At 41.4% G+C, this 218,563-nt stretch overlaps 4 protein-coding genes and 1 long non-coding RNA gene across 18 annotated transcripts; 3 read left to right on the top strand and 2 right to left on the bottom strand.

Annotated features, from left to right (window-relative positions):
- Positions 1 to 15,132: 15,132 nt before the first annotated feature.
- LOC116356630 (uncharacterized) lies at positions 15,133 to 17,322 on the bottom strand. Its single transcript, XR_004205049.1, has 3 exons — positions 16,898 to 17,322; positions 16,426 to 16,452; positions 15,133 to 15,873 (listed from the first exon to the last, which is right to left on the bottom strand). It is a non-coding gene; the product is annotated as an uncharacterized LOC116356630 (long non-coding RNA).
- A 6,541-nt stretch (positions 17,323 to 23,863) lies between these two features.
- On the bottom strand, positions 23,864 to 75,334 carry LOC109866299 (sodium channel protein type 2 subunit alpha). The gene is made up of 27 exons (XM_020454893.2): positions 75,092 to 75,334; positions 63,569 to 63,882; positions 62,856 to 62,974; positions 61,336 to 61,425; positions 61,115 to 61,243; positions 59,773 to 59,864; positions 56,525 to 56,773; positions 55,958 to 56,021; positions 55,602 to 55,743; positions 53,717 to 53,911; positions 52,571 to 52,849; positions 51,635 to 52,006; positions 51,000 to 51,132; positions 50,644 to 50,882; positions 50,359 to 50,532; positions 49,868 to 50,224; positions 48,210 to 48,707; positions 44,118 to 44,250; positions 43,764 to 43,918; positions 43,292 to 43,465; positions 40,119 to 40,241; positions 28,548 to 28,817; positions 28,331 to 28,384; positions 28,055 to 28,192; positions 27,814 to 27,918; positions 27,432 to 27,702; positions 23,864 to 27,337 (listed from the first exon to the last, which is right to left on the bottom strand). The coding sequence occupies exons 2-27, from the start codon at positions 63,830 to 63,832 to the stop codon at positions 26,136 to 26,138; spliced, it is 6,021 nt and encodes a 2,006-aa protein (XP_020310482.1). The 5' UTR covers positions 63,833 to 63,882; positions 75,092 to 75,334; the 3' UTR covers positions 23,864 to 26,135.
- A 4,103-nt stretch (positions 75,335 to 79,437) lies between these two features.
- LOC109904199 (putative sodium-coupled neutral amino acid transporter 11) lies at positions 79,438 to 82,365 on the top strand. Its single transcript, XM_031803149.1, has 10 exons — positions 79,438 to 79,508; positions 79,612 to 79,746; positions 79,898 to 79,963; positions 80,106 to 80,212; positions 80,307 to 80,386; positions 80,580 to 80,650; positions 80,860 to 81,021; positions 81,135 to 81,247; positions 81,377 to 81,508; positions 81,605 to 82,365. Exons 3-10 carry the CDS (start codon positions 79,900 to 79,902, stop codon positions 81,881 to 81,883), a joined length of 1,008 nt encoding a protein of 335 aa, XP_031659009.1. The 5' UTR covers positions 79,438 to 79,508; positions 79,612 to 79,746; positions 79,898 to 79,899; the 3' UTR covers positions 81,884 to 82,365.
- An 89-nt stretch (positions 82,366 to 82,454) lies between these two features.
- Positions 82,455 to 130,595, top strand: LOC109866291 (cordon-bleu protein-like 1). Of its 4 annotated transcripts, XM_031794704.1 has the most exons (15): positions 82,857 to 82,875; positions 83,106 to 83,192; positions 87,085 to 87,193; positions 114,933 to 115,130; positions 117,607 to 117,814; positions 120,947 to 121,172; positions 121,404 to 121,460; positions 121,611 to 121,705; positions 121,920 to 122,162; positions 122,313 to 122,427; positions 126,057 to 126,330; positions 126,726 to 126,808; positions 127,437 to 128,890; positions 129,728 to 129,912; positions 130,045 to 130,595. In XM_031794704.1, exons 4-14 carry the CDS (start codon positions 115,033 to 115,035, stop codon positions 129,881 to 129,883), a joined length of 3,009 nt encoding a protein of 1,002 aa, XP_031650564.1. In that variant the 5' UTR covers positions 82,857 to 82,875; positions 83,106 to 83,192; positions 87,085 to 87,193; positions 114,933 to 115,032; the 3' UTR covers positions 129,884 to 129,912; positions 130,045 to 130,595. The 4 variants fall into 4 exon arrangements, with proteins under 4 accessions (XP_031650556.1, XP_031650564.1, XP_031650575.1 ...); XM_031794696.1 differs by lacking the exon at positions 87,085 to 87,193 and having other exon boundaries at positions 82,455 to 82,875; XM_031794715.1 differs by lacking the exons at positions 82,857 to 82,875; positions 83,106 to 83,192 and adding an exon at positions 86,456 to 86,833.
- A 362-nt stretch (positions 130,596 to 130,957) lies between these two features.
- LOC109866259 (growth factor receptor-bound protein 14) lies at positions 130,958 to 176,907 on the top strand. Of its 11 annotated transcripts, XM_020454838.2 has the most exons (17): positions 130,995 to 131,087; positions 131,258 to 131,311; positions 133,246 to 133,290; positions 136,941 to 137,155; positions 138,527 to 138,659; positions 155,615 to 155,771; positions 164,715 to 164,836; positions 164,997 to 165,071; positions 165,187 to 165,324; positions 166,813 to 166,923; positions 167,093 to 167,188; positions 167,467 to 167,529; positions 171,626 to 171,742; positions 171,974 to 172,043; positions 173,267 to 173,354; positions 174,624 to 174,717; positions 174,795 to 176,907. In XM_020454838.2, exons 4-17 carry the CDS (start codon positions 136,968 to 136,970, stop codon positions 174,939 to 174,941), a joined length of 1,599 nt encoding a protein of 532 aa, XP_020310427.1. In that variant the 5' UTR covers positions 130,995 to 131,087; positions 131,258 to 131,311; positions 133,246 to 133,290; positions 136,941 to 136,967; the 3' UTR covers positions 174,942 to 176,907. The 11 variants fall into 11 exon arrangements, with proteins under 11 accessions (XP_031650524.1, XP_020310418.1, XP_020310427.1 ...); XM_020454829.2 differs by lacking the exon at positions 133,246 to 133,290 and having other exon boundaries at positions 130,994 to 131,087; XM_031794680.1 differs by lacking the exon at positions 133,246 to 133,290 and having other exon boundaries at positions 138,531 to 138,659.
- Positions 176,908 to 218,563: the final 41,656 nt, after the last annotated feature.

Here is a 218,563-nt window from a genome sequence, read left to right as displayed (position 1 = left end):
CTGATGTACTCCAGGTTGCGGTGGTCCGTCCACACCAGGAAAGGGTGTTTAGACCTGTCCAGCCAGTGCCTCCATGCCTTCAGAGCCTTCTTGACTGCCAAGAGTTCCCGGTCCCCTAAGTCGTAGTTCCTCTGGGCGGGGCTAAGCTGCTTGGAGTAGAAGGCGCAAAGCCGCAGCTTTGGAGGGTTCCGGTGTGCTGGGAAGGCACTGCCCCGACTCCTACTTTGGAGGCATCCAACTCAACAATGAAGGGGAGTGATGTGGGATGTGCCAGCACGAGAGCAGTGGTGAATCGTGCCTTCAGTGTCTTGAATGCACTCTCCACCTCCACCGTCCAATGAAGCTGCTGGGGATCTCCTCTCAGCAGGGAGGTAAGAGGCGCGACCACCATGCTGAAGCCCTGGATGAACTTCCAGAGTTGGGGATGGGCACAACCTGACTGCACTGACGTCACCCCGTCCATGGATATGAGGTAGCCCAAAAAGTGACACGGACCGCTGGAAAAACAAACATTTATCTTGTTTAGCATATATATCATGCTCCAATAGTCTTCCCAGCACAGACCTGACTAACGAGACATGCTGGCGCGGTCAGCAGAATGGACCAAAATGTTGTCTATATAAACCACTATGCCCCGTCTCAGCATGTCCCAAAACACTTCGTTAATAAAGGCCTGGAAGACGGAAGAGCATTAGACAGGCTAAATGATGAGATACTCGTAATGACCCGTGGTCGTGGGAAAAAGCCATTTTCCATTTGTCGCCTGCACGAATGTGCACCAGATTGTAGGCGCTCCTCAAGTCCAGTTTCGTGAAGTACTGCACCCAGTGCATTTGTTCCGTAATGGTTGGGATGAGGGGTAAAGGATATCTGAACTTAATGGTGGCTTTATTCAGAGTTTGATAATCAATGCAGGGGCACAGTCCCCACACAATCTTTCTTCATCACAGAAAAAAAGCTTGAGGAGGATGGTGACGTAGAGGGGCAGACAAAAACCTGCTGGAGGCTCTCCTGTATGTAAGTCTCCATGGCCTCGGTCTCTACATAGGAGAGGGGATAGACGTGTCCTCTTGGTAGGGCTGTGTCAGACAGCATGTCAATGACACAGTCCCAGAGGTGATGAGGAGGCAGTCGTGAAGCCTGGGTCTTCGATATAACCTGGTGCAGATCCTGGTACTACTCCGATAAATCCACTTGAGGGACTTGGTCCAGACTTTCCAGACAGCGCGAGACACCTCCCCTGACACTCCTGTGACCAACCCAGCAGACTCCTCTTAGACCAGAAAATAACAGGGTTATGCCAACTCAACCAGGGGAGACCTAATACAAATAAAAATACAAATGTAATTGTGTTTGACCAAATACAATGCTATTGCTCTGTAAACAAATTAACAAAGACTTTCAGCATGCTTATAGAGAAGGGCACTCAACATGTACTGCACTGACACAAAGGACTGATGATTTGTTGAAAGAAATTGATAATAAGAAGATTGTGGGAGCCGTACTGTTAGATTTCCGTGTAGCCTTTGATGTTCTTGACCATAACATGTTGTCGAAAAAATGGTATGTGGTATGGATTCAGAGCTATCTAAAAGAATTCAGAGAGTTTTCTTTAATTGAAGCTTCTCTGATGTCAAACATGTAACATGTAAAGTGTGGTGTACCTGAGGGCAGCTCTCTAGGCCTTCTACTCTTTTCTATTTTTACCAATGACCTGCCTCTGGCATTAAACAAAGCATTTGTGTCCATGTATGCTGATGATTCAACCATATACGCATCACAGCTAATGAAGTCACTGAAACACTAAACAAAGAGCTGCAGTCTGTTATGGAATGGGTGGCCTGAAAGAAACTGATCCTGAACATCTCTAAAACTAAGAGCGTTTTACAGTGCCTTGATAAGTATTCATCCCCCTCGGCGTTTTTACTGTTTTGTTGCATTTCAACCTGTAATTTAAATGGATTTTTTCATTTGTATTTCATGTCATGGACATACACCAAATAGTCCAAATTGGTGAAGGGAAATGAATAATATAACTTGTTTCAGAAAATACAAAAAAAAATTACCGGAAAAGTGGTGCGTGCATTTGTGTTCACCACCTTTGCTCTGAAGCCCCTAAATAAAATCTGGTGCAACCAATTAACTTCAGAAGTCACATAATTAGTTAAATAAAGTCCACCTGTGTGCAATCTAAGTGTCACATGATCTCAGTATATACACTTGAAGTCGGAAGTTTACATACACCTTAGCCAAGTACATTTAAAATCAGTTTTTCACAATTCCTGACATTTGATCCGAGTAAAAATTCCCTGTCTTAGGTAAGTTAGGATCACCACTTTATTTTAAGAATGTGAAATGTCAGAATAATAGTGGAAAGAATGATTTATTTAATATTTTATTTCTTTCATCACATTCCCAATGGCTCAGAAGTTTACATACACTCAATTAGTATTTGGTAGCATTGTCTTTAAATTGTTTAACTTGGTTCAAATGTTTCGGGAAGCCTTCCACAAGTTTCCAACAGTAAGTTGGGTGAATGTTGGCCCTTTCCTCCTGACAGAGCTGTTGTAACTGAGTCAGGTTTGTAGGCCTCCTTGCTCGCACACACATTTTCAGTTTTGCCCACAAATTATCTAAGGGATTGAGGTCAGCGATTTGTGATGGCAACTCCAATACCTTGACTTTGTTGTCCTTAAGACATTCTTGTAAGCCTCCCCCTTTTTCCTCCAAACATAACGATGGTCATTATGGCCAAACAGTTATATTTTTGTTTCATCAGACCAGAGGACATTTCTCCAAAAAGTACGATCTTTGTCCCCATGTGCAGTTGCAAACCGTAGTCTGGCTTTTTTATGCCGGTTTTGGAGTAGTGGCTTCTTCCTTGCTGAGCGGCCTTTCAGGTTATGTCGATATAGGCCTCTTACTGTGGATATAGATACTTTTGTACCTGTTTCCTCCAGCATCTTCAGAAGGTCCTTTGCTGTTGTTCTGGGATTTGTTTGCACTTTTCGCACCACATAACGTTCATCTCTAGGAGACAGAACACATCTCCTTCCTGAGCGGTATGACGGTTGCATCGTCCCATGGTGTTTATACTTGCATACTATTGTTTGTACAGATGAACGTGGTACCTTCAGGCGTTTGGAAATTGCTCCCAAGAATGAACCAGACTTGTGGAGGTCTGCAAAAAAAAATTCTGGGGTCTTGGCTGATTTATTTAGATTTGACCATGATGTCAAGCAAAGAGGCTCTTTGAAGGTAGGCCTTGAAATACCTCCACCTCTTGTCTCAAATGATGTTTATAATTTTCTGGAATTTTCAAAGCTATTTATAGGCACAGTCAACTTAGTGTACGTAAACTTCTGACCCACTGGAATTGTGATACAGTGAAATAATCTGTCTGTAAACAATTGTTGGAAAAATTACTTGCACAAAGTAGATGTTCTAACCGACTTGCCAAAACTATAGGTTGTTAACAACAAATTTGTGGAGTGGTTGAAAATGAGATTTAATGACTCCAACCTAAGTGTATGTAAACTTCAGACTTCAACTGTATATACACCTGTTCTGAAAGGCTCCAGAGTCTGCAATACCACTAAGCAAGGGGCACCACCAAGCATGCGGTACCATGAATACCAAGGAGTTCTCCAAATAGGTCAGGGTCAAAGTTGTGGAGAAGTATAGATCAGGGTTGGGTTATAAAAAAATATCAGAAACTTTGAACATCCCACGGAGCACCATTAAATCCATTATAAAAAAATGGAAAGAATATTGCACCACAACAAACATGGTAAGAGAGGGCCGCCCACCAAAACTCATGGACCAGGCAAGGGGGGCATTAATCAGAGAGGCAACAAAAAGGCCAAAGATAACCCTGAAGGAGCTGCAAAACTCCAATCTCCGCTGTGGAGCTTCTGTCCATAGGACCATTTTAAATCGTACACTCCACAGAGCTGGGCTTTACAGAAGAGTGGCCAGAAAAAAAACCTTGCTTCAAGAAAAGAATAAGCAAACACGTTTGGTGTTCGCCAAAAGGCATGTTGGAGACTCCCCAAACATATGGAAGATGGTACTCTGGTCAGATCAGACTTAAACTGAGCTTTTAGGCCATCAAGGAAAACACTATGTCTGGCTCAAACCCAACACCTCTCATCACCCCGAGAACACCATCCCCAAAGTGAAGCATGGTGGTGGCAGCATAATGCTGTGGGGATGTTTTTCATCGTCAGGGACTGGGAAACTGGTCAGAATTAAGGAATGAGGGATGGGGCTAAATACAGGGAAATTCTTGAGGGAAACCTTTTTGTCTTCCAGAGATTTAAGCTGGGACAGAAGTTCACCTTCCAGCAGGACAATGACCCTAAGTATACTGCTAAAGCAACACTCGAGTGGATTAAGGGGAAACATTTAAATGTTTTGGAATGGCCTAGTCAAAGCCCAGACCTCAATCCAATTGAGAATCTGTCATATGACTTAAAGGTTGCTGTACACCAGCCGAACCCAACAAACTTGATGGAGCTGGAGCAGTTTTGCCTTGAAGAATGGGCAAAAATTCCAGTAGCTAGATGTGCCAGGCTTAGAGAGACATACCACAAGAGACTTGCAGCTGTAATTGCTGCACAAGGTGGCTCTACAAAGTATTTACTTTTTGGGGGGGGGGGGGGGGGGGGTGAATAGTTATGCACGCTCAAGTTTATTTTATATTTTTCTTATTTCTTGTTTGTTTCACAATCAAACATATTTTGCATCTTCAAAGTGGTAGGCATGTTGTGTAAATCAAATGATACCAACCTCCCAAAAATCCATTTTAATTCCAGGTTGTAAGGCAACAAAATAGGAAAAATGCCAAGGGGGTGAATACTTTTGCAAGCCACTGTATTTGGTACAAATCATTCCTTAAGTTTTAGACCTCAGCTGAATCTGGTAATGAACGGTGTGGCTGTTGAACAAGTTAAGGAGGCTAAATTACTTGGCATTACCTTAGATTGTAAACTGTCATGGTCAAAACATATAGATTCAATGGTTGTCAAGATGGGGAGAGGTCTAGCCGTAATAAAGAGACACCATACTCCAAAAAGCCAGTCATGAGTTTGAGTTTGAGTTTGAGTTTATTTGTATTTTTACAGGGACAGTGCACATTAATCAACGTTTCAGTAAAAGTGCCGGTTTTAGCCAGCCGGCTCATTTTCAACCGCAGTCCCTGGGCAGGTTATTAAAAACAATTACAATATAGACAATAGCAAAATAGAACAAGCAAGACATAGCAACATAGGACAAGCAAGACATAGCATACAGACAGAGCAACATAGGACAAGCAAGACGTAGCACACAGACAGAGCAACATAAAACAAAAAGCATCAAGACAAAATTCATAAAAGCAACAAAGTGTTTCCACACCTCACAAGCTACAGACAACAGACAACATGGAAAGCGGCAACACACAGCTAGGGACCATGTTCACAAATCTGATTGACCTTTAGCCATGTCTTCAAGCATTTTGTGAAAGTGTGATATGTGGTGCAGTTATGTGTGTCTGATGGCAGTGTATTCCAGACATGGGAAGCTCTCACAGAGAATGCAGATTTACTAAAGGTGCTTTTCCTTAGGGGAACTATACAGTCACCTCTCATGGCAGACCTTGTGGATCTGCTGCCATATGTCTGTGTTTTCTGTTTAACAAAAATATTGAGTTGGAGGGGGAGACAGGCCATTAAGGATCTTGAATACAAGACATGTGTCGGTGTATTGCACAAGATTTTCCCAACTCAAGAGCTCATGCTTTCTAAGGATGTGACAATGATGATGGCTATTGGGCTTCCTATCAAGCACTTTGAGAGCCTGTTTGTAGACAGACTGAATAGGTTTTAATGTTGTACAGCAAGCTTGGGCCCAACTAGTCAAGCAGTATGTTAAGTGGGGGAGTATCATAGATTTGAAGTACAGTTTTGCTACCTCTGTAGTCAAACAATTTCGTATAAATCGGAAATTAGCTAGGTTGAATTTGGTTATTTGAATTACCTTTTTCACATGCTTTTTAAAAGAGAGGTTGGAATCAAGTATGATGCCAAGGTACTTAAAATCGGATACCACCTGGAGCTTCTCCCCTGACACATAGACATCTGGCTCAGTAGCATCTGTTGCCCTCTTTGTGAAGAACATGCAAACAGTTTTTTTCACAATGAGATGCAAACACGAGTCACTGAGCCACTTTGTAACCTGGACCATTACAGTAGTGAGTTCTTGTGCAGCTTGTTGTTTGCTCTTTGCATGCACATATATCACTGTATCATCTGCATACATTTGAACTTCAGACCCAGTACAGACAGAAGGCAGATCATTAATGTACAGGCTGAACAGGAGGGGCCCCAGTATTGACCCTTGGGGCACGCCCACATCATAGCTACGAGTGGGCGACAGCTCATTGCTCACTCTGACACACTGAGTTCTGCCTTCAAGGTATGATTTCATCCATCTCAAGGCATCAGGGGAAAAGTTAAACTTGGACAATTTTGTGATGAGAAGGCTCCAGGCTCCAGTTTTGCCAAATGTTGATTAGTGTCCAGTCATGTGGTCCAGTGCTGCAAGGAAAGACCTAGTTAAGCTGCAGCTGGCCCAGAACAGAGCGGCACGTTTTGCTCTTAATTGTAATCAGAGGGCTGATATAAATACTATGCATGCCAGTCTCTCTTGGCTAAGAGTTGAGGAGAGACTGACTGCATAATTTCTTATTTTTATAAGAAACATGAATGTGTTGAAAATCCCAAATTGTTTGCATAGTCAACTTGCACACAGCTCTGACACACACACTTATCCCACCAGACATGCCACCAAATCCAGAACAAATTCAAGAAAGCGTACAGTATTATATAGAGCCCTTATTGCACAGAACTTCCTTCCATCTCAAATTGCTCAAATAAACAGCAAACCTGGTTTCAAAAAACAGATAAAGCAACACCTCACAGCACAACGCCTCTCCCCTAGTTGATCTAGATAGTTTGTGTGTATGCATTGATATGTAGGCTACGTGTGCCTTTTAAAAACATGTATGTAGTTCTGTCCTTGAGCTGTTCTTGTCTAATGATGTTCTGTATTATGTCATTCTGTATTATGTTTCATGTTTTTTTTGGACCCCAGGAAGAGTAGCTGCTGCTTTTGCAACATCTAATAGGGATCCTAATAAAATACCAAAATACCAAATACTATCAGCCCCCACAAATGGTGTAGGGGCTGGTGCCAGAACTGGTGCTAGAGACTAGAGGGACTGTACGTTCCCCTCCCAACGCGCAATGGTCACCAGCACGCTGTCCATAGCACTGCCGAGTCTGGAGAGACAGTCCTCGTGATGCTGGACTGTCTCTACGATGGTTGCCAGCTCGGCCTTTCCCGCTGTCTCCATTTAGATAGGGTTGATCATTCTGTCACTGCATAAGGATGGGAGACAGGCGCAGGAATACGTAATAGGGTTTTAAAATTTCTCGACCCAAAACAAAAGAGCGAGATGTAAACCTTTAATACAATTCACGGCACGAGACCCGTAATAACAATATCAAAAACTTAATAAAACAGAGCACAGGTACTCACAAGACCAACGGACATAGGACAATGATCGACAAGGACAATGGGAAACAGAGGGCACATATATACACATACTAATCAGGAGGATGGGAACAAGGTGTGTGTAATGAGACAAGACAGTCCGGGGTTGGTGGTAATGATCCAGTTCAGTGACACCTAGACCTAGAAGGCCGGTGACTTAGACCTCCGGAGCTGGTGAACGGAATGAGCAGCAGTACCGGGGGAATCTGTGACAGTATGGTAATACTATCATCATAATAAAGATTATACTTCTATTAACGGAAGTGAATTCATCAAAAATGCACACATACAGAGCATTTTAAATAATATTGTTTAGACAAACAAAACAAAAAAACACACACTGTAACCCATTTGGAAATTTGGGATCCCTAACTTCCAAACAGGGATTCCAACCAGGTTGCAAGCGTCCACTCTGGTTGTGGGAATTATTCTTAGCAACAATGGCAATGTATTCAGCGAGATCAGTCATATTAGATGAGTGATCTGGGACAAAAGTACAGCATTCATCACCAAGTGCCCCCTTGACCTGCCTAAAGATAGTCAAGAGCCTATCTGTTTTTCAGAGCCAATTTACGCAATTCTTTTAGCATTTCCAATTTTCTCTATGTCTCTAGAAAACTCCCAGATTTGGTCTAGGGCACATGCATATTGGCAGGCAAGAGAAAGAGAACACATTTTATAACAGTTTCACACCAACCTTGATAAGAATGAGATTGTGGCAAATATTAGGTGCATATCTCTGTCTCTGGAAGCCTCGTCTTTCCAAATCATAATTATAACTATTGATAAATTATCCAACCCAAATTTAGAATGACAGTCCTTAGTGCTTCATGTTGGTATTATCACTTTAATTTAAGAACCTAAATTTAGTACACACTGATACTGGCAGAATGTACATTTACATTGACATACAGTATAGTCATCCTATATTTCTAGCATCAACTATGCCAGATTGGTATCTCAATGCATACTTAGTCTAACTTACTATACATTGACCACCCCTGTCCCTCCCGGCACTCATACCTTCTGGGGTTTCTTCATGTTCTTCTTCAGATAGTGTTTCAGTTCGTTCTACCAATGGCACATGTTCAAAGTGGATGGTTCTTGATAATGTCTCTCACTGTCCTTTAGAGTCCATTATGTCTTGTCCATTTTCCTACCAGTACATCAGCAAGTTTGGACGGGATCTCTCTCCATACTCACTCCACGTGGACTCATGTCACACTCCTGAAAGAAAAGGCATTAGAGAAAAGGAAGTTGATAGCCTGGACTGGATGCTGTATACAGGTTGCTGGCTCGGTGGTGAAGGACCATACTGAACGCAATTGTCGCCATTACTTCAGCCGGTAAGGGGGGATTGAGGTTCACACTGTTCTTGGTCAAATGATCCCTTCCATGCATCTAGACACCATCTGTGGTCACCTTCACCAGACCAGGATAGAGAGGACAGACCAGAACAACAGTTTAGTTTAGGTCATTTCTGTTTCAGGAAACCTAGACAAATTATTCACTGTATGACAAATGACAAATGATCTACTGTATGACAAATTATTACTGCTACCAATATTCTCAATACTAATGTCTAAGACAAATGACGAAGAGAATAGCAACACACAGTTGAAACCACTTTTTCTTTCCAAAATGGCTTACACTCCCCTATCATCTTGGCAATCTCACCGCAGAGCTACAGGGTCAGGGAGTTAGAGGGCTAGTCCTTAGGGAGAAATCCCGACCATCCAGCAGACCGAATCTGGTGATATTTTTTATTGAAGCAAGACAAAAACAAAGAAAACAACACAACAACCGCAATACACATACAACTTCAAATCCATTTGGAGTAACTGTCAACCATTACCAACATATTGTTCCTTTTACTGGCAGGCATGTGAAGATCTACCAAAGGCCCAGGGGACCGATTTTGCATGTTTACCAAAGGCCCAGGGGACCGGTACGGCACTGGTAATTCCCCCTTTGGAAACATGACTCACATCGGGATACATGCGTCCAAAAAAATAACAACACTGCCTGTTAAATCAAAATAACAAATGTAATTAAAATTGTAACTCTTGGTGACTCCATTTTAACTTGAATTGTATCCCATAAGGTAATGGTAAAATAGAGTAGAGACAGGTGTCCCACATTCAGGGGCAGCACTCTCTCTCTCTCTCTCTCTGTCCTTCTCGTGGTCCGAATCACACATAGGATTATTGATCAATGACAAACTTCTTATAATTATTAGTATTTGTAAAAATATATATATTTCACCTTTATTTAACCAGGTAGCCCAGTTGAGAACAAGTTGTCATTTACAACTGCGACCTGGCCAAGATAAAGCAAAGCAGTGCGACAAAAACAACAACACAGAGTTACACATAGACCAACATACAGTCATTAACATAAAAGAAAATTCTATGTACAGTGTGTGCAAATGTAGAAGAGTAGGGAGGTAGGCAATAAATAGGCCATATAGGCAAAATAAATCCAATTTAGCCTTAACACTGGAGTGATAGATGTGCAGATGATGATGTCAAAGTAGAAATACTGGGGTGCTGAAGAGCAAGAGGGTAAGTAATAATATGGGGATAAGGTAGTTGGGTGTGATATTTACAGATTGGCTGTGTACAGCTACAGTGATCGGTAAGCTGCTCTGACAGCTGATGCTTAAAGTTAGAGAGGGAGATAAAAGACTCCAGCGTCAGTGAATTTTGTAATTCGTTCCAGTCATTGGTAGCAGAGTACTGGAAGGAAAGGAGGCCAAAGGAAGTGTTGGCTTTGGGGATGACCAGTGAAATATTCCTGCTGGAGTGTGTGCTACGGGTGGGTGTTGCTATGGTGACCAGTGAGCTGAGATAAGGCGGGGCTTTACCTAGTAAAGACGTATAGATGACCTGGAGCCAGCGGGTTTGGTGACGAATATGTAGTGAGGGCCAGCCAACAAGAGCATACAGGTCGCAGTGGTGGGTAGTATATAGGGCTTTGGTGACAAAACGGATGGCACTGTGATAGACTACATCCAGTTTGCTGAGTAGAGTGTTGGAGGCTATTTTGTAAATGAAATCACTGAAGTCAAGGATGGGTAGGATAGTCAGTTTTACGAGGGTATGTTTGGCAGCATGAGTGAAGGAGGCTTTGTTGCAAAATAGGAAGCCGATTCTAGATTTAATTTTTTAGATTGGAGATGCTTGATGTGAGTCTGGAAGGAGAGTTTACAGTCTAACCAGACACCTAGGTATTTGTAGTTGTCCACATATTCTAGGTCAGAACCAACCAGAGTAGTGATGCAATACGAGAGGGAGGGTGCGGGCAGCAATCAGTTGAAGAGCATGCATTTAGGTTTACTAGCATTTAAAAGCAATTGTAAAGGAGTGTTGTATGGCATTGAAGCTCGTTTGGAGGTTTATTAGAACAATGTCCAAAGAAGGGCCAGATGTATACAGAACGGTGTCGTCTGCATAGAGATGGATCAGAGAATCACCAGCAGCAAGAGCGACATCATTGATGTATACAGAGAAAAGAGTCGACCCGAGAATTGAAACCTTTGGCACCCCCATAGAGATTGCCAGAGGTCCAGACAACCCTTGCCCTCCGATTTGATACACTGAACTCTGTCTGAGAAGTAGTTGGTGAACCAGGCAAGGAAGTCATTTGAGAAGTCAAGGCTATTGAGTCTGCCGATAAGAATGTGGTGATTGACAGTCAGTACTGTCTTTTATCGATGGCTGTTATGATATCGTTTAGGACATTGAGTGTGGCTGAGGTGCACCCATGACCAGCTCGGAAACCAGATTGCGTAGTGGAGAAGATACGGTGAGGTTCAAAATGGTCGGTGATCTGTTTCTTAACTTTTTTGTTAACGATTTTAGAAAGGCAGGGCAGGATGGATATAGGTCTATAATAGTTTGGGTCTAGAGTGTCTACCCCTTTGAAGAGGGGGATGACCGCGGCAGCTTTCCAATCTTTAGGGATCTCAAACAATACGAAAGAGAGGTTGAATAGGCTAGTAATAGGGGTTGCAACAATTTCTGGCAAATCAATTTAGAAAGGGAGGGTTCAGATTGCTTATCCCAGCTGATTTGTAGGGATCCAGATTTTGCAGCTCTTTCAGAACATCAGCTCTCTGGATTTGGGTGAAGGAGAGGCGGGGGTGCTGAGATGTTGGCCCGGGGTTTACATATCAGATTTACATTGGGTTTTTCAACAACATTTCTTATCAAGAGAATTTACAATAGAAATTTACAATAGAAATCTGTTCTAATCTGTGAAAACAAATCAAAATAAAAAGACCCCAAACAGTAAATAAACAGATTATTTAACACAAACAAGTATTCATTAATGGGTGGGTTGTGTATTGGTGCTGGTGTGTGTGTAGTAAAAATCGTAGGGTAAAAACAAACTAAATCGCCAGGCCTTACTTAATTTGGGAGCTCCCTTGACAGCTGAATCCGGGTACCTTTAACTGCTCTCCTAAGGCACTTGCCTTAGGAAGCCTTTCAAAGGGAGGGATACAGAATCACTAATAAACATGAAAAAAACTTGGTAGCGGACATTCCATCAGTCGTATACAGAATTATACTTCAGGACATCAGATGATACAGTGTCCCGTCAAGCTGACAAGGCACCTTCTAAAGTAAACAATCCCAGAGACCCTCTCTTGTAGTCATTGTCATTTTGGCCTGTTGCATTGACATACATTCTGTACAAACTGTCCCTGGAACATAAACTAGTCAAAATATGAAACTTGTTGTTTAACAAATCTGCTAGGACCTTCAAAATGTTGGTGCTGGCTTATCAGCTCAATACTAGGCACTAAAAGCATTTACTTGGATTTACTTCATTCTGGACACAGTTCCATGTAATGGAAACAGATTACTGTTTTCGATGATATTACTTACTTAAATCACTGGTGCTACCCAAACTATCGAATTTATTAATAATAATTGGAAAATGTCAAAAACATATTCAACTATTAATACCTCTGTCCCAAATTTCCCCACTGTGTCCGTTTTTGAGTTCAGTGTGTGGCTATCTAAATCAAATCAAATCAAATGTATTTATATAGCCCTTCGTACATCAGCTGATATCTCAAAGTGCTGTACAGAAACCCAGCCTAAAACCCCAAAAAGCAAGCAATGCAGGTGTAGAAGCACGGTGGCTAGGAAAAACTCCCTAGAAAGGCCAAAACCTAGGAAGAAACCTAGAGAGGAACCAGGCTATGTGGGGTGGCCAGTCCTCTTCTGGCTGTGCCGGGTGGAGATTATAACAGAACATGGCCAAGATGTTCAAATGTTCATAAATGACCAGCATGGTCGTATAATAATAAGGCAGAACAGTTGAAACTGGAGCAGCAGCACGGTCAGATGGACTGGGGACAGCAAGGAGTCATCATGTCAGGTAGTCCTGGGGCATGGTCCTAGGGCTCAGGTCCAGCATGTTCGAATAATAAGAATAAGAATAAGAATATCTATTGTTACACAGGAAGCTTATCTCTAACCCAAACACCAGATGACTTAAACACAAGAGCAGTGGACCAGGCCTTGAAGAGTGAGCGGCCTCTAATTTAATATCAGTCTCAATGCTCAATCCCTCTGTCTTACTTCTTCAAATTACTAAAATATTGCATTAATGGAGTGCTATCTGAAAACCAATTGCCATTCACTTTGTTACTTTCACTAGTCTCCATATATGTTTCCTTCAACTAGAACTCCCTTCTTCCCAATAGGAAGACCTTCCCAATCTATTACTACTAATACACACAGATCACTCTCACACAAAGTACTGCTTTTCCCTTTATTGCAAGGTATAAAACAAAACAAAACAAACATGATATAACTTTCTTCATTTGGGGAAAAATTGTTTCCTTTGTAGTCTACCATAACAATGTTACTCTATATATTTATTTGACATTTCTGTTGGAAATTCACTTTCTGCTTCCACTTATTAAATGTCTATTATATTAAGATTAACATGTAACGCTTTAGAGGGTTCAATATGTGTTAACTGGGTTGGCACTGTATGTCCGTCCCCTGTAGATGGCGCGCACGGTCCATAATAAGTCTGACACCTGACAGAGAAACAGATGCAGTTCCCATTTGGCTTTTTCACAAATTGGTTTAAATCATCATAATTTGGGATATCAACAAAAACGCCATCGGGAGTACAATACATTGTAGCCTTAACTTTAGTTTACAGAAAATCATTGGTTCTATTTAACAGGGTATGGGATTTATTTCAAAATGTATTTCCAGGGTGGCATTTATAGTTTTATTGGTTAGGGGTAAGGCATGTCCCGTACAATGGTTTTACCTTATCTTGATCAAATTATCCATAAAGGGATCACTCTGAGCATTTCTCTGAATACTTTTTACACCACTTACTTACGTGTGGATGTGCAAGTTGTATATATTTTTTTTTATATTGTTACTTCATCTTTATCTCTAGTAACCCATTATATATTTGTGTGACATCACAAAGTCCTCCTCTACACCAGTGTTCTATTCATACAGGGGTTTAAATATTCACTTGTGTTCCGTTTAATAGCATATTCGGGAATAGTACTTTCTCCTTTCATATCTCCACATACATAACATTATACCATCACACTCCACTGATGAGTCATGTAATCTAAAAATGAGTCATGTTCCACTCAGAGACACGTTATTCTCATTACTAATGAGACGTGTAATCCTTTTATCCTCTAATGAGGCATGTTATTCTCATTACAAATTGAGACATGTTACCCTCAAATGAGATTTCAAATGAGATTTCTGAGATGTGTTATCCTCGACCTGTAGATCCGACGTGTGGTGATCGACTTAGGTATTTACATAAAATAACATTTTAGATCGAAAGACTCACACAGAACTGGAAAACTGAGCTCACATTCACACTGGAGCTAGTCCCCTGACAGCTCTCATTCACTCAGTACGTTATAGCTACATTTCAATCTCTTGTTATCCAAATGTCAATCAGCTTAATGTCCAAATTTCAATCAAGCTTTTTATCCAAATTTCAATCAATTTAATATTCAAATTTCAATCATATTATCCAAATTCTAATGTTAATAGTAATCATGTAAATCAAATTATCCAAATTTCAATCAGGGGAATGGAAACACTAGGACTTAGATCTTCCATAAGGCGCGCATACTAGAAGCAAAGGCATTTTGCAAACAGGGTTTGAGTTTGAATAAAACCAGTTCATTTAGTAAATCTAGCCTGCTGTAATTATTTTCAAGACATAGAGCTAATGCCTGCACCTTATGTTAAAATAGTATTAGTTAGCTTGTCCACTATAACAGGTTCAAGCGTAACAAGATACATTTGCTTTAAAGATACAACTGCTTTCAACGCGCACTAATCGGGTGTCCCTGTCGCTAGAGGAATGACTTCAACTAGCTTTGGCTGACATTTTTTGGGAAAGGAATGGTAACTACACTGAGCAGCTAGTTGGCAGAGTCAAAGTAGACTTTAATAATATATGCCATTTAGCAGACACCTTTATCCAAAGCAAACTGGGTACATGGTAGTGGAAACAGGATTGCAATTTTGATATCATGGATTTATTTTTTATTTCACCTTTAACCAGGTAGGCTAGTTGAGAACAAGCTCTCATTTGCAACGGCGACCTGGCCAAGATAAAGCTTAGCAATTTGACACATACAGAGTTACACATGGAATAAACAAAACATACAGTCAATGGATGGTCAGTCCTTGCATCTATAGCTCTGTCTATGAATTTGAGAGTGGTTATATTTCTCCAGCCCCGTCCCTCAGCTTTTTACCGAAAGAGGAGCAGGGAGACACTTTGTTATTGTTTCTACTGCTGATTGCCACTTTAAGACGTTAAGATGGAGATTAAATACACACCGAAATATGTTACAGATACTATACAAATGTCCCATCACTCAGGGTGTTAGTGAATACACAGCATCCAGCACAGCAAACAATCAATCAAATGCATTTTACAAAAGCCCTTTTTTACATCAAAATAAGAACCACAGTGGTTATAGAGGGTGCAACAGTTCAACACCTCAGGATGAGGTGAAGATTGTGATTCTGAGCTCTCAGGTTCATACATCGAGTTATGGTCTTCACTGATCTCTCTCTCCGTCAGCTCCATCTGTGGTGTATAGGGGCAGGACTGATGCTGATGGTTGTGAGTGCAATCTAGCTGGGCCCTGAGCTCTTTAGTGATGGTCCCGGTGGACCTCTTCACCGCAGCACAGGAACACTCTGGCACCCAGAGGTCAGTTTGGCATGCTGTACTAACCGTTCTTTCCTGTTGGTAGAAAACAATTAAAGCAACTATAGGCTATAGTTATTGTCACGCCCTGACCTTAGATATCCGTTTTTCTATATATTTTGGTTAGGTCAGGGTGTGACTAGGGTGGGTACGCTAGTTTGTATGTCTAGGGGTGTTATACTGTATGTCTAGGGGTTTAATATGTCTATGTTGGCTTGATATGGTTCCCAATCAGAGACAGATGTTTATCGTTGTCTCTGATTGGGGGATCATATTTAGGTAGCCACCTGCCTCATTTATGTTGTGGGATCTTGTCTACATTGAGTTGCCTGAGTGCATACCAGTAGCGTCACGTTTCGTTTGTTCTTTATTTGGGTTGTTTTTGGTGAGTTTCGATTTATTAAAATTGTGTGGAACTCAACTCACACTGCACCTTGGTCTCATCTTTATGACGAACGTGACAGTTATATTCAAGAATCAACGCATATACGGTATATTGGCCAATTCATATCCAAAATGGCACCAGGGGTGACAGATTGTGTCTTGAAATAAACATTATCCTTAGAAATAACATGGATTTGCATGTACCTCCTCTGCTTAGAACCAGGGTGAAACCTTTTCAGGGAAGATGTCATTGTGAAGAGAAAAAAAAAACATTTTGTTAAGACAACTCAACCCAAATATACCTGTCTTGTATGCTTTGTCAACACACACACACATTTATTTTTCAGAAAACATTAGCTATGGCAACTTCAGTCTCGCTAAATGAGGTGGAGCTAACAAAAAATTACAAATACAAATCTGTCAACCAAATTTATTACAGTACTTGACTATCTGAGGTAGAAGTTAGCTACAGTAACTACCTAAACAGTGGCACATGGAGAATCTGTGTTGCAATTTTAGTTGCAGTTGAGTTGCTTGGTAATGTTATTTGCTGGGGGGTGTTACACAAAAACAATTCAGAGGCAATTAACTAGTTACCTTCAACTAGAGTTGCAACAAAGTTGTCCAGTGTCTAACGCTAGCCTAGTCAACAACAGTCATGACCGGTTAACATTACCTCAGGCTCCATTGCATTGACTCGTGTAGACTCCTCCATTCAGTCGCTTTTGGTTGACTCCGAAGTCAGCGATGTTTGATAATGGTCGGTCGGTAACCCCTACACCATAACCCTCGAAATTGTAAATAGCGGCATAAGCAGAGGGCTTCAACGTAGGCCTATGACTCCTTTCCATTTGAAAACTCTTGGTTGGTCGAAAGTGCCCTTCATCGTGAAGTCTGCCACTGCGAAGTGCTGTCTGCAGATCCTACTTGTCACGGGATTCTTCTGTTGAAGGAAAGGCAGACCAAAACGCGGCGTGGTTTGTGTTCATCTCAATATTTAATTAAAGAAAGTACTGAACACTGAATACAAAAACAAATAACAACCGTGAAGCTAAATGAGAACTGTGATGACACAAGCAATCAACATAGATAATCACCCACAAACAAACAGTGCAACCCAGGCTACCTAAGTATGATTCTCAATCAGAGACAACTAATGACACCTGCCTCTGATTGAGAACCATACTAGGCCAAAACATACAAATCCCCAAATCATAGAAAAACAAACATAGACTGCCCACCCAACTCACGCCCTGACCATACTAAATAAATACAAAACAAAGGAAATAAAGGTCAGAACGTGACACTACTAGTTCGAGCTGGCATGTTCTTCCTCTTCAGGACATGGAGCCACTTCTTCAAAAGTTGTGGTTCCTTGGGCATCCGATGGTAGCTTACCAAGGGATTATTTTGAAGCCAATTCATACTGCCTGACGCTATATAGTTCATGTTTGAATTACTACTTGTTGTTTCCATTTTCGTTGTCCGCACCTAACCTCTCTCTTCGAGTCACTCTCCGCAAAAACTCAATACCACAGATAATTTGATGATTGCTGCGGCTCCAGCAGTGCGTCGACACCGGCCTCGGGGACGACCAGGAGGACGAGGCGCAGGGCGACCCCGATGGAGACGGTGGAACTCTCGTAGCATGGAAGGATCTAACACGTCCTCCACCGGAACCCAGCATCTCTCCTCCGGACTGTACCCTTCCCAGTCCACGAGGTACTGAAGGCCCCTCGCCCGACGTCTCGAATCCAGGATGGATCGAACGGAGTACGCCGGGACCCCCTCAATATCCAGAGGGGGCGGAGGAACCTCCCGCACCTCAGCCTCCCGGAGCAGGCCAGCCACCACCGGCCTGAGGAGAGACACATGGAACGAGGGGTTAATACGGTAATTGGGGGAAGCTGTAACCTATAACATATCTCGTTCACTCTCATCAGGACTTTAAATGGCCCCACAAACCGCGGACCCAGCGTCCGAGAGGGCAGGCGGAGGGGCAGGTTTCGGGTCGAGAGCCAGACCCTGTCCCCCGATGCGAACACCGGGGCCTCACTGTGGTGACGGTCTGGCCAACTTTCTGGCGCAGAACAGTGCACTGAAGGTGGACGTGGGCGGCGTTCCATGTTTCCTCCGCATGCTGGAACCAGTCGTCCACCGCAGGAGCCTCTGTCTGACTCTGATGCCATGGAGCAGAAATGGAGAAATGGAGAAAGGTTAGTGGAGGAGTGGCGGAGCGAGTTCTGGGCCATCTCTGCCCAGGGCACGAACACCGCCCACTCCCCCGGCCTGTCCTGGCAATAAGACCTCAGAAACCTACCCACATCCTGGTTGACTCTCTCTACCTGCCCGTTACTCTCGGGGTGAAAACCTGAGGTAACTCTGACCGAGACCCCCAGACGTTCCATGAACGCCTTCCAGACCCTTGACGTAAATTGGGGACCCCGATAAGACACTATATCCTCAGGCACCCTGTAGTGCCGGAAGACGTGTGTTAACAGGGCCTCCGCAGTTTGTAGGGCCGTAGGGAGACTGGGCAAAGGGGGAGACGACAGGAAAAACGATCCACAACGACCAGGATCGTAGTGTTACCCTGTGAAGGTGGATGATCGGTTATAAAATCCACCGACAGGTGCGACCACGGCCATTGTGGAATGGGTAAGGGTTGTACCTTACCTCTGGGCAGGTGTCTAGGAGCCTTGCACTGGGCGCACACTGAGCAGGAGGAAACATAAACCCTTACGTCTCTTTCTAAAGTCGTGTCTAGCCAGACACCTAGGCACTTATATATGTCCACATATTCTAGGTCGGAACCATCCATGGTGGTGATGATAGAGACGCTCACCCGCCGCTCTGCCCTCGGATGGGTGGTCGAAAACTGCTTAAATTTAAACTTAAATTGTGTAGAAATGCAGAAAATTAGCTTTAGTTGCCCCAAAAATTTCAGGGGGAGGACCCCCAGACCCCTCACCAGGTTATGTCCCCCACACTTCTAAAAGCAAAGTTGTGCGCCTAACATTAAACTACAGAATGTCACTGGATAGAGATACAAGCATCATTTTTGCTTTTATGACAAAGCCGGTCAGAGAAATACAACACTGCACAATCACTAGGATTGGGTGTGGTGCATGCTTATAATCATTTCAATGTGAAAAGGATTGATCATAATACTCAGCCCAGTACCATTTGTCCTCCTCCTATTCATTGTGCTTCAGACAGAGAATCACTAGTGTTGCCCCAGGTAAAAGCCATGCAGTGTTTGGGCTATGATGAATTATTTATCAAATATTTGACCCACTCAAGATGTTAATGGACTCCAACAAAAGCCACTGCTGAACCACTCAGAAACAACATTATTTCATTGTGACAAACATCCATTGTTAGTTTACACAAGACTTCAATATCAGTTAAATTAGTTTCTTCTTTTGTCCTATATACCCTCTCGATAACCCTCTCAGATGCAGACGTTATAATTCTGTGTCAATTCATGATGATTTTACTATGTAAGCCTGTGGACGGCACTGAGTGCCAAAACGCTGGTTGTACATACAATGATTGGGAGCATATTTAGTGCCTTTCTTTATTTTTTATACAGTTAACCTTCTGTTAGTCAGCATGGTCCTCTACAATAAAGGTGGGTGTGCGTCACCTCATGGTTTTGACTAAATTCATGATGTCCAAACATCTCTCAAACAATCCAATATTTAATGTCTTTGATCACATACTGTACCATTAGGTCTTTGTAGTTAAAGCACATTTTGTGGAGAGAAGAGACATTTGTCTGCAACATTTCCTCACTGCAACCAGAAGAGAGAAACAGTGAGTTTTCTCCTATCAAACAGATCATTCAATGTAAAGTGCTCATTACAATTTGGCACATGATAAATTAACCCTTTCAGCTCCTGCCTGGATCTTAAGTGGGACTAACGCTGATTGCGGTGTTGGTGCAATAATGGTGGTCAAAGTCTTAAATTGGGTGACTGGAAAAGCTTTATGTCTAATGCTTTTGTAATCATGTGGTTAGTTACTTGAGACAGGTCCAGTCCAATTTGTGGTCCTCTCTTTCCAAGAAAAAATTATATTATTTAGGATGATGAACACAGTGCTTTAATGCTTTAAATGTGTGTCTCCAATATCCTGCTCCGTTTCCTGTTCGAAACAGTAATACAATAAAACACACGAAGCAGGAACTTCTTACAAATGATAGTGTGTTAATGGCAGTCTGTCTTTATGAGACGTAATTGGGAAAAATTTAGCTTTACTGACAAGGATTTGGGGACACACTGACAAATGTGACTTGATCAGGATTCAGACACTGATTAAACCTTTAAAAGGCACAGAGAGGAAGACTTGTTGTAGCAACAGATGTTTTTTCAGAATTGATTTGACAGCAACAGATCGTTCCCTTGTAGACAGAAGTCTGTTGTAATGTTAGTCACCAGACAATGCCGCCTGTTTTGTAAAATAGCGGCCGGTTAGGTATTTTTCAAACATTGCCTGAATCACATCTATGGAATTGAGTGAATCTATTGCATCATACAAATTCATGTTAATTTGTCCACATTTCCAACCATGCTAGAATGTAGATGATGCAGGTTTCACTCTGCCCTGTCATTAGCTAGTAGCTACTGTATACACCCAGTAGGGCCATGCAAAGCAGTGACTAAGGCTGAGCTGAGTAGAAAACATGAGCTGGCATTGACTGGCTCAAGAGACAGAAGCGCAGCTGCCACTCCTAGCATTGTACCTGCCTCCACCATTCATTCATTCGCCCAGAAGCCTCCAGTTAATAAACAGGGACTGGCAGCTCTGACCTCTCAGCATAGACGTCAGCTGCTACTGCATCTCTGATGAACTGTGTCAAACACACAGGCGTTGAAATGTAGCTCTGATTTAAGTAGCAGTTGCTATGGGCCTAAAGCAATTCTCCCTATTGTATCTTGAAATACGAGTGCATTCAAGACGTTTATACCACTCAAGAGCAAAAAGACAGTATAAGAGACAGTATAAGTGTCACGCCCTGGTCTAAGTATTTTGTGTTTTTCTTCATGTATTGGGTCAGGCCAGGGTGTGGCATGGGGTTTTTGTATTGTGGTGTGTTTTGTCTTGGGGTTCTGGTGTGTATGTATTGGGATTGTAGCTAGTGGGGTTATCTAGCAAAGTCTATGGCTGTCTGGAGTGGTTCTCAATCAGAGGCAGGTGTTTATCGTTGTCTCTGATTGGGAACCATATTTAGGCAGCCATATTCTTTGAGTTTGTCGTGGGTGATTGTCCTTAGTGTCTTTGTTCCTGTTGCTGTGTTAGTTGACAAGTATAGGCTGTTTCGGTTTTCACATTATGTTTATTGTTTTGTAGTGTTTGTGTTATTTTGTGTTTACGTTTGTTTGATTAAAAATTGATCTACATGCTGCGTTTTGGTCTGACTCTCCTTCACCACTAGAAAACCGTAACAATAAGTATAAAATAAATGGAATCTTGTATGAAATAACTGTATAATGTTCCTTTCATGAATAGTACATCATAGAGTTCAGGAAGAGTTACGATATGCAAAGGAAAGTGAGTCATACTACTTGATACCCATAACAGTAAAAGACCATCATGCAACTTAGAATAGACTAATACCAATTCATATCCAGCATTTTGTTCAATGAAATCTGAGACTGCATTGCACAAAGACAGGCATAAGGTATTCACAGGTCAGCAAACCATTAAACATGAAAATGTATTGCAGCTGAATACTGTTGTGTTCATATTTTGTTTGGAATAGATTTGAAATGAAACAGTATGCTGTAAAGCAGTGGTTCCCAAACTTTTTTAGTCCCGTACCCCTTCAAACATTCAACCTCCAGCTGCGTACCCCCTCTAGCACCATGGTCAGTGCACTCTCAAATGTTGTTTTTTGCCATCATTGTAAGCCTGCAACACACACACAATACATTTATTAAACATAAGAACGAGTGTGAGTTTTTGTCACAACCCTGTTTGTGGGAAGTGACAAAGAGCTCTCATAGGACCAGGGCACAAATAGTAATATAATATAATATAATCAATCATTTCGCTCTTTATTTAACCGTCTTACATATAAAACCTTATTTGTTCATCGAAAATGGTGAATAACTCAGGTCACAGGTTAATGAGAAGGGTGTGCCTGTATTTCGTTTTCATGCTAGTGAGGGCTGAGAACCCACTCTCACATAGGTACGTGATTGCAAAGGGCATCAATGTCTTAACCGCACGATTTTCCAAGGCAGGATACTCTGAGCGCAGCCAATACAGAAATCTGGCAGTGGCTTCTGATTAAATTCAATTTTCACAGAACCGCTTGTTACAATTTCGATGAGGGTCTCTTGTTCAGATATCGGTAAGTGGACTGGAGGAAGGGCATGGAAGGGATAATGAATCCGGTTGTTTGTGTCATCCGTTTCGGGGAAGCACCTGCGTAATTGCACACCCAACTCACTCAGGTGCTTCGCTACATAACATTTGACATTGTCCGTAAGCTTGAGTTCATTTGCACACAAAAAAATCATACAATGATGGAAAGACCTGTGTGTTGTCCTTGTTAATGAGGACAGAGAAGAGCTCCAACTTCTTAATCATAGCCTCAACTTTGTCCCACACATTGAATATAGTTGCGGAGAGTCCCTGTAATCCTAGATTCAGATCATTCAGGCGAGAAAAAACATCACCCAGATAGGCCAGTCGTGTGAGAAACTCATCATCAGGCAAGCGGTCAGACAAGTGAAAATTATGGTCCGTAAAGAAAACTTTAAGCCCGTCTCTCAATTTTTTAAAAGTGTCAATACTTTACCCCTTTATAACCAGCGCACTTCTCTGTGTTGTAAAAGTGCTACATGGTCGCTGCCAATATCATTGCATAGCGCAGAAAATACAAATGAGTTCAGGGGCCTTGCTTTAACAAATTTAACCATTTTCAAATGTCTTTCAAGCTGTCAGACATTCCCTTGGCAGCAAGAGCCTCTCAGTGGATGCTGCGGTGTACCCAAGTGGCGTTGGGAGCAACAGCTTGCACGTGCGTTACCATTCCATTATGTCTCCCTGTCATGACTTTTGGGCCATCAGTACAGATACCAACATGAGCAGCAGTTACGTTTGGCTACATACAGACCGTTAGTGGAATTCCCGCGAGAGAGTAACGGTTAATGTATTCTGGAGTATTTCGTGGTGTGATATGCAGTGTAATGGTCAGGATTTACTGTATACAGTACATATCTCCAAATAAATGATTAAAAATCATGTAAGACTTCCATTCAATGACGTGAGGCTATAATTCTGGAACTCCATGGACAACTACATTGTAACATGATTGATTTGTAGTGGTTTATGTATTAAATTAATAATCCACATTTAGTCCATTAAAACATCTTATAATTGGGGCCACACATTTTCACTGGTCAGGTCACATGATCAAATAAAAAGTGTTTGCTGACATGGAAAAAAAGGGACCTTAGATGAATCCATTTAACTCACTGGCCACTTGATTTGGAAACATTTGTTAAGCATGCAAAACTTGGATAACAATGTATTTATAGAGTATGTTGATGTACTGTATGGATTGCAATGTCGCAAATGAATAGTCAAACACGTGTGATGGAATAAATTCATATTTTACAGACATACCTGAGGTACACGTATTCTTTATTCTTTTGGCTTTTTAATGAGATGGGTTATATCTTGCATGCAGTTTACTCATACACTACAAGCATAATGCATATCAAGATGTGATCTATTAAATGTTACGTAATTAAAACATTCATTGTGTATACATGTATAGTATATACATATTAGGAATGTTTTTATTACATGCAACATATGCTCTTCATAACATACTTTTAAACATTCGAATTACAGACACTTGTGACACTTTATACAAAGGGAACAGCTGACAAAAGTAACATCCTGAGGAATTGGATAACTATGTAAACAAATGTAGGAAACAATCGAAGACGCGTGCTGTCACACTAGCCTTGAGACAATCATATTCAGAATTCTCTGAACCTGATGTTCCATCTTAGATATTTATTATGATAAAGCATGTGAGGTAAACTGTGACCACAGTTTATAAATGACACAAAATAAAAGATGAAAGAATCCAAATGAGAAGTCCATTTCCCCTTCACTAGATCACATGAGGCGTTTCCAAATGAAAGGGTGTGGTGAAGCTTAAATAACTAAAGTGGCTATAGCGCAGACAGTGCGGCCATATTGTATAGCAAACTATTTACAAAACAGTTGTACAGTACAAAGAAAAATGATTATATTACAATATTTATATAGACATTGAGTGTAATCTAACTACAAAATCTTCCCACGGCCTCAACTGGATGCTTCATACTCTGGTCTGTCTGCCATATAGAGCAGAGAATGCAGAATATAATAGATATATGTATTAAATAACATTAACAACTTCATATATTCCATTATACATGAAATATCACATAATATATCAAATATATTTGTATATTTCATATATTATAGAATATGTACATACAGATACATCAATAACGATGGAACATGATTTGGGAAGTGGGTAGGAAAGGTCAACTCAAAGCAATTTAGATTTGGTAAAGTTTTATAGCACTTACTAATGATGTTGCAGTACCAAAACTGCGGAGTACACAAGATACATGCTTTTGGAATGCCTCTTAAGTGAGCATATATGACACAGAATACAGTGTTTCACCTGTCAGACGAGGCTTGGAGATTATTTGAGGCGATTTACACCTGATGGTCACAACTATACTGTGCAGAGGACGTTCATTTTATCATTCACCACTGTGACGAGAAAAGACAGTATAGACTTTGAGGCCATTGTGGTTCAAGCTGGACAGAAGAGCTGGACTACGAATACTATGTGTATCAACTCTGTGAGCCAGCACTAAAGATGAATGTATTCTGCATTGTACTGTGGTTTCTGATGAATGAAAGGAGGAAAACTATGTTTTTCTAGAGCGTGTTATTGTTCGGAAAACTGATTATAGGCAACGGTTGTTGGTAATGGTATTTGGACTGTATGCTCAGGAGAAATCTTTCCTGTTGATTTGTAATAGTGAGAGTAACATAATGATAGATTCATCAAAGTATGAGCCCCTCAGACATCACGGAGAGAGCAAGCTCATTTTGGTGAGGGTGCGTAACGCAACACTGTAATCATGGGTAAGCATTCATGCAGGTCTACATGTCGATTGAACTGCAGCAATCCCCCTAACTGCACTGCAGCAATAATGGTTGTCATGAGTAGTCATGTCTTATGCTCGAAACAGAGCCCACACATGCATAAGCTCCACCATGTACCTTCATTTAAAAACGGTTTATGAGTGTGCGGGCCACAAATTTCGGCCCTGCACCCCACAAGGATGTGTGTTTGATCACAACTTGACTAGTCAAGTTGTATGAACATTTAAAGTGAACACGACTACCTTTTAAAGCAATACATGGAACCCCTCGTTTTACAGTAAAACATATGTTTACAAAAATAGTCACACAGTCAACCTATGAGTTTTAAAAACAAGATTCTGTCAGAAAACTAAGTTAGTAAATCATATGGCAGTTATAATGCAAGAGACTGGAAGCAACCCTGGAAGTACTAGCTGCAAGAGAAGTTACAGTATAACTAAATGTTTCTGATTGGAACAACACACAACATGTTTTACCTGTCCCTATAAAGCTGGCAAACATTTGTTTTAGTCCCCACAGAAATTAACATCCAAACAACTGGTCACCTTACAGCCTAAGAGGTTGAGTCACTACCTCATGTTAGGCACCAACCTTACATCTAGACTCAAGTAAGCATTGTCAGTTTGGCATAGATATTCACACCAAAGAAGGGGTTCACTTGACGCATTGGTCACCTTCAAAGGCTGTAAACAATTTGTAGCAGAATGAAATCTATGCTAAATCTTCCCAACATTCATGTACTTTTTTTTCTCCTTCACCTCCTTCTTTCTCTTGTCTTTTTCATATTTGTTTTTTTCAGGTTTTGTGACACTGTCATATGATGGGGGAGAAGCTGTGGAGGGTGTCATGTCAGTTCTGTCTGAAGTAGAGATCTCGGGAAATGTGTCTATGACGAGAACCTCTTTATCAAGGAGCGTGCCTCCACTTTGTATCTTCTCCTTGTACATGGCAGAGGCCCGCTTAACAATACGCTTGAGAAGATATCGTCTGAAAGCTCTCTGGATGACCAGGGCAGACATGTCCTCTAGCTTGCGGCGCAGTGTGGTGGTGATTGGTTCGTAGGACACCTTGGAGGGGTTGGAGGCCATAAAGCGCTCCTCCATTTGACCCCGGAGGATGTCCAAGCCTTCGCCCTCGCCCAGGACACGTTTGGTGAAGGCAAACAGGATGTCCAGGCAGTGGATGCGCTCCCCACTCACCATGGGTAAATCCATTGAGCTCAACTGGATCTTGTTGGGCTTAGAGATGCGTAGCGGGGGGTCTAGGGCGTCAGCAAAGTCTGACAGCTTGTCATACTCCATGAACTGGGTGGCCCGCGCATCAAACTTCTCCCAGACTTCGTAGAACATCTCAAAGTCATCCTCGCTCAGGGGCTCAGCGCTCTCCTCAGTGGCCACACTGAAGTTCTCTAAGATGACAGCAATGTACATGTTGACCACAACAAGGAAACATATGATTATGTAGCTCACAAAGAAGATAATGGCCACAGAGGGGTTTCCACAGTCTCCCCCCTTGTACGTGCTTCCTGGGTGCTCTTTCCGGCTGTCGCAGTCTGGCTCTCCTTTGTTGAGGATGGGGGCCAGCAGGACATCCCAGCCCCCTGACGTGGTGATCTGGAACAGGCAGATCATGCTGTTGCCGAACGTCTCAAAGTTGAACATGTCGTCAATCCCAGACTCCTTCTTGACGTATGCAAAGTTGGACATGCCAAAGATTGCATAGATAAACATCACTAAGAAGAGCAGAAGACCAATGTTGAACAATGCAGGAAGTGACATCATCAACGCAAACAAGAGTGTACGGATTCCCTTGGCACTCTTGATGAGGCGAAGGATACGGCCAATTCGGGCCAGTCGAATGACTCGGAATAAGGTTGGTGAAACCAAGTACTTCTCTATCACTTCCGAGAGAAACATACCTGAAAGGACAGAAAAGAATTACACATAATAATCTCCAAAGCATAATATCACTTTGCAGTATTACAATTATGAACAATAGGTGAAAAGTCTTACCAATTATCGACAGGATAACAACGATAAAGTCAAATACATTCCAACCAATGGTAAAGTAGTATTGTCGGAGTGAGATCATCTTCAGAATACACTCTCCGGTGAACATGACAATAAACACCAGGTTGATATTGTAGAGAATTTTACGAATGTCGTTTTCCTGGTCATCCGTCTCCACCATCATGGTGACCATATTAAGGCATATAAGAATCATGATGACAATGTCGAAGGCTTGCTTTGTAATGAAATCAAAAACAAATCCTTGAAACTTGTTCTGGAGGAAACATAAGAAAGAAGCATTCTGAGACACCAGGATGTGGAAATCGAGGTTCATGAATTGAGGAATGTCTTTGTTGAGAAACATCGTGGTACAGTATGACCTTACCACTGGCCTAGGGATAGGCTTTTGGGGTTTCTTTGAGCCGAGCTTCTTCATAGCATTGTAGTATTTCTTCTGTTCCTCTGTCATGAAGATGTCTTGACCTCCAAAGTAAAGAGGCAAGACAAGCCTAGTTAAATTCTTACACACATTTAGTTGCCCATTGTTGGAGGGAAGAATCCTCATTACGTTAAATCAGAGAAAATGGATGCATGTATCATTGCATACAACTTTAAAAAATACTTATCTTTTTCTTTTGCTGATTGAAGTTGTCTATAATAACACCAATGAAGAGGTTGAGTGTGAAGAAGGATCCAAATATGATGAATACCACAAAGTAAAGATACATGTACAGATTCACTTCGTAGTCGGGTTGATCATCCAACTGTAATAGAATAGCGTAGTATTACCATACATGAACATCATAAAACCAAAATATGATCATATATAAATAGACAATGTGCAAACACAAACAACCATTAGTCTAAAATACCTTGTGAAAGGAATGTCTGAAAAAACTTACATTGCGAGAGTCCACAGCTGCATACATGATATCCATCCAGCCTTTGAATGTAGCCTTAGAGAGAAATTAAGGAACATTTTACTACCTAATAGTTAAGACACTTGTTCAGAAGGACATTGCCCTCGCACAACTTGTTTGCCCACACGAAATTGCTACAATATCTTTAGAAAATGTCAACAAAATATTTCTGGTGAAAGGTGAATGGACAGCCACTCACCACTTGTAACAGTGCCAGATAGCCTGCTCCCACGTTATCAAAGTTGATCTTGACATTCTTCCAGTGGGTACCTTTCAAAGCCAAACATTCTGTCTTGTTTGCCACGTCTCTGACTTCGAAGCGCTCACTCGTGGTCATGTTGATACAATGGTAGTATTTCCCTGCAAACAGGTTGACACCCATAATGCTGAAGATGAGCCAGAAGATGAGGCACACCAGCAGCACATTGAAGATGGAGGGGATGGCTCCAAGCAGAGCGTTGATGACCACCTGCAAGGATTCACACAGACAGTCTCAGATATAGAACCAGAGACAATATTGCATTGGATAATGATCATTTTCAGCACTGACAATATATACAAATGTAGGATCTTAATCACCCCGTTGCAGGATAACTTTCCTGCATCGCAGGAAATGTAAAACTTGTGGGGTATTTAAGGTTTAAAAAGGCTTCTGAAGTTTGTAATTCCCACTTTGAAATTTCAGACCTGATTTTCCCTTACGAAAAATGTATCCCATCCCTACAAAAATGTCCATTCATTATAACCATAATAATCATTCCCATTCCAAGTTGATGCATGATTATTTTACTGCCGTAGCAAACTGGCTCATATTAAGATCCTACATCTGTACTGTAGGCTACATGTTGACTTTGATTGGTGACGGTGGAAATAGGAAAACACAAAGTGTTTAAATGCTAGCGTAAAGCTCAACACAAGTGTCACTAACACCACAGCTTATCAACGACCATGACAACAACAAGGAAAAAAGGAACGGAAAGGACAAGGGGGAAATGTATTTGTGAAGGAGAGACTGTGATGGTGTGTTTACTTGTTTGTAGTGATTTACAATTAGGCTGCAGTGTGGAAAAAGGAAACAGAAAAAACCTTGTAGAGGCAGGATGAAGTCACATAATTTGTTAACTGTAAATGAAAAGCACAAACACAAAAATGAAGAAATTGTTCATGTTAAAAGCAGTACCCAGCAGCAAGCAACATCCAAACACAGTACAGTTTCAAAGTGCAGAAATAGAGAGCCAGTGAAGCAATGAGAAGTCAGTCATGCAGATGGGATAATTCAGTGACAACCACGTGAGGAGAGACCGTCGTCACAGCACTGGCATTTGATCGATAAGGACTATGTTGGTTATACCAGTCGACACCCTTCCCGCACATATGACATCCAAAACCCTGGCTAGAGTATGTTGCTGTGAGAGTACTGCACAAGTTTATGATGGTTAAGTGCAGTAGCCTCCAAGACTTAAGAATGTTTTCATGTAGTTTAATTAACTGAAGTCCAGTTAATGCCATTTCCACGTCTTATTGATTCTTTTCCAGTAACGCCGACATCCTCTGATGAGTGCATGTGACCTGCCAGTGGGACTGATGGAAACTCTTGTGTTATAACATCCTGAAAACACATGTAGGTGGAAAAGGAGGAATAGAAGAGGAAAGGTATCTCTAAATATACACTGATCCCATGTTTCATGAGCTGAAATAAAATATCCCCGAAATGCTTCTTCACCTGCTGGATTGTTTGAGACCAGCTGATGAAACTGTGGGTTTGCACAACTGAAGAATTTCTGCACAAACTGTCAGAAACCATCTCAGGCAAGCTCATCTGCGTGTTCGTCGTCCTCACCGGGGTCTTAACCTGACTGCAGTTCGACATCGTAACCGACTTCAGTGGGCAGATGCTCACCTTCGATGACCACTTGCAAATTGTAGAAGTGTACTCTTCACAGATGACAGACAGTGTGTATGGTGCTATGCGGGAGAGCAGTTTGCTGACATTGTGAACAGAGTCCCCGTTGGGGGCGGTGGGGTTATGGTATGTTCAGGCATTAGCAACGGACAACGAACACAATTGCTTTTGATCGATGACAATTTGAATGCACAAAGATACCTTGACAAGGTCCTGAGGCCCATTGTCGTGCCATTTATTTGCCTCCATCACCTCATGTTTCAGTATGATAATGCACAGCCCCATGTCGCAAGGATCTATACACAATTCCTGGAAGCTGAAAATATCCCAGTTCTTCCGTGGCCTGCATAGACATGTCACCCATTGAGCACGTTTAGGATGCTCTGGTTCAACGTGTACAACGGTGTGTTTCAGTTCCCGCCAATATCCAGCAACTTTGCACAGCCGTTAAAGAGGAGTGGGAGAACATTCCACAGACCACAATCAACAGCCTGATCAATACTATGCGAAGGAGATGTGTCGTGCTGCATGAGGAAAATGGTGGTCCCACCAGATACTGACTGGTTTTCTGATCCACGTCCCTACCTTTAAAAAAAAAACGTTATCTGTGACCAACAGAGGCATATCTGTATTTCCAGTCATGTATTTCAATAGACTGATTCCTTATATAAACTGTGACTCTTTTACATTTTTCCATGTTGTGTTTATATTTTTGTTCAGCTATTGGGTTGCTGTGGGCCTTAGTTTGACTACAGAGCTCTGTATCCTTGCAGGGAGCTGATGTCACGTTGATAAGAGGCTGTCATTAGAGCCATGTAGAGTACTTGGAGAATTGTGCCAATGCGGGCCAATGCTACAAAAAGTCAATTCTGACAAAAGCTGTATCCCTTCTAGCCAAAACCTGTTAGTTACCCATGAATGTTTCATGGGGAATATTTAAACAATGCTATGTAACTGAATGTCTAGAATTAGAAAACAAATCTAAATTCTAAAAGTTGGTGTAACTCTCTAAATATGTGGCTCTGGCTGTGATGATATGCACTATGAGGCAACAGCACTGTAAAAAATAATCTAGTTTTTTCAACCAATTATTATTAAGTAGCTAGTTTTACAGCCTTTCTTTTGTTCACTAAACTTTTTGGTCAAAGTATTACCTGAATTTAACATTTTTAGTTGGCACAAACTTAGCTCCAACATGAGAAAATGTGTTTAATCAATTTGTCTCATATGTTCATTCAACCAGAAATGATTATTTTACCACAAAAAAGGCTGTGGAACTAGTCACACACACACACACACACACACACACACACACACACACACACACACACACACACACACACACACACACACACACACACACACACACACACACACACACACACACACACACACACGGCCAGATCTTTAGAAAGCACAGTGTTTGTCATCACCAACCTGGGAGTGAAATTTGACCCTGTGCTCTCCTTCTGTAAAACATCATTCTTTCGAACATCTCCCGCCTAAGACCCTCTCTCACCACTTCTGAAGCAGGAAAGCTTATCCATGCATTAGTTTTCTCCAGAATTGATTATGGGAATGCAGTACTTGGGGGCCTGCCTGCAAACTCAATTAATAAATTACAACTCATTCAAAACAGTGCAGCAAAGATTATGGCACCCCATACTTGCTGACCTCCATTGGCTATGTGTCCCTCAAATAATTGACTTTAAAATTCTTCTCCTGGTCTACAAAGCCCTAAATGGCATCGGACCTGCCAACCTGTCAGATATACTCTCACCCTATGAACCTCCATGCACCCTACGTTCAAGCCACGCTAAACTGCATCATGCACCCAGGACCCAGCTAGGAACAATGGAGGATCATGCCTTTTCATCCCACATACCACGCCTTTGGAACTTTCTGAAATTCTCAGGGCTTTTCAGACTGTTGAGTCTTTTAAAGCAGGCCTCAAAACTAATCTTTATCGGCTGGCCTACCCTTCCTCCTAGACTTTGATTGTTGCTTTTATGATATGGTTATATACAGTACCAGTCAAAAGTTTGGACACACCTACTCATTTTTCTTTACTTTGACTATTTTCTACATTGTAGAATAATAGTGAAGACATCAACACTATGAAATAATACATATGGAATCATGTAGTAACTAAAAAAGTGTTAAACAAATCAAATAGTCAACAAAGTAGCCACCCTTTGCCTTGATGACAGCTTTGCACACTCTTGGCATTCTCTCAACCAGCCTCATGAGGAATGCTTTCCCAACAGTCTTGAAGGAGTTCCCACATATGCTGAGCACTTGTTGGCTGCTTTTCCTTCACTCTGCGATCCAAACCATCCCAAACCATCTCAATTAGGTTGAGGTCAGGTGATTGTGGAGGCCAGGTCATCTGATGCAACAATCAACCACTCTCCTTGGTCAAATAGAGGTGACAGCCTGGAGGTGTCATGTTGAAAAACAAATGATAGTCCAACTAAGCGCAAACCAGATGGGATGGCGTATTGCTGCAGAATGCTGTGGTAGCCGTGCTGGTTAAGTGTGCCTTGGATTCTAAATAAATCACTGACAATGTCACCTGCAAAGCACCACCACACCATCACACCTCATCCTCCGTGCTTCACGGTGGGAACCACACGTGTAGATCATCCGTTCACCTACTCTGCGTCTCACAAAGACACGGCTGTTGGAACCAAAAATCTCAAATTTGCACTCGGTCTAATGTTCATTGCTAGTTTTTCTTGGCTAAAACAAGTCTTTTCTTCTTATTGGTGTCCTTTACTGTAGTAGTGGTTTCTTTGCAGCAATTCAACCATGGAGGCCTGATTCACACAGTCTCCTCTGAACAGTTGCTGTTGAAATGTGTCTGTTACTTGAACTCTGTGAAGCATCTATTTGGGCTGCAATCTGAGGTGCAGTTAATTCTAACAAACTTATCCTCATCATCAGAGGTAACTCTGGCGGTCCTCATGAGAGCCAGTTTCATCATAGCGCTTGACGGTTTTTGTGACTGCACTTCTTGAAATTTTCCAGATTGACTGACCTTCATGTCTTAAAGTAATGATGGACTGTCATTTCGCTTTGCTTATTTGAGGTGTTCTTGCCATAATATGGACTTGGTCTTTTACCAAATAGGGCTATCTTCTGTATACCACCCCTACCATGTCACAACACAACTGATTTGCTCAAACGCATTAAGAATGAAATAAATTCCACCAATTAACTTTTAACAAGGCACACCTGTTAATTGAAATGCATTCCAGGTGACTATAGTGAATGCAAAGCTGTCATCAAGGCAAAGGGAGGCTACTTTGAAGAAACTCAAATATATTGTTTAACACTTTTTTGGTTACTACCTGTTTCCATATGTGCTATTTCATAGTTTTGATGTCTGCTATTATTCTACAATGTAGAAAATAGGCTAAATAAAGAAAAACCCTAGAATTAGTAGGTGTGTCCAAACTTTTGACTGGTACTGTATAATTGTTTTTTTAACTTTTATTTTTTACAATTTTATTTTATGGACTTTGAGATCATTCTTGTAAATGTCCTCTCACTGTGAACTGTGTTTATTTTCAGCAAACTTAACATGTGTAAATGTCCAACAGGTCCCAGACGTGATCAAAGGAATTGAGATCCGGGCTCTTCGCTGGCCTTGCCAGAACACTGACATTCCTGTCTTGTAGGAAATCCCGCACAGCACGAGCAGTTTGGCTGGTGGCATTATCATGCTGGAGGGTCATGTCAGGATGAGCCTGCAGGAAGGGTACCACATGAGGGAGGAGGATGTCTTCCCTGTAACGCACAGCGTTGAGATTGCCTGTAATGACAAGCTCAGTCCGATGATGCTGTGACACATTGCCACAGACCATGATGGACCTTCCACCTCGATCCCGCTCCAGAGTACAGGCCTTGGTGTAACGCTCATTCCTTTGACGATAAATGCGAATCCGACCAACATCCCTGGTGAGACATAACCACAACTCGTCAGTGAAGAGAACTTTTTGCCAGTCCTGTCTGGTCCAGCGATGGTGGGTTTGTGCCCATAGGCGACATTGTTGCCGGTGATGTCTGGTGAGGACCTGCCTTACAACAAGCCTACAAGCCCTCAGTCCAGCCTCTCTCAGCCTATTGCAGACATTCTGAGCACTGATTGTGCGTTCCTGGTGTAACTCTGGCAATTGTTCTTGCCATCCTGTACCTATCCCGCATGTGTGATGATCGGATGTACCGATCCTGTGCTGATGTTGTTACACGCGGTCTGCCACTGTGAGGACAATCAGCTCTCTGTCCTGTCTCCCTGTAGCACTGTCTTAGGCGTCTCACAGTATGGACATTGCAATTTATTGCCCTGGCCACATCTGCAGTACTCATGCCTCCTTGCAGCTTGCCTAAGGCACGTTCACGCAGATGAGCAGGGACCCTGGGCATCTTTCTTTTGGTGTTTTTCAGAGTAAGTAGAAAGGCCTCTTTAGTGTCCAAAGTTTGCATTACTGTGATCTTAATTGCCTACCGTCTGTAAGCTGTTTGTGTCTTAACGACCGTTCCACAGGTGCATGTTCATGGTTCATTGAACAAGCATGGGAAACAGTGTTTAAACCCTTTACAATGAAGATCTGTTTCGAAATGACATACTTGACACACATTATACATGTTCATTTATACAGTAATTTGTGTTCAACATGCCCTCACCTGGGATTTGAATGCACAACCTCTTGAGTCACAGCATGCCAATCTTCCTGCTATTCCACCATGTCTGTGTCAGTAACTGATTTAACCTGTATTGTTATTCTTTGCACTTCAAAGTCAATCTCAGCTCTGTTAAAAGTACACTCAAGAAAAACTATTACATTTATGATAGTGATTAAGGAGTAACATTCAAACAGAGTAATATGCTCCACCAACATTAGACAAGTATATGGAAAAAACTCAAATCAATGATGATGAGAATAGTCAAGTGAACTGTTAATTGACAAGGTCATGGTGGCGTAGCAGGATGATTGCAATGTCATGAACCAAGAGATTGTGAGTTCAAATCCCAGGTGAGGACACGTTAAGTATTAATCATTGTGTAAATTAACAGGTGCAATGTCAGTTGGTTCAACGCACTGCATGTGTAAATAGTTCCACAGCCATTGTTTAGTTAAAATGCCTAAAAATAATCATTTGTAGTTGAATGAAGATGTGAGACAAATTGAGCAAACACATGATTTTAAGTTGACAGAATTTTTGCCTACGTTTTATTCACGTTGGAGCTACGTTTGGGCCAACTAAAACTGTTACGTTCAGGTAACACTTTGACCGAAAAGTTGACTAAATAAATCAAAAATGCTTTGGAACCAGTTACTTGTTAATATTAATTTGAAACAACTAGATTTGATGGTGATTTTCTTTTACAGTGAGGGCTCTGGGGCCTCATTTAATAAACATTGGGTACGCACAAAATATGCCCCAAAACATGCGTGCACCAGTTTTCACTCTAAAGTTGGAATTTATTACAACTGAACTTGAGGTGAGAATGTGCTTATCCTCCTGCAAACTTTAAACCACGTGTACGTATTGCAAGAAGGCAAAAGTAGCCGAGTAGTAGCTTTGTGCAGGAATGTGCCTATTAGATAGACTACTATAATTTCAAGTTTTTGCATCTGAAAGGGAGAGCGGTTTATTACATACAGTAGAATTTTACAGGTGATAAGACAGTTGATCTTTTGCATTGAAGTGTGTAGCTACCAACGTAAGTACTGTAGTTTTCTTTTTTTTTCAGAGTAAACAATGTTTCAGAATTCGGGAGCATAGCCTATTTAGATTTGGGAAAAAGTAAATGCCAATCATTATTGAATTCAAACTATCTGTTTGCAAGTACACAACAAAGTGCAATGTTTTTGTTTTTCAGACAAGTATCATGCCTGGATCTGTTTCACCTGTCCTTGTGATTGTCTCCACCCCCTCCAGGCGTCGCTTATTTTTCCCAGTGTATTTATCCCTGTGTTTCCTGTCTCTCTGTGCCAGTTCGTCTTGTATGTTTCCAAGTCAACCAGCAGTTTTCCAGTTCTCTTGCTTTTTGCATTCTCCTTTTTCTAGTCCTCCCGGTTTTGACCCTTGCCCATTTCTGGACTTTGTACCCGCCTGCCTGACTAATCTGCCTACCTTGACCACGAGCCTGTCTGCCACTCTGTACCTCCTGGACTCTGATCTGGTTTTGATCTTTTTGCCTGTCCACTACCAATATCTTGCCTACCCCTTTGGATTAATAAACATTGTAAGACTCCAACCATCTGACTCCTGTATCTGCATTTGGGTCTTACCTTTTGCCTTGATAACAAGTTTAGATACAATGGCGCCCTGGAGGAGATAGCTGCTGTTACGGTCTCCTAACCAATTGTGCTAATGTGTGTGTTTTTTATGTGTTTTTTGTAACTTATTTTGTACATAATGTTTCTGCCACTGTCTCTTATGACCGAAAAGAGCATTTAGATATCAGGACAGCGATTACTCACCACATACTGAAAAACACATTTTCTTTAACAAGTCGGACACAAAGAATTTCCTTCAGACACCAGACTAGGCCCTCATCCCCGTCATTCGCAGGAAAAAGAGACAGAGATATCAGGGACGTAGGTTGGGGTGCCTTGTAAAGATCCGACAGCGAGTGGGTAATCTGCCTTCACTATCAGTCCTATTAGCCAACGTACAATCATTGGATAACAAAATAGACTACGAACACGTATATCCTACCAACGGGACATTAAAAACTGTAATATCTTATGTTTCACCAAGTGGTGGCTGAACGACGACGTGAATAACATACAGCTGGTGGGTTTTACGCTGCATCAGCAAGATAGAACTGCTGCCTCAGGTAAGACAAGGTGTGGCGTTCTGTGTATATTTGTAAACAACAGCTGGTGCACGAAATCTAATAGTAAGGAAGTATTGAGGTTTCACTCACCTAAGGTAGAGTATCTCATGCTAAGCTGTAGACCACACTATTTAGCAAGGGAATTTTAATCTATATTCTTCGTAGCTGACTATTTACCACCACAAACCGATACTTACACTAAGACCCCAATCAATGAGCTGTATATGGCCATAAGCAATCAGGAAAACGCTCATCCACAGGCAGCGCTCCTAGTGGCTGGGGACATTAATGCAGGGAAACTTAAATCCATTTTACCAGCATGTTAAATGTCCAACCAGAGGGAAAAAACTCTTGACCACCTTTACTCCTCCTGATTCCTGCTTACAAGCTAAAACTAAAATAGGAAGCACCAGTGACTCAGTCAATAAAGAAGTGGTCAGATGATGCAGATGCTAAGCTACAGGACTGTTTTGCTAGCACAGACTGGAATATGTTCCGGGATTCTTCCGATGGCATTGAGAAGTACACCATATCAGTCACTGGCTTCATCAATAAGTGCATCGATGACGTCGTCCCCACAGTGACTGTAATGTGCATACCCCAACCAGAAGCCATGGATTACAGGCAACATCCGTACAGAGCAAAAGGGTAGAGCTGCTGCTTTCAAAGAGTGGGACTCTAACCCAGAAACTTATAAGAAATCCTGCTATAACCTTCGACGAACCATCAAACAGGTAAAGCATCAATACAGGACAAAGATTTAATCGTACTACACCGGCTCCGACGCTCGTCGGATGTGGAAGGGCTTGCAAACTATTACAGACTACAAAGGTAAGCACAGCCGACGAGCTGCCCAGTGACACAAGCCTATCAGACAAGCAAAATTACTTCTATACTCGCTTCAAGGCAAGCAACACTGAAGCATGCATGAGAGCATCAGCTGTTTCGGACGACTGTGTGACCACGCTCTCCATAGCCAATGTGAGTAACACCTTTAAACAGGTCAACATTTACAAGGCCAAAGGGCCAGACGGGTAAACAGGAGGTGTAGTCCGAGCATGTGCAGACCAACTGGCAAATGTCTTCACTGACATTTTCAACTGACTGAGTCTGTAATACCAACATGTTTCAAGCAGACGCTGTGCCCAAGAACACTAAGGTAACCCGCCTAAATGACTACCAACCCGTAGCACTCACGTCTGTAGCCATGAAGTGCTTTGAAAGAATGGTCATGTCTCACATCAACACCATTATCCCAGAAACCCTAAACCCACTCCAATTTGCATACTGCCCCAACAGATCCACAGATGACGCTATTTCTATTGCACTCCACACTGCCCTTTCCCACCTGGACAAAAGGAACACCTATATGAGAATGCTATTCATTGACTACAGCTCAGTGTTCAACACCATAGTGCCCTCAAAGCTCATCACTAAGCTAAGGACCCTGGGACTAAACACCTCCCTCTGCAACTGCATCCTGGACTTCCTGAAGGGCCACCCCCAGGTGGTAAGGGTAGATAACAACACATCCGCTATGCTGATCCTCAACACGGGGGCCCCTCAGGGGTGCGTGCTCAGTCCCCTCCTGTACTCCCTGTTCACTCATGACTGCATGGTCAGGCACGACTCAACACCATCATCAAGTTTGCAGATGAAACAACAGTGGTAGGCGTGATCACCGACAATGATGAAACAGCCTATAGGGAGGAGGTCAGAGACCTGGCCGTGTGATGCCAGGTTAACAACCTCTCCCTCTTCGTGATCAAGACAAAGGAGATGATTGTGGACTACAGGAAAAGGAGGACTGAGCACGCCTGGGCTGTAGTGGCTGTAGTGGAGCAGGTTGAGAGCTTCAAGTTCCTTGGTGTCCACATCGCCAACAAACTATCATGGTCCAAACACACCAAGACAGTCGCGAAGAGAGCACGACAAAGCCTATTCCCCCTCAGGAGGCTGAAAAAGATTTGGCATGGGTCCTCAGATCCTGAAAAAGTTATATAGCTGCACCATCGAGAGCATCATGGTTGCATTACTGCCTGGTATGGCAACTGCTCGGCCTCTGACCGCAAGGCACTTCAGAGGGTAGATCGTATGGCCCAGTACATCACTGGGGCCAAGCTTCCTGCCTTTCAGGACCTCTATACCAGGCGGTGTCAGAGTAAGGCCCTAAAAATTGTGAAAGACTACAGCCACCCTAGTCATAGACTGTTCTCTCTGCTTCTGCATGGAAAGCGGTACCAGAGTGCCAAGTCTAGGTCCAAAAGGCTTCTCAACAGCTTCTACCCCCAAGCCATAAGACTCCTGAACAGCTAATCAAATGGCTACCCAGACTATTTCAATTGTCGTCGTCTCCCCTCTTTTACGCTGCTGCTACTCTCTATTTATTACCTATGCATAGTCACTTTAGCTCTACCTATATGTACATATTACCTCGACTAACCGGTGCTCCCGCACATTGACACTGTACCGGTGTCCCCTGTATATAGCCTCGCTACTGTTATTTTACTGCTGCTCTTTAATTATTATTATTTTTATTTATTTTTATGTATTTTTAACACAAATTTTTCTTAAAACTGCATTGTTGGTTAAGGTCTAGAATGTAAGCATCAAGGTCTACACCAGTTGAATTCGACGCATGTGACAAATAAAATTTGATTTGATTTGAGATACAGCAAAATATTCTGCCAACCCCTCCAAAAACATTTGATCAATGTTGCCATGCATTGCTATTTTGTTAGATACTGTCTTGGCCAAATTCCAATACTTCTAATGTATATAGCAAAAATACCAAAAAAATGTCACCATAAAAATGTCACCATAAAACCATGAATTATGCTGGTTCACACGTCCACAGTTTCACGACAGGTCTGATTTATAACAGGAAACTTGTATGTTTCTAAATCTCAATATTTTTGTGTGAGTGCAGTCTTTTCAGAAATGGCGCACGCAGATATTTAGTGTTAAATTTACGCAATGGTTCTAAATGAGGCCCCAGGTCTGGTGACTCTTACCCTCATGCCCTCGAAGCGGGACAGCGCTCTCAGGGGCCTCAGCGCTCGCAGCGTCCTCAGGGACTTGATGGCACTCAGCTCAGCGTAGCCCAGGGCGTTGGCCACAAGGCTGACCAAAGAGACCTGTAAACAGAATGATGTCATCATGAGACACGTGACTAGCTGATTGACACTCAGCGGAGGCAGAGCCTCTGTCTCAAAGATGTAAACCAGGAAATGGGTCACTGTCTCGCCTTGACTACATTACAGTATCATTTCAACAATGAAACAACAATACAATTTCTTTGCAATTACAAGCTGATTTTGATATCGTATTGGACACTAAGAACTTGGCTTAAGCAGAAAAACCCTTTGGGGCACTCAAATAAACTGTCTATATTTCTCAGTTCATAAAATATTTTGAAGTGGTCCTAAAGCCAGAGTCTACTTCTGTTGAGGTGAAAAAGACACTATAATCTTTTCCCATACAGTATCAGTCAAAAGTTTGGACACTCATTCAAGGGTTTCTTTATTTGTACTATTTTCTACATTGTACAATAATAGTGAAGACATCAAAATTATGAAAGAGCACATCTGGAATCCTATATCCTGTAGTAACCAAAAAAGTGTTAAACAAATCAAAATATATTTTATATTTGAGATTCTTCAAAGTATCCACCCTTTGCCTTGATGACAGCTTTGCACACTCTTGGCATTCTCTCAACCAGCTTCATGAGGTAGTCACCTGGAATGCATTTCAATTAACAGGTGTGCCTTGTTAAAAGTTTGTGGAATTTTTTCCTTAATGCATTTGAGCCAATCAGTGGTGTTGTGACAAGTTAGTGGTGGTATACAGAAGATAGCCCTATTTGGTAAAAGTCCATATTATGGCAAGAACATCTCAAATAAGCAAAGAGAAATGACAGTCCATCATAACTTTGTCACGAACCGGCTCGTAGCCCTTAACAAAAAGGGAGACAACGCAGAGATCGAGTAATAACAAAAATATATTTATTAACTGAAGTAAACTAAAAACAATTAACAATGGTGTGTGCAGTAGTGTAAGTGAGTGGTTGCATGCATATATGGTGATAATGAGGGGTGTTGAGACGTGCCAAAACAAACCACAAAATGCTACAACCAAAAATAACAGTGTGTCTGTGTGGAAGAGAGTCTCCTAAATGTATGGCGGAAAGGTGTATTTATCCCCGGGATACACCGGGGCCCAGGTGTCCCATTTCGCTGACGACACTCCCGGCTCCACTCATTGACATCCTATTAAGGAAAACAAGAGCAATGAGAACGAATTCGGCAAGAGAGAAGGTCAGTCAATCCGGAAAATTTCAAGAACATTGAAAGTTCCTTCAAGTGCAATCGCAAAAACCATCAAGAGCTAGGATGAAACTGGCTCTCATGAGGACCGCCACAGGAAAGGAAGACCCAGCGTTACCTCTGCAGAGGATAAGTTCATTAGAGTTAACTGCACCTCAGATTGCAGTCCAAATAAATGCTTCACAGAGTTCAAGGAACAGACCAATCTCAACATCAGCTGTTCAGAGGAGACTGTGTGAATCAGGCCTTCATGGTCGAATTGCTGCAAAGAAACGACTACTAAAGGACACCAATAATAAGAAGAGACTTCGTTGGGCCAAAAAACATGAGCAATGGACATTACACTGGTGGAAATCTGTCCTTTGGTCTCAGTCCAAATTTTAGATTTTTTGGTTCCATGTCTTTGTGTGACGCAGAGGAGGTGAACGGATGATCTCCGCATGTGTGGTTCCCAGCATTCGTTTGACACTTTGTTGGGGTACTACATGATTCCATATGTGTTATTTAATAGTTTTGATGTCTTCTACAAAGTAGAAAATCGTAAAAATAAAGAAAAACCCTTGAATGAGTAGGTGTGTCAGGACTTTTGACTGGTACTGTATATGTACAGTGCATTCGGAAAGTATTCAGACCCCTTGACTTTTTCCACATTTTGGTACGTTACAGCCTTATTCGAAAATGCATTCAATATTATTTTTCATCATCAATCTACACACAGTACCCCATAAGGACAAAGGAAAAACAGGTTTTTAGAAATGTTTGGAAATGTATTAAGAATAAAAGGTGAACAGGTTTTCATAGAGGATCTCTCTGTACTTTGCTCCGTTCATCATTCCCTCGATCCTGATTAGTCTCCCAGTCCCTGCCGCTGAAAAACATTGCCACAGCATGATGCTGTCACCACCATGCTTCATCGTAGGGATGCTGCCAGGTTTACTTCAGATATGACGTTGGCATTCAGGCCGAAGAGTTCAATCTTGGTTTCATTAGACCAGAGAATCTTGTTTCTCATCGTCTGAAAGTCTTTAGGTGCCTTTTTGGCAAACTCCAAGCGGGCTGTCATGTGCCTTTTACTGAAGAGTGGCTTCCGTCTGGCCACTCTACCATAAAAGCCTGATTGGTGGAGTGCCTCAAAGATGGTTGTCCTTCTGGAAGTTTCTCCCATCTCCAGAGAGGAACTCTGGAGCTATGTCAGAGTGACCATCAGGTTGTTGGTCACCAGCCTGACCAAGGCCTTTCTCCCCCGATTGCTCAGTTTGGCCGGGCGGCCAGCGCTAGGAAGAGTCTTCTTCTATTTAAGAATGATGGAGGCCACTGTGTTCTTGGGGACCTTTAATGCAAAATACATTTTTTGGTACACTTCCCGAGATCTGTGCCTCAACACAATCCTGTCTCAGAGCTCTATGGACAATTCCTTCAACATCATGGCTTGGATTTTGCTCTGACATGTACTGTCAACTGTGAGACCTTATATGTGTGCCTTTGGAAATCATGTCCAATCAATTGAATTTCCCACAGGAGTCCAATCCAGTTGTAGAAACATCTCAAGGATGATCAATGGAAACAGGACGCACCTGAGCTCAATTTCGAGGTTCTGAATACTTACGTAAATTAGGTATTTCTGTTTTATATTTTTTTATATATTTGCAAACATTTCTAAAATCCTATTTTTGCTTTGTCATTATGGGGTACTGTGAGTAGATTGATGAGTATTTTTGTATATATTTTTTTACATCCATTTTAGAATAAGGCTATAACGTAACAAAATGTGGAAAAAGTCAAGGGGTACTAATACTTTCCGAATGCACTGTATATATCTTCTTTTTTTGTGCAAGTGAAGAGGTAGTTAAAAAAATACCTACGTCAACAATAAGAAAGTCCAACCAGCACCAGGCGTTGGTGAAGTATTTGGCAAATCCATAGGCCACCCATTTCAGCAACATCTCCAGGATGAAGATGTAGGTGAAGACTTTGTCCGCAAACTCCAACACCGTCTTAATGGTCTTCCTCTGTTCGATGTAGATGTCCTCAAATGCCTTGGTGTAAACACAAGCCAATCCGATTATCACTTCCTATAACCCACACTAATCTCATACACCAGAGCAGCTGCTGCTGCCTCATCAGATCTGTTACCAGTTAATTCTGTGTCAAGGGATCACAGAATGGTCAATTACACAGTACTAAGCGCTTTGAAAAATAGAACAACCCTCACAGCATTTCTACTCCATTGTTTCTCATAAGGGTAATACTGTAAGTCAGACAATGGAAGAGAATCTGCCTGCCCTCTCTCTCGTAGCTTCAGATCCTTCCCCAAATCATTACTTCCCCACTCACCAGCGCTCCACTGCTGAGCAGGATCATGAAGATGATAAAGCTCTCAAACCAGTTGTGCTCCACTATCCTGAAGCAGGTCTTCCTCAACGTCCACCACATCTTCCACTTGCCCTCCTCAACGTTCACTTGGCAGCATTGGAATCTACGGACACAGCCTGAAAGCAGACAGCATAGCTAAACAGATTATACTTCTGTTATAAAGATCACCTCATTCCCAGAGAAATTCCCATGACGCATGTCTAACTATGTTCTGATCAGACCCATTCTGTTTCTGGGTTCCAGCTCGTTATGCCTGAAGCCATTCGCAAAAAAACAGTATCCACATCCTGAGACGTAGCCTATTGTATCTCTCACCATCAGTGAAGCATCCTTCAGCTTCCATGGACTCCTCAGGCTCCATGTCCACCGAGCCCTCTCTCTCTCCTGGGGGCCTGATGTCCACTGTACTGCCCTCTGATGAGCTCAGTGGACGGTCTTTACTTAGCTGCTGCAAGGGGAGCGATGCCACAGCAACATTAGCATAGCACACCCGTGACAGGGCCTGGGACGCTAGCATTTGCCCGGGAGCCTCATTACAATGGATCACCCAGTGATGCAAGGGTGCTTGCCATATGTAAGCTCACAGGGCCTTTCTTTAGAGTTGTATCATTTCATGCAGAATCAATCAAAAGTACCTACAGACTTAGGAGATGAGACACGTATAGTTTGCAAAGTCCAATTGTAGTCTAAGAGATGCTGGTATATGAGCACTGTCAGAAAATAGATTTGTATCTCAATAAAGGCTGTAGGTAAAAAATGATTTCACTTTAGTCATATGGCATGCGTTCTCTAAAAGTGCGTGTTTGAACCAAGCTTGTGATCTTAATGATAGAACATGTGTGCTCCGGTATTTTCATGTCCAGGACTTTTTGACCCAAACAAACCAGTTTTTCCCCTCCCTTTACATTTCCCTCATTGACATGAAAACACATATGTCCAGTTGCTAATCAGTAGACAAGCCTCATTCATTTTAAAAAGAGGGTCGCCTGCATTAGCTTAACAGCAGATATAACAGTGTTGTACACTTTAACCAAGACAGGCACTAAGGAGTCTGCATTCCAGGCTAGTGTCAGATTAGGACTGCCTAATCACTCAAACCTTCCCTGGAGACAGGGCATTAAACACCCAGGACGAGATAAGTTGACAGAGTAGTGTGATCTTACTGGGGAAATAATGTAGTTATAGATCCTATATGGTTTTACAAAGGCCTTTGTGGTTTTTGGACCCATGTGGATCACACATGTCCCCCCCCCCCCATTGCCCGGTGTAGGGTGCTGTCTTTCGTTTCGGGATGGGACGTTAAACGGGTGTCCTGACTCTGCATTCACTAAAAGATCCCATGTCATTTATCGGAAGTGTAGGGGTGTGAAACCCATTGTCCTGGCTAAATGTCCAATCTGGACCTCATACCATCATAGCCACCTAATCCTCCCCAGCTTCCAATTGGCTCAATTATCCCCTCTCCTCTCCCCTGTAACTATTCTCCAGGTCATTGGTGTAAATGTATGTGATCTCAGTCAACTTAACTGGTAAAATAAGGGTAAAAAAAATGCCTCCAATGTCGTTCTGCCCCTGAACAAGCAGTTAACCCACTGTTTCTAGGCCGTCATTGAAAATAAGAATTTGTTCTTAACTGACTTGCCTAGTTAAATAAAGGTTAAAAATACATTTAAAAAACATTTGACAATAAAAAATAGTCCTTAGAAAATGTCCTAAATAGAGTGTAATAACTAGAGGAAGGCTGGTTTTCGAAGAGGTGTGCTGGATTACAAAATGTATCAACTTCACCATGCACCATCTAATACTCTTGACAATATTCAAACATGGGCCAATTGTATGAGGTATGTCAATACAGCTTATTCACCGTCTATCCTCAAGCACTTGGTGTCTTTCTACTGGGTGTGTCTTCCAACAGCCTTGAACTGAGAGCAGCCTTAATGCCTTTCTGGAGAGTGCAACAGCACTGAGCTGTCATGGGACCCAGCTAATGCAGAATGGGGAATGATGTGCATGCTACGATGATATATGCGCTGAATACTCCATTTGACTAAGCTACCGGAATCATAGAGATGTTTGACCTTCAATTTTGGTACTGTTGTAGGCACTATGATATCTTCTCATTACCACATATTGTACAGTATACTTTACTATCTGTTTTTAGTAGTAACTCAAGAAGTTGCACCTCTTTTGGACTTCAGCTTATTCAGCTACCTAAGTAAAATATAATTAGTCATTACCATATAAGTAGTATTTATACTCTGTATTCTTACTTGCACATCATTAATAACGCTATGCCTACTAACAACAATATTAATTTTGGAAACTCAGCTGATTGAAATAATGATGGTCCTCTTAAAAACAAGCATTTGTAATCATCTGCTTTCATCATTCCATTATGGATAATATTCGTCAAATGAAAATGCCATAATACATGTTTGGGCTGTGAACCATTCCTCCAATGAATTTTGATCTTCAAAATCCATTACTCTACAGCGTATCAGTCAGATTTGTAAAGCTCCGGGTTCTCTCTGGCTGCTGAGCAATCCAGCCCCCCAAAAACCAAACCAAAGGAACAAAACCAAATAATAACCATGGGCTGAACTATTGATGGAAACGGTGGTGTTGATCATTCATTAAAAAAAGTATTTGCAAAGAAGCCTTATATCAAAAATGAAATAAAATATTATCAGGGCTGGCAGCATCAGAACGGCTGCTGAACGAATATAAATGAAGTAGGGAGGAAAGTATGATCAAGCAGAAACAAAACATAGATGAGCAATCCAATACAAAGGTTGTTCTTTTGTTGGTAAATGGAATAGGCAACCTCCATGGTTAGTGTTATGGACAATAAAGTGGTCTTACAAGTCTCCTCTCATTGAAAACCGTGAGAGCGTCTGTGAAACAGCTGCAATAACAAATGGGGTTAAGTGTGGTAAGTTACTGTGCCACATGCTACCTTGTCTGGGAGCAAAGCATGTTAGTCACATATTAACCTCTCAGAAAATACACTTGGTGTAGAAGATACAGTCTGACCAAATTTACAAAAGTCATCATTGTTAAATGATAAAAATTATAAATAGTAATAACAGCACCATAACAACATGAACAGCAGAGTACAACAACATCAGCTAAATACCACCGTAACAGTGACATTTTATGATTGTCTGACTACAATGTTACCATAGATACTAATTCACAGTAGGCCCTCAGTTTATACCATATTCAGAGAGAGAGAGAGAGAGAGACAGAGAGAGAGAGAGACAGAGAGAGAGAGAGACAGAGAGAGAGAGAGAGAGAGAGAGAGACAGAGAGAGAGAGAGAGAGAGAGAGAGAGAGAGAGAGACAGAGAGAGAGAGAGAGAGAGATGAATGGGCCTATCTACTACAACACAAGACATTAAAGCTCCCTAAAGAGGAGGATGTAGCTGCAGAGCACTTAGACTTAAATGGCACATAATGTAATTTGAAGACTAGTATTTTCCTGTCTCTCTAGCTTCTCCTCGTTAAAGGGTCATGGTATACAGGGACTCCAGAGGATCCATAATGTCACATGCGCATGCTTTGCTTGCCATGTACCGTGGGTTAAGTGCACCAGCATGACCACTGCAATGGAAGATCCTACTTATCTTAAGCAACAGATGCATCCGCAGTGGACCACACCACAGCCAATATCTGAATCGGTCTTCATCCATCGTTCCTATTCTATTTGCCTCTCGCTCTATTCTGTCAGCCCATAAAATCAGAAGCCATAGATCGATGAGACATCGGGAGACGTACAGAAACGTAGTAATCACTAATGGCCCAAGCTTAACACGAGATCTGCGAAATGACCCCCGACTTGCATATCTCTCATTGACGTCAATCCAGTACATGATCTAAAACTGTGATGAAGGAACTGGAGGGACCACATGTTATTGTTCCCTGGATGAAAACATAATGACAGTATTTTCATCATTGCGCATCATTTTGGGGAACTCTCTGACATATGCGGCGGTTCTGCGTCCATAACTTGCAACTGATTGACACCGCCCAGTGAACAGCGAGTGAAAGGCCAGCAATTCCCTCTTTCTAAGCTCTAATGTGCCAAACACACAATATTACCCGATAATATTTGAGCACCACCTGGCTCTGGCTGTCACCATTTTCAGACACTGCATCACTTGGAAAAGTGAAATCGTCTCTAATGAGTCATTCTAATGTAATTATGTTAGACAATGTGGACAAACAAGAGCAAACAAGCAGATATTTGCATAATATCACTGTCTTTTTTCAGCTCATAAAGTCACTGTCTTTTTTTCAAATTGTAAACCTAGATCAACAGTTGATTTCAAACTAGGTACAAGAATCTCAGACTGTGTACTACTTCCACATAGAATCATGCCAGTCCAAACGAAGCGAACATGCTCACCTCTTTGCTTCCCTCTATGTCCGAGGAATCGCTGCTGAAGTCCTCAGTGTTGAGGTTTTCAAAGTCCGACTCCCCCACAGCGATGGGCACCGTGACGGTCAGACTGGGGTTGTGGATGAACTGCATGTAGTCAGTGTTGTCGTTGACTATATACTTCCCTGCTGCATTGCTACCCACTCCCATGCCTACCCCACCGGTGGTGCCATTGTCATCCTTCACGTATTCAGGGTCTTTCATGATCTCCACAGTGGTGTGGTTGGAGTTGTAGTTGGTTCTGTGGAGGTCATCCAGGGGCTTGTCCTCGTTCAGGCTCCCCTTCTTTTTCCTCAGACAGATGCTGTGGAAGGAGCGGCACACCAAGGCCTTGACAAAGGCGATGCCCTGGTGGATGCGGCCTATGGCCACCGTCAGATTGTTCATCTCGCTGTCATCATCCGTGGCCGCCAGGTTATCAGCACTGAATGAGCTCAGCAGCAGGGCCAGGAACAGATTCAGGACCTGCCACACACACACACACACACACACACACACACACACATAATGTTTGAAAGTTACTGTAATTGATAAAAACGTACAATGGATTAACAGTAATACAGATACAATATCCTCTTGAGCCTATGGGGGCGCTATTTCATTTTTGGATAAAAAGACGTTCCCGTTTTAAGCGCAATATTTTTTCACAAAAAGATGCTCGACTATGCATGGAATTGGTAGCTTTGGAAAGAAGACACTCTGACGTTTCCAGAACTGCAAAGATTTTCACTGTGAGTGCCCCAGAACTCATGCTACAGGCGAAACCAAGATGTTTCTGCAACCAGGAAATGAACAGGATTTCTGAGGCTCCGATTTGCATCATCTCCTTATATGGCTGTGAATGCGACAGGAATGAGCCTACCCTTTCTATCGTTTCCCCAAGGGGTCTGGAGCATTGTGACGTATTTGCAGGCATATCATTGGAAGATTGACCATAAGAGACTACATTTTCCAAGTGTCCGCACGGTGTCCTGCGTGGAAATTGGTGCGCAAAACTCAGGTGCTGGTATTTTTCCATGGGATTCTGAGAAAAACCATGCTTCCACGAACGGCATATCAATGAAGAGATATGTGAAAAAACACCTTGAGGATTGATTCAAACAACGTTTGCCATGTTTCGGTCGATATTATGGAGTTAATTCGGAAAAAAGTTTGACGTTTTGGTGACTGAATTTTCGGTTCGTTTCGGTAGCCAAATGTGTAGTAACAAAACGGAGCGATTTGTCCTACACAAAGAATCTTTCAGGAAAAACTGGACATCTGCTATGTAAGAGAGTCTCCTCATTGAAACATCTGAAGTTCTTCAAAGGTAAATTATTTTATTTGATTCCTTTGCTGGTTTTTGTGAAAATGTTATGTGCTAAATGCTACGCTAAATGCTAAGCTAGCCATCAACACTCTTACACAAATGATTGATTTTCTATGGTTCAAAAGCATATTTTGAAAATCTGAGATGACAGTGTTGTTAAGAAAAGGCTAAGCTTGAGAGCAGGCATATTTATTTCATTTCATGTGCGATTTTTAGAAATCGTTAACGTTGCGTTATGGTAATGAGCCTGTGGGTGTAGTCACGCTCCCGGATCCGGGATGGGTAGTTCAGAGAGGATATAGAGCTGTAAACCTACCACCAGGTTCCCGATGACCATGACCATCATGAAGACGATGAGACACATGCTCTGGTCAGCCACCTCCATACAGTCCCACATGGTCTCGATCCACTCCCCACACAGCACCCGGAACACAATCAGGAAGGAGTGGAAGAAGTCATGCATGTGCCAGCGGGGCAGTGTGCAGTCTGTAGAGATCTTACACACACAGTCTCTGTAGTTCTTCCCAAACAGCTGCATGCCCACCACCGCGAAGATGAAGACGATGATGGCCAGGACCAGGGTGAGGTTACCCAGAGCCCCCACTGAGTTACCAATGATCTTGATCAGCATGTTCAGTGTCGGCCAAGACTTGGCCAGTTTGAACACTCTCAGCTGCATACAAAGATAAGAATAGGATTAATATTCATTGCTATTCCAATACGTTGACATTTTACTTTTTTTTACCAGTGATTATTGACTGAAACTGCAGCATATTGGATGCTGTGCTGTAGTGTCGATGCTCTTACCAATCGGAATGATCTGAGGACAGACATTCCAGACACGTTGGCCAAGCCAATCTCCATCAAGCTCAAACTGACAATGATCCCATCAAATATATTCCAGCCTTCCTTAAAATAACAGTACGGATCCAAAGCAATAATCTTGAAACACATCTCAGCTGTGAAGATACCTGTGAACACCTGAGTAAAACAACACACAAAACAGTGACGACAGTAATTAACATGTCATGGCGATTCCAAAATGGCCGATTCAAAGTGATATGGCAAAAAACAATTGACGTGACTGCGTACCAGGTTTCCCACAGAAAGCATTTTTTTGAAATCCCCAGACATTGAGTGGTGCTCCATAGCCATGAACACTGTGTTCAGAACAATACATATGGTGATAGTCAGGTCTACAAACGGGTCCATCACGATCATCTTGACTCTCTTCTTGATCCTCAGCCATGCCGGACAACAGTCCCAGATGAGGAAGGTGTTGGCGAACTTGTACCAGCAAGGAGGGCACTCCTGTCTCGACTCTTCAAGTTCTGATACATATAGAGGAGAAATAACCGAAAACATGTGTTTTATGAATGTGTCCTCATTTAGTCTATTCATGCTATTTGTTTTAGGGGGTGTCTAGGGCATGGTATAGTCATACACACCTTCCATAGTGTTAGTTATAACACTAGCTACACTGAAGGCCCTCTGCCTGGCCCCTGGGTCCTCCAGGAAGTTCATAGAGGCCTGGTACGATTCACATCGGGCCTTTCTGTACTCTGGCTCCGTAGTGTTGCCCTGGACGTACATAGATTCATCTGTTACATGAAGTTGCATCGTTTGGAAGCATCTTCCATGGATTGATAAGTCAACACAAACCAATTGCATCAGCAGTTGGCACAAAGTTACCACCAAAGATGGCCATGTTCAAGAGGCTTAATAATCGCTTAACCAGGATGTTATAATCTGCTAAACCCCCCCAAAATACTGTATTTGCAAACACATCAATAGCAATGCTGAAATAGGTTCGTACATATGTGGAATACATGACAATCTATATGAAAACTAGATCTGTTTAGACTGCCTTCTATTTCATTTGTTTAAACACGTTATCTTTCAGTGTGTACATGTCATGTATACCGTATAAGACCAAGGAAAACACGTGCAGTCAGAAAGGGAGAGAAGGGAATGCAACAATAGACACACTAGAACACCACAGCAGAACCACAGTAGAGGCTCGGCAGGTTGGAGACCACACAGAGCTGGTCTAGGTCATCCAGGCTAAACCAAACTTCCTTACGTTGTCATCGGTAGAGGCTTTATCTACTGTCACCTCTGGCAGAAGGAGTCCCTCAGGTGATGTGGGAAGTGAAGCCCTGCCCACCAGGGACACCACCCCATTGCAGTCCACGGAGCTGTGCTTCTTCCCATTGGCGGGCAACAGGACATGTGACGACATGCTGTTCTGGCTGAGGTTGCTGGAGCGCCGGTCGCTCCGCCGGGGGACAAACAGAGATCCCCGGCGACTGTCGTTTTCCTCGAAAGTACTGTTCTCGTCGTCGGCAAAGTCGTTCTCCGAGCCCATGTCTTGCGCTCGGTCCCGGAAGCTGAAGAGGCTTGCCTGGCTGTTTCGTCTGGATGAGAACAGCGGTCCACGGATACTCAGGAAGGACTGGGAGAGAAAGACATTCCTCAGTGCCTATCACTGGTATAAGCATGCGTTGAGAAGTGCAGTCATTTAAGATGGAAGAGCGGGTCCTGCAGATGCTGATGATTGTGATGAAGATGACGCAATGATGTTGATAATCTCGAGGATGACCTCAGGGATAATATCAAAGGAAATGTGCAAGAGCATGAGGAAGAGGACAATGATGATTATGATGATAAGCACAATGCTGCTGCTTCTGCTGATGATGATAGGGATTATGATGATAAGGAAAATGTGGAATTGAGAGATGATGGTGCTGCTGAAAATGGAGAGGATAGCGTACGATGATATTGATAATGATGAAAATAATGATGATGATTATGATGAGGATAAAATGTATCAAAAAGAAAACAAATGGAACTTAATGTTGATGATGATGCAAGTAATCCGTACGACAATCAGGGGTAGACTCACTAAGGAGTGTGCAGCATGCACAACATTACAGCAATACAGCGAACACACAGAGTTTTGATTGCGAAAGGTAAAGATAGGGAAAAAGAGCAGGTTAAAAAAGAAGAGGAGCCTGACCTGGTGTGGTGTGGAACATCTCATGTCGTAGTTGAGCAGGTTGGAGGCATCTATGGAGAAGCGGAAACGACTCTTTTGCATACTGCCCTCAGACTCAGACCTGTGAAACTTGTCATTGTCCCCTCTCTCCTCCTCTTCTCTCTGCTTTTTCTTCTTGCGCCTGTTGCGTCTCTCTTTGGCACTCTTGGAACTGAGTTTGGAGGCCTCGGAGGAGGTGTCAGTGAGCTCCCCTCTCTCACTGAACTCCCCACTCTCAGCCGCTGTCACCGCTGCCGCCGCCTGTAAGCCAATCAACACAGAGAAACCACTGTCGTCAAGGGCAACACAAGACTCAGCAGCAGCACATCAGAAATGACAGAAAAATATTGGAAGCTTATGCAGGGCATTTTCAGGTCATGGTAAAAATAAGATAACACTAACAGTAACAATGATTTAAAACATTTGACTGTTAAAGACATTCCAAGGTTGTTGAAATGGGTGTGCTATAATTATGCAATAAGGCCAGAGGAGGTGTGGTATATGGCCAATATACTATGACTATGGGGCTGTTCTTACGCACGACGCAACGCGGAGTGCCTTGATATAGCCCTTAGCCGTGGTATATTGGCCATATATGACAAACCCAAGGTGCCTTATTTTTATTATAAGCTGGTTACCAACGTAATTAGAAGAGTAAAAATAAAATGTTTGTCACACCTGTGGTATAGAATCTGATATACCACGGCTTTCAGCCAATCAGCATTCAGGGCTTGAACCACCCAATTTATGATGGGATTTATATCGGTGACATTGTCATGTTCGCTGGAATATTTATCGGACCAAGGCGCAGCGGAGGTTGAGTTCCACATCTTTATTTCCATGTGAAACTTAAGCAAAACAAAACAATAAAGAAACAACGAAACGTGACTAAGTGGTGCACATGCACACAACACAAAATAATATCCCACAAACACAGGTGGGAAAAACAGCTACTTAAATATGATCCCTAATTCGAGACAATGATTACCAGCTGCCTCTAACTGGGAATCATACAAATCACCAACATAGAAAATAAATCAACTAGATCACCCCCAGTCACACCCTGACCTACTTCACCATAGAGAAACAATGGCTCTCTATGGTCAGGGCGTGACTGACATCTTGTACCTGTGCGTCCTCCTGCTGTCTCTTCAGCTTCTGAAACTCCTCCTCCTTCTGCTGAGCCTCCTCAATGGTGGCCTGGTTCTGCTCGTCGTAGGCCATGGCAACCACAGCCAGGATTAGGTTGATAAGGTAGAAGGAGCCCAGGAAGATGACCAACACAAAGAAGATCATGTATGGCTTCCCAGCAGCCCTCAGGGTCTGGAAGAGCGACAGTGTGGAACAACACCGCTTATAACACATCTCTATCTCTCAGCGATACCCAAGAGATTCGCTACATATACTGTCAGAGCACAGAAGCTGGCTCAAATAGGTCTGTCCCAATGACAACACAAGGAGTTCCTTCCACATGTTAAAAATAAAAAGCCTCCAATATCACATGGCATGAAGCAGACAAACCATAGAGTTTCATAGAGGGCCCAAAGCCTGGGCCCAAAGACTGTTTTAGCCAGGGCGGCGCCATAGAGGTAGCCTTGTGGAACCAGCCTGATAGCCGTGTTCACCATTCTGTAAATAGAATGGCAATCAGGCTGGTTCCACCAGGCTACCATTGAGGGCTTTCAACATTTTGAAGTAGTCAATTTGGTGGCAAATATTCCATATCTGCAGGTGGAAGTTAACTTCTTATGGCTGCAGGGGCAGTATTGAGTAGCTTGGATGAAAAGGTGCCCAGAGTAAATGGCCAGCTTCTCAGTCTCAGTTGCTAATATATGCATATTATTAGTAGCATTGGATAGAAAACACTCTAAAGTTTCCAAAACTGTCAAAATATTGTCTGTGAGTATTACAGAACTGATATTGCAGGCGAAACCCCGAGGAAAATCAAACCTGGAAGTGGCTTCTATTTTGAAAACTCCATGTTCCATAGCCTGCCTTTGCTCCATTTAAAGGGATATCAACCAGATTCCTTTTCCTATCGCTTCCTCAAGGTGTCGACAGTCTTCAGACATAGTTTCAGGCTTTTATTTTGAAAAATTAGTCAGAAAGATAACATCGCGTCAGGTGTTCGCATGAGTTTTGCTCGTGCAACAGAGTTTGGGCAGCCATTGCCTATCCCTCTCCTACTGAAAAATACAGTTGCGGTTGATATATTATCGATTATATATTTTAAAAACAACCTGAGGATTGATTATAAAAAACGTTTGACATGTTTCTGTGGACATTACAGAAACTATTTGGAATTTGTCTGCGTTGTCATGACGGCTCTTTCCTGTGGATTTCTGAACATAACGCGCCAAACAAACGGAGGTATTTTGGATATAAAAATCATCTTTATGGAACAAAAGGAACATTTATTGTGTAACTGGGAGTCTCGTTAGTGAAAACATCCGAAGATCATCAAAGGTAAACGATTAATTTTATTGCTTTTCTGATTTTCGTGCCCAAGCTACTTGATGCTAGGTGTACATAATGTTTTGTCGAGTGATCGATTACCTTACACAAACACTTGGATTGCTTTCGCTGTAAAGCATATTTTCAAAATCTGAAACGACAGGTGGATAAACAAAAGGCTAAGCTGTGTTTCGCTATATGGCACTTGTGATTTCATGAATATAAATATTTTTAGTAATATTATTTGAATGTGGCGCTATGCAATTCAGCGGTTGTTGATGACAATTATCCCGTTAACGGGATGGCAGCCATAAGAAGTTAATCACCAACCTTGGTTTTATACGGTTCCTGATTAGATTATACACTCCAGCAAAGTAGGGGGTGGTATGCACATTATCAGTCTATTTAAAAACTGCCAGTACACTCAAAGAAGTAGAAGAGACAGAAATGGACTACTTTAAAATGCAGATATTCCTCAAAGGTGCTGCCCATGCTGTCACAAAAGTGGCCATTGCAAAGACAGGAGATGAGCTCTCTAGTACATCTCTATGAGACAGACCTGCTGGTAGAGGTTCTCCCAGTAGTCCTGAGTCATCAGTCTGAACAGAGACAGGAAGGCCCAGCTGAACGTGTCAAAACTGGTGTAGCCGTAATCTGGGTTCCGGCCCGCTTTGATGCACCAGAATCCCTCTGGGCACAGCCTACAACAAACAACAAGCCAATCATAATCCCTATCTCTGCATTCACAATATCTGGTTTTCACAATAAGTCTATTTTGATGTTATTAAAGCACAAAGACATGAAACGAGGACAAGCACACACATTCGCATGCATACGCAAACCACGCACACAAGCACAATTAATAGTGCATCCTGACGATCAGATACAAAGACAGTAATGTGGGCTCGATCTTACCCGGCACCACTGCCATTTCCACAAAGCAAAGCATCTTTTTTACCTGGGAGGTAGTAATAATTTTCTACAGGAAAAAGAGACAAAATCAATCTTTCGATGAATCAATGATTTCCATCCTCAATACCTTCACACAGCTTTGTAACTAGAGAACAGTTCAAAGCTTTATTCACAAAATAAGCACTTTCTCTGGTCATTAAAAAATGCTCAATCTATTTTCTCCCCTCTTACCCCATGGTTGCCCAGGTCCTAGTGTTATGGCCATCAGGGTGCCACTGCCATTTTCCCCACTTGGTTGATGACTCAATACCCTCCGTGTTGACAAGCTAAACGTTCCACTAGTATCATCCACCAACAGGCAGTGTTATGATGAACCGCCAAACTACTTCCCACCAGAAGCTCTTACAAACCCCTCAGCCATTCCTGTCATTTTACATTACGCTCTTTAGCCAGGATCTGCTCGTTTGGCTGCTAGCAATGAGCTGTGACTCACACACTGTAGTCTGAGGCTAGTAGCATGGCCTTCACTAACCCTCCATTGACTGTCTGAAGCCAAAGAAACATGCTTACTGGGATCATTCGTGTAATAGGTCCAGTTGAACGAGCTGGTCTTGTTGAGGTCCGTCCCATTAAAGTCGACTGAATCATCAAAGAGGTTGGTTGAGTTAAGAGGGATCCTTAAACATTTGTTTCTTAAATTCCCCATGAACAGCTGCAGCCCTACTAGGGCAAAGACACTTAGGCAGAATACAGTGAGGATCATCACGTCTGACAGTTTCTTCACTGACTGGATCAGCGCTCCCACAATGGTCTTCAGGCCTGCAGGACACGACAGAACCTCACTGTTATTCGCATAGGAGTCTTATACAATGTATGCAAAGAAGACACCTTCATTTGTACACAATGTAAACATCACAGCATGAAACAGCATGTCTGTTGCTTCATATGTTTAAAAAAAAACAAATGTGTGGATGTGTCCAAAAGCAGCTGCTCATATAATTGTCAGAGATTGGAACGCTGGCAGTGCGGTCCAATTCGACTGTCTCGATGGGTCGTACACCACGAGGATGAGGTTTCATCTGTTACCCCTAGGGTTGCAAAGGGAGGGTATATTACTGGAAACGTTCAAAGTTTACCAGTAAACTACCTGAATTTTGGTATCATTAATTTATTATAATTATTTCAAGACATCCAGACATCATTTGTTTCAAGACATCTATTGGCCCTTTGGGGATATGTCTGTAATTATCTCTGACCTCTGTGTGGCCTTATCACATGTAAAATATATGACATCATTAAATAAGATGATTTAAAAATATAAAACAACAAAGCTGTTAAACATTATCTTAAATATAAACCATCAACTTAGTGAATACTATTGGTGTTTAATATTAGCATTTCAGCATAATATCCTTTATATATTTTTTGCAAATTTTACATTTATTTTACTAGGTCAATATGTATTTGTTATCAACGTTTTGGCGTCAAACTGATGGCACTTGTGAAGAAAAGACAATAGTTGGAATAATTGCAGAGTTAAATGAAAATAATGCCATTGTTGATTAGATGCTTTTTTTCATTAATTTGGCAATTTTCTTTCAAACCATATGGCCTATCTACTAGAAACTCAGACAATACGGACACATACATACAAAATGAATACTATATGTGATTTAAAAAAAAAATAAGTTATTCATTTATGAATTACCAAATGTACGATATATTGCAGTGGATTTTCTGTTAATTACCCAAATTACTGAAGATTCTGGCAACTTTGGTAAATTACCGATATCTTTGCAACCCTAGTTATCCCATGTTATTTTCTCCACTAGAATTATATGAGCCATTATAAGCACATCATCTTTTCCGTCTAAGATCAAAATCCCAGTAATATGTTTATAGCACACATCCATAAATGGCAATGTAGCTTAAAATAAAGTTCTTTATTGCTCTACAGGTGATTATAAAAACCAATATGCCTACTCATAGTTGTTATAATGTCCAGGCAGTTCTCGCCACAATTGACATACTGTGCATTCGGAGAGTATTCAGACCCCTTTCCTTTTTTCACATGTTGTTACGTTGCAGCCTTATTCTAAAATGGATTAAATACAAATAAAAAACTCATCAATCTACGCACAATACCCCATAATGGCAAAGCAAAAACAGTTGTACTTTTATTTTAGCAAATGTATAAACTGAAATATAACATTTACATAAGTATTCAGAAGCTTTGCTATGAGGTGCATCCTGCTTTCATTGATCATCCTTGAGATGTTTCTACAACTTGACTGGAGCACCTGAGGTAAATTCAATTGATTAGACATGATTTGGAAAGGCACACACCTATCTATATAAGGTCCAACAGTTGACAGCGCAGGTCAGAGCAAAAACCAAGCCATGAGGTCGAAAGAGTTTTCCGTAGAGCTCTGAGAATAAGATTGTGTCGAGGCAAAGATCTGGGGAAGGGTACCTATACATTTCTGCAACATTGAAAGTCTCCAAGAACACAGCGGCCTCCAACATTCTTAAATGGATGAAGTTTGTAACCACCAAGACTTCTTAAAGCTGGCCAAGCAATCGGGGGAGAAGGATCTCGGTCAGGGAGGTGACCAAGTACCTGATGGTCACTCTGACAGGGATCCAGAGTTCCTCTGTGGAGATGGGAGAACCTTCCAGAAGGACAACAATCGCAGCACTCCACCAATCAGGCCTTTATGGTAGAGTAGCCAGATGTAAGTCACTCTTCAGTAAAAGGCACACGACAGCCCACTTGGAGTTTGCCAAAAGGCACGTAAAGGTCTCTCAGACTATGAGAAACAATATTTTTTAGTCTGATGTAACCAAGATTGAACTCTTTGGCCTGAATGCCAAGCATCATGTCTAGAGGAAACCTGGCACCATCCCTACGGTGAAGCATGGTGGTGGCAGCATCACGCTGTGGGGATGTTTTTTAGTGGCAGGGACTGGGAGACTAATCATGATCGAAGGAAAGATGAACGGAGAAAGTACAGACAGATCCTTGATGAAAACCTGCTCCAGAGCACTCAGACTGGGGTGCAACAGGACAACGACCCTAAGCACACAGCCAAGACAAGTCTCTGAATGTCCTTGAGTGCCCCAGCCAGAGCCTGGACTTGAACCTGATTGAAAAAAAAACAATTCAATCAATTTTAGAAGAAGGCTGTAACGTAACAAAATTAGGAAAAAGTCAAGGGGTCTGAATACTTTCCAAATGCACTGTATGTATGCTGTACTGTAGATATGCCAGTGTGCTATAAACCTTACTAAGAGCTTGGATCAGAAAATATGTCTCAGAGTACAATAACAAAAGCATGCATGTCTGTGAGGGTGGACATGCATCACGATTAGCTCTGACATATGACACACCCTTACTAGACCAACAGCACAGTTAGGAGCAGTTGAATGAAGGCAGACACCCCAGTCAGGGAGGACAATGACAAGCAACCATCCCAAACAGCAAAGGAAGGAGAGGAGAGCTGGACAGCACCACAAACGCAATTACACAAGCTGGATGTAAACAGTCTCATGCAAACAAAATCGACTAGACCCCCAAGTCTGTTCTGGAGAAATAAACAAATGAAGAAATAAAATAGTAGGTCTAAAAGCAGGGAATCCTTTCCATTTCAAGAAACTGCTTCAGATTACTGCTTTTACTTGCCATATTACAAAATGAGAGGCAAACCATCAGACCTAAATAAAAACGTAAAGGTGAAGTGACCCTTAAACTTTGATGGAGTGAGTAGTACATTACCACCCTTTGGCCCCTAAACCTTAACCCTTAACCTTGCTCTCACCTGGGATGACCGATATAGTTTTCAAAGCTCGGAGAACCCTGAACGTTCTCAGTGCTGAGACATTGCCCAGGTCCACAAACTCTGTGACATATCTGTAATAAGGGGTAGGTCACAAACAGATGCCATGACAGGACAACAGAGAGCAGTTGGAGGAAACATGACACAAGGAAGGGGCTGGCTGACAACTGGCAGCAGGCACTCCTTACCTGGGATAACTGAAATAGTTTTCAAAGCTCTTAGTACTCTGAAAGTGCGAAGAGCTGAAACATTGCCTAGGTTTACAAACTCTGTTACATACCTGCAGGAAAATTCACAATTACAATAGAGCTTGTGTAGTTCAGGAAAAAAGACATTAATGTTACATGGCAAGGGACTTAAACCCCTCAAACACCATTACATGGTGGGATAGACAATAGGTGTGAGGAGTCTGAGGACAATTAACAAGGATTAACACTATCAAAGTTCACGTTAGTCTGAGCAGTATGAGTGCCTCAATGTTCATCATGGTTTTGTACATACAGGAACTTGCAACCATCCTAACGCAGTATTGCAATACGACTGTTCCCTTGTGTAAGCCACCAACAGTGAATGCACTAACAACACAAAGAATAAACCAAGGTGGCATGTTGCCCCTGAACAACAAACAGAATCGATGTTGTAATCTAAATCGACATTCACCCTGTACTTGTTGTAACTCATCTGCCTCAAGCAGCAAAAACAAACCGTAGTGAAGTCCGGTAGGTGTTAGTAGAAATACATGTAGGCAAAATTACTAGCAGTGTAGAAGTGGGTTTGTTGTGAGAATTTTTTATAGTGAACATTAGTGACTGTACAGCAGGGGTCCCCAATTACATTCAGCCTGGGCCAATTTTTCCTTGAGCGGATGGTCGGGGGGCCAGGACAAAGTTATAAATCATTTGTATACTACAAATTCACCTCAAGAATTAGGAACATATTTAGTATTTGACAAAAACCAAATAATTTCAAACCTTGATTACATTGGGATACAATCACATATGCCTCTCTATTTATGCTTGGGAATACTTTGGAACAGATTTCCTAAATTTAAATCACTTTTGGGTTGATTTTCGGGTGATTTTACAGTCTTTTATGTCCAACAACGAAAATTATAAACAAAAAATATATACTTTGGGGGCCAAATAAAATAACCCGCGTGCTGAATTTGGATCGCGGGCAGCCTATTGGGGAACCCCGGTGGACAGTGTTGCCAATAGTTACACACTGTAGGTAAGTAATAATATCAGAAGCTAATAATAGTCCTTATTAAAGCTACAGACGACTCCTATTACTGATCATAACAGGAAAATGAGAGAATACTTACGCCATGACAATAACACAGAAATCCAACCAGTTCCATGGATCTCGGAGAAAGGTAAACTTCCCTACACAGAAGCCCCTTGCCAGAATTTTTATAAGAGATTCAAATGTATAGATTCCAGTGAATGTGTACCTGTTGGAAACAAAGAGGACTGTTTAGTCTACATAGATTACTGTGTGTGTATTGTGGAAGAGTGTTGATTTCGGGGTAAGACGATGACTTACTCGACATTCTTTGTCCAGTCTGGGGGCTGACTCAGGGTCATAAACGCACAGTTGGTAAGGATAGTCAACATGATTACCATGCTGAACAATGTGGAGGCAGTTGTCAAGGAAACTGAACTGTCCAGACCTATTGATTCAATATTCATTTCACATATCATGCAATACAACACTTGACTCTGGCATAGAACGTACACCTCTCACAACTAGGTGATAATGCCCGAGAAGCCTGTGTTTGGAGGATATATTGCGCCACCGCCTTCGAGGGCCTTATCACTTTTATACAACGGGTTACCAACATATTCAAATAATGATTGACATATTTTTGTTGAACATTTTATTTTGATGCCTTTTCAGTCTTTTTGTTCACTATCTATGGACGCTACCCAGTCGGTCAGTCTTTTTGTTCTGTATCTAGAGACGCGACCCAGTTGTTCAGTCATTCATTCGAAATGTGCTATTACAAATACTGGCTGGCAACGTTCTTATCCCTAGCTTGCTAGCTAGCCAACTACGGCTAACTTACAGTCACATCAAAAAGTGCAGCCAGAATAACAGCAAAGTAGCTGCATTTGCGTTTGTCTAAGCTGTTGTCTGAATACATTTATTTGGATACATCCATAACAATGAGCTAATGAGGAACGATTTCGCCTGGCATAGAAAATGTGCTCACTCGTCAGGACACTGTTGTTCAGAGGAGCTAGCCAACAACACAGCTAACACAATCACTTCAAACTGAAGCTGGAAAGGCAGCAAATTAGCTGCACTTCGTTTTGTTTTACCTGTTTTCTATTGATATTTCTTTGACATGTTCATTACTATGGGACAGCTAGAGATCTAATTTGCATATTGAAACAATGTTACAAATGTTGGAGAGACAGCCAGCAAGATTTATACAAATCTCCGTTGTTGAAAATGAAATGTTAGTCTAAAAGAAATGTGAGAAATGTGATAATGTCTAGATGCTTTTTATAGTGGAGATCAAGTTTATAAATTGCTTGGCTGGGCTGATGGGACAGTGAATTGCGCAGTTAACAGGCATTTTAACGTCATAGATTTAGCCGGTGGTAAGTTGTGGAATAGACACTGGCTGGAATGCGGTTTCAACCAATCAGCATTCAGGATTAGACCCACGCGTTGTGTAAAGTGCATTATAAACTGGGTGGTTCGATCCCTGAATGCTGATTGACTGACAGCCATGGTATATAATACCATATAACACGGGTATATTTTTACTGCTCTAATTACGTTGGTAACCAGTTTATCATAGCAATAAGGCAGCCAGGGAGTTTGTGGTATATGGCCAATATACCACGGCTAAGGGCTGTGTCCAGGCACTCCGCTTTGCGTTGTGTATAAGAACAAGCCTTAGCCGTGGTATATTGGCCATATACCCCCCCCCCCCGGGCCTTAATGCTTAAATCATTATCTGTACAAACAAGATACAGACATGCGATATAGGACACATTTATTTGACCTCAAAAACATTAAATGTGGTTAATCCTTTTCTAATCGAAGGATATGAGTGTACCAAAACCTTAATTGATATTCTTCTAAGAGGGTTGAAGGGGTTTAAGACATACAGTGCAGGAGTGGCGTTGAAGCGGAAGATGGCCTTCCCTCGGTTCAACACTATAAAGGTCTGTGAGAAAGAGAGAGAGAGAGAGAGAGAGAGAGAGAGAGAGAGAGAGAGAGAGAGAGAGAGAGAGAGAGAGAGAGAGAGTGTCAACACATATTCCTGGTCACTTATGAGTGATGGAAATTATTCACAAAAAGAAGGGCAACACAACACCAGCTTCTGTTATTGCTATAACACACATTGTAGAGCACAGTGGTACTCTGTGGTGTCGTGATATGTCTCCCCTGAAATTGTCAGACGGGAGCCCTATCAATCATAGCTTTTCTGTCACCTTGGATACAAAAGCTCTGGATGGATGACAGTGTGCTTCATCACTTTGTCCTACATAATAACAACTGAACTTGGATCTGACAACAGAGATAGCCTGTGCTACTGCAACTCTGGGTAATCACAGTGCCTGACACATAGAGATATCTCACTGCACAGAATACACATGACAGGATAGACAGTACTAGTTTGCATAAACATAAACTCTCTGCTCAAAATATGACATGGATCCAAATGCTTTCCAATACTGCCTTAACCCTTCACAACTCATCCAAACATCCTCTCCTTGGTTTCAAAGCCCAGCTCTTTGGGATGACCAATCCCACTCACTTTCTGATTGCTGTAGAAGGTGTCCAAGTCCTCCAGTGGTGTAGACACCAATCCTTTGGGAATGTCCCCATATATGAGTGGCAGTGATTTGCCAGCCTCCAGGTCACTGCTGGGCTTAGGCCCGTCGTCGTCATCGTTGTTGGGCTTCGCCTTGGACTTCTTGGCATTCTCGTCAGCGATCCGCCTCTCGATAGCATCGAGGGACTCACGACAAAACGGGCGGAAGCTGTCTGGTCCTGACGGTACAAGCAGCTGTTCCATCATTTCATCCTGCACTTTCAGAGTGAAAGGCTAGCCTCCTGCATTAGAAAGAGCTGAAGAAACAAGAGGGAGAAACTCCAGTAAGAGGCAAATGTAGTGACTGAGCGTCGACTACTGAGGCAATGATATCCTAAAAACTACATTCAACCTGAAAAAATATTTCTGTTGCAGGAAATGTGCAACCTTTATAAGTGCCTAACACACTGACTTGGACAATATGATTCCATTATAAACTTACACTTACAATCATCCAATATCACACAGGTACCAGTGAGAAGGAAAACAAAAATGCTTTCCATGCCACTCTTTGGCGGCCAAACCATCAATATGAGGTACTTCACAGTCTATTCTTCACACCTATCACTTCACTTTTTCTAAAGAAAACAACCCAATGAGTGGAGGGGAGATCTGGCTGTGGACAGATCCCACAGAGGACAAGTAGCTGGTCCTAAAAGGTCTAGAGAGACCTGCCCATGCTCTTCAATTCACAGCAACTACCTGGGGAAAACTCAGTCAGATGGGACATTATAATACATGGGATTAAACGGAGGGATTTCGCAACAGATGCGACTTCTAGTTTAACCCACTACTCTCTGTTCCAGAGCCAATCACACAGACAACAGCTAGGAGGCATGGTCTCGTCCAGAGCCCAAAGTTTCCACTATAAAATGTCACAGTGTAAAGAGTAGGGACGACTCAGAGAGTAGTAACATGATGCACAGGGACACTGCGATGGCGATATCAAGCATCTTTACTACTGCTTCTTCTGCATCTGTCACATCTGCTTTATCACTTTGTCATTGGCTTTACAGTGCAATAAAACACATTGTTTGTCTTGTCGGATCCAAGAAATCAATCACTAACACACTGGTCAATGCTGGATTGGATTTAACATAAATCACGTCAATATGTCAACATAGTAAAACCAACCAAGGGATTTAGTGAAACGAAAGCAGTTGTTGTAACCTCTGTTTGAGGTGTTTTTGTGCTCTGTCATGGCAGATTATCATATCTCCCCATATTCTTCATGTGAGTGGTGGTGTTGTGGGTTGTGAATATTAATGATTTGAAAAGCAAATAAATACATTAAATACATTATACTAGAAATACCTTTATTATCACAGCTGTGATGGACTAGTTTGACTCTTTAGCCAGCTGTGCACAAATTGACCCTGAATTTGGAATGAACTCATAAGTGCCTATGATCGCCATTAGTACTGTATGCAACTCACACATCTTCTAATCAATTTAATGGCTAGTAGGCGCATATAATTTTCCTTCAGTAAATGGAAGAAGTCATCAAGAAATGGCTTTCCAGTAAAAGTTTTTCTGTACAGAATTTGCCAGTTGTAACTGTGTACGAAATTCAGCCACAGTAGCTTATTTAAAATTCATCCTACTGTTGGCCTTACTGCATATGACAAATTGACCTCAAAGCCAAAGCCAAAGCCAACCTTTATACTATAGTTACCAAAAGGACAAAAATACATTTTGAAAACATTCAGACTACTCTATTCTGTACAGTACATCTTCCAAATGGGATAGGAAATATATATATTCGCAACAGTTGAATAAAGAGTTTCACAACAGTTTCATTAGGACATAGTCATGGCATGCATATTGCTTGTGGTTACACACCTGAGTGCATGCACTGAAGGAGCAGAGCACATGCACAAGTAGCAGCAGTTATGAAAATAGTGCAATGAACAGCTGACACCTGCTTCCTGAATAATAGAAGCAATTATTCAGAATTAAATATTTTATATTGTAAAACAAAATAAAGCATAGATTTCATATTCAAGCCTTGAGGGGTGACAAATCTATCTAATATAGCCAAGATTTTCATTTTCTATGTCCGAAAACAGCTTCTGGGCATAAGATTTGGATGAAGATTTCTACTTCAACAAGTCAGCAGCTGTTGGATGTACCTGCTCATTCCAGACCAGTCCCTAATCCCCGGGACTCAAAAGAGAAAGAGACGGTGCAAGAGAGGCAAAAGAGTGGGCTCCCTGATGAGACTACATCGGTGAGTAAATGAAATGCCTCTACCCTCTGTTCTATAGGTGAACGTACAATCACTATCCTATCAACGGGACCTGAAGAACAAGGACTTTGTCAAGAGTGAACGGCAGCTTCAGGTAAGGTTAAGGGGGAGGCGTGTGTCTCTTTGCTAACAATAGCTAGTGTGTGATCTCTAATATTAAGGAATTCTCAAGGTTTTGCTTGCCTGAGTTAGAATACCTCATGATAAACTGCAGACCATACTATTTACAAAGAGAGTTTTCATCTATATTGTAGCTATCTATTTACCACAACAATCCGGTGCTGGCACTAATGTTCAATCAGACCACCATAGTCCCTGTGCCCAAGAACGCCAAGATAACCTGTCTAAATGACTATTGCCCTGTTGCTATGAAATGCTTTGAAAGTCTGGTCATGGCTCACATCAACACAATCTTCTCAGACACCCTGGACACACTCCAATTCGCACAGCACCCCAACACATCCACAGATGACGCAATCTCTATTGCACTCCACACTGCCCTCTCCAACATGGACAAGAGGAGCATTTGCATGAGAATGCTGCTCATTGACAATAGCTCAGTGTTCAACAGCATAGTGCCCTCCAAGCTCATCACTAAGCTCAGGACCCAATGACTGAACACCTCCCTCTGAAACTGGATCCTGGACTTCCTGATGAGCCACCCCCAGGTGGAGGGTAGGCGACAACACATCCACCATGCTGACCCTCAGCACAGGGGCCCCTCAGAGGTGCGTGCTTAGTTTCCTATAGGGAGAAGGTCAGTGACCTGGCTGTGTGGTGCCAGGACAATAACCTCTCCCTTAACCCCAGCAAGACAAAGGAGCTGATCATGGACTACAGAAACAGCAGAAGGCCGAGCACGGCCCCATTCACATTGATGGGGCTGTGGTGGAGCGGGTCGAGAGCTTCAAGTTCCTTGGTGTCCACATCACTAAGGAATGATGTGAAGAGGGCACAACAATGCCTCTTTCCCCTCAGGAGGCTGAAAAGATTTGGAATGGATCCTCAAACAGTTGCACCATTTGGAGCATCTTCACTGTCTGCATCATCGCTTGGTATGGCAACTGCTTGGCATCTGACCACAAGTGTATTAAAGCCAGTTAGATTTTAATTTAGAATCCTCTAAGTTTATTTAGATCTAAAAGGAAATGTTATTGCTCTGCTAGTATTTGATGTTTCCTTTCATGTGTCCTACCAATTATTATTGGATTATTCACCATGGCAACCAATTGTTAGTATACAAATGGAACTGAGAGTTGGCTTTGGTGGTGATCAGACCACTCAAATTTTTGCAGGAATATTTATCAGTTTTTGACCAAATGTAAGTCAGAACAAATACTTATTTCATTTTTAGAATATTCCTGTTGCTATTGTTCAATGTAAATAAAAGAAATGTGTATGTAGAGGTGTAACTTTCTTCACCAGTTGTCTTACCATTTTGTACAATTATGCGATTAATTTGAATGTTAATTATCCTAAGAGGAATTATGGTGTGTTATTTTTCTCTTGTTGTAAATTGTGTATGGAGATTGCTGACATGAATGTTTATTGGATTTACATTGTAGTAATTGTCTCTTTCTTTTATCCTGTTTCCATCTGTACACAGACCACATGAATACTCTGTTTCATCATTACTCCTAGACTGGGCTTCTGTGTCTGTCATCACTCTTTGACCAGAGTGCAGTTCGGTATCTGTTTACTCCCAGTGGCCTATCCACACATTAGAGAGTACCAAACTCCATTTCAACAAGGCACTACAGAGGGTAGTGCATAAGGCCCAGTACAACACTGGGGCTGAGCTCCCTGCCATCCAGGACCTCTATACCAGGGGATGTCAGAGGAAGCCCCTAAAAATTGCCACCCAAGTCATAGACTGTTCTCTCTGCTACCGCACAGTAAGTGGTACGGATGCACCAAGTCTGGAACCAACAGGACCCTGAAAAGTGTCTAGCCCAAAGCCATAAGACTGCTAAATAGTTAGTCCGGGTAGCTATTGGTTAACTATTTAACTATCTGCATTGACCCTTTTTGCATTAACTTGTTTGACATTACATACACATCTGCTACTGGTTATTATCTATCCTGTTGCCTGTACATATCTATCTCAATTACCTTGTACAACTGCACATCAACTCGGTACTGGTACCCGTTGTATATACAGTAGCCACATTATCGTTACTCATTGTGTATTTATTCCTAGTGTTATTATTTTTCTTTTCTTCATCTTTTTTTCTCTGCATTGTTGGGAGGGGCCCATAAGTAAGCATTTCAGTTAGTCTACATCAGTTGTTTACGAAGCGTTTGACAAATACAATTTGATTTGATTTCAGATCATCAAAAATGTTAACAATGCCATTGTATTTAGGTTAAAGGTGAAAAGTTGAAAAAATAAAAACATTCCAAAAATTTGTTTACGTTGATGACTTTTTGCAAATCCTATCCGTTTTCCACATTGATTCAAAATCATTACATTGAATTGTTTTGTTGAAATGACATGGAAACTATTTTGATTCAACCAGTTTGTGCCCAGTAGGTACCTTGCTCTACAATCAAAAACATAGATATAACGGTACAGTAAATGTAAATATCTGTATTATATATATATATATATATATATATATATTTTTTTTATTTTTTTTATTTTTTTTTTTAATTTTTTTTTTATTTCACCTTTATTTAACCAGGTAGGCTAGTTGAGAACAAGTTCTCATTTGCAACTGCGACCTGGCCAAGATAAAGCATAGCAGTGTGAGCATACAACAAAGAGTTACACATGGAGTAAACAATTAACAAGTCAATAACACAGTAGAAAACAAAGGGGGGGTCTATATACAATGTGTGCAAAAGGCATGAGGAGGTAGGCAAATAATTACAATTTTGCAGATTAACACTGGAGTGATAAAAGATCAGATGGTCATGTACAGGTAGAGATATTGGTGTGCAGAAGAGCAGAAAAGTAAATAAATAAAAACAGTATGGGGATGAGGTAGGTGAAAAGGGTGGGCTATTTACCAATAGACTATGTACAGCTGCAGCGATCGGTTAGCTGCTCAGATAGCTGATGTTTGAAGTTGGTGAGGGAGATAAAAGTCTCCAACTTCAGCGATTTTTGCAATTCGTTCCAGTCACAGGCAGCAGAGTACTGGAACGAAAGGCGGCCAAATGAGGTGTTGGCTTTAGGGATGATCAGTGAGATACACCTGCTGGAGCGCGTGCTACGGATGGGTGTTGCCATCGTGACCAGTGAGCTGAGATAAGGCGGAGCTTTACCTAGCATAGACTTGTAGATGACCTGGAGCCAGTGGGTCTGGCGACGAATATGTAGCGAGGGCCAGCCGACTAGAGCTATATATATATATATATATATATATATATATATATATATATATATAATGATATTCTATCTTTTATTGGTGTACCACATTTCAACAGGTATAGTGAGAATGCGTCATGATGAAAAAAATACTTCCTTTAAGCTTTATCAAAACTTAATCAAGGCAATTCCCAGTTTCCAATGCTATACGATGAGACACCAGGTTGGAATCCTCGTACCAAGTCTCTCCATTGGACCTATTACAAGCTTTTTTGTCTTTATTTTGAGCATGTGACAAATACGATTCGACTTGATTTATCTATAGCACACGTGTATTACTCACTAATGACAACTGGAGATATTAGCTGCTGTTGACATGATTCAAATATTTTTTTTTCATCTGGAAGCTGGTGACATGTCATCATGACTTTGAGGTGGCCAGCTGCACAAAACTGGCAAGTCGTTCAACCTGGACTCAGGGGTAGATGAAACATAGTACATTTAAATCAGGGACATTCCAATTAGTATGATATATAAGTTATAAATTGTTACGAATTTGCAAAATGTATGAAATGTTACGAATTTATATTTGTTGTGGATAATGTTAGCTAGGTTGCTAACATTAGAGTTATGGGTTAAGGTTAGGGTTTAACTTAAGGTTAGCAGTTAGGCTAACGGGTTAAGGTTAGGGTTAGGGGAAGGATTAGCTAATATGCTAAGTAGTTGCAAAGTAGCTAAAAAAGTAGTAAGTAGCTGCAAAGTTGCTAATTAGCTAAAATGCTAAAGTTGTCTGTGATGAGAATCGAAAATGCAACCTTTGAGTTGCTAGATATTAGCTAAGTGGCTTGGTGGCAAATGCTGATGTTAGATAGGTGGCTAAGGTTAGCCAGGCTGGGGGTTAGGGTAAAAGGTGGTAAAGGTTAAGGTTAAGGTTAGGAGTTAGGTTAAATGGTTAAGGTTAGGGTTAGGGGAAGGGTTAACTAGCATGCTAAGTAGTTGCAAAGTAGCTAAAAAGGATTAAGTAGTTGCAAAGTTGCTAACATGCTAAAAAGCTAAAGTTGTCCATTGTGAGATACGAACATTCAACATTTGGGTTGCTAGACGTAAGCTAGGTGGCTAGGTGGCTAATGATAACATTAACAGGGTGGATAACATTAGCTAGGCTAGGGTTATGGTTAAAGGTTTAAGGTTGGGGTTAATGGAAGGGTTAGCTAACATGCTAAGTAGTTGCTAATTAGCTAAAATACTAAAGTTGTCAATTATGAGAATCAAACACGTAACATTTGGGTTACAAGACGTATGCGGTATACTTTAGTTTCTGCCTTAAGTAACCTTCTTTCTTATGTAACTATACCAAACATAACATATTGTACTAATTTCAGTGTCCCGGATTTACATGTACTATATTACGTCCAGTCTATGAGACCAGGCTGAGTCATTTGTCTCCTCTATCATTACTGACCCCAAATGACAGCACATTTGTTTTCTCTGTCTTTCACCATGCATAGCCCTGTCCTGTTCATAACAAAACCTGACCAGGGGCCTTGACCTCAGTGGCTGACAATCCCAGCATTCCCCTTCCATGTTTCACTAATTCTAACAGGCTCCCCGCTTTCACATGGACCCACATTAAGTTGGGTCGAGTGGTCTCAAATAGAAATTAGTCTCAATGTAGTGAAGCGTTTTAGTCTTCTCAGGCAAAATGAAAAAGTCTGTGCGAAAAGTAGGCTACGTCTATTGACTTTATATGCAATGCATTCGGAAAGAATTTAGACCCCTTGACTTTTTCCACATTTTCTTATGTTACAGCCTTATTCAAAAAATAAATTAAATTGTTTTTTTCCCTCATCAATCATCAACACACAATACCCCATAATGACATAGCAAAAACAGATTTGTAGAAATGTTAACAAATGTATAAAAATAAAAAACTTAAATATTACATTTACATAAGTATTCAGAACCTTTACTCATTACTTCAGGTAGCGATTACAGCCTTGATTCTTCTTGGGTATGACGCTATAAGCTTGGCACACCTGTATTTGTGGAGTTTATCCCATTCTTCTCTTCAGATCCTCTCAAGCTCTGTCAGGTTGGATAGGGAGCGTCGCTGCACAGCTATTTTCAGGTCTCTCCAGAGATGTCCCGGGTTCAAGTCCGGGCTCTGGCTGGGCCACTCAAGGACATTCAGCCACGCATGCGTTGTCTTGGCTGTGTGCTTAGGGTCGTTGTCCTGTTGGAAGGTGAACCTTCACCCCAGTCTGAGATTCTGAGCACTCTAGAGCAGGTTTTCATCAAGGATCTATCTGCACTTTGCACCGTTCATCTTTCCCTCGATCCTGACTATTCTCCTAGTCCCTGCTGCTGAAAAACATCCCCACAGCATGATGCTGCCACCACCATGCTTCACTGTAGGGATGGTGCCAGGTTTCTTCCAGACGTGATGCTTGGCATTCAGGCCAAAGAGTTCAATCTTGGTTTCATCAGACCAGAGAATCTTGTTTCTCATGGTCTGAGAGTCCTTTAGGTGTCTTTTGGCAAACTCATAGCGATCTGTCATGTGCCTTTTACTGAGGGGTGGCGTCCATCTGGCCACACTACCATAAAGGCCTGATTGGTGGAGTGCTGCAGAGATTGTTGTCCTTCTGGAAGGTTCTCCCCTCTCCACAAGGAAATCTGGAGCTCTGTCAGTGACCATTGGGTTCTTGTTCACCTCCCTGACCAAGGCCCTTCTCCCCTGCTCAGTTTGGCAGGGCTGCCAGCTCTATGAAGAGTCTTACTGGTTCCAAACTTCTTCCATTTAAGAAGGATGGAGGCCACTGTGTTCTTGAGGACCTTCAATGCTGAAGATCTGTGCCTCGACACAATCCTGTCTTGGAGCTCTACGGACAATTCCTTCGACCTCTTGGCTTGGTTTTTGCTCTGACATGCATTGTCAACTGTGGGACCTTATATAGACAGATGTGTGCCTTTCCATATCATGTAAAATAAATTGAATTGACCACAGGTGGACCAATCAAGTTGTAGAAACATCTCAAGGATGAACAATGGAAACAGGATGCACCTGAGCTCAATTTCAGAGTCTCATAGCAAAGGGTCTGAATACTTATGTTAATAAGGTATTTCTGTTTTTATTTGTAATACATTTGCAAACATTTCTAAAAAACAGTTTTTGTTTTGTCATTATGGGGTATTGTGTGTAGATTGATGAGTGGAAAAAATGATTGTATCAATTTTAGAATAAGGCTGTAAAGTAACAAAATGTGGAAAAAGTCAAGGTCTGAATACTTTCTCAAACGCACTGTAATTGCCAGCAGACGTTTTATCAGCTTCTTATTTGTGCGAAAGAATTTTGTTATTTAACAATATTGCCTACTATAGCCTACCAAAAACCACATTGAAAGTCCAACCCTACTGGGCACAGACGTCAATGCAACGTCTTTTCCACGTTGGTTCAACGTAATTGTATTGAAATGATGTGGAAAAACGTTGAACCAGTGTGTGCCCAGTTAGACGTGAGTTGTTTAGTCTGTTATTAAAATAAACACACATCACTTTGTCAACAAAGCAACTACTAGGCTACTTTCTTTCGTGGATGGGAGCTGTTGATTGAGGGATTTGAGCGGGTTATTTTCGCGCATGTGCTGCTGTCTATGGTGCTGCAAGTTTAACCGCACTAGGCTAAGTGCAGAAATGCCGGTAGGTCTCGCAAAAATGCCTGATATCCCCTTTACAGTGGCTGCTGGTTGTGTGCATGTCAACGATTTATTCTCCATTATTTCACAAGAGATATGCCCAAGAAGGAGAGATTAAAAAGTTATGGCATTACCCACATAAGAGTCTAGAGTGATGTAACGATTTAAATCATACTCGTTTTAGGGCGCATATCCCTTTTTGTATATTATGTCACATGTCATGACTAAATATGCGTGTTGATTTAGTTTACTCATGCACGCAAACACATGATACGATTATGTAAAGTTGAGATAGGAATTTCAATTAACAATAGCACTAGGAATTGCTGTTTTTTTTCCCTATACTTCAACAAAATGGTACAAAATCAATGTTCTAAGCTGTCAACAGCAAGCAAAAGCCTGTTACTGAGGTGAAAGACATACCTCAAAGATATGCTATCTGGCCAACCAGTCAAACAACAGATGAGAATATATAAAGGACCATTATCATATTCAAACCATTATCAGCAGCCTATGAGCAACACATTCATGACATCTGATTGACTGTTACCATAACCGGTTAAATCAAAGTTGAAATGCAGCCTGACACACTGCTTCTTGTATGGTAGGCTATGTACTATCTCTCATCCAGAAGGAGCTCCCTGGTAGGCTGCGGATGGAAGGTAAATATCGGCTAAATAAGTGGACACAACAACAGAAAATGAAAAAGGGTGCGTGTTACACATCTGAAAATGAACGCCTAGATTTCGGCTAATCTCACATTTGTTTATATGGCCGCATGAGATGTTACATGAGGGAATCAAACAGGTTATTTTATCAATGGCAGATTTTCAATACGAAGGGTCAGCTGCTATATCGCTATAATTGAGGCTTTAGTTATTTCCATAGAGAAGGCTCCAACGCTTTTCTCATAGCAACATCTCAGCCCTACCCAGCTAGTCTGGTAGAGCCAACACCCTCAACCCACCCTTCCCATTCACACACACGACAGTACTATAGTCAAGCGCCCACAAACACTGCTTGCATCCCTCCTCAATTTTTAAGAAAAAATTGGCTACTTTGTCGAGTGATTGGGGACGTGTGATACATTTAGGTCGTCGGTGAAACTATACATAATGCAGGGCCTATACATTATGATGAGTTCGAACAGACTGATTATGATTTATAGCCTACAAATATATGTATATTGATGTGTTATGACAGGCCTATGTCGCAGATTAATAAATAAAAACGTGTTTTCCCAGTGGGAAAAAGTCGAAATAATTTATTGACTGATATGTGTTCAGTTCTCATAGTCTTTCTTCGGCCTATCTAGTCCCAGGGGCCGAAGTGTCGGCTACAGTCGGTTATCGTTGTCTGGCTGTTCCATCGTTTGTAGCCTTTTTGCCACTGCTGATATGAATCTAACAGGTTGGAATACCAGGAAGTGACACCTTCTCTAGGTGGGTCAGCTGGAACAATCTGTTTTATAAACCTGATACAGAAACAGCAGCAGAGGGGACAATATTATGATCACAGTGATCGACAACATTCGATTGATATCCGCTCTGACAAGGTTAAATTAGGCTACAGTAGGGAACAAGTATAATTTGTGGTGAACTATATTTTCTCTGGGAGATAAAAAATGCCGAAAGAACAATGCTGTCAGAGGCTATACTTCACGCCTGATCCAGTGTTTGATCCATTGACATAAGAATGAGGTTTGATCACAAAGCTGTCATAACTAGCAGGATCATAGTATTATCTTCTAAAGAGCTTATTTGACCCAACAAGATATATTCCCTTTAAAACCTACGCCACAGCTGTTCTTTTCTTTTTAAACGAATAAAAGATATGTAAACTCTGGTAATACCCTGACAAAATGACAAGATTACTATAATAAAGATGACCCTAAACTCAATTATTTAAGTAGATATACCAAGGTCTATCAAAATTATTTGAATAGGACATATTTAGGTTAGGCCTACGCATCATGGAAAATTCAGTTACCAATAATTGATCTTTATTGTTTAAGGGCCTTCCAGGCATCTTCTATCCCCCTATTTTTCCATCAGCTTTGAAAAAACGGGACAGCTCCCTCTCCGTTTTCTACTGAGACATTAAATGACTGTAGAAATAAATACTTTTTGGGAGAATTATCTAAATTACGCAGACAAAATGTCCCACCTTTGGGCAGCCCCATGGCATCCATTCCCATCCCCGGCACCCACCATTAGTTTGTCATCAAAGAAGGTTGAAGAATCCGCCAATAATCGCCAGGCACGCCTTGATGTTGCTTTCTCCCGAGTAAAAAGGTGATTCGAGGACACATGTGGATACTTGATTAAGTCAAAAGGTTTTCCTCTCTATAGTGTAGTATTTCCCAGAGATGGACCCCTCCCAAAAAAATCACACAGGAGAGCGTTATGAAATTGCTGCCAGCACTGTCGCCTTGTTCAGAGCATTCTGTTGCGCTTCCGGTTGTTGCCGGGTACAAATGACTGCAGAGATGCAGGGTTGTGTGCGTGATCAGAAATAATGTCTGCTGTGGTCGTGGATGTCGGGAAGAGATAATAGAGAGGCAGCCTACAGTTTGGTATCACTGAACTGGAGATTACATGTACCTGTAACATAACCTTAAAAAACATAACAAAAGTGTCAGATCATCATCTAGTGGTGGGTGAAGTAGGGGAGGTTTTTTCTCATTATGATACGACTAAAGGCTTCGTTACACACTGTCACTACCATGTGTGCGTTGTCACTACCGTGTGTGAATCCATTTAGTTTTTCTACCCTTTAGTAGGCTACTCTTGTTGTCATCATTTTGTATAGCCTAATCTAAGAAAACATAAAATACCAACGTTGATGCATCTATTACTCTTTTATTAGATGTTTGTTAAGAGACTGATAAATAAGAAGCCACGTATAAAAAAAAGTGTGAATATTGCCAGCTGTCATTCTACCTCTAAAATACACCCAGATCTTCCAGGTTTTCTGAGGCACCTAGGGGCTGCAGGCAGCACTGTTCAGGGATCAAACGGAATGAAATGCTGTGTTGTGTCATTCGTCCAATTACTGACGTGCAGCAACCATCAACTCTGTATTTTCAGAGAAAACAGTGTTATTGAACGTCTTGATAGTTTCCCATTCAACATCAGAGGATCGGTTAAGTCTGATTGGAGATGTGTGAGTGTGAGTGAAATAGTTGATGAAGGAAGCACATATAGATTCGTGTTGCCAATTGGGTAAAATGTGTTGGTTAAACTCTAACTTGGGGGTAAATTACACTAACACTACTTTTTAATTAAATTCAATTAAATTAATTACATCATGAATCTCTAAAGGTTTTGTTTTCTGGGTAAGTTCCTTTCGTTGCCAAAGGGGCCCACACTGATGTATGACTAACAAACCACTCTGTGACATTTACAGACTTTCCTGTTAAATGTTTTTCCCAGGATACTTTTTTTTCCCATTCAGAGGACATTGCTGGGTTCATGTGGCTATAGCACGTTTGGCCAGTGTGTGAGTTTCCACCATGACCCACTTCTCTGAATCATCAGCAACTACACTGACACGTTCAGTCATTTCTAGGACATCAATGCTCAGAGACAGGGACTCTGATGGGTGGTGCTCTAAAGAGCAAGCGTTTGTCTGAGTGCCAGCCAGACAATGTGGCCCGGACTGAGCTAATGCAATCCTGGGTAGGACAGCATGCATTATGGGAAAGCAAGAGTGTGATCTCAACTGCTTTAAATGTTCCAAATAAGTGAATAACTGATTGAGACTTTAATGTTTTTCTGTACCAACATTGGATGGTGGTGTCATGTTATACACTCTTATAAATTGAAGAACAGCTCATCTCACATACCGTAGTGAAGCCTAACAACACATTGTACTACTTTTTATATTAATTAAAGTCTTCATTCATAACACATTTGAATTGTTGATTCCACAGACAGACACGATTTTATTTCAGAAGTCAAATCGTTTTTGTTGAGTTTAATTTTGTGTTTCTGCTTTGTTTTTCTGCATGTGACTATCTTTCGGAGAAAAAGAAAAACATGTCTGACCTAAATTTACTCTAGCCTTTTAGGCCTTTTCATGTCAGCTGACTTGATCACACTGGGGTATGTACAGTAGGCTACAATTCTTTCATAATGGAACAATTAATATTAACACGTGACCAAAACTCTATGGACACTTTGAAACCCTCACAAATGTTGAATGGAACCCAACATACTATTTATTCCATTGTCCCTAATTGCAAAGGACGTATATGCCTATTTTTATTACCCATTTGGTGTAGAATTTGTTCGTTTTTGCATATTCACTCCTTCAGTTGAACAAAGAAATACTTTGGATACTAATCTTTTAATAAAGCTCATTTCACTCGACTGGGTATGTGTGTCGAATGCGGTTTAGAGGTTGGACGCGTTCCAGATACACAATTCTGCGCAGGTCTATAGTTCCCGTCTCAGGAACCCACATGAATATTATAATGATGTTGTAACCAGCGCAACCCAATGCAGAAATTGTCTAGACCTATCAGGAACGCACCCAGTGTTGTACTAAGCCATTTAGGGGCGCTGTTGCCATCGTTTTTCATGGGCGAATTTAAACGACTCCGATTAGGAAAGTTTTGAACATTCTGCCCAGTTAATTAATTTCATGGCAGAGATGCGGATAGAACGTTTATAAATTGACGGAAACACTTAGAACACCTGGTGGAACAAAAATGAGTACATCAATACAGGAAAGTGGAGAACGGGAAGCTCACCAGGTAGACTGCCGATTTACTATGATACGAATAGGTTTACTTTTATTGATACTCACGATTACCACCATTCTACAACATGATGTGTTAATTGTGTTAAAATGTGTTCATTTGACCCTAGACGGAGAATGGCGAAGGGAAACCGTTGCTTGCTTCACAAAAGGTGGTTGCAGGAAAAGTCAAGAGTTCGATGATATCAGCCTCTTTTAATTTCATCAATTCGATAATAGGATCTGGAATAATAGGTAAATGAGTGTTTATACATTCAATTGTGGTATCATCATGTTTGTATTTCAGTAGCACAGCAGAATAGACCTACTGGTGGCAATAGCTGCAATGACACCCTTCTTGAGAGGGGAGTACCAGTTGCAAGTTACTGTCTAATAAGTTGATCAATCATGTTACCCAATAAGATAAGCAAGTTATATATGTTGAACATGCAGGATCACATGATTTCCTGGGAATAGAAAACATCATAGGACCACTTAGAAATGTCCTTGTTTTTGAAAGGAAAGCTTGTTTTGTCCATGAAAATAACATCAAATTGATCAGAAATACAGTGTAGACATTGTTAAGGTTGTAAATTACTATTGTAGATGGAAATGGATGGTTTTTAATGGAACATATACATAGGTGTACAGAGGCCCATTATCAGCTACCATCACTCCTGTGTTCCAATGACATGTTGTGTTAGCTAATCCATGTTTATCATTTTAAAAGGCTAATTGGTCATTAGAAAACATTTTTGTAATTATGTTAGCACAGCTGAAAACTGTTGTTCTGATTAAAAAAGCAATACAACTGGCCTTCTTTAGACTAGTTGAGTATCTGGAGCATCAGCATTTGTGGGTTCAATTACAGGCACAAAATGGCCAGAAACAAAGCACTTTCTTCTGAAACTCGTCAATCTATTCTTGTTCTGAGAAATGAAGGATATTCCCTGTGAGAAATTGCCAAGAAACTGAAGATCTCGTACAATGCTGTGTACTACTCCCTTCACAGAACAGCACAAACTGTCTCTAACCAGAATAGACAGAGGAGTGGGAGGCCCCGGTGCACAACTGAGCAAGAGGACAAGTACATTAGAGTGTCTAATTTGAGAAACAGACGCCTCACAAGTCCTCAACTGGCAGCTTCATTAAATAGTACCCGCAAAACACCCGTCTCAATGTCAACAGTGAAGAGGTGACTCCGGGATGCTGGCCTTCTAAGCAGAGTTGCAAAGAAAAAGCAATATCTCAGACTGGCCAATAAAAATTAAATATTAAGATGGGCAAAAGAACACAAACACTGGACAGAGAACTCTTCAAAATAATTTCAAAAGGGTTTTCTAATGATCAATTAGTCTTTTAAAATGATAAACCTGGATTAGCTAACACAACGTGCCATTGAAACACAGGAGTGATGGTTGCTGATAATGGGCCTCTGTACGTCTATGTAGATTTTCTCTAAAAAAATCTGCAATTTCCAGCTACAATAGTCATTTACAACATTAGCAATGTCTACACTGTATTTCTGATGAATTTGATGTTATTTTAATGGACAAAAAATGTAGCTTTTCTTTCAAAAACAAGGACCTTTCTAAATGACCCCAAACCTTTGAATGGTAATGTACCTCAGCCAGATTGATCAGCCCCTGGGTGATTGGCCTCTGCATCATATGACCACTGACATCATAATACTTCTTTTGTGCTTCCAAAATTCTTTCTAAATTGTATGACTCTATTTTTTCTGTCAGTACAATGAAAATATAAACTCATGTTGTGATAACATGATCTGTCATTTAATTTGCTTTTCAGGTTTGCCATACTCCTTAAACCAGGCTGGCCTTCCTCTTGGCCTTTTTCTCCTGGTTTTGGTAGCATTTATTACAGGTACGTTCTGTAACGGTGACAACTGTGATGAAATCCCTTTTACTATAGAATGTATTTAACTCAACAGCTAACATTGTGGCGTTGTCCTGTTTCTTCCTTGCAGACTACTCTATCATCTTGTTGATTAAAGGAGGGAATCTTTCAGGGACAAATAGTTACCAGTCACTTGTACATAGCACTTTTGGTATCACTGGATTTCTAGTTCTGTCTTTATTGCAGTTTCTATACCCTTTCATTGGTAAGTCTTGAATGGAGGTGCCATTTTAAAGTAAATCAGAACTACTTTACAACCAAGATTTTACGAGATTGAGCAGTCTCATACAAACTGATATACAGGTACTGATTGGGACTTGGATTGTAGACATAACCACAATGTGTGTCTTCCCCAGCTATGATCAGCTACAACATCATAACTGGTGACACATTGACCAAAGTGTTTCAGAGACTACCTGGAGGTACAGTATGGCACATTGTACTTTAATGTAAGATATCTGAACAAATACAAGTCACAGTTTTTCTGAATTAAGTGCAAACACCAAGGCCACGTTTGTTAATTGCATATTGCTCATTTATATTTTTCATACATGCTATTTGCAGTTGGACCGGGCCACATACTTTCAGAGAGACATTTTGTCATCGCAGTATCCACTATTCTATTCACATTACCCCTGTCTCTTTTCCGGAATATATCAAAGCTGGGAAAGGTAAGACTTAATCACATATTGTCACATTTATTTTTAGAAGTCATTGACTAATTTTATCATTTGTGAGCTAAAGCATCTATCTATGTGATTCCAGGTGTCCTTACTGTCCATGGTGTTGACTGTTTTCATCCTCATCACTGTTATCATCAGAGCAGCTACCCTGGGACCACATATGTACATTATATTACTTAACACTGTCATAACCTATTCACTCACATGCTATATCATATTCTAATCCAATCTGAAACACATTCTGTCTTTATTTTATATTTCAGTCAACTAATCGACTATTGAAACCACTTACTCTGGAATTAGAAAATCTTAAAATGGCTAACAACATGTTTATCCAATTACTTTGTGTCCTTAGTCCCCCTACAGAGAATGCATGGGTGTTTGCAAGGTGGAATGCGATTCAGGCCGTTGGTGTTATGTCTTTTGGTCAGTTCTCATCTACATCAACTGTATATTTGTAAAGTACAAGTAATACTTGCTCGAGACAAAACGACCCATACATGTGTACATCTTCATATTGTATGGTAATGGCTATCAGGTTTCATAATAGAGGAACCCCACACAAAACAACCACACAAATGTCATTTGGACTGTTCATAGGTTGTAATACTGTGCCATATCCCTTTGTTCCATAGCCTTTATCTGTCATCACAACAGCTTTATGATCTACGGCTCTCTGAAGGAACAGAACCTAAGTAACTGGTCTCGTGTCACCCACATGTCTGTTGGTTCGGCTATGATTGTCAGTATTCTGTTTGCTGCGACTGGCTATGCTACCTTCACTGGGTACACGCAAGGTAAAACACAACACATAGAATCATAGAACCATCTTGTGGTGTTAGACCCAAGTTCACCCATATACATACTGCCTAAGGAGTACATTTTTCTGATCGCCTCTTTATATTTTCAGGTGATATCTTTGAAAACTACTGTGGGAACGATGACCTGGCTACTTTTGGTCGCTTCTGTTTTGGCATCAGTATAATAACAACTTTTCCTCTGGAATGTTTTGTGACTCGAGAGGTATGACGTTATTTATGCACATGCCACTTCATATGGCACAGGACAGTATGTTGTGACGCATTGTTCATTGATTTTAGTGCACATCACCCTGTAAAAATCAAGTCCTTATTCTGTCTTTTATGTTTGCAGGTAGTATCCAATGTTTTTTTTAAAGGGTCTCTCAACAACCATGCCCATGTGGCGGTCACCTTGCTCATAGTTGCAGCGTGCACAGCATTATCCTTGGCCTACGACTGTCTCGGTATTGTTCTGGTGTTAAATGTAAGCCGGATGACCTTTTGAATTGTTGTAACTTATTTCTATACTAAAATTGCAATGGTTATCTTTTTAACAATATTGGTTTTTTCTGTCTCCCAGGGTGTTGTAAGCGCCACACCTTTAATTTTCATAATTCCATCAGCTTGCTACCTCAAGCTTTCCACGGAGCGCTGGTTCCAAGGTGAAAACCGCATCCCCTGTCTCATCCTCATAGCTGGTGTCTTTGTCATGACAACAGGTTTGATCATGGCGGTTATGTTCCCCCAAGACTGCTCCCATGGTGCCGAGATGTTTTACTGCGCAACTTCCAACCTCTCCATATCCCCCACACCACCCACTGAACTACTCTTTCAGAATTCAACTCAGAATTCTAGATGAAACGTTGTTGTTACACACTGGGGTTTTGTGTTATGACTTTGTATGCTCATTGTGTTTATTACCTCTGCAATGAATGTGTGTGTCATAATTTATGCTACTATTTGTGAAAATGCCATAATGCAATAGATTAATCAATTTGTATATCAGACTGAGACAAAGTTCCACTTTGAATTTCGAGAGTAGTTACCTTCGAGAAACCTACCACACGATGTCGCTGTAACATAATCAGACTAAATAAAACTTTTATAAAAACGTTTCTCGAAGGTAACCTTTTGCCCTCTTGCCTTGATGTCACGCCCTTCGAAGATGTAGTTATAGAAGTTTGTCCAATGGTAGTGCATTTTCCACTGTTGGTTAGAGGGAATATGTTATAAATGTATTATTTGGGTAATTTCATGATTATAATATTTAGTATATTTCAATATTATAAATGTAAACCCGAATTGTTCACTTCACTAAAAATAAAAGTAATATGAATTGTCTCCTGCAGTACAATTTTTACATACATTTTTACTGCTGAATTAATTTAAAAATCAGGCAAAGTATGTGCATTCCCTCTGGGATGGATAGGTGAAATTACCGCTGGGAGTAAAAACGGGAGAAGAGTGAAGGTATTCAACGCCCCCACGAATGGTTATTTGAATCTCTACTCATAGGTTTTGACGTCGATTTTTGGAGTTGGTATGCTTTTGGCAGAGACAATTTAGCAGCGCTTGTAGCAGGCATCGTGTCACAACTTTGAAATGTAGACTGCTGGCTAAACGTTGGAAAGACTGGGTTGTGCTGGCGGCGTATTGGAACAGAGGAGCGACTGTTGTGTGGCTCAAGATAGAAGTGGGAGTTCTGGAATTCATTTTGAACGCACCAGTAGCCTAATGTATCACTGAACGAATCAACGCCACGATATATTTTGTACAGTATAATTTATTTTCTTCTCCCTAATAAATACCGATGAAAGTTGACAGCAGCGCGGAGGGCCAGGGGCATTCGTGGTAAGAGATGACGAGTAACATAATGAGCTTAATTAAATCATAATTGTCCTGTGCCCCACTTTGCATGCCGGGCAACAAAGGGCAAGTTACCATCCGAAACGCTGTCCTGATAGTCAATAGGGTTTCGACCATCCACAGCAAGCATTCGGATGGGACAGCTCTAGATGTAAACCTGTGCAATTTTAGTTATGGAATATTAATAATTGTGTGCTTTGCTTCACTTTCGGTAGTCCGGGGGACTTTGTTAAACCTGTGCAACTAGTCATGGATGATAATGTGTCCCAACGAACACCACGACGACGACTCTCTGGCTCTAGGTATGTGGACTCATTCTGGGTGTATTTACTAATTAAGAGGCTTCTGTGTGAGAAGATATTGGGATTCATTCTGTCAGCTGTCAGCCAACAGCTTTTCTTCTCAACTCTAGTCTACATTACATTATTGTTCACTTCATGTTTAGAAGTAACATTAGTCACTATTATTTGGAGGTGTGCTGAAATGCTTCTAAAGATTGAGGAAATGACAAAAAAACGTGTATCATTATTGTGGAATTTTTAAACATGTGAGATCATCTTGAGATGACATCAGTTGGAAAATATGAGACTTTTGTAACCCATGGAGTCTTATGTCATTCCAAACCTTTTCAGTTCAAACCTTTTCCCCGACTTAACTGGGATCCCATAAATTCATTAATCGATTCTATACCATTCTATACCCCCAAAAAGTTAGTGTTGCAACACATTTTTGGACACATGTTGCAAGCAAATTGCAATTTAGTGACAAAATTGCATGTCTAAGGCAAAGGGTTTGACTAATTTAGTTGCCCACAACCAGAGGGGCTTGAGATGTCAACTCTAACCTAAATTCTTCCACCTCATACTGAGTACATGTAGTAACTAAAGTAACAGTTGTTGCAGACATTTCAGTCATTTTCAAACTCCGCTAATGTCCTGCCTTCAGAGTTGTTCTGAGAAATTTCCTTGACCACATGTTGAGGTGATGGGAAGTGTTTTGGAGGCAAACCAGTGTGCATCTCATGTGCATTATAATAAACAGCTGGCTATTTAATTTTTGTCAATACAGTTCAAAATAATTGTTTGTATGGATGATTTCATAGATGTGTCATGTAGTGTAGATGGTCCGATAGACCGCTGTGTGTAGTTTGTAATAATCACCTATCCCAAAAATTCCCCTGGTGGTAAAACAAAATGATCCATGAGTATATGTTTGTCTTTCCTAATATTGAATATCAAATAAGAGTCAAAGATCATCTCTTTACAATATGTCACAGTCATAACACTTTTTTAATGTCCCATTTATTTGGTTCAGGAACGGTTGCTTGGAGATGATGTCAGCTGACAGTATTCCAGTTGGTTGGAGGCGTTGGCTCTTAAACTGGAGAATGAGTTTCCAAAGTTCTTTGCAATCTTTTAGAGTCACTGCTCACTCCTTTGGCATGCAAGGGAGGACTAAAGACTTCATGTGATTTTAATTAGAAGCGATATGGAGAATTTGAAGGCTTGATAACAATTAATGTAAAGTTTCCGTTTCTCTAGTTGTTGACTTTCCCATATTGAGACTGAAAGACATTCATGCATCCATGTCATAAATGTAATTTATAATATAAACAATTTGCCTATTAAAACCACTATCTCCATGAGCTGTTGCGTTATTTGTGGCTTCTCATACTTGGAGCCATTAGACAAATGCTTCTGAAAATTCATCCCACTTTACAAGTGCAATGACTTGTAGAGATATCATTTGGCCCTCCATGCCATGCTACATTTGTTATTCTACGACTGACACTGCCAAAACACAGGCCCTCGTCCAAAACCATGGGAATTAATATGGAGTTGGACCCCCCCTTTACTGCCATAACAGCCTCCACTCTTCTGGGATGGCTTTCCACTAGATGTTGGAACATTGCTGCGGGGACTTGCTTCCATTCAACCACGAGCATTAGTGAGAGCGGACACTAATGTTGGGCGATTAGGCCTGGACTCCAGTCAAGTTATAGAATAGTTATAGGTATTATCTGTAGATTGAGGGATTTTTAAAAAAGTAATCAATTTTACAATAAGGCTGTACCGTAACATAATGTGGAAAAAGTCGAGAGGTCTGAATACTTTCCGAATGCACTGTATGTGTCATAATTTCCTCTACACACAAATACAAGCGTTTTTGTATCATCGGTAGAAACAGGCCATCTACATTTCCTTGTTGTACGCAAACCACGATATCTAGAATTCATAGCGATTTCAGGACATAGTACCGCCTCTGTCGGGGTGGATCCTGTTGAGAATGGGTAGCTAATGCACTTGTTCATAGAACATCAGCTTGCAAATAACTATTTTTATTTTTGTATTGACAAAAACTGTACATTTTAGTCATGGTGTGGTGCTCAGTACCTGGATGTGCAAACTGTGAGCAAGCACAGGCTGTTGGGGTAACATTTAATCTAGTCATGCACCGATATTTTTTATTTTTTGGGCCAATATCTGATATTTTCCTTGCCAATGTAACAGTATAACTTTAGGCCGTCCCCTCGCCCATATTTGGGCGCAAACCAGGGACCCTCTGCACACATCAACAACTGACACCCACGAAGCATCATTACCCATCGCTCCACAAAAGCCGCGGCCCTTGAAGAGCAAGGGGAACCACTACTTCAAGGTCTCAGAGCAAGTGACGTCACCGATTGAAACGCTATTTAGTGCGCACCGCTAACTAAGCTAGCCGTTTCACATCCGTTACACCAAAAAAAATAAAAAATACAGGGCCTCCCGGGTGGCGCAGTGGTTAAGGGCGCTGTACTGCAGCGCCAGCTGTGCCACCAGAGAACCTGGGCGCGAACCCAGAGTCTCTGGTGGCAATGTTCTTCCCCAAACAAATAGCAAAACGACATCTGTTTCAGTAGCTGTAGTTAGCTAGCTAACTATATAGCTAGGTGTCATCTAAAATAACCTTCATTTATAAGACGGTTCTTATTTGATGGTGGTCAGACCAATCTATGTGAAGCTAGCCTTGGACTTTGTGGCTAGCCTTCAAAATAAAAGTATGTAATTGACAGTGATGCAAATGCATACAAATTATAGAATTCTGCCATAATTGAATAGGTCATGCTAAATGAGGTTGGAATGTTATTTAAAATTAATAAATTGTCTATCTGTTGAAATCACACGATGTATTATACTTTAGAATTGGGGGCATACTTATTTCACAGTACATCCTTAACCCATGTCATTGATCCACAATCCATAGGTATCAGTCTACTCAGTGACACCCAGAGAACATTAGCATCGTAGCTCTTATTGTGGGACTCTGAAACAACTGTGAATTGAGCCACATTTATTGTCAACCTACGTGTATTGAATACTATTCCAGAGGAAAAACAATAACACGTGGATGTTTTGGAGTCTGATAACTCTGAGGGGGAAAAAATGAAAAAATATCTTGGGTATTGAGTAGAGTGTTACTCCATTTCATTGATCCCCAATCCTTAGGTAAAGCTGTACAATGCAATATGAATGTCAATACACACAATAGGCTGACTGGGGAGGTGATTTCACAGTCACAGTACAATGCTAATATTTGCGTAAACTCTTCACAGTTGTGTTCTGTGGGTGTCACCGAGTAGACTGATACCCCATTTCATTGCTTCACCCTCCAACCTTGTTTAACATGATCTAGTCTAAATATGGCATGATTCCACCAATTTGTAACCTTCTCTATCACTTTCAAAGAGGTACTTTTATTTTGAAGGCAAACCGCAAATTCCACTATTGTGCCTAATTCTTATTGTGGCTAGCTTCACAATACATTACCCGGTCAGGTAGAGCCTCAGACTGATGATATCGTCAGTCTGATATGATATCGTCATATCTTCTTATATCGTGCATCCCTAATTTCATCGGTTACCTTACTAAGAAGTTGAGCAGAGTTAACTTATCTAGCTAAGGTAACAAGCTAGGGAACTACATTTGTTTATTGAAACTAAAATCTAGTTCGCTAGCTTTCATAATATGCTAGCTAAACCTTCCAAAGAAAATATATGTAAATAGCCAGCTGCTATCATGGCATTGTGATTTGTAATTTTGCAAGCTACGTTAGGTTACGTTAGCTACAGCCTACCGGACCGTATCAAACCGTTAGCCTCTGCGGTAGTTAGTTAGCTAGCTAACGTGACTGGCCTATGTGTTCTATTTACAGAGTCCAATCTCATCAACATCTGCACCGGCATCAACATCAAGCTAAATTTAAGAAAAGCTGAGTTATTAGTAAAGAGGGGATGGTGTGGGCGACTGACGTGTTTGTGAAGGTTAGTATACATTATCTATTGACACGGGGGGATGGGTGGATATAGTACTGTACCTTGTTTGAGTGTGTATTGATGGGGACAAAGTAGTCTTGGATGAAAGCTTTCAGCCGAGAACAACCTCGAGCTCAATGTCATCTGACTTGGAAGAGGAAAAGACTGCATATGACTGGCAAGAGCCAAATTGTGTAGTCTGTGAGTCTAATTTCATGGAGCTTGTGAAGTTCTGCCAGACCAGCTGCCATTGCCCAACACAAGACAAGGTTCACCAGCTGAAGAACATTCAGGATCTTGCCTGGAACATTCCAGCTGCATCAGAAACCATGGATCAATTCATTGTGGTATTCATGAAACGTATTTGGATGTAACTTGCTACACTCTTACTGCTAAAACAAATGATGCAGGGAGTTGGTGTTTCATTTCAACTTTAATTTGTTGGTACGTAAATATGTTTCAATAAAACATTGGTCTGTCAATGTAGGAAATAAGTAATTCACGACAACGTTTATTTGCGCTGGAGACTTAGGTGAGTTTAAACAGCTGTATGTAGGAACAGTTATGGCAATGTATTAAATGTTTTATATATAACACAACACCTATAATAAATACTACAGTTCTACAAAGGGAATACTTGCATATGGTGTTTTTGGGGATAGCAGTGAGTTCACTTTCACACAAGGGGAGATTGTTGTTATGGGACCATTCATATCTCTTCTTGAGTCATCAACTTCTTTGTATTCATTGTGTGAGGGATAAATTGCTTGAATGGCCCCCACAGCACAAGCAGGCAAGGGGATTTGATGTCATCTGCCTAGCTTCTCCCCACGTAGAACAAACTCCAAAAATAATCTGTAGACCATCAAGCAGTTTTGTCTGTAAGAGAATGACAAAAACACTATTTGACTTTCATGGGTAATGGTTGTGTATTGTCTTTCTAATGTAACAGCACAATGCAGAATATTTCACAGACACTAGCTAGCTAGCTACAACACACAGGTGCAGTTAGTCAAAGACGAATATGAGTCATAAAGCCAAAGTCATTCCTTTACTCTTCATCATCAAAACATTTCTCAAGTTTTGCTCCCAGTGGAAAAAACACTGCGTCTAGCTAGCTATAACGTTAGGCTGCAGTAAGATTTGGGTATAGCAAACAAAGCCAGCAAGCTTAAAACATGGCTAGGTTGTCTTGTGGTGCTACTAGCAATCCCCGTCATGGCCGAATTTATCACAAAATTGTACTGAACAACACTGCCTTGTGTAAAAAGAGAGCTGATATTACTAGCTAGCTACCGACAGCAAAACAACTTACTTGTTTGCCATTTGCCCTCTTAGTCCAGCTGGTCTAAATAGTGTCTAGCAGTGAAGTTTCACTTTAATATCCACTAAACATTTTTTTTGTCACCGCAGCATCTGTTTGAAATGACATCTGGTCTCATTTTGAAATTCTTCACTTGGCAACTTAGCATTTATATGAATAGAGCTGCACGTACAGGCCTACAGTATACAGTAAAGGAATGTAGGAGGAGGATGTCTAGATTTGCAGTTTTGTAATTTTATAGGTGACATTCCTCGCTCCATACCAGCGTTTCTCAAAATTGGTCCTCGCGGACGTTTTGGTTTCTGCCTTAACACTGCACAGTTGATTCAAATGATCAAGTCGTGATGATTATTTGAATCCGCTATGTAGTGTTAGGGCAAAAACCAAAACGTACACCCCTTGGGGTCCCAGGGACCGAGTTGATCTATGCTCACAGCTATGTAAAGCCTGCGCTGATAATGGGACACACCTTTAACCATGATCTCACATGGCATGCTTCTCTTGGGGTGGAGGCGAGCGTGGAATTGGTTAAGGTATTGTGACTCCCCACAGCTGTTTCCAGACATTTTGGCAGTCCAAGGGCACAGCTGCACTTTTGAATTTAATGATGAAAGCTATGGTGAGAGGGATGGGCCAAATTCTACAACCGATAGATATGAGGAAACTATAGCTGCAAGCTGAAATCATTGGGGTCCAAGTCAAAACACTGCCCTATAACCTTATTTTATGTGTTATAGTGCCAAAATGTAGCATACTGGCAACCGTACAACTCTAATATGAGCTACTGAACACCCATGTTTTTCCATGGTAAAAGTTATAGTTCTTTGAGGCAAACTTGTTCCTTGTGGAGAGGACCTTGTGAAACTAATACCACAATTTAAAATCCAAGTTTGCCATTTCAACTACTGTGATGTTAATTAATTGTAAAAATATTATCGGAGACCTAATCCTTTTATACTCCTGCAAAGTTTCAACCCCGAACAGAAGAACTATTATGGAAATAGTTGGGCCTCTACAATATGTGACAGAGTGTTCTCATTTGTCAGGGTCTAGGCTTGTGATTTCCTCACTGGGTGCAGTTAAAGTGGAAAAAAGCTACTTATGTAAGGTAAGATGATGATTCAGCAGAGAGAAAACCCGCAGAGTTCTAGTATTCTTTCCCCTTGAAACTTTCCTAAGGGATAAAAGGCTCTCTGTACAGCCAGGAATAGACTTCCCAATTGGACCAGGAACTAGCTTGCACCTTTACCACCAAACGCTTCACTAAACTCTGAAAGCCAATAGAGGATGACATTTATATCATTCACTCACAAATGTGACAATCTAATATGAAAATGAACACATTTCCTAATACATTTTCAATGCACAACTTTTCAATATTTAATGATAAGTTTTGCGCAATGATTATATGTTTGTGCAATGATGATGATTATACGTTTGTGCAATATCGCATAACCGGCGATGCTGTTTGATAAAGTCAATACTGCAGATAAAGATATCGCACCGTGTTGAGTGACTTGTCACCGATATCTCAGGCCTTGTTGTAGTTTCTGTGAAGAGGTCAGTGGCATTCCAACAGGGACCCACACCACTCTTAGCAACCACCACATTAAATGCAATGGAGAGGTGGAATCACTGAATTTGGTCAGTATGAAAACTTGGGGGGAAAAAAATGTAATTGAGACCTTAAGACAAGCTTGTATTTACTAACCTCGTCATTTCTTGGGAATACAAAGGTTTTTTTATGTCTGGTGGACGGTATGCTTTATGCCTCACATGCCTAAAACAGACAGTGGCCATCATCCAGAGAACGGGGAATAATGGGTCGTCTTTGTTTTGTGCAGTTGAAGCCAACGCACTGACCGTAAATACCACTGAATTCTTATTACTGGAGTTGTACTGGGTTGTACACACAACCAGTCAACATTATGCTCAAATTGCCCCAAATTAATTGGTAGGCTATTATAGGATTTTATGTGCTCAGTTTTAATGTCAGATAGCACTAAATCCACACGGATTCCTCACAATATAGTGCTGTGCAAATGGGGTTATTATAATGTCTCTAGAATGCATGTAAACTGCTAGAACGCAAATAGTCAAGACTGTGTATGAAGTCTTGGCCCGTGCTTTGTTTTCTGTTGTGCACTCTTCTGACACATGAACAGTTGGAAGCCACCTACCTTCCACCCCCATAACAGAGCGTTTTCTGTTAAGGTCTGAAAAAGAGTATGTGAAGCAAATCTTTAGATAATTTCCTTGTTTTCCATGCCATATATTGAATAGGTCACAGCAGCATGCATTTAGCAGCCAGATAGCCTAATAGTTTTTTAAAAAATGGTAAGAATATATATTCTTCATAAGGAATAGCCTATTCATACGTTATCTTATTGCACTGTGGCAAATTTCATTTTTTTCCCTCATATTTCATCTGTGTCTTTTACTTGGAAAACTGTAATCACAAAACAAGATCATAGTTATGTTTCCATATAAAGTATGAAGCTCTTGGTCCCTTGATGACTTTTTGGAAGCACCAGTGCATGTGATGAGCATCAGGGGAGACCGCAGAGCAACAGTCTGCTGCTTCTTTGATAAACACTTCAGTGTAGACAATGCAGCATTGTCTCAAAAGAATGAATGCAGTGTGATATAAGTATGACTCAAGGGGAAATACTCTCTTCTCCAGTACTGCTCATCCCGGACTAGGGTTGAATGGCTGGAACCCGGTTACCGAGATTTACCGGGATTTACCACTCCCTTTTCCCCCGAGATAAATAACTGAGTGAAACTGGCAATTATAATCAATTATTTATATGAACAGCATATCATGAAGTGGAAGTGTTAAATGATATGCGATCTGGCTTGTCTATGGCCTCTGGATGATGAATCATCAATGCTCAGGATGGGGACAGACAGCCCATCTCAGTATGGAGCGCAGTTCACAATGCATGTAGACCTTTCATCCCATCATGGTAACTTTTTTTGTGACAGGTAGGCCTACATTTGCTGCAGCATAGTCTATGCTACAGTAATATAAAGCCATCTGGCTTTTGGGGGTCACCATATTTTTTTAAATTGTAAAGATGTTTTTATTTATTGGTGCAAACAGCCTATCACTTGAATATGGTTGCTTTAAATCAGTGCATGCACGAGCACTCTCTCTGTCTCAACTGTCTCAACATCCAAAATAGATAATCCTGTTCTAGATTTATACGGGTGAAGTCGGAAGTTTACATACACTTAGGTTGGCAAGTCATTTAAGACCTCTACTTTGTGCATGACACAAGTCATTTTTCCAACAATTGTTTTACAGACAGATTATTTCACTTATAATTCACTGTGTTACAATTCCAGTGGGTCAGAAGTTTACATACACTAAGTTGACTGTGGCTTTGAAAATTCCAGAAAATGATGTCATGGCTTTAGAAGCTTCTAATCGGCTAATTGACAAAAGTATCTATATTCACAGTAAAACAAGTCCTATATCGACATAACCTGAAAGGCCGCTCAGCAAGGAAGAAGCCACTGCTCCATAACCGCCATAAAAAAGCCAGACTACGGTTTGCAACTGCACATGGGGACAAAGATGAAACAAAAATAGAACTGTTTGGCCATAATGGCCATCGTTATGTTTGGAGGAAAAAGGGGGAGGCTTCTAGCCGAAGAACACCATCCAAACCGTAACGCACGGGGGTGACAGCATCATGTTGTGGGGGTGGTTTGCTGTAGGAGGGACTGTTGCACTTCACAAAATAGATGGCTCATGAGGATGGGAAATAATGTTGATATATTGAAGCAACATCTCCAGATATCAGTCAGGAAGTTAAAGCTTGGTTGCAAATGGGTCTTCCAAATGGACAATGACCCCAAGCATACTTCCAAAGTTGTGGCAAAATAGCTTAAGGGCAACAAAGTCAAGGTATTGGAGTGGACATCACAAAGCCCTGACCCGTTCTGCACTAACTCTTTTCACTCATCACATAAGCTGCTGCTGTTTATTATCTATCCGGTTGCCTAGAAACTTTATCCCTACCTACAGTGCATTTGGAAAGTATTCAGACTCCTTGACTTTTTCCATATTTTGTTACCTTACAGCCTTATTCTAAAATGTATTAAATTGTTTTTTCCCCCCTCATCATTGTACACACAATACCCCATAATGACAAAGCAAAAACAGTTTTTTTAGACATTTTAAAACTGAAATGACATTTACATAAGTATTCAGACCCTTTACTCTGTACTTTGTTGAAGCACGTTTGGCAGCGATTACAGCCTTGAGTCTTCTTGGGTATGACGCTACAAGCTTGGCACACTGGTATTTGGGGAGTTTCTCCCATTCTTCTCTGCAGATCCTCTAAAGCTCTGTCAGGTTAGCTGGGGAGCGTTGCTGCACAACTATTTTCAGGTCTTTCTAGAGATGTTAGATCGGGTTTAAGTCCGAGCTTTGGCTGGGCCACTCAAGGACATTCAGAGACATTGTCTTGGCTGTGTGCTTAGGGTCACTGTCCCATTGGAGGGTGAACTTTCATCCCAGTTCCCCCCCACCTACTGATGTTTCCAGAATCTCTATGTTAACCAATTTTTTATTTTTTTTGAAAATGTAACCTCAGTAGAGAGAGGAAAAGGGGGGGGAAGATGTATTTATGACTGTCATAAACCTATCCCCCAGGCCAACGTCATGACAGCTGTAACAAAACAAAATGTGGAAAAAGTCAAGGGGTCTGAATACTTTCCAAATGTACTGTATATTTACACATCTACCTCAATTACCTGGTACCCCTGCACATCGACTCGGTACTGTTACTCCGTGTCTATAGCCAAGTTATCATTACTCATTTTATATTTATTCCTTGTGTTAGTGAAATATTTATTTTCTACTATTGGTCTACACCTGTTGTTTATGAAGCTTGTGACCAATACAGTTTGATTAGATTTTTATGTCCTCACAGAAAGGACAAACTTGTTCCTCCCACTGCCATACACATATTATTACAGTCAGCTGACGCTTATGTTGTGTATCTAATGGATTTAAATACCCTTAAATAGCTCCTAATCCCACCTCTTATCAAGCCAAAAGCAATGGATTTAAACATACACTTGGACTGAAACACATTACTTGTTGTTCTCCTATCTTAATGCTTGGCAGATGTTTACCCTGTCTTGACTGTGCCAAGGCCAATTTCGAAATGAATTTGTCACTTGCCAAATACAACCGGTGTAGATCTTACCGTGAAATGCTTACTTACAAGCCCTTAACCACCAATGCAGTTTTAATAAAATATTTTACTAAATATTAACTAAGTTTTAAAAAGTAACAAAATAGAATAACAATAACAAGGCTATATACAGGGGATACAGGTTAGTCTAAATAATGGAGGTAATATGTACATGTAGGAAGGAGTAAAATGACTATGCATAGATGATAAACAGCGCGTAGCAGCAGTGTAAAAAGTCCAAATAGTCCAGGTAGCCATTTGATTAATTTATTAGCAGTCTTATGGCTTGGTGTTACAAGATGTTCAGGAGCCCTTTGGACCTAGACTTGGCGCTCTGGTACCGCTTGCCGTGCGGTAGTAGAGAGAACAGTCTATGACTTGGGTGGCTGGAGTCTTTGACCATTTTTGAGGCCTTCCTCTGACACCGCCTAGTATAGAGGACCTGGATGGCAGGAAGCTTGGCCCCAGTGATGTACTGGGCCGTATACACTACCCTCTGTAGCAACCTACGGTCGGCTGCTGAGCAGTTGCCATACCAGGCGGTGATGCAACCGGTCAGAATGTTCTCGATGGTGTAGCTGTAGCACTTTGTGAGGATCTTGCCTGTACTGAGAATGTTCTGCAGAAGCTCATTTGACCTCTGAAATTCGGTGTGGGGGTAAAAGTGGGGAGAAAACCAGTCAGACTAGGTTGATCTCTCCTGTGACCTGCGCTGGGTGATTTTCATGTACAGTTCATGGAGTTCAAGGATCACCCAGAATCTTTTCAAATTACATTGACTGACTGACTGGCTGACTTACTTACTATCAGCTGGAGTCTCAGTGGTAGTAAGAAGGAAAGAAAGTACTATTAAAAAAAATTATGTGTGCGTCTCGTGGGACCTAGCTATTCCCTTTTATAGTGCACTACTTTTGACCAGGGCTATGGCCAAAAGTGGTGTACTAAAGGGAATAAGTTGCCATTTGGGATGGTCCAATGTTACTGAAATGAAATAAGGTGATTTCGTAAGAGAGGGTTATTACAGTACATACTGTATATTAACGCTTAGCCAACCTGAAGTTATTAATACCCCCGAGACACTTATCAGTTGTCTAAATAAGGGTGTGAAATTTGCCAAGCGAGTTTGAAGCCTGCATAGGAACATGTTATGGGAAAGTGGTTTTGTTTAGCCTAAAATAATAAAGGATACACATAGGAAGTGGGGAGTTTTCATAGAGTTGCTCTTTTTTTCTTCTTATCTCTCCATCCGTCCCACACAAGCTCCTGAAGTATTGGCCTTTCCAGACCTTCTCTAAACAGCTTGTGTTTACTGTGAGTGACCTCTTACCAAATTACCAGCTGTGTCCCCGGCCCTGTGTTTTGTCGTTCCACAGGGATTTACCCCCCTTCTCTGCAACCCCACCCCCATCCTGTCACACGAATCCCCACCCACTACTACCTCCAACCACAAGTTGTCCCCTTATTATCTGATATGGGATTTCTGTTAAATGAAGGACAGACTCAAAAGACAAAAAAAAATACTATTTACAGAGGAAGTACACCAAACAATCTATTTGAGTACACAACAGCCTGTTTGTTGCCCTTACACTTGGAGCATGAACTGAGTGGCACTTGATCATTATACTGTATCAAGCACTTAGTTATGTTATTTTAAGTGAAAGAACCTGTGAAAGTGACATGCACAGTACATAGTAGGGCAGAGGGTGCAGGGAAAGACCTGATATTGTTAAACCTCTTGATCTGTCGCTCTCATTGTAATATGTAAGACATTTACAGGAGCTTTGATCTGACGCTCTCATTGTAAGATGTAAGACATTTACAGGAGCTTTGATCTGACGCTCTCATTGTAAGATGTAAGACATTTACAGGAGCTTTGATCTGACGCTCTCATTGTAAGATGTAGGACATTTACAGGAGCTTTGATCTGACGCTCTCATTGTAAGATGTAAGACATTTACAGGAGCTTTGATCTGACGCTCTCATTGTAAGATGTAGGACATTTACAGGAGCTTTGATCTGACGCTCTCATTGTAAGATGTAGGACATTTACAGGAGCTTTGATCTGACGCTCTCATTGTAAGATGTAAGACATTTACAGGAGCTTTGATCTGACGCTCTCATTGTAAGATGTAAGACATTTACAGGAGCTTTGATCTGACGCTCTCATTGTAAGATGTAAGACATTTACAGGAGCTTTGATCTGACGCTCCCATTGTAAGATGTAGGACATTTATAGGAGCTTTGATCTGACGCTCTCATTGTAAGATGTAAGACATTTACAGGAGCTTTGATCTGACGCTCTCATTGTAAGATGTAGGACATTTACAGGGGCTTTGATCTGACGCTCTCATTGTAAGATGTAGGACATTTACAGGAGCTTTGATCTGACGCTCTCATTGTAAGATGTAGGACATTTACAGGAGCTTTGATCTGACGCTCTCATTGTAAGATGTAAGACATTTACAGGAGCTTTGATCTGACGCTCTCATTGTAAGATGTAAGACATTTACAGGAGCTTTGATCTGACGCTCTCATTGTAAGATGTAAGACATTTACAGGAGCTTTGATCTGACGCTCTCATTGTAAGATGTAGGACATTTACAGGAGCTTTGATCTGACGCTCTCATTGTAAGATGTAGGACATTTACAGGAGCTTTGATCTGACGCTCTCATTGTAAGATGTAAGACATTTACAGGAGCTTTGATCTGACGCTCTCATTGTAAGATGTAGGACATTTACAGGAGCTTTGATCTGACGCTCTCATTGTAAGATGTAGGACATTTACAGGAGCTTTGATCTGACGCTCTCATTGTAAGATGTAAGACATTTACAGGAGCTTTGATCTGGTGCTTTCATTGTGAAATGTAGGACATTTACATGAGCCATTGTAGGCTTACTACCCAAGGTGCTTTTGGTCACAAATATATTTAATAAGCAGATGGTGATCTCTTGCATATATTTTTATAATTTAGACAACAAAATACAGCACTGGACACTTCAAGTACTCTATAATAGACCGTAAACTGCCGCATCTGTGCCCTGCTTTTCAATCAGAGTTTCAGGTCATGTTTCAACCTGTATGCCATTCCTGGCATTATTAAGTATTATGGGAACTGAAAGAAAGTTGATATAGATGTCAGCCTGTTTTGTGAAATCTGACACCAACATACTGTAGATATTGGTGCTTTAAATATGAAAATATCTCTTGTTCTGACCTTAGTACCTTTGTTTTGTCTTTGTTTTAGTATGGTCAGGGCGTGAGTTGGGGTGGGCAGTCTATGTTCATTTTTCTATAATTTGGGATTTCTGTGTTTGGCCTGGTATGGTTCTCAATCAGAGGCAGCTGTCAATCGTTGTCCCTGATTGAGAACCATACTTAGGTAGCCTGGTTTCACCTTTTGAGTTGTGGGTGATTCTTTTCCGTTTCAGTGTTTGCACCATTCGGGACTGTTTCAGTTTTCATTTTGTTTCTCTTGTTCTTTTGTATCCTGTATTCATTCTCATTAAATTACATTATGGATACATACCACGCTGCATTTTGGTCCTCCGATCCTTCCTACTACTCCTCCTCAGAAGAGGAAGAAGAAAGCCGTTACAATATATCGTTCTATGTTTAGCTTGCCTATTATTACCTTTTATGCAAGCTGCTGGGGAGAGTAATAAGTGCTGACAGGCTCCATAATTAACACTCATTATTACATCACCGGCCTGTACAGCAGTGTTCATTTTGGCACTCTTAAAGATTTAGTCTAGTCTTAGTCGTTTGGACCAGAATGTCATTAAATCTTAGTCACATATTGCCATTTGACTAATGATTAGCCTAGTTATATGAAAACAGTGGGCCATTTTAGTCAACTTTTTTGTCACATCACACTTGTTTTGCCTCATTGTATTGCCTCATTTATCCTATAGTAAACATGTGCACAAACATACATAGCCGTATCCTACACACATTTTGCTGCATAACATCTTATTCTCTTCTCAACAGCAGAAATATGACAAACATGTATAAGAATATCTAAGAATTATCTGGCCATGTAAATTCCTAATTCAGCCTACATAAATATTGCACATTTACATACAAAACAAAGACTCACACAAGCGCGGGGGGGGGGGGGGGGGGGGGACTAGAGGGGGGAACTAGCACGATATCACCAGATGCTGCCGCAAAGTATTGGCAAAATAGTATGGGTTGCACCTCCATCACTCTGTCACGGTATTGCCATTGTTATCAAAGTTCCACAAACACCGCAGCCACATTGATGTCCAAAAAAAGAACGGGGGTTCATGACTTTGAACGGGAGCTAATGACTGTTTCTCCCAGGCAGTAGTCTGTCACCAAACCTCACTTCAAAATCGAGTCTCAAGTCCCCTGTGCTCGAGTCCGAGTCACCAATGGTCGAGTCACGAGTCTCTATGGCTGAAGTCCTAGTCCAAGTGCTCAAGTCTGAGTCACTGGGTCCACATTAACCAAAAATAAAGTCATTTACCCAGTCAGGTATAGTGTAGTGGCAAGACGAATTTGGTCAATAAATTGTTTGCTATCCCTTTTCCTTTCTGTGCCACCAAGTGTTTACTTCTAGGTTACTGGTAATGTTACCAGGACCACGGTCCGTTGCAAAATCTTCTCAAACGTTCCAGATAGAAATTCCATTAATGGAGCCAACGTTATTCCTTATTCAACATGTCAGAGAGGCATGTTTGTTCTACATAGAATACTCTATCTGAACATACCAAAACGTTGCGTCCTGCTGAATGTGCCCCAGGTTGTTGGCTATAACTACAGTGTGTTTGGAAAATATTCAGACCCCTTGACTTTTCCCACATTTTGTTACGTTACAGCCTTATTCTAAAAGGAATTAAATATTTTTTCCCCTCATCAATCTACACACAATACCGCAATGACAAAGCAAAAACGGATATTTATACATTTTTGCAAATGTATAAAAAATGCAGAACTGAAATCACATTTTACTTAAGTATTCAGACCCTTTACTCAGTACTTTGTTGAATCACCTTTGGCAGTGATTAAAGCCTCCCGTCTTCTTGGGTTTGACGCTACAAGCTTGGCACATCTGTATTTGGGGAGTTTCTCCCATTGTTCTCTGCAGATCCTTTCAAGCTCTGTCAGTTTGGATGGGGAGCGTCGCTGCACAAATATATTCAGATCTCTCCAGAGATGTTCGACCAGATTCACGTCAGGGCTCTGGCTGGGACACTCAAGGACATTCAGAGACTTGTCCTGAAGCCCCTCCTGTGTTGTCTTGGTTGTGTGCTTAGGGTTGTGGTCCTGTTGGAAGGTGAACCTTTACCCTAGTCTGAGGTCCTGGGCGCTCTGGAGCAGGTTTTCATGAAGGATCTCTCTGTACATTACTCTGTTCACCCGTTCAGTCCCTGTCACTGAAAAACATCCACACAGCATGATGCTGCCACCACCATGCTTCACCGTAGGGATGGTGCCAGGTTTCCTCCAGGCGTGAAGCTTGGCATTCAGGCTAAAGAGTTCAATCTTGGTTTCATCAGACCAGAGAATCCTGTTTCTCATCATCTGAGAGTTTTTAAGTGGCATTTGGCAAACTCCAAGTGGGATTTCATGTGCCTTTTACTGAGGAGTGGCTTCCGTCTGGCCGCTCATCCATAAAGGCCTGATTGGTGGAGTGCTCCGCAGATGGCTGTCCTTCTGGAAGTTTCTCCCATCTCCACAGAGGAACTTTAGAGCTCTCTCAGAGTGACCATTGGGTTCTTGTTCACCTCCCTGACCAAGGCCCTTCTTCCCCGATTGCTCAGTTTGCCCAGACAGCCAGCTCTAAGAAGAGTCTTGGTGGTTCCAAACGTCTTACATTTAAGAATGATGGAGGCTACTGTGTTCTTGTTCAATGCTGCAGACATTTTTTTGGTACCCTTCCGACACAATCCTGTCTCGGAACTCTATGGACATTTCCTTTGTCATTATGGGGTATTGGGTGCAGATTGACGAGGAAAACATTTATTTAATACATTTTATAATAAGTAAAATAAATAACAAAATGAGGAGAAAGAGAAGGAGTCTGAATAATTTCCGAATGCACTGTAGCTGATGAGGTAACATGACTGAACAAGGTGTAGCATGAACAAGTGGTATTAGAAGGACCAATGCACGATAAAAATGTTTTTTAAATGTAGTGGCGGTATTATGGGCCATACCTTTTGAACAGTAAGGGCTAGATTAAATTCGTTTTCTCTGAGGAAAAGAGGGGACTTGGGTACTTTGGCAACATAACTTGGCTATGAAATGCAGTGGGGAAAGTGAGAGGGTTAAGCGAACCCCGCAGCTCACCAGCTGAAGTAGGATGTGTGTGCCGCGTGTAGCGTGTCCTTCCCACTGCTAAACAGGACTGCGCTGCGCATCTGTGCTGCTAATATGAATTGTGCTAATCACTGAAAAGCTCTCAATCTCTCCAATAACGATTGTTCAGTCCAATTAGTAGTCCGATTTTAGTCACAGAATTTAATCTCGTCTTGTTTTAGTGAACTGAAATACAACATTTGCCTTTTTGTTATAGTTTATTCTGGGTCTATTTAGTCAGTTATAGTCTCGTCAATTGCCACTGAAAGATAGGTGTTGGACAAATATTTTGGTCACTATTTTTGTTGATGAAATGAACACTGCTGTACAGTAGAGCCAATCAGGTGGAATACTCAGCTACCTAGTAACCACGACTGTAACTAACAACATCACTTAGATCATATCATTAAAACCTACCCATGCACACTGCATGTACTTAATCATTTCTGTTTTTCCAATGAGTTTTCTAATACTGTTTACTAATTCACATTTGACCAATTAACCAAAACCAGACAAAGGTCTGATTAAATACAAATGTGGGTCAGATGTCGCAAACAATCGAAAGTTTATTAGAATTGAGACTTTTGGATCCATCAGATCATTAATGCTAAGGTAATGCTGGTGTTACATGAATTAAATCGGCCTCATCTCAACAACCCTATGCAAATGAGTACAAGTCAGAGGCTTAAAGCTTAAGTCTTGTCATCTAATGATATGTTTATCAGACGTCATCAGAAAGTAGACATCATTACAAGATTAGCCTACAAGGAATCCATTCCAAACTCTTGTCTCAGCAACTACAGCCCCCTAGGTGAAACATATCTGTGCAGGTGTGCATGTGATCTCATTTGTTTGCAGGCTGGCTTATGGGAGTTAGATCCACACGCACTTGCTGATGTGACTTCAGAATTAGTCACTTCAAAGAAGCAGGGCATGGTGGTAAGTGGTCTGTGTCTTTCGGGTTAATGAAAAGCAAATGCATACAAATGAACACCTGATTCAAGCATTTGGAAAGCGCCCCAGGCACGCTGTTGGACAGGCTCTATAAGGCGGACAGACAGCTAGCGGACACGGTGGTGTGAACTGGAGGATATGAGAGGAAGTTGATCAACATGCTGTGAATGTGATGGATGGCAGGGCTGTGTTGCGTTCGGCTGCAACGCATTGCACAGGGAGGTAAAGTAAAGCTGATTAGCCCTCTGCTTATTACTAGCTGTGGGGGAGCTCTCTCTCTCTCTCTCTCTCTCTTTGAATGGAACTGAATCTCCACCGACACACCATGCTTAAGAGCTTTCTGCGACTGACAGACGGAGGGGGCCCACTGTGAGGCGATTTTAAAATAAAGGAGACTACAGGTTTTCTAATATCATGGCCTGGGCGTGGCTTTAAGGTAGGCCCGGTCTACTCTGCCCCAGCCGTTTCTTATTATACCTCAGTGGCTCCAACAGGCATATCGTAGCAGAGTCTGTCTTTGAACCCAGGGGAGATGGCAGGTATTTAAGAGGGGATAACTCAACACTGAGGCCAAGAGGTAAGGAGGCGTTTCTCGATAATGATTGGTGGAGAGGATCTGTTTTTAGGATGAATGTGTCATGTTCAAACAGGCATCCAGCATCGGAAAAAAGAGAGTACAGGATTCACTTGAGGCACTCTAGATCTGTCTAGATCTTCTTATAGCAGCACCCTGGCTTGCTTTTGTTGCATTGTTTATTAACGAATACACTGTTGAAGAGGAACGTAATGGGTAGATGTGCCTTCAGTCTTAGTCTTAAAAAAAAAGAAGGTAATAGCTAGGCAATAATTGAGTTAATTAAGACCCAATGTGGCCCATGTTATTTGTACCGTCATACAAGAACGTTGTACGATACATTGGTTTGAGTGGATAGTTACTGGTTGTAGTTTGCCTTGATTCAATAGTTTTGCTGAAGTGGGGAGCGTACAGTAGAGTTTCTGTTAACCCTGCAGTGGCATGTGTGAGCCAGTACAGTAGAGTCAACAATGAATGTTGTCTGTGGTTTCTTAAAAAACACAGGGTGTTGTCCGGAAGAGGGCAGGAAAGCCTGTTTTGCATAGCCACTTTGGATTTTGAGCTTTGTACTTTAACCCACCTTTCCCAAGGGACCTTTAGGCCACGCACCAACCGTTAACTGACTACAACAGCGGGAATGCTTGCTAATCTTCACGCATCAACCCTGAGTTAACCAATCCCATGTATTTACTGACCGTAACTTCAGCTGGGCAAGACTGACTCCACGGACTCTTGTAGCGTAAACAATCTGTTGTTTTCCCCATCAAGTGTGAACTGTTTCCCTCAGGGTTTCCCATTGACGATGAAACATTTCATGAAAGAGATTGAAAGGGTATTTCACGGGAACATTCCTATGTTCCAGCTTTAGTAATGCATGGTGGAATGTAAAGAATTTAGACTTTTATGGGGATGTTATTGTGCCGCCTTTTTATTGCATCAAAACAAATATAAGAATGGCATATCAGGATATAACTTGTTTTAAAAATGATAACATTCCCTGGAGAGTGTGTTTAATGCAGGCCAGTAATCATACTGTACTTCACTGTGTGAGTAGTCATTAAGTTGGTTGCCTGCTGCCCAGCCCCTTCAGTAGATCCATTTAGAGGCGTGAGTAGCAGCCAGTTAATGGCTCCTCTGTCTTGTAAATGATGCCCAAGAAAAGTCTAGGAAGTAGCCTAATCGTCAACGGTACAACACTATAACTGTCAACCTCCGTGGAATGATTTGGAGTCGCATAGTCATTACTGTTGAATTTCTATGGGCTGTGGTCTCTCTCTCTCTCACAGGCGCGCACACACACACAACGGCATCTAAGGTATTTGAAAATCAGTAGCAGTACCTGGATATGATGCTTTTTGAACTGCCGTTCTATTTGTGCAATGTCTCAGACAATAATGTAAGGAACATGCACAGGCAACAAATGCCTTTTTGATGGCATTTCCCTCAATGCTAGTCTAGCAGCGGGATAATGAAAATACAATATGCCGCCTTGTGTGTTGACTGGTTATGTTTAGTTCTTACCTTCTTTGGGTAGACCGTATGCAGACCATCCTGCAGCTGTACAGTACCAGGTGTTAGCAGAGGGAGATTCCACTCAACATCTGTTTTCATATGTCACACTGTAAATCAATTGTTGGCCCCAGACGGACAGTAACTGATGGTTGGCAACGGTACCCTGTGAGTTCATGCCATTACTGTGTGTTATCTGATACACTGTCTGGCAACTGGCAAGTACTTAAGTATAGTAAAAGTACTTGTCTACAAAGGTAAATTAATGGTAATGGGTCAATCTATTGGCTGTATGTATATATATATATATATATAGTTGAAGTCAGAAGTTTACATACACCTTAGCTAAGTACATTTAAACTCCGTTTTTCACAATTCCTGACATCCAATCCTAGTAAAAATTCCCTGTCTTAGGTCAGTTAGGATCACCACTTTATTTTAAGAATGTGAAATGTCAGAATAATAGTAGAGATAATTATTTATTTCAGCTTTTATTTCTTTCATCACATTCTCAGTGGGTCAGAAGTTTACATACACTCAATTAGTAATTGGTAGCATTGACTTTAAATTGTTTAACTTGGGTCAAACGTTTTGGGTAGCCTTCCACAAGCTTCCCAGAATAAGTTGGGTGAATTTTGGCCCATTCCTCAGAGCTGGTGTAACTGAGTCAGGTTTGTAGGCATCCTTGCTTGCACACACTTTTTCAGTTCTGCCCACACATCAGAGGACATTTCTCCAAAACGTACGAATGTTGTCCCCATGTGTAGTTGCAAACCGTAGTCTGGCTTTTTTGTGGCGGTTATGGAGCAGTGGCTTCTTCCTTACTGAGCGGCCTTTCAGGTTGTCGATATGGGACTTGTTTTACTGTGGATATAGATAATTTTGTACCTGTTTCCTCCAGCATCTTCACAAGGTCCTTTTGCTGTTGGTCTGGGATTGATTTGCACTTTTCGCACCAAAGTACGTTCATCTCTAGGAGACAGATCGCATCTCCTTCCTTTTTTTTAACCTGTATTTAACTAGGCAAGTCAGTTAACAAGACATTTGTGGAGTGGTTGAAGAACAAGTTTTAATGCCTCCAACCTTAGTGTACGTAAACTTCTGACTTCAACTGTACATACACATGTTCTCAGAAGTGTCTGAATATGGCTACTGAGAAAAGCAGGACTGTTTCATAAACTGAACAATATTATGTTTGTCTTTAAGCACTTGACTATGAATTAATGCTATATTGGCACCTGCTTTTTGTTTTCTGAGTATATTTATTTATTTTATTTCACCCCTATTTAACCAGGTAGGCTAGTTGAGAACAAGTTCTCATTTGCAACTGCGACCTGGCCAAGATAAAGCATGGCAGTGTGAACAGACAACAACACAGAGTTACACATGGAGTAAACAATAAACAATAAACAAGTCAATAACATAGTAGGGGAAAAAATAATCTATATAAATTGTGTGCAAAAGGCATGAGGAGGTAGGCAATAAATAGGCCATAGGAGTGAATAATTACAATTTAGCAGATTAACACTGGAGGGATAAATGATCAGATGAACATGTGCAGGTAGAGATACTGGTGTGCAAAAGAGCAGAAAAGTAAATAAAATAAAAACAGTATGGGGATGAGGTAGGTCAATTGGGTGGGCTATATACCGATGGACTATGTACAGCTGCAGCGATCGGTTAGCTGCTCAGATAGCAGATATTTAAAGTTGGTGAGGGAAATAAAAGTCTCCAACTTCAGCGATTTTTGCAATTCGTTCCAGTCACAGGTAGCAGAGAACTGGAAGGAAAGGCGGCTAAATGAGATTTTGGCTTTAGGGATGATCAGTGAGATACACCTGCTGGAGCGCGTGCTACGGGTGGGTGTTGCCATTGTGACCAGTGAACTGAGATAAGGCGGAGCTTTACCTTGCATAGACTTGTCGATGACCTGGAGCCAGTGGGTCTGGCGACGAATATGTAGCGAGGACCAGCCGACTAGAGCATACAGGTCGTAGTGGTGGGTGGTATAAGGTGCTTTAGTAACAAAACGGATGGCACTGTGATAAACTGCATCCTGTTTGCTGAGTAGAGTATTGGAAGCTATTTTGTAGATGACATCGCCGAAGTCAAGGATCAGTAGGACAGTCAGTTTTACTAGGGTAAGTTTTGCGGCGTGAGTGAAGGAGGCTTTGTTGCGAAATAGAAAGCCGACTCTAGATTTGATTTTGGATTGGAGATGTTTTGATATGAGTCTGGAAGGAGAGTTTACAGCCTAGTCAGACACCTAGGTACTTATAGATGCCCACATATTCTAGGTCGGAAGCATCCAGGGTGGTGATTCTAGTCGGGCGTGCGGGTGCAGGCAGCGAACGGTTGAAAAGCATGCATTTGGTTTTACTAGTGTTTTAAGAGGAGTTGGAGGCCACGGAAGGAGTGTTGTATGTCATTGAAGCTCGTATTGAGGTTAGATAGCACAGTGTCCAAGGAAGGACCAGAAGTATACAGAAAGGTGTCGTCTGCGTAGAGGTGGATCAGGGAATCGCCCGCAGCAAGAGCAACATCATTGATATATACAGAGAAAAGAGTCGGCCCGAGAATTGAACCCTGTGGTACCCCCATAGAGACTGCCAGAGGACCGGACAACATGCCCTCCGATTTGACACACTGAACTCTGTCTGCAAAGTAGTTGGTGAACCAAGCAAGGCAGTTATTAGAAAAACTGAGGCTACTGAGTCTGCCGATAAGAATATGGTGATTGACAGAGTCGAAAGCCTTGGCCAGGTCGATGAAGACGGCTGCACAGTACTGTCTTTTATCGAGGGCGGTTATGATATCGTTTAGTACCTTGAGCGTGGCTGAGGTGCACCCGTTACCTGCTCGAAAACCGGATTGCACAGCAGAGAGGGTACGGTGGGATTCGAGATGGTCAGTGATCTGTTTGTTGACTTGGCTTTCGAAGACCTTAGATAGGCAGGGCAGGATGGATATAGGTCTGTAACAGTTTGGGTCCAGGGTGTCTCCCCCTTTGAAGAGGGGGATGTCCACAGCAGCTTTCCAATCCTTGGGGATCTCAGATGATACGAAGGAGAGGTTGAACAGGCTGGTAATAGGGGTTGCGACAATGGCGGCGGACAGTTTCAGAAATAGAGCCTTGAGCGTGGCCCAGCTGATTTGTATAGGTCCAGGTTTTGCAGCTCTTTCAGAACATCTGCTATCTGGATTTGGGTAAAGGAGAAGCTGGGGAGGCTTGGGCGAGTAGCTGCGGGGGGGGGGCGGAGCTGTTGGCCGAGGTTGGAGTAGCCAGGTGGAAGGCATGGACAGCCGTTGAGAAATGCTTGTTGACTTTTTCGATTATCATGGATTTATCGGTGGTGACCATGTTACCTAGCCTCAGTGCAGTGGGCAGCTGGGAGGAGGTGCTCTTGTTCTCCATGGACTTTACAGTTTCCCAGAACCTTTTAGAGTTAGAGCACATGATGCAAATTTCTGCTTGAAAAAGCTGGTCTTTGCTTTCCTGACTGACTGCGTGTATTGGTTCCTGACTTCCCTGAACAGTTGCATATCGCGGGGACTATTCGATGCTATTGCTATAACAGTAACACTGTTTTAACTTGTAGTTAAAATGTCTCTTAAATGTTGTTTCCTATGTGTGGAAAGAAACTAAATCTTGGCATCATTTTGGTGTGGAGATTGTGTCTCATTCCCATAATCACTTTGCCATAAAACTGACACATGAAATCTGGACTTTGTGGCCTAGCCTGGTGTGGACCACTGTAGTGTCTGTGTCTCTATTTTAGCTGGGGGCATCTGTTAACAGGATCGGACCCTTTTTAATAATTATTTGCCTAAAATGACATACCCAAATCTAACTGCCTGTAACTCAGGCCCTGAAGCAAGGATATGCATATTCTTGGTACCATTTGAAAGGAAACACTTGGAAGTTTGTGGAAATGTGAAAGGAATGTAGGAAAATATAACACAATAATATATCTGGTAAAAGATAATACAAAGAAAAAAACCTGTTCTTTTGTATTTTTTTGTACCGTCTTTGAAATGCAAAAGAAAGGCCGCCATGTATTATTCCAGCCCGGCTGCAATTTAGATTTTGGCCACTAGATGGCAGCAGTGCATGTGAAAGGTTTTAGACTGATCCAATGAACTATTGCATTTATGTTCAAAATGTTGTATCATGACTGCCCAAATGTGCCTAATTGGTTTATTAATAACTGTAAGTTCTTAACTGTGCACCCTCTTCAATAGCGTGGTATTATTTCACTGTAATAGCTACTATAAATTGGACAGTACAGTTAGATTAACAAGAATGTAAGTGCTTTCAACCAATTTCAGATACAGTGGGGCATAAAAGTATTTAGTCAGCCACCAATTGTGCAAGTTCTCCCACTTAAAAAGATGAGAGACCTGTAATTTTCATCATAGGTACACTTCAACTATGACAGACAAAATGAGAAAAAAAAATCCAGAAAATCACATTGTAGGATTTTTAATGAATTTATTTGCAAATTATGGTGGAAAATAAGTATTTGGTCAATAACAAAAGTGTATCTCAATACTTTGTTATATACCCTTTGATGGCATTGACAGAGGTCTTCACAAGGTTTTCACACACTGTTGCTGGTATTTTGGCCCATTCCTCCATGCAGATCTCCTCTAGAGCAGTGATGTTTTGGGGCTGTTGCTGGGCAACACGGACTTTCAACTCCCTCCACAGATTTTCTATGGGGTTGAGATCTGGAGACTGGCTAGGCCACTCCAGGACCTTGAAATGCTTCTTACGAAGCCACTCCTTCGTTGCCCGGGCGGTGTGTTTGGGATCATTGTCATGCTGAAAGACCCAGCCACGTTTCATCTTCAATGCCCTTGCTGATGGAAGGAGGTTTTCACTCAAAATCTCACGATACATGGCCCCATTCATTCTTTCCTTTACACGGATCAGTCGTCCTGGTCCCTTTGCAGAAAAACAGCCCCAAAGCATGATGTTTCCACCCCCATGCTTCACAGTAGGTATGGTGTTCTTTGGATAAAACTCAGCATTCTTTGTCCTCCAAACACAACGAGTTGAGTTTTTACCAAAAAGTTATATTTTGGTTTCATCTGACCATATGACATTCTCCCAATCTTCTTCTGGATCATCCAAATGCTCTCTAGCAAACTTCAGACGGGCCTGGACATGTACTGGCTTAAGCAGGGGGACACATCTGGCACTGCAGGATTTGATTCCCTGGCGGCGTAGTGTGTTACTGATGGTAGGCTTTGTTACTTTGGTCCCAGCTCTCTGCAGGTCATTCACTAGGTCACCCCGTGGGTTCATTTTGACCCCACGGGGTGAGATCTTGCGTGGAGCCCCAGATCGAGGGAGATTATCAGTGGTCTTGTATGTCTTCCATTTCCGAATAATTGCTCCCACAGTTGATTTCTTCAAACCAAGCTGCTTACCTATTGCAGATTCAGTCTTCCCAGCCCGGTGCAGGTCTACAATTTTGTTTCTGGTGTCCTTTGACAGCTCTTTGGTCTTGCCCATAGTGGAGTTTGGAGTGTGACTGTTTGAGGTTGTGGACAGGTGTCTTTTATACTGATAACAAGTTCAAACAGGTGCCATTAATACAGGTAATGAGTGGAGGACAGAGGAGCCTCTTAAAGAAGAAGTTACAGGTCTGTGAGAATGAAAAGAGCAGGTGTTCATAATGTTTTGTACACTAAATATATATGTTAAACACCCAGTCGTTAAGTCTATTTGTTCTGTCGTTTGTTCTAAATGTTCCATTACAGCAATACTGGCTGGCAACGTTCTTATCCCTTGCTTGCTAGCCAACTACGGCTAACTTACAGTCACGTCAAACAGTGAAGCCAGAATAACAGTAGCTGCATTTTGCATTTGCTTAAGCTGTTTTCTAGTGATATTTATTTAGATACATCTACAGTGGGAAATATGAAAACAGATGTTGAGTGGAATCTCCCTCTGCAAACACCTGGTACTGTACAAATGTGCAACACAAGGAGAAGCTGGGGAGGCTTGGGCGAGTAGCTGCGGGGGGGGGGCGGAGCTGTTGGCCGAGGTTGGAGTAGCCAGGTGGAAGGCATGGACAGCCGTTGAGAAATGCTTGTTGACTTTTTCGATTATCATGGATTTATCGGTGGTGACCATGTTACCTAGCCTCAGTGCAGTGGGCAGCTGGGAGGAGGTGCTCTTGTTCTCCATGGACTTTACAGTTTCCCAGAACCTTTTAGAGTTAGAGCACATGATGCAAATTTCTGCTTGAAAAAGCTGGTCTTTGCTTTCCTGACTGACTGCGTGTATTGGTTCCTGACTTCCCTGAACAGTTGCATATCGCGGGGACTATTCGATGCTATTGCTATAACAGTAACACTGTTTTAACTTGTAGTTAAAATGTCTCTTAAATGTTGTTTCCTATGTGTGGAAAGAAACTAAATCTTGGCATCATTTTGGTGTGGAGATTGTGTCTCATTCCCATAATCACTTTGCCATAAAACTGACACATGAAATCTGGACTTTGTGGCCTAGCCTGGTGTGGACCACTGTAGTGTCTGTGTCTCTATTTTAGCTGGGGGCATCTGTTAACAGGATCGGACCCTTTTTAATAATTATTTGCCTAAAATGACATACCCAAATCTAACTGCCTGTAACTCAGGCCCTGAAGCAAGGATATGCATATTCTTGGTACCATTTGAAAGGAAACACTTGGAAGTTTGTGGAAATGTGAAAGGAATGTAGGAAAATATAACACAATAATATATCTGGTAAAAGATAATACAAAGAAAAAAACCTGTTCTTTTGTATTTTTTTGTACCGTCTTTGAAATGCAAAAGAAAGGCCGCCATGTATTATTCCAGCCCGGCTGCAATTTAGATTTTGGCCACTAGATGGCAGCAGTGCATGTGAAAGGTTTTAGACTGATCCAATGAACTATTGCATTTATGTTCAAAATGTTGTATCATGACTGCCCAAATGTGCCTAATTGGTTTATTAATAACTGTAAGTTCTTAACTGTGCACCCTCTTCAATAGCGTGGTATTATTTCACTGTAATAGCTACTATAAATTGGACAGTACAGTTAGATTAACAAGAATGTAAGTGCTTTCAACCAATTTCAGATACAGTGGGGCATAAAAGTATTTAGTCAGCCACCAATTGTGCAAGTTCTCCCACTTAAAAAGATGAGAGACCTGTAATTTTCATCATAGGTACACTTCAACTATGACAGACAAAATGAGAAAAAAAAATCCAGAAAATCACATTGTAGGATTTTTAATGAATTTATTTGCAAATTATGGTGGAAAATAAGTATTTGGTCAATAACAAAAGTGTATCTCAATACTTTGTTATATACCCTTTGATGGCATTGACAGAGGTCTTCACAAGGTTTTCACACACTGTTGCTGGTATTTTGGCCCATTCCTCCATGCAGATCTCCTCTAGAGCAGTGATGTTTTGGGGCTGTTGCTGGGCAACACGGACTTTCAACTCCCTCCACAGATTTTCTATGGGGTTGAGATCTGGAGACTGGCTAGGCCACTCCAGGACCTTGAAATGCTTCTTACGAAGCCACTCCTTCGTTGCCCGGGCGGTGTGTTTGGGATCATTGTCATGCTGAAAGACCCAGCCACGTTTCATCTTCAATGCCCTTGCTGATGGAAGGAGGTTTTCACTCAAAATCTCACGATACATGGCCCCATTCATTCTTTCCTTTACACGGATCAGTCGTCCTGGTCCCTTTGCAGAAAAACAGCCCCAAAGCATGATGTTTCCACCCCCATGCTTCACAGTAGGTATGGTGTTCTTTGGATAAAACTCAGCATTCTTTGTCCTCCAAACACAACGAGTTGAGTTTTTACCAAAAAGTTATATTTTGGTTTCATCTGACCATATGACATTCTCCCAATCTTCTTCTGGATCATCCAAATGCTCTCTAGCAAACTTCAGACGGGCCTGGACATGTACTGGCTTAAGCAGGGGGACACATCTGGCACTGCAGGATTTGATTCCCTGGCGGCGTAGTGTGTTACTGATGGTAGGCTTTGTTACTTTGGTCCCAGCTCTCTGCAGGTCATTCACTAGGTCACCCCGTGGGTTCATTTTGACCCCACGGGGTGAGATCTTGCGTGGAGCCCCAGATCGAGGGAGATTATCAGTGGTCTTGTATGTCTTCCATTTCCGAATAATTGCTCCCACAGTTGATTTCTTCAAACCAAGCTGCTTACCTATTGCAGATTCAGTCTTCCCAGCCCGGTGCAGGTCTACAATTTTGTTTCTGGTGTCCTTTGACAGCTCTTTGGTCTTGCCCATAGTGGAGTTTGGAGTGTGACTGTTTGAGGTTGTGGACAGGTGTCTTTTATACTGATAACAAGTTCAAACAGGTGCCATTAATACAGGTAATGAGTGGAGGACAGAGGAGCCTCTTAAAGAAGAAGTTACAGGTCTGTGAGAATGAAAAGAGCAGGTGTTCATAATGTTTTGTACACTAAATATATATGTTAAACACCCAGTCGTTAAGTCTATTTGTTCTGTCGTTTGTTCTAAATGTTCCATTACAGCAATACTGGCTGGCAACGTTCTTATCCCTTGCTTGCTAGCCAACTACGGCTAACTTACAGTCACGTCAAACAGTGCAGCCAGAATAACAGTAGCTGCATTTTGCATTTGCTTAAGCTGTTTTCTAGTGATATTTATTTAGATACATCTACAGTGGGAAATATGAAAACAGATGTTGAGTGGAATCTCCCTCTGCAAACACCTGGTACTGTACAAATGTGCAACACATCTGCAGGAAGGTGTGCATACGGTCTACCCAAAGAAGGTATGAACTAAACATCACCAGACAACACACAAGAAGGAATATTATATTTTAATTATCCTGCTGCTCGATTAGCATCATGGGAAATGCCATCAAAAAGGCATTTGTTGCCCGTGCATGTCCCTTACATTGTCTGAAACAATGCACAAATAGGATGCCATAGCCTAATGTCTCTAAATGTGTTAAATGTATAGATTATTTTAGTTAAGCATTATTTGCATTTCTCATACTGTATTGTAAAGTATCCCTCTTTGAAGGACAAAGTGTTTGACCTTTTATCAAGAAATGTCTTCCTTTTAAAATACATGCATGTTTTCTTTGGCTGACTGTGTTAGCAGTTGTGGTCAGGTTGGAATTAATCTGGCTGTGATGCACATTTCCAATCCAACCTAAAGAAAAAATAGTTTAGACAAAAAGGGTTTACACTCTCCCCAGGGAACCCAGTCAGTTTAATGATGATGACAGATAATGTAGCCAAATGACATCATCATTAAACCGACTGTGATTGGCCACACATCTCTGGTGGCAGATGGTCAGACTTTTCTCGCCACAAAATCTTAAAGGTCCAATGCAGCCTTTTTTTTTCTTAGTATCAAATCATTTCTGGGTAACAATTAAGTACCTTACTGTGATTTGTTTTCATTAAAATGGTCTTAGCAAAGAGCAATTTCTCAAGCAAGAATTTTGCAAGGAGTGGTCTGAGTGGGGAGGGGAAAACAGAAAATTAGCTGTTATTGGCAGAGGTTTGGAACTATCTTTCTTATTGGTCGATTTAACTAATTTACTACACGGTGATGTCACCATGGAAGGTCAAAACGTCATCCCACAAAAAAAGCTGTCTTCAAACAGCTCTTACACAATTTTATAGTATTATTCCAACCTCGTGTGTGTGTGTGTGTGTGTGTGTGTGTGTGAACTCAGCAAAAAAAGAAATGTACTCTCACTGTCAACTACGTTTATTTTCAGCAAACTTAACATGTGGAAATCTTTGTATGAACATAACAAGATTCAACAACTGAGACATAAACTGAGCAAGTTCCACAGACATGTGACTAACAAAAATTGAATAATGTGTCCCTGAACAACGGGGGGGTCAAAATCAAAAGTAACAGTCAGTATCTGGTGTGGCCACCAGCTGCATTAAGTACTGCAGTTTATCTCCTCCTCATGGACTACAGTTCTTGCTGTGAGATGATACCCCACTCTTCCACCAAGGCACCTGCATGTTCCCGGACATTTCTGGGGGGAATGGCCTTAGCCCTTACCCTCCAATCCAACAGGTCCCAGATGTTCTCAATGGGATTGAGATCCGGGGTCTTCGCTGGACATGGCAGAACACTGACATTCCTGTCTTGCAGGAAATCACGCACAGAACAAGCAGTATGGCTGGTGGCATTGTCATGCTGGAGGGTCATGTCAGGATGAGCCTGTAGGAAGAGTACCACATGAGGGAGGAGGAGGCCTTCCCTGTAACGCACACCGTTGAGATTGCCTGCAATGACAACAAGCTCTGTCCGATGATGCTGTGACACACTGCCCCAGACCATGACTCACTCTCCACCTCCAAATCGATCTCGCTCCAGAGTACAGGCCTCGGTGTAACGCTCATTCCTTCGACGATAAACGCGAAACCGACCATCACCCCTGGTGAGACAATACCGCGACTCGTCAGTGAAGAGCACTTTTTGCCAGTCCTGTCTGGCCCATAGGCGACGTTGTTGCTGGTAATGTCTGGTGAGGATCTGCCTTACAACAGGCCTACAAGCCCTCAGTCCAGCCTCACTCAGCCTATTGCAGACAGTCTGAGCACTAATGGAAGGATTGTGCGTTCCTGGTATAACTCGGGCAGTTATTTTTGCCATCCTGTACCTGTCCCACAGGTGTGATGTTCAGTTGTACCGATCCTGTGCAGGTGTTGTTACACATGGTCTGCCACTGCGAGGGCCATCAGCTGTCCGTCGTGTCTCCCTGTAGCACTGTCTTAGGCGTCTCACAGTATGGACATTGCAATTTATTGCCCTGGCCACATCCTTTGTCCTCATGCCTCCTTGCAGCATGCCTAAGGCATGTTCACAACGATGAGCAGGGACCTTGGGCATTTTTCTTTTGGTGTTTTTCAGTCAGTAGAAAGGCCTCTTTAGTGTCCTAAGTTTTCATAACTGTGACCTTAATTGCCTACCGTCTCTACGCTGTTAGTGTCTTAACAACCGTTCCACAGGTGCATGTTCATCAATTGTTTATGGTTCATAGAACAAGCATGGGGAACAGTGTTTAAACCCTTTACAATGAAGATCTGTGAAGTTATTTGGATTTTTAAGAATTATCATTGAGAGACAGGGTCCTGAAAAAGGGAGTTTATATAAAACACAGGAAAATCTAGTTTTTGTCTGCACTGCCACATATCCTAATAATAATAATAATAATAGCTCATTCAATGATTAGAGGGGAGATTGTTGGTTTTTAAAGACAACAGTAAAGCGAACAGAGACATGGGCAGTGTTTACACAGGCAGCTCAATTCTGATTATTTTCCCACTAATTGGTCTTTTGACCAATCCGATCAGCTCTTTGTGTAAAGACAGCCTTAGCTCACAATGCTCAACCTTTAATTTTCTGTTTCAAATGTGTTATCCTTGCCTATGCTGCACTGTCCTCAAGCCTAATCGATCACACTTGAGTGTCTTGTGACTTGTTTGCAAAGGGAACCCAAGCTCTTTCATCTAATAGCGGCTTACTTTAAGTTGGGAAGGAATTATTCCTTTCATGCTATTTCATGCAGTGCCATAACATGGTCATGTCTGATGAAATTTCCTTTTTTGATCTATTGTGGATGGTTATACTTTTTTTCCCTGACAAATATTACCCAGAGCCCCTGCACCATATTTTTCTACCACTTCAATGTTACCTACATTTGGGTGCCATCAGGGAAATGTGTTTTTACGTCGTATTGTTTCTGACCGCAACAGGCTGATAATATTAAGAGTTGAAATGATTGTGTGAGGCTCATCTTGTCCCTTTGCTTTTTCCTACCGGCAGAGTGTCAACCAAAAACAAGGCCCCATCTCCCCCAGTATCAGTGAAGGGGCTGGATGGTGCAGGCCTCTCCCAGAGACACTTTGTATCAGCATTTCCTCAGATGACCATGGACCAGAAGGAGAACCAACTTGAACAGGACCTGACTCTGGTTGTGGTTCTGCCAGGCGGAGTGGAGAAGACAGCCACTGTCCATGGCAGGTGAGACTAGGTCTTAATTCTCAACTGGCACCCTATTCCCTACTTAGTGCCTGAGATTCCACCAATGTTGTATTTATTATTTATCCCCCATTACTCTACCTGTGGACCAGCAAAATTTAAGGTCGTTTTATAAAATAAAATAAAAACATGGCAATACATTCACAGATTTCACAACACACTGTGTGCCCTCAGGCCCCTACTCCACCACTACCACATATCTACCGTACTAAATCCATGTGTGTGTATAGTGCGTATGTTATCATGTTTGTATGCATGTGACAGTGCCTATGTTTGTTGATTCACAATCCCCGCTGTTATTTTATTTTTAAAATCTGTATTTATTTTATCTAATTTTATGGCTTGCATCAGTTACTTGATGTGGAATAGAGTTTCATGTAGTCATGGCTCTATGTAGTACTGTGCGCCCGGACTTTGGCATGTCTTGTGGGGTATGCATGGGTGTCCAAGCAGTGTGCCAGTTGTTTAGACAGACTAATTAGTTGCCTTTTGAGTAGTGTAACTTGGTAAAAAAAAAGTAGCTTTGATTTCACCTAATCTTTACATTCTGTTACATGTTCAACTTCATAAAAACAAGTTTTCCCATCTCAATTGCCTATTAAGTGCCAAATAAAGTAACAGGATTGACAACATCTTAAGTCTGTTTTAAATCCCCTCATGACAGGGAGAATTGAAGCTTGTTGTGTGAAACAGGGAGGGGCAATTGAATGCAAGCTTCACAACATTATTTTTGTGAAATAATGTCCAGCCTGTCTATCTATGGGTAACAGGTTTGACATGTTATGCTCGACCTGCTCAGTTTTCTCTGTTTTTCAACACAAAACCCCAGAAAATAGCCCAAAAGAGTAGAACCAGCTCACCTGCTTTTACACTATGATTTGACTATTAAAATATTTTTTTAATGAATAGTTCCAACATATTAAAACAATCTTCAGAAATTACTTTGTCAAAGAAACAAAAATGACTACTGCTTTACAATGATGGGGAAAACTTGGAGACATGTTGGGGTTAAGTGGTTTAACATTTTAAATTAAGTCACAGAGGATGCTTAGAGAGACATGTCAAAATTGATGAATTTTGGCACTAGCAAGTCGTTATTCATATCAAAAATCTGATTTATTGAATTTTCCATGTGGTCTATATTAAAGATCACTTAATTTAGTATAAGACTTTTATATTTCTATATTTGTGCACAATTTCTACTTAAAATATCAAAAGTCACTCATTTTGTGGAATGACTTGCCTATGGGCCCTGGTCAACAGAAGTGCAGTAAATAAATAAAGGAAGTATCTCAATGTGACTAAACACCAACAAACTGCTCCCAACCTTCCCTCCTTGGTAAGACCTCCAAGACATCCCATGATTCCAAGGTGAAGCATGATCTAAATGCATTTGGACCAATTCTTATACGAGTGTCATATATTCCAAAACACATATTTGATTCATATTACTTGTTGGTATATACGATTACACGAATCCTTCTAACATAACGTGATCTTTCCACGGCTCTAATTGAATGTAGCATTTCTTTGAGTCAGATATTGTAGGTGGCGCAGTAAAAGCGTTGGTTTTGGTTAACAATACTTGCACCATTAAATGCACTAAAAAGTTGCATAATGTGGCTGGTTCCTTTTCATTTTGCCAAGGTAGAATAACATTATTTGTGTTTTCGGCACAGTTTATTATGGTAGAACGTAGATTTAAATTTTGATACAAGCCCACTGCACATACATCTTATGAAGTCTGGTCTGTGGAGCTTTCACCCCACACCAATTTCAGCTGAGACCAAAACGCCTAACCAGACAAACATGAGATGAATATCTTACGGTCAAAAGGGCTTAGTTGTTTTTCAGAACAAGGACTTTGTGTCCTGATATGAAACTACAGACCCACACTGTTCACTCACCATCAAGTTTACTCAAGATATTATTATTCTAGTTTTGCAAGACGCAATCGCACTCCGTTGGTATATTTTGCCCTTTGCCCTCTCAAGCTATAATCGAGACCAACTTTAATATAAAAGGATTAAGCATCTAATTCTTCAACCTCTTTTCATTTACAGAGTACAGCGAACTAATTATGATAATAATTGAACTTTTGGCATTATATTTGCAGAAACCCTCCCAAGGCCTAGAATTTGGAAACTGCTGGATAGCTTTGCGTAGATATTGTTGCTAAAGAGTTTTCCAGACCACCGACAGTTGTGTATGAAGCCAAAACGGATGGCTCCTTATCCTACATTTTTATCACTGTGAAAAAGTTGTGTGATAATGCATTACTATAGTGTAAAACGTATTCTGTGATGGCGTCTACTTTCGTGATAGTAGTTTCTCCTAGAGCACTTGCAATTTCCACACACCAAGAGTTGTGTGTTTTCTCTGTGGATATAAAACACACAACCTTTTATCCTTAGCTAGGTTTTATTTATTACTTCTAACCCGTGTCTCTGTTTTTCAGCAAGCCCATGATGGATTTGTTAGTGATGCTTTGTGCCAAGTACCACCTGAACCCATCAGGCTATGTTATAGAGCTCGTCACCACCAACAGAAACCCAATCAAGTTCAAACCCAACACTTTGATCGGGGCCCTGGAGGCAGAGAAGGTTCTGCTCAAGCCCAAAGGAATGGAGGACAAGATTAAGAAGCCAATTCCTCAGATGCCAGAGGTACACGTGAGAAATCTCAGTGGTAGAAATGTACTAGTTATAAAAGTTTTATCTGAGAGTTGTTCTCTCAACTTGGGTATTTACTGTAATTAATAATGGCTGTATCTTGTAATATATATTTTTTCTGTGAGTATTGATCATATACTCAGCAAAAAAAGAAACGTCCTCTCACTGTCAACTGCGTTTACAAACTTAACATGTGGAAATATTTGTATGAACATAACAAGATTCAATAACAGACATAAACTGAACAAGTTCCACAGACATGTGACTAACAGAAATTGTATAATGTGTCCTGGGAACAAAGGGGGGGGGGGGGGGGGGGGTCAAAATCAAAAGTAACCGTCAGTATCTGGTGTCGCCACCAGTTGCATTAAGTACTGCAGTTCATCTCCACCTCATGGACTGCAGAAGATTTGCCAGTTCTTGCTGTGAGATGTTACCCCACTCTTCCACCAAGAAATCTGCAAGTTCCTGGACATTTTTGGGTGGAATGGCCCTAGCCCTCACCCTCCGATCCAACAGGTCCCAGACATGCTCAATGTGATTGAGATCCGGGCTCTTCGCTGGCCATGGCAGAACACTGCCATTCCTGTCTTGCAGGAAATCATGCACAGAACAAACAGTATGGCTGGTGGCATTGTCATGCTGGAGGGTCATGTTAGGATGAGCCTGCAGGAAAGGTAGCATGAGGGAGGAGGATATCTTCCCTGTAACGCACACTGTTGAGATTGCCTGCAATGACAACAAGCTCAGTCCGATGGTGCTGTGACACACTGCCCCAGACCATGACGCACCCTCCACCTCCCAATCGATCCCACTCCAGAGTACAGGCCTCGGTGTAACGCTCATTCCTTTGACGATAAACGCAAATCTGACCATCACCCCTGGTGAGACAAAACCGCGACTTGTCAGTGAAGAGCACTTTTTGCCAGTCCTGTCTGGTCCAGCGACGGTGTGTTTGTGCCCATTGATGACATTGTTGCTGGTGATGTCTGGTGAGGACCTGCCTTAGAACAGGCTTACAAGCCCTCAGTCCAGCCTTTCTCAGCCTATTGCGGACAGTCTGAGCACTAATGGAGGGATTGTGCGTTCTTGGTGTAACTCGGGCAGTTGTTGTTGCCATCCTGTACCTGTCCCACAGGTGTGATGTTCGGATGTACCGATCCTGTGCTGGTGTTACACGTGGTCTGCCACTGTGAGGACGATCAGCTGTCCGTCCTGTCTCCCTGTAGCACTGTCTTAGGGGTCTCACAGTATGGACATTGCAATTTATTGCCCTGGCCACATCTGCAGTCCTCATGCCTCCTTGCAGCATGCCTAAGGCACGTTCACGCAGATGAGCAGGGACCTTGGGCATCTTTGTTTTGGTGTTTTTCAGTTAGTAGAAAGGCCTCTTTAGTGCCCTAAGCTCTGACCTTAATTGCCTACCGTCTCTACGCTGTTCCACAGGTGCATGTTCATTAATTGTTTATGGTTCATTGAACAAGCATGGGAGACCGTGTTTAAACCCTTTACAATGAAGATCTGTGAAGACATTTGGATTTTTACAAATTATCTTTGAAAGTCAGGGTCCTGAAAAAAGGACATTTCTTTTTTTGTTGAGTTTATATATACATACACACACAGTACCAGTCAAAAGTTTGGGCACCTACTCATTCAAGAGTTGATTTATTTATTATTGTTTTTACTATTTTCTACATTGTAATAATAGTGAAGAAATCAAAACTATGAAATAACACATGGAATCATGTAGTATCCAAAGTGTTAAACAAATCTAAATATATTTAACATTTTAGATTCTTCCAAGTAGCCACTCTGCCTTGATGACATCTTTGCACATGCTTGGTATTCTCTCAACCAGCTTCACCTGGAATGCTTTTCCAACAGTCTGGAAGGAGTTCCCACATATGCTGAGCACTTGTTGGCTGCTTTTCCTTCACTCTGCGGTCCAACTCATCACAAACCGTCTCGGTTGGGTTGACGTCAGGTGATCTGATGCAGCACTCCATCAGTCTCCTTTTTGGTGAAATAGCCCTTACACAGCCTGGAGTTGTGTTTTGGGTCATTGTCCTGTTGAAAATCAAATCATGGTCCCACTAAGCGCAAACCAGATGGGATGGCGTATTGCTGCAGAATGCTTTGGTAGCCATGCAGGTAAATCACCTCCACACCATCACACCTTCCCCTCCATTCTTCATGGTGGGAATCACACATGCAGAGATCATCCGTTCACCTACTCTGTGTCTCACAACGACACGGCGGTTGGAACCAAAAATATCAAATCTGGACTCATCAGACCAAAGGACAGATTTCCACTGGTCTAGTGTCCATTGCTCATGTTTCTTGGCCCAAGCAAGTCTCTTCTTCTTATTGGTGTCCTTTTAGTAGTGGTTTCTTTGCAGCAATTCGACCATGAAGGCCTGATTCACGCAGTCTCCTCTGAACAGTTGATGTTGAGATGTCTGTTACGTGAAATCTGTGAAGCATTTATTTGGGCTGAAATGTCAGAGGTGCTGTTAACTCTAATGAACTTGTCCTCTGCAGCAGAGGTAACTCAGCGTCTTCCTTTCATGTGTTGGGCCTCATGACAGGCAGTTTCATCATAGCGCTTGATGGTTTTTTGCGACTGCACTTGAAGGAACTTTCAAAGTTCATGAAATTTTCCGCATTGACTGACCTTCATGCCTTAAAATAATGATGGACTGTCATATCTCTTTTATTATTTGAGCTGTTCTTTCCATAATATGAACTTGGTCTTTTACCAAATAGAGCTATCTTCTATATACCACCCCTACCCTGTCACAACACAACTGATTTGGCTCATACGAATTAAGAAGGAAAGAAATTCCACTATTTAATTAACTTTTAACAAGGCACACCTGTTAATTTAAATGCATTCCAGGTGACTACCTCCATGAAGATGGTTGAGAGAATGCCAAGAGTGTGCAAAGCTGTCAAGGCAAAGGGTGTCTACTTTGAAGAATCTCAAATATAAAATATATTTGGATTTGTTTAACACTTTTTTGGTTACTACATGATTCCATATGTTATTTCATAGTTAGTCTTCACTATTATTCTACATATAACTTTTTCAAACAGTCTAATAATCACATTTATTTGATTCTCCAGGCAACCGTCCGTCTGGTAATAAACTATAAAAATACCCAGAAGACTATGCTAAGAGTCAGTCCTCGAGTCCCTCTTGAAGACCTCTTACCATCTATTTGTGACAAATGTGAATTTGACCGACAGAGCACATTTTTATTGAGAGATGCCCAATCTAAGGATCCTTTGGATTTGACCTGTTCTCTCAATGATTTTGCAATAAGGGAGGTTTATGCAACGGACACAAAAGGTAAGGGCTTCTCTGATTTAAAAACAACAGCCTTCAACGTTCATTAATCTGAATAATTACCAATCATTCTGAACTAATCTCGGCACCCAGAAGCTAAACTTGTTGTCTGCCAACAAGATGCTTATTCTGTCTGAACACTATTCACCATTCATTCATTTTACAACTACGCAGGTGTACTCATGTAAATGCTTCATTTACTACCGCATATCATTTCCATCTTCTCTTTCACAGCTATGTACTCAGAAGATGTACCTGCCTCTCCTACCCCTACTACCACAACTCATCTAGGTAATGTAACTCGATTGTATGATGTTTTTACACGGTTTTATTACCTTATTTTAATTTACTACTGACATTGTGCATTTGAAGTCAAGTTCATCAAATCTTGTGTCAGGAATTTCAGAAATGTCTTCAATGAGATCTATACATTCCTAACAGATACCATTCCACCCAGTAAAGATAAAATGCAGAAGGAGAAAGAAAACAAGGGATTGTTCAGTTTATTCAGGAGGAGTAAGAAGAAACCTGAGCAGGTGTGTTCTTTATCTATTCACGTGCAATCACCAACATTTCTCAGCTCAGTCATTTGCAAGTCAATTTTGGCTGATTAGGAGGATTTGAAAGGATATGTGTTGGGGAGGCGGGGAATATTGTCACAGTCATGTGATTGGCTAGTTTTCTCTTTGTTTACGGCAGAGAACATGCCCCTGATCAGGATCTGATTGGATGTTTGTTTGCTCTTTAAAGGGAATGACTGCTAGTGCCCCGGCGTCCCCAGTCTTTCCCAGCAAGCCTCGACCTCTTAGCATGAGTTCGCTCAGTGCCCACTCCTCCACATTCAACTGCAACTCCATGGCTTCTGACATGCCAAAGAAGAGACGGGCTCCCCTGCCCCCCATGCTGGTGTCCCAGAGATGCCCCTCTAACCTCAGCCATCGCCAGAGGTCCATCTCCGACTCCGAGCCCGAAGCCCAAAAGGACAGTGACCAGGTGAGTGGGTCTAACCTGACTAGATCTGACTTCTTTGTCAATGCCAGGTCTGTCTGTAAAATACTGAGTCTGAATATCCTCAAAATTAGGACTTTATGTCCAGAGTTCTTGATGAATTTGAATGATTATTTTGTCCCTTCTGTTGTGGAGATGGCTGGTCTGAGTCGCAGCACGGAGTCTTCCCTGAAGAGGACGAAGCGCAAGGCTCCCCTACCCCCTGCATCTCCCAGTGTGGTTGTCCATGATGTAGCTTCACTAGATGGAGGTATGAAAGTTTTTAAATTGATTTAATCCTGCTGATTGAATTGGCTTGTGCTCAACCTCCTGTATATATAGTTTTCCACATTTTCAGATACAATTTTTTTTACATGAGGGGGTTACATGAGTCTATAGCAGGGATCATCAACTAGATTCATCCTCTCAAGAAAAAATCTTGAGTGGATGGTCAGGGGCCCGGAACATAATTACAAATAATTTGTGGACTGCAAGAAGCCCAAACAGATATAATATTTGACTAAAACGTAGTAACGTATATAATTTGTATACAATCACATACATCTATCTATTATGCATGGGAATACTTTGGAAATTAAAATCACTTGGAACTAATTTGCTGGTGTTCTTACAGTCTTTTATATCCAACAATTCATTCATTTTTATTGGCTCAGATAACATGGGGGGCCAGTTGGGGAACCCTGGTCTATAGGCTATTTCAACTGTAATTTAGTACACAGTTTTCTCCTGGTTTGTGAGACATTGCTATTATTGCATTTCTGGACAATTTGGCAGAGATTTGGACAATTGTACTTTGGTCTCTAAGGTCAACCATTGATAATGGTAAATAAGACCAATGATTGGTCAGTGGGAGTTGCACTCATTTTATTTGGCTCTGATGCCTCCTAGTGGTCGAGACACATTGAGTTAGTTACTGCTCCTGTTCTCGTGATTGAATTTCATTCCCAATGAACACCTAGCTACAGTTGTGACTACAGTACTTCTTTACAATTTTATTAGATCTTAATAATAAATATGATGCTAAACATAGTTGTGTTTTTAGTGCCGTATCTCTGTTGCTTTATTCTGAAGCTTAATTTTATGCTTTGTAGCTACAAGACTGAGGGATAAGGTCAACACTGTTGTGATCCAAATGGTCTGTGATATAGTCATCGCATCCTTATGTTTCCTCATATTAAGAGTAAAGGCCATGTTCTGTAAGTACTTCCTCTCTCTGAACTTGCAGCCTGCAGGTCACCAGAGGAGGGTGTCTGACAGTCTGTGCTGCTGCCTCTTCCTCCTGCCTCTACCTGCTCTGCCCCTTTCAGCTCCTCCTCAAGCATGTCCACTTCTTTCTGCACTGACCTGCTGCTTTTCCTTATCTTTTCTGTCTGTTAGATGAACATGTTCTATTCTGTTTTTCCTGCTGCATGTTTGCACCTTTCTGCATGAGTTTTCGTAGGCTTGTCTTTCGGTGTACTTCAATATAATCAAATTGATCAAATAAAAGACTATCTGCTATTGATTGAATACCGGCCTTTGGTTATTTGTTACGGACTAGCTTAGATTGGATTGTATGTTTTCTGTGAGAGAGGAGTGATCTTTAATGAGCTATCATGACAATAAATACATTATAATCTAACCTGATTAATTAAATCTACAGACATACACTCCCAGTCGTTCACCTACAGTGCCTTGCAAAAGTATTTACCCCCCTTGGCATTTTTCCTATTTTGTTGCATTACAACCGGTAATTTAAATGTATTTTTATTTGGATTTCATGTAATGGACATACACAAAATAGTCCACATTTGTGAAGCAAATTCTTCTAATTTTTATACTAAATAAAAAGTGTTGTGGGCATACTCCCTTTGCTATGAAGTCCATGAATAAGATCTGGCGTAACCAATTGCCTTCAGAAGTCACATAATTAGTTAGATTGCACACAGGTGGACTTTATTTGTGTCACATGATCTGGCACATGATCTCAGTATATATACACACCTGTTCTGTAAGGTCCCAGAGTCTGCAATACCACAAAGAAAGGTGCACCACCAAGCAAGCGGCACTATGAAGACTAAGGAGCTCTCCAAACAGGTCAGGGACAAAGTTGTGGAGAAGTACAGATCAGGGTTGGGTAATAAATATCTGAAACTTTGAACATCCAGGGAGCACCATTAAATCCATCATTTAAAAAAAAAAGAGTTCCTCTGTCCAGTGACTGTTCTTTTTCCCATCTTAATCTTTTATTTTTATTGGCCAGTCTGAGATATGGCTTTTTCTTTACAACTCTGCCTTGAAGTCCAGTGTCCCGGAGTCGCCTCCTCACTTTTGACATTGAGACTGGTGTTTTGCGGGTACTATTTAATGAAGCTGCCAGTTGAGGACTTGTGAGGCGTCTGTTTCTCAAACTAGACACTCTAATGTACTTGTCCTCTTGCTCAGTTGTGCACCGGGGCCTCGCACTCCTCTTTCTATTCTGGTTAGAGACATTTTGCTCTGTTCTGTGAAGGGAGTAGTACACAGCGTTGTATGAGCTCTTTCTGGCCATTTTGAGCCTGTAATCGAACCCACAAATGCTGATGCTCCAGATACTGAACTAGTCTAAAGAACGCTAGTTTCATTGCTTCTTTAATCAGAACAACAGTTTTCAGCTGTGCTAACATAATTGCAAAAGGTTTTTCCAATGATAAACTTGGATTAGCTTAACACAATGTGCCATTGGAACACAGGAGTGATGGTTCCTGATAATGGGCTTCTGTATGCCTATGTAGATATTCCATAAAACATCAGCTGTTTCCAGCTACAATAGTCATTTACAACATTAACTATGTCTACACTGTACTTCTGATAAATTTGATGTTATTTTAATGGACAAAAAATGTGCTTTTCTTTCAAAAACAAGGACATTTCTAAGTGACCACAAACTTTTGAATGTTAGTGTAGGTTCTCTACTCACAGCCCAGTGAGACTTAGTGTAGGGTCTATCCATCTAGGCATCTTTTTTTTCTGCCTCTTTGCTACTTGTTTGTGTTCTTTTCCTGTCTTTTGTAATATCTTTCATGTTGTAAAACATTTTATTTAACCTGGCAAGTCAGTTAAGAACAAATGTATGTACAATGACGGCCTAAGTGAGTGTATTTCATAGAAACGTCATTGTAAGTTCAGTCTTTGAATACCACACTAGCCATTTATCCCAGATTGTATGAATAAAAGTGTCCTCATAAAGATTTGACTTCTCTATGCTTGTATTGCTCCATTTTCTATCTGCCTGCCCTCCCTCCCTCCCTCGCTGGCTTCACATAATCAACTTCACAGAGAAAGATCAGACCTGGATGTCTCTCTGTGTCCCTCCCTGACGTCCCACGGCTGTTCACTTCAGTTAGACATCACAGACTGCACAGTGAGGTGTCCCAGTTTTGTATAACCAGCCTGCTGAATATTCCTTCTGCTCTCTATTCCTCTGTGGCGGCCTTGAAATGCAGAGTGAAGAACTAGAGGGGAATATAAGATGCTACATGGCTTCATTAAGCCCAGTTAACTTGTCTGAAATGTCCCTAAGAGACACATGTTATGTCTGCAGTTGTGTGACTGTGAAAGTGATGTTAGTAATACTAAATCATCTTACTATTAGTTTTTATAATATGCTGCTTCATTCTGAAGTAAAGGAGTACTTATCTTCCTCATTAGCCAAATTAATTTATTCTCTAAATGAGTCTCGTTTAAATTGAACGTCTGACATTCTCATCACCATCACAACACCATTGTCGTCAAGCATCATCACACTGCAGTTCTTCATCCCAACTTAGATGAGACATTGCAGATTTTGTTATCTCAATTTTACGATTCTTGATAATTGAAAATGTCCTCTGCAATCTTCTCCATCCTGTTGTGCTGCAGGTGGCCAACTTCCTAATACACTGGAAGAGATCGTGGAGCAGGAGGAGACAACTGCCTCCGTGGTCTTAGACTCTATGAGTGATGTCCAGGAGGACGACAGCAGCCTCAACCTGTCAACAGCAGACATCTCCGTGGACGCTGAGAGAACAGAGGCCCTCTCTCCACCACTGGAGGCCCCAGACACACCGTATGCTGAGATGGAGACCTCTTCACCACCTGAGAGCGAGGGCCCAGCAGGGGAAGATCAGGCTTGTGATCTGTCCTCAGATGGCAAGTACGAACTCTAGCAGAGAGTCCTACGCTTTCCAAAAGGGCTCTTCTGCTGTCCTCATAGGAGAACCCTTTTTGGTTCCAGGTAGAACCCTTTTTGGGTTACAGGTACTGTAGAACCCTTTTTGGGTTACAGGTACTGTAGAACCCTTTTTGGGTTACAGGTACTGTAGAACCATTTTTGGGTTACAGGTACTGTAGAAACCCTTTTTGGGTTACAGGTAGAATTCTGCCTGGAACCAAAAGGGGTTCTTCAAAGGGTTATCCTATGGGGACAGCCAAAGAACCCTTTTAGGTTCTAGATAGCACCTTTTTTTCTAAAAGTGTGCAGTATAAATTAAGTAGTTTCTCCTTGATTTGGATTTTTGCATTGCTTTTCATAACTTCTGTTTTTGACAGACTAGTGCACAGCATGGTGAACAACACTGAGCGCACGGATCCCATGCTGATTGCCGAGATGGACACATCTGAAGCTGCAGATGGTATGTTTGCAAGTAGCGATGAATTCAAATATACTGAACAAAAATATAAAGAGGTCCTTGGCTGGCGTGGTTACACGTGTTCTGCGGTTGTGAGGCCGGTTGGACGTACTGCCAAATTCTCTAAAACCATATTGGAGGCAGCTTATGGTGTAGAAATTAACTTTCAATTCTCTGGCAAAAGCTCTGGTGGACATTCCTGCAGTCAGCATGCAAATTGCATGCTACCTCAAAACCTGAAGCATCTGTGGCATTGTGTTGTGTGACAAACTTCACATTTTTAGAGTGGCCTTTTGTTGTCCCCAGCATAAGGTGCACTTGTGTAACGATCATGCTGTTTAATCCGCTTCTTGATATGCCACACCTGTCAGGTGGATGGATTATCTTGGCAAAGGAGCAATGCTCGCCAATAGGGATGTAAAGAAATTTGTGCACAACATTTGAGAGAAATAAGCTTTATGGAACATGTCTGGGATTTTTTCATTTCTGCTCATGAAACATGGGACCAACACTTTACATGTTACGTTTATATTTTTGTTCAATGTACATTAATGTGTTAACTATGGATGAAATAGCTTTAGTGGCAAAGTTGGCAAGATCATTGTCTACTGTTTTTTTTCATCTTCTCCAGAAAGCCCTCCTTGCCAAGCTGAGGAAATAGGTGGTCAGACAGACTTGCCATGTGAAGATTACACAACACAAGATGGGGTCAAAGGTGAATGTAGTACTGAGAGCTCTCATACTATCAGCCCACCAGCAGCCCAGCCTATGACACAGAGTACAGGAACACAGGCCTCAGATCAGCTGGACACTGACCCCTACTATCGTGAACGGCCAGTGGCCACAAGCACCCCCTGTCCCCCTGCTGAGGATGCCCAGGTCCAGACCGATCTCACACCACCATGTCCTGTGTCAACACCCCGACAACAGGAAGTGCCTCCCCCTTCTAAAGCCTCTACCTCTGGAACGGTGGGGCTGAAGAAGGACATGGCCACATCTACAGAGGAGCTGCTGATCCCTGCTGACCCCATCACACCTGCCTTATCTCCTGCCTCAGCAGCCCCTCAGTACCAAACGTCCACTCAAAGTGGCCCGGCCCCTCCGAAGCCATCCAATGAGCTGACCAGGGACTACATCCCCAAGGTGGGGATGACTACGTACACTATCGTGCCTCACAAGACTTTGGAGAAACTGAGAAACTTTGAGCTGGAGCTGATGTTGGAATCCCCCAACGTGGCTCTCGAGAAGGAAGTAGGTTCACTTGAACTCAAAGACCGCACTACACAGGCTGAGCAGTTACAGGTCACAGCAGAACAGACCGAGCTGCAGTCTATTGTACCTTTGGAGTCTTCCGTATCTCAGCAAGTCCCCACCACCACTACTACTACTACTACTACTACTACTAGTAGAAGTAGTAAGAACACTGTAAATAGCAATGTGGTTGAGCCTATTCACTCCCCCCCAACACCAACAAGAATACTTCCTGCAGGAGATGACAAGATTCCATCCCCCTCTAGTGGGGGAGACCAAGCAGGCTTAATAGCAGAGGTCACGGAGATGAAAATTCCACCCGCAACTAAACCCAAGCCTGGCTCTTTCCGCTTGCCACAGCACAAAAGAACACCTGGGTATTATGTAACCTCGGCGGCAGTGAAAAGTTTGAATGCCAGTCCTGGCGCTGGCCAGAGGGAGGCTCCAGGCAGTCTAGTGGCAGCAGCAGCAGCGCAGGCACTGCAGCTAGTGGAGGAGGACAGCTTCCCTCCTCCGGTGCAGTGGGAGGAGGAGACATCAGAGGGCGCTGATGTAGTTGACATGGAGCCAAGTGTGCCATCTCCATGGCCCAGTCCTGCCAGGGCACCCCAATCCCCAGGGCTGAGCCTGGAGAAGCTGAGGAGTTTTGCTGCTCCCAAGCCCTACTCTCCTACGACCCCGTCCCGTTTTGCCCAGGCTGTCTCCTCGGCGGTCAAAAGGTCCCAGTCCTTATCCACAGACTCCACCTCACCCTCTCCTCGCTTGCCACCATTCTACCCAATCACAAGCCGCTTTTTAGTCAATGATCCTAAAGGACCACGTGGTGTGGCTATGGTGAGTTGTTGCAGATGTTTTGTGTTATGTGCTTCCTCTATATGAGACTCTGTATTTTCAATATTAGAACATACAGTAGGAATCTGGATATTTATATTCACAGTTCTCTAAACTCTGAAATGACATAAAACCCAAAGAGTTGCTTTTCCCATAGAATGTTAGGCTTAAATGTTAATTTCTTTGATACTTGTTTTAAAGTTCAAAGCATATGCCTACTTTAAAAAAACAATTTGCAGTAGAATCTCACTTTCTAGCCGATTTGAAAAGTGATCAATGTTTCATTGTCAGTGCTATCTCTTTAACCATTAGACTACCCTCAGATGAAGTCTCCAGTCTGCTGTTTTCCCATGTCCTTTAGGGTCAGCTTTGAGACTGTTGAATAACACAGGAAATGGGAGATGTACTCCTCTCTGAGAATGTATATACAATTTTCTCACAATGAAATTGGAACGGTCTACAATAAGCGTTTGTTCCGAGTTTGTGGCCTGGTAAACAATCCTAGCTGCGTATCCTACCTCTTAGTATTGTACATTGACCTGTGACACGGTCCCCTCCCTAAGAGACTGGGCCAGTGTGCCTGTGTGTCATTGATGTGCTGGTCCCTGTGATCCAGTAGGGAACACTTTTTATATCCTTGTTAATAGCCTGAGCACATGTCTTTTTCCATATTTATTCCTGAAGGACTCTCTGTACTAGGCCTATACTCGTGTTGTACAGATAGTTGGCGTATATGCAGCAGGTACAGCAGTGTCTTTCCAGTTTCCTCAGTGTTGACTGGCACACTCAGTCCTGAGTTTTGAATGATGGCGTGCATTGTGTCTTCCCTGATGAGCACAGGGAAGTGACAATGGAGAGGGGGAGGAGAACAAAGGCTTGGAGCTCCAGGGAAGGGGGGACCTGAGCGGTGGCCCAGCCAGTGACAACATGACTGTTCAGATGGCAGGCCAGAGTGACCCTGAGCAGTGGCTCAGTGTGTGTGGGGAGAGGAGCTGAGAAGTAATGGATCAACGGAGACATCTACAGTAAGCACTAGACTGTACAATAACATGGTGGTACAGCTGCGACAGTGTTTATTTCATGTAGTCTGAGTGCCTATATAATGTATGTATCATTGCGTTGAGTTAGGTTTCAAGTTCCCTCTTTTGTCTTTTTAGGAGCCTGATGTCCTGCCCTGGAGTCTGTTCGAGCATGAGCTGAGGAAAGAGGAATATAAACTTTGTTTGAGTTTTTTTACGACCTCTGTTGCTAGTCTTAACAACCTACAAACTGTAGAAAAGACTACTTTTCTGTTTTTTGACAAAAAATAACTAAGTAGATTATTATTATTATTATTGTTATTATGAAATAATTGTTTGTATTATTATTCACAATTTCTATTTCAAATTTGATGCATATTCTACTTTTCACGTGTGTTATTTTGTCCAAAGACAGTATATTATTAGTTTCCATATTCAATTGTAATTGTCATCGAGAAAATACAGTAGCCTATTTTAATACTGTCTTTCATTTTGAAGAGGTTCAATTTGATGGACCTGAAAGTGATACTTATAAATCCCTCAGTCCATTTTGTATTTTGTGTTACTCATTTGACTTTGATAAAGCTGTGCCCAGACACACTGGTATGTAGAGTATTTCTCAGAACATATGATGCTGTTATGAATAAAGGTTACTGTCGCGTATATTAAAGTATTCTATTGACAATCCATGAGTGTTTCCCACTGAACATTTTTTAATGTAAGTTGAACACTGAATTGCAAAGAAATCCGACACAGAAGACAATGTTATTAGCAGTAAAAAATGGCCAGTAAGTGAAGTGCAGTACATAGCATACAACTCACAATCCCATCACAATTAAACTGGACAAAACAACATAATTTAACATATATTAAATAGAGTGATATAAAAAAAAACGTCCCGGATTATACGAATTGCCTTGCAGGCCAGGTTGCACAAAAAAATTAAATAAAGTCTAACTTGATACTTCTCTGCAAACTTGAAACTTTTTCAGGCAGGATCTCAGTGAGACCTCTTCCAGGTAAAAACGTGAGGGTTGTGCATGACGTAACGCGGGAGTAAATATAAACACCTGTCTAGGGAGATCGCGTGGACGAGATGAGCACGCCACGCAGACATCCAGGACAGCGATGAAGACGAGCGAGGAATCAATATGCAGTAACGTTATTTCAGCGAGTAGCAGGTAGGATATGTCACAATGAACCGTTTTTTTTAGGGAACACTTATGTAGGCTAATTGTAGGATTTGGACAGATAGCTAGCCTACTGTCTAGATGGTTACTTTTTGTCCTCGACAGACATTTGCGTTTTAAGTCCTTGTGAGATTCTTATGTTGGCTGGATCTTATTTTCAGACGGTCAATATCTGTGGTCAGTGAAGCATGTTCCTGTGCAATATGCCAGCAAAGGTAAGACACGTGCAGCCTACCTGTCTTGTCATTGAATTGATGTAGCCTACCCTGTTGCATCTTCAAATGTGAATTTGAAAGTTATGCAAAATAACTAACTAAAGCCTGTAGGGCTGTAACCCCTCCATTATACATTCATAATTCAAGCTATTTCCCTTTTGTAATCCTTTTCATTTTGTTTTGTTTACTTTGTGGCATTATGGACATTACACATAGGCTACTATAGCGCTTTATTTCACATCTCAGTAGGTCTACTGTTCCGTAAAATGCATAGAAAAAAACGTCACTTCAACACTTATGCTACTGCCATCTGGCGTCAGTCGAAGGAAGTGACTGAGTCGTGGCTTGACATTGAAATCCATATTGGCTACAGGCAGGTCAGCGTTTTTCGGCATGAATCTTGTTCTGGAGGCAGCTATGCAAAGTGGTCTAGCTGGCAAAGACACAGTCATAAAAAATGTTTTTTAAACTATAACCACGTTGCTAACACTAATGCCTAAACCCAAACTCTACCATTTGTTTTTATTCATTTAACAATATAGACAATTTTGAATGTTTTAAAAGAAGCATGATACACTTGGTGCATAGCCAGTAGGAATGAAATCATTTGGAGAGAAAACAAAACACTTCTGCTTCCAAACCCAGGATAGGTTAGAAACTCATTGCTGGTTATTGCCTCGTGTAATATTCAGCAAGAAAGGGTGTGTATTTTTAGTAGTTGATAAGGAGACCTCTAAAATATCCACTTATCTCCTCCTGCACTACACTCAGAGGCTAAAACCTCTTCATTCCTAGAGCTTTTAGTACACACTCTGGGAGCAGGCTATGCTGTACAGATATAGCTCCTTTTGTCTACACGTTTCAAGTCTTTTTCTCCTAGAGTTTGCGAAGTGTGTTTGCTCGAACCGGGTGCCTGTTAATGTTACATTATGGGATATCTCGATCTTTTGTACGCCTGAGTTCATGCGGTTTAATACAAGGGCATGTGAACCTGGTATTAACTGAGAACTTTACAGATGGTAGTTTGCCCAACTGATGGATTTTGTAAAATAAAAGAATGCTAATTTAACAGCGACTGTATCACTAAATATACTGTTTAGGTATTATTCCTTTAAAGCACAGTATTTGTGCTTTTTTTGTTGTTGCTATTCAAGTAAATTCTACATGGATTAGAAAAGTAAGATTACTACTGTATTTAAATTAAGAATAGTCTACGTTGGTTAGAATTTTTTTGTTGCCTCGTTTGGCAAATCTGTTATCCATTGCAGGTCAGTAAATCTGGGATCACTGAAGCTAGCAGCCTTTTCCCTGCTTTTAGATGTGATTTGTAAAGCAATTAAGTTGCTCATTCACATTAGGCCTATTAGCTGATAGACTTAGGAATTCATCATTATCAGTTATTATTGTGTGTTCTTCACTTTTTAAGTTTCACATTTCAAGGTAATAATAATCATATATTAAGAAAATACTTTCAGGCCTTTCATCTACTAGTTGGGATGTATTTTCAGAACCTCCTGCGAAACTGTAATATATAACTGACTTGTTCAGTCGTAATGATCGACTTGCCAAATCATTAGTGAGATCTAACAGATCACAGATTTATACCCAGGAGGAATGAAAATCCTCATGACACCATTGGTACTGAATGTCTGGTGCCAGATGTATTTTTTTCATTCTTCATCTGACATGACTCGGGACAGAATTCAACGGAGGTAGACGCAGTCTTGGTAATGAATAATAATAATACATTTGGATTTGTGACTGTCTCAAAGTGCTACAGTGAGTGGTGGAACGTGATCTGTAAATTGCAGACAATGTGTAGAGATTCTAATGGTCTCTCTGCCCCTTCTCACTCTCTCTCGCTACCCCCCCCCCCCCCCCCCCCCCCCCCCCTCTCTCTTTGTGTCCCCCATCCTACCCTTCCACCCCCGTAGTTACTTTACTTTAATGCAGCCTACCTAGACATGACTGATTTGGAGGTAGGTAACATTATATCACATAATATTATATTTCACATTAAATTTAGATCTAACTGTAATCTGCCTGTTGCACCTAGCATTGGATTCTTCTGCTTTTAGCTTCGGCACTTCTTGAGTTGGGGCAAAACAACCAAGTTACATAAAACTGTTTTGTCACAGGGTTTTTGTCTATTGTTAATCCAGCAGCATGAGGTGTTTTGGCTGCTCAGTCATGCACGTAATGGCTCATACAACATTTCTCTCCAATCAACTAAATTGTCTTGGTTTTTGTGAATCAGAGCATTTTGTTCAAACTGGGACTCCAAGGGGTGATAGATTGCGGTATTATAGCTGTCCCCTTTTCTGCGTCAACAGAGGATGAAGGATTAGAAAAGAAAGCCAGTTTGCTATTTCCATTCTGTGATGTCCCCCATTAGAGCAGCTGATGTTGTAAGTTGTGCTGTAAAGGTCAAATGAGTGAGTTGGTGTGTGATGTGTGCTGTGTTTTGTAATGCGCAATTATGTTTCTACGTGACCATCTAAGAATAACTGTTTCTGCACTTTCCATAAGTGCAAGTGCCCCTTGCATGTGTGGCTGGAAATAGATGTGGTGCAGTATGCTGCTCCGAAGACAAAAAATAATTGATGATGATGAGGATAGTGTTTGCTCAATTACTTCCTATTCTACCCGCTCCTGGTTTTTCAGCTACAACGATAAGCAGGCAACCTTGACGAAAGTCACCTGAGATTTGTTTTGTCTTTGCGAGGTTCTGTCATAAATTTGCCTTTTCCTTACAAAACCAGCTGTGACATCGTAAACACTACGTTACTGTACCTGCCCAACTCCTCTCTGTAGGAGCAGCTAACCTACTGGAACATTGGTTGGAGCTCACCTGTACTCCCCTCGTGACCGTGAGGTGAGTGGGACTAGGATATTCAGTAAGAACAGTGAACTGGGGAACGAGAAGCGCACAACAGGTTTGTGACGACAATACATGGCCATGTTGATCTAGCTACTCTAAACTCCTCAACACCAAAGACATGCCGATGACACGTAACTGTAATTCTTACCCTGGATGTAGGCTTGACCAGGCAGACTGTTTTCCGACAACGTCAGTCTATTGCTGTGGACGGTCTTCGTGTCGGATCGAGAACTGAGAGGGGATCACTTTCAGTGGGGCTGCTGAAGGCGTGAGAATGCAATATGACCTCGGAGAAAGAGCACTAATATGGCTTTGTTTCAGTGCATGTATGTGCAATGAAAGGAACGACCTAGGTCACGGTTAAGGAACGAAACGGGTGCCGACGCTACTGTGTGACTGGCCCGTTCGCTTTACATGAAGTCATAAGTGCTCGACATCTCTTACTCGACCATTGCTCCTCATCCATAATGCACACAGAGAATTTACCTCGGCTTTCACCAGCTATTGTCTTATTTTGGGACTGCCGTGGTGGCAAGACTGGGAGATTGTCACGGACTACTAAAATAGCTTTGGCTCTCATCTTCTACTAATGTAATTAGAAAGCATTTGCATTGACTGATAGCGAAAGAATGTGCATCAGTCCAGGGTTATTTTTGGACAGCCCATGCTGCTCGGCCTAAGTGTCCTTGTCTCGGACTTTGCCACTGGAGGACCCCCAGATCGATTGTTTGAGTAGTCTCTCTCTTACGCTGTCGTTTGTTATTTTTCTATCTGTATGTGTCATCTCTCTCTCGCAGGCACACATATGCACTACACTAAATCACTATTGCGCTGCTTAATGCATCTGAATAAGCATGGGACTATTCACTTTCACCTTTACAAAAACTTGCATGTCACTTCTGTCCTTTTTTATTTGATGGTTTCCTGTTTTGTTGGTGTCATGCTTTGTCAGTGGTGCTCTCCAGAGAGGCGGGCCTTTTCATTTGATGGTGTGTCTAAGTGAAAAGGTAGCCTAAGCCAGGTGGAGCTGTGTTATTGTGACAGTGCAGTTAGCTCGGGCTCCTTTACACTGGGAGTGCATTACTGGAGGCTCACAGCTCCCGCTTCCCAAATGGCACTGCTGTTTTTCAGCAGCAGGGATTGGGAGACTAGTCAGGATCGAGGGGAAAGCTGAACGGAGCAAAGTACAGAGAGGTCCTTCATGAAAACCTGCTCAGGACCTCAGATTGGGGCGAAGGTTCACCTTCTAACAGGACAATGACCCTAAGCACAAAGGCCAAGACAATGCAGGAGTGTCTTCGGGACAAGTCTTTCAATGTCCTTGAGTGGTCCAGCCAGAGCCCAGACTTGAACCCGATCAAACATCTCTGGAGAGACCTGAAAATAGCTGTGCAGCGATGCTTGAGAGGATCTGCAGAGAAGAATGGGAGAAACTCTCCAAATACAGGTGTGCCAATCTTATAGCATCATACCCAAGAAGGCTGTAATCGCTGCCAAAGGTTCTTCAATGTACTGAGTTTTTATTTTTATAAATTTGCACATACAAAGCTGTTTTTACTTTGTCATTATTGGCTATTGTGTGTAGATTGAGGGAGGGATACAATTTCACCAATAAGGCTGTAATGTAAGAACATTTGGACAAAGTCAAGGGGTCTGAATACTTTCTGAATGCACTGTATAGTACCTTTTTTTTTAAATACATTTTTTGTTTGACCAGCAATCAAAGCCTTTTCTTATTCCACATTTTTAGGATGTAAAATGGTAGAAAAAATGTACAAATGCTTTCATTTCCCCAAAACTTGACTTTGGTGCTAATGGTGCTTTTTACATGGAAATACCCAGTTAAAAACATTTGCTACATTTTGTATTGACTGAAATTCTGTCATCTAGATTTCTGCAATCTAAGTAAACTGCTACTGCGACCAGATGTTACCTTAATCACATGCAGGCAGTCATTATCTACAGTAGCCTCTCAACCCCAGCCCAGTCTCTGCTACACATTACCTTTTCAGATAGATGTTATCGTGTCAACCCCCCCCCCCCCCCCCCCCCCCACACACACATAATGCCTGGCTGGCTATCACAGAATGACAGACTACCACGCCACAGCCCACCATACCACAGCTGAGTCACTCTGTCTGGGATACTCTCCACATGCATCCAGTCCAGCACAGGGTTCAGTTTAAAGTGGAGTCGGGACCTCAGTGTGAAGTCTGTGACAAAGGAACACTTGGTCTTACAGTCTGGCAAACCTCCAGGACTCATTACAGAGATACGTTGCATACCGACAACGAACAGCCCTTTGTGTAAGTGTGCTTTGTGTGCAGGTCTGCTTTCCAGGTAGTAAAAAATTGTCATTTAATTCAAAACAAAATGCAAGAAGTGGAAAAAAAAGAGGGTAAATGAACAACTAAAACCAGGGGGAAAAGCCAGACGGGGAGAGAGACACATTGGTGGATTTTAATATGTCACTGTGTCAAAGCGAAGAGGGCTCATTTGGGAGTCATTGAGTTAAAAATAACTTTATTGTGGTGGATCATGTTTTGGTAGGAGGGTTCATTTTGCCCCACTGGGCCAGCCTCATGGGCAGCAGATGAGCCTTGCGGAGAAGCTTGTGTCTGCTGTATGCTGTGATCAGACAGAGGAGCCCAGCCAGCTCTCGCTCCCGCTCTCACTTTGCTCTGCTCTGCTACTGCCCTGCACACTCTACACGCCAATCCAACAGCTCGTCTCTTTTCTCTGCTCCAGATGATGCCTTGGAAATAGCCGGCCCCCATGAGTGATATGAATAACACACTGGAAGACATACACACCTCTGGCTGCCTCGGAGAGAAAGCAGAGATTTTTGGGAGTGGGAAGGGTAATGTGAGTGGCTCTTCCAGCCCGTCCCTCATCCCTTTGCATGGTCCTTTACAACCACCAAATGCCCAGCCCTCCAAGACTGCTGTCTGCAAAGGAAATAGGTATGGTTTATTTCTCCTTTGGAATGGCTGCTGTGAATGAGTGTGATTTACAGTTTTTTTTTTCAAACTTATTTTTAGTCTGTTTTCAATTAACTGTCTAAAACACAAGCCTCATAAATGTGTTAGATATGCTGAGGCTCTTGGAGGAAATACTATCTTACTTTATACTGTAACTCACTACTTGAAGTTAATCTTTAACATATGTGATTAGTGAGCTCATACAATGTGCTCTCCTACAGAGGAATAGTACACCCTTTGTGTTCACACCGGTAGGGCACAGAAGTCCCAGTTGAAAAATAGCTGTAGACTTTGTACCTGTAAACACTTGTGGTGAGCACACAACTGTCAACGAGAGGATAGTTTTAGCCAATTTGGATAGTACACTGAAAGAACTGGACTCGAATCAAGCACCTGTTACTTTTCTGCTTGTAATTAGTAACTTAGTAACTGCTGTGTGTTTACAGAGCAGTAAGGAAATGTCAACGTGAGCCACCTTTTTTTTTTTTTTTACCATTCAAGGCCTTCACTTATAAACTCTGTTTCCTATCTTCTCATGCTGCTACCGGAGAATGTGGTGACGCTTTTGTCAGCCTGGTCATTCCCACACGAACAGTTTTTTTTTTTTTTTCCCTGCACGATTTTTATGTGAACGGATTAAATGGACACGCTTTGAGAAGTAAACAACAGAACGGCCATCAAGGCCGCACCCTCGTACATGACACGATCAGAAATCCATAAATAAACAGAAGGATTATACACAGTATTTCAGTTGTGGATTCACTGCATGAATAGGGCGACATGGGTATACAGATTGTAGCCGATACTCCCTCTATACATTCTGTATCACCAAACTCTATCTTGATTAATGTCGCATTTAATGGGATTAATGCTAACTTGGAGAGAACTAGGCTCCAAAGTGCTATTTCTAAGTGTCCTCTGAGGTGGAGTGTGCATTATCTATTTTATCAAATATCGGTTTGTCCCTCTGCTGGGTGTGTCGTCTGACTGGCTGAGAGTGTGGGGTGGGTGGGGGCGGCGGCGGCAACACAGACACAGTGACTGGCCGTCAGCCATGTCTGTCTGAGAGGATCACCTGTTCAGTCATACTGATCCCCTCGAATGTACAGAAGACACATTGTCCTCATCAAAGGCCCCAACAATAGAGGAGGTATAGAACACAAGCTGGCCATACGCAAGCTTTAGTTTGGGTATGGACTGTCAAATCTGATGTCTCAGATAGAAGCTAAGGAGATCCCTATGACTCTCTCTGTAGGCTCCAGACCGACAGTCCTCCAGCAGTCTGATCTATGGTCCCAATGGCATTAACATGGCTGCCTCTGTTTTATATACTCCTTCTTTCCCTTTCTCCAGGAAGAGTGAAGAGGGAGAGGAGACTCTGCTGACTGACCCATTTCCAAACCCTTTCCCAGAACTTATTCCCTCAACCGTCTCATCCCTCGTCTCTGATTGTTTATTACCCTGGACCAAAAGCGGCGCAACTCAAGTGAGCAGATATTTTATTCCAGTCTGCGTTCTCTGTATATTATATTATAGAAAACAGGGGGAAATTGGTGTTATGTTTTCCAGTTGAAAACCTCCGGCATGTACATGTGATTCTAAATAGCATGGTACTGTCAGAGAGAAAAAATAGCCGCAAAGACGCGTGTTAATTTAAATTCACCCATAGCTCGGTCATGTTTGGCTTGCGCTACGCATCTGATACTGCAGGGCGTGAGGACGCAGAACCAGTTGTGCAAGTATGAAAATGAGGTTGTTGAGAATGCCTTGTCAGCACACTCTACAGGGAATCCACACTACGTGTGCTTGTGAGAGCCGGTCTTTACCGAGATTCTGTATCAGCACTAGTGTTACAATGAACAGCACACCTGGTCTAATGGCTAATGTCAAAATGAATGCAGTACATCCGGAATAGGGTGACATTTGGGACGAAGCCATTGTTGGAGAGAGTGGTGAATGTGGGGGAGAGGAGACCTGGCACTGGGTCAGAGTTCACTCCTTACTAGATCCCTAGCTCTGTTTTGGTTCTTGCTTGATCTCATCACATGCAATTCCTGTGCTTAAATGAATAACTCTTCAGTACCTTAACTTGTCCCTATGTAACAACATTGTAGTTACGTAGATAGAAACTGCGACACAATTACATGGTAAGAGTTTATCGGTATAGGTTGTTTGTGTACACGCGGCTGTCTCCCACCTAGAAGAGAGAATTTACGTTTAGATTTTGGGGGTTAGGTTTATTAATTCACCTTACAGCAGATGCATGGTGTACACTAGTGATTGTACATTACTTTAACATAAAGTAAGTTTAAAATAAAGTTATACTTTTATAAAATAGGGGATTCGATTCAGCCTGCACTACGGAACACCATACAGCATGGTCACACAGCTGCTCTTGCTGTTCCTGGCCTATAGAAATTCTTTTTTAATGATGTAATTAAGTGAAGTTAAAACAAAACGAATCTAATTTGAATTTGTGTGAAAACATTAGCATTTTCTCATTGTAGGTCAGGAGCAATGTTTTTTTATATATATATTTTATACTGCAAAACTTAGATTTCTGCCAATGTTGAATCTGTACTGTATGATATATGAGCTTTTACAGAACCCATGCTCGGTGCCGTTTACTAAACTGGGAGCACATTCATTATGTTCCAAGCTAACAATTATGGTTATGCGTTAAGAAATGACTGAACGTCAAAACGGAAAGCCTGCTATACATTATCCCCAAGACTGTCAAGTCAGGCTGGCTGTGGCTCGTTCGATGACCACACCACCCATTCCCTGGAGGCGATTGGTTCCCTGCAGGTGTTAATTACACTCACTGGGTATCTCTGGCTGAGGGAGGGAGGGGGGAGGGGATGAGGCAAGGGGGGTTAGCCCAACTCAGACCTCTGAGTCATGGTAAAGCCTGAAATTACAGAGCTCAGTGCTAACCAAAGAAAATCAGCAGCATTAGACCTCGCTCCTCAGCTTTTAATAATGAGTTGCTTTCCGAGTGTATTTGTCATTCTCCAGTTGTGTCCGGCGCCCATGCGATTTAGAATACTTTGTGATTTGCTAAAGGGAGGTAATCAGCTTGTTGTTTGTTCTTCTGTATACAGTCTGATAAGATGATTGTAGAGCTCGATTGTCTTCCCAAAGAAACTAAAGTGTCAGTCTTCACTTGATACAGCAGTCTCAAATGAGCCCTTTATATCCGATCCCCTTTCCACTTGACCCAGGATTCACATTGAAAAATGTGTGGTTGCATTTCTCTAATGATCCCCTCACTCTATTGTTTTTTTTTTTAAAGTCCATAGGTTTAGCATGGATTTGGCTTTCTCTTTTGATTGTCAAGAGTGAAATACTTGGATTTCTCAGCATTGAAGAAGCATGCAGAATGACACCTTGGTGACCTCGGGCTGGAACAGTGTGGCTCCTTGTTAGCCTGTCTCAATGTGCTCCTTATGTAACACAATGATGAGAGCTGCATTCTCACCTGATTAGGCTGACAGGCTTTCACTCAGCCTTTTGAGCTGTTCCATTGTCGAGACAAAGGGAATATGTCAGACTGACCAGCTGTTTATGTGTCACAATCCCCCAGTCGCAGGGTCACGACCCATCCTCAGCGGCACTTGAGAAACCAGTGAAATCACTGCCCTAGCCCCATAAATGGGTGTGACAAGTCTGTCTATTGAATCCCCCCAGGCTCTCTTTGAGGGTAGTCAGTCTCTAGGAAAATTATTTACTCTCAACATTTTAAAGTGGGGCTGAACTTGATGATTTAGCCTCGGTTTCAATTCTCCTCATGAGGTAATGTGACTGAGAATGAGATTATGGTCTTGGAGGCGTGCTTTGGTGTGTGTTTGAATGGGGGAAGCATTTGTACATTCACTCTGCCAAAACATAACTTATATTAGTTATTGGGGTGTGATTGATGTGGGGGGTCCGTGGGTGGAATTTGAACATGTATTTGCATTCTTCATCTCTAACTCATTGTTAGAAACAAATTTGGTCCAAATCGGATGTTAGGTACTAAACTCGGCAACAAAAAAAAGAAACGTCCTCTCACTGTCAATTGCGTTTATTTTCAGGAAACTTAACGGGTGTAAATATTTGTATGAACATAATATTCAACAATTGAGACATAAACTGAAAAAGTTCCACAGACATGTGACTAACAGAAATTGAATAATGTGTCCCTGAACAAAGTGGGGTTCAAAATTAAAAGTAACAGTCAGGATCTGGTGTGGCCATCAGCCGCATTAAGTACTGAATCTCCTCCTCATGGACTGCACCAGTTCTTGCTGTGAGATGTTACCCACTCTTCCACCAACTGCAAGTTCCCGGACATTTCTGGGGGGAATGGCCCTAGCCCTCACCCTCCGATCCAACATGTCCCAGATGTGCTCAATGGGATTGATATCCGGGCTCTTCGTTGGCCATGGCAGAACACTGACATTCCTGTCTTGCAGGATATCACGCACAGAACGAGCAGTATGGCTGGTGGCATTGTCATGCTGGAGCGTCATGTCAGGATGAGCCTGCAGGAAGGGTAGCACATGAGGGAGGAGGATGTCTTCCCTGTAATGCACAGCGATGAGATTGCCTGCAATGACCACAAGCTCAGTTCGATGATGCCGTGACACACCGCCCTAGACCATGACGGACCCTCCACCTCCCAATCGATCCCGCCCTAGTGTACAGGCCTCGGTGTAATGCTCATTCCTTCGACAATAAATGTGAATCCTACCATCACCCCTGGTGAGACAAAACCATGACTTGCAGTGAAGAGCACTTTTTGCCAGTCCTGTCTGGTCCAGCGAAGGTGGGTTTGTGCCCATAGGTGACGTTGTTGACGGTGATGTCTGATGGGGACCTGGTTTACAATAGGCCTACAAATCCTTATTCCAGCCTCTCTCAGCCTATTGCGGACAGTCTGAGCACTGATGGAAGAGTTGTGCGTTCCTGGTGTAACTTGGGCAGTTGTTGTTGCCATCCTGTACCGATCCTGTTGTTACATGTGTTGTTACATGTGGTCAGCCACTGCGAGGACGATCAGCTGTCCGTCCCGTCTCCCTGTAGCGCTGTTTTAGGCGTCTCACAGTATGGACATTGCAATTTAATGCCCTGGCCACATCTGCAGTCCTCATGCCTCCTTGCAGCATGCCTAATGCACGTTCACGCAGATAAGCAGGGAACCTGGGCATCTTTTCTTTTGGTGTTTTTCAGTCAGTAGAAAGGCCTCTTTAGTGTCCTAAGTTTTCATAACTGTGACCTTGATTGCCTACCGTCTCCTTAACCTGTTAGTGTCTTAACGACCGTTCCACAGGTGTATGTTCATCAATTGTTCATTGAACAAGCATGGGAGACAGTGTTTAGATTTATTGAATATTATATTCATCCTATAAATTCAAATGGCCAATTAGGGTACAATTAACTAGATTAATTTCTCAGAGGTCAAATTACATTTCAACGCTAATCCACATTTTCATTTGTGCTGAAATCAAAATGAAAGAAAAGTTATCTTGCAAATTCAGCAGGCTATGGCGTAAAATAGGCTTGTTGACGTGTCGTTTTAAATTGATTACTTGTCGTTAATGCAGTCTTTTGGTGTGCTTATATCACAAGCAACTTTTTTTTTCTCTCACTCCTATCGATAAAATAGTTGTATTTAGTCATACACAAGTTTTACTGTGCGTGAAGTTTCAAATGCATTCTGTCATGACTAAATGTGTAATGTGATAGGTATTTTAACATTATAATTTAACACACAAACAATAACCATGTGTGTGACGTGTATACTTTTTGTTTCAAAGTAGTTTTGTTTGACTTCAAAGAAACACTCTGTCACCCTGATTTTAGCCCACTGCAGTAAAAGGTTAATAAAAGATGTAATCCGTCTTCTATCTCAAATGAAAGGGATGATGACTCAATCTTTGCGAGAGATGGAAGGTGCCTGATTTCATTGGTCCTCACCCCTGAGTTAGCCTGCCCGGGACAAATTAGTACTAAAGGGTTCTTTGCAATCTAGATTTTCCCAGCTAAAAGCTGAGCAGCTATCGTACTACTGGTTATCCTGAGTTGACCATCAGAAAGTTTTTCACACCCCCTTTGACTTTTTCCACATTTTGTTGTTACAGCCTGAATTTAAAATGAGATTTGATTTGTCACTGGCCTACACACAATATTCCATAATGTGAAAGTAGAATCATTTTCTTTTTTTTACATTTTATTGAAATTAATAATAGTTTGATGCAGTAAGTATTCAATCCCTTTTGTTATGGCTAGCCTAAATAAGTTCAGGAGTAAACATTTGCTTAACAAATCACATAATAAGTTGCATGGATTCACTCTGTGTGCAATAATAGTGTTTAACATTATTTTTGAATGACTACCTCATCTCTCTACAACACACATACAATCATCTGTAAGGTCCTTTAGTCGAGCAGTGCATTTCAAACACAGATTCACCCACAAAGACAAAGGAGGTTTTCCAATGCCTTGCGAAGAAGGGCACCTATTGGTGGATACGGTAAAACAAATAAAAAATTTGACATTGACTATTCCTTTGAGCATGATGGAAGTTATTAATTACACTTTGGATGGCATATTAATACACCTAGTCACTACAAACTTAAAGGCGTCCTTCCTAACTCAGTTGCTGGAGAGGATGGAAACCACTCAGGGATTTCAACATGAGGCCAATTGTGACTACAACTGTTAATGGCTGTGATAGGAGAAAACTGAGGATGGATCCACAACATTGTATTTAGTCCACAATACTAACCTAAATGACAGGGTGAAAAGGAGGTCTGTAGACTATACAACTATTCCAAAACATGAATCCTGTTTGCAACAAGGCACTAAAGTAATACTGCAGAAAATGTGGCAATACAACACATTACTGAGTCCACTCTCCATATTTGCAAGCATATCTGTGGCTACATCATGTTACGGGTGTGCTTGTAATCGTTAATGACTGGAGTTTTTCAGGATAAAAAATATACGGAATGGAGCTAAGCACAGGAAAACCTGGTTCAGTCTGCTTTCCACCAGACACTGGGAGATTAATTCAACATTCAGCAGGACAATAACCTAAAACGCAAGGCTAAATATACACAGGAGTTGCATACCAAAACAACCTTGAATGTTCCTGAGTGTCCAAGTTACAGTTTTGACTGAAATTGGCTTGAAAATCTATGGCAAGACTTGAAAACCATTTGTCAGAGCTTGAAGAATAAATTTTTAAAAAAAAAGGCAAATATTGTACAAAGTTCTTAGAGATTTACCAAGAAAGACTCACAGCTGTAATTGCTGCCAAGGGTAGTTCTAACATGTTAATTTAGGGGTGTGAATACTTATGTAAATTACATACTTCTGTATATAATCTTCAGTACATATGGGGTATTGTGTGTAGATTTTGTGTAGAAAAAAACATGGTTTGTCCTCAACTGTATCCAAAGGCAAACCAACTTTGCCACGGTCGCACACCGGCCAGCTGAAGATAATTAGCGAAAGAAGTTGGCTAACCTGCTAGCTAGTCTAGGCTACTTCCAGACAAGACCCCATAATGACAAAGTGAAAACATGTTTTTAGAAATTGTAAACATGTTTTCAATTTGTCATTATGGGGTATTGTATGAAAATGGGTGAGGAAAAAAACATATTTGATCTATTTTGAATTCGGGCTGTAACAACAATGTGTAACAAGACTAGGAGTATGAATACTTTTCTAACAGCACTATAGTATAGGGCTCTGGTCTTGTCTGGAAGTAGCCTAGACTAGCTAGCAGGTTAGCCAACTTCTTTCGCTAATTATCTTCAGCTGGCCGGTGTGCGACCGTGGCAAAGTTGGTTTGCCTTTGGATACAGTTGATGAGGACAAACCATGTTTTTTTCTACACACAATACCCCATAACGACAAAGTGAAAAACAGGTACAACAAAAGAGAAATACCTAATTTACATACGTTTTTAGACCCTTTGCTATGAGACTTGAAATTGACCTCCAGTGCATCCTGTTTTTATTGCTTATCCTTGAGCAATCAGGGGAGAAGGGCCTTTGTCAGGGAGGTGACCAAGAACTCAATGGTCACTCTGACAGAGCTCCAGAGTTCCTCTATGGAGATGGGAGAACCTTCCAGAAGGACAACCATCTCTGCAGCACTCCACCAATCAGGCCTTTATGGAAGAGTGGCCAGACGGAAGCCACTCCTCAGTAAAAGGCACATGACAGTCTGCTTGGAGTTTGCCAAAAGGCACCTAAAGGACTCTCAAACCATAAGAAACAAGATTCTTTAAACTGATGAAACCAAGATTGAACACTTTACCAAGTGTCACGTCTGGAGGAAACCAGGCACCATCCCTATGGTGAAGCATGGTGGTGGCAGCATCATGCTGTGGGGATGTTTTTCAGCAGCAGGGACTAGGAGATTAATCAAGATCTAGGGAAAGATGAACGGAGCAATGTGCAGAGATCTCCTTTATGAAAACCTTCTCCAGAGCGCTCAGGACCTGGGTGAAGGTTCACCTTCCAACAGGACAACGACCCTAAGCACACAGCCAAGACAACGCAGGAGTGGCTTCGGGACAAGTCTCTGTATGTCCTTGAGTGGCCCAGCCAGAGCCCGGACTTGGACCCGATCGAACATCTCTGGAGAGACCTGAAAATAGCTGTGCAACGACGCTCCCCATCCAACCTGACCGAGCTTGAGAGAATATGCAGAGAAGAATGGGAGAAACTCTCCAAATACAGGTGTGCCAAGCTTGTAGTGTCATACCCAAGTAGTCTCAAGGCTGTAATCGCTGCCAAAAGTGCTTCAACAAAGTACTGAGTAAAGGGTCTGAGTACTTATGTGAATATCATTTTTTTATACATTTGCTAACATTTATGAAAACCTGTTTTTGCTATGTCGTTATGGGGTATTGTGTGTAGATTGAGGAAAATAAGGCTGTAACGTAACAAAATGTGGAAGAAGTCAAAGGGTCTGAATACTTTCCGAATGCAGTGTATATCGATTTAAAAAAATATATTTTTTTTAAACACATTGTCCCACAAAATGGAGACAGTAGTGTGTTAAATTATTGAAGATCTAGGGATTGGACTAGTATCGGTGGTGTGTGCTAGTTGCCGTGACAATCGGAGTAGTCACTGTGCTTGTACGTGACTTGACCAGGTTTTAGTTTACTGTGATTGGACTGAATCCCCATTCGGAGTTGTACTGAGGCCCTTTGCTTGACATGCCATTGTTTAACATGGGTTTTCAAAGCTTTTCCAGTCGTGAGAAAGCAGTTTGCCTGAGCCACTGTCAGACGCGCTTTTGCAGTGTCATGGTGCATTTGCATATCCAAAGCGGCAAGTCGTGACTGCTATGGGCAAGTCTACTCTCACATCAACTTCAACCAGCACTCTCCAAGAAAAGCCCCATGTGCATCTCTAACACATGGTTGAGTTAATTTGTTATCCGTTTCTATTGTGTTTATCATTTGCCCGTGTCCGTTTGTAGTTCTTGATCATATGTTGTATGGGCGGAACCAGTTTAAGTGTTAAACTATTCAAATGCTCTTCAAGCGAATTCATTAATGTTGTATAGAATATTATTCAAATACCGACTGTCTTTGGGGATGTGATGTTTTTATTTATTTTTTAAATGCATTTTTACATCCAGTTGTGTTATTGTGGTGTAGACACTTTCACCACTGATCATTACAATCTTTGGGTACATTACATACCGCGTAGTGGCTGACACGGAATATAATATTTAATGTTGAATCGCATTTGTTAAATGATTGTTTTCACATGATTTGGGTTTTAACTCTGTGCATGGAATGTGCAAAACGTTGTCACTTATAAAGACAGGGTTACATGGGCTAACGGCAGGCAGTGATTAAGAGGGCAGATGTGGTGATAAGGGGAGTAAGTTTGATCAGTATCAGTCCTATAGTACTCCTGCTCCCTCAGCCATATCACAGCCACTTCTGTGACTACCTTGTGAAATAGAATACTTATGCACTTTGGAGCGTGACCTCAAGTCAGATCCCATTGGTAGGAGCCATGTCCCCTGGCATTGCCATGTCTTTGCAGCACCAAGGGCCCTCAAAAGGCTAGCACAAAGCCCTTCAATCCATACCATGCTTGGCAAGGTGTGCAAGGTACACCCTACGTTTGTGTGGTAGGGAACGTGGTTATGAAGAGCGTCCTATTGGTAAATAAAGCTCTTTACGTAAAGCAAGTTGTTCCATGACACAGCTACTTGCGTACCTGTCGTATTTTGTCATTTGTAACAGCTTTATTTGTAAGGTATTGGTGGTTACATCGCAATCCAATTGTTCATTTATTATAATTGCATAAAGAGTTTAATAACATCCATATCATTTTATAGACATCCATAGTAGAAAGTGCATAATATTGATGTTAGTACTTCTCAGAGGCGACATAGATGTCATACAACAAGGGCATATGTCCGCATGTATTCTGGTGAGAGACTTTTAGGTGTACAGAACTGGTAGAGTGGAAAGACACTCTGCTTGGCCCCTCACCAGACAGACAGACAGGCAGACATACCCCCCCTGCTTCCAGACAGTGTTGGTGTTCAGTTCTGCCTTCTGACTCAATGAGAATGTCTGCTACCAGTCTGGGGCTATCACTGTGTCATATCACAAGGAACCTATACCTTGTGTACACATGTCTAGGTGGACGATTTATGCTCTTATGATTTCAGGTCCGGCACAGTCGAGTCAAACAGGATAGGACCATATAAGAATGACCATTGTTTTTGTGTTATAAAATAATATTAAGAGCACATAAATTATGCTGTAATATGGATGAAAATATCAATTTGAATGTACAGTTGAAAAGAAAGAAGTAGGATAGCAGTGTTTCTGTTGCAATACCTCGCTACAAAGGTATTCCTGCGTATTTATTGACCTGCATTTTCTAGAGTTTTCTTTGTGTGTGTGTGTGTTGTAGTTTTATTACTAACTAGAGTTTTATTTGTCTGTGTGTGATCGCTGCAGACTGGCGAGACTCAGGCCTGCTGCTCAGCTCTGGGAGGGCCTGCGGAGGGTTCTTGTTTGAATCAAGCCCTGGTCAAGAACAGAGTGTCTGGAGCCGGCTTTGTTATGAGAGCTGCGGAGACGCCGCTATCTATCTGGCTCCATTAATTCAGATTCATTTTTGCACTCTAGGATAACTAGCAGCGTCTGCTTGTCTGTGCTCTCAAGACTATGTGCTGCGGTTCCAGATAAACAGAGAGCCTGTGAGCTTGGGAAGGACTCCTCGTCCGTTCTCATGAGGGGAAATGTATGAAATTCACTGCTGTGCTGCCTGCCTGCCAACCTCCCCCCCCCCCCCCCCCCCTGTCTGGTCTGGGAGGAAGGAAGGAGGGAGTGTGCAAGGAATCCTCCCTCTAAACTATGGTGCACAGTCTGATTCTGACCTGTTTACTGTGTTGCACATTTCATGCTCTTTCAATTAGTACATGAAGCCGGATAATGTATTGAAAATGAAACCGAAGTTTTATTTCATTTTTTTCTTGTTGAAATTATTTAAATGTATACCAATGGTGCCCTGTGTGGCATGACAGGGTTGTGGGTTCGATTCCTACGGGGGGACAAGTGCACTAACTACTGTAAGAGCGTCTGCTAAATGACTAAAAGGTCCAATTATATCCGTTTGCCTATAGGATGTGGTTGATTAAATAATTGATCAGCCCTTTAAAATAATCCAAGCATTTTTTTTCTATTCTCTTTTGTTTCTCATAATATAGTCAGTGTATTATCTTCTCACTGACGTTGCCTTCTCTGCTTGACATTTTAAGATTGATAGGAGAGTTTGGGCTTGAACGCTGAGCTTTGCCCCTGCTGAAAGAAATATGTAGCAGAGCCGAACTGGCCTGTGCATGTGTGGTCCGTATCTAACAATGCATTTCTGGGCACTTTTCGGCTGTGACCCATTATAGGTCCTAGCTAAATGCATTACTGGGTTTTCTGAAAAGAGATCTATCTAGCACTCTTGGATGTTTCTAGTGTCCTGTGTTCAAGGACATGTTTCTGCTGTCCTTTTTAATAACACTTAATTAATTAAGAAACGCTTGAATTTTTCCAACAAAACCATAACATCATTATCAAATTCCCCTTTTACCTCAAACTTTAAAAAAAAGGTTAATCAGCAGTTAGCATTTGGCAGAATAGATAAAGGAGCTTGTATAATTGTTTAGCAATGTAGGAATTCAAATGGATGTTTTGTCAGGGCCAAATCCCCTTTTCCCCTTCGACGATTTCATTGAAGACATATTTATTTAATGTGTAACCAGGGTTGGTTAGTAACAGATTACATGTAGCGGGGATTAAGTTATCCGAGTAACTGTAATCAATCCGGATTACTTTTTCTTTAAAAAATGTATCATTTGGATTACAGTTACATTCTTAAATACAGCTGATCACATTTGGGAGTACGTCGTGTAAAATTAGGTGGAAACATTTATAGAGCTTTGTCAGCATTACTGACACTGTGTAACTCCTCTTTATCAGACCATTGAGTGACTTTAATTATTACATCATTAACTCTAATGCATACTGTAGCAGCCTGCTCCTACTTCATAAAGACTTCTTTGTTCATCCTTACAGTAGAACAGATGTGGATAATGAATTGTAGCAATTGTGGCTGTGGGAACAACTTGGTGCAGATCTATTTTGAACACCCCCCCCCCCCCCCCCCCCCAATTCACAGCCTGCCAACCACCTCCTCTCCCCCAATCCTCTCTACTTGCCTGCTGAGATTTGTTTCATGCACAGCTTTTCCTTGCTAGTGTTGTATAGATATTATATCAGCCACCCGCTATTATCCATTCCCTATATTTGCTCTTAACTTACTATATTTTTACGTTACGAAATTAAATATGGAAATGCCTTTCAAATGCGATTTGATGGGTATTGTTGTGGACGTATTTGCAAATGTACATTATTCTAAAGTTGACAACCATTTCTACACCATTTGTAGTACAATGATATCATTGAAGATACCAACATATATTCTTATGGTAAAGGAAAGAGGTGCCAATGCTACTAAAGAACTGGCCATTGATTACCCTCAGTTTTCATTTTCAGCACCAACAACAAAATAAACCTCATGTTGCATTTGTACCAATGGAAATACAGTCCCCGAGCTGCTAGAAATGAGCAAGTACATTACTATAGATACAGTACACCTATTAACTTTTGTGTACCATTTTTAAGCCTGATATATAAAGTCATTTTTTGCTTTCTCTGACCTTCTGCATTGTAACTATAGTTCTCCTTGGAACTATTTTTATCAAGAGCTGTTTGTGGCTTGATAAAGTGGCTTTCTTTGAGAGAGAGGGGGGGGGGGGGGACGTTTTTAGTTTTCCAAGGACAAAGGAGGAGTTTATTGTTCAGAGATTACTTCTGTCTCTGTCTCACACATTCAGTGTGCACGATCTCACTGTAGAGATATACTGTGCAAAGTGCATTCTATAGCACACAGTAGAATCACTTTCAGTCGAGAGGCTTCTGAATATTTAGATATTAACGTTGTGATTTATTGTTTGGTTTTTCTAAAAAATTATTAATAGAATACCAGTATTTACAATTAAGATATATGGATACATTTCACCTTTAGTTGTTGTGTACTGAAGAACGAAACATGAATTTCAATACGAGGAGAGTCACCTTGCCTGCCATTACTCCACTTTGTCTTCAGAAGCGGGTAGGAAATGAGCCTGTACCTTCCTCTCTTTACCGCCATGTGCATGACTTCTGCTTTCTTGAACTATCCTAATTGTGTCTCGTGTTAAATAGTAACACTTCGATTCAACTAAGCATAGGAGTGAAAAAACGATGTGTGGGGAAATCTGTTAACTCGTCGGCATTTCTGAACCAGTTTGACTAGGAGAAAGAAAAGGTACCTTCAGATCCAGATATCTGGTAGTTTGGACTTGAACCTTTTGGAATGTGCTTAGTTTTTTTTTTTCTATCACTTTCCTTATCAGGAAAGGAAAGTTTACTTTACATTCAATTCATGTATTTGTCTTCAGTACATATTTCCCTTTATTGCTGAAGTACAGTAGATGGCTGTCATTAGAGGGCCCATTCGTCTCCCGAGGTTAGCTACAGTAGCCTTCTCTGTTTGTGGGTTTTTGTGTGTTACTAGCTGGCCTACATTTTGCACCAGAAGCTTCTGTCGATCTAGCGGGTTTTATAGTAGCGGCAAAGTAATGTGATAATGTTGCAGTCCGAGCACTTATTCCAAAACGATGGTTGACATTAAAACATAATTGTGTCCACATTTTTTTCCGAAAGGCACAATGAACTCAGACTACCAAATTGTGACGATATCACTCTTAACGATGGATGAACCAACAAGTGATTTGGAATGCAAAACATCTGACAGCTTGAGATATGTGTCTATAATTGTCTATAAACCTGTGTGACAAAAATGACACTAGAGTGAGCCATTTCAAGGTTCTATGTGAGCCTGTTGCCTGTTGAACCACTCTTGAGAAGCACCACTGTTAAATGGGTAAAAGGTCTGCCCTAGCATTATTTATGGTCTTTCAACATATTCTTGGTTTGGTGTCCTGAGTACCTGAAGATTTATTGTTGAAATAAATTAAGCATTAACCAGACCCATGAAATGAGAGGTTTGGCATTACGTGGCAGAAACAGAATAGACGGCTGCACAATGTTGAACTTAAATGCCTACAAAACGAGCAGTAGGGCAAAGAGGCCCTTGAGTAGCAGCTTGACCTGCTGTCTTCAGACAGACAGGCAGTTGAAGCTTGTGGCGGAGTAGCCTGGTTAACTGAGCTCATCCAGGGCTTTGCCGTAGTGAAGGGCACTGTGGATGTACAGTGGATACACACTGAATCGAGCTGTGGGAGTGGAGTTCAAGGTAAAAACCAGTACGCACCAATTGGTAAACCGGTGTCTGCAATCTTATCCTTGAGGTAAAGAGGACTTATAGAACGGTCTATGCTTTGCTTAACGACGCTATATTTAGGCCAGCGCAAATGTCTTTCCTTTCTCAATAGAAGACCATTGAGACTCGGCACATCATGTTCCTTTCTTCCCGGAGTTCTGTACATTTTGAATGTCCTCCAACTGAAGGACGGGAGTAGAATTTGGGTTGCATATAGTACTGCTTCATAGCTCTTAGCACTGCTTAGCTCTGTCATCACCATTATCGTTGTCACTGTTGCCCAACTCCTATCTTATTTCCCTCAGCCCTTTTCCCTGTCAGCCCCTGCACAGGGTATGTCATTGTTTTAAGTTTCCTCGGTTCCAGAACGACTGTAATTATCTGAAGTCAATCATGGGCACACTTCACATTTACTTTGGACCGAAATGCACATTGGTATTTAGTTGCACAGTTCCAGAATCACTGGGATTGCACTCGGCACTATTTTTCACTTCAACTGATGCATTAAGCAGCCCTTATATATTCAATCCTCTTTTTTCTGTAACATTTAGGTGTTATCTTTTGGATATAACAACGAGAATATGAAGGACGTAAGTTGTCATAAAGTCGGTGTAGAAAATAGCGGACTTTCTAAGGAAGGTTTTGTAAAGCAACCGCAGTAACTACCTGTATATTAGTAGTATGACACTTTAGAGGAGTGAGTTTGGGAGTTGGCGTTGTGGTCTGTCGAAATAAAACCAAGTGTAGGTCTGCACATGGAGCAGCATGGCTACCTGATGAATGCACCTCTTTGTGCTCGTTGACACAGAAAGTAGCCGTTCACAGCAGCATTTTAAATGGCCTCGCCGTTCATTTTACTCCCTGGAACAAGTGATTTATCATGGATACTGTAGCTAGTCACTTCAACCCAAGTTGAAACGTCCAACATGCGATGATCAAACCCATATAGGAGCAGTCTTAGGCTAGTGTGGGTTCAGACTGTTGAAGGATTCGTTAGATTGAACTAAGCACTTTATTTTTGCTGTTAGCAAGTTGTGAACTTTTGCGGTCTGTGACCTTGTATCTCCAATTAAGAGAGTAGCTCACCAAATGAGGACCGAACCAGTGTTGAATGTCTTCTTTTTTTTTTTTTAAGTACCTCATCAAATATTTGCCCAACGCTCTCTAAAGGATGGTAGACATTGATATTCATTAAAGAGATATGCAGTCTATATGGAGCTCTGCAGATCACCCCAAGTATAAGGACATACAGGCCATATTGTTTCTCTTGTTAGGTATACAGAGACCGAGTCGTGCATGCAGTATGCGTAACACTACAGTCATTTATAATGCATGTGTAGCGTTCTAATAAAACGATTAACTTTAAATGAACACAAAATGTTTTGTCAGCACATTCACAGTTCATTTATACATTTATAAAGGGCTTCAATGTATTCAAATATCCTCTTGGCACAAAAATGTTAAACCTAGTGTGTAAGAGCGTTTCATTCCAGTGTATTTGTGTTGAGGATAGGGCTGGCACAATTACCGTGTAACCGACAGTTATGGATGAAGACTGTCATGAAAGTACAATAACCTCCATAACCTTTAAAAAAATTAGAAGTCCCGGCATTTGTGCGGTTAAGTCAGTTTCTGCGGTAACCTGGACTCTTAACGCGATGAAACTTTGTCGCTCCTCGCTGAAATGCGCAAGGTGTTGTAGGCTATTTCTATGGCAGCACATGCTGTCAGGAGCGTAGGAGATATTTATTTTGTTAATCATTTTAAAAAATATATATATTCGAATGGTTATAATGGTGACCAATAACCATCATCCAAAATTGCATGACCGTCACAGCCGGAGTAATGCACTTATAGCTTCATCACCCCCTGACAAACCCTGCCCTGTTACTCATGAAACACAATCTTTTTTAGAGATTTGATTTGGCAAATTCTCAGGAAGTGACTTCCACAGAGGGACACAACTGGAATCCTGCCTAGATGCTATTTCCACAGCCTGATTTTAGAGGCTCCTTCACACTCTTCATCCTGTTGTCATTTCTACCACTGGAAATGCATTTCAAGCATTGTAATGGTGTGTACAGTACAGTAAGTACACTGGGCTTTTTGATTATTACTGTCCTCAGCTTTCTAATGTGAGTGACCTAAGAGTTGCTGCAATGTACAAGATGATTACAGTGTCTCATTATCATTAGCTTGTCTGTCTGTACTGTACAGGCCACCCACCAAGGGGACATTGGCTGTTAAAGTAATCCCAGTAATGCAGTCCCTTTTAGCTTTTGTTAGGTACCTACAAAGGGAAATCCTTTTTATTTTTATTTTTTTGTCTTGTAAATCTCGGCACCGACTGATTTAATCACTAGATCGTCTACTTCATTGTGGGGTGATGTCATAGCTGAAGGTTGTGATTCGCTGCGGGCTCCTTAAGGGCACTAACCCCAGCGCTGCTGGAGCACTGTGACCTCCTTTCTCTCCACAAAAGAGGGCTGGAGCGTCCTGCCCAACCGATCCGCCTTAAACCAAGACCCAAGCACACAGAGGCAGCCAGCTGATCTTTACTGTGCCTCTCTCCCTCCCCCGCTCCCCGCCCACCCCTGTCAACTTTAGACAGAGTTGACCCAACTAGCATTACATTTAACTAGCACCTTTTGTAATTGCTTTTGAGCTCATGCAGGGCTTTATGCTAAGAACTCGACTTGCCATGGCTGTGTGAATAGGGAGGGGGGGGCGAGCCTTGTGACTCTTTTCTCCTCCTCTTCCTCCTCCTCCTCCTGGGGTGTGTGGAGCAGAGCAGGCTGATCCTGGTCTCTTTTTACTTGAGGAAAAGGTGGCAGGTGATTGGGCCAGAGCCTCGGTGACATATATCTGTGGAGTCAGGAAAACGCTGTGATCAGAGGCAGCTCTTTCTAATTAGCTCATTTCAGCTCCACTGCAGTAAAGAGAGCGAAGGAGAGCTCTGCTTTTCGCTTCCCAGCTGACACTGACTCGCTGCTCTGCTTTTTTTTTGTTCTGCTCAGCTCTGCGCTGTCTGCCTGTCTGGTGCATGTTTCCATGTTCCTCACTAAAAGCCTGGTTTACAATGCTTTGCACTCAGCCCTACATAGGCTGCAGAGTTGGCTCAAATTCACACGTTTGCTTGTCTCCCAACAGAGGGGTAAGTTGTGATGTTAGATGGATTTGTTAGTAACTTATTTGGTGTTTTGTTGAGTTTCTCTGTGCTATTTTTAATGCAGAACTGTAACATAACTGTTGTGAATGGAAAAAGAAGAAAGATAATTGGAGGAATAGTTCACCAACTTCTGGGAGAATTTGGTGCTGTTGTGTGGCTTGGAGAACATTTTGAAAATCCTATGCATTTGAAATTACGCCTCCCTACCCTTATTTCTTGCCTTGTTGGTTATTTGTAATGTTTCGATGTGCATTTGATATATGTAAATGTTATGTATGTATGTAAATATTTTATATCATACAAGATGTAGTTCATGTCAATGTGTTATTTTTTTTTTCTTCTTCACTGCAGGTAATCAAAGTGTATAATGAGGACAATACCAGTCGAGCAGTAGAGGTTCCCACTGACATCACAGCCCGGGACATCTGCCAGTTGTTTGTCATGAAGAATCATTGCATTGACGACCACAGCTGGACTCTGTTTGAGCAGCTCTCTCATCCAGGCATAGGTAAAAATGTCAATGCAGTTCATCTTTATTTATCCCCTCAGAGGCAATTAAGAAAGTCACGTCGGTATCTAATCGACACATTCCTCCACATATATAAAAATACATTATACCTGATTGCAGTGCCTTGCAAAAGTATTCAGACCCCTTGGATTTCTTGACATGTTATTGTGTTACAAAGTGGGATTCAAATGGATGTAATGGTCATGTTTTGTCAATAATCTACACAATTACTCTCATGTCAAGGTGGAAGTTTGTTTGTGCAACGACTAAAATATTGTCGTGGCATCTGTATTTAGGCAAACCTAAATTAGTTCAGGAGGAAAATGTGGCCTTAGAAAAATCACACGAATTACATGGACTCACTCTGTGTGAAATAATAGGGGTTGACTGTTTTTTTTGAATGACCATCCCTTCCTCTGTCCCCCATTTTATACAACATCTGTAAGATCCCTCCGTCAAGTATTGAATTTCGATCACCGATTTCAACTACAAAGACCAGTGAGCTTTTTGAAAACCTCATAAAGAAGAGCAGTGATAGATACATGGCTAGCAAGAACAAATCAGACATTGAATATCTCTTTAAGCATAGTCAAGTTAACAATTATGCTGTCGATTTTTATAAATGAAACCACCCAGACACATCACAGATACAGTCGTCCTTCTGAACTGAGCTGCAGGACAGGAATGAAACTGCACAGGGATGTTACCATGAGGCCACTGGGAATTTTAAAACGGCTACAGAGTTCAATGTCTGTGATGGTAGAAAACTGAGGATGGATTAACAACATTGTAGTGACCTAAATGACAGAGTGAAAAGAATAATACGAATATAGAGAACATGCATCTTGTATTCAAAAAGGCACTTAAGTAATACTGAAGAAGAAAAGTACAGCAAAGGAATATACTTTTTGCCTAAATGCAGAGCTGAATGTTTGGGGCAAATCCAACACAACACATCACTGAGTAACTGCCTCTTGATTTTCAAGCATGGTGGTGGCTGCATCACGGTATGGGTATGCTTGACATCAGCAAATACTGGGGGGTTTTTCAGGATAAAATGAAACAGGATGGAGCTAAGCACATGCAAAATCTTAGAGGAAAACCTGCTTGTCTGCTTTACACCAGAGACTGGAAGAGGAGTTCCCCTTTCAGCAGGACAATAATCTACAACACAAGGCCAAATCAACACTGAAGTTGCTTACCAAGAAGACAGTGACTCTTCCTAAGAGGCCAAGTTACCATTTTGGGTAACACTTTATTTGAAGTTACACATGTGACACTGGTAGTTTATAATTGTGTATGTAAGCAACTAATAAGGTCTTTCCTTGTTATTACTCATGTATTATATCCTAAGTATTTTCTTATTCAAACACAAGGCATATATTACTGGTCAATCATTAATAACTTAATTGTTAGCCATAATAAAGACATATTAGTTCATTAATAGCACGTTACACCAGAAACATACTCTTAGTAAGCCGTCTCAATATGGGACTAATAAGGACATATATATGTGTGTGTGTGTGTTCCCTATTCTGAAGTGTGGCCACATTTTTATTTTCAGCGTTGTTTTGGACAGAAGGGGCACACGTCCCCACATAAATTGTCATATAGCCAACAAATCAATTGAAACATTTCACATAAACAATTAGCATCTAAACTTCCATAGTGCATAGTGTCTTTTTTAAATCAGAATTACCATAATATTAACACTTGTGGCAAGTGTATCTATGGATGTTTGGTGCATTACAGCATGCTTTACTTTTACAGGTAATTTAATGCTAGCTGTTCCTGTAGACTTCTAGTCATTGTGCTAATGCTAGTTACTAAAGCTAACTTCCTTCATACTGTACACCAGGGGTTGAAACTGGTTCAGGGCTTCTAAGGTCCCTGCCGCTATCATCTGACCTATCTCTGACCTTTTTAACCTTTCTCTCCTCTCTGGGGAGGTTCCCATTGCTTGGACGGCAGCCACGGTGTGTCCTTTATTTAAAGGGGGAAAACAAGCTGATACTAACTGTTATAGGCCAATTTCTATTTTGCCCTGTTTATCAAATGTGTTGGAATAACTTGTCAATAATCAACTGACTGGCTTTCTTGACGTCTATAGTATTCTCTTGGGTATGCAATCTGGTTTTTGCTCAGGTTATGAATGTGTCACTGCAACCTTAAGTCCTAAATTATGTCACCATTGCCCTTGATTCTAAGCAATGTTGTGCTGCTATTTTTATTGACTTGGCCAAAGCTTTTGATACGGTAGACCATTCATTTCTTCTGGGCCTGCTAAGGAGTATTGGTGTGTCTGAGGGGTCTTTGGCCTGGTTTGCTAACTACCTCTCTAAGAGTGCAGTGTATAAAGTCAGAACATCTGCTATATCAGCCATTGCCTGTCACCAAGTGAGTACCCCAAGGCTTGATCCTAGGCCCCACGCTCTTCTCAATTTAAATCAACAACATAGCTCAAGCAGTAGGAAGCGCTCTCTTCCATTTATATGCAGATGATAGTCTTATACTACACTGCCCCCTCCCCGGATGTTGTGTTAAACGCTCTACAACAAAGCTTTATTGGTGTCAAAAAAGCTTTCTCTGCCCTTAACCTTGTTCTGAACACCTCCAAAACAAAGGTCATGTGGTTTGGTTAGAAGAATGCCCCTCTCCCCACAGGTGTGATTACTACATCTGAGGGTTTAGAGCTTGAGGTAGTCACCTCATACAAGTACTTGGGAGTATGGCTAGATGGTACTGTCCTTCGCTCAGCACTTACCAAAGCTGCAGGCCAAAGTTAAATCTGGACTTGGTTTCCTCTATCATAATCGCTCCTCTTTCATCCCCTGCTACCAAACTAACCCTGATTTAGATGACCATCCTACACATGCTAGACTTTTATTTATTTGATTTAACCTTTATTTAACTAGGCAAGTCAGTTAAGAACAAATTCTTATTTACAATTACGGCCTACATAAATACTACGGAGATAAGCCTCCCGGGTGGCGCAGTGGTCTAAGGCGCTGCATCGCAGTGCTAGCTGTGCCACCAGAGACTCTGGGTTTGAGCCCAGGCTCTGTCACAGCCGGCCGCGACCGGGAGGTCCATGGGGCGACTCACAATTGGCCTAGCGTCATCCGGTTTAGGGAGGGTTTGGCCGGTAGGGAGATCCTTGTCTCATCGTGCATTAGCGACGACTCCTGTGGCGGGCCGGGTGCAGTGCACGCTAACCAGGTCGCCGGGTGCACGGTGTTTCCTCCGACACATTGGTGCGGCTGGCTTCCGGTTTGATGCGCGCTGTGTTAAGAAGCAGTGCGGCTTGGTTGGGTTGTGTTTCTGAGGATGCATGGCTTTCGACCTTCGTCTCTCCCGAGCCCGTACGGGAGTTGTAGCGATGAGACAAGATAGTAACTACTAACAATTGGATACGACAAAAAAAGGGGTGTTCAAATAAATAAAAATTAAACGGAGATGTAATTTATAGATTGGCAGGTAAAAGGGTGCTCTGGAGCGGCTAGATGGTCTTTACCATTCAGTGATCAGATTTGCCACCACTCTTCCTTATAGACACATTACTGCACTCTATACTACTCTGTAAACTGGTCAGCTCTGTATACCCGTCGCAAGACCCACTGGGTCTATTGGCTAGAGAAGAATGGATTCACTTTTTCAATGCTAGTTAAGTAATAATGTAGTCCTAGTTATCAAGTTTCACGTTGGATTTATTAACTACAAAAAGGTAAGGTGTTTTCAATTCTAGCGCCGCTCTGCACACACAAGCTTGTTATCTAGCTAGCTCAAGTTTGTTAGCTTGCTAGCTTAAAGGACCTTCAATGTTCCTCCATAGAAGCCACTCCTCCTAGGTATAATTATGTGGACCTAATTCAGATAATGCATGTCATAGCAATATGCCCAGTGCTTCAAGCCTTCTCCTCAACCCTCTCTCGCTCTCTCCCCACCAGTAAAATATCAGTCGCATCTTGCGCCACAGGCTACACTTGTTTGTCCATTATGCATGTAAACAACTAGCTTGCCTGCTCTATCCGCACTGATTGGTGAAGTCATTTAATGAGCTCAATGTAAAAAAATGAATAATAATAATTGATTTCACAGGTTAAAGAAGGAACGATATAAACCTTCACTTTTTTTGAGTTCGAACCTTTTCCGAACATCGTTTTGCTGGTCGAAACTGTCGAACGGTACAAAAAAAAAAGTGAACGTTTGGATAACAATTTTGGTTCCAACCCCTGTGTTCATCGGACTCTGGGGGAGTAGATAAAGGGCTTAATTGCCAAAATCTCTTAACTATCCCTTTTAAAAGGCGCATTGTCAACATTGTGCGATCAGATTGAATCCCGACCTTGAATGTGTGGCATTAATATGAATCAATTTCTTATCTAATGAAACTACACAAATTCTCAGTTTCAGGCCAACAATATATGGTGTTGCTCATGGGTGTGGGGAGGTGTGCTCCTTTGCGTTTCATAATACATAATATACAGCCAACACTCAAATATATGCAAGTTTTGTTGTTTACATCATGTTGACTGGAATGTTTTCTGTATGGCATATACATTATGTTGGTATGTGTGCCCCTTTCTGTCCAACGGGTTCATTTCTGAAAAGAAGATTTTTCATGTAAAAATATGTCCACAATTCAGAGCAGGGAGCACATTTTAAGGTACAGTGCTATGACTTTATCAGTCCCATATTGATACGGCTTACTAAAAGCCTGTTTTCTTGTGTAACTTGCTCTTAATTAACGACTAATGTGTATTTATTATGGCTAACAATGCAGTTATCAATGATTGACCAGTAATTAGACTTATAACGTTTGAATTAGAAAATACTTAAAGCCTAATACATGACTAATAACACAGAATAAATACCTTCTTAGCTGCTTATACACACACACACTTATAAACTACTAATTAGTGGCATATATATATATATTAATCTTAAAATAAAGTGATGCCCAGTTTTGACTTAAATCTGCTGGGAAATCTATGGCTGTCTAGCCATAATCCCCAACATCTTGACAGAGCTTGAAGAATTCAGAAAATAATAATGGCAAATATTGCACAGTCCAGGTATGCAAAGCTCTTACATATTTACACAAAAAAAACTTACCTTTTCTGTGGCACACCAGTGTGATTCTGCTCTTTGGTACCACAAGTTGGTCAGCAAACACTGAATTGTGCAGCAAAAGTGACTCGTCGTCTTCTATCTTCTAACCATTTCTCAGCTGCATTCTTCACACTTAGATTGCATAACTTCCCCATCTGTTCTGATCATTATTTAGCAGAGTATTTAAGCATTGATTTAGCTGGAAATGTGCTGTTCTCATTCAACCAGTTTAGTAAAGTGTGTCTTAAAGTTTGTTCCTCTGAGTCTCTTCTCTTCTGCTTTTAATTTGGAATAAACATTACTTTTTTTGAGATGAATGATAATTGAGAAATGAATAATTCCACTACCCAGTATATGTCGTTACGGGAACATCTGGTAATTTTAGATGAATGAAAACCAAAATTAACCAGTCAAAGTTATTGTGGTACTTGGAAATGTGTCAAAATGTCAGCTAAATGTGGCTTCTCTTCTATTCTTGTAGAGTCCATTTTTTTTCTTCTCCTGATGATGAATCATTGCATTCTGAAAGTATTCAGACCCATTCCCTGTTTCTACATTTTGTTACATTACAGCCTTATTCTAAAATGGATTACATTTAAATTCTCATCAATCTACACACAATACCCCATAATAACAAAGCGAAAACAGGTTTTTTTGTGGTTTTTTTTGCCAATGTTTAAAAAAAATGTATATCTTATTTACATAAGTACTCAGACCCTTTGCTATGAGACTCAACTGAGCTCAGGTGCACCCTGTTTCCATTGATCATTCTTGAGATGCTTCTACAACTGGAGTCCACCTGTTGGAAATTCAATTGAAAAGGCACACACCTGTGTATATAAGGTCCCACAGACACTGCATGTCAGAGCAACAACCAAGCCACGAGGTCAAAGGAATTGTCCATAGAACTCAGACATGATTCTGTTGAGGCACAGATCTGGGGAAGGGTACCAAAAACATTCTGCAGCATTTGAAGGTCCCCAAGAACACAATGGCCTCCATAATTCTTAAATGGAAGAAGTTTGGAACCACCAAGACTCTTCCTAGAGTTGGCCTCCCAGCCAAACTGAGCAATCTGGGGAGAAAGGCCTTGGACAGGGAGGTGACCAAGAATTCAATGGTCACTCTGACCGAGCTCCAGAGTTCCTCTGTGGAGATGGGAGAACCTTTCAGAAGGACAACCATCTCTGCAGCACTCCACCAATCAGGCCTTAATGGTAGAGTTGCCAGACAGTAGTCACTCCTCAGTAAAAGGCACATGACAGCCCGCTTGGAGTTTGCCAAAAAGTCACCTAAAGGACTCTCAGACCATAATAAACAAGATTATCTGGTCTGATGAAACCTGGCACCATCCCTGTGGTGGCAGCATCATGCTGTGGGGATGTTTTTCAGCAGCAGCGACTGGGAGACTAGTCAGGATCGAGGGAAAGATTAACGGAGAGGTCCTTGATGAAAACCTGCTCCAGAGCGTTCAGGACCTCAGACTGGGGTGAAGGTTCACCTTCCAACAGGAAAACAACCCTAAGCACACAGCCAAGACAACGCAGGCTTCGGGTCGTTTCTGAACGTTCTTGAGTGGCCCAGTCAGAGCCCGGACATGAACCCAGTCGAACATCTCTGGCGAGACCTAAAAATAGCTGTGCAGCGACGCTCCCCATCCAACGTGACAGAGGTTGAGAGGATCTGCTGAGAATAATTCACGGAAATTCCCAAAATACAGGTATGCCAAGCTTGTCGCGTCATACCCAAGAAGACTCGAGGCTGTAATCGCTGCCATAGTGCAGCTAAAAACAACCGTTTTTTATTTAACCTTTTATTTAACCAGGTAGGCTAGTTGAGAATGAGTTCTCATTTATAACTGCGACCTGGCGTAGTAGAGTAGCGGGTCTGAATACTTATGTAAATGTGATATTGTTTTTTTTAAATTTATAGTACATTTGCAAAAATCTATTAACCTGTTTAGCTTTTTCTTTATGGGGTATTGTGTGTAGATTGCAGGCTGTAATGTAACAAAATGTGGAAAAGGTCAAGGGGTCTGAATACTTTCCAAATGCACTGTATATGTTGGCATTATAAAGAGACCAAGAAAGTCAAATTGTAAAGAACTAGGGTTCCTAAATTCCCTGGATGTCCGGCTTTTTCACTCCTAATTCTGGAAATATTCTAGTAACCGGGATTTCTGGAAAACCTGGGAACCAGTATTCTACAACCCTCAGCATCTGTTTTTCCATGTTATCATACTGTTTTCCGGTGCTTCTGTGCAGATACATTTTAGTCCTCTCTATTCCAGAGCAACTTACAGTAAGCAGTGACTGAATACATTTTCATACTTTTCTTCTTCTCCGTACTGGTCCCCCGTGGAATTGAACCCACAATCCTGGAGCTACACAGGACGTATACAGGCTCTGTCCCAAATGGCACCTTATTCTCTTGATAGTGCACTACTTTTGACTAAGGCCCATAGGTCTCTGGTTAAAGGCAGTGTACTATATAGGGCATAGGTTGCCGTTTGGGACACCCACACATCAGTTCCTCTTAACCTTTTTAAGAGCCCTTAGAACCTCCTATAATGATATGTGGCCTGATTCACTCATCTTGGTCAAGCCAAATAAAGCTTGTGCTCCTCTTGTACAATTTAGTTGAAGTGCATCTGCTTTGACTGAGTTAGTCATGAAGTGCTGCTGAAATTAGTATCAGTCAAAAGTTTGGACACACCTACTTTGATGAATTACAAATCTAAAATATATTTGATTTGTTTAAACACTTATTTTTTTTTATTACTACATGATTCCATATGTGTTATTTCATAGTTTTGATGTCTTCACTATTATTTTACAATGTAGAAAATAGTCACAATAAAGGTGTGTCCTGACTTTTGACTGGTACTGTAATGTAATATTGTTTGTAAAGCCTCTCAGCACTTAATGCGGTGCTCGTGTTGAGATGAAATGCTGCTTTTCAGACATGAAATGGGATTCCTAATGAATACATTTGTAAAAAATAAGCTACTAAAGATAGACATTGCTGGGCAATTCCACGGTAACAGAATGCGGCTGAAACGTATATTATGCCAAACAAAAATCAATGATTGTGAAGTTAAACCATACAACTTTACGCACAAGTACGACTTTTAACAATTTCCTAATTTTGTTGTTGTTGACAAAATCACATTTACTTGAACAGTGCAGATGTGAAGTTTGGAAATGGTACAAACAGCACAAACCATCCTGACCAGCATAACCACCACCTTGCCTTGACTCAAACGGCTGTGCAGTGTTCCAGTGTCCAGACGACTGCTTTCCATTGTAACAGTTCATATTCATCTGAGTAATGTTTGATAATACGTCTAAAATCATAATACCCACAGAGCCAGGAGTCGTACTGTAACTCCCACCTTAAAGCTGTGTATTAATCTATCTCTAATTAAAGGGTTAATAATCAATCTGCACCGTTTTAGAGGTAGCAAAGCACATGCCCTGCTCTGACGCAGGCCTTATTGTACTGTATGTGGGCCCTGGGCACTAAACCAGTTTATATTACTGTTATGAATCTGAACAGCTATAACCACTTATGTGTACTGTATTGGATACTATTGTGTACTGTATGTGTATTGTGTATTGTTGTGTGTACTGTTGTGTGTACTGTATGATCACGATTATATGTTTGAACGTCTGAACTTTATTCTAAACCTTAATGTTTGACTATATGGTATTGTGATGAGGAACTTTGTTGGATACTGTAGATTTTTACTAACTATCTTTCTCATTTTCCCTTTTTTTGTGTGTCTTTTGTGGTCTCTACGTTGACATTTCTTTCTCTTGTTTTGACCAGAAAGAACCATAGAAGACCATGAATCTGTGATGGAGGTGCTGTCCGGCTGGGGCATGGACACAGAGAGTCGCCTATATTTTCGGAAGAACTATGCCAAATATGAATTCTTCAATAAACCGCTGGTAAGACCAGGGTGTGATTAGCAAAATAAATTTGAACTAATTAGTACATTACACCTCCTGTTTTCTAAATGCACTCAGCTGAACCAGTAATGGATAGCTCATGTAAAGAGCCTGTGTGTGTGTGTGTGTTTTATGACTGATGTTGTTTTCATATTGATAGGATTTTTTCCCAGATCACATGGTGTCCTTATCAAGTGAAACCAATGGGATTATGAACCATTCTCAGCTAATACAGGTATCTATTAAGCAACATTCTACTTGTTGCTTCACTTTAAAGTCTGTGTCCGGGAAACTGTCCCTCAGTGTTGCTGCTACACTATTTAAGGACTATTTTTCTTTCTATCCAACAGACATTTCTCAACTCAAGCACTTGTCCAGAGATCCATGGGCACCTCCATGCCAAAGAACAAGGCAGGAAGTCTTGGAAAAAGTTCTACTTTGTCTTGAGACGGTCAGGTCTCTACTTCTCCAACAAGGGGACATCAAAGGTCAGTCAACATTTGTTCTAGAAGTGTGTAGTCTATAAATGTTTCAATGTTAAAGTAACTGTCGTCGTGTCTTTCCAGACTTCAATGAAACATGGCCTTTTAATGAATTACAATATGAATTACAAAGATTTCCTTCAAAAAAGGGTTTAAAAAGTAGTGTTTTTGCAACAAAAAAAACCAAGTAGGTTCAAGGAGAGAACTGTTGTTTTACCTGCTGCTGTATGGGTTCATGTGAGAAGCCTGTGTCAATTTGCCGGTGTGGTGTACAGTAGGGGAGTAGCTAGCTCTATTGTTCCCTGGCTGCTCTGTGGAACTGGTTGAGCTCGCTTTCCCTCAGGTCAGATGGCATGCCACTGCCAAGGACTGAGCCCTCAACACCCACAGATGACAGGTGAATCTTAGACCTGCACAGCACTGTGCCAAGCCAACCACTTCCCCCTCTCCCAACTACAGAAGAGCTGTTCTTTAGACTAGAAGCACAAAATGACCCGGGTTTGCAATCTCCAATATAGGGCAATCCAATTACTAACAGAAGTTGGATTTGATTTTAATTCCTTTAGTTTGATATGATGTGATTTATGCTCAAGAGTATATTGGTTTTGGCTACAATTTTGGTTGGTGTCATACACATTGCCAGTCGGTCAACACATACACAGACAACTATACCTACAGTCAAGTCCATAATTATTCTAACCTTGATAAAGATGGGCAAAAAATACTCTATAAAATAAATAATACAAATACTGAGCTAAATTGTATGCAAAAACATTTTGGGTTGAAATTCTATATTTATTTAAATAAATATAGAATTTCAACCCAAAAAAACATTCTCACTTCCCTGTTGCACAGTGTCAAGCACAGGTACAGTCAGGTCCATAATTATTGGCAACCTTGATAAAGATTAGCAAAAAAGACTGTATAAAATAAATAATCTATTTCTGAGCAATTATATATATATAATTGCTCAGAAATAGATTATTTGTCGCAGTCACATAGTTTCAACAATGGTTTGCTTTGTGCTCCTTTCCTTTGGCTCCCTGACAGTATGCTTACAGTATTAATAAAGCTACTATCACTTTGTCACATATTTGGTTCTATCTTTAACACCTAATATACATACCAGCCACACCTACAGTGTAATGGATAGGGCAATACTATTTGCTTGACTATGTTGAAGTGTGCCAACCTTGTCCCACCTCTCAGCTCGAAGGAGTCTGCAGCTAAAACAACGATCACTTTTAGTCTGTGATCATCATGGACCAGGGCACTTGCTTAGCATCTGTCCTCAACACTAGGCACCCCTGCATTGTTCACATTTCTACCCCGATCCCTCACATAGTTGGATTTGTAATGGGACTTGAGGCTACTCTACAGTGGAATGCAAGAAGAAGCCCTGGTTGCAATGGGGGGTGTGATGTGACATAAACACAATAATGAACACTGAAAGGCATGTGGAGATTTGAGACGTTTCTTGTTCTCTCTTCACAGGAACCGAGGCATCTTCAGTTTATTGCCGAGTTCAGTGACGGCGACGTCTACACGTTACTATCGGCGAAAAAGATACACGGAGCGCCGACGGACTATGGCTTCTGTGTCAAGGTACTTTTGCATTTTCTATCTATAAACCTATACTTTGGTGTTTTACAATGTTAAGTTATTCAATGGAACTCTATTTATCCCATCAGGCGCAATTAAGGAAAGGAAAGTCATTTGCGAGTTCTGTTTGATAAACCCATTGCTTTCTCTTCATGATGATCCTCCACTCCAGTCTACTAAGCATGGCTCTCCCCGAGACCTCAAGCTGTTGTGTGCAGATGATGAGCAGACCAGAACCTGCTGGGTCACTGCCATGCGCCTCTTTAAGGTAGTCACCATGCTGTCCCCTTATCACATCCTCTGTCTGTGTGCGTCCAAAATTTACACCCTATTCCCTATATAGTGCACCACCGTTGGACCAGGGCCCATGGGGGTCATAGTGGTGCACTATGTAGGGAACAGGGTGCCATTGGGGATGCAACCTCTATCAAGTGTCTACAGATCTCAAGTCGGCACAACTCTAGTGTGTTTCCTGACGTCCATCCATGCCTCATGTCTGATCGGTGCCTACTGAACAACATTCTCACCTACTGTTTTGTGTTGCAGTATGGGTTGCAGCTGTACCAAAACTTCATTCAACCACACCAGAAACAGAAAACTTCACCTATGGTAAGTGGTGTGTAAATACCAATGTGCCGGTACACCGTTTAAAGCACATGACCCAGGAGACACAGTCTACTATTCATACCGGAGTGATCTTCTAGAATAGTCTAAAATGAAAGCGTTTCCCCCTCAAATTCCAATATTCTGTATGTGTAAACACATGTTCTATTTTGGGCACTGGAACATGTTCGAGGAGCCTGGCTCCTCTAAAAATAACCCGAGATCAGCTGCTCTCAGACTTAACACCTCGTCACTTCTACTTTGCTGTCAGAGGAATGCACAGAGTGTCCAGGCATGGGTCTGGGACCCTGAGCTCAGCGCTGCAAAGGGAAGGGCTAAGATGCATTTCAAATGGCACCCGATTCTCTATGTACAGTAGTGCACTTGTGGTCAAAAGTAGTGTACTATAATTGGGGAAAGGGTGCCATTTGGGATGCACACCTAGACTAACCCAGCTTCTGGGAACATGCTTGGGGAGTATATTAGGTTAGGGTACAGGATATACTGTAGAGGGGTCATGGCGCTGCTTTAATCTCCTTTACCCTGCCGTACAGCCGCTACAGCCTAGAGCAGCCAAACTCAACTGGCGGATTGCAGTCCGTCTCTGGACCCAGTGAAGGGTCAATACGGACCGGACAACGTCGCAATTTGTTATATAAAGTAAATCAATCATTTTTTAAAGCTTTTTTAAAAATCTGCCGGGCGTATCGACCGCTAACTCAGCATCCTCTCTTTCTCTCAAAAACAACTCCCACCTCAACAAGTGCCCTGTCTAATCCAATCGCATGGTTATATGCAATACAACAGGCCTCGTCTTACCCAATAACATCAATCCAAATATCCTCTGCGGAACCTTGGGACAAGCAGGCAGAAAGATTTTAAAGATTTTTACTGCGGCTCAACTGTTAATATCATAGATGGGAGCTTAGTTACCAGTATCTTTGTTAATATGGCTTGTTAAAAAAAAAAAAGCTGGCGCTGGAAACCATATAATCAAAGACAAGTGGACGGAACAGTATGTATTTATTCTCCCCGCAACTAGCACAAAACCAATGTGCTTGATATGCAGTGAGTCCGTAGCCCTCCTGAAAAGTGCCAATGTTAAGTGCCATTATGACACCAGGCATAGTAATTTAGATCAAACGTATCCTCTGAACACAGAGGTGAGAACAAATAAGATTAACCAACTAAAATTCCAATATGAGAGGTCCAAAAAAGTCCTTGTCAATTCCCGGACAATTCCCAGTTTTGGGAAAACACAAGAAAAACCATTTCAGATGCTGAGATGGTAAAATAATGCATGTGTGAAGTTGCTGACACCTTGCTCGAAGGTTAAAAAAATAAATTAAAAGATGAGCTCAGAGAAAATATCAAACAGATCCCACTGTCAGATTCCACATGAGGAGGCCATTCAGAATGCACCACACACATACCATTAGCTATGGATGAATCAACAGATGACACTGATAATGCCCAGCTTCTGGTGTTTGTCAGATTGTATAATTCTGTGGGGAGATGTTGGGCTTAACAAATCTAGAAGCACACACACACACACACACACACACACACACACACACACGGGGAGAGGATATCCCATGAGGTCATCAAAAAGCGGGAGAGATCTGAAGTCTGTGGTCTCCATCATCACAGATCCAGCCATGATAGGAAGAGGGAGGGGACTGGAGGACCACCCTGACCTGACATCATACCACTGCATCATCCATCAATCTGTTCTGTGTGCCAGTCTGGGGAAAGAATATTCTGAGGTCATGACAACGATGATGAAACTGATCTTTTTGAGAGCAACGTCATCCCTACAACACTGCCTGCTAGGAGGCTTTCTGACAGAGGCCCATGTCAGTTTTGCTGACTTACGACTGCACAACAATGTCAGATGACTCAGCAAAGGCAGGGTTTTGGACGCTTTTGGGCCATTGGGGAGGAAATCAAAGCTTTGTTATCAGAGCAAAAGAGTGCCAAGGCAACTCAGTTTTTGTAAGATTAGGAGAAGATGGGAACAGATGCATTTTTGACAGACATTACATCACACCTTAATCAACTGAATGTTAAGCTGCAGGGATGGCACAACACAGTGTGTGATATGATAACAGCAGTCCGGGCTTTCCAGAAGAAATTGGAGCTTTTCAAGAATGATCTCCAGGGAGAACTTCCCCAATCTTCTGGTGCAAATGCAGGGAGACAAAGATGTTCCCTAACCATGTTGATTTCATCCAGAAGCTGATGGATAACTTCAAGGCTCGCTTTGATGACTTCATTGTTGGGAGAGAACTGCTGCTGCTCATTCAGAACCCCTTCTTGGTCACAAATGTGACAAAGTTGTCAGAAGAAGCAAAACAGATCTTCAGATTGGTTGATGTTGCCTCACTGCAAATGGAGTTGATTGAGCTGCAAGAAAATGTGTCTTTGAAGGAGCAGACTGGTGACTGTGACCCTGTTACTTTCTGGGGAAAGATGGTGCCTGCAGCTGATGTCCCCGTTCTCAAGAAACTGCCACTATACATCTTGACCATGTTTGGCTCCACATACAGCTGTGAATCAGCTTTCTCCACACTGAACTTTATTCAAAACAAATACCGCTCCAGGCTCACCAATGAACAACGGCACCAGTGTCTCAAGAGTTGCTCTCACACCATTTTGTGCCAAAGTTCAAAACATTGTGAGGAGACCAAGTGTAATTTCTCTCATTGATGCAAGGGCAAGGCCCAGAGTGACTTCTACATGAATATTGCACGGCCCACAGAGACATTATGTGCTATCAGATTATTCTTTTGGTTAAACTCTCCTTTGTTCTCCAGAAAACATGCGATTTTTTTTATTTTTTTATTCAAGGCCCATGTACAATGGTTCACAGTGCACTTTTTGCATAGACAATTTTGCAACCACTTTTTGTTCTTCAGAAATGTTGCTGCAATGTTGCACAGGTTTAATGTATATCGTATATAACATGTTTCCTAAGTCGTAGACGACTGTTTGTTACTGCGGCTGTACCACAGCGCCGATAAAGGACCATATCCATCCGGACCTTTGCACCTAGGACATTTGTGTCACTGTACCTTCTCAAATAGTAGTTGAGTACCCCTGGCCTAGAGCACAGCACGCCACTAGCACGCCGCTAGACCTGCCGGACAAAGAATTCGATCTTAACGAAACCGAACTGAAAATTGAGACATGTCAAGGAAAGGAGCAATCTGTTTGTTTGCACAGTGATGTCCAGGAACTCCAGAATTATATTTACATCGTCTGAATGGATCGGAGAAGAGTCTCTCTAAGAAGGATTAAAATGTTTCTACCTTAAAGTAAACACTAGTCACTTTGTTACAGCTAACCCACTGTTCCCCGGGTGCCGAAAATGTGGATGTCGATTATGGCAGCCCCCCTCCCGCACCTCTCTGATTCAGACACATTTCAGTTGAATGCATTCAGTTGTACAACTGACTAGGTATCGCTCTTTCCCTTTCCTGAGGTTAGGGGAGTGATAGAGGAAAATCATGACGATTTTGAATGGCTTCTCACTCACGAATTGTTTTGTTTTATTTTTTACATTTATATTTAACTAGGTAAATCAGTTAAGAACAAATTATTATTTACAATGACGGCCTATCAAAAGGCAAAAGGCCTCCTGCGGGGACGGGGGCCTGGGATTAAAATAAATAAATATAGGACAAAACACACATTACAACAAGAGAGACAACACAACACTACATAGAGAGACCTAAGACAACATAGCAAAGCAACAACAACAACATAGCAATCCTAATCCTGATAAGAAATATTTTGCGTATGATTATTTAGAACCAGTGACTATGAGAGTTTAAGGGACTACCGTGAATGCTATGTGCTCGTGTGTCATTCTATTCACATCCACTCTAATCTCCAGTCACTTGAGCACATTCTGCTCGGAATCATCTAGAAATTATACTCAAATCACACTTCTCAGACACTAGATGGCAGCACAATACCACACACAGAAAGCATGAATGTGCTTCTCCTATAACCTTTCACTCACCGTCTGTACACGTATTTCAAACACTTACACTGTATACTCGTAATAATATATACTACCTCAAACATATATTTACAGAGAAGTATCTCCGAGAACTCCTTGGTGGCCATGGACTTCTCGGGACACAAGAGCCGGGTGATCGAGAACCCATCGGAGGCGCTGTCCGTAGCCGTGGAGGAGGGGCTCTCGTGGAGGGTAGGCCATTTGGTTCTCTCTCTGACATAATTTCTCTCTACTCAGCATGACACACTAGTGACACACTGGTCCTGCAATAGTGCTTAAAGGATTATTTTACCATGACTGAATACCTGACAACAGATGCTTTGTCAATGCCCAAAAATGTGTATAAGGTGTGAAATGATGATGCACCCATGTGAAAATAGTCCAAGCGTGTGATACTTGAACTCCTCCTCTCCATCCCTTCAGAGGAAAAGCTGCCACCGTCTGAGCTCCCATGGAAGCCCATCCACCTCCCAGAGTCCCATGTCAAACATAGGTTAGTAGAAGTGTTTTTTTTTTTTTTACCATGCAGGTAGCAACTCCCCGGAATGCAGTCACATCCCCCCTGACCAGATACACTGGACTTAAAGGTGCTACATGTAGACTGTATCAACCATGTGGAAGCGAGGTGAATTGTAACAACACCTATGCTGTATTCCAACCCCCCCCCCCCCCCCCCCCATGCATCCCATTTTCCTGTAACATGGTGAAGAGGTTAGTGCAGTCCAGAATCCTTGATGTCCCTATCCTAAACCCTAACCTTATCCCATTGAAATTTTAAATCATTTGGGTTAACGGATAGCATGGACCAAACGGCCGTAAAAATTGTTTTGTTTTTTGAAAAGATATTTCACAGCCATTTAGGTACAATGATTCCCGACACCATTCAGTGATTGTTTTCTCACATAAACTGAAATTCAGCGACGAGTGTAGAATTTTAGCAACCACGAAATAACAGCGCGACATCTACACTGCTTTCCCCAGTCTGCTTTTGTTTAATGTGATCGAGGAGGAGATGACCATGCCTCTTCGTGACGCCGATGAGAGGGAGGGTGCCGTTTTCCCCAGAAGCCGGTCTGGCTTTTGTTGTCAAATAGAAAGTCTGTATTTTAGAATATGATTTTGTATTGGCCCAAAATAATTTTGGGGTGAAAAAATATTGTGAAACACTATCATTCCACTATAACTGCAGATATATTATGAACATTTTCTGAAATTACAATGCAAAGATTCTACAAGTAGCTAATTTAATGACTCAGCCACCAGTGTCTACTAGCTTCCGGCGTCAAATCAAATTTTATCTGTCACATGCGCCAAATACACCATACCGTGAAATGCTTACTTTACAAGTCATTAACCAACAGTGCAGAATTTTGGGGTGGGGGTTATATTCATGGGTGGTATTCGTCCACTTTACAACGGAAACTAAAACAATAATTTCTTATTGGACAATTTCAGGACAGCCCCTCCCAGTTTCTGCACACTTAGAAAAAAGGATTCGGCTGTCCCCATTGGAGAACCGTTTTTGATTCCATGTAGAATCGTTTGTGTTAAAGGGTTCTACCGGGAACTAAAAAGGAGTCTTCAAAGGTTTCTCTTATGGGGACAGCTGAAGAACCCTGTAAGGTTTTAGATACACACTCTTAGAAGAAAAAGGTGCTATGTTTTCCTCCATTTGGTGCCTAATGACATTCACCATGGTCGCCCTGTGTTTTACAGCCCTCCATATGGCCCAGCCCTGGTTCCACAGCAAACTGTCTAGAGATGAGGCACACCGCTTAATCACTCAACAAGGTCTGATTGATGGGTGAGCAGCATCAGACACTTTTCTATGTGTTTTGTCGCAAAGAACCGTAAATATACTGAACAAAAAATATCAACGCAACATGCAACGATTTCAAAGGAAATCAGTCGATTTTTTTTTAAATTAATTAGGCCCTAATCTATGGATTTCACATGAGGGAATACAGATATGCGTCTGTTGGCCACAGACACATTTAAAAAATAAAGTAGCAGCGTTGATCAGAAAAACAGTCTGTCTGTCTGTGACCACCATTTGCCTCATCTCCTTCGCATAGTATTGATCAGGCTGTTGATTGTGGCCTGTGGAATCTTGTCCCAGTCCTCTTCAGTGGCTGGGTATTGGCGGGAACTGGAACACGCTGTCGTACATGTTTATCCAGAACATTCCAAACATGCTCATTGGGTGACATGTCTGGTGAGTATGCAGGTCATGGATGAACTGGGACATTTTCAGCTTCCAGGAATTGTGTACAGATCCTTGTGACATGGGACTGTGCATTATCATGCTGAAAAATGAGGTGATGGAGGCGGATGAATGGCACGACAATGGGCCTCAGGATCTCGTCACGGTATCTCTGTGCATTCAAATTGCCATCGATAAAATGTAATTGTGTTCGTTGTCCGTAGCTTATGCTTGCCCATACCTTAACCCAACCACCACCGCATCTCTGTTGACATCAGCAAACCATTTGCCCACACAACACCATACACGTGGTCTGCAGTTATGAGGCCAGTTGGACTTACTGCCAAATTCTCTAAAATGATGTTGAGGATGGCTTATGGTAGAGAAATGTACATTCCATTTTCTGGCAATCACTCTGGTGGACATTCCTGAAGTCAGCATGCCAATTGCACGCTCCCTCAAAACATGATACATCTGTGGCGTTGTGTGACAAAACTGCGCATTTTAGAGTGGCCTTTTGTTGTCCCCAGCACAAGGTGCACCTGTGTAATGATCATGCTGTTTAATCAGCTTCTCGATATGCCACACCTGTCAGGTGGATGGATTGTCTTGGCAAAGGAGAAATGCTCACTAACTGGAATGTAAAAAATGTGTGCATAACATTTTTGTGCGTATGGAACGTTTCGGGGATCTTTATATTTCAGCTCATGAGACATTTTATATTTTTGTTCAGTGTAGCTTTTGTATTTTTCTCCCTACACTTTATTTTCTTCTTCCAAACGGACAGATACCTTTTTTTATTTTATTTTTTTTTTATTTTATTGTCCCAAGGTGTTCCTGAAGAAACTGAGATTTTTCTTTTGTTTTCAGAGTATTTCTTCTAAGGGACAGCCAAAGCAACCCCAAGACATTTGTACTGTCACTGTGCCACACACAGAGAATCAAACACTTTCAGATCTTACCGGTGAGTATAACCCTTGTTTTGGTATATGCACTTCTCTTGTCTTTTAGATGACATGCTCAAGCTTGTGTGTGTGTTAGGTGGATGACGAGGGCGATCTGTTCTACAGTCTGGACGACGGTCACACCCGCTTCACTGATCTGATCCAGCTAGTGGAGTTCTACCAGCTCAACCGGGGGGTGCTGCCCTGCAAACTCAAACACCACTGTGCCAGGATCACCCTTTGAGGGGCCAGGGGTCTCCCAGGGCCCAATACATACAGAGGCACCTTAATCACAGCCAGGGCCTCTCCAGAGAACCAACTACCCATGTATCCCTCCCTCCCTATCGTGCCTTGGACAGGAGACACAGAGAACACGGCCAGACATAAGCCAGCTGAAACCACTGTTATAATCACCCACTAGAACCCATCCTCTTGGAGACAAACATGGTAATCGGTCTTTGTAATGACTTTGTTTTTCAATAAAATATGAATTAGAGGTGTTAGGATGTGAAATAGATGAAGATTCTGTGTCACAACCCACTGGGCAAAACTAGTTTGAATCAACATTGTTTCCATGTCATTTCAACAACAACAACAAAAAAAATCTGTGTGATGACATTGAATCATTGTGGAATACTGATTGGATTTGCAAAAAGTCATCAACGTTAAGGAATTTCAGTTTTTTTTCACCCAACTTTATACCTAAATCCATTGAGTTTTTTGTTGAATTCACATTAGTTGACAATTCAACCAAATGTAAATCAAGATGGTAAAATGACTTCAGTGGGAAGTGACCACAGGTGTTGGGAAATCTGGTGTTGGATAAAGTGCATCTACTGTAGACTTGATGTCACCGAGAGGGCTCTACTGCGAGCCCATTGGTTGATCCTGTATGTTAGCCCGGGTGTGGAGACAAATCACAAACACCGCAATGACTCATGTGGAGTCCAAACTTCAGTTAATGTACTGTATATAATGTGTAGCTGATCATGTTTGCATTGTGTATCAGCTTACTTGCTCGTTACAACTTTCTATGGGAATGAACATCTTCTACCGTAGCCAACTGTTGGATCCGTAGAGCAAAAGTGGATATTTGACTCAGTTCACACCATGTGAATAGAATGACCAGTGTGGTATAGCCATAATATTTGTGCATTATTGGCACAGTTAAGCTGAACTTGGTCATTTGTCAGTAGGAGGGGATCACTACTATCAGGTTGTAGGCAAGGCATGATGGGAAATGTAGTATGTAGGCTACAGTGGTCCTCTGGCCTTGGTCAATCTCCTGGGTAAACTAAGCTGTTGCTCGTTGTTTTTTTCACATCTCAAGGAATTCAGGTATTTTTCTAAAACAAATTATGATTAAAAAAATATATATATTAGAGGTATGAGTAGCAGAGAATGCAAAGTGGTTGCATGTTGTTTAAGCTGGACTGTGACCGCTGTAAGGAGAGAGCATGCACAACAATGTGCTTCACTAGCCTGCACTGTACATTACTTTGAATTGTATTGATTGCATTTGAGTCAATACATGTAAAACTGCTCTCTGTTGTTATAGCAAGAGCCACAGAAGATATATTTGACTAAGGGCCGGATTCAATGCTTATTGCCGAAGTTCCACTTTGTTGCCCGAATTGACATTTAAAGGGAATGTTCCCGTTTTAGTGGAGACTTCATTCACAGCCAACTTCATTCATATGCCGGCTCAATCGGAAATTACCTTTACATTTCAAGCACACTGCAGAGCTGAACTTCGGCACTACGGATTGAATCCAGACCTATTTTTAGATTTAAACCACAAAGTGTAAGATAGAAATACAGTATAATATTGTGATTTTATTGATCAAAATCTGAATTGTTGTACATTGACATTTAATGTTTTATAGTCTTTTTTTTAAGATTCAGGTAAACCATGTGCAGCACCGGGAATGGTTGAATATTGATGTAAACAACAAAACTATGACATACATCATGTTTTGGAAATGGTACTGTAATCATGCAGCAATTTGTACAGACATGTTTCACCAGTACGATATAATGAAACCAGATGTACTGTGCTTTGAAACAAGTTAAATAACCAAGACATGTTAACAATGCGTTTCATACAACGTTTCTTTTAACATAGAGGGAGAACAGTGCATTTTAAATAGTAATGCATGTCATGAACTGTCATGTTTTATAAAGGAAGCTAAATAAAGGAAGCAAACAAATGTCTGATTTCAGTTGTATAATTGTTACGTATTGAGAATTAGCCACAAGATAAACACAAATGTGTGTATATATACAGTCATGAAAATATTGCATTTATATTGTTGTACATGACATGCTAGTTGCACTGTAGTTGAAACACTGGTAACACTCATTTCTGATAATGGCGACCTACAGAGACTGAGCGTGGTATTATCGTCGGTGCCAAGCGCGCCAGTTCCAGAATCTCAGAAATGGCCCGTCTCCTGGGCTTTTCACTCATTTACCAAGAATAGTGCAACAAACAAAAAACATCCAGTCAGTGGCAGTCCTGTGGGCGAAATCCGCTTGTTGATGAGAGATGACAACAGATGGTGTCCTTTGACAGCTCTTTGGTCTTGGCCATAGTGGAGTTTGGAGTGTGACTGTTTGAGATTGTGGACAGGTGTCTTTAATACTGATAACAACTTCAAACAGGTGCCATTAATACAGGTAACGAGTGGAGGACAGGGGAGCCTCTTAAAAAAGAAGTTACAGGTCTGTGAGAGCCAGAAATCTTGCTTGTTTGTAGGTGACCAAAAACTTATTTTCCAGCATAATTTGCTAATAAATTCATAAAAAATCCTACAATGTGATTTTCTGGAGTTTGTTTCTCATTTTGTCTGTCATAGTTGAAGTGTACCTATGATGAAAATTACAGGCCTCATCTTTTTAAGTGGGAGAACTTGCACAATTGGTGGCTGACTAAATACTTTTTTGCCCCACTGTATGTTTTTTTTGTTGTCAATTTCAACCAGCCCACCATCAAATCAAATGTTATTGGTCACAGACACATGGTTAGCAGATGTTATTGCGAGTGTAGCGAAATGCTTGTGCTTCTAGTTCCGACAGTGCAGTAACATCTAACAAGTAATCGAGCAATTCCACAACAACATAATACACACAAACCTTTCAGGATGGAATAAGAATATGTACATATGAATATATTGCCAGATGGCCAGATGCCCATGCTCGAAGTCTATGGTTAGTGCTAACATGCTAGTAGATACCATAGACTTCCAGTCATTGTGCTAATGCTAGTTAGCATTGGCTCGCGAAACTACCTATAACTTCCTTCATACTGGCTGCAGACATAAAAAGGGTATCCATGAGTTCATCTGACTGGGGAAGTAGATAAAAGACTTCATTGCCACAATCTCAAAGTATCCTTTTACGGTATGTAATTAATGAAAAGTTGTTAGTGCATGCATTTCGTTTACCAGGTCATAACAAGCTCTGCTTCCATTTTATACTGACCTAAATAGCCTTAGTGTATCTGAAATGACCATGTACAGATGTAGGATCTTAATTTGAGCCAGTTTGCAAGAGCAGGTAAAATAATCCTGCAGCAACATGAACATTTTTGAATTATGTGTATTATAATGAATCAAAAATGTTTGGGGGGTTGATACATTTTTCGTAAGGGAAAATCAAGTCTGATATTTCAAAGTGGAAATGGCAAACTTCAGAAGCCTTTTTGAAACTTGAATACACTACAAGTTTTACATTTCCTGCAAAAGGTTATCCTGCAACAGGGTGATCAAATTAAGATCCTACAACTGTACATATACTTCATATTCTGTAAAGCTTTGTTTGTGTCCACCATTCGCTCATTGTTGCACTTGGTCAAATTTAAGATGCCCTTCCTGGCATAGACACTGGAGCCACTACGGTTGTACATATAGTAGCCACTAGATGGCAATAGATGGCTTCTTGTACTATTCTGGAGGGAGTGATGAAATCTCCATATTAGTCAATGGATCTCTCAGCATCTGTTGCGTAGACCAATAATTGCAATGGTTTGAAAGAGCAATCAGTCATTTACTTTCACAACATTTTACTGGACCTATTAGACCTGCTAATAATCCACTGGTCTGTCATTACTAAACATAGATAGTAACTTTAGAATGTGGAGATGAGGTGATGACGAGCATACAGTACAGTATATCCCTAATAGATCAATCTTAATATTATTTCATCTAGTAAGATTTTTTTTTTTATGATATCCTAATTTGATTTGGCTCATAAAGAGTCATAGCGGCCTATTTTACCATGTGCTCGCAGTTCACTTTGGAATTAGTACATTTTTGTCAACAATGAGAAATACAATCCATATTTCTCTATTGAATTAAAAATCAATTTTACAGAAAGCAATGAATGAATATGCCACAGACTGTTGTATGTGTGAATAGATTATGAATAACCTTGATACATGGATAAGTATTCTGTACATTGCAGTCAGGCGGCTGAGTGTTTTGACTTGAGGCGTTTCTTGCACATAACATGAGTAAAACAACACCGTCTCTGTTGAGATAAACGAATCACCCCACCACTTCATGGCCACGGCTACTTCAATGGCTCACTTTGAAACTGTGCTCACATCCAGGGGAGATGTGCACACTGAAGTCTTAAACGCAGCCCTGCTTCTGAGGTCTTCAGCCAAATGCTCCTCTTGGATTTATTCCTGCCATTGATCCATGTCTGGCTGCAGGGCCAGGGATAAGGGAGAGATGGCAGCTGGGAGAGACTCTGCTTCCCTTAATGAATTCATCCAGCTAGACAACAGCCAAAACAGCCTATGGATAACTTCTCCTCACAGGCAGACTGGGGCTCACTGTCTGGGCCCACATAAGAACAAGAACAACTACTCTTCTCTCCTCTTCTCTACTTTACCCAACCAGAAGGAGCAGAAGGTACTGATGGTCTGTGAGGGTAGGTATAGACAGGGACAGAGTGGATGTTCTGTGCGTTAGATGTACTGTACATGACCCGAGAGTGTGTCAGCAGGAGGCTGGCTCCCCATCCAAGTCAGGCCACTCCCAGCAGCCTGGTCTCAGAGCATTTAGTTTTATTCTGTACGTAAATCTGTGATACTCCATTTAGTATAATATGTTACGTTTTGTATGTATTAATTTGTGCAGGTCCATCACCCATTTGTTATGATATGTTATGAATTACAATTCGTACTGTATGTTACAAATTGTAAAAATGTATGACATGTTATGAATTCTAGCTAGGTGGCTAACGTTAGCTAGGCTAGGGTTAAGTTTAGGAGATATGTTAAAGGGTTAGGGTTAGGGGAAGGGTTAGCTAAAAGGGTTAAGGTTAGGGCTAGGGTTAGCTAAGAAGTAGTAAGTAGTTGAAAAGTTGCTAATGAACCAAAATTCTAAAGTTGTCCGTGATGAGATTCAAACACACAACTTTTGGAAAGGGAAATTGGGATTCCTAGTCAGTTGTACAACTGTATGCCTTCAACTGAAATGTGTCTTCCGCATTTAGGTTGCTAGACGTTCGCATTATACACCCACCCAGACCACCCACCCTACTATTGTTTTTGCCTTAAGTAACCATACCAAATTTAAAATGTTAAACTAATTTGAGTGTCGCGGATTTACATCTACTATGTTTAGTCTATCACACCAGGCTGTTCCTAGAGGCCAGGGCAGCTCTACTGCTAATGCAACTGTAGCTCCAAAGGAACAGCACTGTCACTAACTAGGCAAGTCAGTTAAGAACAAATTCTTATTTTCAATGATGGCCTAGGAACAGTGGGTTCACTGCCTTGTTCAGGGGCAGAATAAGAGATTTTTACCTTGTCAGCTTGGGGATTCAATCTTCAATCTTCCTTTCGGTTACAAGTCCAACACTAACCACTAGGCTACCTGCCGCCCCAAACATCTAAAGATCACTGTCCTCTTTTTTTTCACTCTGTTTTGCCTTTTGGCTTTTTACTTTCTAAACATCAAAACATATGTTTTTATAATATATACGTGTGTAAGAAAGAATATTTAATTCAAAATAAACTAGATAGGGGTAAGGTGTGTGTTTATATATTGTTTGGGTAATTGAATTCATTATTAATGCCATACCTCAAAACATATCATTATAATTCTGTTACTCTTTCTCAAATGCCTCTGCCCACTAAACACGCCCATTTCCTCAGCGCAACACCTTTTGGCAGAGTGTTTCCATCCACCCTGTGATACACACATGGATACGAAGTGACATGGATAATGAGCGGTAGATTATTAATGAGCATCCTGATTGAGCAGCTGATTTCTTCTGTCGAAGGCCAATCATATCTATCCATTTATTTAGAGATTTAATTGCTGTTATACATTGAGTTGAACAACAGGTGTAGCACACAAATAGCATTAGCGCAACAAAGAAATATCCAAAAAGGTAGTGGCTTGCAGGACGCAATGATAAAACCCATTGATCATGAGAATATGTGGTATTTTTGAGTCAACCAGAGCAAACACAGTACTGAGGCAAAGGTTGGATTTTGTGTTTGTGTCTACCTTTTTTGGATAATAGATTGCACTTCCAGACAACGTAAGAAGAATGTGTATTTGAAAGGCTAGTTTGGTGGTAATTCTAACATTAATAATGGACAGCTATATTTGCATGTGTTTTATGTTTAAATTATCTCATTTTACTAGACTTTTTCTAAAGGTGGTTTTCACCTTGTCATTTTCTGATATATTGTGTCGCGGCTAATTACACATTTTCAATGTTGGCTTCCTAGTCTGCCTGCTAACCCCACATATATTTTTCCAGAGGTCTTGGTGCTGGAGAACACTAAGTATCCAGGTTTGTTAATTACAAGGATAACACATTCACTCGTCAAATAATGGATATGGTTTGCAATTTCAAGTTTTAATAATCAATTACTGGGAGTAATTCTCTGTGGAGTCACAAGTGAGTCATTAAATCTCAAAAGGGAAGACATAGGTAATGTAGCTTTTTCTAAAGCCCTATTTTTAAATACATAAGGGAACAGGTTCTCGTCTACTTCAATTCTATGCATTTCCTTCCCTTATTACAATGTAAAGTAGCTCAATTAGACCTGGACTGTTCAAATTGAACACTACAGTACAAGGCAATGACACATCCCCTGGTTAAATACTATCTCCATGTAGGTAGCAATTGCTAAAGATGAATATAAAGTAAGAAGTTAAACCCTCTTGGCTAATATTATTGTACATCGAATGTATTGTTATAGGCAATAAATTAGAAATAATATTCATAATAAAATGAGCTTTAGGTCCAGGCTGATGTCATTAGATGTTAAGCTCAGTATAGCTTTCCCAGACCAGTGGCAGGATCGTTCTCATAACAATCCATGGTGTTGTTTTCCCCACCAGCAGGACAGTTGTTATTGTCTTCACAGAAACACCTTCAAAGCAACAACATTACAGTGGGATTTCTGACCTTAGAAAGAGTGCTCTGCTCTGAGGGAGCCTGGCAAGAGGCAGCCCCCCCCCCCCCCCCTAATCCCCAGTTGAAAGGCATACCTTTATATTGCTCAAAGGAGATAGAGAAATCACAGCAAGCCAAGTGTTTGTGTGATAAAAACTGAACTGACATGTGTAAATAATGCCTGTGTGTATACAGTAAAGTAGGGAATATTGTAAATATGTATAAGGCTCTTAGGAAGATCACACAATGAATCGATAATATCACAACAGATATTTTCGAGAGTTATTGGCTATCCTCAAACCCCTGCCTGTTTTCTGAGCTGGGTAGGTGGACTGAGAGACAGAGAGGGACAGAGTCAGAGATGGTTAGAGAGAGAGAGAGAGAGAGAGAGATGGAGAGAGACAGAGATGGAGAGAGATACAGAGATGGAGAGAAACAGAGAGAGAGAGTGAGAGAGAGAGAGTGAGAGATGGAGAGAGACAGAGATGGAGAGAGGCAGAGAGAGAGAGAGAGAGAGAGAGAGATGGAGAGAGGCAGAGAGAGAGATACAGAGATGGAGAGAGGCAGAGAGATTGAGAGACAGAGATGGAGAGAAACAGAGAGAGAGTGAGAGACAGAGATGCAGAGATGGAGAGAGGCAGAGAGAGATACAGAGATGAAGAGAAACAGAGAGAGAGTGAGAGACAGAGATGGAGAGAGACCGAGATGGAGAGAGACAGCATCTCCAGCAGCTTGGGCCTGTGTTGACCAACAGTGTTTCAGAAGTGCAGGAGCTCGCTGTGTGGCTCAGTGGCTGGCTGGCTGACTGGCTGACCACCGACTGAGCAACATTAAGGCAGTACTGCATGTAAAACCTGCTCACTCCTCACAGTAACACGTGAGTTTGGCAAGCAGGGAGGTGGGCAGAGAGAGCTGTGGACAGACAGCAGGGAGATTTAACTGACAGCTTATAGAGGAGATGGACTGATGTTTTAGGTGATCAAAAGGATGGATAAGAAATGGAAAATAACAGGGGGAAAAACAGGAAGGGGTCTTGGAGAGAAAACATTTGGATTTTTACAGCCGTAGTAGAGCATAAAACGTGAAAGCAAAGTTGAGATTTTGTACAGCAGCATAGGCCTACTGATTGACATCACAAAGTTCGTATTCAACTGCACATTTTCAGTTGTTTGGTATTCAAAATCAGAAATGAGGCATGCCCTGAAATGAATACATCATGACATTATACAGGTACAGCAATCACATTTGATCCATAATACACTTTAAATATTCCGCTAACTCAAATTTGGAAGAGTTTCAGTGTGAAGAACATAAAGAGTTCACATATGACATTATGCAACATGTACTTTCAAAATAATTACTTTGAAATACTTCAAGAAGCAGCATGCACTCTAACCAAAGCATCGTTGTAGTATCACGGAAAACAGGACATATTGTACGTAGTGTGTGTGTGTTTGAAATACTTCAAGAAGCAGCATGCACTCTAACCAAAGCATCGTTGTAGTATCACGGAAAACAGGACATATTGTACGTAGTGTGTGTGTGTTTGAAATACTTCAAGAAGCAGCATGCACTCTAACCAAAGCATCGTTGTAGTATCACGGAAAACAGGACATATTGTACGTAGTGTGTGTGTGTTTGAAATACTTCAAGAAGCAGCATGCACTCTAACCAAAGCATCGTTGTAGTATCACGGAAAACAGGACATATTGTACGTAGTGTGTGTGTGCGCACGCACTACGTACAATATGCCCAGTTTTCTCTCTCACACACACACACACACACACACACACACACACACACACACACACACACACACACACACACACACACACACACACACACACACACACACACACACACACACACACACAAAATCGTGGGGTTTATAGACAGCAACACGGCCAACACACCACATTGAATCTATTTACAATTCTACCTACTTTTTTCTCTCATTTACATGATGTGCGAGTGACTCCTGAGCTAGACAGGAAGCCTTGTGGAAGAGCTAGGAAATGAACCATTTCTCAGAGCGCTGAGGAGTGGAAGCAGAGCAGCATATGTTGGGATTTGAATAGTCAATCGATGAATAACCCAGAGCAGTGTTTTTCTGGACGGATTGGTTAGAACAGTGCTCTGCATTGGTGGGGGAGGGGAAAGTGGGGGGGGGGGTCATCCTTCCACAAAGTACCAGGTGGTAGTCAAAAATATTTGCACCGCCAGGAGGTATTTAAAGAGATATTTAAAAAAAAATCGATACAGAGCTGACCTTTCACTGGGCATTTGCCGCTTGCTCACTCTCCCCATCTACCCTGCTTCTGAGGCAGAGGAAATCATAGCACCATTTACACTCATTCTCTCCTAATCATATTCACATACTCTTTCTGGTGTTTCAGTCAGCTAGAATTTTGTCAAGAACGAAACTTGTACTCATGACTTTCGCAAGACATCTCATCATCATTTTCTAAATGATTTGAACTGAATCCGGAATCCAGGTTTATTGTGTTTTAATATTGAATTTAATATTAATATCTCAATTACAGTTGTTATGTACAGTATCGTACTTACATTTAAGACTATCTAAAAAATATACATGTTTTATTGACACATAATGATAACTGATTATTACGTCTTTGGGGAGTATCTAAAGGTTTGTTCGTGAAGTTTTCACATCTGACGGTTGCAGACACAACATGCTTAACCATGAACCTTTCTGCTCTTTTCTGCCTGTCTTTACCTTTGAATAAGAGCCCATCTATTATTTTATGAAATCATTTAGAAACGTTTATCCCACAAATCTATCCTGGTGAACATACTGTACAGTTTAACAGCTCAATAACAAAGACTATCCTGCTCATCTGTCCGTCTGTCTGTCCGTCCGTCCGTCCGTCTGTCCGTCTGTCTCTCTGTCTCACAAGGTTGGAGCACCACTAGAGGGCAGGAAGTGCCCAACAAGCAGTCACATCAGAACAATCTCCAACTCCTTAAATTTTTTATTACTAAACACAAAATCAAGTAATTACAGATTGTATTGTACCCTGAACTATATCATACCACTACACTATAGCATACCTGGTGTATTATAGTTTACCTTATTGTCTATAATGTTCAAATCCTATTTAGAACCATGTAATGAAACTGAAAGTGATTTAATACATTACATACAAATACCCTGTTGCAGGAGAACATTCTTTGCAATGAGGAAACCAAAACATAGTAGTTTGTCATTTCCACACAAAAAAATGGGTGATCTGATAAATCAATAGTCAATCGATCAATAATATAATAATACTTTCAACAACAAGAAAACATATTTTTAATTTACAACCTGTAGAAATGATGAGAATAGAAAGGATCAGAACTTTTGTGAAACATCACAGCACAGTTGGAAAATATATGACAAATATAAATCCAATGTGGATGGTGTTAAGAGATAGATGGGAGGGGTTGAATGGAGCTGAAGGTTGGGAATACGAACAACTAATAACAAGATAACTCATGTAAAACATACTGTGTCCGTAAAATGTATACAGGTTGAGAACTTTTTCGAAATAAATCGATGTTTGAGGTTCGAGGACGGACGGGAGTAAAAAGAAACAAAATATAACTATTGTAAAATAGACTGTTCCTATAAAATATATATAGTACGTATGAGCTGGAAGTAGAAGCCTAAGCGTTGTTGTTCGCTAGTTTACTCCTATTAAGGGAGGGGTGGCAGGGTTAGAAAGAAAGAAAGGAAAATATATATTTATTTAAATGTGTATATATGAGTATGTATATGTATTTATAAGTATGTGTATATGTATTTATGTGTGTATGTATGTAAGTATGTAAGTATGTATGTGTGTGCATATATATATATATATATATATATATATATATATATATATATATATATATATATATTTGCCCAAAAGTATATGGGGGATTGGAAGTGATGCAGACAATTACATTGATGAAAGCAACAATCTAGCTGCAATATTAAAGCTGATCTACATCCTAAAAATACAAATATATAAAAAATGTATCACCCCCACAAAAATGTCCATTAATTGTAATCCACATATTAAATTCACATTTCCTGTCGCTGCAAGACTATTCTCCTGCTGTAGAAAATTGGCTCAAATTAAGCTCCTACATCTGTACATTTTGTCTTGTTGAGAAACAAAAACCTACTGTTTAATATTCCTTTGGAAAGATCCGAAAACAATTGACCCTTTATATGATAAACGACTTTGTGACCCCATCTTGCCATGCTGCTTGGCGGTTGCAGGCTATTTCAACAGGTTTTTCCCTGGAACAGATTGCTAGGGAGGAACAGATGTCAAGATCATGGGCTCACAACGCTTAATTGTTCTTAAGGGGATGGAGAGACTTTTGCTTCACAGGTTGTTGTCAACTGATCCTACATGTGAACAAACAGCTGTATACAGAACACATTACCAATCACCCCAATAGAAGTGTGAGAGTACTACATATACCATTACTCCAACGCAGGGAGAATGCATGTAAATACCTGCTGTGGGAGTGTGAAGTGAAATGTGTAATTAATGGGTTTGATTTTTTTAATATGCTTCCTATGAGTTTGAAAATCAAACATTGGAGGATTTGGCCATTTTTCCTAATCTGTATCTCATTCAAAGGGCTTCATGGAAATTGGTAGGACATATAAAAATGTTCCAATGTCATACAATTAGTTGAATCAAAAATACATTTAGGAAATTATAGTGAGTTAGTTTGCTCAATTTAGACATAGGAAACTGGTGTTAACTAAGTATAGAGGCAGCACTACATTCCTCTACTGTTGGGCCATCCAGCCTCAGTATAGTTCCAGTCAGGAGAGCTCATCTCCTACAGAGCATGACTGAGGGCTGACTGATCACCCCCAATAATGATCAATGTCCACTGGGGTGGATACTGTCCCACAAGTGCTGGAGGAAAATGGGAGGATGAAAGCAATACACACACATACATTACACTGGCCAATTGATTAGATGTTATTTTCTTCCCAATGACATGGTCTTGGACAACGGCCATCCACTGGCTGATCCATTGACTGGCTGTTAAGGGGGTTTTTGCTTGTTGCTGCTTTTCTGTGTTGATTGTGCGCTCGTGGAGAGGTGTTTTGTTACTGTGATGGGCTAAAGTGGTGGGCAATAAAGGCATGTTTTATATAATGGACCAAGTGGTTAAACAATGTACTCTGTGTAACATGAATGATGTCATATACCATGAAATGTAGAACAATAACGGAAAAACCTTACCCTCAACTTTAAATATATGTTTTTCCATTTTGGTTATTGTTATCATTCTACATTTTACAGTACATCTACGTCTTCAAAACATGACAAGTGGCAGAACAACAAGTCCATAGTAATGTATTCTGTAGCTGCCTAGGGAAGGGGAAGGATTGTGAAATGTGCACTGAAGTGAAACATGAAAGGTTCCAGACAGCATCTGACACTGTGTCATTCAGCAACACACAGATAAAAACCAATTCGTCACCAAACCCCCTGCAACTTCTTTGCGTCCAAGACGTACCACTAACAAATGTCCTACTATAGAGAGTATGCCAAATATCTTCAAAGATAATCTTTATGTTTATTCAAAAAATCACGTAAAAAGGCACTGACTTAAACAAAGCCCAAAATATTATGTTGTATTTGATTGACAATACCCCTTCAGCCTTTCTCTACAAACACATTTCTCCCCCAACAGGCTTGCAAGCTCAGGTTTGTCCTTTATCCAGGAGATTTACTGAATTATTAAATTAATCAGCCGGCCACAACATATGCCCATCTCAGTGCGGATCCTTCGGACACTACTTCATAATTGTTGCCTTTGTACATTATTTCGCAATGCCAGAAAATATGGGGATTGATTCCACAAGAAAATGTATTGGACTTGGTGCCATTACTTGAACAGGGAATATTTAGAGAGCATTCTATTTGTTTACTTAGCTCATCCTTTCATGCTGGGTTGAATCGAGACTAACGTCAATCATACCTTTGGACCTCAGACTTGTATAGCTAACTCCCTCAATTTGCCCCTTATTATCTGACAAGTTAATTGAATCCGAGTCCAATACATCCCTCCAGATGCTCCTCTGTAAGGAGGCACAAAAGTGCTGGAACAGGTGTAGCTGTGTTAACACATATTTCCATTGAAGATCAGTTTGCTCTGGTCAGGCATCTGAGAGATGGGTTTATTTGGCTTTGTTTAAATACCTTTCATTTTGATCACACTGGGAAGTATTCCTATCATCCTCCATTCAAAAGCTTCCACTTTGACCCACATATAGCAATCTATTGATATAACTGAGAGAGAGGCCTCAGTCTCCATGTACAGTGTTAGCACAGTAGGATACAGACACAAACATTATCTGCTAATGGGGACACGGGCAAAATGACCGTGACCTCAGAATCCACTGCATTTTAGGAGGAAAGAGACGTGTCTTGGCCCATAGCAGAGTGCTAAAAAGAGGTCACAACAGATTTGTTTGCAGTGTCTTGCAGGGGTGGGAATTTCACGACATGACAGTAATTGTCACATTCCTGATCACTAAAGATGAGAATGGGACAATGTAATACAGTCCTCTGCAAAGGTATTTGTAAATCATGGTATCTTTTTTGGACATGGAGGTACCCAAGCCATTATTCTGGGAGACCCTGAATGCTTATCATGAAACAACTTGTATTAAACGTCTACTGTCAACGAGACTTTCAGCGGATCAGAATTGCTTACATACCCAGCCATGAAATGTCTTCAAAGTATATCTCAAGACTTACACCATTCACTCTTAGAAAAAAAAGGTGCTATCTAAAACCTAAAAGGGTTCTTCAGCTGTCCACAAAAAAGAAACATTTGAAGAATCATTTTTGGTTCCAGAGGGTTCTACATGGAACCCCAAAAAGTTCTACCTGCAACCAAAAAGGGTTATTCGATGTGGACAGCCTCAGAACCCTTTTGGAATCCTGTTTTCGAATAGTTTTGTTTCACCTCGATTCCCAATAACCTATAGTCATTCTAAGTTCCTTTATATAGTAGAATATGATCATAAAATCAAGGTGAGGTTTAACCTCAATTCTAATACTGCCAGAAATATGACCCGCTAAAAGGATATTCATCAGTACGATTGCTTTCTTTATAGTCATTTTTGTTTATGGATAAACACCGTTCACAAGCTGCAGCCCACTGACATGAATTAAGCACTGTGAATGATCCATAGCCACATAGCCAAAAGGTTATGCTGCTACTTCGTACCACATACGGTGGTGCAGATAAGGACTTTTGTCAAACGGCCTCACATTGGGTTTGACTTCATCAAAATGTACTTTCATGAACATTATGGTGCATGGGCTATTTTCACACAGGCAACCTTTGACTTGAATTGGAATCATTCAGTTCGGAGATAATTCATCCTTCGAGCATGAATTGTAAGAGAGCTATAGACTATGTGCTTTATTCTTTCAGACATATGAGAGATGGTGGGATTAAGGAATGCACTCTACCATATTAATCCCAGTGTAGTGAGAGGTCAGTTAATGTTTTTACTTAACTGTTTTGCTTTGCATTGCTCTGACCACCATTTATCAGAGGTATATTCTTGGAGCACTATCAGATTGCATAAAAACCCTACACTCTTGATTTCCTTGATTTACCCATTACCTAGATGTTAAACCAGCTTCCTTGGATATTCTACAAAACACACATTTATATATTAACTGACGCAAAAGTTTATAAAACTAACATTTATCAATAAATGAATTTTATCTTTTTTTTTTTCATGAAAGCTGATTAGGATTTAAATGGGTTTAGTCCATGGGATAGATATGTTGTGTCCCAACTGGTGCTAAACCAGTTGCTAAACCAGTTGCTAAACCAAATGCTAAGATGATTTTTATTGACCAAACTTTGATTCCGCAGGACTAAAGGCGACACTGCTTCAGCGCTACAATGGAGAACCCTGAGGGTCAATATACTTACTGTGGCCAGGGAATGAAAGAGAACTACAGTACCTCAAACTACCTCGTATGCAAGGTTGCTTGAAGGACAAGACGATAGGAATGAATGGACTTTTATGTATTCATAATTAAAGAGAGCGAGAGAGAGAGAGAGAGAGAGAGAGAGAGAGAGAGAGAGAGAGAGAGAGAGGGAATGCGCACGTATGCATCATTTCCAAAAGCATGCACGCATGTTTGTATCATGCCTCTGTCTCAGAGTTTACCGTAAAACCAAGAAGAAAGGAGACAACGTCTGAATACCATAACACTTCATCTTCCCACTGTGTGAGTGAGTGCTAGCTTTAATGAGATTTGTAGCCAAATGACTCCATGCCTCTATTTTCACAACCAATCTGCGTGGTCTATCAAGGACCTTGTTGCAGAATTTTGAACAGATATGGGCTTGCATTAACTCTTATCCCCTTCCTGTAAGTATGGAACACTTTACCAAGAGCACCCTGATTTCCAAAAGGACTGAAGAGCCTTGTTATTAGAAATGGAATTACAAAACATTGATATCGTTCCCACCCGAAAAGGACACTCCTCGGAGATGTGAAGCAGTACTCGAGGCGAGGATAGCATTCCAGCACAATTGACGGAAAACCATTTACTCCCCAATTGCAAGCACATACTTCATCCCTCACCAGCCTCCTAAACTCCATGGAGAATTGATTCATGGCTCTTCACTTGCTTTTTGCTTTGTTGATTTGTTTAAAGATTCTTCATCAAGTCCCGGCACTCCAAGAGAAATTGAGGGGGAAAACCCAGTGATAGCGGAAACTCAAACCTAATGCAGACACTATAGAGATACAGAGGCTCTAAGGTCTCCAGAGAGTACTCTGTATGCGCGCGTGTGTGCGTGTGTGTGCGTGCGTGTGTGTGTGTGTGTGGGTGTGCGTGTGTGTGTGTGCGAGAATGTGTGCATGTGTGTGTGCGTGTGTGCATGCGTGCGTATGTGCGTGTGTGTGTGTGGGCATGCGTGTGTGTGGGCGTGTGTGTGTGTGTGTGTGGGCGTGCGTGCGTATGTGTGTGCTTGCGTGTGTGCATGTGTGGGCGTTTGTGTGTGTGCGTGTGTGTGTGTGTGCGTGTGGGCGTGCGTGCGTGTCTGCGTGCGCGCGTGTCTGCGTGCGTGCGTGTCTGCGTGTGGGCGTGCGTACGCGTGTGCGTGCGTGTGTGCGTGTGTGTGTGCGTGTGCGTGTGCGTGTGTGTGCGTGTGTGTGTGCGTGTGGGCGTGCGTGTGTGTCTGCGTGCGTGCGTGTCTGCGTGTGGGCGTGCGTGCGCGTGTGCGTGCGCGTACGTGTGTGTGTGTGCGCGCGTGTGTGCGCGTGTGCGTGCGTGTGTGCGTGCGTGTGCGCGTGCGTGTGTGTGCGTGTGTGTGTGTGTGCGCGCGCGCCTGTTGGTGCATTATCTTCCTAAATAAAAACAGTCACTTTTTACGGGCATGTCTTACAATTCAGAAAACAAGTCCCTTAAAATGAAAACATTGAATTATCCACATTACTCAATAGATTCCTCTTCCTTTCTGACATCCTTCATACTGTACCCAGCTCACAATGCATGGTCCCTGGTGTAAACCTGGCCAGATACTTGATCATGGGAGAATTGAAATACTTGACATCAAAATTCTAAGCATGAAGCATCCATGATATAAATTCAACACCATTCAGATGACTGAATAATAACATTAATGACATTTTTACATTGACTAAAAGTCAGAGTTCCCCCTTCATTAATTTTACAGTCACTCTCTTGGACTGTGGAAATGCATAACCATAGCACAAGTTTCTTCGGTCTCATGTGCTTCAACTTTAGCCTTGGCACATCCATTGGAATTGTGAACTTGTAATTGCATACCTTTCAAAGGAAGGTTGAGTTTCCTCTTTCTTTCTTATATTGCGCTTACGTGGGGGACAGTCTTCTAATACCATCTCAATGGAATAGGAAATGTGATATGCTATCTATTCAATCTAATATCATATCAGTTATCTATGTGTAGGAGTAGAGCAAGTCGGAATGCTTTACCGTTTCAGTGCTGTATGCATAGCTAGGTGAACAATTTCTTTTATCACAAAGTTTATGTTTGCGCAGTTGAAATACTCTGAGTTTAAATGTAAACTCTTTTAAAGAATTGCGTCCAGAAACCTACTGCGGACCCCTGATATAGGGAAGAGAAGTTGATAGTTCACATATTGATTATCAAGTGTGTCGACACACAACACACGGGGGATTATGATGTGTTGATATAGTCAAATGGTAATCCCTTTAAAGCTGAACATTGTATTTTGAGATCCAGCAAAAAGACTGGTGAATAACCTGAACCTATTTCCTTTTCTGCTTATTCTGTTGACAGATGGAAGATAGATACATCTTCATGTGCCGGGTTTAGTTCTTAAGGTCTGGGTTGATGAGAGCATTACAATTGGAAACACATTTCTTCTTGGTGTTGAATAAATATCGACTTCATCTGCCTGGAAGAGGAATAAAAGCATTAGTTACATAGCCAGAGTTGATAGGATCTCTTCCCTTTCCATCAGGCTACAATGATGTACAGTAATCGGAGGTGTGTGATACAACCAGCAGAAGATATTTGAAAAGAAAGTTGACATACACAAAAGGTTAATCACTGCTATCAAACAATTACAATGTTCTGCATGAAGGAGAGAAGAAAAAAAAGCGTCCATTCTCCACTAGGTTGATAACTGATGAAACGTGTGAATTGAAATGATACAAGATATTTCTCTGAAAGAACCCCAAGGATTATTTACTTGTCCGTGTAGGACACTGGGTTACCGTTCAGACTAACTGCTCCTTGTATGACCATAAGAACGGGCAGGTATGCCTCTAAAGCCTCCAAACGTTGTTCTATGGAGTGGTTTTATTCCCCCTGAAGAACAGGGGCTCAACCTGGGCCATATCTTGTTCAGCTCAGCTTAGAGTCTCAAATGCTGCTCTGATTTCCTTGTAGGCCTTAGCGTTCTTAAGAAGTGATCACATTACACCGATGCCCCAAGGATTAAACAGGGCAGTCAGTCTCTCGGTCTCACTCACTCACTCACTCACTCACTCACTCACTCACTCACTCACTCACTCACTCACTCACATTCAGATTGCTTTATTGGCATGAAATGCAATTTGTAGATATTGGCAAATGGTACAACATTTCAGTATAAGTACATGCATTTACATAGGTGACCCTCACTCACTCACTCACAATGCATTTATATAGGTGACACTCACTCACTCATTCCCTCACTCACTCTCTCCCTTTGTAGTCAATAGAATACTAACTAGAAAAGATCGAGGCGATGGGAGAATCAATTTACTGGAAGCCTCCACAGTTCTCTCATCGTTTTACATGCCATCTCGGATTGTGACACAAAAAGCAAAACTCAGTATGTGGGATGGTTTCTGTGTGGTTTAATGTTAGAGCAGGAAAGGGATTTTGATTCAGTAGACAAATGGTTGTGTTTCACTGAAGGAGTTAAGCAGTGTGTTTATGGAGCTACTGATGTACTATCTGTTCCCCAATCAAATGAAAACCCCCATAAACTTCCAAGGACTCCATCCAGCCAAGCCATGGACTGTTCTCTAAGCTCCCGTCTGGCAGGCGGTACCGGAGCATCGGGTCTCGGACCAATAGGCTCCGAAATAACTTCTTTCCCCAGGCTACAAGACTGTTGAATAGCATAAAACAGTTGAATAGTTAACTACCTGTGCCCTCCTTCACTCCCACAGACTATCCACACTGACAACCTACACAGACTATATGCCTGTCCTCAGGTCTCTACCACTCAGCCACATACACCTGCACTGATACTTCATATTCATGCTTACTCACACACACACACACACACACACACACACACACACACACACACACACACACACACACACACACACACACACACACACACACACACATGGTCACACACACATGGTCACACACTCACTACTGACACCATACACACACTCACTCATTACCATGCATGCACCACATACACTGCTGCCATAATTGATTGATTGATTACAGTGATTAATATGGCCATTCGTTGCTGCTATATTGTTTATAACGATCATCACTAGCATTAGTATTTATCCTGCTACCAGACACCTTTGCCCCGTTTCCATGTACATTCCTTCCTCAATCACTCCGGTACCCCTGCACATTGGCATAACGGCACTGGTACTGCACTGACCTCTACAGTGACCCAAATATCATACCTGTAGATATCCACATTCTCATCTTTATTTGATTTGATTATTTTCTTCTCTCTCGCGTCACTTGTTTTATTTGTTATCTATATTACTACCCCTGTTGTGAATTATTGGGAAAGAGTTTGCAAGTTAAGCATCTCACTGCACTGTTTCACACCTGCTGTATCCTGTGCATGTGACAATAAAACTTGAAACATTGTAAAAATCATCTTCAGAAGGCTGATATTCAGATGGACATGTCGTTCGCCGGTACAATGTCATTAGGTTTGCAGTGTAACAGCGAGTGTACACATTTGTTGTGTCCTGTTTTTTTCGTTGAGAATCTGCTGATGGGCAGATTGGACTGTGGGGACTCCAACCCACTCAGCACTATCGTATTGTAATCAATAGTTACGTTTAGTGCTGACACTCCAAAGAGTTCTACAGTTCAACAGTCAAATTCCACGCAACTACTGCAGCCTATTAACCCCTGTCACATCACACACGGCACTGAAAAACGTTCAAACAGGTTGCTTCCTTATGGTTTCCGCATCCAAATAAACATCTCCGTGATTACACTTTCAACTTCAGGAAGAATCTCATTCCATTTGCAGGGGAAAACATGTGACAACATTTTTGTCAGTCATTTTTGAAATTAACCAACAGGATTTTATGGTTGTGACAATGAGAATATACGGTCCCGTGAGTTCAGTAAGAGGACTCAAGAACTGGAAATGTTGATCGTTGCAGTGTCTGTTAATACGTTAGATCCGTGTATACAATACTGTCACTTCCATCACATACACAGTGTGTTCTTATAAACTCAGTAAACAAACAGTATTTTCATTAACTGACGTGAGTACGAAATTCTTATTTCTACACACCCCCCCAAAAAAAATCCATGTCCTTGGAGCGTCCAGTTCATAACGTTCAAGTGTGTTTCAATGGACACCTCCATGTCGATCCTTGTGTTGTTACATAAGCATGCTGATGAGAGATCATCTTTCACCCCGCTCAAGATCATTCGAAATGTTTTCCCCCTTTCCCCGACCAAATACTATTTGGTATCAAGAGACCATGTCAGAGGGAAAATAATGAGATCTCTAACTGACAGATACGATACGTTCCTATTTAGCATTTTCCCAAGAATTGGTTCATTTATGGATGACTTTCACAAGAAGGTAACAACTCAATATTGATATTACTAATATGGCCGGAAAGTTACAAGACATAACATTATGCACTTCTTAAATAGGACTCTTGGCTGTCCCTCCAGTCTAGTTCTTTCTTAAGCCCCCGGGCTTTGAAAAAGTGGATGATGAAGTCTGGAATGAAATGATTACAACAGACAGCTTTCAGGGTAAAATGAAGTCCCACAGTATTATTTTCATCTGCCGGAGATTCTTTTGAAGTTTATATTCACAGCACCATGGCCATAAGTTGGAGTTTAAAAGTAAATGTGCCAGCCTGAAAAGATGACAGACTGGTCACTCATAAAAATTTGCTTGCTCAATATACTTTCTTTTGTTTTCGAAATAAATCTGTATTTTGCCTTCACTTCATCGTTATGACTCCAGAACACTTTTCTGATTATACTCTTTAAGATCGTAATTTAAATGCAAACCAAAAAATTAATAAAAGTATTTTTTCCCAGAGACGAAATGTCATTACAGACCCTCTGATCCTTTTCCGTATGGGAATGCTCTGTGGCGATTGTAGAGCAGTTGGTGTGCTTGGTTATATTGTAGGACTATTCTATATCAGGGGATGAAGCTGTCTGTTCGGGTGATTGACACAAGCCCACATTAAGAGGTGGTTTTGGAAATTAGTCCGTGGAGACCCTCTGGAGCCGAGCAGGAGAAGGAGAGCCGTCTCCAAGAGGAGCCGTGCCTTTTTAACCTCACTCATTGGTATTCCAATGTGCAAGTGGCAAGCTGCTCTCTAAATAGCTGAGGCATCCAGCCTGGTACCCCCTCGACACGCTCCTGCGCAGACAGACCCCGTGGAGAGCTGCCAACAATATGCAGCCCAGAATCCTCAAATTAAAATGGGCCCAATTAATAATCACATAGTTAGTTCATATTTCATACCGTACACAGAGCTCGACGGAACAAAGTTTGCATCGAAAATTATGGAGAGTACATTTTTTTCTTGGCATGCCAGAGCTTTACCTTAACATTTTGAACTTTTCTGTTTTCCTCTCCTGTGCATGCTGGAATACTGGGTTCGTTAACGCTGTGGTAGGCTAGGAGGACCCTTCTCCCCCTCTCCTTTTCATTCTTTAATATGGACAGACTGTTAAAAAAAATACATAATAATGTGAACACTAAGGGATAGTCATGAAATTTGAATGATCTCGTCTTTGTGAAGGAATGCACTGCAAAGAAATAAGATATGTATCTATATAGATGGGTTGGCTGACAACGTCACGGAAACAATGCGCAAGCTTCAATGGGGCAGAAGTCTGTGAGTTGTTTTTGTTTTTGGCCAGATGGCTAGCACCAATAACAAGAAAGTCGTTTCAGCTAGTTTCATCTTGTTCTTGATACCATTTATTGTTTTGAGGTGTTTTGCCTGATTTCATGTCAATGCTTATATGGCCCCCAAAATAATTCACCAGCTAGCTAACCAACAACTGTAAAGAAGCATTTGAAAGACAACAAGCGCTCATTTTGCAAATGTATTTCTATGTTCAATAAACATTGGAGAAGAAATATTGTTTACATGCTGTCAACATTCTTAGCCAAACCCGCCTGTTTTGCCCCATAGTTGGGCACGCATCGGTGTTTGTTGCTAAACAACCAACCCATCGATTGAAAATAAATGTTCTACACTACGAGAGGAGCTCATCGACGATGGCACACCCAAACACGCCATTTCAGATATGCACGATAATATATATATATTTATGTTTTACATCATGCTAGTCACCCTCCTCTGCAAGTAGTGTTTAATGTTTAACCTTGAACAGTCATCCTTCATGCTTCCCTATTCAAACAGCTCAATGTAGATCCCCCCCCCCCCCATACAGTAGCAAGTCTTTCTGTTAACCTTAATGTTATTGAACACATACATTCATATGTTGTGTCCTTATCCGTTTAGTCGACGTCATTTGAAAAATCACATGTTCCCTTTTCAATGAAATCTATTTTGATGAACTAAACTGTGGGTGTCGTCCATGCCATGTTAGATGAATCACCCTTTGTAGTTGTATTCTCGTCAAGCTCGGTGTTGAGTCAGTGTGGTCTTATCACTGTCACTGATGAACATTTCGCGGATTTTGACATGTTCATTTAAAGTTGCTAATCAGGTGTAAATATGCAAGGCATGTTCCCCCGGGCTCTCTCTCAAATGCAAATAAAGAGTGCAAACAAAGGTGTGGTGGATGTAGTTCTGATGCAGCAGAATCACAGAGGTGTGATACTCTTCATAGCTCATTAAAACGGGACAGACAGCAGTTCCCTCAGCCCTTCATTAATGGATTTATTGCAATTTGTTTTTAATTTGGCTTTGAGGATTGACATTAACTCAGCCTATTTTTTTGTCATTCATGCATACAGTACATCAAGCCCCATTGTATGGTGATTTTAACATTACAACTACTTCTACCAGAAAAGATAGTTTACATTTTTTTGTTTGAAAAAAAATAAATATACAAAATCGGATTACTTTACCATATATAAGAATACAAGAAAAAAATGATGACATAATGTATAATAATATAAAAATGAAGCACACGAAGCACAAAGAATGTACTTTACGCCAATGGAAACTTCTACTTCTCAATAATGTAACTGACATTTCATGGAGGAAATGTCCAATTTCCACTTGGTGGAAGTGTATGTTGGTCATGGATTGGCCATGGACAGGAGCCTATTGTGTCATGGCCCATCTTAGCTGGTCTGTGAACTGGACTAGCCACAAGGCCATCCACCAGCCCCTTGTATGAAACTGACTGACTTTATTGGCATCACACCTCAATGTCTGCACATTTCCAATTTCGGCAGGCAAATTGGGATTCCTGACCGCACTCACAAGTGTCTGAAGCACCATTTTCTGAATCTATGGAGTGGAAAATAGGATTCACTTCCTGTTCAACGCCTTTTCATGAACTAACCACTAAATGCTATCCACAAAAAAAGGGATGGTATCAAAGAAGAGTGATAATTGTATATTCCCCTACATCTCAATTACATTTTTGGAATTGTCAGGTATGTTTCTGCATATTTTGATGAATGTAATAAAAAATGTTGTAATTATACAATTGGCTAAGTTCAGCTTTAGTAGAGCTTGGCTATTTAGCTTTGCTTTGTTGGAAGCGTTTGAGCCTGTCGTTAAAACAATGCAGCCCTGACCAATCCCTCCAGAGAGGCGGTCCAGGCAGCTCTTTGTGTGTACAGCCACTTAACCAGACTCAGGGACATTAGCCACCCATGACTTTACTACCAATCCACATCCGACACCCACTGTACTCCCTATTAAAATTTTACAGGTCAGAAATTTAAAAGGCAGTTTAAAGAAATGTCCTTTTTCATTACAAGTGACAAAAATGAGCAGGTCGGCCTGTGGCATAATGACACAGTAATTAGAGCCTCTCGACTTGATAAAGTGTGACTGTAAATCAATGTTAGACTAATGAATCAATATTTTAATTATTAGACCTTTTAATGAGCATTTTGTCAAATTCCCTCGGATCTCGGTGCCATATTGGCCTTCTCTGTCATCATTAGCAAGTACATTGAGGTTTCACCACATTGTGAAAGTGCCATAATTTTACATTCAACTGTGACATCAAAGAGCTCTGATTCTCCTCTGACTTTAGCACTGCAAAGGCTCATGGTCTTGATCCCCAGGATACTAATCTCTGAGAAAAAAAGACTATGTCTTTGTAAAAATGTATTTTTTTAAGCTGTAACTCAAATCTGTACTTATTAATTAGATTCTTGCATCATTACCCACTATCTTTTCAGTAGTTTGATTTAACCTATTGTTATACATAAGCTTTGTTTCAAACTTTATTGATGGATTTTTACAGCGTAAACTATAAATGGTGTGGGCGGTATACCTGTCCAGTTGAGTTGATTTGGACTGAGTAGTCCTATGTTGGCTAGACAGAAGGAGTCTACAGTATGCTGTCTGGCATACCCAGTGACTAGACACAACAGTAATGCACCTGCAGACACAACACAAATGCACCTGCTTAGTCCGAAAAAAACAACACAATGCTTTGATTGCATTTCTCTGTAGTGTGTCAAACTGATTTTGAGCATTATAATGTATATTGTATATGAACATCCTGTATAACCTTGGATATTCTGGTGTCAGTTGAATTCATTATTTTCAATTAGACCCGACATGATATGTTCTTACCAGATCATAAAAGTTAAGTTCATAATTGTCCAACAGCTCTTGGAAAATGAGTAAACATGTCCAATTATGACACATTTAGCAGTCAAAACAATTACTTACGGTAAATGCATTCAGACAACACCTCACGCTATAACAACATGTACAGTTTGCAATATCATTTCAAAGCTCACCCTGTCTGTTTCCTCTAGGAGACAAATTCCTCAACAGAACACCAACATGCCCTCCTCAGTACAAGGCTTTAATCGTTTCTCTGGTCTATGTCTTCTACACTGTAGGAGTTCCGTCATAAATGTGTTATCGTAAGTATCCGATCTCTTATCAACTCAGGACAAGTGAATCCATTAATCAAGCGAATTAATTGATCTAAGAAAAAAAAAATCACAGAGCCGCAGGAGGAGTTTTTTTCTCTCTCCCTGACAGTAAGAAAAAAAGCTAGATTAAATGAGAAAAGACAATCTGATAGAGGTTAATTATAATGACAGCACCCAAGTGTAGCTATAGAGTTACTATAGTAACGAACTGATGAGTTAATCATTGGCAGAAAGACATCCAGATGTGTAGCTACTAAAAATAACTGTTTGTTTTTTTCAATGCTGGAAATCCTCATATAGAACGTCTTTATGTTCTGTCCACCAACAGCAAAATCATGTGTTCAAAAAGGTGATGGGGTATCTAATAGTTCTAATTTGTCAAAATGTAAGAGGGGTAGGTGACTGGTGATGATAAATAAAAGTTGCTTTTGGCCAGAATCATGTCATTCATTCACATATAAAGCTGTTGGTAACGCGTCGTAAACAACAAGTGTAGATTAACAGTGAAATGCTTTCTTATGGGTCCTTTTCCAACATTGCAGAGTTAAAGATAAAGCTCTTGTTTTTCTTCAAATAGTGACAAGGGATAATTACACAGTGAAAACTTAACAACAATAATGAGTAAAAATAACATGGCAAAGGAGTACCAGTACTGAGTCCATGTATGAGATAACTGAGATAGCTATGTCCATATAGGTAGGTTATAGTGACGAGGCAACTGGATAGATACTAGACAGTAGCAGCAGAGTATGTGGTGAGTGTGAAAGTGTGTGAGTGTGAATGTGAATGTGTGTGTGGTGTCACATGTGTGAGCATGTTCTGTGTGTGTGTGGGCATATGTAGTGTGTGTGTATGTTTGTGTTGGGTGCACGTACTTCTGAGTGTGTGGGTAGAGTCCAGTATGTGTCCATAGAGTCAGTGCAAGCGATGGTGCAAAAAAGGGTCAATGCAGTAAGTCATTTGATTAGTTATATAGCTGTCTTTTGACATGGGGGTAGTAGCTGTTCAGGGTCCTGTTGGTTCCAAACGTGGTACATTGGTACTGTATGCTGTGCAGTAGTAGAGAGAACAGTCCATGGCTTAGGTAGCTGGAGTCTTTAACAATGTTTTGTGCCTTCCTTTGACACTGCCTGGTATAGAGGTCCTAGCTGGCAGGGAACTTAGCCCCAGTGATGTACTGGGTTGTACTCACCACTCTCTGTAAATGTTGTATATTTAACTAAGCAAGTAAGTTAAGAAAAAAATCTTATTTACAATGACAGCCTACTGGGAAACAGTGGGTTAACTGGCTTGTTCAGGGGTAGAACAACAGATTTTTTTTACCTTGTCAGCTCAAGGATTTGATCCAACAACCTTTCAATTACTGGCCCAATGCTCTAACCACTAGGCTACCTGTAGCACCTTGCAGATGGGTGTCTCTCAGTTTCCATACCTAGCGGTGATGCAGCCAGTCAAGATACTCTCATTGGTGCAGCTGTAAAAAAAAAATGAAGATCTCAAGGCCCATGCTAAATCGTTTCAGCCTCCTGAGCGGGAAGAAGTGCTGTCGTGCCTTCTTCACAACTGTGTGGGTGTGCGTGGACGATTCCTTAGTGATGTGGACACCAGGGAACTTGAAGCTTTCGACCCGCTCCACCACAGCCCCATCAATGTGAATCCAAAGTGAGTCCAGCATCCAGTTGCAGAACAGAGAGAGGAGTTCAGTCCCAGGGGCCTGAGCTTGGTGATGAGCTTGGACGGGACTATTGTGGTGAATGATGAGCTGTAGTCAATGAACAGCATTCTTCAATAGGTATTCCTTTTGTCAAGGTGGGTGAGGGCAGTGTGGAGTGCTTTAGAGATTGCGTCGTCTGTGGTTCTGTTGGCGTGGTATGCGAATTGGAGTGGGTCCAGAGTGCCTGGGATGATGGTATTGTTGTGAGCCATGACCAGCCTTTTAAAGCATTTCATGGCTATATATGTGAGTGCTACGGGGAAATAGTCATTTAGGCAGGTTACCTTAGTGTTCTTGGGCACGGGGACTATGGTAGTCTGCTTGAAACATGTTGGTATTACAGACTGGGTCAAGGATAGGTTGAAAATATCAGTGAAGACACTTGCCAGTTGGCCAGCGCATACTCTGAGTACGCTTCCTGGTATTCCGCCTGGCCCCGCAGCCTTGCAAATGTTAACCTGTTTAAAGGTCTTTCTCACATCTGCTAGGAGAGCGAGATCACACAGTCATATGAAACAGCTGGTGCACTCATGCATGGTTCAGTGTTGCTTACCTCGAAGGCTATCCATACCCCCTGATTTATTCCACATTTTCTTGTGTTACAGACTAAATTCAAAATGGATTAAATAGATTTTTTCTCTGCCACTCATCTACACAAAATACCCCATAATGACAAAGTGAAAACATATTTTTAGAAATGTTTGCAAATCTATTATAATTTTTTCATTTACATAAATATTCACACCCCTGAGTCAATACATGCTATTTTCAACTTTGGCAGTTATTATAACTGTGAATTTTTCTGGGTAAGTCTCTAGGAGCTTTGCACACCTGGATTGTACATCATTTTCACATTATTATTTTCAAAATTCTTCAAGCTCTGTCAAGTTGGTTGTTGATCATTGTTACACCGCCATTTTAAAGTCTTCATTTCTGTTGGAAAGCAGACTAAACCAGGTTTTCCTCTAGGATTTTGCCTGTGTTTAGCTCTATTGAGTTTATTTTTTTGCCAGCAAAGGGTAGATAACAAAGTATTGAGATAAACTTTTGTTATTGACCAAATACTTATTTTCCACCGTCATTTGCAAATAAATTCATAAAAAATCCTACAATGTGATTTTCTGGATTTTTTGTGTGATTTTGTCTGTCATAGTTGAAGTGTACCTATGATGAAAATTACAGGCCTCTCTCATCTTTTTAAGTGGGAGAACTTGCACAATTGGTGGCTGACTAAATACTTTTATGCCCCACTGTACATACATGGTGCAGCCACCACCATGCTTGAAAATATGAAGAGTGATGTGTTGTGTTTGCCCCAAACATAATACTTTGTATTCAGAAGATGTTCATTTCTTTGCCACATATTTTGCAGGTTTACTTTAGTGCCTTATTGTAAACAGGATGCATGTTATTTTACCTCTGTCAATTAGGTTAGTATTGTGGAGTACGTACAATGTTGTTGATCCATCCTCATGTTTTCTCCTTTTAACAGCTATTAAACTCTGTAACTGTTTTAAAGTCATCATAGGCCTCATGGTGAAATCCCTGAGTGGTTTCCTTCCTTGAAGAAAACTGAGTTAGGAAGGATGCCTGTACCGTTTTTAGTGACTGAGTACAGTTGTAGTCGGAAGTTTACTTACACCATAGCCAAATACATTTAATCTCAGTTTTCACAATTCCTGACATTTAATCCTAGTAAAAAATCCCTGTCTTAGGTCAGTTAGAATCACCACTCAATTTTAAAAATGTGAAATGTCAGAATAATAGTCGAGAGTTGCAAACCATAGTCAGGCTTTTTTATAGCGGTTTTGGAGCAGTGGATTCTTCCTTGCTGAGCGGCCTTTCAGGTTATGTCGATATAGGACTTGTTTTACTGTGGATATAGGTACTTTTGTGCCTGTTTCCTCCAGCATCTTCACAAGGTCCTTTGCTGTTGTTCTGGGATTGATTTGCACTTTTCACACCAAAGTACGTTCATCTCTAGAAGACAGAACGCATCTCCTTCCTGAGCGGTATGACAGCTGCGTGATCCCATGGTGTTTATACTTGTGTGCTATTGCTTGTACAGATGAACGTGGTACCTTCAGGCATTTGGAAATTGCTCCCAAGGATGAACCAGACTTGCGGAGGTCTTCTCCTGAGGTCTTGGCTGATTTCATTTGATTTTCCCAATATGTAAAGCAAAGAGGCACTGAGTTTGAAGGTAGGCCTTGAAATACATCCACAGATACACCTCCAATTGACTCAAATGATTTCAATTAGCCTATCAGAAGCTCCAGCTGTTTAAAGGCACAGTCAACTTAGTGTATGTAAACTTCTGACCCAATGGAATTGTGATATAGTGAATTATAAGTGAAATAATCTGTAAACAATTGTTGGAAAATTGACTTGTGTCATGCACAAAGTAGATGTCCTAACCGACTTGCCAAAACCATAGTTTGCTAATTAACAAGACATTTGTGGAGTTGTTGAAAAATGAGTTTTAAAGACTCCAATCTAAGTGTCTGTAAACGTACGACTTTAACTGTATATTGATACACCATCCAAAGTGTAATTAATAACTTCACCATCCTCAAAGGGATATTCAATGTCTGTTTTTTTACTTTTACCAATCTACCAGTAGGTGCTCTTCTTTGCGATGCTTTAAAAAACCTACCTGGTCTTTGTGGTTGAATATGTGTTGGAAATTCACTGCTTGACTGAGGAACCTTACTGTATGTGTGGGGTACAGAGATGAGGTAGTCATTCAAAAATCATGTTAAACACTATTACTGGACACAGAGTGAGTCCATGCAACATATCATGTGACTTGTTAAGCACATTTTCAAACCTCGAACTTACCATAACAAAGGGGTTGAATACTTCACACAATAACCCATAATGTCAAAGTGGAATTATGTTTGTAGACTTCTTTACAAATTCATTCAACCTCTTAAGCATAAAATGTTGAATGAATTTGTAAAAATGTCTACAAACACAATTCCACTTTGACAGTACGGGTTATTGTGTTTTGTCCAGTGACGCAACAAGATGTGAAAACGTCAAAGGTGTAAATACTTTCTTTTCATTTTTCCCAAATTTTTTTTGACACCAAATACTAACATACACATATGAACAACAACTTATGAACAACAACAGCCTCTGCCCAGGAGGAGGTGGATTTACAAAAAGAAGACACCTGTACCATGTCAGATATTGAGTTGAAATGTCAGACATAGAGTTTGCATCCCAATATTACACTTTATAGGCTATACACATCACAGAAGACAAAAATATACAAAATTGTTTGACATAGAAACACCAGATTTGGATCTGTTTTTTCAAATAATGTTTATTAATTATGAAATTATGAAAAAAATGAATAACATTCCACCCATGAAGCCAATAGGTCATTTGACTGCAGGTACATACACTTCAAAATAATATTCTGTGAATGAGCGTCTTCAGTATGTACCAAGTGTTCCTCTTTAGTGCATTTAACTATACAGTGCATTCGGAAAGTATTCAAACTCCTACACTTTTCCACACTTTGTTACATTACAGCCTTATTCTAAAATGGATCAAATAAAACATTTTCCTCATTAATCTACAGACAATACCTCATAATGACAAAGCGAGTACAGGTTTTTAGCAACATTTAGCAAATTTATAAAAAATCTGAAATACCTTCTTTACATAAGTATTCGGATCCTTTGCTATAAAATTGAGCTCAGGTGCATCCTGTTTCAGTTGATCATCCTTGAGATGTTTCTGCAACTTGATTGGAGTCCACCTGTGGTAAATTACATTTGGAAAGGCACACACCTGTCTATATAAGGCCCCACAGTTGACAGTGAATTCCAGAGCAAAAACCAGGCCCTGAGATAGAAGGAATTGTTTGTAGAGCTCCGAGACAGGATTGTGTCGAGGGATAGATCTGGGGATGGGTACCAAACAAATTCTGCAGCATTGAAGGTCCCCAAGTACACAGTGGCCTCCAACAGGTCATTCTTAAATGTAAAACTTCTTCAGGTTAGGGTCCTTTTTTCACTGACTGACGTGCCCAAAGTAAATTGCCTGTTGCTCAGGCCCTGAAGCCAGGATATGCATATAATTGGTACCATTGGAAAGACATCACTTTGAATGAGAATAGAAATGGAAATGTAAAAATAATGTAGGAGACTCTAACACAGTAGATATGGTAGGAGAAAATCCAAAGAAAAACCAACCGGACCTTTTTTTAGAGAGCCCATGCTCTTACAATGGAAAGCACAGGGGCATTCTGAACTCTAGCTCTCAGGATGCAATTCCTTTGTCTTCCATTGGGCGTCAGCACTCTATGCTCAAGGTTTCAGGTTTGTTTCTTCCAAAACGAATAAGAATAATGAGTTCTAATACAAGGACATAGTCTTGGAAATTCGTCTTTGGGCGTGTGCTGAAGACAAAACGCACCTGCTAATATCGGTAAGGGCGCTGTACTGCAGTGCCAGCTGTGCCACCAGAGACTCTGGGTTCGTGCCCAGGCTCTGTCTTAACCGGCTGCGACCGGGAGGTCCGTGGGGCGACTCTAAAATGAGTCCCAGGGATAAGAGCCTGGTCCGGAGTAAGCAGAAAACCGACTTGTTGAAGTAGAAATGTTTCCTAATCAGTGATCGCTTTTCTGAGTCTGTTTTCAGTCAGGAGGAGGAAATGATGGTGGAGACATGATGTACAAAAAAAGTTACGGTCAACGTAAAAAAAAAAAACGCACACACAAATGAGCAGAATTGGTCAGGAGCCCAGAAGACGGCGGCTATCCACTGCATCTTTCTCTGATTATTAAACTATAATATATGTGACAAATGTGATGCTAGAAAAAAATGTATTGACCTTATGCATAAACAAACATGACCTCTGGAGTAGGGGACAGTGGTGCATGTTGAACCCTTTTTTACATTCAGCATCACTACGTCAAGGGAAATATACATTACTATTGTTTCTAACAAATATATCACATATATTGTAGGATGTTGTGTATCCGTGGAAAAAAATTCATGTAAACATAACAGTTTTGAAAACATAGCTTGTCTCTTCACGCAACTTAGGGTAAGTTGAGCCGCCTTATTCGCAGTCTCACGTTCTCTGAATTTGACGCTACTAAGCCCATGAAACTGGTCCATGAGATTCTTGATATGTTTAGCAAGCACAGACTCTGTGTGTGCCTCTGGTACTCTATAATAGCCTCTTTTTAACACAGGTACACTGATACATTTTTTGTCAATGTAACTCTTCAGTGTCCATTGGTCTATTTTTTTCATCCCTTGCTGCTGCTCAAATAGACTTCTTCCCTTCTCCCATTTCCCTTCTCCCATTTCCCTTCTCCCATTTCCCTTCTCCCATTTCCCTTCTCCCATTTCCCTTCTCCCATTTCCCTTCTCCCACTTCCCTTCTCCCATTTCCCTTCTCCCACTTCCCTTCTCCCATTTCCCTTCTCCCACTTCCCTTCTCCCATTTCCCTTCTCCCATTTCCCTTCTCCCATTTCCCTTCTCCCATTTCCCTTCTCCCATTCCCTTCTCCCATTCCCTTCTCCACTTCCCTTCTCCCATTTCCTTCTCCCACTTCCCTTCTCCCACTTCCCTTCTCCATTTCCCTTCTCCCATTTCCCTTCTCCCACTTCCCTTCTCCCATTTCCCTTCTCCCACTTCCCTTCTCCCATTTCCCTTCTCCCACTTCCCTTCTCCCACTTCCCTTCTCCCACTTCCCTTCTCCCACTTCCCTTCTCCCATTTCCCTTCTCCCACTTCCCTTCTCCCATTTCCCTTCTCCCACTTCCCTTCTCCCATTTCCCTTCTCCCACTTCCACTTCTCCCACTTCCCTTCTCCCACTTCCCTTCTCCCACTTCCCTTCTCCCACTTCCCTTCTCCCATTTCCCTTCTCCCACTTCCCTTCTCCCACTTCCCTTCTCCCACTTCCCTTCTCCCATTTCCCTTCTCCCACTTCCCTTCTCCCATTTCCCTTCTCCCACTTCCACTTCTCCCACTTCCCTTCTCCCACTTCCCTTCTCCCACTTCCCTTCTCCCACTTCCCTTCTCCCATTTCCCTTCTCCCATTTCCCTTCTCCCACTTCCCTTCTCCCACTTCCCTTCTCCCACTTCCCTTCTCCCATTTCCCTTCTCCCACTTCCACTTCTCCCACTTCCCTTCTCCCACTTCCCTTCTCCCATTTCCCTTCTCCCACTTCCACTTCTCCCACTTCCCTTCTCCCACTTCCCTTCTCCCACTTCCCTTCTCCCATTTCCCTTCTCCCACTTCCACTTCTCCCACTTCCCTTCTCCCACTTCCCTTCTCCCATTTCCCTTCTCCCACTTCCCTTCTCCCACTTCCCTTCTCCCACTTCCCTTCTCCCACTTCCACTTCTCCCACTTCCCTTCTCCCACTTCCCTTCTCCCACTTCCACTTCTTTCACGGACCTCAAGTGGGGGGCTAGACCCCTGCTTGTTTTACGTTAAGGCATGATGTTGTCTGTTAACAATAAAATGGCACTATATTGAGTTCATATGCATGACAAATTGCAAAAATACTATGCATATTATGCATAAAACTGACTAAATGTAATCATCATTTGTATGGGGTATGAGCCATTGGCTCAACATGCCCCTGGAGAAATGGCACAATTTACCCCAAAGCAACAATTTTGACTATATTAGCCCAAAAGATACAAGGATACACTTTCATGATAGGTTCATATTGTTGCTTATAGAGACCCCAACTGATGTATAAAGTCTTAAAACTCTGTAAACTAATTTGAGTTTGTGAAAATCTGTTTTTTGGATCTAACTTGCTTACCACTTTTTCAATGTGGTTTCTTCCATCACAGACTCCATGAAATGATGACCTCTTCCTAAATATGTGGTCACATGATTGATTTTGTATACGGTTTCCTAGAAACAAGGGGTGGCTCAACCAACCCTTTGGCAAGACATACCCCACTTTCATCTACCATGCTTGGGTGTGGCTATATCTGCCTCATTCTCTTTAGTCATTCATGGGGATTTGGATGCTTCTAAGAGTTAGATGGGGTGTATTAGGAGGGCTATGAAGTGAAAGAACAAGCAAGGTTAATGAGCAAAAGTAGAAAGAGCAGTGCTGACATTGGTGAAAAAAACCCAACACGAGGGGTGAAAAGGGTCTGGCTTTGGTTTTATACAGCTGAAACAGAGGTGGTCTTGTATTGATGTCCCCTTACTTAGCCAAATCGCCCAAATATCCATTCAAATTGTGTGTTTCTAGAATACAATGCTTTACAGTATACTGTATGTTCTGTAAAATCTTTGACATCTTTAGAAAAATTGTTTTCCAATTGTATTTACTATTTGCAGTATGTGTGTACATACCATACACTGAGTGCAGAAAATGCTTTAGGAACATCTGCTCTTTCCATGACATAGACTGACCAGATGAATGCAGGGGAAAGCTATGATCACCTAAATCCAGTAGTGTAAAAAGTACTCAAGGGTCATACTTGAGTAAAAGTAAAGATACCTTAATCGAAAATGACTCAAGTAAAAGTGAGTCAACCAGTAAAATACTACTTGAGTAAAAAGTCTAAAAGTATTTTGTTTTAAATATACTTAAGTATCAAAAGTAAATATAATTGCTGAAATGTACTTAAGTATCAAAAATAAAAGTACAAGTATATAAATCATTTCAAATTCCTTATCTAGCAATCCAGACAGCACAATTATCTTGTTTTTTTTATTGAAGGATAGCCAGGGGCACACTCCAACACTCAGACCTAATTTACAAACAAAGCATTTGTGTTTAGTGAATCCGCCAGATCAGGTGATAGGGATGACCAGGGATGTTCTCTTGATAAGTTGGTGAATTGGACCATTTTCCTGTCCTGCTAAGCATTTAAAATGTAACGAGAACTTTTGGGTGTCAGGTAAAAAATGTACATCATTTCCTTTCGGAAAGTAGTGGAGTAAAAGTAAAGTTAAGTTGTCAAAAAATATCAATAGTAAAGTAAAGTGCAGATACCCCAAAAAACTACTTAAGTAGTACTTTCAAGTATTTTTACTTGAGTACTTTACACCACTGCCTAAATCCACTTCAATCAGTGTAGATGAAGGGGAGGAGATAGGTTGACTTGAGACTTGAGGCAATTAAGACATGGATTGTGTATGTTTGCCAATCAGAGGGTGAATGGGCAAGACAAAAGATTAAGTGCCTTTAAATGGGGTAGGTGCCAGGCACACGGTTTGAGTGTGAAGAACTGCAATGCTGCTGGGTTTTTCGTGCTCAACAGTGTCCTGTGTGTATGAAGAATGGTCTACCACCCAACAGAAATCCAGTCAGCTTGACACAACTATAGGAAGCGTTGGAGTGAACATGGGCCAGCATCCCTGTGGGATGTTTTCAACACCTTGTGGTACATGCCCTGACGAATTGAGGCTGTTTTGAGGCCAAAAGGGGGTACAACTCAATATTAGGAAGGTGTTCCTAAAATTTTGTACACTCAGTGTATTTGTACACTCAGTGTATATATTTTCTGAGACCATAATCAAAATAGCTGTGAAGACAATACAAATTAAAACATTTATCTGAAGAGGCCTATGTCTTAATTCATATCAAATCCATGCAAATTGTGATAAATACATGCATGTCCAATGTTGGACAGATGATTTGCGAATGGCTTTTTGCTCTCCCAATGTGATTACACACCTCATCTCAGGGCAACCAATGTGTCAAACTACATCTCAACCACGACTGACAAAACTGTGTGCAGCTCATCTCCTCTGAGGCGGAACTAAAATCTGGAAGTAATCAGCTAGCGGGGAACATGAGAAATTCTCCAGAAAACACTTTAACGCCACTGGAGCCCACTGCTCCTCAAGATTGGATTCAGGTACCTAATCCCAGTCGGCAGCTGGCCCCCTCCCCCGTGCCTCTCTTTCACACAGAGGACCAGAGCAACCACAGGGTGTCGGAGGGACTAGAGCAGCCACAGGGTCTCGGAGGGACTACAGCAGCCACAGGGTGTCGGAGGGACCAGAGCAGCCACAGGGTCTCGGAGGGACTACAGCAGCCACAGGGTGTTGGAGGGACCAGAGCAGCCACAAGGTGTCGGAAGGACCAGAGCAGCCACAGGGTGTCAGAGGGACCAGAGCAGCCACAGGGCGTTGGAGGGACTAGAGCAGCCACAGGGTGTCAGAGGGACTAGAGCAGCCACAGGGTGTCGGAGGGACCAGAGCAGCCACAGGGTGTCGGAGGGACCAGAGCAGCCACAGGGTCTCAGAGGGACTAGAGCAGCCACAGGGTGTCGGAGGGACCAGAGCAGCCACAGGATGTAGGAGGGACCAGAGCAGCCACAGGGTGTCGGAGGGACTAGAGCAGCCACAGGGTGTCGGAGGGACTAGAGCAGCCACAGGGTGTCAGAGGGACTAGAGCAGCCACAGGGTGTCAGAGGGATTAGAGCAGCCACAGGGTGTCAGAGAGACCAGAGCAGCCACAGGGTGTCAGAGGGACTAGAGCAGCCACAGGGTGTCAGAGGGATTAGAGCAGCCACAGGGTGTCAGAGAGACCAGAGCAGCCACAGGGTGTCAGAGGGACTAGAGCAGCCACAGGGTGTCAGAGGGACTAGAGCAGCCACAGGGTGTCAGAGGGACTAGAGCAGCCACAGGGTGTTATTGACACAGCCTTGTTCTGTTCAATGTTCTCTACCTATACAGTAAGGTTCAAAAGAATACAAGATAACAACTGCTGACATCATTCAAATCAATTAGGGTTCGTAGCTTTAAAGCCAATTATCTCAGAATCATCTTTTTGCAGGAGCTGCCATTGTTAGTTTGTGCTTCTCTCTCAGGCCGCTCAACCACTCAGGCTCACATGTACTTTAACACAGGGTGACGTCCCATGTGGCTCAGTTGGTAGAGCATGGCACTTGCAATGCCAGGGTTGTAGGTTTGATTCCCACAGGGGACCTGTATGAAAACGTACACATTCACTACTGTAAGTCACTCTGGAAAAGAGTGTCTACTAAAAATGTCATTCTAAGTCTTCTCATGTCACCACACTATTAGATAAGCAAGACATTCAAATGAAATGGAGAGATTTGTACTTAGAGCAGAGATTGTTGTTGTCCTTGGCTACTTACCAAGCCACTTGTTACGGAAACACGGCTATTTCTCATGCCACACATGACGCAATCCAATGAAGGTTCCTGTGGAATGTTAGAAACCCTTAAACAGCAGAATATCCTATAATGAAGGATGGGCCTATTATCACTGACATGCCAATTGATTTGAACACATACACTTGACTGTAAACACACACAGTGCCTTCAGAAAGTATTCACACCCCTTGACCTTTTCCACGTTGTTGTGTTATAACCTGCATTTGAAATGGATTAAATTGAGATTTTTGTCAATTGCCGACACAAAATACCCCATAATGTCAAAGTGGAATTATGTTTTTCGAAATGTTTACAAATTCCTTAAAAAGGGAAAGCTGAAATGTCTTGAGTAAATAAGTATTCCACTCCTTTGTTATGACAAGCCTAAATTAGTTTAGGAGTAGAATTAGCTTGACAAGTAACATTATAGGTTACATGGAATAAAAGTGTTTAACATGATTTTTGAATCTCCGTACCCAGCACATACAATGATCTGTAAGGTCCCTCAGTCGAGGAGTGAATTTCAAACACAGTGTCACGTTCTGCCCTTTATTTCCTTTGTTTTGTCGTTATTTAGTATGGTCAGGGCGTGAGTTGGGGTGGGCAGTCTATGTTTGTTTTTCTATGATTTTGGGATTTCTATGTTTCGGCCTAGTATGGTTCTCAATCAGAGGCATGTGTCGTTAGTTGTCTCTGATTGAGAATCATACGGGTGTTTGTTTCTGTGGCTGTTTCGGTTTGGTTTTCGTTCACGTTCACATTTATTGTTTTGTATTTCTTAGTGTTCAGTTTGTTTTATAATAAACGATATGGACACTTGCCATGCTGCGTTTTGGTCTGATCCCTGCTACACCTCCCCTTCAGACGAAGAGGAGGAAATCAACCAAAAAGACCAGGGAGGTGTTATAATGCCTCTTAAAGAAGGGCAACTATTGGTATATGTGTAAAAAAAAAAAAAGAATATCCCTTTGAGCATGGTGAAATTATTCATAAGACTTTGGATGGTCTATCAATATACCCAGTCACTACAAAGATACAGGATCCTTCCAAACTCAGTTGCCAGAGAGGAAGGAAACTGCTCAGGGATTTTACGATGAGGCCATTGGTGACTCTAAAACAGTTACTGAGTAGAATGGCTGTGATAATATAAAACGGAGGATGGATCAACACCATTGTAGTTACTCCACAATACTAACCTAAATGACAGAGTGAAAAGATGGAAGCTTGTACAGAATAAAAAGTATTCCAAAGAATGCTTCCTGTTTGCGACAAGGCATTAAAGTAATTCGGAAAAAACAAATGTGGCAACAGCAATTCAAGTTTTGTCCTGAAAAGTGTTATGCTTGGGGAAAATCCAATACAACACATTACTGACTATCACTCTCTATATTTTCAAGCATAGTTGCTGCTGCATCATGTTATGTGTATGCTTGTAATCGTTAAGGAATGTGGAGTTTTTCAGGATAAAAAAGAAAGAGAATGGAGCTAAGCACAAGTAAAATCCTAGAGGAAAAGCTGATTCAGTCTGCTTTCAACCAGACACTGGCAGATGAAATCACCTATCTGCAGGACAATAACCTAAAACACAAGGAGTTAAACTGGAGTTGCTTACCAAGTAGACAGTGAATTTTTGTAGCCGAGTAAGAGTTTTGACTTAAATCTGCTTCGAAATCTATGGCAAGACTTGAAAATTGTTGTCTAGCAATGATCAACAAACAATTCAACAGAGCTTGAAGAATAATGGGCAAATATTCTACAAACCAGGTGTGCAAAGCTCTTAGAGACTTACCCAGAAAGACTCACAGCTGTAATCGCAGCCAAAGATCATCTATTGACTCAGGGGTGTGAATACTTATGTAAATGAGCTATTTCTGTATTTCAACCCCTCCCAAAAGAAAATCTAATATTTGTAAAAACATGTTTTCACTTGGATATTATGGGGTATTTTGTGTAGTTGGGTGGGGGAAAAATGTAATACATTTGTAATGTAGGGTGTAACACAACAAAATGAGGAATAAGTCAAGGGGTACGAATGCCTTCTGAAGGCATTTAATGGAAACATCAGGCAGATTGTTGTAGATAAGTTATCAAAAGATCATTTGTTTTCAAGGGTTTAGAAATACAAACGAGGGGGAAGAGGCGAGGTGGGCCTGCTTTTGAACTTAATACTAGTTGTTTATCCTTGTACCTTGGCCAAAGTGGCCTGGTCAAATTCCTGGAGGTAACGCAATTTGCCCCATATGTTCGAATAGATACAGGGGGGGTTCTGGTCAAACTCAACATCTAAGCAGATGTCAGTGGGATTGAAGGTTTCTGTTTGAAGGCTCCCTGGATGGGAACCACACGCCTTAGACAAGCGGCTGGATGTTACACATATTTAACACATGACGCAATGCATTACCTTCCTCTCAACTCACACTTTACATTCGCTGGCTTAAGTGTGTCTCAGTGGAAAACGGTTTGGAGTAAAGACTCCTGTGAAGTATTGTTTATGAACTGTTACATTTTAGTTTTCGTTACAAGCCTGTTTGCTTGATTTTGTTTTTAAACTCGCCCTCTCCCCCTTTCTGTGTTTCCCTCACACCCAGTGGACTTGTTCTTCACAGATGATCTCCTCTGGATTTCCAATTTGCGGTGCTCTGACTGTAGCAAGCAGCAGCAATGTTTTAGCAGGGCATCAGAGGCTTGCTGCCCCTTTCACTGTCTACAGTGTGACACCTCCATTCCTTGCTCTTGTCAGTCTAGTGAAGAAAAAGCGGATTACTGTCAGTTTCGGGGAGGCTTCACAAAGCTGAGCGTAGCTCTGAACATGGCTGCTGTTTCTTCTCAAGGCGCTCCACCGTCCGCAGCATTTGAGGAGCCCAGCGTGCTGCCACTACACAGGCTCAGGGACGTCAGGGACACACGCAGCACCAGGGTCATGAAACACAGTCACATATACAAATGTAGGATCTGAATTTGATCACAGTGTAGCGCCGGAGGCCTTTCCTGCAATGCAAAAAAATAAATGTATAAAAAATGCATCGATCCCTAAAAGAAATTCCATTAATTATAATCCACATAATAATTCACATTTACTGTGGCTGCAGGATTATTCTCCTGCTGTAGCAAACTGGCTTAAATGAAGATCGTACATCTTTAGTCACACAGCCTCTCTAAGAACCTGGCTCTTAATCACATGTGCACAGCATTAGAGACCCAGCATCTCGAGGTGTTTTGTAGATTTGATGGCTGTGTGTGTATTTTCTGCCAGATCCTCCCCCTATTGCTTCCCCCTCACCTTGAATATCCCAAGAGACACCCCACTGAGAAAACGACAGGGCAGCAAAAAATGTACAAAACCAGCTCTCTCCTGGCTCACACTACCTTTCTCTTCTCAGATAGGAAATGTGTGAGCTAGTGGAAAGTGACATTTGCAGAGCAATTTGGACTCCCACGCCATCATTTTGAGTCACATAACATGGAAAAACATGATTGTGCATTAAATTAACCTTAGTCTATGGGTCCGGTTGTTTCTTATCCTCCAGTATTGCCAAATGTTTATCTTTAGATCAATGTCATTACAATAGGTTTAATGCATGTTTATTTACATTTTTTTACACAACACCACGATTTGAACAATTTATTGAGATTAATTTATATTCTTTAGGGAGCACCCAGTCTGGTTAATGATACCAACAACAAATATGTATTTTTTGCTGTTGTTGCAATTAGCATGAGGAGAGAAATGTTTTCTATACTGGACCAAAGCCAAACCACATTCATGACTGAGACTAAGATCACAGTGCTTGTTTTAACATAACCATGGTAGTGTTTACTGGGCTTCATTATCTTCTAATTCTGAAAAACAAAACAGGGTTATAATGAACATCTAGTGGACAAGAGCAGCTGAATGATTTACAACAGATCAAAAGAATCTGAGAGACTGCAATATGTGCATGCGCGCGCACGCACGTGTGTGTTTGTGTTTGTGCTGTGTTAGTAGAAAATAGCCTATTAGGGAGACAAGTTAATGTTAAGTACAGCACTTGGGCATCATCATGAAAATAAAATGCAAGTGATTATCATGTAAAGGCAACTCACACCTTTAACATACAGAAACATATGAATATTTGCTGTTATTAGCTACCATAAACCTTGAGCAGGCTTAACATTCTGGTGAACTTGAGATTGCCATTTGAAGCTCAGGTTTGCTGTCAGCAAGACTGGAGGTGAGCCGTGCCAATAAATATTTATTAGACTATAAAATCCAGCTCTCTAATAGGTCAAATGTGCACTTGTTTTTAGGCCCTCTCCTTGACAACTTACTACACATGACAGTCCTGACACTGAAGCCGACGTGGCACCAGCAACAGCTGTGTAAAGATGGGGATTTAGCTGTAATTGATATAACATCCATTCTGTTGTAACTTAGAGGATTTCCACACACCTTTAGACGATGGAAATGTTTTTAAAAAACCAACCTTATTTAATTTAAATGGATCCACAACATATGTAAATATGCACAGGCATGTTAAAAATAAATGGATCAAACTAGGTAAGTATATTAGTACAAGTAAAAAATGCTGTTTTGATTCAAGGTTTTTTTCCTCTGGAGATGCGAGGTATGCTAGGTTCAGGGTCCCAGCTTGTCATTCCTCTTACCAATTACTGGTGTACCACCCCCTCCCCCATTTTTAAGAAATGTATCTCAGCCCCAAAATGTGGAAAATAGCACACGATAAGCTATAAAACTGCACATTTTATCTCTGCCCCATGGCAATATGTGTAGAATTGCATGAAATCGCTTTAAACGAGCATCATCATTTCTCAGCTTCATGGCAAAATGTGCAAAATAGCTTGAGATTAGCTATACAACTGCAATTGTTTCTCTTATTTTGCCCCATGGCAAGATGTGTAGAATTGTAGAAATTTACCTGTTTTCGTGTGTTATTGAACCGCCCCCTTACAAACTGGTGTTGTCATTTCATCGACATCACGGTCCTAAAACACACCCTCTCCAGGCTTTCCTGGGCGTTAGGACAAGCAGACAGTGCCCCAACAAGTCCATTGGAAACTTTGAGACATTTTTGAGATTTAGAGACCGTTTTTAAAAGTTTTTAGTCCATTGTCTTCAAAGTCACATTCAAAATAAGGTGGCATGTCATCTCGTGATGCAGAAATATAGCCACAGTATTTGTCATCCCCACGCTGTGTAGGAAAGCATTCAAGTTGCTCAATTTTAAGTTGTGACAGTTCAAGGGAACATAGACCCATAACATATTCAAAATGATCCACAGCAAGGTCAGTGTTTCAATCCCTCTCCACATCTATGTACCATGCGGCAGGCAAGGATGGAACGCATTTCATTTGGGACTGCCGAAGAATCCAATGTAGAGCCATGACTTGTCTGGACACCTGACACTTGTCCTTAGAGAAAAGCTCAGTAACTAAATAAATGTACGCCCAAGTCTGTGTCCAAATCAAAATTCAAATTCTCCCCCAGTCCAGCTGCTAGAACATGGACTTCTTCTGCAGTAGTAATACATACACTTATATCTACATTTGGAAATAATATTGGCTTAGGTTTGGCTGATTGACCTGCATTCTGGATTCAGACCCCTCCGCCTGGCCACACCTGGGGCCTGGGGCTGGCATGTGGCTGTCACCGGCCATAGCCACGGAGCGGGATTGATGACAGCCATTCACTGATGAAGCTGTATTCATCATTCCTGTCCAGGGCTGCACTGACCAGATGGACCCTGACCATCCATCCACTGTCAGGGACACATCTGTTCCTGTTGTTGCTTAGAGTACTAACAAGTCACTGGCTCCCTGAAAGCCTGGTGTCAGCCAGAGAAGGAGGGACATTGATGCATGCTGCCTGTTAAAGACAAAGCAGTCCTTAGATCCCTTTTCTACACTGCTGGGAGAGCTTTATCCTGCACAATCGCTCAGTGGACTCAATGCTAGCGCTTAGAAGGGATATTTCACTCTTTATTTCCTTATATTTGTGGTGTCTACCTTAAAAATGACCTGCTCACAATGGGAGTTTTGGCAAGGAGTCCTTTCTTGGTGGCTGACAAGGACACACAGAAGTGGTGAAAAAGGGAGCACAGACATGTTCCTCTCCCTCTCTCGCTGACAGGCAAGCACGACACAAAGAGACAGTCGCAGAGGGCTCTCTGATCTTTCTGTCAATCTCACAACCACAAACATTATCAGTGGGAATTTTCATAAACTCAACATCTCAATTAGCATTTTTAAGATATCTTTGGGCATTAGCACAATCAAAAATGAATATATATTTCTACTATATTTTTATCTCAAAAGCACACAACAAGAAAAACATTTCTCGAAATCTAGGAGCATTTTTACAGATGGTTTAAGCAATTAAAAGGTTTATTGCCTTTAATTCAATCCCAAAATGAATGAAGTGAAGGAAAGAACACCTTTCAGTCCATCTTCTCCTGCTGCTTCTGCCCATCCAACCTGCCTCTGGCTTCCCTCTTCAAATTCCTCACATTAAAGATAATGTATGAAAGGGCTTGCTGTGAGTTTCCGATGGGAATCCCTGTTGTTGGTTTTTAATCTTTCTGTGTTGTATAATAAAAGGTTACAGCTCTGCTGCTCCTGGTGTCAATGTGTGTGTTTATGTGTGGCTGTTTGCAGGTGAGAGGTAGGTAATATTCTCTGCAGGGCCGCTCTCTCTGCCAGTGTGTTGGAAGGTTGGGC

The sequence above is a fragment of the Oncorhynchus kisutch genome, linkage group LG2, assembly GCF_002021735.2.
Source record: "Oncorhynchus kisutch isolate 150728-3 linkage group LG2, Okis_V2, whole genome shotgun sequence".
Lineage (NCBI taxonomy): Eukaryota > Metazoa > Chordata > Actinopteri > Salmoniformes > Salmonidae > Oncorhynchus > Oncorhynchus kisutch.
This window is presented reverse-complemented; position numbering and strand designations above follow the sequence as displayed.

Coding starts and splice junctions, on each gene's coding strand:
- LOC109866299 (XM_020454893.2), bottom strand. CDS start 63,832: ATGATGGAACAGCTGCTTGTACCGTCAGGACCAGACAGCTTCCGCCCG. Junction 50,533..50,643: donor TGCTTTCTGTGGGAAACCTG/GTACGCAGTCAC, acceptor TGTTTTACTCAG/GTGTTCACAGGTATCTTCAC. Junction 43,919..44,117: donor TGAAGGATGCTTCACTGATG/GTGAGAGATACA, acceptor GTCTGCTTTCAG/GCTGTGTCCGTAGATTCCAA.
- LOC109904199 (XM_031803149.1), top strand. CDS start 79,900: ATGATCAGCTACAACATCATAACTGGTGACACATTGACCAAAGTGTTT. Junction 80,387..80,579: donor GCTACCCTGGGACCACATAT/GTACATTATATT, acceptor TTGTGTCCTTAG/TCCCCCTACAGAGAATGCAT. Junction 80,651..80,859: donor CGTTGGTGTTATGTCTTTTG/GTCAGTTCTCAT, acceptor TTTGTTCCATAG/CCTTTATCTGTCATCACAAC.
- LOC109866291 (XM_031794696.1), top strand. CDS start 82,835: ATGAAAGTTGACAGCAGCGCGGAGGGCCAGGGGCATTCGTG. Junction 122,163..122,312: donor CCCAAAAGGACAGTGACCAG/GTGAGTGGGTCT, acceptor TCTGTTGTGGAG/ATGGCTGGTCTGAGTCGCAG. Junction 126,331..126,725: donor GATCTGTCCTCAGATGGCAA/GTACGAACTCTA, acceptor TGTTTTTGACAG/ACTAGTGCACAGCATGGTGA.
- LOC109866259 (XM_020454829.2), top strand. CDS start 136,968: ATGAGTGATATGAATAACACACTGGAAGACATACACACCTCTGGCTGC. Junction 164,837..164,996: donor AATTCTTCAATAAACCGCTG/GTAAGACCAGGG, acceptor TCATATTGATAG/GATTTTTTCCCAGATCACAT. Junction 167,189..167,466: donor CTGCCATGCGCCTCTTTAAG/GTAGTCACCATG, acceptor TTTGTGTTGCAG/TATGGGTTGCAGCTGTACCA.